We start from the raw sequence: 253,025 nt of genomic DNA, 5'->3' as shown, positions 1-253,025 counted from the left end.
ATGGTGCTTTGTGAGCAGATATACCAGTTCAGGCTTTAGTAACAGGGAGTAGATGATGGGGCTCTAACAGAGGGTGCACGGGAAGGTTGGTACCAGTATTGGTACCGGTACCTGGATTTCAGTACTGGTACTCAGTGGTACATCTTTTCTGTACTTTACTGTCTCTGTACCGACAGAATCAGTCCAAACGTCTCTCTTGGACTCCTGGCCACAGGAGCTGCAGCATCACCATAGATCAAACTCCTGATCACCTGATGATAGGCCCAATGCTTGGACAGGTCACTGGAGGATCCAGCTTTGCATTTCTCAGTACAATTACTGCAGAGAACATTATCTGCACCAAGTTTTGAAAGAGAGGAGAAGAGATTTGAGACAACTCCACTGCAAGCTGTGTAAAACCCAAATGAAATACTGTCACAAGCCAGAAAAGCCAACTTTGACAGCAAAGGGCTGCTTGAGTCACATGCAAAACATCCATTTACAAGCCATTTAGCACAACCTGTGCACAGTCAAAACAAGCCATGAACCTGTTAAAAGCTATGAGAACCCAACTGTGAAATCTGAGCCCAACACACAAGTGAAAAATAACGTCTGAACCTTTTGAGGTGCTCATTTCACAGCTTAGAAAAAAAAATCAGTCTCGGTCCCGAGGTTTCGGTATCGGTATCATCGATGGAACATGGAAAGCATTAAAGTCGCGAAAGTAGATGGTTTCTTCATGTCAGAGGAGCTTTTATAATATTGTTAGAGACCAACCAACAAGGCTGGGCACTAAGAAAGAGAACTACAAAGCGAAGATGACTTTCACACCCAGTGTCGGGTTCATTCAGTCATGAATGGCCATCAAAGAAACACAAGTGCAGTTTGTCATGTTACATTTAACAATGCAGCCATTGACCTTTTCATTCATTAGCAGAAGATCAAAAAAGAGCCATCCGCCCAAAAAACGAACAGACATTCTGCCACATGCAAGAAAGCCGCATTAAAAGGACGCACCTGGAGCCGGAGAGATCTAAACAAGAGAACAGGGGTGAGGAAGCGCAATAAAGAAAATCACAGCACAAAACAACAAATGCTGTGCAGAATCTGAGAGTTGAGTAAGGCTTCAATCAGGTCCTGACATGCTGACGGATTCATAGCTGATTCACACATTTCACAAATATCGCTATCTCCGGAGCGTGCCGCAACAAAGCCCCACGGATAACCTGGAAAAACATTCGCATCGGCTCGTTCTCACTGAAGATTCCTTATTTACACAAGGCATTCAGTGTTTAATGACAGCAAATCACTGTTTATCATTTGGAACTGCACTGTAAGTTGATGTTGCTTCGTCTTTGTTGTGCACAATATCCTCACATCAGCCACCGCCTTGGCACTGACGATAATACAGGTTCTCGGTTTGGACGTTTGACTCTTGAAAACACCTTTAATTGGTACTGTATTTTATACATAGTCCTTAGGAGTGAGACGAATTTGACAGAGGGGAACCCTCAGGGCCGTATAAGCCTTCAGAGAAGATCTAAGAATTTTTAGTATGTTTTTATTCAATACATTATGCTTTTATTGAAACTCTGCAAGTATTAAAGCACTAGAACAGACAAAAGAAGAACCCTTTTTGGTACTATGTAGAACCATTTTAAAAAAAGGTTCTAATATAACTACATACAACACCTTCTCCATCAGTCTGAAGAACCATTTCACCATGCAAAGAGCCATTTAAGCATTTGAATTATACTTTTCTGAATTATCTGTGTTTATGATTCTGTAAACAACTGCGGTCTTTAATAAAGAACATTTAAAGAACCATTTTACGAGTGTACTTGAAAAAAAGCTTAAACAAAGGCAGAATTATGAAGGTCCACGTAAAAAAATCAAATCCTTAAAGTAACAAAAAACTAAGCAACAGGGAAAAAATGCAAGACAAAGTCTAAACTAAACATGGGGGTGTAACTACACAGAGGGAAAACAAGGAACACCCGGGGAAAACGAGAGGGCGGAGCTACAGACTACAGACAAATGAACACCATTACAAGGGGGCAGGACCAGGAAGGAGACCAAACCAAAATAACAACAAAAGCACATGGAAAACATAAACAAAAAGCCAATGGTTAAGGGAAGACAGTGTCGCTGCTGGACTGAGAACAGTCCACCAACCAAAAATATCCAGCCAGCAGCGTCCTGTGGGCAGCGTCCTGTGACCACTGATGAAGGACTAGAGGATGACCAACACAAACTGTGCAGCAGCAGATGAGCTGTCGTCTCTGACTTTACATCTACAAGGTGGACTGACAAGGTAGGAGTGTCTAATAGAGTGGACAGTGAGTGGACACAGTGTTTAAAAACTCCAGCAGCACTGCTGTGTCTGATCCACTCGTACCAGCACAACACACACTAACACACCACCACCAAGTCAGTGCATTGTCAATAGCTTAACATACGACTAGAACCCTTTTGGTTGACTCAGTTTTGAGCTAGTTCTTTTAGCAGTGCTGTAGAATAACCATTTTTGGTTCCTTACTTGGACAACTCTAATACAAGAACCATTTCCAGGAGAACCAGAAGAATTTATGTGAAAACATTTTTATTTAAAAACATTCAGTGTAGAAAACAAACAACACAGAACCTAACAGACATATACATATCCACTTCTACACGAGCACAGTGAATTTAAATACATTCAAACTAGACGAGAAGAGGCTGAAGAACCTCACTCAAGCTTGAAGATCCTCCACATAATGGAAGAATATTTGCATTGATAAACTGGGAGACATTGTGTGAAAGTTCTTTAAGGCCCTCAAATCCCAGGCTTATTACATACAGTAACTACAGCGACTTCAATGGAACCGGTGTAGCTGTTCTTCAGTTATAGAAGTGAGTAATTAAACTTTGAGCCGGTTGCTGGGAACTGACAATGTAAGGGGTTAAACTTTTAAAAGGTTCATCACACTCACACCTCTACTTTTCGATTATCGTTCTTTAGGGAACCAAAAGTGGTTCTTCTATGGCATCGTACTTTTCTGGTTCCCCTTTTTTTAAAGAGTGCAGGCTAGTTCTGGAGAAGTACTGCCTCTTGACCCTCCACTAAGTCTATTCAAAACTCCAGCCTTACTAGCCAGCCTCCTTTCAAGCTTCTCCTATTAACACTTTACCTCAACTGAGAATCATCAGGTGTTCAACAAAAGTGAGCAACGTCCCAAAAACCTACAAAAGCTTGAGAACAAATCGCCCACAGACTATCGAGTGCCAGCTGAGTAGCTGCCCATTCTCCATCGGTTGGACGTACCAAACTATGTTAGGGGCTTGATGGTCGGTGTTGGCGTCAACACTGACTGAACTAATGGCTGTCTGTGAGGGCAATTACACCGTGCCATGACATGGGAACCCCTTGATAAAAGTGGCGTAGTTCAGCCACATTAGCATTTTGGAGATGCATGAATGAGTGTGTTTGTTCTAGTCTGTGTGCCTCGCTGAAAGACACCATTAACGGCAGGTCTCGAGCAATGCAGAGCGTCGGGTCAGGGTGAGAGAATGAGAGAGCGAGGGAGGTGCAGTGAAATGTTTTAAAGGGCCCATATCCTATATTTGTCCCATGAAGTTCATTTATAACATATGCAAAGGTTTGAACACCTCTGGTCAAATGACGTATTTTTTTTTTCTGCATGTTTTCCTGTACAATTATTATTATTGTGCTGAGTTTATATGGAAAATATACACAAAAATAAAACATACGACGCTAGATGTGCCATGAGGTTTGCACAGGCCATATTTTGTGTTATGGGCACCAAAACCTTCGCACAGGAGTGTATGTGGTGGTTTTATGTACCTAAAAAGTCATAATAGTCAAAAAAAGTCATATTCATTCCAGTCTTAGCTCATCCCTTAGACCTAAAGGGGCTGTTGTTGTTACATTCATTTTTCATTTTCTGAGCCGCTTCTCGGTTGCAGGGGGAACTGGATCCTATCCCAGCAGTCATTGGGCAGAAGGTAGGATACACCCTGGACAGGTTGCCAGTCCATCACAGGGCAGACAGACAGACAGACAGACAGACATACAAAATCACAGACATACGAGAATCACACTCAGGGGACAATGTAGCAAGTCCAATCGGCCTGACTGCATGTCTTTGGACTGTGGGAGGAAACCGGAGAACCCGGAGGAACCCACGCAGACACGGGGAGAACATGCAAACTCCACACAGAGAGGACCCCGGTCACCCGGCCGGGGAATCGAACCCGGGCCCTCCTCGCTGTGAGGCGACAGCATTACCCACCGTGCCACCCTGTTGTTGTTACAGCGCCTTTATAACTTATACATATATATGTAAATGAGCACTGCTCTGATTGGCTGTTCTGTATTGTGGCTCATTCAAAAACAGTCCTCATAACTTCTGCCTGAATCAGTGGAGCTAACCTGCTCTAGGCTGAATATCTGGACATATAATACAGGCTGTTTTCTGTTTCAAAACATGAATTCTTCCATTATTTGGGTGAATTAAAAAGAACTAGAAATCAAGGACAAAGTTAGGCCAAGCCCAGGTTTCCAGTCTCAGTGCGTTGAGTCTTACCTCATGACTCACTCTAATGATAGAGAAGAAGAACGGTAGCGCCTGCAGCAGCAGCGCTCACAGAATAATGTTTACACCCAGCCTCTGTGGTAAAAGGTAATGAAACCATAGGACTTCAAAGAGTGCAGGGTGTGTGTGTGTGCGTGTGTGTGTGTGTGTGTGTGTGTGTGTGTGTGTGTGTGTGTGTGTGTGTTTGTAAACAAGACGAAAACCGGTCTAACTAGCACAAGCCATATTTACATGCAGCCTAATAATCTGTTAATAACCCGACTAATAGGCCATTCAGAACACAGTTTCTATCTGATTGATCGAGGTGGTTAATCCTGTAAATAATCCATTAAACAGAAGAATAACATCCATGTAAACGCCTGTATCCGATTACATTCCCTATCGGAAAGTTTAAGTCCGTTCTGCATGTTCGTCACGTCACAGTGAGAGTTTATATAAGTTCATGCTCTGATCTTTAAAAGACGGTGGTGGGACGGACGTCCAGCTTATGCGTCTCAGAACACGACGTCTTCCTCTCGGCCTTCTTTAATAAGGACGTGTGAAGGACGTTTTCCTGAGTCTGACGTCATTTTAAAGCAGTTAAAAACACAATCACTGCTCACTGCTGCTCATCTCACTCTGACTGGACTCACCTGATGTTTGCTTTCATGGTGAGGTTTAAGTGGTTCTCCATGCCTGCACATCATTTTGGATCTGATTACTTGTAGTGAGCATGTAAATGAAGATGTTCCATCACATTGTTGAGTAGAGTGAGACTAAACACCTCAGTCTTAATCTGTAATCTGAGTGTATTAAATGCGATTTGCAAAAATCTTTGCATGTAAATGTAAATGCAATTACAAAGCTAAGAACTTTGTGCTCTTTGCAAAAGACACGTTTCATTTTTTTTTTTAAACTAAAAGACTAAACCCAATTTTTTTTTAATTCATAAGTTAGGATTAGGGTTAGGCATAGACAACTCTTATCATACATAGATATTTGCATACAGTAGGAACCAAAGCTCTGAGAACACTAGAGAAAATGTTTCTAATGTAATAAATTTTTTCAATACAAATGATATTTTCAGCATAACAGCCTGAATGAACAGTAGAATCTTCAGTTTTAACAAGAACTTCAGAATTTCTTAGTACTGGGAGATTCAAAAAGATTTATCCAGTCCGAAAATGCCATATTTTTACAGCCGTGAGGCGTCGAGGAACCAATCACACTCCAACTGTAAGAGGGGGTCATAGAGTTTCTGACCGGCTCCTTCAGTCTGAGAGGAGCTGAGACCCCTGAGCAGAACGTTCTGCGTTCTCCACGTCAATCAGAGTGAATCCGTCAGAACTGAGCAGCGGGATTTTCATCAGCAGTGAAGCTCCAGCAGCTCAGAGCGTTCGGCGCTGGTTCCACAGCACTGGATGATCTCCGAAATCCCACTGAAAGAGCCGTGAGAGCGGCGACGCCCGACACGCTCAGTCCAGTCTGGGATGAGTTTGACTGTGGTGTTGATGTCGTCCGTACAGCTGGAGGAGGTTCAGACTGAGACCTTGTAGAACTACATAATAAACTTTATGCTCATTTACACCATTTACAGCTCACTGCACTGATCTGGAATGATTTACAGGTGAAATGAATCGCTTTGAAATTGGATTAATCTTTTTGAATCTCCCTGTATTTGTCCCTCCTTTGGTTTATGATAACATGCACTCAAGCTGGCACGACTCTGATCACTAGAAGTGACAAAAGCATCTGATGCATACATGAAATCCACCTGAGTGTCGTCTGAACACAAGCTTCAAAAGAAAGAATACACTCAAAAAAAAAAAATGTTTAATCTGACCTTTCATTTTGGTCAACAAGGTCAATATCACAAGTTTGAATAGTGACTTAGAAAATAGCGCAGATCTTGAATATTGCTTCTTCCTTTTTCTTGTTTTAACTTTTCTTTATTTAAAATTTTTAACAATGCTTGTTTACTTGCAGGATTAAATGAAAACAACTAAAGATTTTCAAAGTGGTCTCAGACTTTTGGACTCCACTGTGCGTGAGCGCATAAATCAAGCACATACATGTGACCCCACATTCTGACACTGTAAAAATACAGCCTTCAATTATGTGTTGTGTGTTTGTGTGTTGTTGCATGCAGGTGTGTGTGTGTGTGTGTGTGTGTGTGTGTGTGTGTGTGTGTGTGTGTGTGAGAGAGAGAGAGAAAGCGACAGCAGTAACCGCAGAAGTACTCGAAAACCCCCTGGAGGCTTTCAGGGGGCAATCATCAGAAATGCCACGGCAGTTATGCTGAAAACCTTTACTCGTGTTTGCTACCTGTAACAACCTGTCAAGCAGAACTGGCGTTTTACAGCCACACAAGACGAGTCGTGTTTCCCGCTCTCAGAACAATATCTACTGAAAGCAGAGAGGAAGCAGCTTGTCTTGGGGAGTGTCAGGAACTGTAAACATGTCAAACTTCAATTATTTTTAAAATTCATATCCTTTTACAGCCTTTTGAGCGAGGTGAGGAGCTGACCTTTCCCTGCTGCACCACTCTTTTCTAGCTGTTGCTGCGGTTGGACTGTTTTCTGTACTTGAGTTGAGTATCACAATGAAACACTCTGAGATACTCTATTATTGTTTTATATATGTTGTTTTATGTATATTTTATCAATATCTTATAAGACCTGCGCAGACGTATGTCAACAGATCCTTTCAGTTATACAGCAGTGGTCATATAATTGACAGTTGATAGTTTATATTCCAGTGACTTTAGATGGGACACAGAATAATCTCACAATCGTTTGCTTCCAAACGTTACAATGCAAAGTTGGTCTAAGACCATATTAGAATAATAATGAATAATATTTTTAGATTTTGTACTATTTAAGGTTATATTTTACAAAATATGTTATAAATGTAATATAATTTCTCACTGTTCATTACGGATAATGCACACATATGAATGTCCAATGAACTACTAATGTTTAGTTCTTTCATTTTTGAATTCTGAAAAATGTTTTGGTCTCGGCCACTTGACCCCGCTACTGATCTTGGTCTTGACCCCAACTCAACCATTACAAAGTCTTGGTCTAGACTTAGACTCATCTCTAATGGTCTGGCCTACAACAGTATGGTGCAGGCTGTGGAAGCTGAAGTTGTCCATACTATTTTATGAACATCTCATACACACACACACACACACACACACACACACACACACACACACACACACACACACACACACACACACACACATTTTCTCGCAGGGGGGCGCTGGAGCCTATCCCAGTGGTCATTCAATTCTATTCATTCCATTCATTTTATTAAATCTCTGAAATATTGCAAAAAGCTATAACATTTTATTTATTTATTTATTTATTTATTTATTGGGGGGGTTGTTGATGTCATTTATTCATAAATTGGTGTCATATGACAGATATTTCTCACATGCCTTTTATAACAAGTACAAACTGCATACGAACTGGACTTATGGAAAGAGATGTCCAGGAACGGCTACAGCCTTTCTATGGAAAGTACTAAAACAGCTGTAAAACAACTCTTTAGGTTAATAAAAATGCATGACCTTCCTTTGAAGTCATGCTTCAAGTTTCTGCTAAAAATCAGTTTGATGTAAACAAACTGCTGCACAGCATTTTCTTTATGTATTTTCATCCCATTGCTTGCGATTTGCAAGGAAAGTGGATGGGACCGCAGCTAATAGAGTAGAAGAACACGGTTTTAGTGTCACTAATCTGGGAAGCCCAGATTACTTCAGCTGAAAGTAGCCATGAGAACATATGCCTTACGTAATGGCTCTAAATGTCCACTCTCTAGGCTTCAAGTTCATTTTTAAACTGAGAAAATCCCCCCAATTATTCCTGTGGCATCATATGAATGACATATTCAACGCAGCATGTTGAGAGAGTTATTTTTATGTCTCTTCTAGCCTGTGACTAACTCATTTGCATTTGTTGCCCACTTTACACCATCAGGCTCGGTCTGTCCTCGAGGGCGTCTCTGAGTGACTGTTACACCGGTGAATGTGGTCCATTATGCATCTGAGAACAAGAGCCGAAGGTGTTGCAGGCTTGTGAGAGGGAAGGCGCTTTCAATGGAGAGTTAAGATTTCTGAGGCATTCCAAGGTTGTACACTGAAGAGAGGGACCCCATGGGAGGGACTTCATTTACACATGAATCACATGGGGGAGAAGGCATCCGTCTGATGGATGGGGGAGGAAAGATAATGAAAAAAGAAAAATGAGTCCCGAGAGATTGTTGTGGTAATCATTGTTAAGGTCCTCATTACTATAATAAATAAAAAGTGATGCATTAAATCTGAGAAATAGTCTCGAATTCAGCACAAAGTTTTTGGTCCCACTTTATATTAAGTGTCTCTACTAAACTACTGTTTTCGTCACTGGATTACAGCAGGACATCTTATGTAATTACACATGTGTAGCAACTTCAGTTGTTATATAGGTGCAGTGCAATTACAGAGTGGTAGTTATAGAATGGCAATTAATGTGATGTGATTAGTTACCTTGTTACAACAAAGTTATTCCACGGTAATAATGTAAAACAAATGTAATATTTAAAAAAATAAAATAAAACTTCTGATCTCGTGTATCAAAAAGATATTCTTGTGTAATTACAAGAGGCAAAATATACATGTGTAATTACACGGGCTGTAAAATCATCAGTAGTTACAGTGGAGTTAAATACGCTATTGATGTGTTAGTAAAGTCACAGTTATTAAAGACACTTAATATAAAGTGGGACCAAGTTTTTTTTATTACAAATTATGTGCATAACAATGAGTTAAAAGTAGATTCTCTGAAATATTTTTATGAATTTTATGAATTTTAGAGTTTTGCAGTATCGAGTATGTCCCCCCCGGTTCGTTTAATGTGTCTCTCGAACTGGCGTGGACTCCATAAATCTGTGCGAAAGCCTTAGATGAGCAGATCAAATCCACCTGAGATTCATCTGAATGCAAGATTCAGTCGAAGAGATGAGACTCAAAACAATCCCAAATGTGCATAATTTTGAATAATGACCTAAAAATAGTGCAGAATTTTGAATATTTCCTCTTCTTTATTTTACGTGTCATAGCTTTTCAGCTATTCACTCATGAATTTTTCAAAATGCGAAAGCTTACTGTATTTTCTTTTAATGTTTAAAGTTTAAAAATCTGATTTTCGTCGAGGTCTCAGACATTTAGAAGCCGCTATACATGATTTCTGCATGACTAATATATTACATCAACGCAGTTTACACTTGGCACTAAATCACATCCCAGATCTGAATGCTGTCCATGTATGCATTTAAAAACCACATTTGTGATCAGAATATGATTGGATTTGGCCATCCTGATCCCAGGGTAGTTCAGCATGCATTGTAATTGGACCTGTATGTTTACATTGTGATCAGACCTGTATGTACACACTCTGATCAGACCTGTATTTACACACTCTGATCAGACCTGTATGTACACACTCTGATCAGACCTGTATTTACACACTGTGATCAGACCTGTATTTACACACTGTGATCAGACCTGTATGTACACACTCTGATCAGACCTGTATTTACACACTGTGATCAGACCTGTATTTACACACTGTGATCAGACCTGTATGTACACACTCTGATCAGACCTGTATTTACACACTGTGATCAGACCTGTATTTACACACTGTGATCAGACCTGTATGTACACACTCTGATCAGACCTGTATTTACACACTCTGATCAGACCTGTATTTACACACTCTGATCAGACCTGTATTTACACACTGTGATCAGACCTGTATGTACACACTCTGATCAGACCTGTATTTACACACTGTGATCAGACCTGTATTTACACACTGTGATCAGACCTGTATGTACACACTCTGATCAGACCTGTATTTACACACTCTGATCAGACCTGTATTTACACACTCTGATCAGACCTGTATTTACACACTGTGATCAGACCTGTATGTACACACTCTGATCAGACCTGTATTTACACACTGTGATCAGACCTGTATGTACACACTCTGATCAGACCTGTATTTACACACTCTGATCAGACCTGTATTTACACACTGTGATCAGACCTGTATTTACACACTGTGATCAGACCTGTATGTACACACTCTGATCAGACCTGTATGTACACACTCTGATCAGGCCTGTATTTACACATTGTGATCAGACCTGTATTTACACACTGTGATCAGACCTGTATGTACACACTTTGATCAGACTTGTATGTACACACTGTGATTGGACCTATATGTATGGAATTGTGATCTGACCTGTATGTATGCTTTATGATTGGACCTGTATGTGCACAATGTAATCAGACCGGTCAGAACTGTATTTAAACATAGTGATGAGACCTTCATGTTCACACTCTGATTAGACCTGTATTTACACACTGTGATCAGACCTGTGTGTATGAATTTTAATCAGTCCTGTATGTATGAATTGTGATCAGACCTGTATGTTTGCTTTCTGATTGGACCTGTATGTACACACTGTGATCAGACCTGTATTTACACACTGTGATCAGACCTGTATGTACACACTGTGATCAGACCTGTATTTACACACTCTGATCAGACCTGTATTTACACACTGTATTTACACAATATGGTTTCCACTGGCTCCTCTCATTAAAGTTAAGTTTAGACACCTGCATGTGTTTTCAAATGTAGACTTATGAACGCAAGGCAAAAAGCCAAGGACACTATATAATTCTCTAACCACTTCTGAAGCCAGTTTACACTTTAAATTAACATATTTTTGTGTCTGAATCATATCTGGATATACTTTAGCTGGATTCCATTTACACTTTTCCCTAAAATGTGTCCCCAGGATGACCAGATGAGGTCTGATTTTATTCTCCCTGCATAAAAAGTACATGAACACAAATGTAATTTCTGTTTTTCTTTTGTTTACTTGTTACTCTGTTATGATATAAGGGATCAAGCACGGCAAGGACACTGTCAAAAACTCAGAATGCCAGTAGGCACTTGGTTTGGAGATAAGTCCAACCTCACAAGTCAGCACTCAGAGGACGTATTTCCTTTAATGTAATTATATGTGGATACAGAAAACACATTCCAATTACGACTGTATGAAATGTGGTCAAGGTCGTTCTCTGACCGCCTCCAAATGTGGTGTGAATAATCTGATCATAATCTACTCTCCTGGGGGTGCCTTCACCTGGCTTTTTCATGAGGTCAAGTGAAATCCAAACGTGACCCACATATTGATGAAAACTGTAAACAGGCCCACGATTGCATTTTTGAAGCCATACGTTTCTTCCAGCTGTGCTTCAGTTGTGGCTGCTGCTAAGCTAAACATACACTATATTTCCAAAAGTATTCGCTCGTCTGGCTTCACACGCATATGAACTCGAGTGACATCCCATTCTTAATCCATAGGGTTTAATATGATGTCAGCTCACCCTTTGCAGCTATAACAGCTTCAACTCTTCTGGCAAGGCTTTCCACAAGGGTTAGGAGTGTTTATGGGAATTTCTGACCGTTCTTCCAGAAGCACATTTGTGAGGTCAGACACTGATATTGGACGAGAAGGCCTGGCTCACAGTCTCCGCTCTAACTCATCCCAAAGGGGTTCTATCGGGCTGAGGTCAGGACTCTGTGCAGGCCAGTCAAGTTCTTCCACACCAAACTGGCTCATCTGTTAGTTCACTGGAACTGAGGGGCCGAGCCCAACTCCTGAAAAACAACCCCATTCCATGAAGCTCTCTACGCTGTTCTTGAGCTGATCTGAAGGCCACATGAAGTGTGGAGGTCTGTAGTGATTAACTCTGCAGAAAGTCGGTGACCTCTGCGCACTATGCCCCTCAGCATCCGCTGACCGCTCTGTCATTTTACGTGGCCGACCACTTCGTGGCTGAGCTGCTGTCGTTCCCAATCGCTTCCACTTTGTTATAATCCCACTGACAGTGGACTGTGGAATATTTAGTAGTGAGGAAATTTCACGACTGGACTTGCTGCACAGGTGGCGTCCGATCACGGTACCACGCTGGAATTCACTGAGCTCCTGAGAGCGACCCATTCTTTCACTAATGTCTGTAGAAGCAGTCTGCAGGCCGAGGGGCTCGGCTTTACACACCTGTGGCCGGGGAAGTGACTGGAACACCTGAATTCGGTGATTTGGATGGGTGAGTGAAAATCTTTGGCAAAATAGTTTACATAAAAAAACAGTGGACTTTTCCTTCTCTGCCACTAAAAATGCCTGGAATGATCTCCACCACTGCAGAATGTTTTAGAAAGCATTAAGACAGCGTAGCTTGTATCGTGTTCTACATCAGAATATCTGAGGCACTTTGTTCCTTAATGAGACCAGGAACCACCTACTATGACAGGAGAGGGACATTCATCTGCTTCAAAGCTATTTAAATAATTAAACAATAAAATATTTTTAAAGATATTATTCCATTAACTTCACAAACTTTTTTTTTATCCTCCAGCTGTATTTTGCCTTGAAAGGCTCAATTCATGGATATCCTGTCATCCAATCAAAAAGAAATTCACAAAATTGCCATTAGCACACTGGAAGCTTACCATACAAAGCATCTGAGAGAATAAGGCTCTGTCTACCCTGCTCCAACACCACTCCAGTCTGATTCGAAAATCTAAAAATTGCATGGGAAAGTGAGATCTGGTCGATATCCGAACTCAATCTGAAAGCAGAAGCAACAATTTAGGCAACAGACCCTTTTCACACTTCCATATTTGACACTGTGTCACAGTAGTGAAAACATGACGGCAGCAGCGAAGACATTTACAAACGTGTCTGTGGGAAGAAATCTTCCTTTTCTAAGTCCCTGGTGTAAAAGACTTGCTACTTTTTGTCCTTGTTGACCAGTTTACCCACTCTCTCATGAAAAAGAAGAGTAACTTTTAGAGAAGAGTGGGCTTGACAAGGTGTACAAGCTTTTCTATGAGAATTATCTGCATAACTACAAAAGTTAAGGATCTCCTAAGTAACCCAGCAAGTTTAGCTAAAGCTGTCGAATCTTTATCAGAATATACAGTGGTGCTTGAAAATTTGTGAACCCTTTAGAATTTTCTATCCATCCATCCATCCATTTTCTAAGCCGCTTCTCCATCAGGGTCGCAGGGTTGTAAAGTAGTTGTAGTTGTAAAGTTGACTTAGTTAGTTATTGCACACATTCTTTTGGTTGTCTTACATGATTTCTTTGTCGTTTGTACCGTTTTTAGAGTCAGTGTTATGCTGGATAGTGTCCGATGCCATAAATGGCCAGATCGGTGTTCCTATGTAAGCTAACTGACACGGCAATGTTTAATTACTTTAGTATTTTAGAGTTTCAGGTTCAAGTCACATCAATACCTGCTACCTGTCCTTAAGTGTTCCTGTCTCATTTATCTAGCATTGCCTTAAGGCAAGGGTGTCCAGTCGTATCTCCAAACAAGCTGAAGCTCACCTGATTCTACTTGTTTAATCAGTCTTAATCTTCACACATTTCATCAGGTGACCTCCTGCTATGCCTGACAATGCCACACATTTTCTCTCCCATTCACAGACAGCGTGTTATCTTCTTTAGTCTTCTATTCAGCACCACACCATTAGCTTTTTCTAACAGCGGTGGATGAAGAACACAAACCATGTTCTTGAGCTAAAGTCGAGACCCCCAAGGTAAAATATTCCTCCAGTAAAAGTAGAAGTTCCTCCCTTTAGACCTCCACTGGAGTAAAAGTACTAAAGTATTTCCCTTCAAATGTACTTAAGTATAAAGTAAAAGTACTAAAAGAGTAATTCTGGCTCTGATGTCCTGTTATCATTTTTATAACCAGACTGGCTTCATGAACTCATTTCAGGTGAAAGTCCTCCAGCGTCTCTCTTGGTAAACCAGTCTTTTAATAGAACGTCATTAATTAGTGACGCTGACGTCTATTAAAATGATCAGAAGCACAAAACACTGAAGGTAAACAGTTTCCATCAGGGAGAACCGAGTGGCTCTGAAATCACTTTTTACACACAAGCAAAGTTTCAGTTTCAGATTTATTTACAACTTAGTTCCAAGTTTAAGTTGAATAAAAACTGGCTTTAAACTCAGGATCACAGATGAGCTCCTTTACTATGTTGATCTGTAGGCGTCTGTTCATAAACATAAACCAGCCCAAACTCATTTACTATAAAATGAAATGGTGTTTGTAGAAATTCAGAAAAAAGCCGCGTCAGTCTCGACTGCATATGTGGACATATTTCTATATTGAGCTCTATTTACACAAAGTTAGGTTAGTTCATCATTTATGTTGAACAGACTCTCCCAAAGTTTTACGCTGCTGCGCTGACGTTGAACCGCGTGCTGCACTGGGTCGGTATGACCGACAGGTCAAAACCAGCTCTAAACAAAGTGACCGCTGGGCCCTGATTGGTGCTCTGGCTTTGCGCTTCTTTCGTTTTGACATGTTACGTTTTTATACACACAGAAACCAAAAGGAACGACAGATTTCTCAAAATGTAGGAGGAAAAAGTCGGATATTAGACTCTGAAATGTAGTGGAGTGAAAGGAGAAAGTCCAGAACGGAGAAACTTCAGTACAGATACACCAAAAATACTAAAGTACAGAAACCAATTACATTTACTCAGATACTCAGTTACTCAGATACTGTCCAGCACTGATTTTTGTTGTAGACTGCCGTCACCCAATTTGACTCACGACTGCTTTTGTCATACCAACCAGCCAGCTAGCCGAGTAAAGTGATCAGGTTGTATCAGCATTTATGTGTTGGAGATGGAGAAGTTTGTAACTTAAAGCCCAACAAATGGGATTTTATGGTTTTAAAGTAGTTTATAGCGGTAGCTTATAAACAGCTTTGTCTGGGTTTGAAAAGGGAAATTTACCAGGTTGCAATGATTTCTAGGCAACTTCTACTACTGAAGTTGGTGCTGGTGTTTACTTGATCCATCACCCCTAAGAGGGCTCATCTAACACTCTTCAACTGAGCTAATAAAGTAGTGGAATACCTCTTAAAAAAGGTGTCGTGGGTTCCCGAGAGGAGATGATGAGGCCAAGTGGACGAGGGCTTGTTATAACCGATACTGAAGCAGCTGCGTGTGAAGCTTGCTCCTCTTTGAAAATGAAAACCAAATAAATGTTTTTTGGGATGAATAAATGAGATAAATACCTTAATAAGGAGACTTTCTCTACATTCTGATTGGCCACTGCTGCTGTAGTGTCTCCGTTATTGTGACTATGTCTGCATTGAATACAGTGGAAAATGATAAATAGACCATCATAAAGTGAAAATGATCTATAGACCATTTTATATGGTAAACATGTCATGTCTCAGTAAACTGAGACGCTGGTGCCGTCGTCCCGCTGCTCGCACGCGGTCACTCAGGTTTGTGGACGGTGGAGCGGAGGGATGCCAGACTGTTTCAGAGAGCTGCCGTGTCTGTGTGTCCTTCTGGTTCTCTCCTGTTAATTAAGCTGCCATAGTCAGATCTGCCGGAGTCGTTAGCCACACTCTGGAAATGTCCACATTCCCTGTTTATGTACAAACGGATAGAATAAAACTAATTCCCTCTCCCTGCCTTTTTTCAGAGTATTCAATCGCCCACATCTCCGGCCGGACACTGAAGGACGACTGACTGTCGAGCCATCCTGCTGCCCACTTCAGACCAGCTGCCCATGCCCCAGCTATCACCACCTGCCTTGGACGAGCTGCCCACCCTACGCTGATGTTCTCATGGACTCCCAGCTATTCCTACTACTAACACTACTGCTATTAATATTAGTAGTGTAATAACTCTGTAGATAGCCTGACCAGAGGAGGACGGGTCCCCCCTGGTGAGCCTTCGTTCCTCCCAAGGTTTCTTCCTCAGCTCTGAGGGAGGTTCTCCTTGCCCCTGTCGCCCCTGGCTTGCCCACCTGTGGTTTTACATTCTTGTTAAAACTTCGTCTTTACTGGAATTCTGTGAAGCTGCTTTGTGACAACATCCGTTGTAAAAAGCCCCACAAATGAATTTGATTTGATGTCTTGGTTGGGTGATGATCTGCTTGCCATGATCAGGGGCTGACGAAGCAGGATTTCTTGTTTAGCCAGCTAACTTTAAGCTTAGTTTTAAGATTAAGTGACCCTTATTAGTCCCACAATGGGGAAATTTCACCTCCGCATTTAACCCATCCGTGAAGCGAAACACCACATACACACTAGTGAGCACACACACACTAGGGGGCAGTGAGCACACCTAACTTGCTCCAAGGCTGGTTAAGTTCCAGACTTTGGACCATAAACATCTCTCAGACCAACTGTGGTGAGCTGACCAATCATGGACAGCCTTCTGGTGGAGGTGGAACCCTTCTCATGGCAGTGGAGACAGCACAAGTTCATGAAACAACCTCTTAAAATCCCAGGCTTGTTAAATACTAAGGCTTATTATTCAGTTACTACAGGAGCTTCAATGCAATTGGGTTGAGCTACTCTTAGGTTATACAATATAATGGTGTAATAAAACTGGCCATTTAAGATGTTAACCCTGGTTCCATTTGTTAGGTTCTGTGAAGCTAAAATTTAGCTTTGTCAATATTAAACGTGCTTCGTGAGGCAGAACCCAGAGCACATTGATTGGATACTGATGTCAAGTGTAAACAGAGCCAAACAAGTAAAATGAAAAAGACGAAGCAAGCGTTGATGAATTTTATTCACGAGAAAATGAACCAATTCAGACGTTTTGGTCAAAATGTTGAAAGCAGTGAAAGAGAAACTGGGACCTCATGCTTTTTCTCTGTTGGCAGCTTTAAGATTTTAAGACCACCACTAAAAATCACGGATTGACAGGTCATGAAAGGTTCTCACCATACCTGACACGCTCTTCGCGCTTCCTCGTACCGAGATAACCCTTTCATAGCATGCCAGATAACCACCATGTAGGTCCTCGGGCTTTCAGCTGAAGCAGTGCATGACTGCTGAATTATTGTGGCCGTCCTCTCGGTGGAGAACACTAAGTCAGAGGGACTGCGCCAAAGGAGGAGATAGCGGAGGGGGTGAGTCAGTGATGAATGGAAAACTTTTTTACGTCATGTCCCAGCTTCTGAAGGACACTGTTGACGGGAGGTATTTTGGGCCTGCGACGTGTGGCCGCAGAAGGAAAAGTGAAGTGGAGGGGTTACTCTATATTGGGAGGCACAGTGAGAGCTCTGTTGAATGGCGAGAGTCCGGCTGAATGGAGTGAAGCGCATTTCAAGTGCCAGCAAACCACGTCCCTACTCAATAGGAGGAATGGGGACAATTGGTTCTGTAAGAGAAGAGGCTGTCCAAGCAGGCGTCAGACAGACCAGAGGAGGACAGAATACTGGACGTTTGTGTACAGGGGAGGGGTGTTCATTAAGGGTGGGCGATATGATGACGTTATGATGTTATCATTATTATGGGTATTATACAACTGCAATTACCATAAAAAGACTATGAAAGGAACAGATTTAGAGTTTTAGGCAGCCTCTACACATCAACTAGTGCACAGTAGGGCTAGGATGATAAGCGATTTTAGTCCCACTTTATATTAAGTGTGAATAACATGTGCAACAACACTGATTACTGATGATTTAGTTAATGTTACAGGTGGATTAAAGAACTACAGCCTATGTAATTACACTAGAGTATCTTCTACAGAGGAACTGTCCAGCGTGGTGTTACAGTTACACTTTAAAATAAGTGGGCAGGTCCTGTGTAGTTGTTATGTGGGTACTGTGTAATAATGCAGTGGTAATATAGACGGTGGTTTGAGGGTAATATAATGCAATATTTAATTATTGTTATAAAGGTACATGTTATTATAAGGGGTCGTCTGCTGTTCCGTCACATGACAGACTGGTTTAAAGCTGAAACTGGTTACAGTGGCAGATACAGTCTAAATAATGCCTTAATAGAAGTTATTACAAACTTCCTATTACCACTGGAAAAGTCTGATTACAAATATAACTGTTATTACTATTGTGTAATTACATAGGCTGTTACAGCTATTACGATACACAACGAGGCAAAACTAAAGTTGATACACGTGTCATTACATAAGCTGTACTTCTGTAATCCACCTGTAACAGTAACTAAATTATAGTAGTTACATTATTGTTGCATATATTGTTCACATGTAATTACATAGTTATTAGAGACACTTAATATAAAGTGGGACCGCAATTTTTAAATGTGAGTAACTTTTACAGCCTTGAGAACTTTTCATATCAGGGCCATGTTTTGACCCTAAATAAACAATATAATATAAATAAAAACAATGCATGGCCACGCCTTATTAACGTGGGAACGAGATCCTAATGCATGGCCATGACTTAGTAAGGCATGGGAATGAGATGATTAAGTAGTGGCCATGACTCAGTAACGCATGGAAACACATTAGGATCTCATTCCCACACTTGAGAAACTTGTTGCCATGAATTAATGATCATAATTCATACAAAACAAAACAAATGCATATTAAGTCAACATACGCATTAACATAGTGCTGAACGGTTCAGGGAAAACTGTCTGACCAATACTTGTGATTTAATTTGGCAAACTAGGATTAATTCATTGATTCTGACTGACGCTGCGTCTGTGAATTAAACACGGTTATTTTCTATAAATTAAGCTCCAGGCTTTTTTCCAGCCAGCTTGAGGCACACAGACCCCAGGTTGGTTCCCCTTCGGTTGGTGTTTCCCATGTCTAGTTTCTATTTTCCTCGAGATCTGTTTCAGTGAGATGAGCCTCAGCAGCACAGCAGGAATTTTTGGCTCAGGTTCTACAAGATTCATCACTATTGGACGCTTCCGCCGGTGCAGTACCACCACCTGTGGTTCTCCTCATTACCTCCAACATGTCACTCATCAGCTCTGGAAATACCATCAATCTGTTCATCTGCTTGAGAAATCATTCAATTCCATAATGTGGTCATTTTAAACAAAACAACCAACTGTGTCAACCACAAAGAGGGTGTTAATAACTGAATACAAGTTTTCATAATTGTGAAAAAAAAAACAAGGTTTTATACAAGGCTGGTGCAAATCAGCGTGCAAAAGTTTTAGCACCCCAGTCCTACTACATGTTTTGTTGGTTTTGTAAGGTGTGATAAAAATAAAAATGCAACGTCTACAGTGAACAAACTTAAATATAGTTTTTTTTCCAAGTTCCAGCGTTTGTTGGCTGAATTTAACATTAGAAAAAATGAAACATGAAACATCCATTTTACAAAGGCCATATTTCAGGTTTGAATTTTTTACCATAGTATGTTAAATTCAACAAACAAACAGTAGTTGTGCCTTAAAATGAGCATGTTCCCTTTAAAGGGTGTGTTAACTTAAAATAAGTCCACAAACAGGGGTGCCCAAACTTTTGCATATGACTACAGTGTGTATTGGGCATTGCACACCTTCCGCATGTGGACGCTCGTGGCTGTAAAGGACACTGAAACCCAGTTCCGCTCCCTCCACAGGTGGCGTCCGTGTAGAATATTGTTTTCTTTTGTCGGGGGAGGTCATTGATCTCTGTGGCAAACGTGTGATATGGTAATTACATTAGCTACGGTCAGCGGGAGGAGTCGTGACCCCATTTCTTTACCCAGTCAGGTGATGGCAAACCTGGGTAACACATATTCCACTGTGGGGCTTAAGAAAACAACACAAGCTAACAAAATACTTTCTGCCTGTTCAAGGAGTCGAAGTTCAGGTTAGCAGTTCAAAACAGTGAAAAAAAGCTCGCATAGTCTCAGAATTCAGGCAAAACCCAAGCGAGGGCTATAAAATCAGACTGACAGGGTCGTTATTCGTGTTGAACCAAGCAGCAGTGACGAAGCAACATATAGGAATAAAATACGATCCCTCAGATCTACATCTCAAAAGAAATGACTGCCTTGGTCTCAGACTCTAAATGCAGCGCCTTCGTGGTGTTTTCGTGCCTTGCTTGCACGCCAAAGGCTGGAAACCCCAGCGCGGGTCATTATTGTGGCTGAGGACTGCCCTGCAGTGAAGAATTCCCTAAGCGGCCCCTGAGGACACTGAACTCTCGCTGTGATCTCCACAGCATGATGCTGTCAGTACTATAGACAAGACCTATGTGAAAGAGATATGCATGTAAAGACAAGCCTTTTGCTTCTGCAATGCTTTCAAAACATGGGCTGCTTCAGGCTTAACATAAAGGCGGGAAGCGCTTTCATATACACCAGCCCTGACACAATCTGACTTCAGCAAAACTCTTACGAACGCAGCCCAAACAGTGCATTTAAATGGCAATTATTAAACCTCTGCTATAGGCAAGATATGCAAAAATTGGCAGCCCAGCAATCAAAGGCTATAGTGCTTTCACACCACCCCCACAGTGTTGTGCGTTAAACAGGAGAGGAAGACGTTTAAGACCCTCACGAACTGCTTAAGTCATGAATATAATGAAATTTTATGAAAACCAAAATTACAAGCCACCTAAAAAAAGCATTATTCATGTGTGTCATACCACGGCCTGCAATCCAACAAAGCGAATGCCATTAAAGTCAGCTTTCAAACTTCAATGCTGAACAGGAATCTTCTTTAGATGTTTTCCAGAACACTGGACAATTCCAAACGTTCACCTCAGAATGACTTATTAAGTGTAGGTGTAGCTGCGGTTGTATGCAGACGTTTGGGCACCACCAGCCAGGTGTTGATTTTCTAAGTGAAGATAAGTTCAAACGTCATCCACATTTCATAAACGCACTGGAAACACAAACACATGCAACTTCGGAAACACTAAGCCAGTCACCACACAGCGGCAGTGTCCCTGGAAGGCTTTTAAGTTCTGAGCAGCACAAACGTTTATTTGAGTGGATTAGTGACGTCACTGTGTCGTAATGGGAATTAGCTGTAAAGTGTAACTGTAAACGTTGAACTAGTGATTAACTCCCACAGCACAGCTGCGACGTGTCAGACAGCAAACTAGCCAGCCAGGTTAACCAAGAACCGGGGGTGCGAGGGTCCAGAGTCTGATCTACTTCTGTCAGTGACTTTCCATCATAGATATTCCATCCACTTTGAGTCTCCCAGAGTCAAGCCTGCTGTGTTGTAGATAGATTAGACAGACAGACAGACAGACAGACAGACAGACAGACAGACAGACAGACAGACAGACAGACAGACAGACAGACAGATAGATAGATAGATAGATAGATAGATAGATAGATAGATAGATAGATAGATAGAACTTCATTGATCCCAAAGGGAAATTGCAGTGTTCCAGTAGCAACAAGTATAATTGCACATAAACTTATATAAACTATGCAGAAAATAAAGAACAGAAATAAATAAAGTACAAGAGAAATAAAATAAATAATAATTAAATAAATAAAAGTATATCTATTAAAAGTAAAGCATATTTACGTGGCATATGAGACAGATTTGCTGTATTTACATGACAGCAGGCACTAAAAGTACATATTATAGACATAACTAACTCGGAGTAGCAGCGATATCGGACGTGGGCAGTCGTGGGCAGGAGGTCAGGGAACTGGCCCTGTGACCGGATGCTGGTTCGCCAGTTCGAGCCCCAGAGCCGATGGTCCATGACTGAGGTGTCCTTGAGCAAGACACCGACCCCCAACTGTTCCCCAGGCGCTGCGGATTGGGCTGCCCACCGCTCCGGGCAAGTGTGCTCACTGCCCCCTAGTGTGTGTGTGTGTGTGTGTGTGTGTGTGTGTGCTCACTAGAGTGTATGTGGTGTCTCACTTCACGGATGGGTTAAATGCGGAGGTGGAATTTCCCCGTTTGTGGGACTAATAAGGGTCTCTTAATATTACAGCGTAAAGTGTGCAGTGAGAGTCATTACAGTGGTTATGATGGACTGCACAGTGTGTATTGATCAGAGAGGAGGTACAGTGAGGTGGTTCAGCTCAGTGCAGACAGCGGATCAGTACCGTCTCTGCAGTGAGGAGACTTGCAGTAGATCCGTGTAGCAGTGGATAAGAAAGATCTCACATGCCTCTTTAACACAGCTGTTGCCTGGATGAGCTTCTCTGTTTATCCATTGGCTTTGCAGTGTTTCTGAAGTTGCATGTGTTTCTGTTTTTGCAACACTGAATTATTTCATACAGCACGTATTTGCTGAATTTTGCATACTGAAAAAAAAACCCATAACATATGCCCTGTGCAAAAGTTATGGCATATTTTATATGTTATGTTTTCTATTTTTCCAATATGTTACACTAAATACATTTTGCACAAGAATTTGCAGGAAAGTGCCATATTTACGTTATTCCCTGTCAAGGATGTGTTAAATTATTCACTCTCACAAAATCAACCCAATTTGACTGGGAATGTTTAAACATTTGCATACAACAGTGCATTTAAAAACACAGACATAATGCCGGAACGACCTCTGCCCTCACTCCACAATTCATGAAGAGTCTGTTCTTGTCAGTAAGCATAGCCTCTGGCCTGGGAGGAGAACAGCCACAACATTCAACAAGCGTAAAGAGGAGGCTCAGCCTTTGGTGCTCATTGTGCCAAACTCTGTGTTTGCGAAGTAAACAGTGCCTTTCTGAAAATGCTCCTAATCCCCGATCACCAAAGCGGGATTCACACGAACGGGTTTAGCCCTGAATCCGCACAAGTAATCCAAATGCAGACATTACTTGGGGTTAAATCCTGGCAAATGCTTTGGGTGCCAGCAGGAAAGTGTATTCTGGCCTAAATGACCCCTCCTACGGAGATAAACCTGGATAACTGGGCTATTTGTTAATAAGGCTTTGTGTAAAACCTTAGGTGCACAGAGAGCAGAAGCAGGGCTTCATAGTGTTTATGAACATTCCTGACTGACTTCTATTCTCCTTGGTTAGTCTGATTTAAATTCACAGTGAATGTTATCTCTCCGTATTTTTGATGGATAAGAAAATTGTCGTTTCTTATCATATTTTTGTTGTGGCTCTATCAACAGTGATTCTAAAGAGCTCTTCGCTCATATTTATCTGATCTACATCTGAGGATTTAACATGAAGCCGCTCTTTGGAAAGGGATATTTTTACAGCAGAGCATCTTAAACTGCTGATAATACTGTCAGTAAAATGTGGCTTACAGAAGTCAAAAATGCTTAGAGAAACCAAATAAGTAACTAGATGCATATTATCATTTATTTGCTTAAAATGATTTCGTAATGGTTAGAGTTCTTGTTTAGGTTGCTATAGGCAAGATATGCAAATGATGGCAGCCCAGCAAATCAAGGGCTCTACCACTCTACCACACTACCACTACAGTGTCGTGCATTAAACAGGGGAGGAAGACTTAAGACCCTCATGAATTGTTTCATGAAATCATGACTGACAATCCATCCATCCATCCATCCATCCATCCATCCATCCTCAACCGCTTATCCAGGTCCAGGTCGCGGGGGCAGCAACCTAAGCAAAGAGGCCCAGGCCTCCCTCTCCCCCACCACCTCCTCCAGTTCTTCTGGAGGGATACCGAGGCATTCCCAAGACAGTCGAGAGATATAATCCCTCCTACGTGTCCTGGGTCTTCCTCAGGGTCTCCTCCCTGTCTGACATGTCTGGAACACCTCCCTAGGGAGGCGTCCAGAGGCCATCCTTACCAGATGCCCAAACCACCTCAACTAGCAGCGGCTCTACTCCGAGTCTCTCCCGAATCATCAATCTTCTCACCCTATCTCTAAGGGAGAGCCCGGCGACCCTGTGGAGAAAGCTCATTTCGGCCACTTGTATCCGCGGTCTCGTTCTTTCGGTCACTACAAAAAAAGCTTGTGACCATAGGTGAGAGTCGGAACGTAGACTGACCGATAATTTGACAGCTTCGCCTTCTGGCTCATAACATGACAGTCATGAACATAAAACACCAAAAATTATTAAAGTGCCTGGCAACTTCTTTTATGAAAACCAAAATTACAAGCCATCTAAAAAAAGAGTTTTCATTCATTATTCATGTGTATCATACCACGGCCTGCAATCCAACAAAGCAAATGCCATTAAAGTCAGCTTTCAAACTTCAATGCTGAACAGGAATCTTCTTTAGATGTTTTCCAGAACACTGGACAATTTATCCACTGCCCCTGATCTCTGCAGGAAACCTCAAAATGACTTATTAAGTGTAGGTGTAGCAACATGTGTATGCAGATGTTTGGACACCACCAGCCAGGTGAAGTGAAGATAAGTTCAAACATCATCTACAGAGAAGTTGCATCATTAATGCACGATTCTCTGTGGCCTAGTCGAGCCAAACAAACTGCAAATAAAAATGAGGGCACTAAATAGTAAAATACGGCAAGTCAGAATGTTTACAGAAAGTGTGTTGTTGAAAGCGTCTTCAATACTTTCCTCAGGTGAGGGAAGCTGTTTAGTTCTGTAACCATTTCAGACCATCTGTATTGCTGGTTTGAGCCAGTTAGATTGCAGGCTGCACAACATTTGTGCAGTATTTTCCTTCTAATTGTTTCATTTCCCAGTGTGAAGGTCCTTGTCATGAAGTTGTGGCCAGTCATAGTTGTTTACAACACCGGACAGAAGGGCTAAAAGTAACATCAACAGCTCATAAATTGTCCCTACTAGACAGAACAACACTGGGTCTCAGCAGAACCAGCATAGTGTAGCATGTTTGGGAAAAGTTTTTGCCTGTTAGTTCATTTATTCGGCGGGTTTTTCTACAGAGACGCTTGTAAGACCAGGCTAGCCCCCAGCTTTGTGTTTATGTTTCGGTGTGGCGGGCTGAGGCTGAGAGTTTGGGTTAAAGAGCAAACTGTTAGGTAAAGTTCTCTTGTGTGTGGCGTGGCTGGGGCCAACTACAGCCTGTTAGTAAAGCACAACAACCCTACACTATGTGGTGTTTTGGATACTAGTAATGACCATTCTGGGTGAGCAGCTAAACCAGCACCACCAGATCATCATATACCAGCCTGGACCTGCTTAGACCATCACTGTGTGACGTGGAGCGAGGAGGCAGATGCACGTGCTGAGATAAGCAAGATTTATTAAGGGCAAATCCAAAATCAGGGTCGAGACAGTCCAGGGTCAATGAGCCAACACGGATAGACCAGGGACCAGACGTGACATAAACCAGAATCAAACAAACAACAGCAGTACAACCAACACAGCATATAACACCAACAAACACAGACAGAGAGTCAAACAAAGACCAGCTAAGACAAGGGCCAACACAGGGCTTAAATACACATGGAAAACGAGGGACAGGTGGAAAACAGGTGGAGACAATCAGGGGTGGAGTCATGAAACGAGGGGGCTAAACCAAAACACGAACACATGGACAGGACTGGGAGGGGCCATTCGTGACACACTGAATGCATGCTGGTCTGTGCTGGTGTTTTCAGTAGGGGTAGCAACACATTCGAGAGCTCCTTACCAGCTACAGCTAATCAATAAAACAAGATGCCTCTCTAAATACAGGTTGGACTTGTGTTTACATGCTGACATGCATCATTCTTCTTCTTCTTCTTTCAGCTGCTCCCTTTAGGGGTCGCCACAGCGGATCATCTGCCTCCATCTTGACCTATCCACTGCCTCCTGTACTTTTACACCAACCATCTCCATGTCCACCTTCACTACATCCATAAACCTTCTCTGAGGTCTACCTCTTCTCCTTCTGCCCGGCAGCTCCATCTCCAACATTCTTCGCCCAATATATCCACTATTCCTCCTCAACACATGTCCAAACCATCTCAACCTGGCCTCTCTGGCTTTATCTCCAAACTGCTCCACCTTCACTGTCCCTCTGATCTGCTCATTTCTAATCTTGTCCAGCCTTGTCACTCCCAACGAAAATCTCAGCATCTTCATCTCCGCCACCTCCTGCTCCGCCTCCTGTCTTTTAGACAGAGCCACAGTCTCCAAACCATCATCATAGCAGGACGCACTGCTGACATGCATCATTACATGATGCTATAGCAAGCGAACGGAACAATCACAGTACCTGCAATTTACCTGAAAATGCCAAACTATTTCAGTCTGCCAGTTTTCTGTTTCCAGTCATGCAGTGATAACCAGAGAATTTCTAGTAAGAGAATTTAAATTGGCTCTGGTAATGACAGACATGGCCTCGGGCTCAGTGTCTCCTGCTGTCAGGTGCCACAACAACTCCCAAAAACTTGAATTGTTCTTGGAAAGTACGTGCTTAGAACCATAGCAGATGCGTAAACACTGTCCGTGCCCTGCACCCTGCGGCCTGTGCGCTCCATTCCCTGCCAAGGAAGAAGGAAAGCAAACTGCCGTGGCTTACAGCCCTACACCTGAAATATCCTCCAAATAGGACTTGAGCTTATTCCTACCTTCCACAAGACAGCTGCTGTGTGGCTGGAGGAGCAACCCTCAAACTCGATCACTCCACTTTAGCTCAACACCTGACGTTCGCCTTGGCTGACGCTGTGACTTGGCCCTGCCCAAACCAAGATTGTTGTGTTTACTGTATACCTTTCCTATTTTGGAAATAGGATATTTGCTATACAGGTGATTATATACCTCTGTGATTTTATACAGTACTGTGCGAATGTCTGAGGCACCCAAGAACGTTTTCAAAATCTATTTATTTGCGTAGTTTGTGTTTATTTGCTGAGAACAGTGTTAATATCTGAATAAACAAAATGTATAGAATATTAATTAATAATTGTGTGTGTATATATAATATAATAAATAGTGATGTTCTGGATGTGAGTGTGTTTGTTTATCCATTTCCAAGCCTCTCCTCGAGGAAGCCCAGTATTAGATCTATGGAGTACATAGCAATGCATTTGACATGGAAACAACGAAGGAGTAAACCTGCAGCTTGGAGTGTATAAAAAAAACTTCAGCTCATCTTTATATTCACATCTTTATTTGTCTTACAACCTTTTGGCACAGCTATTGTTCTCGGATCCACAGAAGTCTAAAATAACCAGCTTCTAGTCAGTTAACAGCAGGTAAAATGATGCAGATGCCAAAAATGAAACGTTATTCTGATTCCTTTCATTCTTTGAAAGTCAAGTCAAAGTTTATTTATATAGCGCAGGAAAATTCAAGCCCCCATGAGCATTGCCAGTGGTGATAGTGGCAAGGAGAAACTCCCTAAGAGCAGGAGAAGGAAACTTGAGAGGAATCAAGACTCAGATGGGGAACCCGTCCTTCAGCAACACTACTGTGTCTGATCCACTCAGACCAGCGCAACACAAATAGTACCTGCTCTGTGAGGGTCCATGGGGGTCCTGACCACTGAAGAACAGGGTAACAGAGTATCAGAGAAACAGATGGACTACAGTCTGTAACTGTAGAACTACAGAGTGCAGCTATACAGTAAGTGGAGCTGATAAAGTGGACAGTGAGCGTAGAAACGAGGAGGTGGTCATGATGTTATTCCTGATTGGCGTTTTTGACACTATTCAGTACATTTTCACTGCAACGTTCTCTCTATAGGTCATCTTGAAGTTCTCACCTTTGCTCAGTTGCCCAACCAGCCCCATTTGGCAGACTGTATCATGAGCTACACTCACTGGCCACTTTATTAGGTATCAGTTGCTTGTTAACACAAACAGCTAATCAGCCAATCACACGGCCGCAGCTCAGTGCATTTAGGCATGTAGAGGTGGTCAAGACGACCTGCTGAAGTGCAGACCGAGCATCAGAACGGGGAAGAAAGGGGATTTAAGGGGCTTTGAACGTGGCGGGGTTGTTGGTGCCAGACGGGCTGGTCTGAGTATTTCAGAAACTGCTGATCTGCTGGGATTTTCACGCACAACCATCTCTAGGGTTTACAGAGAACGGTCCGAGAAAGAGGAAACATCCAGTGAGCGGTCAGTTGTGTGGACGAAAATGCCTTGTTGATGTGAGAGGTCAGAGGAGAACGGGCAGACTGGTTCCAGATGATAGAAAGGCAGCAGGAACTCAAATAACCAACCAGAATCTCTGAGGAACGTTTCCAACACCTTGTTGAAAGTCTGCCATGAAGAATTAAGACAGTTCTGAAGGCAAAAGGGGGTCCAGCCTTTTACTAGCAGTGGCCTGTGAGTGTATCATTGTGAGTGTACCATTCACCATTATGCTGTTTGAGAAATGCAATGATCTATAAAGTTGTCGTAACTTACAGTCTCATTTCAACCCGGAAAGTCATGACATCATGTTAACAAAAGACTGTCAGTTAAAATAGATGTTATGTCTAAACTGCATCCCTCATGACAGCCAGATGACACCAGTTAGAGTCGGCCTTTACACGTCTTTGTGTAGGCTGATGTCAGTAAAACCTTGAATGCTTTATGTAGGAGTCTTGTGGCCTTACAAAAGCCCCTTAAGTAAAGTGTAACCCAGTAACTTTTCTCTTCACTCTTTGTCATCCACCCTCCCTTTATCTCTGTGTGTGGTTATGGTCAACAGCATGAAAGTGCCAGGTCAGCGAGACGAGCATATCAAAGGAGAGTGGTTTGCAAACCACATCAAAAATAAAACCACTGTTACAGATCAGGGTCTGCTGTGTGGGTACAAAGCTGCAGAAGGCCTGCTCTCAGCAGGGGGCACTGGAGGATCTCTGCATTTGCCAATTACGGATTCCCAGTCAAGGTGGGTCACAGTGAAAGGGGCCTGACCCAGTTCTCTGTGCAGCCTGAATAGATGAGCTTTAGAAGACAAAACCAAGGCCACCGGGCTGATCGACCTCCACTTTCACCTCAGCCTGAGAGGAACACAGGCTCTTTTCAACACTGACACTGCTTTGCTCTGCTGACAGGTTAACATAATAACATTAAAAGGCTCATATACTGAACTTTTTCTCACATCTTTTTGAAATAAGAGTTTGACGTAGCATGTAAACTGTGGAAAACTTACTCATTATACAGAACACATAGGAAAATGACCAGAAATGGGTTTCAGCCAATCTGGGATCTAAAATTGTGTTTGAAATGTCGCAAAAATATGGTTGAAAGTTCACTATAAGCAATATATGTTCATTTACGGCATTAAGTAGATGCTGTCACTCAGAGCGACTTACGAGAAGAGCTTTGTCTGTCTAGAGAAAGTATCTTTGCTAGTTACCAACAGGTTAGAGAGAAAGAGAGACGGTCCTGAGCTCAGATACTGCTGGAAACAAAACGTCTCTGTTGATACTGAGAGAAAACAGAGTTAAACACAGATCAATGCAATACAACACACTACAATACAATACAACACACTACAATACAATACAACACACTACAATACACACACATCTCCTAAGCTGCTTCTCCTTCTGGGCCATGATGAGTGCTGGAGCCTATCCCAGTGGTCATCAGGTGGAAGGCAGGATACATCCTGGACAGGTCACCAGTCCATTACAGGACAGACAGACACACTCACTCTCACCTAGGGATAATTTACCATGTCCAATCGGCCTGAGGGAGAACCCTTCCGGCTTGCGAGAATGAACCAGCCAGTCCCAGCTGATCGGAAAACGGGTGGTGAAAACAATCACGCCGGCAAAGACGTGGGAAACTGCCAGGCTCGAGAGGCCGTCACGCGCCTGTGTGTGTCTGGAGGCTGTTACCAATTTGTGTTTAGATGTTTAGCCCCTTTTAAACGACGAGGAAACAAAACTTCAGGCTGTTTACATAAACGTTGTGGAGGTGTGTTCTCAATGGACCTGATTAAAAGAGGAATTCTAATTATTTAGAAAAGGTGTTTTTAAGAGAAACTCACTGACTCAGATTTCTCTGCGATGGTTGTAATCTTTTCCATGAACTGATTTGACTCCAATTAAGTTTCTTTAATTAATAATGGAACTATATATTAATGCAGTGTCTGATCCGCTCGGACCAGCACAACACACACTAACACACCACCACCACGTCAGCGTTACTGCAGTGCTGAGAATGATCCACCACCCAAATAGTACCTGCTCTGTGAGGGTCCATGGGGGTCCTGACCACTGAAGAACAGGGTAACAGAGTATCAGAGAAACAGATGGACTACAGTCTGTAACTGTAGAACTACAGAGTGCAGCTATACAGTAAGTGGAGCTGATAAAGTGGACAGTGAGTGTTTTTGAGCACTTTTGAAGTTTTGAACAGGTTTAGGATCTGATAACGGTGGTTCATACCATCAGGTACTATTTATTTCCGAGTTTGATCCCATACTGAATACCCTACTTAGGCTGATGTAGATGTTGGGGTAAATGAGTGTAATGCACCTCACAGTTAAATCATTAGAATCTAGCTGATTTTAAATGATGTGCATTAGCTACATTGGTTACCTTGGATCAAGTGTCATTGCAGTGGAGAAGAGCAGGTTTTGTTCCATGTCAGAAAAGTGCTTCTTTACAGCTTTAAGTATTTTTTACTTCTGTCTCTTTCATCAACTGTCTCTGCAGCTCAGTGACAGCAGGAATCACATTCAAGGCTGATGCATCCATGGAGCTCACTTGCGGAGTTTCACGTCTGAAGTGTTTTGTTTGGCTGGTTGAGCTGTAGTTGAATGTGTTCTAAAGCCAAACATACACTGTGCAGTTTTAGACATTTTATTCTTTCTCACACTGTACAAAAAACGCTCCATCCATGCTGCGTCAAACATGTCCTGCTGACAGCTCTGTCTACAGGCAGTTTCAAAAAAACCTGTTTCAGTCATTGAGTACTGAGCAAACACACTGAGAAAATGATACAGCAGCATTGCCAACACTGCACTGAGATATACACTATATTACCAAAAGTTTTCACTCATCCATCCAAATCACTGAGTTCAGGTGTTCCAGTCACTTCCGTGGCCACAGGTGTGTAAAGCCGAGCCCCTCAGCCTGCAGACTGCTTCTACAGACATTAGTGAAAGAATGGGTCGCTCTCAGGAGCTCAGTGAGTTCCAGCGTGGTACCGTGATCGGACGCCACCTGTGCAGCAAGTCCAGTCGTGAAATTTCCTCACTACTAAATATTCCACAGTCCACTGTCAGTGGGATTATAACACAGTGGAAGCGATTGGGAACGACAGCAACTCAGCCATGAAGTGATCGGCCACGTAAAATGACAGAGCGGTCAGCGGATGCTGAGGGGCATAGTGCGCAGGGGTCACCGACTTTCTGCAGAGTCAATCACTACAGACCTCCAAACTTCATGTGGCCTTCAGATCAGCTCAAGAACAGCGTAGAGAGCTTCATGGAATGGGTTTCCATGGCCGAGCAGCTGCATCCAAGCCTTACATCACCAAGCGCAATGCAAAGCGTGGAATGCAGTGGAGTAAAGCGCCGCCACTGGACTCTAGAGCAGTGGAGACGTCTTCTCTGGAGTGACCAATCACGCTTCTCCGTCTGGAAATCCAATGGACGAGTCTGGGTTTGGCGGATGCCAGGAGACGGTACTTGTCTAACTACATTGTGCCAAGTGTAAAGTTTGGTGGAGGGGGGATCATGGTGTGGGGTTGTGTTTCAGGAGTTGGGCTCGGCCCCTTAGTTCCAGTGAAAGGAACTCTTAATGCGTCAGCACCAACCAGCTCTGGCAGAGCCTCCTTCACTGCCAGCTGCACAGCCAGTCAGAACTCAGTACCAGTGAAATACGTTCTTCAACCTTATAAAATTAAGGGGAGGTATTGGACAATTGGTTAGAAACTGTTTAACCCTTGTGTGGTGTTCAGATCTGTGGGATCTATTTTCAGCCTTTACAAAAAATAAATGTGTTTTATTATTATTTTAACCTCAGATTTTTGTCCTTTGCTTATTTTCAGTGAAGAGCATATAAAATAACCCATTTTCAGGGTCTTCACTCTGTTCACCCCCCATTTATATTACACATGTGGTGCTGGGCTGAACCCACAGGGAGTAAAAGAGTGGAGGTGCTGTGTCCTTCACTCTGTTCTCCTCCTATATGGCCTGCTGTGTGTGTGTGTGTGTGTGTGTGTGTGTGGTTGGACAACATGGACAGGCTGCTGACTGGCTACAGCTGCTAAAGTAGAACCCTACGCTGGACACTTGTGATATTTTAAACATCTGGTATTTTTAAATAAATTGTTATGGCTGTATTGATTTAAGAAGGGTAACCTGGGGGGTCCACCAGACCACTGAGTAACAAACACATCAACACCACATTTTCAACTTTTAATCCATAGTCATTTAACTCCATTCTCCCCTATTCGTTTAGGACTCACTGTGGGTGCCCTCTGCCAGTGTGCAGTCATGTTTTTGATATAACAGGAGAAACAGGAGGTGGCCAGGCTCTCCTTAAAGCAGCTCTGCAGATATGTTTGTCTCAGGAAAATGACAAGATTAAAAACCTATGAACCTTGAGTCAGTCAGGGGGTCAGGGTGGGGTCTCCCCTTTCAACCGCCCAACATACCATGCTGAGTTTTATTTCCCTGTACATTGATTCTCTGAATGTCTGAAATGATGTTATCTGATATGATCACGGGGTGCGTTCTAGGTGCTTTGATTGGCTGTTTCATGAAGCATTTGCAGCTGGCTGAGTTTCATGTGAGTTGCTGAGCACTTTAAATTGCACAGTTTAGGTGCAATAGACTTTGACACAGTTTAAAGTGTTGTTCCCCTTTTAATTTCAAGTTTTCGTGTTTAGGACCTCCAGAGAGTTAGGCTACTGCAACTTCCATAGCCCAGCTTAGGTGAGAGAGGACAAACCATTGTGCTGACTGAAATCACTGCCATGTCACTGAAATGAAAGCCTTGAGTCAGGAACATTCGCTTTAAAACCATTTAATGCAGCAGTGACAGACCCTGACTTTTTTTTCAGACCATGAGTGCCTACTCAGCTTATAACAGGCAACATAAGGCATCAGTAAGAGCAAAGTGCTTGTTCTCATGCTTCACGTCCTCACATCCTTTAGGCTTTTTGTACATGGGATTTCATGCTCGCTGGAGAGGAGATGCAGCTTGCCACCCACTGTTTTCCTGTGTGGGGTTGTGGCAGAGGTGATACTCAGTTTGAGCTAAAGGAAAATTAAATTTACATCCTTCACCTGCGCACTGGGTGGGAGACGTGCTCAAAACAGAAGCGTAATCCAAACAGAATGCTAAAAATTTCCACAGCTGAACAGAATTGCACTTCAATATGAAGTTCTCCTTGGGCTCACTTGGACCCACAGAGTTTGAATGAGCTTCTCAAATTGTGCTGTGATTGCTTTTTAATCTGAGTGCAGGAAGACAGTGATTGCCCAGCCATGCGCATAATTGGTTCACTCTTAGTCATTACATGCCCTGCATGGGTGACTCTGTTTTAATCCTGGCATTTTGCAGTGATTAGAAATGTACAATTAGAACATGAAAAATCACCCTCACAACTCTGCAGCCTCGACTATCTAAGCCATATGACATGATTACATAACCCGTCTATGCAAATTGTCACTTTTGATGGGCTCAAGATTTTATGGCCTTGTTTTCTGGACACGAAATTAGTCTTTGATTAAATTGTACAATCACGATCCGTGGGTACTTTTTTACTTTTAGACTTTTAGGAAACTGTCCCGGAACAACACAAGATGAAATCACCACGGCTAATCCCTTTAACTTCAAGGGCCCACGCTTTACTTTCTCGCTCTCTACATTAATGACTTCAAATATTCGTTTCCATCAAGTTATTCATTTTCAGCATCAGGAAAAAAAAAAAAAAACTAGAAAAATATATATGAAAGAAAATTACACAGAAGCCGCGACATCTAAAATATACACTGACCAAGCAAAGGCCTCCCTTTCCTCTCAAAAAAGCCTTAATTATTCGAATACGGTTTCCACGAGATGTTGGAAACATTCCTTTAAGATTCTGGTCAATGCTGACATTTCTCAGGTGTCCTTTCATGCTGGGAATCTCCCATTCTACCACATCCCAAGTGTTCTATTAGATTCAGGTCCAGTGACTGGGAGGTCACTGAGGAACACTAAACTCATTGTGATGTCCATGAAACCAGTTTGAGACAACTTTTGCTTTGTGATATGGTGCATGGTCATCCTGGAAGAAACCATTAGAAGATAGTCAAAGGGTGGCACATGGTCAGCAACAATACTCCAATAGTCTGCTGCATTCAAGCAATGACTGATTGGTATTAATGGGTCCAAAGTGTGCCAAGAAAACTTTGGCCACACCATTACACCACCTCCACCAGCCGGGACTGTTGGCACATGTTAGGTTGGGTCCATGGATTCATGCTGTCGGCCCTAAATTCTGACACTACCATCTGTGAGCCTAAGGAGAAGCTGAGATTAGACAGACCAGGCTGTTTTTCCATTCTTCAAATGTCTGATTTTGATTCAGATTCAGGGCCGGTGACTGGGAGGTCACTGAGGAACACTGATCTCGTTGTAATGTCCATAAAACCAGTTTGTGATATGGTGCATTGCCATCCTGGAAGAAACCATTAGAAGATGGTAAGTCACGGCCATAAAGGGAGGCACATGGCCAGCAACAATACTCCAATAGTCTGTGGCATTCAAGCGATGGTTCATTTTGGGTCCAAAGTGTGCCAAGAAAACTTGGCCACACCATTACACCACCTCCACCAGCCTGGACTGTTGGCACAAGGCAAGTTGGGTCCATGGATTCATGCCATTGGCCCTAAATTCTGACCCTACCATCTGTGTGCCTCATCGTAAACTGAGATTCAGCAGACCAGGCTTTGTTTTTTAAATTCAGTTTTGCTGAGCCTGTGCCCACTTTAGTCTCAGCTTTCTGTTCTCAGCTGGCAGAAGTAGAATCTGACATGGTCTTCTGCTGTTGTAGCCCATCCACCTCCAGGTTTGGCATGCTGTGTATTCTGAGTTGCTTTTCTGGCTCACCACAATTGTTCAGAGTGTATAGCAGCCTTTATATCAGCTCAAACCAGTCTGGCCAGGCAATATTGACCACTCTCATCAATAAAGCATTTCCATCCACAAAACAGACACTCACTGGATGCCTTTTATTTACCATTCTGAGTAAAACAGAGTAGACTGTTGTTAGTGAAAATCCCAGTAGATCAGATTTGGAACCAACATTCATACCACAGTCAAAATAAATGAAATCACGTTATCCCCCTTATGATGGTTGATCTAAACGTTACCTAAAGCAGGTATGATATCTACATGATTGTATGCACTGCACTGATGCCAAACGATTCGCTGATTAGATAATGATGCACAAATTAGTAGCTGTACAGGTGTTCCTAATAAAGTGCTCAGTGAGCGTAATACTGTGTTGAATATTTAGTGTGTCCACCCTTGGCCTTTATTACAGCTTCCATTCTTTACAGAAATCCGGAGGGATATTTGTCCAAACCTCCCAAGTTCAGTCTTAGAAATTGGTCGCATTTATTTGTTTTTACATTCCCAACGTAAGTAATCCCAAACACGTTCAGCGGTGTTAAGATCTGAACTCATCCTTTCAGACTAACTTTCAGAGTGTGGTGTCGTCGTCTCACAGCGGAAGGACGGACAGAAACACCTGTGGATGTTTTCGGATCTGAAGCAACTTGATTTTCTCCTTTCAAAGATGAAAGCTTTAATTACCGTTTTGGCGGTTGTCCTGTTTTCTCTATATCTTTTAATTATTTTTGTTATGTTTATGTGTTTAATTATTCTTTTGGAAAGTATTGTCAGATTTAATGAATATTTAATGAATGGTTACAGAATAATATCCGATAACTAAATAATAAGCCTTCAGTAAATCTAAATTGACTCCTGTTAAACTCGGAGTTATTTTAATGCTGGTCATTGTGTGAAAGAAGGAAAGACCCCATGCATTTTGCCCCTTTCAGCTACACACACTGGACAGCCATTCAGCCCCTCATTTCACTGGTGCTGGTGCACCGAAAGTGTAGCATTAGAAAGAAAGGAGTCCTTACTGGGGATGTTTAGGTACCTTATTTGCTGCCTTCGCCACTGTTGTCTAATAAAATTCCTCTGTAGTTGTCATGGCAGTGCTTCTTCTTTGGATTGCAGGAAGTCAATTAACAGGCCGTGCCGTCCGTGCTGTTCACCACGCCTGGCGTATTTTTTAAGCTGACATCCAGACAAATTGGGACAGGGGTAATTAAAACAATGGCTTCTTTTTAAGCTTTTGAATGACGAGCTCCACAGCAGCTTTAGCCAAACCCCAAGCGACTGAATATAGAGACTGACCTCTTAGCTGGCAGGGTGAAGTGAGTGAGGCATTGTATGTCTTTGACCTCTAATCTTTTGGTTTGGCTGCTCTTTGACTCAACCACAAAAGCTGAAGACACAATGGAGCTGAAGAAGGCATCAGCTTGAATGTGTGTGTGTCACTGTTACAGAAATATCAAATCATGACTTGTTCTTGCTTGATTAGAGTTAGAATTAGTTCGTTGTTTTGGAAAAGAAAGATATAACATATATATACCATAGACAAAAGGTGACGCTCAAAAACCATGGGCGTTAATATGCTTCTCTTTCCTATATGTGTGTAACGTAGGAGGCATTGAGGCAGGGTGCAAGTTTTATTTAAGTGAGATCCAACAGAGTCCGAAAAAACAGTGGCAGAGGTGAGAGGAACAGGTAAATCCACGACAAGACAAAACAAAGTGAAACAGAACATATAGACAATGCAAGACAAAGGGACGGAGCAAACACAGGGGTATAAATACTAACAGAAAACGAGAAACACCTGAGACCAATGAGAGGGCGGGGTTAGGAGATAAAGAACAGGGCAGGACAGGGGAGGAGCCAACATGACAACAGAAGCACATGTCACGAGAAAGCAAAGGCACATGGCAGATACACAAAAACACACAGTACTGGGAAACCAAGAAAAAGGCAAAAACAGAGAAAGAATGGATGTTACGATATGCTTTCCATTGTATTTTGGAACACAGCCCTGGAGATTTGCTTCCATTCAGCCACAAGGTTGAGCACTGATGCTATGCGATACAACCTGGCTTGAAGTCTGTGTTCCAATTCATCCTCTATGTATCATCCACACTGAACCTGGCAAACAATTTCTTTATGCACGTGATTTATACTGCATGATGTTTCTTGGAGGAACATAATTTCACTCCACTGTGTACTTGTGCATGGAATGACGATAAAAGCCTTTTGACTTGACTTTACTTGAGGGCATTACTGCTGAAATAGGAAAGAAACGTCCCCAAAGTATGTTGTATGCTGTAGCATTAAGAGTCCCCTTCACTGGCAGTAGCCACATTTACATGCGACCAAATAATCTGTTAATGATCCGACTAATAGCTCAATCAGAATAGAATACGTCCATTCAGAATAATTTCTTTCTGATCGATCGAGGTGGTAATCCTGAAAATAATCAGTTAAATAGAAAAATAACATCCGTGTAAACGCCTGTATCCGATTACATTCCCTATCGGAAAGTTTAAGTCCGTTCTGCTTGTGCGTCGCGTCACAGTGAGAGTTTATACCGTTCAACACGGCGGAGCAGAAACTGGTCTGCAGAGGAGACGAAGTTCATGCTCTGATCTTTAAAAGACGGCGGTGGGACGGACGTCCAGCTTATGCGTCTCAGAGCACGACGTCTTCCTCTCGGCCTTCTTTAATAAGGACGTGTGAAGGACGTTTTCCTGAGTCTGACGTCATTTTAAAGCAGTTAAAAACACAATCACTGCTCACTGCTGCTCATCTCACTCTGACTGGGCTCGCGTGATGTTCGCTGTCATGGTGAGGTTTACTCTACACGTTACTCCACACATGCGCATCATTTTGCATCAGATTACTTGTAGTGCGCGTGTAAACAAAGATTTTTCCAGCAGATTGTTGAATAGAGTGAGCATATAAACACATCAGTCTGAATCTGTAATTGGAATATCCTCAGTCGGATTGGCAAAATCTTTGCATGTGAACACTTAGGGTTCTAGGCCAAGTGATGAAAAACAGCCCCAGACTATTATTCCTCCTCAACCAAAGTCTGCAGTTGGCAGTATGTATCAGGGCAGGGTGCTTTCTCCTGACATCCACCGAACGCAGACTCATCTGCCCGTCTCCTATTGCTTCCAATGGTTTGGACTCTCCATCTGTGACCGACCGCATTGCAGCTGAGCTGTGCTTGCTCCTAGACATGACACATCCACTTAGCAATAACAGAATTTAGAGCCGATGAGAAGCTTTAGCAGCACAGAAATGTGAGAAACTGACTTGTTAGATGGTGGCATGACATGTTAAAAGGCATTGGAGCTCTTCATCTTACACTGTGAGAAATGAAGGTTCTGTTCAGGTCCATTCTTCCTTCATCAAGGTACAAACAGAGTAGATGTTCCCTCAAAGGTTCTACAGTGGTTCTAAGGTCTGATGGTGGAGCTTAAATCAGGTTCTCCAGGTGAAAAGTTGGTATTTGTTCCTTTTCATATCTGAATGTTTTAAAACAGAGCAGTAGAGTAAAAGCCTGGAGGCGAGGCGAGGCAGGGTGTGTGGAGTCAGTCCAGCTTAGAACAGATCATTTCAGTGGATTATGGCTCAGTTATGTTCCCTGACTAAAGGCACTGAGGGTCCCTCCCCAGTAATAGTTTAGTACCTTTATATCTGAGATTGTACTGCCAAATTAAATCAAACAGCAAAATAGTGCCTGTTGTGAAATTTCTGATGTATGTACAAAAACCCTGCACACAGATTGAGCCATATGTGCATCGTTCTACAGAAACGTCCACTTTTCTATTCATCCATAGGAGTCACTGGTGGTACTGGTCGTCATCGGTGTTCCACATAATGAAGGAAACACCGGAGACGTTTTTAATGATCAATGCGTTTTACAGAACATCAAACCACACGCTGTCCATCAGGGAACGTCCACTAAAATATGGAATTTAATCCATTTGTGTTTCTATTTTTCCACAATGACCTCAGAATAAAGTCGGTCACACCAGTGACGTCAGCTAGAAGCTTCATATGAGATCATGAGCTGAATGAGAAGATCTCTGAGAACTGAGAGACGCAGTGGACTCACCATGAGCTTTTCTCCATAGATCCTCAGACAACAGGTCGAAGGAGGTCGAGTGACGTCATCGGTGTGACTTTTATTTCAAAATAAGAGTTTTTTGTCACGCAGTCACACCAGTGACACGACGCCTGGGGACGACAACTCTCATTACATGTTTTATAATATTTATTTGTTTGTCATTTAAATCATATATTTCACGGTCATGTGTATATTGTTGTAGATAAAATTGCAGAAAAAAAAACCTTTTTACCTCAAAATATTGCCTCGGCCTTCACACGTGACCCTTTATACAACACTTCTGTTGTGCTTGGAATTCTACATGATTGATTTAAAAACCAATACTGCTAAACTGAGGCTCAAGAAGGTGTAACTGTCAAAATAACGTATTGTTTTATTTTAAAATATGAATATATTGTGACCTTAACATGGACGTTTCTGTAGAATGACCCAAATACAGATTGTGGCGAATTCAACCTTCCAGTATGCACAAATGCCTAAACGACAGAAACAACCCTCCCAAACCTGATTCCACAGTTATTTCATGCTCCTGATGGTCGCACAGGCTTGCTCTTGCTTGTACGGTGCTGCCATCTGCAGTAATTGTGAGGAACTCCATAGCTTGCACAACCGCTCTGCATCTTCAGATCCTGTATGTGGTCCTTTATGTTCACATGTAAGCCTTTTCCCGCTCGCTCTCCACAGGAGGTTCATGGAGTAAAAGGGTCACTCGGTCCAGAGAACGCGCCAAAGGCAGTGAGAGAGGAGACACCCCGCTGAGCCCACAGAGGGATGCCAGCACTTCTCCTGTACTCATTAAAGATACGGGGACAGCCACTGCTGTCTGAGTGCTAGAGTTGGGTCTCGGGTGAGACTGCGGGCTTTGAAGCTTACGGCACTGTGATGCAACTGAACAGCAGAGACGGAGCAAACAAGTAGTTTATTCAGCCTTTATCCAGCCTTAGAGTTTTACCAGTGTAATATACGTAGTTAGGCATTTAATTGTAGTGCAGGTATTACTGGGTATAATATAATGTTGCATGGTCCCGTTGACTTGCATAACATTTCTTTTATTTAAGGAAAAGATACTTTTATCAAGCAATGTAAAGTAGAATAGGAATTGCAGTATATTTTAAAAGGCCTGCCAGCTTGATTCCTTATCCCATGAGCCGTAGAGTCCTGCAGACCCTGAGTTTACTGCTGGCTTTCAAATAAAGGACAGTGTTGATCATTTCGAGTGAGGGACTCATGCACTTTCGTGTTTCCTCTGATGGATTTGATTGGAGAGGATGCTGGAGGAGGCTGATGTCGAGATTTTTCGATTTAATTAGGGCAGATTTTTCATTCGCTACCCTGCACCACAACCATAAGTCAAGTCAAATCGACGTTTATTTATGTAGCACTTTTCACAGCAGGTGTTGTCACAACACAGCTTTACAGAAAAATCTGGGTCCGAGCCCCCATGAGTGACCAGTGGTGACAGCGGCAAGGAAGAGCAGGAGGAGGAAACCTTGAGAGGAACCAAGACTCAAAAGGGGAACCCATGCTCCTCTGGTCGACACCGGACAGCAAACAGCACTCGTATAAAATATTATAACACAGAAACGGGTGGAGCAATGGTTATTTAGACGGTTTGAGTTCATGCAGCAGCAGGAGGAGGGTCAGTTCATACACCACACAAACCATAGCTCAGACAAATCTCAGTAATGTCAGGACACTCGATACTAACAGATCAGCGGAGTCAAGCTTTTGAACCACAGATGTTTCCAAGCACTGCTTCGAGGTGTGGCTCAAATGGAAATGTCATGTGATCATAGATAAACAAGGCTTTATTAAGTCAGGGAGCCACTGAAACCTGGTGCTTTTACCTGTGATTGACACGTTGGCCAAGTCAATCATCTGATCTCAGATCCCAGAAGGGCTCACTCTGCACCACGAGAAGGCATTCTTTCTAAGGCTGGGGAGTTGAGCTGATAAGGAATAAAAGACGTCGCCTTAACACCAGCGCAGCAGATAAAGATGGAGCGGTTCTGCTTTCTGTAGTCCCAACAACGGTCAATATTTCCTGCTTGTAGTCAAAATCTTAAAACGAGACACTCCGTCTTTTAACTTATTTTTATTCGCTTTAACCCTTGAGTGGTGTTCAGGTCTGTGGGACCCCTTTTCAATGTTTATCCAAAATAAAAAATTATGTGGTTTATTATTATTTCAGCCTCAGATTCTCAGTCTTTGCTCATTTTCAGTGAAGAACATATAAAATAACCCGTTTTCAGGGTCTTCGCTCTGTTCACCCCCCACACATTTATATTACACATGTGATGCTGGGCTGAACTCATGTGGAGTAAAAGAGTGGAGGTGCTGTGTCCTTCACTTGGTTCTCCTCCTACATGGCCTGCTGTTACTGTGTGTGGGTGTGTGTGTGTGTGTGTGTGTGTGTGTGTGTGTGTATGTGTGTGTGTGTGTGTGTGAAGATGAACAACATGGACAGGCTGCTGACTGGCTACAGCTGCTAAAGTAGAACCCTATGCTGGACATTTGTGACATTTTAAACATCTGGTATTTTTACATAAATTGTTCTGACTGTATTGATTATAGGCTCGAGCGCCCCCCGTGACCCTGAGGGAGAAGCGGCTTAGAAAATGTGTGTGTGTGTGTGTGTGTGTCTTGATTTACCACCAGACCACTGAATAACAAACACATCAACACAATGAACAACACACATACCAGGTCACAGTGATCTTTCTGAAAGTTCTGCTGCTGGTGACCACTTGATCCCTCGGCCCCTGAGGGCTCATCTAACACCCTTCACTTGAGCCAATAAAGGAATGGGAATCATTTTCAGGGGAAGTGATGAGGACAATACAGTGAGGGCTTGTTTAAACCTGTATTGAAATGGGGGGGTTAACAAGCCTTGAGGGGAACAAAAGTTGAGATTTTATGCAACTTTATGCAAATGAGAAACCTATTTTGAGTGGTGGCCAATGGGTGACGTGGTGTGTTTATGTTCATAGCCCATAGAGTTATGTTTATATTCAATCTCCTGAAATCAGTGGTGAGAAAATAGAGAAGTAAGCTGGAGATTTTGCATTGGTAGGTTTTGAAACACTCATAAAGACTCTCCTTACCTGCTTTTCACTAGAGCACAAAGCTGGCCTATGCATTTATTTTTGCTCCAATGGCTTGCAAGGTAAGTGAAGGGCTACAGTGTATATGCAGCATTAGTTCTTTCTATAGAAGGGGCTTCAAGTACATGAATGAGGTTACAAGTGGGCAAATGAAAGAAAGGACTCTCAGGCTAGTGTCCCTTGGATGAAATGGTCATTAGGTATTAGGCGAGGTCTCTCATGGAGCTTTTAGGACAGAGTTTCGAGTGAGTTTGTGTGTGTGTGTGTGTGTGTGTGTGTGTGTGTGTGTGTGAGAGAGAGAGAGAGAGAGAGAGAGAGAGAGAGAGAGAGAGAGAGAGAGAGAGAGAGAGAGAGAGAGAAAAAAAGAGAGCAGCGCCCTCCATACAAACAGATGTCACTTCATCAGTATTCCCACTGCACTGCATACTGTGATGCTGGACAATGTCCATTGGGGGGCAGTCTCACAGTTTAATTTCTCAAAGATAAGACATTCTAATCATTAAACTCTTCTGGTGGGAATTAAGTTGTGCAGTGCATATTTAAATGAGAATGTGAGGAATTTGAGAGTTTTACAAGGCCCTTCTCTCTCATACAGACAGACCAAGCTTTTCCTTTTTTCTCTCTCTCTCAAATGGAGAACACAAATACATTATAATCCCAAAAGTATTCACATCCAAACCATTGAATTCAGGAATTCCAATCATTTCCATGGCCACAGGTGTATAAAGCCGAGCCCCTAGACCTGCAGACTGCTTCTACAGACATTAGTGAAAGAATGGGTCGCTCTCAGGAGCTCAGTGAAGTCCAGCGTGGTACCGTGATCGGACGCCACCTGTGCAGCAAGTCCAGTCGTGAAATTTCCTCACTACTAAATATTCCACAGTCGACTGTCAGTGGGATTATAACAAAGTGGAAGCGATTGGGAACGACAGCAACTCAGCCACGAAGTGGTCGGCCATGTAAAATGACAGAGCGGTCAGCGGATGCTGAGGGGCATAGTGTGCAGAGGTCACCAACTTTCTGCAGAGTCAATCACTACAGACCTCCAAACTTCATGTGGCCTTCAGATCAGCTCAAGAACAGCATAGAGAGCTTCATGGAATGGGTTTCCATGGCCGAGCAGCTGAATCCAAGCCTTACATCACCAAGCGCAATGCAAAGCGTGGAATGCAGTGGTGTAAAGCGCCGCCACTGGACTCTAGAGCAGTGGAGACGAGTTCTCTGGAGTGACCAATCACGCTTCTCCATCTGGGAATCCGATGGACGAGTCTGGGTTTGGCGGTTGCCAGGAGACGGTACTTGTCTGACTGCATTGTGCCAAGTATAAAGTTTGGTGGAGGGGGGATCATGGTGTGGGGCTGTTTTTCAGGAGTTGGGCTCGGCCCCTTAGTTCCAGTGAAAGGAACTCTTAAAGCTTCAGCACCAAGAGATTTTGGACTTTGTGGGAAAAGTTTGGGGACAGCCCCTTCCTGTTCCAACATGACTGCGCACCAGTGCACAAAGCAAGAACCATAAAGACATGGATGAGCCAGTTTGGTGTGGAAGCACAGGCGCCCCACAGGGAACAGTCCTGGCCCCATTCCTCTTCACCCTCTACACTGCGGACTTCATCCACAACACCTCAACCTATCACCTCCAGAAATTCTCTGATGACTCTGCCATCATTGGCTACATCTCAGGTGACGATGAAAGGGAATACAGAGAAGTTACAAGGGATTTTGTGGACTGGTTCCAGCAGAACTGCCTCCAGATCAACACTAAATCCAAAGAGCTGGTGGTGGATTTCCGCAGGACCAAGTTCTCCTCACCTACTTCAGTGAACGTCCAGGGAAGGGACATTGAGATTGTCAAGACCTACAAGTGTCTTGGTGTTCATCTAAACAACAAACTGGACTGGTCTGACAACACACACACCCTGTATAGGAAAGGCCAGAGCAGACTCCACCTGCTGAGGAGGCTCCGGTCCTTTGGAATACAGGGTGGACTTCTCCACTCTTTTTATGACTCTGTGGTGGCATCAGCCATCTTCTGTGGCATTGTCTGCTAGGGAGGTGGCATTACAGCAGCAGGCAGGAAGAAACTGGACAAGCTTATCAGCAAGGCTGGTTCTGTCCTGGGCTGTGCGCTGGACCCAGAGGGGGAGGTGGCGGAGAGGAGGATGTTGGCCAAGCTTGCATCCATAATGGACAACACCTCTCACCCACTACAGGAGGCAGCTGCAGCACTGGGCAGCTCTTTCAGTGACCGGCTCCTCCACCTGCGATGCGGAAAAGAGAGATGCCGCAGCTCCTTTCTCCCCACGGCTGTTCGGCTCTACGACCAGAATCACCCCAAGCAGAGACTCAGACACTCTCCTTCATAAACACACTATGGGTTCACACCTCACTCTGTCATAGTGCACTCCATCACGAACTCACCACACAGACCTGGATCTTATCCTACCTCTGATTAATGTGCAGTATCTGCTGCTGATGGATGGTACAAGTGCAATGCATAAACACGTTCTGTGCAATATCTACAGTTTCTGTGCGATATCCAGTCATTACCTGCTCAGAAATGTGCGATATCCACACAGCTGCATGTGTAAAGTGTAAATTTGTATAGTATCTTAATTCAATTTTTATTTTTCATATTTTTCTGCTAACACATGCCTTGTTTATTTATTTATTTCTATAGCATATCTTATATTTTGTATTTTGTATGATGCACATCTTTGTCTACTTACTGCTCTTTTTCTGCTTACTGTGTGTTCTGCTGTAACAATGCAAATTTCCCCCAGTGGGATAATAAAAGTCTGTCTTATCTTATCATAAGAACTTGACTGGCCTGCACAGAGTCCTGACCTCAACCCCATAGAACACCTTTGGGATGAATTAGAGTGGAGACTGTGAGCCAGGCCTTCTCGTCCAACACCAGTGTCTGACCTCACAAATGCGCTTCTGGAAGAACGGTCAGAAATTCCCATAAACACTCCTAACCCTTGTGGAAAGCCTTCCCAGAAGAGCTGAAGCTGTTATAGCTGCAAAGGGCGAGCCGAGATCATATTAAACCCTATGGATTAAGAATGTGACGTCACTCAAGTTCATATGAGTGTGAAGCCAGATGAGTGAATACTTTTGGAAATGTGTATAGTGTGTAGCTAGTGGAATTCCTTCCTTCCACTTTCTTATCTATACAAAGTCCTACAGGACATAGTCATCATCAGTGGACACCTGTTATAAAAGAATCTGAAACGAGTTAATTAAAAGTCAGAATGACTTTTATTCATCATTAAACATGAGGTACTTACTTACTTGGATTACTACTTACTACTGGGACATTTAGCTATTGAATAATTCAAGCATGCATGCAACATTTGAAGGTCTACTGGAAGTGTCTACTGGAAGTGTCTACTGGAAGTGTCTGTATGTTACTGTTGAAGTTTTTGTATTTTGAATAAACAATGTTCAGTTCAGTTTATAGCAAAATGTTAATTAAAGTGAAATAAAACAGCTGTTTTCTGGCCCACAGGTTTGATGAGATTTTTTATATGACCTTTTCAGTGGTCAGAGTTTGTTAATGTAATTTACAGGCCATAAACATCCATTACCATGTACCATGTACAGTTTGCATGCTGTTCTCTTAATGAAAATATTTTTATAGATGTACATTTTGGTGGGGGACCACTGTCAACCAGGCGGTGACACTGGTACACACGTTAGTGTCACTGCTGTTTGGAGCTGTATCGTTAGTGGTCCTGTGGTCAGAAACTGATGAATAGCTAATAAACAGTGTGGGACAACAGACGGGCTGCAGTCTATATTTGTACACCTACATAGTGGACATCCCTGCAGAAAAAAGGACCATTAGAAACTATTAGGATTAAAGCCTAATGGCTTTGCTTTGTAATTGATTTTAATTTGAATTGGCTGTATGACTTCCGACAGATACTACTAGTTTCCTACAGCACTCCTTAAGATCCTATAAAGAAACCACCCAATTAGGGCTGGGTGATAAAACGATAACGATAATTATCGTGATATAACTTTTCCTCGATAGAGAGATAAAGGTTCAATAAACTTTCGATATAATACATCATTCTCACACTTCCACGTTCTAAAGCCTGACGCTACTCCGCTGTCGCCAGGAGAGGGTACACTTCCAAGGGGTGGGGGGTTGGGGGTGACGAGTGGAAAAAAAAAGTGTTGCCAAATAAACTTTAGCAATGGCTGAAATGTGGAGTTATACATCCCCTGTTTGAGTGGAGCAACCAGCGATCTGCTCACCTGACGAGATAAGCAGCTTAGCTATACTATGAACTCACCTCTGTACATCCTAACCAGCTTTAGCAGCGTCTGCTCCACACAACCACAGCACTGCTACAGAGCTCAGTCATATTCTAGTATTAAATAGTGCATTCCCAAGCATTGAAAGTTCTTGTGAGTTACAGCACTGATTTAAACGACAGTAAACTGAGGAAGCTGTGAGGCTTTGGAAAGCGGGGGCGCTGTTTGAGCAGCTGGCTAACTTGAAGCAGCGCTCAGTCACTCACACAACACGGAGAATTGATGATACTGTAGATCAAACAAGACACAGAAGCACCGCTTTCAGTGGTGGAGGACTCTGCTTGTTTGGTGTTGATATATTGTGGTTCACCCCTTAAACACTATGATAGAGTAGAGAAACCTAGTCATCTGCTAGGCTGGCTGGAGTCTGAATACTGTGGTGTGCTCTGACATGGCTGTGTTAGGAGTGATGGGAGTGAGGCGGTGTGGTCCACCACTGACGTACCGAGCCAGGTAACATTCGCTGTTTTGTACTAAGTTGACGTTGTTGAGAAACTGAACAGTTTAGCTGTTTCTGGCCACTTGTCTGGTGTTTGTAATGGGCTAAAATAAACTGTTTTCTTTCTTAAATCATGACTATTGCAAAAAATGCAGCAGTGCTTTTCCAGCAGATAAAATCCTCTCCCATGACAGATCTGTGAGATGTTCCACTGTTTGGTAAGTGAGTGTCGTGTTCTGACCATCAAGGATGGTTTAAAGTGATTAACTACCCAGGAGAAAAAAATCAGCCTTCAAACCTGAAAGAAATAATGACTTGACATTTATCGCGATATGTATCGATATCGACCAATATGAATTTTGTTTATCGTGATAACATTTTTGTCCATATCGCTCAGCTCTACAGCGAATGCATTTAAATTCAGCTATTAGTCACCTGTTAAACCATCAGGATACTTTACATTGTGACACCAACCCATCACCAGGAACCAACAGAAACACCTGATGGTTTCTATAGTTCCTCCATCAGGGCTATATAGGTGTAATTAGTAAGTTGAGTAGAAAAGCAAGGCAGGTCTAATAAACTGCTGGTATTTACCACATCAATAGAGGAGAGAGTGTGTATGGTAGATGCGGAATGCCTGTTTGCCAGAGATACTGCCCTGGGAATGAGGCTCATCATCTGTCTGGTGGCTCTAGTTTTAATGAACTTGCACGTTTTCCAGAGGGAGACAGGTTTTGGAACAGGTGGAACACAGGGTGTGAGAAATCGACTGTTGTCTGCTAGAAAGAGAGAGCAAAAAATATAGAGCCGGGCAGATCTGTCTGATTTAATAACTAGCATAATAAAAGGTTTAGGAGTTAATTATTCATGTACAATGCAAATAGAGGAAATGAATATTCACGTGGAACAGGACGAGTGCCCAGGCCCGTGTCAGCTCCTCATGAAAAGCACTGACGTGTTTAAGATCAGATACAAAGCCTTATTAGTGGCAAAGGAGACAAAAGGCAGATCTGGGAGAGGAGCTTTTAATCTGCCTCTGCTCTACTCTGTTGAACAGCACCACCAACACTGTTCCTAATTACTCATATGTCTAATTAGCTCTTTGCTAGGAGGTGGGCTTTGTGCTGATTCTAGCCAATCCAAAGGTTTATATAAAGACCACATGGCTGTTTGGTGCAAGAGAAGGCAACACTCATCTCAGGGTGCCACAGGGTGTGTGGGCCTTCATGCTGGCTACATGCTCATTAAAATACCACGGCGCTCCTGAATTCAGACTCAGGTATGTCACCTCAGGGTTACAAAACCCCATAGCAACACACATAAAACCAATGGAAGACAAATACATTATATATTGAGTTGATATAGGGATGAAATTAAAGCTGTAGATTTCTACCTTGTCTAAATGGTATGAAGGTATTATGGCTTCCATCAATTTCCTTGTCTCAGAAGAGCTAAAGGCTATTGCTAGTCTGCCATGGCACCCATGTATATGCATGTATACTACACTATATGGGCAACAGTGTTGGTACACCTACACATACAGATGTGTAGGTGTACCAACACAGAAGATGAGAAGGGGTTCACCACTCTGTGAAAGACTGCACGATCAAATGGTGCAATAATTCAAGAATAATGTCTCTCAATGTAAACTTGTAGAGCACTTTTGCTTTTCACCATCGACGGTACATAATATCATTAAAATATTCAGAGAATCTGGAGAAATCTTTGCATGTAAGGGGCAAGGCTAAAAACCAGTATTTGCTGGCCATGATTGCTGATCATGATAAATAGGATCCAGAAACGCTGCCACCTTCTCTGGGCCCGAGCTATTTTAAAATGGACTGAGGGGAAGTGGAAAAGTGTCCGGCGGTCCGACGAACCAACATTTGAAATTCCTTTTGGAAATCATGGACACTGTGTCCTCCGGGCTGAAGACCACTCAGCTTGTTATCAGTGCTCAGTTCTAAAGCCAGTATTCATGATGGTTTAGGGGGGCATTAGTGCACATAGCATGGGTGACGTGCTCATCTGTGAAGGCTCCATTAAAGCTGAATGATATAAACCTGTTTTATCAACATCTGCTGCCGTCCAGACGACGTCTTCTTCAGGGAAGGCCTTGATTATTTCAGCAAGACGATGTCAAACCACATTCTGCATGTATTACAACAGCACTGCTCCGTATTAAAAGAGTCCAGGTGCTAAACTGACCTGCCTGCAGTCCAGACCGGTCACCACTGAGAACATCTGGCACATTAAGAAATGAAAAATATGTTAAAGTAGCGCCTGAAACTGATGATCAGCTGAAATCCTGAATCAGACAAGAACAGAAAACATTTCACTTTCAGAGCTACAGCAGCGTGTCCTCAGTTCCCAACAGACCCCGTCCCGACTTTTTGGGAGTGTGTTGCTGGCATCAAATTCAAAATGGGCAAATATTTTTCAAAATACAATCAATTTTTTTTTCAATTTCAACATTTCATATCCTGTCTTTGTACTATTTTCTTTTAAAAATATGGTTTAAATGATTTGCACATCATTGCATCCTACTTTTAATTGACATTCCACACAGCATCCCAACGTTTTTGGAAATGGGGTTGTAAATCCAAAGGCATTAATATGAAGCTTGTCCTCCGTTCACATTTATAACTGCTTCCACACTGCTAGGAAGCTTTCTACAAGATTTTAGCGTGTCTGTGGGAGTCTTTGACCGTTCTTCTTTGTGAGGTCAGACACTGATGTTGGACGAGAGGACCTGGCTCACAGTCTCCGCTGTAGAAGAAGACAAACAGAGAGGTTTGAGCGTGAGACTACTGCGTAATGGTAGTGTCACTGTCACGACCACAAAGCGATGTAGCCTGTTGAGTCAAAGCAAGGACATGTGGCATTTACCTTCTTTTTGCAAATATCACAGACACGTGCATTGCATTCTGGGGTAGCTGGGCCTTGTGTGCACAAGTTCAACAAGTGCATATTTTCACTGTTTAGCCTTTAGCGTTCTAGCAGTTTAGTGTTTTTAATTATCAAATCAAATCAAATTTATTTGTGACGCTTTTTACAACGGATGTTGTCACAAAGCAGCTTCACAGAATTCCAGTAAAGACGAAGTTTTAACATGAATGTAAAAAATGTAAAACCCCCCCGGTGGGCACGCCAGGGGCAACAGTGGCAAGGAAAAACTCCCTCAGAACTGAGGAAGAAACCTTGGGAGGAACCAGGCTCACCAGGGGGGACCCGTCCTCCTCTGGTCAAACTACCTACAGAGTTATTATACTACTAATATTAATAGCAGTAGTATTGGTAGTAGGAATAGCCAGGAGTCTATGAGAACATCAGTGTAGGGTGGGCAGCTGGTCCAAGGCAGGTGGTGGTATTTATAATTAGAGATGCACCAATATGGGAGTTGTTCATGTGCATATCCTCCAGTGTTGACACATAAAAGCAGGGCTGACTGGCGTTTTGGGGGCCCTAAGCAGGAAGTTTTAGGAGCCCTCCTTAATGTTAACTAATAACAATGACTACCACAAACTGTCTAAATTGCAAACATTAACTGGGTTGTTGTGTGTTGCTGATAATTGGATGCTTGTCTGAGATTCTAATAAGTTGCAGTTTAAATTACAGATGCCTTTGGTAGTGACAACACTGCATTTACTGTCCTAAAAATGCTTTGCTTTCTATATATTTAGGTAGTTTGATTAGTTTTTCCTTCTTTGGCGGCTCCTCGGGCAGCACGGTGGTGCAGTGGGAAGCGGTGTCGCCTCACAGAGAGAAGGGTCTGGGTTCGATTCCCCAGCCGGGCGACAAGAGTCCTTTCTGGGTGGAGTTTGCATGTTCTCCCTGTGTCTGCTTGGGTTTCCTCCCATGGTCAAAAGACATGCAGTCAGGCCAGTTGGACCTGATTGTGTGTGTGGATGTATATGGACATGCCTTCTGCCCAGTGACAGCTCTAGAAGGATAAGTGTTTGTGATGATGTGTCTAGTGGCTCGTTATGTTGCGCATGATTGACTGTTCATGGTTTCATGAACACACACAAACATTAAGCAGAGCCTGGGGATCTAAGCCTGGGTTAACAGAATGTGTGAAGCTGAAAGTTCAACCTGCTTTGTTAGGCAGACCAGATCCTACAGGCTAAAAAATAGTGCAAAGTTAAAACCACAAAAAAAATGTTTTCTTCTTGTTTTCCCTTTTTCTTTCCCATTTTTTGGAGTCCAGATGCACACATTCTCTTTGAGACATGATTAACCAGTTGTTTTTTCAGGTGACCTTCCTCCATTGCTCCGAGGTCCGGCTCCAACACTTGTGCACCCATGTAGGCACTTCTTTTGACGGTGGACGAGGATTAGCGTAGGCACTCTGACTGGACTGCAGTTACACAACAGCAGGGCATGTAGACAGGATGCCCTGACCCAGTCGTCTGACCATAACAATTAGGACCTTGTCTTTACGTCAACCCATTTCTCACATCTAACAAGTCTGAAACTGTCTCTGGGTCAGTGCCCCCCTTTTCACTGGGGTGGGACCCTCAAGGCTCCATCTCAGTAGCTTTAGTGAGGGAACCATAATCCACTGAAATGATCTGTTCTAAGATGTACTGACTCCACACCCCGCCTCGCCTCCAGGCTTTTATTCTTCTGTTTTCACCTGGAGAAACTGATTTAAGGTTCACAGTCGGACCTTAAACCCACTGTAGAAACGTTGAGGGAACGTTTATTGTCTACTGTATCTCAGACCTTCACACGCTCCATTGTTACAAGATGGTTACATCAACTGTATTTACTGTTATTATATTTTTCATAATGTTTTGGCTCACTGGTGTATTGTATGTCTACGAAGTGCCGAATATGTCAAAAGATGTGTGAGGAAACAGAAGGAGGCATTAATGTTCAGTACACGAAAGAGGTCGAGGAACTACGGTAGAAAGGCTGGAGGCTGAAAGTTTGTCTGCGAGAGAGTGAAACTGCAGAAGAAGCTGGCTGCTGTTTTGTAATATTGCTCAAATCTAAGCATCTATCCAGTTTTTTGTAAGCAATTATCTGCTGATACCAACATGCTTCCGAAACCGTTGTGCGTCCTATTTACAATTAATGGAAAGACATTTTTCTTTAATGATGAGTGACACTTTTTAATCCCACAAACGGGGAAATTCCACCTCCGCATTTAACCCATCCGTGAAGTGAAACACCACATACACACTAATGAACACACACACGCTAGGAGGCAGGGAGCACACTTGCCCGGAGCGGTGGGCAGCCCTATCCACGGCACCCGGGGAGCAGTTGGGGGTTAGGTGTCTTGCTCAAGGACACCTCAGTCATGGACTGTCTGCACCGGGGATTGAACCGGCGACCTTTTGGTCACCGGGCCAGTTCCCTGACCTCCAGCCCTGCCCTAATACTGTGCATTTCAAAGATTATCATACTGGATTCTGAGACAGCAGCACTGTTTGCGAGGAAGCACTTTATTCAAATTTGATATTCCCTATAGCTTTGATGTCAGTGTAAACAAGACAGCATACTGCATGACGTCATTACAGGCCGGGGGCTGCAGGGGCCCACAAGCCGGCGCTTCACACAAACCTTTTATCTCTGAGACTTGCTTTACCTATTTTTGAAAGAAGACAGTAAAAGAAGGAGAGGAATTGATTTTGCTGGTGAAACATTGATTAAGTAAAGCCATGAATTTCTACAGCCAAAACAGAAGCTCTTTCTCTTTTTTTCCCTCCCTCCTTTATCTCCTCTGAACTGATGTACCATACCTTGGTTTGAACATACATAATAGATCTGAAACGGGCCGACCGTGGGGTGGAAGGCACGTTGCTCCGCGCTCATATGATTCACCTGGCACAGTTTTCAGCGAAACCTGGTAGCTATTCAGAGCTCTGTGCAATAAGCCCAAGATGCTATCTTCTACGACCTTCACTGACAACAGCCCCGCATGCTTGGATGCACATTATCAAACAAGGCCTGCACCTCTCAAGCACACAGTAAACATAATTTCACATCCCCTCATCCCTTACCAAGATTAAACAGCTTATTATGGATTCCACAGCCTAATAACCTTCCACAGAGCTGAAATACAGCATGATAAATGCTGATCTGCGAGGACCGAATTCGGCGCCAGATCCTTCAGTGGATTTTCTATAGTGCTGCCCCTTAAAGATGTGGTCTACAGTTGCTGTGAAGATAAAGGTGGAGGGGAGGAGCTCATCTGCATATTTTCGGAGCGAGAACAGACTTTAACAGCAGAAAGCAAAAACAAAGCCGAACCGCAGTTCATGATCGTATCTGGCTTTTCGGTGCCGCTGTCAAAAAGCTTTTAGTGTCGGCCCTCGGGCGAGCACTTCAAATAGAAGTCCTCTGCAGGCAGGGAGTGTACAGAGAGTGACTGACAGCTATCTGACCACCTTCTAACCTCGATTTGAACATCGGAGACTCTCGTGTGTGTGTGTGTGTGTGTGTGAGATGAAAGGTATGTGGTTAACACTTTGCCTACTGGACTGTTTAGAGCTGGATTCAGTGGCCATGAACGTATTACAAGCACTGAGTAAACATCACCAGTAAGTGGGTGAGACTGGGCTGTTAGGCCTGGAATAGAACAGAAAGGAACTGCTTTAGTAAAGTTACTTGGCGCCTCATATGTTATGGAAACAACTCTGACTTCATATAAAAGTGACTTTATATACGTTTAACCTTGTTAGTTAATGTCTCTGGTCATACTGAGGATGAATTATCATACTGAGCACATTAAGATTGTAAAATGCAAACTCTGTGTTTATTTTTTTGACTGGAGCACCGATAATGTTACCAACTAAATCAGCCTGCTTTAAAATTCTCTCTCTCTCTCTCTCTCTCTCTCTCACTCTCTCTCTCTCTCTCTCTCTCTCTCTCTCACTCTCTCTTTCTTTTTCTGTCTATCTCTCTTGCTTTCTCTCTCTTTCTCTTTTTCTATCTCTCTCGCTTTCTCTCTCCCTCTCTCTCTCTTTCTCTCGTTTTCTCTCTTTCTCTCTCGCTTTCTCTCTTTCCCTCTCTCTCTCTCTCTCCCTCTCTCTCTTCCTCTTTCTCTCATTTTCTCTCTTTCTCTCTCTCGCTTTCTCTCTCCCTCTCTCCCTCTCTCTTGCTTTCTCTCTCACTCTCTCTCCCTCTCTTTCTCTTTCTCTCGCTTTCTCTCTTTCTCTCTCTCTCTCTCTCTTGCTTCCCCCCCTCTCTCTTTCTTTCTCTCTCTCTCCCTCCCTCTCTCTCTTTCTCTTTTTCTCTCTTGCTCTCTCTCTCTCTCTCTCTCTCTCTCTCTCTCTCTCTCTCTCTCTCTCTCTCTCTCTCTCTATTTGAGCCCCTGAGTGAGGTTTGCCTGAGTCATCACATGGGAGCCACCAGAGCTGTTAGAGTCACCGGAGCTCCATCTCCGTTGGCTGATCTCCTGTCCCTCCTGTCCCTCCTGTCCCTCCTGCCTGACCTGATGCTGCTCTCCTGCCTGTCAGCCTCCATCACTAGAATTACCACAGTGGAATCACCAGCGTCTGGCACTGATCATGAACCCTCTCTGTCACTTCCTCCTGGATTAATCAGCATATTTCTAAAAGATGTTGAAGCTTTAAGCTTCCTTGTTGTATCTTGTCATAAGATCTCATCAGCTCCGTCGTTCTCTCTTCATCCAGATGTTTTTCCTCTCCACTGTCCGATCTGGCTTGCTCCTGGGGGCCTTGGAGCCAAACTCAATTCCTTGTACATGGATATATAATATATATATAATTTTTTTTATTTTTATTTTATTTTATTTTATATTTTTTTGCACTGCGCTTGGTGATGTAAGGCTTGGATGCAGCTGCTCGGCCATGGAAACCCATTCCATGAAGCTCTCTACGCTGTTCTTGAGCTGATCTGAAGGCCACATGAAGTTTGGAGGTCTGTAGTGATTGACTCTGCAGAAAGTCGGTGACTTCTGCGCACTATGCCCCTCAGCATCCGCTGACCCCGCTCTGTCGTTTTACGTGGCTGACCACTTTGTAGCTGAGTTGCTGTCGTTCCCAGTCGCTTCCACTTTGTTATAATCCCACTGACAGTGGACTGTGGAATATTTAGTAGTGAGGAAATTTCACGACTGGACTTGCTGCACAGGTGGCGTCCGATCACGGCACCACGCTGGAATTCACTGAGCTCCTGAGAGCGACCCATTCTTTCACTAATGTCTGTAGAAGCAGTCTGCAGGCCTAGGGGCTCGGCTTTATACACCTGTGGCCACGGAAGTGACTGGAACATCTGGATTCAGTGATTTGGATGGGTGAGTGAAAACTTTTGGTAATATAGTGTGCATAGGTTTTAGATAGATAATAAGGGTGAAACTATAAAAAGAAGAATAAATACAAAAACCCCATCTACAGACATACAAATAGAAATATACATAATATATAGAAATATACAAAAATATTAAAGAATTATGTTAAGAATTATTGTATAATTTTTATTATAATTCTATAGATCTTATCGTACAAGATTTACACAATCATTTATTTTAGTAACGGCCCTGTTCTCAGACATCAACGAGTATCCGGAGCCCGTAAATTGCTGTTTGGCCCAGCCAGAGTGGGAATCATTTCTGCAAACGGAAAGTTAGAGCGTTTATTAATCGTGGCCTTGTTTGTCCTCTGAAAGGCGGTCAGTCACAGCAATCAAACTGTGAACAAACAACACAAAGACCATATCATCCCCCGTCTGGAAGAGTAAACATTTCATTTTACTCACGCACACACAGGTGGACTCCGTCTCCAGACAATGAATTTTGCCTCGAGGAGTTGACTGCCCCGCAGAAAAATATGAGCTTGTTTGAGAGAAATAAAGATGAAGAAAGAAGTTTTGCCTGAGAGCCTTTGTGACCGGCGCTCTCCAGACATCCACACAGGAGTCAAGGTGGCAGAGTTTGCGGCGGGCGGATGCAGCCTCCTCTGCTTTTACTGATGTAGTTCTTAAAATGTGTTTTATAATGGATCAGTTCTGCTTACAAACATATCAGTATTCACAATATTCATATCATATTCACAACAGTCATATTAGACATAGTTGGTCTCACTATAATAATCCAGCTGGAGCAATTCATGCTGGTTTATGCTGAAACCTCGGATCCCCAGTGGAACCAGACTTCCAAATCATTGTGGGCCGTTTCTTTTGGTCCATTCCTGACGTAAAGGGCAGCAGGTTCTTTCAAATGATGTCCAAAACTGAAGAACGGAGAACCAAGGTTTTGTTCTGACAGCAGCGATATGCTGGTGTGGGTGGTCATAACCATTGCAGTGAACCACTGATTATCCATCAGCATCCACAACATATCGTCCCTGTCCATAAAAAATAAATAAGCATTTCTTTGGATTTTTTTTTTCCTTTTTTGTTTATGTTTAGATTGTGTTTTCATGATGAATGGACCAATAGAAATGCTCTAAAATTGCTCAAAATACAATTGCCTTGCATTGACCCCTTATATATAACTCCAACATAACTCCACGTGCAATATTTTTCAAATGTACACTACCAGTCAAAAGTTTTAGAACACCCCAATTTTTCCAGTTATTTATTGCAATTCAAGTCGTTCAGCTCCAATGAATAGCTTGAAATGAAACACCGCCACTGGACCACTGACTGGAAGGTTTTATGGTCTGAAGAATCAAAATTTAAAATCTTCGGTTCATCACGCCGTCGAGTGGGCGCAAGGATGGTTCCACAGTGTGTGACATCAACTGTGAAACGTGGAGGAGGACGTGTGATGGTCTGGGGATGTTCTGCTGGATCCAGGGTCGGTGACTTGTACGGAGTGAGAGGCACCCTGAACCAAAACAGCTACCACAGCGTTCTGCAGAGCCATGCAGTACCAGCTGGCATGCGTCTAGTTGGTCAGTGGTTCATGCATCAACAAGATAATGACCCAAAACACAAGTCCAAGCTACGCCAGAGCTACCTCAGGAAAAAAGGACGAGATAGGCCATAGTTACCGAATGCATCAACCTTTCATCCGTACAGCCTTTCTCGAACCTTTTTCCCGCTTTCCATAGATCCAGTGCTGCTTACCATTGATTTCTGTTCAATTGTGGGTTCAATTTATAAAGGTGACTGTGAATTTGAGAGGGAACTGAATCGACTGTGACCTCTGAACAGTTTATACAACGTAAGGATTTAGGGCCATTGCAGGAAACCCTGACTGACCAGTGGTGCAGTCTGTGACCTTGATGTCAAACTCAATGAAACTCAGACAGACAGAGTTCAAAGAAATCCACTTTATTCACTCAGAGTTCAGAGCATCTAAGAAATCGGGACTGGGGTTGTATCGAATATGAACCCGCTGAACAAATGATTAGAAGTGAGTCGTCACAATTTTTGGGAATGTTCTGCCGTTCCGACGCCTCTGCCTCTCGCTGCTTATCATTTTCGGGAACTACATTAACTCTTCGGCGGCTTTAGTCAGCGGCTCATACTGTTAAGGTTGATCAGAAACACCTTCCCTCGTCGAAGACGGAGATGCTGGTAGAGAAAACAACATCGTAAGACTCTCAGTTGCCATTTGATTCCGTCACTTTCCATATTTTCTGGTAGCTTAACATACACATGCTCTAAAAACACAGCAGCCCAGCCTGCCTGGTCTCCCTCGCAACCCAACCTCCAAACCCACAGATCACTACAGTGCCCTTCCCAACGTGCCCATCCCATTTTTGAGCATTTTTCAAAGTTGAACCAGGGGTGGAGTTCGCTGAAAATAGTGGGGTGGAGTTACTCCTTAAAGAATGAATATGTAACAGTTAGACTTGTTACAACTGTTACATACAGGGTCCCAAAAAAACTGAGTGACTGCATGTCGTACGCAAACGAAGTGAAACGGGCTTCATGTTGAACAAAGCAAGATTTATTCATCCAAACTCCAACAAGAAATTCAGAGGGATGTAGATTTTATAGCCGATTTCACAGCTTCACTAATGTTCAACATGCGCACCGCCCGTGACCCGACACACGTGTCCAGCCTGGAGTCCAGCTCCTGCCCAACACGCTGTAGCGTGTCTTGCGTCTCCAGTTGGTGCATTTTTATTGAATTTTCTCGAAAATGCGCCGCTCAGTCCTGTTTGACTGCGTTCGAGCACCTTCTAACACACACACAACGCCTTTTCATTTCCAGTGACCGCCGTTCCTCACCCTGAAAACACACATTAAAAACTAAACTCGGTTAGTTTTTACACATTTTCTTCAAATTTGAGACCATTTGAGGGAGAATTGGATTGGCCACATTATTAGACTACAAAATTATGTCAATTTTTTTGGGACACCCTGTATTTGCCTGAATGAACAACGTGAATTAGGTGTGTTTTCATCTGTTGGGTTGAGTGAAATAGGTGAAATAGGAAAAAAAGGTGCTATAACACCTTTAGAGGGCAGCAGTGAGCTTGAGCTGTTTGTCTCATCAGTTGGGAGCTATTAAATACTGTCAGTCAGCTAACTGGCCACTTTAGGCTTGTACTTGTTTTCCTGTACAATGAACAAAAAAAGACAATAGTTAATTGCAGTTGTTTATATGTTTATATCGTTTACGATCATGACGGGCTTGGTAGTGCTGCTCAGTAGGGATACATTGGAGATCTACTGTGCTAATCCTTGATGCTCATTAGAAACCAAACTCACAGTTATCTTCGGTTTTGCTTCTCCTTCACTGCTTCAACTACAACAGTCCTCAACAACACATGCCTCTGAAATTCCTCTGCATAGCCTATTATCTACACCTCCTTCCAACTAACTGGTGTCGGTACACGTCTGCTCTTTGTAATGTACTTTTCTTGCACATGTTTAATGAGAATCATCCCATTTCACAGCATAAACGATGGCTCTGTAGTGCAGCTTTCTGCCTTCTTGCCCTTGGCTTGCTGCTCTCACATCTTCATCCTTATTACATGGCTAAAATTTCATAAACATACGAGTGATGGCTATATTTGTGTTAATTGCCTGCTATTCGGGGAAGAAAGCATTAAACCGGATTCTGGAATGAAATCAGATTAAAGAATAACATGACGAAATATTCAAGCTTCCCTTAACAGCAGTGCAATTTGGGGCTCGGCTTCTGGTATTCAAATGAGCTGCTGTAATTTTAATCTGTTCTAATGTATTTATGCTTCTTCTTCCCCAGTATTTGCCTGGGGTTTCCACATCCACGTGTGTGTGTGTATATATATATATAAAATATTGTGGTTGTCAGAAGAAAACCTTGTATCTCCAAAATGGTAACTTTACAAGAGAAGAAAATAACATACTTTACTTTTAATGTAAGTCAATGGAACCAGACATTTTTCTGAGTCATTTAGTATCATTTCCTTTGGTTCATTCCTCAAAAATGGAGATACAAGGCTTGTCTGATCCACTCAGACCAGCGCAACACACACTAACACACCACCACCACGTCAGTGTTACTGCAGTGCTTAGAATGACCCACCACCCAAATAGTACCTGCTCTGTGAGGGTCCATGGGGGTCCTGACCACTGAAGAACAGGGTAACAGAGTATCAGAGAAACAGATGGACTACAGTCTGTAACTGTAGAACTACAGAGGTCAGTGGAGCTGATAAAGTGGACAGTGAGCGGAGAAACGAGGAGGTGGTCAGAATGTTCTGCCTGATTGGTGTAAATCCTTCATGGTGTATATACTTCATCCAGACTCGCAGGGCTGAATAGAAACCTTCACACATGCAGTTCTCCAGCTAGAGAACTGTGCTTCAAGGCTATTCTTTCATTTTGCTTCTGTTGGAACAAAACCTTGTATCTCCATCTTTTTCAGTTTTTGACATGATTTGAAATTGCATTTTGCTCTTTACACTGTGTGTAAATCTCATGATAAGTGAAAATATGTCTGGTTCCATTGACTTACATGAAAAGTAAAGTAGGTTTTTTCCCTCTCCTGGAAAGTTCCTGTTTTGGAGACACTTGTTTTTCTTTGGACACTGACGATATGCTTTTAATAAAAGGTTCTTCTCGCTCACACATCTGATTATTTTAAAGAACCATCCATTTAAAGGTCAGGGAACCAGAAGTGCTTCTTCCACAACAGCACTCCAAAAGAACCTTACTTTTCTACATCTATTTTTAAAAGACTAAAGTAAACGAATCCCTTGTCGTCACATTTTGCTCTTGGTATATTTCACTAATGTGTTGTGAGAATCATTCAGGCCCACCGTTACCCCACAGTCCTTGGTGTGACATACTTTCCCACAACTGTTCCCACAAGTTGGCAGTGATCCCTGAGCTACCATCATAAAACCGATCTTGGAGCTTGCTGTGCTTTTGGGAAAGCAAGCCCACATGAGTTTTCCCAGGCTTACAGCCCACGGGAAAAGAAATGCAGGAATGCATTTCCTTGGGAAAAGAACTTGCATTGGGCCCACAAATTGAGCCATCACCCTCAGCATTATTGCAGTTGAGAGGCGCACAGATAATCTCGGTTGCTTATGCAAGTGGCGGCACACGGCAATGAGAAATGAACTCGCCTCAGTCTGCGCTCCTTATGCGTCACTCCCAATGCAGACCAAGGCTGCCTCGGTGACACTTCCTCTACAGAAAGAGCTCTTAGATCCTGCTGTATGACCCAACACCCACGGACGTTATATCTTCAAAGGAATAAAGACGGCTTTTGAAGAAAACAGGAAAAGCAAGGAAGTGATTGGTTGTTGTGTATGGGCTAATTTGCATATTTTGCCTCACATAAATTTTTTTTATAATAATAATGATGATTATAATTACATTATAATAATTAACCTCATATAGTGCTTTCCAAGTACGCAAAGAAGCTAAGAATTCTACTATCACACAGAACACAGGAAGACAGTGAAGAAGGCTGAATGGAGGAGAGGTTAGTAAATAAGCTGAGGAGCAGCAGGGAGTACAGCTGGGTTTATAAGGGTAGGAGAACATTGGACCATTAGGAAAAACCGAGGCTGTTAAGTGAGCAGAGGAATTCTGAAGTGAATACGGTACCCAACAGGAAGCCAGTGATCATAGAGAAAAGGTGATGCTTGTGAAGAGAGGAAGAACTAATGCCTGCAAGGAGAGAATAAGGACACCAGCATGGCGGTGGTAGTATTGAGGGAGGGGGAGAACTCTGAGAACTTGAGCTGGAGTTCTGGGCAGCCTCTGCCTGTAGCTAAAAGGCCAGATCTCCCCTAAAAGCACATTGCAATTGAATTTAAATCTGACTGCATTACTGAGAATGACCCAAAACCCAAACAGTACCTGCTCTGTGAAGGTCCATGGGGGTCCTGACCACTGAAGAACAGGGTAACAGAGTATCAGAGAAACAGATGGACTACAGTCTGTAACTGTAGAACTACAGAGTGCAGCTATACAGTAAGAATGAGTGCAGAAATAAGGAGGAGAACTTAATGAAATGGATGGTCAATGCATACGTATGTTTGGATAGTTCATGGTTTGTGGGTGCAACGTATGGAGTACAGTAAGGAATCCATCCTGAGGCCTCTCTCTCTCTCTCTCTCCTCCTCTCTCTGTCTCTCTCCTCCCCTCTCTCTCCTCTCTCTCCTCCCCTCTCTCTCCTCTCTCTCCTCCTCTCTCTGTCTCTCTCCTCCCCTCTCTCTCTCTCTCTGTCTCTCTCCTCCCCTCTCTCTCTCTCTCTCCTCCTCTCTCTCTCTGTCTCCTCCCTCTCTCTCCGTCTCCTCCCTCTCTCTCCTCCTCTCTCTCTCTGTCTCCTCCCTCTCTCTCCTCCTCTCTCTCGATACTGCTGTTTTTTTATTTGCCTCCTTGTCAGTTCGAAAGCTTTACTTCTCTGTTTGTCTCTCCTGGTGGATTTACCTCTTGCTGAAGGAGCCTTATTTCCTTCGGGTGCCCTAACCATCTCCTTAGTTCATTATCCCGGCCACTGCTGGTCGGCCTGCATAAGACTAATGGCTCTGTGTGCCTTTTATTGCCCACCGCAGTGCTCTGGCAGAGGGCTCCATTACGCCCGACTAGCCCGAATTTACCTCCTCCGCTCTGCGAGGGCCCATCGCTGGCTGTAATGAGCGGAGAGCTGTGGTCGGGTATAAATCGTTTTCGGGCCAGATGACAGAGCTTGCCGGTTGCAGGGAGACAGCTAAAGGCAGACTTTACGGAGCCCTCAGCAAGGCTCCTGACCGCACGGCCGGCCATAACTTATTCCGCAGCTCTGTTACGCAGAGGGGAATAAGAGGGGAGCAGGTGGCGCCTCAGAACGCATCGAAATGTCAATCTGGCCCCAGGATCCGCGACACGACACAAGTAGGAGTGAGCAAAGCTTTGGCGATTCAGCTGAATTGAGATTTAATCAAAGCGCTCTCAACTGAAATCTCTCTTCCGTGCCGCAGTTAAACAGGCCTTCCTTGGTCTGCGCAGATTTTTCTTCATATACTTACATGGCATCAAAAAATGAGGCTCTTAAACACGCCTTTCATTCTTAAACAGAGACGTAACTGTGACCAAAATCAGAAAGTACGTCCGGTAAATAAAAAAAAACTCTTTAATGTTTATGACTCACTGCATCATAAACATTATGTCTCAAGCAAGTTGATGGTCTCAAGGCAAGCCACTCCACCCAGTAGCATATAATGTCTGGTTAAACGTTACATATTACATTATAAATATTACATTTTTAAAAAAAGTAAAAATAGTGAAGTGAAAAAGTTTTATATTTACCTTTTTTAACTTAAATGACACTTTCTATGCAACACTTTCTTTTCTATACAGTTTTCTCTGTGTATATATACTACATATAAATTATATATATATATCGTTGCTGTTGGAAGAAAACCTTGTATCTCCATTTTTGGCATTTTTCAGTTTTTGCCATAATTTGAAAGTGTCTGTTACTCTTTACATTGTTTATACATTTTATCATGAGTGGCCTAAAAGAAATGACCCAAAATGACACGGGAAAAATTCTGGTTCCATTGACTTACATTGAAAGTGAAGTATGTTTTTTCCTTCTCCTGTAAAGTTTTTTGGAGATACAGTTTTCTTCAGCAGCGATATATATACTGTATAATATACTGTATAATATACATGTTGAAGGCTGTGAAGGACTTTTTTGAAAGCGACTATTATGGATGAGATTTATTCTGAATAAGCAGAAGATAAATAGAGATCCGGACTGTCTTTTTATTCTTCATGGCAGCTAACTTGTGCATTATGTTGTTAAATCATAGACCTCTGAAGTCATCTGTCCCAGCGTCCTGCCCACAAAGCTCCAGGTCTAAGTGGGATTTCTCCGTAACAAAAACGAATGGCCTCTTCGAAAAGTGCCACAGTTGCACAAAGTGGAAAACTACAATGTTCCAAAGTCAGTATAAAGTAAATGCCTCTGAATTATGAGGTTGTTAGAGAGTGAAACACGACTGTTGCTACACGCAAGCTTACAATGCTGAAATGTGCTGAAACATAAGACGGGCAACATCACAGAACCCCCACACACACCAGCAAGCTTCGCCAAATGCAGTAGTTTAAAGGCTTTGGCAGTTTGAGCAGCTTGTGTTGGGATATGGACCATCCTACCGAACTGGTTCAAAGTCAGAGCTGAAAACACATTTTGGACTTTTAACTTGGATTTTAGACTAAAACTGGTAGTGAGTCAGTGTTTCCAGTATTTCAGTCATGAAAATTTTAGCTCATTTTGAGCAGAACTGAAAATACTAGCAGGTGCATGACTAGTAAACACAGCTGTGAACAGTAATTGTAACGTGGAGCGAGGTAGCGGACGCATGTGCGGAGGTAAGCGACTTTTATTGAGGGCAAATCCAAAATCAGGGTCATAACGGTCCAGGTTGATGTAGCCAACATGATGAGAAACACAAACAACCAAACAGTTCTAATAACAACACAGACCAATACAAAGACCAGCACTAGACTAGGGAGAAAAAAGGGCTTAAATACAAGAGTGTTAACGAGAGACAGGTGGAAACCAGGTGGCGACAATCAGGGGCGGAGTAACCAAACAAGGGGCAGGACTAGAAGACCAAAACAAATGCACATGGATGGAAATGTAAACAAAAGGCACAAGGAGTAGTGGGAGGAGCCAACAGTGACAGCAATACACACATAAAACTTGTCATATTTTCCATTAAAACACAAAGAAAGTATACTTAACTGAGGAAAATGTGTTTTAGTAGTAAAATTAATAGTGAAGGCTATGATAAATCTGAATAATTCACTTTAAAAGAAATCAAAAAGAAGTTTATAAAGTGTAAAAAAAAAGATCTCAATGATTGTCTTGGATTTAAAACGTTCATTACATAATCAGATGAGCTGTCGTCTCCGACCTTACATCTACAAGGTGGACCGACAAGGTAGGAGTGTCTAATAGAGTGGACAGTGAGTGGACACAGTGTTTAAAAACTCCAGCAGCACTGCTGTGTCTGATCCACTCGTACCGGCACGACAAAAAAATAAAAAGGTCTCAATGATCGTCTTGGATTTAAAACGTTTAACAGGACCCATATAGCTGATTAACTGATCAAGGGCCAGGACCATGCATAAGTTCTGGCCCGGTTAGTTTGTTTTCCAGTGGGGCGCAGGTTAAGGAGGACATTTGAAGTCTACCAGCAGGTCCACGGAATAAGAGAGCTCGTCCTTGTCTGGTACGCTTGCGAGTGCTTGGCTGGGTCACGTCCTCCCTGTCTGTGTTCACTTCACACCACTTGTAGCCTCCCGGATTCCCCCTATCCTGCCACCCCCTCCCCCCCTTCCTGCCACCCACTTCCCAAGCATTTGCCATTTTTCCCCTTTATTCACATGGGCATCACACTTGTCAGCACCTTGACGCTGGACCATTAATTTAACCAGTGATAAATTATTCATCTCCCTGTGTGTGGAGATGGATCATAGCCTCATTCACAAAAAAAGGGACCAACAGCTGAATATGCATCAGGGATAAATATTTCAGCAGGCCACTCTCCTTCACGCTCCGCTGTTGGACCTCTGTGCCCAGCCACGTGTGCTTCGTGTGCTTGCTGCAGTGCAATGTTCAGCGAAGGGGGTTGAGGTACAGAAAAGAAATCGCTGCAGAGAGTATGGGATCAATGTGGTAATGTGCTGAAACGATAACACCAAGCATCTCTGCTTCGGTCAATGAGAACCGTCTCAAGGAGAAACCAAACAAACTTGCAGTATTGGAACCCAACTGCAGTCCCAGCAGAGATGCTGCTGACTGCGAGGCAACCTTCAGAAACGTTACAGCGGCGTGACGCAAGGCCGAGAAAGCCGAGCTTAAACTGTAGTCTGGATGCTAATTATGAAAAGCAGCTGCTGTAAATGACCTGAGGCTGAGAGGGGGAAAGGTTATTGATGTGGAGGACTTGTAGAGGAGCTGGAGGCTCTGCTGAGCGCTTTTACAGAGGAAAATGTACAATTGGAGACACACGCTTGCACATGGGACACGAAATGTTATCAGATTTTACTTGGAACAACGTACAATACCGTTTATTTAATCCACATCCAGATGTCGCTGTTGTCGGAAAACAAAACTTCGTATCTCCAAAACGGTCACTTTACAGGAGAAGGAAAAAACCTACTTTCATTTTAATGTAAGTCAATGGAACCAGACGTCTTTCCAGGTCATTTTCAGCCATTTCTTTTGGTCCATTCATTATGAACTTTACACACAATGTTAAGAGCAATAGGCCTAAGATTATGTCAAAAACTGAAAAATGACAAAATTATACATATACACCAATCAGGCATAACATAACATAGTCCACTCACTGTCCACTCTATTAGACACTCCTACCTTGTCGGTCCACCTTGTAGATGTAAAGTCAGAGACGGCAGCTCATCTGCTGCTGCACAGTTTGTGTTGATCATCCTCTCGTCCTTCATCAGTGGTCACAGGACGCTGCGACACTGAGATGTTTAAAAACTCCAGCAGCGCTGCTGTGTCTGATCCACTCAGACCAGCACAACACACACTAACACCACCAACTACAACTACAGAGTGCAGCTATACAGTAAGTGGAGCTGATAAAATGGACAATGAGCGTAGAAACGAGGAGGTGGACATAATGTTATGCCTGATTGGTGTATTTCCATTTAGCGCATGCAGAGTTATTAGTCTCATGCAGAATGATAGGAAAACGAATTAGGCAGATGTTTACAGCACTTGCACTAAGGGCAAAATGTGCCTACAGAGGACCTGATTGGTTAATATTCGTCCAAACACTGGCTTCTTACATACTTCACTGCTTTATCTATAATCACTGTTTTGGTTTGACACCACTCATGATAAAGATCTCACAGATTAGTAGAATTGGAAAAGAGCACGGACGGTACAGGCGCACATGTACTCCATATTCCCGTCCTCCAGTGATGTTGACTAAGGTTTATTTGCCGTGTGAAGGTTTCTATTCACCCCTGCCAAGCTGGAGGAAGGCCAAGCCCTTATCTGCATTTATTTTTATCTTCCTAGCTTCTCCTCCAGATGGTTTGACAGCCCTGCCAAGACCTGATCATGCCTCCACGGAAATCTCACCCCCAGACGACGCTTAAATAAACTTAAGCTAAAGGCAACGGGAAGTAATTACACATAGATCAAGCTCGGTTTTACAGCCATTATGATAGTTGGCACACACGAGCACAAAAAGCACTGTACGCGCAGTTTTATGTCACAAATCGGATGCGTCTTGGACTGAAGAGATGTTCACTTGTGAGCGCTCCGAATTTCCTGTGTGTGACTGGCGTGGGCTTCGCTGACTGACAACCAGTAATCTTCGAAGTAAATGATTTCACTAAACAATTGGCCTGGTTGTCTGTGCTGCTGCCAAAACAGTCTCGGTGCTTGCATTAAGAGGATCACATGAAAAAGCAGCACCATTTTCGTTCCTAACGTTCCTGTCTGGTGTTTCGGATACACTGTCAAGAGAATATCCGGAATTACAATCCACTCTTGACAGGTTTATTTAACCAGGACTAGAGCTGGGCGATATGGTCAAAATAAACAAAATTCATATCGTTCAATATCGATAAATGTCAAATTGTTATTTGTTTCAGGTTTGAAGGCTGATTTTTGCTCCCGGGTGGTTGACCGCTGTTTAAAACTGTCCTTTATGGTCAGAACACGACAAACACTCACCAAACAGAGGAACATCTCACAGATCTGTCATGGGACGCTGGGAGAAAGAGTCTGGTGAGCTGTGTTTATCTGCTGGAAAAGCACGGCCGCAGTTTTTATAATATTCATAGTTTAAGAAAGAAAACAGATTATTTTAAGCTTATTTTTAGCTTGATAAACAAGTGGCCAACAACAGTGATGAACTGTTTAGTTTCTCAACAACGTCAACCTAGTACGCACAGCGGGAGTTAGCTGGCTCGGTACGTCAGGGATGGATCACACCGCCTCACTCCCATCAGTCCTAACACAGCTGTGTCAGAGCACATCACAGTATTCAGACTCCAGATAACAGACGACTGGGTTTCTCTATAGTAGCTTGAGGGGGGAACCACAATATATCAACACCAGACAAACAGAGTCCGGCTTTTAGCTACGTTTAAACTGAAAGTGGTGCTTCTGTGTCTTGTCTGATCTACAGTATCATCAGTTCTCTGTGCTGTGTGAGTGACGGAGCTACTTCAAGTTAGCCAGCTGCTAAAACAGCTGGCCTGGAAAAATAGTGCGCCCCCGCTTTCCAAAGCCTCACAGCTTCCTCAGTTTACTGTCGTTTAAATCAGGACTGTAACTCACATGAACCACGTCTTTCTCTCACTTTCATCACTTGGGAATGCACTAATACTAAAATATGCCTGGGCGCTGTAACAGTGCTGTAGCTGTGAGGAGCAGACGTGGTTTAACGCTGCTAAAGCTTCTTTAGGATGTATGGAAAGAGGGGAGTTCGCTGAAGGTCAGTACAGTTACACCACTGATCTCGTCACTCGGACTCGGTCACACAACAGATCGCCGGTCGCTCCACTCAAACAGGGAACGTCTAACTCCACGTTTCAGCCGTAGCTAAAGCCTCGTTTCACTCGTCGCCCCTCCCGCTCTAATCATGTTGAAAAACTCAGAAGTGTGCCCCCTCCTGGCGACAGCGGAGTAGTGTTGCTTCCCTTGCAGTAGAAAACGCCACCAGGGCTTTACTAGAACGTGGAGGTGTGAGAGTGGAGTGTTATATCAAACATTAATTGAGCAATTCTTATCGCTCTATCGAGGAAAACTTATATTTATAATTATCGTTATCGTTTCATCGCACAGCCCTAACCAGAACTTTTGGAGGAGAAACCCAAGTCAACTATGTCACCTAACTCTGTCAGTAGCATCGCAGAGCATCATGTGGGTGACCATGAGAGCTCCGATAAACATCAAGCTCAAGTTTATTTTACCCTATAGATGGAATAAAACTTTGAGCACCATTTATTGAACTCATTATTACTAGATAGCTCTACAGCTCTTCACAATGTTGATGTTTACAGGGTGAAAAAAGACAAGCGTAGTAATGTTTACTGAGGTAACATGCCGCCATCACGTCTGTTTATTTAAAAGAACCTTTACGGAGGTCCTGAAGGGTAAGATGAAAAAATTGTATTCCTACATTTTTTAATCTGCCTGGATAACATATGAAAAAAAATCTCGTATTGTCGTACGATTTCAGGTATCAAAAAAAAAAAGAAATAAAAACAGGGAAAAAATGTCCCCTGGCAAGTTTAGCTCCACTACTGTATTAGAAAACACTGGCCAATAGCCAGCATATTACACCAGCTTTGACAAGCAGGGGGCAGTTGCTTTTTTCCCTTTACCCTTCAGGGATCAGGAGGAAAAAAACATCCACTCAGCTCCTCTGTATTTTTTTCACTGGTCCCTGAAGGGTAAAAACAGACCCATGCTGGTCAAAGCTGGCGTAAAATTTCAAGTGTTCGCCATTCGTTTTCATACATTAACTGTCTGGTGCACCTCAGTAATGAAACAAATATGAGGGAGACGAAGAACGAAGACCAAGGAATGCACTTCTACATTTTTTCATCTTAATTTAAAAACCTGCTAATAAACAGTAAAATACGGTTTTCTCAATTATGGTAAAAATCTGTAAAATGACATTCATTTCACTTTTTACTGTAATTCAGTTACACTAAATTTTATTAGTTCAAATAGTTATTGCGACATACAGTCTTAAATAAAGGGGATTTTTACATTAGAAATATCATTTATGTTCTGCTTCTGTAGCAGCAGTGTTAAAATACAGTACATATTTGGTTTATTTACACGCATTTTTACCTGACTAATAAACCGATACTGACCATTAAACTTTACAGTACTTTGACAGTAACAATCAAAGTAAAAAATCAAAGACTTTTTAATGTAATGCAGCAATAGACAAACGCTGAGCGGCACGCTGTGGCAGTGCTGAGGGTCGCCGAGCACTGGGGTGCGTTGTTGCTTAATGTCAGTGGCAGCGTGAGCATCTTCATTAGAAACAATGGTATTGAATTTTTGCCCACTGTGCAACACTGCAATTTGCAGTCCAGTGTGCAGTGGCCTATACAGTGGACATTTAGGCCCAGATGGACCCAAATGAACACTGTAGATCTTAATTCAACTCGGTTTGTGTCAAAACACGACTGGAAAGTTCAGCGGATGGTGAGGTTCACCTTAAAGATGAATCTGAAGCTGACATTCTTTATTTATTGGCTTCTTTCTTGGGTATTGGGTCGAAAACAACTCGCTCTACTCTGTCAGAGTATAAAGTGTCTTCTCTAAGCCTCTGCAGGCGCATCTTCTGACGTCCATAAATCAAATAGGTCACATATCTGGAGCTTCAAATTTGAAGTCTCTTCACAGGAAACTGCTAAAGAACTGAAAGCTTAGCTGAGCTAATGGAAGAAAACAATGATTAAGCAGCAATTGGAGGGGTGATTATGCCTAATGAACAGTGGTGGACAGTAACTGAGTAACTGGGTAAATGTAATTGGTTTCTGTACTTTAGTATTTTTGGTGTATCTGTACTGAAGTTTCTCCGTTCTGGGCGACTTTTTCCTTTCACTCCACTACATTTCAGAGTCTAATATCCGACTTTTTCCTCCTACATTTTGAGAAATCTGTGGTTCCTTTTGGTTTCTGTGTGTATAAAAACGTAACATGTCAAAACGAAAGAAGCGCAAAGCCAGAGCACCAATCAGGGCCCAGCGGTCACTTTGTTTAGAGCTGGTTTTGACCTGTTGGTCATACCGACCCAGTGCAGCACGCGGTTCAACGTCAGCGCAGCAGCGTAAAACTTTGGGAGAGTCTGTTCAACATAAATGATGAACTAACCTAACTTTGTGTAAATAGAGCTCAATATAGAAATATGTCCACATATGCAGTCGAGACTGACGCGGCTTTTTTCTGAATTTCTACAAACACCATTTCATTTTATAGTAAATGAGTTTGGGCTGGTTTATGTTTATGAACAGACGCCTACAGATGAACATAGTAAAGGAGCTCATCTGTGATCCTGAGTTTAAAGCCAGTTTTTATTCAACTTAAACTTGGAACTAAGTTGTAAATAAATCTGAAACTGAAACTTTGCTTGTGTGTAAAAAGTGATTTCAGAGCCACTCGGTTCTCCCTGATGGAAACTGTTTACCTTCAGTGTTTTGTGCTTCTGATCATTTTAATAGACGTCAGCGTCACTAATTAATGACCTTCTATTAAAAGACTGGTTTACCAAGAGAGACGCTGGAGGACTTTCACCTGAAATGAGTTCATGAAGCCAGTCTGGTTATAAAAATGATAACAGGACCAGATCAGAGCCAGAATTACTCTTTTAGTACTTTTACTTTATACTTAAGTACATTTGAAGGGAAATACTTTAGTACTTTTACTCCAGTGGAGGTCTAAAGGGAGGAAATTCTACTTTCACTGGAGGAAGATTTTACCTCGGGGGTCTCGACTTTAACTCGAGTACCTGGATTGTGTACTTCATCCTCCACTCCTAAAGACACCCAAACCCTAGGCCTGTATGCAGGTGCATAGCTTGTGTAGCCAGATTTTACACCATTTACTCAACTCTTAACTCAGGTACATTAAGGATTCTACTGTGTAAATGACTTGAATCACAGAAGTCTCTTCAAGTATTTCTTTGTGGATGATTCACTAATAAATTCACTGTCTTTCCAGTTAGCGTATGAGGATGCCAGGCCTAATGGCTTTTCGAGCTTAACACGCACAAACAGCAGCCGTGCCTCGCAGCCTCACCATTAACACAGTTAATCCCACGTCTTCAAGGAGCCCGAGTAAAAACGTTCCTTGCAGGCGGCTTTTCACAACAAGCTCCAGCGATACAGTACATGAATAAATTACAGAGATAATTAAAGGAAATGTCAACGCAGGGCTGGATGGAGCGTTATTAATGACGGCCGGGTTGTGTTAAAGTATCCTGGGCCGGAGTGAGCATGATTAATGTGTGTTTAATGGCGTAGGGGAAGAATACGCCGGCTTTAATAAAGAGAGCTTATTTCACCGGGCCCTGCCTCTGGAATTGACCCGAGCTCAACACCCAGGAGGCCCGAAGTTCGACCTTTCTAAAGGTCTAATCTTCCATTTCAGGTGGGAGATTTATTGTGAACAACAGTTACACAAGAGTGATATGAGCAATATCTAAATAAAAGGTGGTGGTGGGCTTTCTAACATAAATCCTTGTTATTATGTAATGCACGTAAATAAGCAGATCATAGAATATATGATATTACTGCAATATAGGCCTCACTATATGGGCTAGGCACAGGAAAATAACTATTGGGCTTGCGACTGTGGGTCTCAACCCCATTTATGGAGCCAATTTTGTGGTTTTCCTGCTGTTGCACAGCTGATGTAGCCCATGAAAGGCTTAGAAATCACTGGATGAGTTGAAACAAGTGTGTTATATCAGTGAAAACCGAAAAACGAGCAGTACAGAGGGTCTGAGCAGCTTCGCCTTATAGAACGCTGTGGGGAAAATAGGTCTGCTTAGTGTTGGAACATTTCATAGAGAGATAATTAGAGTGGACACAGCTCTATTGGATTCTGGTAAAGCAGTTTAAAGGAATGTCCACATTTTATGGCTTGCCATCTACACACCCCCGTGGAGAAACAGTGCAAGTAAACCAACTGCAACATTAAATATTTACATTTACATATATTCCTGTAGTAGCTACCGAACCCTCTACTGCACACATTATGAGAGTGATTTAAAAATATATCCAATTCACTTTTTTGCATGCAAATGGTCCTTGATTAGTTTTTTCAGACCCGTTTATTAAATTCAAAAACGTAAAAAATAATAGTAATGATGTGTGCAGGGGTTCTTTTGGAGTACGTTGCCTTGAGGTAACAACAATAGGAAGGAATGGTAGAGATCCATGTTCCCTGAAGTGGTGAGACCTGCCTTGTGACTGTCACACAATGTTGCCTCTAGGCAACAAACATACTTCTTGAAAATTCATTAAAAAAGAGGCTTAAATGTGCCCATTAAGAAATAGTACGACCCTTTTACTGACTTACTTACTCTCTCTGTAGTTAACCCTATCATTGTCTTTATGTATTGTGACTGTAAAGTGAGGAAAATTGGTTTGTTGCCCTGAAGCAACATCGTGCAATAGAGGCTTAAGAACGACTGATAAAATGGACAAATGGTGGAAAAAGGATACATGATTTACACAACTCAATTACTTTTCTACTTCTTTACAGGGGCAGTGATAAAAAGCAGTGGTGGACGAAGTACACAAATCATGTACCTGAGTTAAAGTCGAGACCCCCGAGGTAAAATATTCCTCCAGTAAAGTAGAAGTTCCTCCCTTTAGACCTCCACTGGAGTAAAAGTACTAAAGTATTTCCCTTCAAATGTACTTAAGTATAAATTAAAAGTACTAAAAGAGTAATTCTGGCTCTGATGTCCTGTTATCATTTTTATAACCAGACTGGCTTCATGAACTCATTTCAGGTGAAAGTCCTCCAGCGTCTCTCTTGGTAAACCAGTCTTTTAATAGAAGGTCATTAATTAGTGACGCTGACGTCTATTAAAATGATCAGAAGCACAAAACACTGAAGGTAAACAGTTTCCATCAGGGAGAACCGAGTGGCTCTGAAATCACTTTTTACACACAAGCAAAGTTTCAGTTTCAGATTTATTTACAACTTAGTTCCAAGTTTAAGTTGAATAAAAACTGGCTTTAAACTCAGGATCACAGATGAGCTCCTTTACTATGTTGATCTGTAGGCGTCTGTTCATAAACATAAACCAGCCCAAACTCATTTACTATAAAATGAAATGGTGTTTGTAGAAATTCAGAAAAAAGCCGCGTCAGTCTCGACTGCATATGTGGACATATTTCTATATTGAGCTCTATTTACACAAAGTTAGGTTAGTTCATCATTTATGTTGAACAGACTCTCCCAAAGTTTTACGCTGCTGCGCTGACGTTGAACCGCGTGCTGCACTGGGTCGGTCTGACCAACAGGTCAAAACCAGCTCTAAACAAAGTGACCGCTGGGCCCTGATTGGTGCTCTGGCTTTGCGCTTCTTTCGTTTTGACATGTTACGTTTTTATACACACAGAAACCAAAAGGAACGACAGATTTCTCAAAATGTAGGAGGAAAAAGTCGGATATTAGACTCTGAAATGTAGTGGAGTGAAAGGAGAAAGTCGCCCAGAACGGAGAAACTTCAGTACAGATACACCAAAAATACTAAAGTACAGAAACCAATTACATTTACTCAGATACTCAGTTACTGACCATCACTGATAAAAAGCAACATCTGCACAAATATATCTGTTTAATTTACTCTCTAAAGTGACCAATGAACCTACGTTTCTGTAGTTCTTATTCAGAATGTGAAGTACCAGATGAAATTTCTTTGGGGTCTATTTTGCCTTCCCTACTGAAAACAACCATGAAATGTTCCTGTTGGTTTCTGGTGACTTTGCTGTGTTTTGGCTGTTCTTGATGGGTTTATATCACAATGTAAGATCTTAATGGTTTAACTGGTGACCTGTGACTGATTCTAGATGCATCTGATGTCTCTAATGGTCTTTTTTCAGCAAGGTTATGACGCCCTGCATGTCATTTACTTTTACCCAAATGGCAAGACGATAGCAGGCCACTGTTGGCCCACTGATGACCTGGCAAAGCTGGCAGCCCACTGGCTTTTTGGTCAGCGTTTTCCAGGTGGCTGTCGGTAGTTCAGCAGAGTGTTGGACAAAACGCCACATTTTTAATAGCTCGTTTTGCACTCGCAGGCCACTTTACTTAATTCCCCCTCATTTTGGTCTTATGTTGTCCTTGTAAATAGGTTTAGTAAGTCGTTTTAACAGTAACAGTACAGCTGTAAGCAAGCCGGCACAGTGTGAGTAAGAAAATCCCTTTATATTAGGCTTATTTGTTTTCTTTATGCCATTTGATGTCTATATTTCATAGTCACAGTGTAGATTATTGCAGTTAAAGTTGCAAAAAATAATGTTTTTTACCTCAAATTATGGCCTCAGCCTTCACACACGACTGGGGGACGAGCTCTTCTGTGCTGCTTGGAATTCAATATGATTGATTTAAAAACCAGTATTGCTGAATTGAGGCTCAAGAAGGCGCGACTGTAGAAATAACTTACTGGTTTATTTTAAAATATAAATCATTTGTAACCCTAACATGTTTCCCAAGTGTAGTAGACGTGTACAGGCGAGGGACGCAGAACTGGACGTGTATGTAGGATGATTAAAGGCAGCTTTTAAAGGCATTAAACTCTTCAGACGTCTGGTTCCCATCACCATCACTGTGAACCATCCTGCCTCTGTCCAGTTTCTTTAGAGTCAACGATTTAATCACGTAGAAAGGTTGAAAAATCAGTGGAACCCCTCTTTACCTCCTTCAGCAGGTCTCATTTTGCGCTGGTCAGCTGGTGGCGCCGTTGCTCGTCGATTCTCGTCGTCTTTTCTCTCTCTCTCTCTCTCTCTCTCTCTCTCTCTCTTTTCTCCACTCTTCTCCCCTCCTGCTCGTCTCCAGGCTGACTCGACCCCCAGAATGTAAATCCAGGCGCACACAACGTCTCTCTCTGTCTCCATGGCCAGGACTCCAGCGGCTGAGGCTCGGTGAGACCGGAGGAGGGGTCTGTTTGTGTCCGTGCCCCTCAGCGGTGACCGGAGCCCGTTAACGGCTCTCGCTTCCTCCGGCGTTGGAGCCGTGGAGCGTTTTTGTGGAGGTGAGGAACCGAGAGGAGGGGAAAGGGGGCGTTTTTTGCCTCCCCCTCACACCTACCTGCCTGCTTGCCCGCCTGCCTGCCTCCTGGCTTGGCTAGCTCAACACTCCCCGCGTTATTCCTCCTCCGCTGTCGTTCTCCGGGCTCCCTCACTCCCAGGAGCCTCGGGGAGACGCTGGTGACCGCACACCAGTGCCTGCCATGCCAGCCTCACTCAGCGTCCTCTCTCGCCTGTGGAGCGCGGACTGAAGACCCGCTCGGACGGAGGGAAGCACCGCGTTTAGTTGGGTGAAGTGCGATTTTGTTTCCATTTCCATTGCCCCCTCATCCGTCGGCTTTGAAGTCGTCGCACGCGCATGTCGTCTCATTCATTCAGCCTTTCACATCAAGGACTTCATTCACAGCCTAGCAGCCCTAACGGCTTCCAGCACTGCTCCTCCTCAGGCTGTGTGGAGGCGAGGACCTGCTGGCTGTTCACGTTGTCTGCACCTGTGCTGTGTGATGTGTTGTGTGGACGTGGACGGAGGGGCTTTATGTTAACTACTAACGAGGGACCACTGATTTCAGAAAAAGGTGGACGGAGGGTCTTTTCCACAGCTTGGCGTTGGCACCACTGCAGAGAAGTTCACGTAGCCACCTAAACCTACTGCGCAGATGCTGCACGAACGCGCAGGTATGCCTGCATTTTTAAAGCAGCCCCCAAGGCACAAGACAGTCGACCCCTGTGAGCGCCTGTCCATTTAAACCCTGTTTGATTCAGAGGGGTGGGGAGTGAGGGGGGGGGGGGGGGGGCAGATTGATCCAGACTGCAGCAAGGTCCAGAACTCAGTGCTGGCTCTCCTTTGTGAGGCCAGCTGGAAGGCTTTCCTCCAGAGAACTTCTCTGTGCTGATGCCGATGCTGATGCTGATGCTCTCCGTGATTCAGCCTAGATCGTATTCTCCTCAGCTGGCCAAGAGGGGCTGACCACTTCCTCCAGAAATGCTGCTTGTAATATGCTTCTGAATATTTAATGGACAGGGATGGTTTCTGATTTCATCCTGAATTATTCATCAGAAGAATAGGTTACCTGTGAGAAGCTCACGTTGGAGTTAAGTCAACAAAGCAGCCAAGAACTATTTCTCGTTTTGAGCCTGGTTACATTTGGTACGCGAGACCAGCTGTACTGGGCAATAGCGGTGACGTACGTAACCGCCTCTTTCTACAGTCGTTACTTTGTAGAAAAGCTGCTCGCGAACTGATTCTTAGTAGGTTCGGTTCTCTTTGCACGACATAGGAGCACGAGATGAGCGTATGGTAGGGTTCACACTATCACGAGTGCGGATACGTGCACTTAATGATCCAACAACTGCAGAAAATCTGATTTTGTCAGTAATCCGATCAACGCATTTGCATGCACTTGAGTAATCAGATAACAGGGAAACTTCAGGTCTTCATGAGTCAGACAGTAATCAGATAACGGGGAAACTTCAGGTCTACATGAGTCAGACAGTAATCAGATAATGGGGAAACTTCAGGTCTACAGGAGTCAGACAGTAATCAGATAATGGGGAAACTCCAGGTCTACAGGAGTCAGACAGTAATGAGATAATGGGGAAACTCCAGGTCTACATGAGTCAGACAGTAATCAGATAATGGGGAAACTCCAGGTCTACATGAGTCAGACAGTAATCAGATAATGGGGAAACTCCAGGTCTACAGGAGTCAGACAGTAATCAGATAATGGAGAAACTCCAGGTCTACATGAGTCAGACAGTAATCAGATAATGGGGAAACTCCAGGTCTACAGGAGTCAGACAGTAATCAGATAATGGAGAAACTCCAGGTCTACATGAGTCAGACAGTAATCAGATAATGGGGAAACTCCAGGTCTACATGAGTCAGACAGTAATCAGATAACGGGGAAACTCCAGGTCTACAGGAGTCAGACAGTAATCAGATAATGGGGAAACTCCAGGTCTACGTGAGTCAGACAGTAATCAGATAATGGGGAAACTCCAGGTCTACAGGAGTCAGACAGTAATCAGATAATGGAGAAACTCCAGGTCTACATGAGTCAGACAGTAATCAGATAATGGGGAAACTTCAGGTCTACATGAGTCAGACAGTAATCAGATAATGGAGATACTCCAGGTCTACAGGAGTCAGACAGTAATCAGATAATGGGGAAACTCCAGGTCTACATGAGTCAGACAGTAATCAGATAATGGGGAAACTTCAGGTCTACAGGAGTCAGACAGTAATCAGATAATGGGGAAACTCCAGGTCTACAGGAGTCAGACAGTAATCAGATAATGGGGAAACTCCAGGTCTACAGGAGTCAGACAGTAATCAGATAATGGAGAAACTCCAGGTCTACATGAGTCAGACAGTAATCAGATAATGGGGAAACTTCAGGTCTACATGAGTCAGACAGTAATCAGATAATGGAGAAACTCCAGGTCTACAGGAGTCAGACAGTAATCAGATAATGGGGAAACTCCAGGTCTACATGAGTCAGACAGTAATCAGATAATGGAGAAACTCCAGGTCTACATGAATCAGACAGTAATCAGATAATGGGGAAACTCCAGGTCTACAGGAGTCAGACAGTAATCAGATAATGGGGAAACTCCAGGTCTACATGAGTCAGACAGTAATCAGATAATGGGGAAACTTCAGGTCTACATGAGTCAGACAGTAATCAGATAATGGGGAAACTTCAGGTCTACATGAGTCAGACAGTAATCAGATAATGGAGATACTCCAGGTCTACAGGAGTCAGACAGTAATCAGATAATGGGGAAACTCCAGGTCTACATGAGTCAGACAGTAATCAGATAATGGGGAAACTTCAGGTCTACAGGAGTCAGACAGTAATCAGATAATGGGGAAACTCCAGGTCTACAGGAGTCAGACAGTAATCAGATAATGGGGAAACTCCAGGTCTACAGGAGTCAGACAGTAATCAGATAATGGAGAAACTCCAGGTCTACATGAGTCAGACAGTAATCAGATAATGGGGAAACTTCAGGTCTACATGAGTCAGACAGTAATCAGATAATGGAGAAACTCCAGGTCTACAGGAGTCAGACAGTAATCAGATAATGGGGAAACTCCAGGTCTACAGGAGTCAGACAGTAATCAGATAATGGGGAAACTTCAGGTCTACAGGAGTCAGACAGTAATCAGATAATGGGGAAACTCCAGGTCTACAGGAGTCAGACAGTAATCAGATAATGGGGAAACTCCAGGTCTACAGGAGTCAGACAGTAATCAGATAATGGAGAAACTCCAGGTCTACATGAGTCAGACAGTAATCAGATAATGGGGAAACTTCAGGTCTACATGAGTCAGACAGTAATCAGATAATGGAGAAACTCCAGGTCTACAGGAGTCAGACAGTAATCAGATAATGGGGAAACTCCAGGTCTACATGAGTCAGACAGTAATCAGATAATGGAGAAACTCCAGGTCTACATGAATCAGACAGTAATCAGATAATGGGGAAACTCCAGGTCTACATGAGTCAGACAGTAATCAGATAATGGGGAAACTTCAGGTCTACAGGAGTCAGACAGTAATCAGATAATGGAGAAACTCCAGGTCTACACGAGTCAGACAGTAATCAGATAATGGGGAAACTCCAGGTCTACAGGAGTCAGACAGTAATCAGATAATGGGGAAACTTCAGGTCTACAGGAGTCAGACAGTAATCAGATAATTGGGGAAACTCCAGGTCTACACAAGTCAGACAGTAATCAGACTTCTGCTTTACAACCAGCCGATAAACTCACAGAAGAACATGTGATGTGAGACACAAACTTCGTCTTTTTTTTAAAACATTGCGCCGCTTTACCTGAAAATATGAACGTACATCGTCTGGAAAATGAAGAATATTTACATCTTTTATTCCGTGTTTGGTTTCAGCGCCGCTCCAGCAGTGTTTTGCTGCGTCTCGCCACATCCACCGTCTGATCTCACGCGTTCTCAGACTGAGAAATCCAAAAGAAATCAGAGTAAGAGTAAATCTGATCACTGAGCCACTTCATCAGATTTGTAGATCCGAGTGTTTTGTTTACGTGACCGTTTGAATAATCAGATAACTGCAGGAATCCCATTATGATCGGATTATTGAGTGCATGGACTCGCTGTTCACTCTCCAATGCTGATACTGCATCCTTGAGTATCGTCTGATTCCGGTCCAAAGCTTTACCGTGAGCTGTTTTTAATCGAAGCGCTTCACTTGAGATAAGCTTCTGAAAGCAGGCTATTATCTTCCAACTACTCAATCACTTCGCTGCCCCACAGGAAGAAATGCACAGCTAACAATGCAGTTTGTTGGGATTGGACTGGATTCATTCGTTTTTTTTTTCCCTCTGATACCCGATCCAGCATTATCTGCTGGTATCAGCCCAGTTTAAAAGATGCCTTTATTGTTGTATCTGTTTGTTGAGTATGCAAATTTATTCATAGCCTTGCAAAATAAGAATCACATGGAACAATTTCACTCCAACATGTCAGACACAAACGACACCCCAACAGAGTTGTTGAATGTTGTTGATTGCAGCCATTCTTGTAAACCCTTGGTGGCTGAGTGGGCCTTGGGAATGGAATCCTTAAGGAGGTTTATTAGTTGAGTGGTGGAGTGGAATTTGAATGGATTGTGGAACTGAAACCACTCGTAGTTTCCTTTTTTCCATCCTAATGAGTGTCTTTGGCTTAAGGGAGCATGTTTAATGAAGGGAGCGTGTCCCCTTGTAATTACCATGTAGTGCTTAGCCTAGCAGCTAAGCGTAGCTCAGTGTTTAGATGAACTTGTGACAGGCATGAAATCCTTACTTTGAGTAGAGTTGTGGCATATGCTGCATTGCATGGTTGCCAGAAGCTTTATGAGCAAATTCAACTGCACTGGCTTTCCCAAACATTTTGCTCTTCAAAAAAACACCATGAAGTAACTTGTAATAGGCTTAAAAGACTTACCCAGAACAGGGATGCACCGATATGGGAGATGTGGGCCAATATCGATGATATTTTACTGATTTTACTGGTACTGATATACAGACATTCACAGAAACAGGGACTCGATCCACTTGGACCAGCATTATAGAGATGTTTAACCCTTATTCCTGTGAAGATATGAGTGCAGTAAAATAAATAAAATATAAACAATGTATTTACGTTGTAGGCCAGCATCGCCTAAACATCGAGTTTGGTTATCAAGTTTGGGTTGGTGTTATTGGTCAGATCTAAACATCTGTTTGATGCCACTATTTTTAATGATCAATAAGACATTATTGTGCATTCCTACCAAAAATATGGCAGTGATTTCAGTAAATGTGGACAGAGGGTCTTGTGGACAGCCTGGCGTTGGCACCACTGCAGAGACGTTCATGTAGCCGCCTAAACCGACTGCGCAGATGCTGCACAAACACAGGTATGCCTGCATTTTTAAAGCAGCCCCCAAGGCACAAGGCAGTCGACCCTTGTGAGCGCCTGTCCATTTAAACCCTGTTTAAAAGACTTACCCAGAACAGGGATGCACCGATATGGGAGCTGTGGGCCAATATCGATGATATTTTTCATGCATGCTTCTGCTGATGCTGGTGCTGATATACAAACCTATTATTCTTGTAAAGATATGAGTGCAGTAAAATAAATAAAATATAAACAATGTATTTACGTTGTAGGCCAGCATCGTCTAAACATTGTGTTAAACGTTGAGTTCAGTTATCAGGTTTCGGTTGGTGCTATTGGTCAAATCTAGACATCTGTTTGATGCCACTGTTTTTAAATTATCAGTAAGACATTATTGTACATTCCTACCAAAAATATTGCAGTTATTTTCTGTAATTTTACACTAATTGTTGGCCAAGGTGTTCCAGATGGATTGTTCATAGGAGAAAGGCACCTGAGGCTGGGAGGATAGATGCCAGACAGGTTTGTTGATGAAAGGACGCTCAAATGGGCCTGAATTGAAGTGTATTGTTGGTTGTAAAGCAAAGCCACATGCGGACTGTGCTGTTGAGACCACAGAATGTGATCGAAACGATGCATTTTTTATATTTTTGAGAAAATCTTGATTTGAAGAATGCAATCCCATCTGCTTGTTTGATGCACCTGCTCAGATTGAAAAGCAAGAAGTTGTTGGAATTCCGGTGGGCAGATTGCATTGTCACTGAGCTCTTTGTCATAATAAATGTGCAAGTCTTTGTATTACAGCGTTCTCGCTTTTGTGCAGTCAGCAGCAGGCAGTACTCGCCAAAGATGTTTGAAATCGGATTCCTCGACCACAGGTGGACCCCTTTCATTCTTTCCTGCATCTCCTTCTCATAGTGTTTGAATGGAGGTGTGATTATCCTCTTCAACTCCTCGAGACCACCGGTGGGTCCAAAATGCACTTCGTCATATTCTTTATTCCATAACGTTCATATTCCATAAGCTCCGTTCATAAGCTGGGCGTCGTGTGAGGCTGTAGCTCTTCTCTCCAGTCTAATAGACGGTGACGTCATTTTAAACCCTTATAATAAAAGAAGCTGAACTCAGTTTTTCTACTGAAAGTCGACCCGTTTTTCCCCAAATCTGGGCTCTAAACTATAAACAGACGGCGTCTCTTCAGTGATCTGCTCTGGAAACATCACTTTTAGAAAATAACACAAAGAGCGGCGGAGATTTTTGGACTTTAGCAGTAAATTGTAAGCGTGTAGTGATGTGTGGAGATCATAAAACACACGATCTGTTCATTTGAGGGGCTTTTACTAACAAACAAATTAATTAATTAATTAATTAATTAATTAAATAAAAATGTACATTTATTTCCTGCAGTTACAGAATAATTCGCCTTACGATTTGGTCGTGAAAAATTCAGATGGACGCACCAAAACACGCCCTGGTCAATAAGAGGTATTGATGTGTGATGTGATCATCTCTGTGATCATCTCTGTGATCATCTCTGTGAGTCTGTTCTATCATGGTGTTTTTTATGCTTTAGTATTTAAGTCCACAGTCGGTTCGTTTTCACTTGTTGCAGTCGACCCGTTTCCGTGCTTCTCCGGATGAAAGACGGATGGATTTTAGCAGTAAAACTTTCCTCTTGTTGTTTTGGCACCTTGAGTGTTTGAAACGGTGCTGCTTGCACATGCTGGTCCTGTCAGGAGGGCTTGCGAAAGAGCCATCTTCTCCGCGTTCAGGGCTAAACCAATGTGTCACTGTTAGATCCAGTTGTCATCTGTTTTGATGTAAAATGCCTGCGGGCGAGGAGAAAGGAAGAGAGCGAAGGGTGATTAGCGTGAATCCCTCGCCTTTGTGTATTCTTCCCCCGCTGCTGCCTCTTTCATTTGCTATTTCGGTGGTGTGATCCAGCATCCATAGAGGCTGCTCTCTGGTACGAGAGAGGCTGATAGGCTGTTATTAATGGCTTTGTGTCATAGCAGGGCTGAAACACTCACTCATCACTACCTGGGATTTATTCCGTTACTCCCGCCGTAACTATTATTCATAGTCTCACAGCGGTCATCGGCATATAGCTCTTTGTACGAGGCTCTCTTTTATAGATGGGGTCAGCTTTGTGCAGCGTTGCCTCTGAATATATGTGGCAATAGCAATTGTCTGCTTGGCATTGGCAATCGACACAGGTTGATATGTTATGAAACGGCCCTCTAACGGCATTTGTTGCTGCGTTAAACAGACATAATAGATATTCATGGCTCTTTTTCCCCCCAGCTTCATTTCATGTGTCATCAACCCGGTGAAAGAATTAAATAAATGAATACAAATATAACATCTGTCCTCACCGAATTGCTCTCCACAATTTGGTAATTGAGAAAATCACTCAATCTGACCATTACGCAAAGATGCGCCTCTATATAAGCGGCAGATTCCCCCCCAAAACACACGGCAGCCCGGTCTAGCTTGTGAATTATGCAGAATAAAAGCATGTTAGATCAATAATGCCGTGTAATGAATGCATTAGGTATGAATATTTGACCGAAGATCTGGAGTATGACCAGATTCATTTCTCATTCACAGGCTGTAATTCAGCAGAGCCTCGATCCGTAATTGTTCAGCCTATAACTGCTCAAGAGCTTTTTTTTTCAAAAGAGAGAGACCTTGTAATTTAATGTCAGCGTAATATTTCAAAGCTGTGTTTTATGACAACTTGACTTTTTTATCCTTTTGTGCCTTTCAGCAAAGTAATTCAAGAATCTTTGAAACGCAAGTACAAAAGCGTTAAATTGTTTATTGAAATGTGGTTTTAAGTAGCGCTTTGGCTTTTTCCACTTAATATCAGGGTCTTTCCTTTCATAAGAATAATTATAAGAACAATATCGTTAATGTGTAAATGGTGATAAAATGAAAGGTTTATGAGTATGTTCCCCTCACTGGTTCCCCATGAAGGCACTGCAGAGTAGGTTGGCTTCTGCCGAGGATGTAGGGGGCTGGGCGATATGGCCTAAAATATCATCTTATAATCTCGATACTTAAAGATGAATTTGTTATACACAATATGTATCATAAAATATATCGTTTTTCTGAGATTTAATAAGTTGGATCAGACAAAATGGAACCTGTAGTGCCATATATGAAAATACAATATTAATAATAAACCTGCAACTACAGTGATTTTTATTCAGTGTTTTACAAGCAACCCTGCACTAAATCCACTTAACCAGGTCTAATTATGCTTAGTTTGTAGTGAAGCATGTAGTAGGTAGTCACTGTTCTTTAAGTATTGACTATAACTATGATGGGTTCAGTTGAGACGTACACTCACCAGACACTTTATTAGGTAGTAAAATTGCTAGTAAAAGGCTGGACCCCCTTTCGCCTTCAGAACTGCCTTAATTCTTCATGGCAGACTTTCAATAAGGTGTTGGAAACGTTCCTCAGAGATGTTGGTTGGTTATTTGAGATCCTGCTGCCTTTCTATCATCTGGAACCAGTCTGCCCATTCTCCTCTGACCTCTCACATCAACAAGGCATTTTCGTCCACACAACTGACCGCTCACTGGATATTTCCTCTTTTTCGGACCGTTCTCTGTAAACCCTAGAGATGGTTGTGTGTGAAAATCCCAGCAGATCAGCAGTTTCTGAAATACTCAGACCAGCCCGTCTGGCACCAACAACCACGCCACGTTCAAAGCCCCTTAAATCCCCTTTCTTCCCCGTTCTGATGCTCGGTCTGCACTTCAGCAAGTCGTCTTGACCACCTCTACATGCCTAAATGCAGTGAGCTGCGGCCGCGTGATTGGCTGATTAGCTATTTGTGTTAACAAGCAACCGAACCCCTAATAAAGTGGCCGGTGAGTTTATATTTATCAGGATAATGATAAAGTTGATAATTCAGAGTAAATGTTATGACGTCAGATATGTGCACAATAGAATTTAAAATAAAAAAGTACGTCACCTCTCTGTTTATGTCAGGGTTGGAGTGGACTGCCAGATTCTCCGGTCCTGTTTACAACATCTGCATCGTGGCCCAAAGATTCCTCTCAGCTGAAGTGTTTCTTAGAATTGCAGGGTTGTGCGCTGGACCTTGGATTCAGGGTCTCGGGTCGGCCGTTTGTCACCCATGACCTGCCTGCCTGAGAATGTCTTTGGCTGAATTCTTGTTGAAGGTTGGGAGGGAAAAATAGGTTGTTTTCCTTTTCTTTCCAGCCTTTCTAGCCAGTCAGGAATCTGCATTGTCAGGTGACAGGGTCGAGTTCCTCCTCACACACAGATGTTCATTCAGTGCTCAACAGCTTTGGCCTGCAACAATAAATGAGGGCACACAAAATAATAGGCTGATCATGTAAAATAATTAATAAATGTGTTTTACTTGGTTGCATTGGTGCATAGTTCTCAGTTAAAGAGACAACGTAAGCCAAAAGTGAGGGTTGTCTCTTAGCTCTTGTCCTTTTGGATAGTCCTGAATTTAGACTTGAAATATCAGAGTATAAAAAATGCTGATTACTCCCAAAAAACAGAGAAATATTCCTTTATAGCTTAACTATATAAGGCACGACTGATCTGTCCATGCCCTGATACACAGATGTGCTTTTTAATAGCAACAGTCAAATTTGACTTATTATGTACAACTCCATGGGACGCTGTGCAGAATGTAAATAAAAATAAAATGCATTGATGTGCAAATCATATAAACCATATTTTCAAAGGAAAATAGCACAAAGACAACAAATCAAATGTTGAAATTGAGAAATTTTTTTTTTTAATATTTGCCCATTTTGAATTTGATGCCAACAACACGTTCCAAAAAAGTTGGGACGGGGGCCTGTTTACTGCTGTGTTTCATTACCACAGGATCCATGATTTCCACAAAGAATTTCAAATGTTGTTCCGTCGGACCACCGGACACTTTCCCACTTCCCCTCAGTCCATTTTAAATGAGCTCAGGCCCAGAGAAGGTGGCAGCGTTTCTGGATCCTGTTTATATTTGGGTTCTTCTTTGTGTTTTAGAGTTTAACAGCATTTGTGGATGCAGTGATGAACTGTGTTCACAGACAGTGGTTTTCAGAAGTGTTTCTGAGCCCATGCAGTGATTTCCACTACAGAATCATGTCTGTTTTTAATGCAGTGCTGCCTGAGGGCCCAAAGATCACGGCCAGCAGATATTGGTGTTCAGCCTCGTCCCTCACAGACAGAGATTTCTCCAGATTCTCTGAGTCTTTAATGATATTCTGCACCGTAGACGATGAAAAGCTGAAGCTCTTTGCTGTTTTATGTTGAGGAACGTTCTTCTTGAGTTGTTGCTCTATTTGATGGTCCAGTCTTTCACAGAGTGGTGACCCCTCCTCCTCTTTACTTCTGAAAGACTCCGCCTCTCTGAGATGCTCTTTATACCCAGTCATGTTACTGACCTGCTGTCAATCAACCACCAGGTGTCTTTTTTTTAGCATTACACACCTTTACCAGCCTTTTCCTTTTGTTCTCCTCGTCCCAACTTTTTTTAAATATGTTGTTGGCATCAAATTCAAAATGAGCAAATATTTTTCAAAAAACAATAAAATTTCTCATTTGATTTGTTGTCTTTGTACCATTTTCAATGAAATATAGGGTTTAAATGATTTGCATATCATTGCACTTTGTTTTCATTTACATTTTGCATAATGTGTCACCTTTTTTGGAAATGGGGTTGCACACAATGTTAGGAACACCATGACATTAAAATCATATCAGTACTGTGCATGAAAAATATCGGATAATGGCCCACAATTTCCGTATTGGAGCATCTGTAGCTTTTTGTTATGTAATCATGTTAAAATTCATGGTCATTTGCAACCTGCCTAGTTTCAATCAGCTATAATCACATGTGCAGCATCATAGCAAAGCATTTTAAAATGGAAATTCATAATTATGTAGCAATCGAAACAAAGGAACCTTTGCAACAGTTGTCACAAAAGACCACAAGTGTTGAAAGGATTGGTTCGTAGTTTTTACACGCTGCTCATAATGTGGTCTTAGAGTCATGAGCAGTGAAACTGCTACCGAACTATGAGGATAGATTCAACTCTTGGACGCTTGAGGTGCCACAGAAAGTGTTGAGAAGCACGACGTTCTCCTTGATTTCATCTTTTACCTGCATGCAGGAATTGTGCAGGTCACGTCCTGACTGGGGCGTTTAGGGTTGAATTGCACCTATAAGCTGCGTTATTTTGACAGGTCTTTAAGCGAACTGATCGATGTGGACTGGAATACCACGAGCAGCAAAATCCCTGATTGCACGTCGTGTCCTCTGTCCAGAGAGAGGGCGGATTGCCGACATTCAGGCTGATCAGTCTCCAGTCTTTGCATAGCTGTGAGCTTGACTTTAAGACTGCTTAGCAAGAGACATGACATGCAGCCGTGTTTCAGAGAAGTCTCAGAGCATGGAAATCCAATTTTTACAGACTTGCTCTCACTAACAGCTTCCTGAAACTTGAAGGACTAAAGAAATCCGCAATTCCTTCAATTACACAAGTAGACAATAATTTCTACTACAGTTACAGACTGTAGTCCATCTGTTTCTCTGATACTCTGTTACCCTGTTCTTCAGTGGTCAGGACCCCCATGGACCCTCACAGAGCAGGTACTGTTTGGGTGGTGGGTCATTCTCAGCACTGCAGTAACACTGACGTGGTGGTGGTGTGTTAGTGTGTGTTGTGCTGGTCTGAGTGGATCAGACACAGCAGTGCTGCTGGAGTTTTTAAACACCTCAGTGTCGCTGCTGGACTGAGAATAGTCCACCAACCAAAAATATCCAACCAACAGCGTCCTGTGGGCAGCGTCCTGTGACCACTGATGAAGGACTAGAGGATGACCAACACAAACTGTGCAGCAGCAGATGAGCTGTCGTCTCTGACTTTACATCTACAAGGTGGACCAACAAGGTAGGAGTGTCTAATAGAGTGGACAGTGAGTGGACACAGTGTTTAAACACTCCAGCAGCACTGCTGTGTCTGATCCACTCGTACCAGCACAGCACACACTAACACACCAACACCACATCAGTGTTACTGCAGTGCTGAGAATGACCCACCACCCAAACAGTACCTGCTCTGTGAGGGTCCATGGGGGTCCTGACCACTGAAGAACAGGGTAACAGAGTGTCAGAGAAACAGATGGACTACAGTCTGTAACTGTAGAACTACAGAGTGCAGCTATACAGTAAGTGGAGCTGATCAAATCTGTAGAATAAAATTTGAGTAGGGCACAAATAGCTATTATTTGACTAAATTCTCTCTCTAAAAAAAGAAACGATTAAAAATACCTTCTTACCTTCTTTATAATTTGGCAATAATTAGTTGCCAATTTACTCGATGATAACGCACATTTTACATTCCACTACAGGTCTCAACAGCCTGAAGGACACTTTTTGTCACCTAGTGCTTTTTGTGCCGTAGTGTTAATATATTTTGTTAAAAACATCTTTTAAAAGTCTTCTTTCTTTCTCTTTTCCATTGTTTTGGAATGAAAGGCTATGCACGGTTTGCAAGGTCATTCTAAACTTACTAAGTCAGAGTTGGTGGTGATGGGAACCAGATATCTGAAAAGCTGTTATATGAAATGGATATGAACACGTTGCCTGATGAGGCATTGCTTTACAGTAGTCTATCAATCTATCTATCCATCCATCCTTCCATCCACCCAAAGGTTTTCACCTGAAATTTGCTTTTTTTAATGATATTGCAGTTGTGATTTAGATGTGATTGTTTTGTATAAAGTAGATGTGCATTTTCTGAAGGAACTGCAAGTGTGTGTGTGTGTGTGTGTGTGTGTGTGTGTGTGTGTGTGTGTGTGTGTGTGTGTGTGTGTGTGAGAGGGAGAGATGTGTGTGTTGGGGGGACGTCGTTCAAATGAACTGTCACTCAGTTATTATGCAGCTCTTAGTGGAGAAGCCTTGTTTGAGTCCGATTTGCACCCTCTGAACAAACAGTCATAACTCGGGAACTGTTCACTCTATCGCTTAACCGGATAGATGTTGTGAGATGAGCCCCCTTGAGGATCATTTTGGTATAATGTTGTGTGTATTGAGAAGAAAATGTCTGAGTTATGACGAGTTAAACACAGAGAAAATCTTGAAATAAGCAGATTCTGATTTTGAGAAATTTACATGGGAGTGAATGGGGCAGTTCAATCTCTGCCTAGTGCCAAACAAACGCTCATAACTCTGAAGCTGATTGATAAAATGATGAGATATTTTGAGATTTCAGAAAGGATGAGTTTCTCTACCATTTAAAACTGAAATGGAATTTCTAGGTGAAAGTTTAAGGATTTTAAAGCAGATTCCCTGCGTGATCAGCTGTGTCTGTAAGACTGAGTGGCCTGCTGTGACGTCATTGATGTCAGTTCATTCATTCTTATGGGAGGTTTTTAATTTTAAACTTAATTTTATTAAAAACTACCAATCTGATCGACCTCAAAAACAGAGCACAAGTCACAGTGACGAGACCTTTGAAACGCAGTTTGAACAGAGTCTGTACATTAAGCGGTTCGGGCTGTATTAATCGCAGGAATGTGTGGAAGAAGAATAAGAAGTATGAGAGATAACAATAGAGATAACAATAGAGATAACAATAGAGATAACAATAGAGATAGCAATAGAGCGCTTCTTCAAGCTCTCTAATTAAGCCTTTTTCACCCGGATGACCAGCCCATCCAATTCTGGACAAGGCTAGAATGCTGAATGTAGTGTGCCATAAATTTTCCCACTTAAAACTTGTTAAGACAACACTCCGTCAAAAACTGCACTCTTTCAAAGTTACGTTTTGATATAATAACCATTTTTGTGCTAATGCAGTCAATATAACGACAGAGACACATGTAGGCTCATTTTGGACAGTAAATAAAACGGCTATATTTCATCTGCAGACATCACATCCTGTGGTTCCTGTCACCACCACCACTGTAAAGAAATGCGAGTCCCTCGGATCAGTTGATGTATAATGCGCCATGTGCTGTGATGGAAGAGCTGTTAGGCCTGTTAACGTACCTCATCTTTATCAATGCACTCGGTGGTCAGTGGGAGCAGCGTAACAGTCCATTAGCAGCTGTTGTGAGGCGGTCATAGGTGAACACATATCAAGCATTTTGCAGTGTCTTTGGACACAGCTTAGCCAATCAGATTCATAAATAACTGTTTTGTAAATGATCAATAGAACACTCAGCTACTAATAATGACGCCCTTAATTACAAGATAAAAGCGTATAGAATTTCACAACTGGAAACAATCAATTCCTCTTCTTTCTGTTCCACTTCACTCTTCTCTCTCTCTCTCTCTCTCTCTCTCTCTCTCTCTCACTCTCTCTCTGACTCTCTCTGCACTCTGACTCTCTCTGTCTCTCTCTCTTTCTTAATCTCTCTCTCTCTCTCTCTCTCACTCTCTCTCTATCTCACTCTCTCTCTCTCTCTTAATCTCTCTCTCTCTCTTTCCCTGACTCTCTCTCCACTCTCTGACTCTCTCTCCTCTCTCTCTCTCTCTCTCTCTCTCTCTCTCTTAATCTCTCTCTCTCTCTTTCCCTGACTCTCTCTCCACTCTCTGACTCTCTCTCCTTTCTCTCTCTCTCTCTCTCTCTCTCTCTTAATCTCTCTCTCTCTCTTTCCCTGACTCTCTCTCCACTCTCTGACTCTCTCTCCTCTCTCTTTCTGACTCTCTCTCCCTTTCTCCCTCTCTCTCTCTCTCTCTCTCTCTCGCTCTCTATCTTTCGCTGACTCTCCACTCTCTCTCTGTCTCTCTCTCTTTCTCTCTCTCTCTCTCTCTCTCTCTCTATATATATATATATATATATATATATATATATCTTTCTCTCTATCTCTGTCTCTCTCTGACTCTCTCCTCTCTCTCTTTCTATCTCTCTCTCTCTCACTCTGATTCTCTTTCTCTGATCCCCCCCCCCCCTCTCTCTCTCTCGCTACTGGCAGGTTAAACTAATTGATTAAACGCCATCCAAATTTTTTTCAAATCAAGCCCAGTGGCTTTAAAAGAGCACAGCAGTCTCTTAATAAAATAGAAAAGATGGAAATCCCGGACTCACCGAACCGTCACCGCCTTAATGTGTGTGGTCTCTGACGCATCTAATAGGCTGTGGGAAGCTGATACAGACCCTGACGGTTCTCCACCTGCTTCTAATTGAGGAGGAAGCGATTTGGGAGCACTGCATTGTGGGCTATGAGGTGGTTCGTTTCAGAATACCCCAGGCCAGGTCAGCGATATTTCATCATGACGTCACTGTGGTCGCTGCCATCACGTTAAACTTAATTGTTAAGCATTTGTGAGGTCATACGCTGACGTTGGACCCTAAGACCAGGCTCACAGTCAGAACGGCAATTCATCCAAGTGGTGGGTTTGAGGTCAGGGTTCTGTGCAGGCCACTGGAGTTCCATCAAACCACAGCATACAGTCGTCTAAAATGTGATTGCGTGCTGTAGCATTAGCATCACCCTATGCTGGAACTAAGCCTAAACCCTGAAAAACAGCCCTTCTTTTCATGTGTATGATCCACTCTTTCATGGCTGAGCTGTTGTTGCTTCAAGATGCTTCCATTTCAGTAGCACTTACAGTTGATCGGGGCAACTCTAGCAGCACAAACTAACATGTGGCAAAGGTGAACTGCTTTGACAGTGCCCCATTTAACCCTTGTGTGATGTCGGGGTCTGTGGGACCCCCTTTCAATGTTTAGCAAAAGAAAAAATAATGCGATTGATTATTATTTGAACCTCAGATTCTTGATCTTTGCTCATTTTCAGTGAAAAGCATATAAAATAACCCGTTTTCAGGGTCTTCACTCTGTTCATCCCCCACACATTTATATTACACATGTGGTGTTGGGCTGAACCCACGGGGAGTAAAAGTGTGGCGGTGCTGTGTCCTTCACTCTGTTCTCCTCCTACATGGCCTGCTGTTAGTGTGTCTCTGTCTGTGTGTGTATATGTTTGTATATGTGTGTGTGTGTGTGTCTGTGAGGGTGGACAACATGGACAGGCTGCTGACTGGCTACAGCTGCTAAAGTAGAACCCTACACTGGACACTTGTGACATTTTAAACATCTGGTATTTTTACAAAATCTGACATTCGAATGCCAGTGTCTGTTTTTGGAGCTTGCCACAGCTTTGTGCTTCATTTTAGACACCTGAGTGTGGATGAAGCACCTGGACACTGGAGTGATTGGTAGGGGTGTCCACATACATTTGGCCATGTAGTGTGTAATACCATGTTGAGAAAGTGTCACAAGTGAACCCTGATAAAGCCGGAGCCTCTGTTAAACGATGTGTCTCTCAAGGTTCAGTCTCAATCAAATCTGCAGTAGGTTTGTGGTGCTGAGTTATGAGGAATTGGATGTTTTTGTGACAGAACATGTGCAGCTAGTTAGTCATTTAGTATTATAAGCAGAGCTTACTGGAGTAGTTATGTAAAAATTTCCAATTACCGTACTTACTGCAATGTTTAATACATGCGCTCCGTCATAAGTAGCACTCATCTACATATTCCTATCCCTATGTTATACATGCTAGGAGAAAAATACTAAAATTAAAGGGATTATTTGAAGTTGCCGCTCTATTATTTCTAATTTTTCTCATAATCTTGGTCTTGCAGGTCAAGCTCTGCTCTTTTTTTTCTCCGTGAGCATCTGTTCGTTTACGACCTACTGGATGCTGGGAGTCTCGTTCGCCTCTGGCAGCTGAAGATGAGGTTACTATGGAAACAGTTTTTGCTGCTATCAATCATGGAGTATCTTACAGGTAAAATGAATTGGTAATTTTCCCCTGTGCTGCATCCGCACTGGCTTTCCAACTATATCAACTAACTTCAGCGTGAAGGTCTGACGGTAGACGGAAAGTTAAGGAGGGTGGTGAAAAATCACGGACACACAAGCACCAGTGGCAGCGCAGAGGCTGTTGCAGTGGAAAAGCTTTACTGAGCTTTTTCAGAGTGTCATAAAACTGCTGGGTGCTCATCTAGCTTTGGCTTACTTTGGAGGTTTGTGCTATGATGCAACAGCGTGGGAGTCTGAGCTCAACTCAGGGCTCACTTTTTTAGAAGGGAATGATTTGATGAAGCAGGTTTTGCCTCAAGCAGAACAGCTTTAATTAAAGTCAATCTGAAATCAAAACAGACCATTTTCACCTGGTGAGTCCACGTCCCCGGCCATATTAGGGACAGTTCATCATATCGTATAAAGCTGCACTATGTAAGATTCGATTTTAACGGTAGTAACATAAAAAAATACCAAAATTCATGGTGCGTCTGGGCTGCTGTGAGTTGCCGTGTAAAGCCTGAAATATTTAAACAGTTTTCACAGTTGCAACCATTTATGTAAAAGAATAAACACTTTAATAATTTAAAACAAAAAAGAGAAATTTGCAACGTGTACACGTTTAAATTCTTACGAATACAGGAAAGTGGCGGTGGCTGTGATAATAAATATGAAATATACTGTATAAAGCAGTTATTATTGCACCTCTGAGTTTTTGCACACATAATTATTAATATTACACATAAGAACAGCACAGTGAGGTATTGAGTTTTGCACAGATGAACCACAGCATCACACACTGAGGGAGGAGTTATAGAGTTTGATGGCCACAGGTAAGAATGACCTCTTATGGCGCTCTGTGGTCATTTCGGTAGAGTGAGTCTTGAGCTGAATGAGCTCTTGTGTCTCATCACTGTGTCGTAGAGTGGGTGGGAGCCATTGTCCATAACGGCCTGCAGCTTAGACAGTGTCCTCCTCTCTGACACGGCCGTCAGCGAGTCCAGCTCCACACCCACAGCATCACCGGCCTTGTGGATCAGTCTGTTGAGTCTGTTGGCATCTGCCACCCTCAGCCTGCTTCCCCAGCATGCAACAGCATAGTGGATAATACTCACCACCACAGACTCATAGAAGATCCTGAGCAAAGTCCGGCAGACGTTGAAGGACCTCAAGCGCCTCCGAAAATAGAGACGACCTTGGCCCTTCCTGTAGAGGGCGTCAGTGTTCTTAGCCCAGTCCAGTTTATTGTCAATATGCACTTTGTAGTCCTCCACAGTGTTTAATCTACAACAGCCAAAAACAAAATAGGAATCCCACAGACGTGTTAGCAGAAAAGTGCATTTCCTCACTTTTCACTGACGTTTGAAATGTACGGCTCATAGGGCAGAAGGCTTATCTCTAATGGTCACGGTTAATACAAACGCTACCAGTTAAAGGCTTGAACACACCTGAAAGTGTGCTCTGTAACTGGATCTAAAGGCCTATTTTCACAGATTTATTTCAGATTTGTTTCTAAGACAAATATAAATGTTGAATTGAAAAAAAAATCTTTTAGATTTAAATATGAAGTAGTTTTCGGCAGCCGGGAGAGTCCCAGCATACGTGGAGCTCCTTCAGGCCTGTTAGAAAAACGTTCCAGGTGGCTCCTCATATAGATGCTTGAGGGAACGCCAAGGGTGCATAGAGCTGCATCAAGACAAAGGGGCTGAACTTTATCTCAGTATATGAGATTTGATCGTCTTATAGTGCAGTTCTGAAATGTTTCACAGTTTTCATGGTCATTGTGTATCCACCCCACGTTCCAAAGCGAGTGGAAGGTTGGAATGCAGTATTTGCTTTGGATGTGTAAATGGTCTGTAATGAACGTGCTTTGTCCTGAACGACATACTTCCAGCTCATCACATTATCATCACATCATATAAAGCTACACTATGTAAGATTAAAATTTAAATATATGGTGCGCGTGGGCTGCTTGTGAGCTGCCGTGTAAAGTCTGGAATAATTTAAAAGTCAGGATTTCGTTGGAATTTTTCAGAATACATTATACCTAGTTACGTCACGCACAGACTCAAAAAGACGGTCCAGCTCGATGAGGAGGTCTCAAAATGCAAACTTTACAGTATGCTGATGAAAACACGTCCTTCACCAAGTTCTGACAGAGACCGGCAGATTAATCTGCCCAGTGATGTGGTCTGAAGCAACGTCATCTTCTGCACATTGTATGAAATTACACGTTTTCACCAGAGAGGTCTCCAAATCCCCAAATCTTACATAGTGCAGCTTTAAAAGAGGTAATTCTTGTTTCTCTCTAATCCTCCACCAAAATGTAATGACTTGTTTACTTATAAAGCTTCTTCTGAGTTTTGGTTACAGGAGTGGGACTTTTGCTAAAAATATATGACCATATTTAAAGATATTACACAGTTTATATAACGATATTTTGATATCCAATTAAGCAGAACTGATTATGCTCTCATTTTAACGAAACACGCAGTTTGTCAGTGTTCTTTAAATTCATGACACATGAAAGCAAGTTGCGTTTAAATAAAATGTATCCTGGTGACGATAAAATATTGTCATATTGCCCACCCCTGTTTGATTACATCACCCTGCATCCACCACCCCATATATGTAGTTCAGTTCAGATTGATTTGTAGAGCACAAGGCAGCTATACAGAAATCTAGGTCCAAGCCTCAGTGGTGACAGTGGCAAGGAAAATTTCCTTAAGAGCAAGAACCAAGAACCAAGAACCAACAGGGAGCCCATTCTCCTCTGGTCGACATGCGATAGTGATAATAACAATAATACATGAAAAATATGATTAAAGGACAAAGACTTGACGATGAATATACAGTAATAAAGGGGAAAAATGAGCATTTCGTTGGACAGAGGTATTTAGGATGTAGGATAACCGATGATAACCGATGTCTATCTGAGAAATAGATCTGTGAAATCCAGTGTCTACTGTTAGAAGTGTTTCATGCATGTGTGGAGAAAAGCAAGATTTATTATGGGCAAAATCAGGGTCTAGACTGTCCAAGGTCAGTGAGCCAACACGGAGAGCAGGAGGGACAGACATGACTTAAATAAACACAGGCTGTGAACACACTACACGAAAATACATATCAAACAATACATTCAGCATGACCCATACATCAAACAATCAGCATGATCAAAGACCAACGAAAACTGGGGCAAACACAGGGCTTAAATAATCACAGGGATGACAAGGCACAGGTGGGAAACAGGTGAAACGAATCAGGTGTGGAGTCAAGAAAACAAGGGGGCAGGACTGAACCAAAACAAATGCACATCGAAGATCAAAAGTAAACAAAAAGCACATGGAGGAGTGGGAGGAGCCATTTGTGACACAGACCGAAAATGCAAATTAAGTCCTTCAAAACTAATGACCGCTGTTAGAAGCCTATCCTGACACCACGTTAGTATAAATGCATAAAGAACTCCGTATAGCGTGAGATAGCTGAACACCACGACGTATCATCGAAGGAAACGCTCGGCTAGCTCAGAGAGCCTCTGGAATACATCACGGCACTATGATTTCCAATTCGTGTTAACTTTACTTGGGTTTCCATACGTCTTCGTCTTCTGTTCGAGTGCTGTGCTGAAAGAGAGCTCGCAGTACGCTGCAGTGACTGAGTCCAATTGATGGAAAACTCCACAGATTGAAAGTCTTAAACTTAAAAAAAAACATACCAGAACTAACAAGATTGAGAGTTATTTTTGTCTTGCCTGCAGAAGATGCAATTAAGCTGTGCAGTCATTTTGAAAATGAGTGGTATTGTTTGGCGGAAGGGTTGGGACTCCCTAGTTCGCTCTCTTAGGAAGCCGAAATAGAGTGTCACACTTTAATAGCTCCACTCCCTCAAGATACAGGAATAGAAATTTTCCTCTGAAACTGTATCCGTGTGAGATAATACTATATTGTGACTTTGCTTTAGCTTTGCCGTTCCTTAAACCAGTACAGAGCGTTCCTGAGGAAATTCTGTCTGTTCTGTCTTTGAGCTTCGGGAAGAAAATCAATGAGACAGCTCTGCTGTTAGAAAGTCACAGTGTGCAGAGCAAATGCAGATTTCTAGAACTGTGATTCATTTGCTACATTTCTGCCTTGAACTATTAAAACTGTTTTTTTTTTTAAAAAAAAAACTCCTGTCAGGCCACTTCGTAAAGGGCCTGCATCACCTCCCACACTTTTTACAAATAAAGGAGAAAACATTCACTACCCGGCTCATACAGTCCTTGCATGTAAACTATGCTGCTGTTTTGAACGCATTGTTTCTCAGATGCCACACAAAATAACTCATTATAATGCCGGGGAGCGATGATGAAGCGGACGCATATGCAAAGAGAAGGGAGATTTATTATGGGTAAATCCATAATCAGGGTCCAGGATCACAGAGCCAACACGGAGAGATGGAGGGACTGACATAACGGAAAGCAACACAGATTAAACCCAATAACAGAGACTAGGAAATATAACGGAGGCCAGAAGAAACAACACCAAACAATACAAAGACCAGCAAACAACCAGGGAAAAACACTGGGCTTGAACAGGTTAACAAGACACAGGTGAGAACAATCAAGAGCACGGTCTGGAAACAAGGGGGCAGGACAGGGAAGAATCAAAGCAAGGAAGCACATGGACAAGACCAGAAGTAAACTAAAGCACATGGAGGACTGGGAGGGGCCAATCATGACACTCATTTAGAAAAGATCCAACTCAAACATCTGTCTATTAACATCCGTTTACACCAGTTCAGTCTATAGCAGCTTAGCTCCGCCCATTCATTTTGAAGTTTTAAGGGGTGTTTCAGCTCAGAATGCTTCTTGAATGAAGTGCAATGCAGGGCAGCCAATCAGAACGGAGCTCATTAATCTGAAATCAGTCAGGACACAGTAACGAAAAATAGCCTGTTTATTTCTAAGGCAGGGTGGTGAACTGCGGTCCTGGGGGGGCTGGTGTCCAGCACAGTTTGGTCATTTACCTGCTAACACACCCCCAAAATCTGGCAATTGGCTACTGAGTAGAATCAGGTGTCCAGGAATCTGGCTCTCCAGGACCAGAGTTCACCATTGCTGTTCCAAGGGTTAAAGACAGGTTGGAAAATGTTCATGTACCAATAATTTAATGACTATTTTTGTACATAAAACCACAAATGGAAAAAAAATAAAGCACAAGAAGAATGTACGACATCAGTCAATCAACCTTTATTTCGTACATTGAGAACATTGAGGGTGCCCCTCATTTACAGTGTTGCCGAGTTGAGCCCTTTAAGGAGAGAGTGAAGTGCATATGCAGAACATCTTAATACCCAAGTTTCTAGAATATGCTCACAGCATAAGGTCTGTATTTACCCTCATTACTCTCCAGTGGCAACTGATACTCAACAAGCCTTCCACCCTCTATTCCATCAAGCCTTGAATGCGTTCTGTTTACCATTATGCATGAATAATACAAGAGGGGAACCCTCTGGGCCTTCTAGGTCTTCAGAGAAGGCCCAAAGATTTCTGTGAAAAAAATAAAACATGCATGTCTGCAATTTTAGTTAGTTTTTATGTAATACAGTCATCTTGTTCAACATGATTAAACTCCAAACGTACTGTACGTAATGCTCTTGTTTCATTGTTAAGTTAAAACATTGAAGCATCCAGTCATTCTGTGGTACCTCGGTAGATACAGCCAAGCTGACTTTCCCATTGGTTAGGACTTCAGAGGCTGAACTGAAGACCTAATGTGTCAGATTAACCACTCACCTAATTAGAAAGTGAGATTGGAATCGACCAATCGTTTTGATTTCCAATGTTGAGACCAATTTAGTGAGAAGAACATCACTTTGGGCATTCTGGAAGTCCCAGATACGTCACTGACTGCCTATACGGCTCGTAGACTGACCAGTGCATTTCAGACAGATGTTAAATATGGAAAAAAAGGCGCATCTCTATGCCAGGACTCTTTACTGAAGGAGTCTCTGTAAAAAGATCAAATATGTTGCTGTTGTTGGATGAAAATTGTCACTTTACAGGACATAGAAACAACCTACTTTACTTTTAATGTAAGTCAATGGAACCAGACATCTTTCCAAGTCATTTTGGGTCTGCTCTATGAAGTTTACGGCTCATAGAGTGGAAGGCTTATCTCTAATGGTCACGGTTCACCGCTGTATAATACAAACACTACCTTTAGTTAAAGGTTTGAACACACCTGAATGTGTGCTCTGTAACTGGATCTGAAGGCTTACTTTTACAGATTTATTTCAGATTTGTTTCTAAGACAAATATAAGTGTTAAATTGAAAAAAAAATCTTTTAAATTTAAATATCAGGTATTTTCCGGCCACCGGTTTCCAGCAAATATGGAGCTACTTTTCTGTAAGTATCTATAAACACATGTTATAATGCATTTGTATGGCATTATAAACATGGTTATAAATATGTATAAAAATGAATTATACTGAATTATGCTTTATAGTTTATTATGTTATGAATTGTTAATATAATGCATTATAAATAGTGTTAATAACATATTAGTCCCAGCTTGGAAAGTAAGGACAAATACAGTTTAGTTTATTTACTGAGGTTTACAGTGTTTTATTTCTCAGCTCTGGTGCTGTTAGAGCTGCATCTTCAGAGCTTCAGTCCTGAATATTCAGATGCTCCAAACTGGCCGTCCAGCCTAGAATCACTGCTACAGTGAGCTTTGTCGAGTGATGTCACTGTAATTTGTTCCCTCACTGGTTCTAACGTCAAGCGCTAGAACCCTTTACTGTGTACCACTACACTACACTACAGTACAGTAATGCTGGTTTCTGCTGGCGTTCTATTGGATATGCAGTGTTAAGTCAGTGCCAGGCTAACGGTGGTGCACATTAACAGTGGTGAACATTAACAGTGTTGAACATTAACAGTGGTGAACATTAACAATGGTGCACATTAACAGTGGTGCACATCAACAGTGTTGAATATTAACATTGGTGCACATTAACAGTGGTGCACATTAACAGTGGTGAACATTAACAGTGGTGAACATTAACAGTGGTGAATATTAACAGTGGCGCACATTAACACTGGTGCAGATCAACAGTGTTGAACATTAACAGTGCTGAACATTAACAGTGGTGAACATTAACAGTGGTGAATATTAACAGTGGCGCACATTAACAGTGGTGCACATCAACAGTGTTGAATATTTACATTGGTGCACATTAACAGTGGTGAACATTAACAGTGGTTAACATTAACAGTGGTGAACATTAACAGTGGTGAACATTAACAGTGGTGAATATTAACAGTGGCGCACATTAACAGTGGTTAACATTAACAGTGCTGAACATTAACAGTGGTGAACATTAACAGTGGTGAATATTAACAGTGGCGTACATCAACAGTGTTGAATATTTACATTGGTGCACATTAACAGTGGTGAACATCAACAGTGTTGAACATTAACATTGGTGCACATTAACAGTGGTGAACATTAACAGTGGTGCACATTAACAGTGGTGAACATTAACAGTGGTGAACATTAACAGTGGTGCACATTAACAGTGGTGCACATTAACAGTGGTGAACATTAACAGTGGTGCACATTAACAGTGGTGAACATTAACAGTGGTGAACATTAACAGTGGTGCAAATTAACAGTGGTGAACATTAACAGTGGTGCACATTAACAGTGGTGCACATTAACAGTGGTGAACATTAACAGTGGTGCACATTAACAGTGGTGAACATTAACGGTGGTGAACATTAACAGTGGTGAACATTGACTTTCCCACATTGGGTGAAACTCTGATGTTGCTCTAGTTTAAACTCCGACATTTGAAGCCTGTAATGAGCTTATTGTGTTTTAGTGTTTCAGTAAATCCTTCAGTAAATTCTTCAACTTGAAGCCTCAGTCTGAACCCTGGAGGAGGCTTTAGTCCAGCACGCTCCACTTTACTGAGAGCGGACTAATACAGCTTATGAGCTCTTATCATTTATGAGCAGTCCTTATAACGCATATATAAATGTTAACAATTCATACTGCACAGTAACCATGGTTACAACATGTAATGCATTTATATAAATATTTATAGGCATGTTTATAATGCCTTATGAATGTTGTGCATGTGTTTATAGATACTTACAAAGGTGACATTCATAGAAAGTGTTACCAAATGTTCCAGGTGGCTCCTCATGTAGATGCTTGAGGGAACGCCAAGGGTGCATAGAGCTGCATCAAGACAAAGGGGCTGAACTTTATCTCAGTATATGAGATTTGATCGTCTTATAGTGCAGTTCTGAAATGTTTCACAGTTTTCATGGTCATTGTGTATCCACCCCACGTTCCAAAGCGAGTGGAAGGTTGGAATGCAGTATTTGTTTTGGATGTGTAAATGGTCTGTAATGAATGTGCTTTGTCCTGAACGACATACTTCCAGCTCCTGCAGAGAGTCTGTTTTTCACTGCTCAGTGATGCTGCATTCAATTTGCCCCTTTAATATCACTTTAGCCTTTTTACTGGAAGTAACACATGCATGAAGTGTGAAAATATGCTGTCGGTACAGCAACCGACTGTTTACTGCTGATGATTACTCTGTGTTTCGATTATACGAAAGTTAACATTTTTCCTTGTTTGTTTATTTATTTAAGCAGATGCCACTTTTGCCGTATATCAAAAAGCCCTGTCTGTTATTAAACCTGCGCTGTAATAAAAGCACAGCGCTGCTATGCGTGTCAGACTGTTGGGTTTTCTAGTAAACCATTGAACCAAAACCCATCACTGCTGTAAAAAGCCTGCATATAAATCTCACTCCAGATACAAATCTCGTATCTCCAAAATGTTAACTTCACAGGAGAAGGACAAAACACACTTTACTTTTAATGGAAGTCAATGGAACCAGACGTCACTCCAAGTCATTTTGGGCCGTTTCTTTTGGTCCATTCATCATGAAATTCACACACAATGTAAAGAGCAACAGGTTTTTTTGAAACTGTCAAAAACTGAAAAACGACAAAAATGGAAATACGAGGTTTTCTTCTGACAGCAGCGATGTGCATCCACAAGAGCAAAATACTGAGGTGAGATTATTACCTGAGCCACTTATTCTGACGTACTAAGGCTGGTAGTAAATAGTGACCGTGCATTGTTTAACTTCATTTTGCCTTATTTTCAGTCATACTGTGGCTGCTCTTGTTGAGAGAGAGAGAAAAAAAACAATTTTGACAAACAAAAATAAAATTTTGCATGCCATTTCTTATTTTTTCCTTAATTTGATGAAGAAAATAATAATAAAATTTCATTTAAAGTATTATTGGCTAACACTGGATATATTTTACACTCATCAGAGTGAGCAGATGTGCTCCATATAATGATTGGACCATTTTTGGTCCCACCTTAAATTAAGTGTCTCTAATAACTGTGTTGTTACGCATGAATAACATGCAACAACAATGTAACTACTGATGATTAAGGCAATGTTACAGATGGATTACAGAACTACAGCCTATGTAATTACACATGTGTATCAACTTGTTTTGCCTCATGTAATAAACAAGTTTATGTTCTACAGAGAATTTTCCCGTAGTTTAGTGTTAAAGTTACATGTTATAATAAGTGGGCAGTTCCTGTGTAATTGTTATGTAGGTACTGTGTAATAATGGAGTTGTAATAATTTCTTTGAGGGTAATGTAGCATTTTTAAGTAACATTACAGAAGTTGTGTTTTAAGATGAGGGGATACCTGCTGTTCCAGTCTGATTACAAATGGAAGCACATTTGTTATTACCCTTGTGTAATTACATGAGAGAGAGTAGGCTGTTAACTATCAAGGTATACTTGTGTAATTACACAAGACTGTAGTTCTGTAATCCATCTGTAACAGTGACTCAATCATCAGTAGTTAAATTGTTGTTGCATATGTTTTTCACAAGTAACTAAACAGTTATTACACACACTTAATATAAAGTGGGACCCTGATGTAATTACTTGAGGCAAATCTGACGTTAATACATGTGTAATTACATAGGCTGGAGTTCTGTAATCCATCTGTAACACTGACAAAATTAATGGTAGTTTCAGTGTTGGTGCAGATGTTATTCATGTGTAACTACACTGTTATTAGACACTTAATATAAAGTGGGACCCTGATGGGTCATGTATCAAAAACATGTAATTACTTGAGGCAAATCTGACGTTAATACATGTGTAATTACAATCAATATAATCAGTATAATCAATCTGTAACACTGGTGAAATCATTGGTAGTCACAGTGTCATTGCATATGTTATTAATGTGTAACTACACAGTTATTAGACACTTAATATAAAGTGGGGCCCAGTTTTTTTCCAAAAACTATTATGAGACTTTGTCTCTGCAGTCGCTGCACTAAGCTACTAGTTACTGGTTTCTTCTGTGGTTTTGTTACTGAAACGTCACAGACGAGGTTCGATGCTCTGAGCTGAACACGCACTCACCATAAGTCAAAATCATGCGGTTCCCAGCTTGAGCAGGAAGCGCTCAGTGCAGTTAAACATAGCTTTTATAATATGACATGAATTCTAGATGCAAAATGATGATGCAATATTTTTACACACCATTTAGTGCTGAAGTGCGTTTTGGGACGCAGCCTGTTTGTTCAGTGTGGCAGAAACGAGCGTCCATGCAAAACGCATGTGAGTCAAACACGTGGTTCCATTGCCCTGCTCATATGTTAATTACGCGGTTGAGCTTGTGTTCATTTGCATGGAAGTTCTTAGTAGATAAGCCACTAAATTAGTCACCCCCACCAGCGCAGAGTGTCTGCCGGTAATTAGCACCTCTTTTGAGAAAATCAGGGCCTATGAATACAATAGGCGTGATAATACATGAAGAGAAGTGAGGGACAGAGCTGGATTTTATAGTATGATCATTTAGAGAAAGTTAAAAATGAAAAAAAAGGGGGTAAAACTTCTGTCCAATCAAAGAACACAGAGAGCACCCACATGTACATTAAAACCATTGGTTCAGAGTTGAAAACACCTTGGAACTGACTTGGATTTTAGAGCAGAAAACTTTTTCTCACTGTGTTTATTTCATTAAAATAAATGTTTGAGCATTTTCTCGCTGCCAGTGCGATAATAACGCCTCCAACACTTTTCCAGATGTTTCAGATGTGAAAACTTTAGCTAATATTTAATCAAATCTGGCCCTATGAGTAGAGTATAATAGACGTGATGGTACATTTAACCAAGGGTAGAACTGAGGGATAGAGCTGGATGTAATAGTATGATAATTTAGTGAAATTTAAAATAAAAAGGGGTAAAACATCTGACCAATCAAAGAACGCAGTGAACACCCACATGTGTAGCTAAACCACTGCAGTACCAAACCAAACGCACCAAATGATAAAGATATAAAGACAAAAACCCAAACTCTGGTGCAGATCTCAGTAGAAGTAGAGTGTCACCTGGCTGTTAGTATGTCAGTGTAGCCTATGTGACAAATGATGACCTGAATAAGTGTTTATAAATGTCTATGTAGGTCTATGCCTGTTGTCTTGTAGAGCTTAGGAACATCTGCCCACAGTAAAGTGTTGGCAGTTTTTGGTTAAGACTGCATAGAGAACTTGCACTGACATCTGAATTCATGTTCTTGCTCTGCTGTTTTCCACCAGAATGTCTAGATTATAAATCATTCCATGGGCCAAAGTGGCGAATGGAGCCCAGTGATTTGATGGCTCCTGTGGGTTTGCCTGAAGAAGAGGCCACGCTCACCTGCGATGCTAAAGGCCTGCCTTCTCCTCAGTACAGGTATGGTACTGTTTCTTCCTTCTTGTCTTGCTGATTTCTGTGCCTCACAGACCAGCTGAGCTTTTCTTGGCTTGTATTGGTTTACATTACATCGTGGAAAACCGGGAGCTCGATAGACTCATATAAATGGAAAGCAGTCTGGCAGGTTTAGTTGGTAAACTTGACTCTAATTGTGTGCCTAAAGAAACAGATCTGGCTTTGACTCGTCCATCAGATTCCCAGGCAGAGAAGCGTGATTGGTCACTCCAGAGAACACGTCTCCACTGCTCTAGAGTCCAGTGGAGGCGCTTTACTCCACTGCATTCCACGCTTTGCATCGCGCTTGGTGATGTAAGGCTTGGATGCAGCTGCTCGGCCATGGAAACCCATTCCATGAAGCTCTCTACGCTGTTCTTGAGCTGATCTGAAGGCCACATGAAGTTTGGAGGTCTGTAGAGAAACAGAGCTGGCTGTGGGTTATTTGTTATGCAGCACAAGATAAGAAATAAGATCAACATTGTCTACTGTGGTCACTCACTGCTTTCTAGTGGCATCTAATGAATTCTGGATTTGGTGATTTGAGGCTGCACCTACAGGATCTGCCCCCAACAAACTGCAGCGTTTACCCCAGTCTCCCGCAGCTGGGCCGTCACACTTAATGACTTAATGCCTTAACAACTACATCAATTAAACCCCATCAGCGCCCGGTGTCCTTGTGTTCATGCCACAGTAGGACGGGAGCTCAATATGTGTGACGTTTTCGGTTTATTTTGCGTTTCGAGATTGGCTGGATGGTCTGTTATTGTTATCATCCTGATTTGGTTCACAGTACACGACTGGGTATCATCAGTACTTCGAGGACACTGAACGACTGCATGCATGCCATAAAAAGAAAGATTTAGACCAGTTATAGTTTATAATAGGGCGTAAAAACCGAGCTACATTTTTTGCATATCTCACCTGTTGCTAAGAAACAGTAGCATCACAGCTGTCAATCAGTTGCGCTGGCATTTGTGTCAATATTGTCACTGCCCCCCCGCAAAAAAAAAACAAGTATCCCCAGAATGGCAACTTTACAGGAGAAGGCAAAATCATTGTTTACTTTTAATGTGTTGATGTAAAAAGATCTTATTTCAGGCTGTTTTAAAGAATTTCTGCTGGACGATTCATCGTGACATGTTCACACAGTGTAAGTGATGAGGAGTTGGAGAGGTGCAGACAGAGACGTGAGAGATACAGTGGTGAAATGTGCTGATCTGTTTCGGTCATATAACTATTTTTCTTGCAGTGGCCATATTAATGACCATCTTCTGCCGCGTGCTTTTCACAGTCATTGAAGGTTCAGAAGACACTGAGGCTTTGCTCTGACTAAATAGTCCAGTGTCTGATTATGGTCAGCTGTTTCAGTGATCAGTGTTGATGGGGGTGATTTTCTTCTCCCCTTTCAGACATAAACACTACAGCTTTACCAGTGAAGATACTAATATATATATTTCCAAAAGTATTTGGTCATCTGGCTTTGCATGCATATGAACTTGAGTGACGTCACATTCTTAATCCATAGGGTTTAATATGATGTCGGCCCACCCTTTGCAGCTATAACAGCTTCAACTCTTCTGGGAAGGCTTTCCACAAGGGTTAGGAGTGTGTTTATGGGGATTTTTGGCCGTTCTTCCAGAAGCACATTTGTGAGATCAGACACGGATGTTGGAGGAGAAGGCCTGGCTCACAGTCTCTGCCTTAATTAATTCTGAAGGTGCTGTCGGTTTGAGGTCAGGACTCAAGGGGCCGTCCCCAAACTGTTCCCACAAAGTTGGGAGCATGAAATTGTCCAAAATCTCTTGGTGCTGAAGCTTTAAGAGTTCCTTTCACTGGAACTAAGGGGCCGAGCCCAACTCCTGAAAAACAACCCCACACCATGATCCCCCCTCCACCAAACTTTACACTCGGCACAATGCAGTCAGACAAGTACCGTCTCCTGGCAACCACCAAACCCAGACTCGTCCATCAGATTGCCAGACGGTGAAGCGTGATTGGTCACTCCAGAGAACACGTCTCCACTGCTCTAGAGTCCAGTGGCGGCGCTTTACTCCACTGCATTCCACGCTTTGCATTGCGCTTGGTGATGTAAGGCTTGGATGCAGCTGCTCGGCCATGGAAACCCATTCCATGAAGCTCTCCACGCTGTTCCTGAGCTGATCTGAAGGCCACATGAAGTTTGGAGGTCTGTAGTGATTGACTCTGCAGAAAGTCGGTGACCTCTGCGCACTATGCCCCTCAGCATCCGCTGACCGCTCTGTCATTTTACGTGGCCGACCACTTCGTGGCTGAGTTGCTGTCGTTCCCAATCGCTTCCACTTTGTTATAATCCCACTGACAGTGGACTGTGGAATATTTAGTAGTGAGGAAATTTCACGACTGGACTTGCTGCACAGGTGGCGTCCGATCACGGCACCACGCTGGAATTCACTGAGCTCCTGAGAGCGACCCATTCTTTCACTAATGTCTGTAGAAGCAGTCTGCAGGCCTAGGGGCTCGGCTTTATACACCTGTGGCCGTGGAAGTGAATGTTTTGATTTTGATTTTGTCATTTGCCCTTTTAGAAAGTGGTCTACTGACTAGCAGGTGTGGCGCTGCTCTTTGTAAAAATAAACTAAAAAGTGTTTTGTTAATGTTGTGCTAATTTTTCTGTATTAGATCAAAACATTTTGATATGAATGGTCAGCACAAAAAAGATGCATTATCACTTTGAGTATTGCTAAAGTACCACTTCACAGTTCTGGAGAACTACTGTTGATATTTAACCCTTAACAGCAAAACAATCACACCCCTCCCTTCAGTGCTCCTTCAGAAAATCTACCCCAAATTTGTGGACACACATTTCCGAGGCCAACATGCCTTTTTAGATCTTTGTGGCCATTAAAACCCTTCGCAAACCAAACCCCTTATAATGTTAGAGTGAACAACCACACAACAAGTAACGTAACTAATGTTAGCAGGTAGCAGGTTAGCAAACTGTCACTCGGTTTCTGCTGTAAAGCAAAGCAGCTGCTATCACGAACATTCGCGAACAAGACAAAATAATGCTGAACACTGATTCTGTGAAACAGCAGAAATGAGCTAATGTTGCCCTCCTGTCCAGCTGGAGCGACCTCCTCATCCCTTTTCAGGCATTTCATTTCTCAGTGAAGCTGAAGTCGGCTTCTGTTTCACTAGCTTCCCATCCTGCTTTAAATTGTGTGGGTGGTCACTGCTTGGGGAGGGCAAAACACAACCTGGGGAGGACAGACGTGATCACAGGGCGGGACTAACATGCACATGTGGCCATCCTGGCTATGAAAATAAACAATAGAGAAGCTTGGACTGCAGCATATAGTGGCAAGCTTGGCTTCATTCTCAGCTTAGGACACTGTTACTCCACTATATCTTTACAGAATGAAAATCTTTACAAAAAAATAGTTATTTGCTGCTATATTAATACTTAAAATGCTGAATATATTACCTTTACCTCGCACAAAGGCATTAAACGTAAGCTGTCCGGTGTGTAAAACCAGACTTGGTCTTCAAAAAAGGCACAACACACCCCAAAAAACAGCTGGTTGGACGTCGGCTTGTTATTCTATCATCTTGTTTTGTTTGTTTATTTTGACCAATTTTGTGATTTTTACCTGTTGTCCATTATTAAATGGTTTATTTTTTGCAGTCCTTGAATTGAAAGCACGGTAGTTGCGTTTTTCCCAGCCTTTTTTTATTAAATTGTGGCAATTTTTTGTTTATTGCACTTTTTTGAAAGTGTTTTGAAGCATTGAGAGGTTCTATGTTTACCATTGTTGTGCGTTTGAAAGCTGTTTTGTGAGCTAACCTTGAACTATAACCTTTCAGACGTGCAAATAAGCTCTTCCCTCAGCGGATTCAGAGTCTTAGTGCAGCCAGTTAGCAGCAGCAGTGCGTTGTTCAGCGTCTCGGGAGAGGATGATTGGAGAGTCTGGTCTCACGGAAATGAATCTTTAATCACTTCCCCGGCTCACTGTTGTTGTTCCTCCTGTATCGAAAGCTCATGTCTTCCCTCCACTTACAGGCGAGCAGTGGCTGGTTGTCTTTCCTGTAGGGTCTGTACCTTTTTGCTCGTTGCTTCTCTGGTTTTCTTCCCCCTCTCCCGGCTATACACGGGCTTTATGCATTTCCAACGCCGGGGCCTTAGCCCAGGTGCCTTTCTTGAAGTGCAAATAGGTCCAAGCTTTCTTTTCTCTTATCCTCCGCTGCTGCCATAGAGTAGTCAGCTCATGGAATAAATCACCCTGGTAAGGTCAGCAGGTTCATTAAAGCCAGAGGTAGATGTGGTGCCCAATTTATAAATCTTTATCACAAGTTTAGCCTTTTGCAACTGATGTATCATGATGTACTGTATGTTTATGTACGGATCCACTCGTCACACATCAACACCAGTTGTAGACACAGAGGAAAGACGACAGAAGGAGGAAAATTCTCTCTACAAAAACTGGACGTTCTGATCAAGGAAGCGAGTCTCAGCTGCTAAATGAAAGGCAGTTTGGGAAATCACTGTGAAGAAAATTACGATTAACTTTTCCGTGGATGAACCAAAAATGCACATATTAACGCCGCCACGAGCGTTTAGCGGTTATGGATCTGAATGCTTTATGTGCTTTGAGCATCTTGATCAATCTTCACACATCCTAGACGGGTTTCTGTGGACAGTGAATCAAAGCATTTATGCCATCCAGCAAACGTAAATAATTTAGGTCCAAATAATACAGGCCAATCTTTTACAGTAACACATTACTGGTTCACCAAGGCGCTTCAGGATTGCAGTATGCAGTAATATCTCTATGGTATTCTGTCCATATTGTGCATAATATGTTTTAACCCCTTAAACTCCTTAAACTCTAGACCTGTTATGTCACCTTATCATAGTTATTTGAGCTGACTGCCGTTACTTAAGCTGATCGCAGTTATTTTCCATAGTTGTTCGTCCGTTGGGGTGAAGCAAATGTAGGAAACAAAGGAAAACAGGCAGCAATGAGGAATGTTTGTTTATATGATGTTAATAACGCCTTTAGAGGGCGGCGGTGAGCGATGTGCGTTTATTTGATGTTTGTTAATAACGCCTTTAGAGGGCGGCGGTGAGCGATGTGCGTTTAGTTGATGTTTGTTAATAACGCCTTTAGAGGGCGGCGGTGAGCGATGTGCGTTTAGTTGATGTTTGTTAATAACGCCTTTAGAGGGCGGCGGTGAGCGATGTTCGTTTAGTTGATGTTTGTTAATAACGCCTTTAGAGGGCGGCGGTGAGCGATGTGTTTTTATGCGATGTACGTTTAGTTGATGTTTGTTAATAACACCTTTAGAGGGCGGCGGTGAGCGATGTGCGTTTAGTTGATGTTTGTTAATGACGCCTTTAGAGGGCGGCGGTGAGCGATGTGCGTTTAGTTGATGTTTGTTAATAACGCCTTTAGAGGGCGGCGGTGAGCGATGTGCATTTAGTTGATGTTTGTTAATAACGCCTTTAGAGGGCGGCGGTGAGCGATGTGCGTTTAGTAGATGTTTGTTAATAACGCCTTTAGAGGGCGGCGGTGAGCGATGTGCGTTTATTTGATGTTTGTTAATAACGCCTTTAGAGGGCGGCGGTGAGCGATGTGCGTTTAGTAGATGTTTGTTAATAACGCCTTTAGAGGGCGGCGGTGAGCGATGTGCGTTTAGTAGATGTTTGTTAATAACGCCTTTAGAGGGCGGCGGTGAGCGATGTGCGTTTATTTGATGTTTGTTAATAACGCCTTTAGAGGGCGGCGGTGAGCGATGTGCGTTTAGTAGATGTTTGTTAATAACGCCTTTAGAGGGCGGCGGTGAGCGATGTCCGTTTAGTTGATGTTTGTTAATAACGCCTTTAGAGGGCGGCGGTGAGCGATGTGCGTTTAGTTGATGTTTGTTAATAACGCCTTTAGAGGGCGGCGGTGAGCGATGTGCGTTTAGTTGATGTTTGTTAATAACGCCTTTAGAGGGCGGCGGTGAGCGATGTGCGTTTAGTTGATGTTTGTTAATAAAAATAAAAATTTGGGCCACTTTAACCTGCTGTGTAAACGTAGCTTTTGTCTGCAGTGTCTGTTTATGTCATATATGTTTGGTTCCATCCAGTCCCCAACTTTGTGCGTGCAATAGAGCGGTCTGTCGAGTTGATGGATGTTGATTTTTGTGGGACTCATGGACACTGAAGCTCTCAGTGTTGAAGTCCTGGTGCACCCAGTATTGTACTAAAATAGAGTACAGATCATTCTCCTGCTTTTTTCCACTTTGATATGCCCACCACACGGAAAAAGAAAGCATAGAGGTCGGCAGAATGCAGTCCTGCCTATTCCTTGCTGTGTTAAAAACCACATAGATTTAATAGAAGTGAGTCAGTTATATATTTTGCACATGAACTACAAGTTTTGTGTTTTTCACTTGTGTAAAAGATTCAAGGTCACGTTATACATCCCAGCTCATAAACTGTATATCATCTAGAATCCAGAGTTGTAAATATGACTTCGGTCATTGGAGAAAACGGACATTTCCCAGTTTCCGACACCACTCGATCACAGCATCCGTTACATACCGCTATGAGGCCTGAAACAACCAGGACAAGCGTCAGTTTCCAGGACAGAGATTCAGCCTAGTCCTGGACTGCACAGCGTTCAGAAGGCGAGATTCTCCCCTGAAAGAAAATGTAACCCTGGACTGAGCTTAATCCCCATCTGGGAAACTTACCCTTAGGAATTAAGGGGGTTAAACTGCTGCTCTCGCTCACAGGTGGCAATATAACACACGACTCCTGCCAAAATAATATTTTAGACAGAACAACCACCAAAGCCTAAAGACTTGACAAACTCTGTGAAATCTCCATGCTGAGCCATGGCAAGATGCACCAAGAGCGAACTGCCAGAAAGATCTGATTTAATCCACAGAGACCCAACAAGCTCTCATGGCTGGAGACGGAAATGTCACACGTTCTCATGAGAAAGAATCCTGCAAATTACAGAATTAATTTTTAAGAAACAGTGTCAAACTCAGTGCCCACCACATCCCATCTATTAAAGTTTAGGAAACAGTTGACCAACGACTGCCCTGCTGGGTCTTACATGATGAATTAGCTTTCTTCCTAGGTGTTAACTGCTAATGCAGCCTCATACTGAAGACTAAACAACTAGACAGCAAAAAAACTCGCTTTTGCTTTTTACGCTGTCGGCTCTGTAAAGTATCTCCCACCTCGATTTGAGTTTGTGAGCGTGTGAGTCATTAAGGGTGAGCCAAGCTTTGCTAGCCAGCTGAGAATGGCCGGCCCATGCTGGCTGTGCGTCTGTGTTTGAGAGAGATTTCTTTCTTGGCCGGATCGCACGTAGGCTGCCGCGACATCGTCTCCCGGGTGATTCTACAGGTGCAGGACGTCTGAGCTCCAGGAGATGAGTGGAGAGAAAGTGAGAGAGAGATAGAGAAGGGGGAGATTGAGCAGATGAGCCTGCAGGGCTAGAGCCCGGAGTGCCAGTCTCATCATCGGCCAAGCCTTTCCTTCCCCTTCCATACAAAATTGATATGAACAGCAGGGTTGACTAGAGTTCAGCCACGGTGACACGAGAGACACCAGCGCTTTCCAGAAAAGCCCTGAGGCGGATGTAACCTCGCTTCACACCTCCTTCTCTGCCTCGCTTACTCTCCCTCTCTTGCTCCCTTGCTCCGTTTGGATGTGGCACCTATTTGCAGCCGCATGTCAAGTGCCCTTCATCAGGCCTAGCTCTCTCTGCATATACATCTATTTTTAACTGGCTTGTAGAACAGAAACCGGTCTATTGATGCCGTGTGCACTTCCATTTGCATCTCATATGGAGGGTAGGGGGTGGCGGTGGCTCGCATTAGAAGCAGCTGGTGATTTGGCCAGAATGCGAGCACGATTGCCTCTAATGCGGAGATGTTAAGAGCAGGGCTTTTTGTTCTGGTCCTTACCCCCTGATCCGCTTCGTGTTTGCACTCTGTACATCTGCTCGTACAGATAACGGTTCTGAAAAGGCCCAGGCATTAAACTCCACAGGCGAGGAATAAAAATACACGTAGCGGCCTGTGGGACAAGGACAGAAGCACGGATTCATGTGAAATCGCATCCCAGCCATGTATGGTTAACCTGTGCCGGGCGAGAGAAAGCGAGTAATGCATTGGAATAAATGTGCGAATACCGAGGTGTGGGCGGCAGCTAACCAGCCCATGTCCTGCTTTATCTGGGTGCTGAGAATTTTCGATAGCGAACGTGCAAAGCACCTCACACATCGACTCGATAAACACACCAGGAGGTGTGGGTAATACCAGCGTCATGGGGATTTGGGTGTCATATAATCCTCCGGGCATTGAGGGATTCGGCTCCTTCATAAGATGCCCACCCCCCTTCTCTAGGCGCTATTTTCATGCTCATGAATTAGCATGTGGTGCCAGATTCCTCTTCCTTCTGCGTCAGTTTCTGTGCAAAGCCTGAACCGTGGGGGTAGTACTGATACCCAGTCAAAATAAAAGACTGGCAAGCTCCAAGATCTTAGCGATCTCCCTCGCTCTTTGAGCAAGTCCCAGCAGGACTGGCCTGGCTTCTGAATAGCTGGTTTGACCTCCGGTGGGCTACAATCCAGAGCCCTGGTGACTGAGGCAGCTGAAGCGTGAGGAAGCAGGATTGATGACCCTCTCTAGTAGTAATTAAAGACCAATAAAGAGACTGGAGGGAAAGGATCTTCAGAATACCAACCAAACAGTACAGAAGCCAGTGGCCCAGATCAGCAGTTTGTCCAGAACCAAATCAGCATTTTTAGAGTTACGTTTTCATGTTTGTCTGTCCGTAGGCCTGTACTGAGTCTTCATATTACAGGTCAACTTATTCCGAGTCCTTTTTGTCGTTTCGTCCTGTAATTTTCCGATAGTCCCACACCGAAGCAGACACAGGAGAAAACACAGTGATACTATGTAAGTTGAGTGTTAATCTTGATCAAATAAAAGAACATAATAAAGCACAGTTCAGATCTTCGTCTATCAATTTTACTATTAATCTAGTGAGAAAGAACCAAATTGCTAATGTCACATAAACTTTACCGTCTGAGAGTTTGTGGCTGCTTAGCTCAGCTCTTCTTTAGCCCTTCTCTGAAGCAGTTTCACCTGAAGCCATTTGAAATGACAGTGGTGGAATGAACTCCCACTAACTGTCTGTACAGCAGAGTCTCTTGCTGTCTTCAAACGCAGACTGAAGACCATCTCTTTACACAGCACTTAAATGAGCACTGAATTAAGTATTGATTGCACTATATTGTGCTGCACTTATATATTGTGTTTTATTGTATTACAGTGTAGTGTAGTGTAGTTTATTGTAGTGTATTGCACTGTTCTGTGTTCAACTCTGTTCCTTTTTCTCTCGGTATCAACAGTGACTTTTTGTTTCCAGCAGTATCTGAGCTCTTTCTCTCTAACCTACTGGTAACTATCAAAGATACTTTCTCTAGACATCTTGTAAGTCACTCTGGACAAGAGTGCCTGCTAAACACTGTAAATGTAAATGTAAAATGACCTGTTTCACCTGACAAACAAGAGCTGAGACATGTTTTTACCTATCTATTAGGTTTAATAAATGTTGTATTAATGTAGGATGTCACATCATCCAACATTTAAAACTTCAGTTATGTTTATGCTTGGTAATACTGCTGTCTTGCTATGGTTTGGTCAAAATACATCAATAAATAAATAATTCTTAACTGGCAGTATATTAGTTTATACAGTCACTGGAAGCTGTTACTGCAGTAACTCGATTAAACATCACTGGGCATGATAGAAGTTGCACTTTTTGCCAGCGATACTGGAGCATATTGTTTATTTTATGTTGGTGTTTATCTCTTATCTCTTATCATTGTTCAATGGAACATTGAAGGTTTCAGTTTCAGTTTCAGTTGATAGCACGTTTGTGTTTATAAGTTTAAGAGGAGATCATTTGAATTTGATTGCAAAAGAAAGTATTTATCATACATCCCTGGGAAAGTTGGAAGGGCAGATGTACAAAAACATGTGGTGTAGCTGCGTAATTTTGTAGTTAAGCAGTAATATTTAAATATCATAGCAAAACAACAGTAATAACTCTGAGCTGCTGAGGGTTAATAACACAGCTAAGTGTCTCCTTTCTGTGAGTGGAAGCTCAATTAACTGTGACGGAGTGCTCAGCTATCTGTAGAGTGTTTTAGTTTGTGTATGGCCCACATCCACAGTCATTTCTAAATCAACTCTGGGTCTGAAGTCTGTGGCTGCCCGCTGAGGATTTCGAAGTGAGTGATTATTTGTGTCTCCGCAGGTGGTCGCTGAACGGCACACTGATTGATCTCAGGGCCGACCAACGCCGTCGGCTGTCTGGGGGGAACCTGGTCATTAGGAGTCTGGAGCGGGCCCAGGACGCGGGAATCTACCAGTGTACTGCCTTCAACCTGGTGGGAGCCATTCTCAGCAGGAGAGCCAGCCTCCAGTTCGCATGTGAGTCACCCACTGTATACCACAGCATGGTCCTGACCCGGTGAGAGCCGACTGCTGCCACGAATGGTCACACTAAACATTGTGCTGTTAAAGGTCAGAGCACTAAACCTGGACTAGGGGTGGGCAAAATATAATCATGATATTTTAAAACATTTCCATGATACACAATACGCATCATGGTACTTAGCTTCATGTGGGGTTTATTAAACTGGAACACTAACAAACAGGGGCAGTCGTGGACTGGATAGGACTGCCCTCCGCTCTGGGCAAGTGTGCTCACTGCCCCCTAGTGCCCCTTTCACTATTGTGTATGTGGTGTTCAAAGACTTTTATTTACTTTTCACAAACTGCATATTTACTATTAAGCAATTAAGCAGAGATGACTATCCTCTCATTTTCAAATTTTCTACCAAATTATCTTAAATATTCACATCTAAGAACAAGAAAAGCACTGTTGCATTGTTGCAATAAAAAATCTTAATGATAAATAATTCTTTGAATAGCAATTAAAATTGTGATTAAGATGCTAAACCGGGATTCCTGTCCAAACTTGCATCCTTGGACAGGTATTTATATATACAGGGTGGTTCAAAAAGATTCATCCGATTTCAAAGCGCCGTATTTTTACAGCCGTGAGGCGCCGAGGAACCAATCACACTCCAACTGTAACAGGGGGTCATAGAGTTTCTGACCGGCTCCTTCAGTCTGAGAGGAGCTGAGACCCCTGAGCAGAACGTTCTGCGTTCTCCACGTCAATAAGAGTGAATCCGTCAGAACTGAGCAGCGGGATTTTCATCAGCAGTGAAGCTCCAGCAGCTCAGAGCGTTCGGCGCTGGTTCCACAGCACTGGATGATCTCCGAAATCCCACTGAAAGAGCCGTGAGAGCAGCGACGCCCGACACGCTCAGTCCAGTCTGGGATGAGTTTGACTGTGGTGTTGATGTCGTCCATCCAGCTGGAGGAGGTTCAGACTGAGACCTTGTAGAACTACATAATAAACTTGATGCTCATTTACACCGTTTACAGCTCACTGCACTGATCTGGAGTGTTTTTGAATCACGCTGTATTATATAGATAACTTACTGTCTTAAAACAGAAAAAAAAACGGTCCTGGAGTGAAGACACTGTGTATGGAGTCGGAATTAATTCGGCTCAGTGACAGTTTAAAAACTTTCTTACTGAGAGTGAAAGTGTCGCAAAGTCACACAGGAGACTCCGCAGCAGCTCCTTCGTTTCTGACTGGTTCCTCTTCTCCTTTAGCTCCTCCTCATCCTGTTCACCATTCACAGCACTCCTGCTTTGTCCTTAGCAGTTCACAAAGCCTTGCCAAGCTGTTCTAGCACTACAGAGCCTCATTACGAGTTTTGTCTTGTTTCTGCTTCTAGTATTCCTGTGTATGACCTTTTCCTGGCTGTTGTTGTTTGCTGATTACAGATTTGACTGCGATAACCTTGTCTGCCTCGGTTTTTGAGCGTTCTGCTCGCATTGAGCTCGACTCCTGGAAAAGCCCAAACAAAGCAGCCCCTGCGTCCTCCTGCCCACGGCTCTCGAAACATTCCGCAAGGCTGCGCTCTCTCACCTGATGATATACCGCTTTTGCAGTTGTTCAACAAATCACACCACAAACACCGTCTTACTCAGAACAGCCAAGCCACTTATGCTGAGAGATTTCTTTCTGGCAGTAATTAGTTTGTCTTCTGACTGTGGCTGTCACTGGCCTGCTAATGCTGTTTATAGCTGGTTTTAGTTTCTGATGCATGATTACTGAGGCAGCAGAGCTCTGAGCCAGAGCCATAAACAACCTGCATACTAACGGCCTGACTGGCTACAAATGAGCATCCACCCCACCCCTCACCCCCCCCATAAAAAAAAATTAACGTCGTCATTGTTACAAGCTTCACCTCTTGCACAACTGAGCGCCTAGATGGAATATGAATCACTAAAACACCTAGCGGAAATGACCTTCCGGAACAAATGATCGTTATCATGGGGGTTTTAATTTGAGATAATTACTGATACTATTCTATCGCCCTGGCCTGTTATCAGCTACTTAATTAGAATCAGCAATTACATCAGAAATGTGTGCTTTCTAACCGTGTGGGCGAGGAGTACATGCTTTATGCTCATATTTCGGTTAATGAATTTCAGCGGCTCTTTTTATAAATTATTTAATTTTAGATTGCCACGATTCTCAAAGTTGTTTTTTTTTTTTTTTTTTTCTAACATCACAGACTTGAATTTCAAAACTCAGACGAGAAGTGCTGTGTCAGTGCGCGAGGGCCAAGGAGTCGTTTTACTATGTGGTACGCCTACATACGCGGGAGGTGAGGCCAGAGAACATGTTCTGTTATTCGGAATGCTTTTTCAGTCGTACACCATGTTTTATTTATAAACCATTCAAGGCTGAGCTTAACGCTGACTGCTGTAGAGCTGAAGAATTGATAACTTACATTTAAGGGTGATGTAAGACTAAAACAGTTCATGTTTTATTACAAGTAGCGCTGGAGATTCATGAATTATAGATTTTATTTACACTTTACATAGAAGTCTCAATTTAACGGTTCAGTGAAACATTCATAATGTTTACATAACTTGCAAGTACTATATGGACCATTCTGCCGAATTAGTTCAAACTGCACAGTAAAAAAAAGATAAAAAAGAAGTATTTATACAATCTAGATTGTAGAAGGGTTATGATGTCTGTTTAAGCCCTTGACATTAATTGATGTAGTAATAAGTGACTATTTCCCAAACGGTAACTTTACAGGAGAAGGAAAAAACCTGCTTTACTTTTAATGTAAGTCAATGGAACCAGAATTTTTTACAAGTGATTTTAGGTCATTTCTTTTAGTCCATTCATCATGAAATTTACAGACAGTGTAAAGGGCGACAGGCTTTTTCAGATTATGTCAAAAACTGAAAAATGACAATAATTGAAATATGAGGGGTTTTTTTTCTGACAACAGCGAGATACAAAATAATCATTTATAGGGGATTTTCTGTTGCGAGGTGACTGCCCCAAACCCTAACCGCTAAATTTCAGCTTAAAGATAATCCTTTTTTTTTTTTTAAAGTGAAATTGAAAGTCAAAAATGCTGTCCTACATTTTTGTCACATGGGCGGAGCCTTATTTTAGCCACACCCTTCATTTTAGAGCAAGAAGTGAGGCTGCATCCCTGTCCCTCGTGGCCACATGGAGAGCAGTTAGATCCCATTGTTTTGAAGTAAATGTGTCCCAAATCCTATTATTTTATTATTAATTATTAATCCTGTATATTTTCTGCAGTTAAGTAAACTTTTTTGTGCTTTAATGAAAACATACCGTGATTTAAGGTGTGCGCAGCTGTTCAAAGCTGTGTTTGCTGGTCATGTACTGGCTAGTATTTATTAGATCTGCTCAAAATCAGCTTAAATCGTCGCTACCAGAACATTTGGTAGTTTTTTTTAAGCGTTGTGTTTTTTTTGGTAGTGAAAAAAAATGGGGGGTCATTCAAAGAGTCCAAAATTAAGTCCAATTTGTTTTGAACCAGTTCAGTAAAATGATCCATATAAACATTTGAGGACACCAACTGTCCATGATTGTCTACCCAGCCTGCAGTTGTCTGCATAAGCATTTATCGATGTGTTTACATAAGTGAGTTATGTAAGTATGAGTTATGCCGGGTCCCTAATTACAGACCTTAAACTAAAGGGTAACCCGGATCTGCAGTACTATGTGATGTAACTTACACTCTGGACGTTATGTAATCTTTTTTGGGCGGGGGGGGGGTTTGTCTGTTGTCTGTCGTGTCCTCTTTAGACCTGTCCTTCGCCTGGGTGTTCAATGAGTACCCGTACTTTGTCCAGCAAGACAACAGACGTTTTGTCTCTCAGGAGACGGGAAACCTTTACATCGCTAAAGTGGAGCCGTCGGACGTGGGGAACTACACCTGCGTGGTGGTAAACCGCATCACGAAGGGCAAAGTGCTCAGCTCTCCTACCCCTCTGGTGCTGAGAACAGACGGTGAGAAGGTTTGGCCATCGCATCTGATGGAAAGGAATGGTTTGATAGTTTATTCAGCATCTGGTTATTCAGCGCATGGATTGATGCTTTATGGTTTGTTTGAGGAACATTAAAAGTGGCTGGAAGAGGCCCTCACAACAGGCCCATATTTCATGCTTTTTCACTTGTAAACATCATCTGGGGAAAACGCACACATCACACATCTCGTCTAACTGGACTGTCTTTGTGCAACTGGGACACGTGAATGAAACCGTGGGTGTAGTTTTAGTGCTGCTGGCGGCCGTGGCAGTGCCCATTTCAGCTAAATCACATCTATCTGCATTATTTTTGATATTTTTGGTATTATAATTTGGTATTAGCCAGCACTCTTTCGTTTGAAATCAGTTCGTGTGTACAGTTATATGCAAAAGTTTGTGCACCCCTTGTCAAATGACATGCTAAGTCGAGTAGAAATAAGCAACACGTCCTCCACAGAGAACACACTTGAGCCCATTTTCATGCACAGTTACTGTTTATTTGGTGAACTTAACACAGTTTAAGAGTTTTAGGTGTGATGATTCATTGTAGAGAAACTTGCTGACTCAGATTTCTTCACAGTGATGGTGAAAGGAACCAGGGGTCACAAACGCAAACAGCCGTCTTTGTTCACCGTATACTAGATTTTATATGTAATGCTGGAAATGGAAAAGTAGCAGGAAACAGCTTTTCTTTGGGTGGTATTTGGCCTTACAATGCCCTCGTGTGCCTCCCCACCAAAGATATGTTTTAGGCTGAAGCCGTATCTCAAAACGATCCTCAGACGGTCTCGGGAATCAGGGACTGTATTCATAACTATTTCATGTAATAATTTTTCTGTGATATTAGTTCAGACGTCTGGTTCCTATCACCACCACTGTGGCTCAGTAAGCCTCTGTAGAGCAGAGAGTTCACATCACATTCTGAATATCTTTGCCTGCATCTTGACCATTTAATTATGCAGAAATTTTGAAAAATTGGCAGAATCTTCAATAAATTCTGGTTACAAATACTATTGGCACATTTAACTGTTTATGAAGAAGCACGAAACCAACACATTCCTCAGACTCACACTTGTGTCGCAGCAGTATGTTCATTACAGTACATCAACTCACATACAGTACAAGACACATTTTCAAAATCTGTTTATTTGTGTAGTTTGTGTTTATTTGCTGAGAAAAGTGTAAATATTTGAATAAACAAAATGTATAGAGTATTAATGAATAATATATATATATATATATATATATATATATATATATATATATATATATATATAAATTTATAGGGATGTTCTGGATGTTGGTGTGTGTGTTTACCCATCTCCAAGCCTCTCCTCCTCGAGGAAGCCCAGTATTATATGTAGTTATAAAGCAGCTCCTGGTTTGACCAATCAGTGCTCAGTAAATTGAGCTCATGATGTAATTGATGATATTAACGAGTCTCTGTGGCGGCTGTGAAGGTGTCCAGGAAAAATATGGACCCGAGAAATTCTTGTTACTTTTTATAGTTTTTTCTGTTTATCTGAATTCTGAATACGACTTTATTCTAATGTATATAGTGATAAACTCCCTGCTGAGGGAAACTGATTAAACATTCGCTTAGACGCCTAAAACTTTCACACAGTGCTGTATAATCGTGCTTTTTCAATGGGATTAACTTCATAGAACCTTAATACTGTTTATAATATAATACTGTTTCTGGATAGCACTCCGGACTGCTCTCTAGGAAATCTCACTTTCCTTCTGGATAGCACTCCGGACTGCTCTCTAGGAAATCTCACTTTCCTTCTGGTTAGCACTCCGGACTGCTCTCTAGGAAATCTCACTTTCCTTCTGGTTAGCACTCCGGACTGCTCTCTAGGAAATCTCACCTTCCTTTTGGTTAGCACTCCGGACTGCTCTCTAGGAAATCTCACCTTCCTTCTGGTTAGCACTCCGGATTGCTCTCTAGGAAATCTCACCTTCCTTCTGGTTAGCACTCCGGACTGCTCTCTAGGAAATCTCACCTTCCTTCTGGTTAGCACTCCGGACTGCTCTCTAGGAAATCTCACCTTCCTTCTGGTTAGCACTCCGGATTGCTCTCTAGGAAATCTCACCTTCCTTCTGGTTAGCACTCCGGACTGCTCTCTAGGAAATCTCACCTTCCTTCTGGTTAGCACTCCGGACTGCTCTCTAGGAAATCTCACCTTCGTTCTGAATCAGAATCAGAAGAATCAGAAGAAGTTTTATTGCCATTGTCAATGAACAGGATTCACACACTAGGAATTTGCTTCGGCATGAAGGTGCAACATAAAAACAAGTAGTAATAGGCATGCAAAGTTAAGTCCACATAAATAAATACTCTATGCAAAGAAGAAAATCTAGGAAATCTCACCTTCATTCTGGTTAGCACTCCGGACTTGCTCTCTAGGAAATCTCACCTTCGTTCTGGTTAGCACTCCGGACTGCTCTCCAGGAAATCTCACCTTCGTTCTGGATAGCACTCCGAACTGCTCTCTAGGAAATCTCACCTTAGTTCTGGATAGCACTCCGGACTGCTCTCTAGGAAATCTCACCTTCCTTTTGGTTAGCACTCCGGACGGCTCTCTAGGAAATCTCACCTTCCTTCTGGATAGCACTCCGGACTGCTCTCTAGGAAATCTCACCTTCGGTCTGCTGTTGCTTTCTCTCACCTTGCCGATGGCTGAATGAAATATTCACCAACAGTGCAGAAGCAGCTGCAAACGCCAAGCCTCCACACACCGTGTCAGCCTCCAGATCGGTGTGAGTTATTTGTGGCCTTTGTTGTGTCTCATTCTCCTGAGCTCAGGTCCAGAATAACACTTCCCTCCCACCCAGAGTTCCCGTGTGGTTTTAAAGCTCACGTGCAATTTGGGCTCATTCTTATGCACACGTCTCGAGATGTATATGAATTATGAATGGATAAACAAACTCTTTTGTGTGCCGCAGGAGCGATGGGTGAATACGAGCCCAAAATAGAAGTTCATTTCCCCGACATGGTTCCAGCCGCCAAAGGATCCGTCGTTACGCTGGAGTGTTTCGCTCTGGGAAAGTAAGTGGAATTCCACAGCTTTTTCAGTCAGTCGGTTGCCGTTTCTTTCTTTTTTAATGGGGATCTTGACTTTTCAGGGGCAGGCGTGTTTTTACCTTTGCTCGGCTTTCCCGCCTACTCTCACCACCTTTTAAACGATGCTCGTCAAAGTCTGTTTAGGGATCGTCGTATAACAGCAACCTTTTTTTATTTATTTATGGATTTTTGTTGCCCCTAAGCAGTTCTGCTGGCTCACTTGATCCCATTAGTGGATGAGCTATACGTGTTTTTCTCACTTTTCTCCCGTGAAGCCGCCTAAAAGGCGCTGTAGCGTGAAAGCATTTCAGCGGAGTAAAGTGAGTGAAGTCAGTTGAGCCTGAAAATTAAGAGGAACTAAATGGAGGCCCTCCACACAATGTCAGAAGTAAGTAGGATCTCAGATCTTCTGCTGGAAAAAAACAATAAACGGCAGCTTTTTTTCGCAATTCTGCTGATTAACCTGATCCCATTAGTGGATGAGCTGTGTGTGGTTTCTTACATCACTCACGCCGACACCAGAGACGAGTAGATTAATCTTATTCACCAGGGTGTATTTTGGTTTGTCTGTAACTGCATGAAATAAATGTCAATTTTTATTTATTTATTTATTTATTTATTTATTTATTTTGTAAATGTTCCCCTGAAATGAACAGATCATGTGTTCTATGATCTCCACACATCACTACACGCTCACAATTTACTGCTAAAGTCCAAAAATCTGCGCTGCTCTTTGTGTTGTTCTCTAAAAGTGATGTTTCCAGAGCAGATCACTGAAGAGACGCCGTCTGTTTATAGTTTAGAGCCCAGATTTGGGGAAAAACGGGTCGACTTTCATTAGAAAAACAAACTGAGTTCAGCTTCTTTTATTATAAGGGTTTAAAATGACGTCACCGTCTATTAGACTGGAGAGAAGAGCTACAGCCTCACACGACGCCCAGCTTCTGAATGGAGCTTATGGAGTATGAACGTTATGAAGAACATGATGAAGTGCGGTTTGGACCCACCGGTGGTCCCGAGGAGCTGAAGAGGTTAAAAGGCTGAAATGTTAGCAGCATTACCGCATCGCTGTTGTTGGAATAAAACCTCGTATCTCCAAAACGATAACTTTACAGGAGAAGGAAAAAACCTACTCTACTTTTAATGTAAGTCAATGGAACCAGACGTTTTTCCACTGAATTTTGGGTCATTTTCTTTTAGCTCATTCTTCATGAAATTTACACGCTACTTAAAGAGCAACAGGAATTTTTCAAATTATGACATAAACTGAAAAATGTCAAAAATGAGATGAGAGGTTTTCTTCCATCAGCAGCGATATGAACATTTATAATGGCCTTGTTAGAGGGACACATCATATTTTTCTGTCTCGACTGTTTCAGTCCAGTTCCCGAGATTACGTGGAGAAGGGCCAACGGAGTTCCGTTTCCCAGCAAAGTGAAGATGAAGAACTCCAATGTTGTTCTGGAGATCCCCAGTTTCCAGCAGGAGGACGCAGGGGGCTACGAATGTGTGGCGGAGAACAAGATGGGCAAGAACACCGTGAAAGGACGGCTCTCCTTCCACGGTATGTTTCGTTTCCGGCCGTATCTGTTCTGCTCCCGTCATATAACACCAACTGGTTCTGTGAGGTTTTCTTCCCCAGACACAGTAGCATTCACTTGCAGGACCAGTCTCAGACTTTCTGCTTTGAGCTTTGGACTCCAAAGCGAGATAATCGTGCATTGTCACTCCATCATTTCTAATTCTTGTCAGCATTTCAGATCCAGGAACTCTGCCAGTTTTTGCCACTTCACGGTAGTTTTTAGTCAATTATTTTCTTTTCAGCGCTTTCCTACTCTCTGTCTCGACTCTCGTACGGTTTCCATGACCACATGGCTCAGAACGAAAAACAAAAAAATGAGATTCATATAATTGGTGTTGGCAGCACAGTGTTGTGTGCATTAACAAGTGTCAGTGGTGTTAAATGTTGATGGAAACACCGTTTAGTTTATTCAGGAATTCGGAAAGGTGGCAAACAGGAGCGAGTGTTTTTCGGAGAGTCAAATTAATTACTTCTGAACTGATTATCACCAAGATGCAAAAATCACTTTTTAGACACCGTATACAAGCTGAAATGAAGATTGCTGGAGAATTTATAATGAGGATGTTTAATCTGGTAAATACAATACAGAAAAGTGTCTCTTTTCACCTTTTCATCCACTCTTCTCTGTTTCTCGGTGCTGTTGTTGCATTTATTTTGTCGTTCTACAGAAGCGTCCACTTTCCTCTCTGTCCATAGGAGTCACTGGTGTTACTGACCGTCTCTGGTGTTCCACATAATAAAGGAAACACCAGAGACGTTTTTAATGATCAATGCATTTTACAGAACATCAAACCACACGCTGTCCATCAGGGAACGTCCACTAAAATATGGAATTTAATCCATTTGTGTTTCTATTTTTCCACAATGACCTCAGAATAAAGTCGGTCACACCGGTGACGTCAGCTAGAAGCTTCATATGAGATCATGAGCTGAATGAGAAGATCTCTGAGAACTGAGAGACACAGTGGACTCACCATGAGCTTTTCTCCATAGATCCTCAGACAACAGGTCAAAGGGGGTCGAGTGACGTCATCGGTGTGACTTTTATTTCAAAATAAGAGACGCAGTAACACCAGTGACACGACTCCTGGGAATGAGAACGTTCATTATATATTTTATAACATTTATTTCTTTTATGTCATTTAAATCACATTTTTCATAGTCATGTAGAGATTACTGCAGTTAAAATAGAAGAAAAACATGTTTACCTGAAAATGCAGCACTCAGCGTTCACACACGACTGTGAGGATGAGCTCTTCTGTGGTGCTTGGAATTCTATATGATTTGAAAACCAGTATTGCTGAATTTATGACGCAGGAAGCTGTAATTGTTAAAATAACCTTTTTACTGAATTAAATGTAACCCTAACTTGTTTTTCTGAACAGGAGAACATACAGGCAGCCTCAAACATCTTGTATACAGTGATATAAAGCGTGGTGGTACAGTTTACTCTTGTCCATGTGGACATGCCTGTGTTGCAGTGCATATCCACAGGTAGGCCTGGATTACATGCCCACCTGAATAAATATGCACCAACAAATTATTAGACTTCAGTTTTCTTATGAAGAAATTTGTTGATTTGCGAGTGCTGTCACTGTAATTTTGGCCAATTCAGAGATTTTGGACAGTTTGACGCTCCCAACTTTGTGGGAACAGTTTGGGGACGGCCCCTTCCTGCTCCAACATGACTGCCCACCAGTGCACAAAGCAGGTCCATAAAGACGTGGATGAGCCAGTTTGGTGTGGAAGAACTTGACTGGCCTGCACAGAGTCCTGACCTCAACCCCATAGAACACCTTTGGGATGAATTAGAGTGGAGACTGTGAGCCAGGCCTTCTCGTCCAACATCAGCGTCTGACCTCACAAATGTGCTTCTGGAAGAACGGTCAAAAATTCCCATGAACACTCCCAACCCTTGTGGAAAGCCTTCCCATGAGAGTTGAAGCTGTTATAGCTGCAAAGGGTGGGCCGACATCATATTAAACCCTATGGATTAAGAATGGGAGGTCACATCAAGCTCAGGGGTATTTAATGTATTCTCAATGCATATTTACATCCCAACCCTGCTAAGGATCCATTGATAGTAATGCAGTGTTTGAACCTGGAAGCTGTACTGAGATTCAGCAGTGGCGCAGTTGTAAAATGCTTCAGTTGTGGTATCAGAGAGTTTCAGGTTCAAATCTGAAGCTAAAGTGATTCCATTCGTCTCTGTTTTCACTGTTCAGCGTGTGGCTTGGAAGTAAAGAGAGTCCGTGAAGCAGACTGCACGCTCACTTGAAAATGTTTTATGACGAACTATCATGGCCTAAAGCGCTGTTCCTCACAGGGGTGGTGGCACCGTTTGTCAGCTGGAACATTTTGTCTGTCGGAAATAACTTGAAAAACCAAAAGGAAACTTTTTGTTTCTGAAGTTTGCTGCACGTTTACAACCTAACACTTAAAGAAATGATCACCATTTACTATTTTATCACTGCTTATATATACATACATTATCCATCTGATCAGCTCCACTGACCGTATGGCTGCTCTCTGTAGTTCTACAGTTACAGACTGTAGTCCATCTGTTTCTCTGATACTCTGTTACCCTGTTCTTCAGTGGTCAGGACCCCCATGGACCCTCACAGAGCAGGTACTGTTTGGGTGGTGGATCATTCTCAGCACTGCAGTAACACTGACGTGGTGGTGGTGTGTTAGTGTGTGTTGTGCTGATGCGAGTGGATCAGACACAGCAGTGCTGCTGGAGTTTTTAAACACTGCGTCCACTCACTGTCCACTCTATTAGACACTCCTACCTTGTCGGTCCACCTTGTAGATGTAAAGTCAGAGACGACAGCTCATCTGCTGCGGCACAGTTTGTGTTGGTCATCCTCTAGTCATTCATCAGTGGTCACATGGACCAGGATATTTTTGGTTGGTGGACTATTCTCAGTCCAGCAGTGACACTGAGTGACACAAACTCTAGCAGCACTGCTGTGTCTGATCTACTCAGACCAGCACAACATACACTGAGACACTGAAACACCTAACCCCCAACTGCTCCCCGGGTGCCGTGGATAGGGCTGCCCACCACTCCGGGCAAGTGTGCTCACTGCCCCCTAGTGTTTGTGTGCTCACTAGTGTGTATGTGGTGTTTTACTTCACAGATTGGTTAAATGTGGAGGTGAAATTTCCCCGTTTGTGGGACTAATAAGGGTCACTTAACTTAATATATATATATTTAATAGTGTAATTTAAGATATTTGAAGGAGTTTTTAACTGTTGTTAATCTGGTCCTCAGATCACCAGACAATTCACAGTTTTATTCCGTTCCAGGGCCAAATGCAAATCTATAGAATCCTGCCTACAGGAGGAACGATGAGGGGCTGAGGTTCACACTCTGTTTTTCAGGAGGTGAAGAAAAGAAGTGCGGATTTTTCCTCGAGGTTTCACACTGCATTTTTTTAGCACAGCTTCTGGCTGCGCGTCTCTCTGTTGCTGAGCAACGACGTTCTGTCGGTCGCCTGTGATTGCAGGCCTTTGTTTCTATATTTTCAAGCAGGAAGTTTAACTAATACAGTTCACCAGCAAACGTGTTGTTAAACTTTAAAAACACTCAAGAGTCTTTGGTGCAGTGTCGCTCTTTTAAGGCTCGGCTGATTCCTTAGGAGAAATAAGGAGACATGAAATTCTTGAGAGATGAACGTGAACTTTGTTGTCTTGGCAAATATGAGCACAATGAAGCTCATGAGGACTATACTTATGTATAATATATAATATAATATATATTATATATATATATAGTGGTGGATCACTCTCAGTGGATCAGACAAAGCAGTCACTGCTGGATTGAGAATAGTCCACCAACCAAACAGTGTCCTGTGACCACTGACGAAGGACTAGAAGATGACCAACACAAACTGTGCAGCATCAGGAGTGTCTAATAGAGTGGACAGTGAGTGGACACAGTGTTTAAAAAGTCCAGCAGCACTGCTGTGTCTGATCCACTCGCACCAGCACAACACAAACTAACACACCACCACCACGTCAGTGTTACTGCAGTGCTGAGAATGACCCACCACCCAAATACCTGCTCTGTGAGGGTCCATGGGGGTCCTGACCACTGAAGAACAGGGTAAAAGGGGGTGATAAAGTATCAGAGAAACAGATGGAACCCCAGAATTGCAAAGGGCACCTTTATGGTAAATTGAGCTGTAGATATGAGGCAAGCGGACTTAAGCGAACATAACATTAAGCTTGAGCACATTATGGACATGGTCACCTAACCAAGGGTGACCAGTGTTCACTGGAAAGAGGTTTAGCCAAGGCTCCCAAGTGGCATGACTGCCAAAGTAGTCAGGGGACCACAGTAATGCTGGAAGTTCAACAAAAGTTTAATTGGATGTGCAGCAAGTGAAACTTCGGGTTAAGACCTGTTATATTCACCGTTTTTCATTCCTTCTCACTTCCGTTTTGTCTCTTCTTACTTCCCAGACTTCAGAAATATCATAATGCATATTGTGTATCGAGAAAACTATAAAGATGCATCTGTGACATATCGTTCACCCCTTACCTGGCTCAGGTGAGTTAAGTTCTGACTGGGGGTCCCTGTGGACCGGGTTATAGACCCAATGTAATGTGCAGTGCCTCATTATCTACAGTATCTCATTATCTGCCGGCAGCTTCAGAGTGATCCCCATGCCGTCTGGCCTATAGAAAGACTTGCAGTAGCCAAATGATATGTCTAATTATCAGGCTGCTCAGTGGAATGGGTGGGTGGCAACTTTATGATGAAAAATTTGCTTTTAAGATTTTTATATCTGTTAAAAATTCTACTGCGCATGCTACCATAAAAAGCATGATATATATTGGAAGTGCTGGCTTCCTGGGCTCATACTGAGAAAAATAATTGGCTAAATTGTAGTTTTTAATTGAAAGGGATTTTTTTCCAGGATGAGGATTACCCCATATCCTGAAAATAACCCCCTAAACTAGGGATTTGCCTGTTATCCTCAACGGGATTTCTGCAAAGCCACGCAGCAGTGGTGACAATATATTCCTCTGATGATTAACACTTTGCTCCCCCTTTCCTTGTCAGTGTTAATCAATATCAGTACACATCCTCCAGTGAAGGGCTTTTTTATCCGTAGCTTCAAGCATTTGCCTAGTATCTCTGACATGTCAGTTTAATCACTGTCAGTTATTTAGCTTGATTGCCGTCCAAATTCTGCATTAATGTAGCCCGGTTGCAAGAGATGAAGTGCATGTTCCAAAGCCTGTGCCAAAATCCATTCCAAATGGGGCCTATTCCAGAATAATCATCAGAGCTGGGGCCTGGAGCACCTTCAGTTATGATTTGCTGCTTTGTGATTGGCCACACTAGAGGGCTCGGAGAGGCTATTGTTCACATGTTGGTCCAGAGATTGGTCCAACACTCTTCCAGCTGTATCCCAGCACAGGGCAGAGCACAGCACTTAAGGTTTCCTCAGGGTTTTCGTACGACTTATTGGAAAGGTTTGGCAGAACGTACACCAAAGCAGCCTTGCACTGGAAGGGCCTTGACCCTGAAAGCAGGCTCTGCTCGGCGCTGACGGGGCGGAGAAAGTTTCCCTGTGTCAAAGGGGGCCGAAGTTTGGGCTGGAGGTCAAGAGAATGAAAGCGAAGAGAAAGTATAGTTTGGCTGAAGTGAAGCTCTATGGCGAAGCACAGGTGTTGCTGTTGGACTCGTGTGCTGTATCGACATCCTTGTGAATTACGAGGCAGCCGGGTTATGAAGGGCGTTTTATTGATTGTAAGCAGTCAGCATTAAGGACATGGTTGTGATGGAATAACACTGGCTGCACTGGATATCACAGTGTTGCTGTATTGCTACATAATGCAATTGCAGTACATTTTCAATGAAGGATACATCAACAATTCAACCACTGGAAGTTTTCTGCCGAAAGAAAAAATGGTCAAAAATATAAAACAGGCAGACGCTGAAGTGTTCAAATATAAACTTTACAAATAGTTTTAATGGTACGGAAAATTAGACAGTAGTTGTACAGGGAGATTCACTCGAAAGAAAGAAAGTCCACTAAAATATGGAATTTAATCCATTTGTGTTTCTACTTTTTCACAATGACCTCAGAATAAAGTCAATCACACCAGTGACGTCAGCTAGAAGCTTCATATGAGATCATGAGCTGAATGAGAAGATCTCTGAGAACTGAGAGACACAGTGGACTCACCATGAGCTTTTCTCCATAGATCCTCAGAAAACAGGTCAAAGGGGGTCGAGTGACGTCATCGGTGTGACTTTTATTTCAGAACAAGAGACGCAGTAACACCAGTGACTCGACTCCTGGGGACGACAACTCTCATTATATATTTTAGAATATTTATTTGTTTTCTTTGTCATTTAAATCATATATTCCATAGTCGTGTTTAGATTATTGCAGTTAAAATCGCAGACAAATGTGTTGTTTACCTCAAAATATGGCCTCAGCTTCACACACGACTGTGGGGACGAGCTCTTCTGTGCTGCTTAGAATTCTATATGATTGATTTATAAGCCAATATTGATAAATCGAGGCTCAAGAAGGTCTAACTGTTAAAAAACCCTGTTTTTTGTTATATTTATATATTTGTAAACACTAGGGCCACAAAAATGGACATTTCTGTAGGATGTAATGCTTAAATTCCTTGTTTTTTTGGATCATGTGCTTACCTTGATTTATCAAAACACAGAACATCTGGCATTGCTCAGGCTGCTCACACAAAGGATAATAATAATTAAAAAGCACAGTATGATAATAATAATAATAATAAAGTATCAGAGTTCTGATGCCTGAGACTGATCACAGTCTGTTCCACTAGTGCACATTGAAACATCTTTCTGTGAACTGTGCAAGGAATCATGTTTTTTTTTACTGCTTAATTAAGTCTGCAATTAAAAAAAAAGATTATTTAATTAAGAATCAAAATTATGGTGTCACAATCGGCCCCTCCCAGTCCTGTCCATGTGCTCCTGTTGCGTTTACTTCCCAGTCCTGTCCATGTGCTCCTGTTGCGTTTACTTCCCAGTCCTGTCCATGTGCTTCTTTGTTTTGGTTTTCAGTCCTGCCCCCTTGTTTTTCGTGACTCCGCCCCTGATTGTCTCCACCTGTGTTTCTGCCTGTCCCTCGTTTCCCCTCTTGTATTTAAGCCCTGTGTTTTCCAGGTCTTTGTTTTTGTCTGACTCTTGTGCTCTTTGGACTCTTTGCTGTGTTGGATATATGAACCTGGACTGTCATGACCACGACGCTGGATTTGCCCTCAATAAAAGTCGCTTATCTCAGCGCGTACGTCCGCCTCCTCTCTCCTCGGCGTTACATATGAATAGAATACTCAATAATGTCCTCAGCTCCTTGAACATTAACTTGCATTAATAGGTGTCAAACTCTACAAACAGAAAACATTACTGTGTAAAGTCACTGAAACCTGAATAACACATTTCTACCGTTAGAATCACTGAATTTATCCAGCGTGTGAGTTTCTTTACTGGTTATAGAATCAGACGTTTATTTTTACTTTGACAGTTAAACAGCTGAACAGCGTCTCACACAGTTAAAAACAAACAATAAGGCAGAGGAGGAAGAGTCGGGCAGAGTTCTGTGATGAACTGGCAGGATACAGTCTCTGATCCTGTACTTTTATCTGTAAGGAGAGATGGAGGAGTAAGTATATGTGGCAGTCCGTATGCAGTACAGTTTTTTCTACAATTAGAGAAAACAATGAACTGAATATTGCAGCACAACACGGTTTAAACTCTTTCTGCGTCGGAGTGACGCCCTGATGTCTCTGGTGGCTCGTTATCAACGTGAGGTGAATTCACTTTAGTCTGTCTACAGCAGGGGTCGCAACCCAAATGGTAAGAAGAGCTAATTTGTTCTTTCAACAACAATCAAACCACCTTGGCAGCCGCAATGTTGTATGTCCATTTTACCGTCTCGGCTGTGAATCTGTCTGTGTGCGCTGATGTGCTAGAATAGGCTAAAAAATATACTATAAACAAAAAAACTCAGACTTGCTCTGCTCTGCTTTGAGCTTTAAGCTCAGATTCAGCCGCTTTTCTCGCATCTCCAGCAGGAAACTTTTCCACAAAAGTAGAAGTTTCTTGTAAAGCGTCTCCCAGCGTTTGACTTTTACGAGGCTGAAGCCGCTTCTCATTCGCCAGCTTCTCGGCCTAATTTTCCTGTTCTGCCTTAAATGAGGCGCCAGAATGTAACTGCCTCACCATTTAAGGTGGAAGGGTGAAATTCGAATGAGAAGCTGGTGAATGACGTTTTAGTGTTTTCAGTTTCTCGTTGCAGATTAAACGTATCAGGAAACCTGCTGGAGTGACTATAAACACGAATCAGTCCGTTCGTTTCTAAATGATCCATCTTAAATCTCTCTATTTGACTGGAAAGAAGAGTTACAGCCTCACACGAAGCCTGAATGTAGCTTATGAAATATGAAAGTTATGAAGAATATCACAAAGTGTATTCCCGGGAAAAATATACTCAAGTACAGTAATGAGAGTACATGTAATCTGTTACCTTCCACCTCTGCAAGCAGTGTATTGTGCTGCTGATCTATGTCCTGCTTTATTTGTAGAGCCTCTGAAAATCTGCTCCTCCTTTTTCATGCAGATGTGCACACGAACAGGCAGACATGAGCAGTTCTTGTCTGTCTCCCTCTTGCATGTGCAGCCTTATCAGCCTCCTGCTACACTCAGTATCATCGTCATATGATGCCATGTGATTGAAATGAGGTTTCGAGGTGCCTTTGATTCTTTCTCATGACTAGTTATCGTCAAAGAGGCATATTTTTATGTGTGTATCTTGTTTGTCATAGCAGGCCTTTTTCATTTTTAGCTCATTTTGATATAGCTTCATTTCACACAGATGAGGCCTAACATCATGACCACCTCCTCGTTTCTACGCTCACTGTCCACTTTATCAGCTCCACTGACTGTATAGCTGCACTCTGTAGTTCTACAGTTACAGACTGTAGTCCATCTGTTTCTCTGATACTCTGTTACCCTGTTCTTCAGTGGTCAGGACCCCCATGGACCCTCACAGAGCAGGTACTGTTTGGGTGGTGGGTCATTCTCAGCACTGCACTAGCACTGACGTGGTGGTGGTGTGTTAGTGTGTGTTGTGCTGATGCGAGTGGATCAGACGCAGCAGTGCTGTGTCAGCTACGCCGCGTTTATTTGATATGTGAAGAACATCATCTAAAAAAACAAACATTTATAGATTTTTCTTTAGTTTGTCTCACAAAGTATGTTTTTCAACAAGTAAACACATGAATATGAGTATGATTAATACTTTAGACATGCTATAATGTTACTCTTAAACAATTAAATATTCATTATAAGATCCAAACTGCACTGAACGAACAATCCATCAGTAAAAGAAGCCTCATGCATCTTCTATGCAGTGATAGGAAACACAGTAGCTCACAGAAAGCTCAGATTCTATGCGCTGATATGTTGAAATCTTAATATTTTGAATCATTGGGGAATAAGAGTTCGGCCCTGAGGTACTGACACAGTACAATCTGCCCTCTTTGGAAAAAGTTTGGACGCCGGTGACCTATTGGATGAGATCTTTGGTTCAGTTTGGTCCACTTTTTTCTCTTTGCTTTGGTTTGATTGGGTCACTATATTGCTCTGTAATTCATGACCCATCTCTAAGGCCTGAGGCTATCCTTAGAGATGCAGGTATTGACCCAGTCGTAGATATTGACCACTTTTTTTCTGTGGAATGGTGTCCACTCTCTGTAATGGCACTTCTGCCACTTAACTGGCCTTCATAGGTCAGCACTATTGTCTTTGAGACGCGAAATGCAGGGTTGGCCCTTGAGCTCTCTATTATTTTTCCCGGCCTTAGGAGCACAAGCACACATCAGTCATGCATCCCCAGACGTAAAACCTAGTGCCCGCTATTACTTGGCCATACTCGCTGTAGCTTTCCATGAAAGATCAATGCTGACTGCTTGGTTCCTGTGAAAGATCAATACTGCTTGTAGCTTCTGTTGGAAAGGTTTGCTGGTTTCCCAAAGAGCAGGTAGGAAATAAAATATAGATATTGGAGATATCCAGAGCATTGTTTTAATGAGAAATCTCTAAAATATTAGAGAAATGTATCCAGGCTTTTCAAACACCTGTGCATGTGGCTTCTGCCTAAGGCTTTTGAAGGCAAAGCAGTTGAAAGATCTATCAGTGGCCTGAATGATCAATAATTTAAGTGCTTACTTGCCACAAAAACATGCACACACTGTGATGCTGTGAGAATGTAGCTGAAGGCCTTTTGTTTAGCTGACTGGATATCCATCATGACAAATCATTTAATGTGCCTTCTAGAACATTGTACTGTTTGAATTAGATGTTGTCTCGGGATATGTGATACAATAGAGGTCCGGGGAGCGACGCTGATATCTCTGTAAGGCTCTGGGAACAGAGCTGCACTTGTAGAGGACTTCCACTAGCTGCAGTGAGTATTTGGATGGAGGCATCTTGTGCAGCTATTAGGCATAATTGCTTGGGAATTTTCACTTTTTTTAGTGTACAATACATTTCGCAGCTCTCGCCTGGCTAATGAGGGCAGGAAATGAGTTTCAGCCAGAGCCTGCAGCCTCCAGAGGAGCACTGGTGAGCACTAGAGGACTAAACTATGGACAAATATGGACAAAATACCAATATTGTGATTATAATGCTGATTTGTGATGCACCGTAATATATTAAAAACACATTTCGTGAATCTAGAATGTCAAATGGTTAAAGAAGACTAGCTTGCAAAACGTTTTATACCTTCGTTGACTTATTTGAATGGCTTGATTCATCAAAGCATGCATGGAAAAGCCTGGAACTGGATTGGTTGGTCGGCCCGTTTTTATCTTCTTCTTCTTCTTCTTCTTCTTTCGGCTGCTCCCTTTAGGGGTCGCCACAGCGGATCATCTGCCTCCATCTTGCCCTATCCACTGCCTCCTCTACTTTCACACCAACCATCTCCATGTCCACCTTCACTACATCCATAAACCTTCTCTGAGGTCTACCTCTTCTCCTTCTACCCGGCAGCTCCATCTCCATCAATCGGCCCGTTTTTTCATACTGCAGCGTTTTCATATTGCAAAAGCCATTGTTGGAATAATGATCCACACAGCCATGTAGGAAGGTCTTGTATACCAGCCATATTTTAGATGGAACATTATAAGCTGAATGTCTGTTTTGATCCCCAGCCAAACCTCAGTGGGTGCAGACCATGCGGGACAGTGCCTTGTCGATCGAGGAGAGGTTGTTTTGGGAATGTAAAGCCAACGGCAAGCCTAAACCCTCATACAGCTGGCTCAGGAACGGAGAGCTTCTCGCCACAGAGGTAAAGCAGCTCTGAAGCTGGGGACTAAGTGATTTTGTGATGAATATGATTTTAGTTGTGGAACAAACATCGTATTTTAATCTTAAAGTTAAGTCTTATACTCTGCATGGATAAGATGAACAACTTTAAAGGATTATTAAAGTTTATACCAGACATTCAGTATTGTGCAAAAGCCAGAAAACACTTTTGATTAATTTTGTTTCCAGTCAAAACAGCCGAGTACAAGTTATTCTTTTTTCAACATCAGCGAAAATAGCAGAAAATGTCAATTTCAACAGAAAAAAACAGTACAGGGTGATTCAAAAAGATTAATCTAATTTCAAAATGATTTATTTCTCCTGTAAATCATCACAGATCAGTGCAGTGAGCTGTAAACGGTTTAAATGAGCGTAAAGTTTATTATGTAGTTCTACAAGGTCTCAGTCTGAACCTCCTCCAGCTGTACGGACGACATCAACACCACAGTCAAACTCATCCCAGACTGGACTGAGCGTGTCGGGCGTCGCTGCTCTCACGGTTCTTTCAGTGGGATTTCGGAGATCATCCAGTGCTGTGGAACCAGCGCCGAACGCTCTGAGCTGCTGGAGCTTCACTGCTGATGAAAATCCCGCTGCTCAGTTCTGACGGATTCACTCTTATTGACGTGGAGAACGCAGAACGTTCTGCTCAGGGGTCTCAGCTCCTCTCAGACTGAAGGAGCCGGTCAGAAACTCTATGACCCCCTCTTACAGTTGGAGTGTGATTGGTTCCTCGGCGCCTCACGGCTGTAAAAATACGACGCTTTGAAAATCGGATGAATCTTTTTCAGAATTCAAACATTTTCAGTTGTCCAGTTTTGTTTTTTTAGTGCAGATTTTCTTCCTTTTTGTCCTATTTTAATGCATTTTCTCAGTAACACCTGAGCGACAGCTACACATCCTTTTAGACCCGTAGCAGTATCTTCCCACAGTGGAAAGGAATGAAGCCTGTGTGACAGAAACACTCAGAAGGAAGCTTGATTTTCTCCTCCCTCTTATAGATGAAAGCTACAGTTTTGGAAACTTGTTTTTCACTTCCATATCCAAGTCTTACATTTTACATCTAATCTCCTTCAAAGGATCTCCTGAGAAATGAATAACGTGTAATTAAAGGCCATTTTTGATTTTAAAAACGATTATTTTTTGTACAGTTCTGTAAATGAGTGCTCATTCTCGTGTGCCCAGTAACAGATGATATACTGAAGGCAGCATCGTGACCAGTCCTTAAGGGGAAATCAACCACTGAGTGTAATTATACGGTTAAAAGTCGATGCAAAGTCTTCACTTCGTTTGTGTTTGTTTGTTTGTGCGCTGTACACGATGACGATGTCACTCTCAGTCTCCTTTGTCTCTCTGCCTGTCTGTGTCTATTGCAGGACAGGATTCAAATAGAGAATGGAGCTCTTACTATAGCCTCAGTCAATCTGTCTGATGCAGGCATGTATCAGTGTGTGGCGGAGAACAAACACGGCATCATTTACTTCAGCGCCGAGCTGGTTGTGTTGGGTAAGTCATCTTTCAAGCCTCCTCACCTCCCGAAGTGCCTTCACTCTCCACAGCGTTTTTCTTTAGTTATTTTCTGTGCAGCTCCTGTTGCTTCATGTCAAAATATCCGTGGCTGGCGGCACCATAAGGCAGTGTACTTATGTAAACATTTACTTACGTAGACAACACTATAATATAGAAAGTGGGAGAAAGCGTTTTTAGGTCAAAGTGCTTTACTAACAGGATGTTGGTCTATAACTGTCGCTGTGCAGTTTAAAGGTGCTTGTTGCTGAGCAGTAAAGTGAAAAGTTATTTCACTACAGCTTCTGCATTTTAAATACACTGAATAAAATGAATGCAGTGACTTTGCTTGATTGAAACGTGCCCATCCTGTAATCCTGAGAAAAAAAGGGTCAACAAATATATATATATATATATATATATATATCGCTGTTGTCGAAGAAAACCTCCAAAAATGTAAACTTTACAGGAGAAGGAAAAACATACTTAACTTATAATGTAAGTCAATGGAACCAGATGTTTTGGGCTGTTTCTGTTAATCCATTCGTCATGAAATTTACACACAGCATCAAGGCCAACAGGCATTTTCAAATAATGTCAAAAACTGAAAAACGACAGAAATGACAGCAGCGATATGTGTGTAGATACTGAAGCGGAAACACTGATGCGCAGATATTTGTCTGTTACGCCTGCACTTTCGTGTACAGCACCAGTGTAGTGAGGGTTTGCATTGCCGTAACAGTAAGTTAGGGATCCATTCGCTCACTTGAACAGCTCGTCTGTTTCCTTTTCCAGCCATGACTGAAGTATCTTTATCATTTTTTGCCATATCGCCGAACCCATCTGTAAATATTTGCTTTAAAAAAATATCAGCATCAGACGGATAATTTAGATTTGGCTGTTATTTCTGATATCTGATGATTTATTTATGGTACTATGAAAAAGAAAGTCTGCATTGTGTTCATTTGACTGCATTTGCAGCCCCATAGAAATAAATCTTACATTTCTAAGTGTTTCAGCACCGGCCACGGCGCCCACCTGGATGCATCCCTATAAAATATATAATATCACAGTTATTGCCAAATGCACTGAGACAAAACTGTGTCGATGTGATTTTTCTTAAAGAAATGTACTTTGAATCTAGTAAACTCAGTGGATCTCATTTCTCAGCATATATACCTACTTGCTTGTCTTGCTGGGAAGCAGTTTTAGCTCTTTGATCTAAATCAGAATAATAAAAAAACTGTAGCGCGGCCTCCGAAAGTCCTCTTCTGTTCTGAGAGTTTCCTATCAGCACATTGATTTTGCCACATTAAGAGCAGGGGTAGCAGAGAGCTGCGAGTCAGTCATGTTAATCCTGTATTGATCGTCGGGAGGGAGAAGAGAGAGATGGTGTCTCTGATGGCACGGCAGCAGATGCGCTGGCTGGAGGAAAAAAAAAAACCTGAGAGCAAACAGTGACACAGGCCACGCTCGTCCTTCTGTCATCAGCCCAGAGAGAACGAGAGAGCAGAGAGAGGGAGCGGGAGGAGAGAAAAATAGAGCTGGAGGGGGAGGGGATCTCCAAACACCCCGGCTCCATCAAGCCAGAAGCAATCGCCGTGTTGAATACTGCAAACAAAGCGGTAGCCCCCCTCTGGCGATGTTTATGCAAGGACTAGCTGACCCCCCCAAGGTAATAGCGATGCTGTGCCCCAGCGCAGTGGCCGGCGGCAGCTACCTATGACTGTAAATACCTGTCTCAACCCCACACAGTAGAGCCTTCCTGACGACGCTGAGGCTGCAGACTGATCCTCACTCAGCAGCACATACACACCCATTATATTGACCCAGACAAAGCAGTGTTTATGTCTGCTGTGAGGCAGCTTGAAGTCAGCGCTGGGACTAAAGTCTCCAAAGCTAAAGATGCCTGACAAGTTTGCTTACCCCAGATCCGAAACGAGTAATTTAATATTGAGTATGTGCTGATACAGAGTCCAATATTTGTGTTTTCGTAGATGATACACCCACTCAGTGCACAATCCTGCTAGCTGCTTTTAAATCATACGGTAAAATCACTTTTTCTTAGTATGCATATTAGTCTTTGGCAATATGTAAGAAAAATTTGCATAAAGTGTTCTCGTTAAAACATACAAAAAAGCATCTTTCCTGACTAAATGAGTAGGATCCAAAGCCATGTCCACATGCATGGTGCATATATATGTATATATTTAAGCAAAAGCACACAGAGGGAGTGTGTTATCACAGAATAACATCCCGGCTGTGGTTTGGTGTCCGTAGATCATCCCAGCCGTGATGTTACTGGTGATAACTCCCTCCTCGAGTGCTCTACTGCTTTAATACAGCAGTTAAATAAATACAGTAAGAAATGAATAAACTGGCCGTGAACGCGGCGTTTAATATGTTTTAATATTCAGTTCCTTCCTCCTAATTAGAGCTCCTTAACGAGCAGCTTGTTGCAACGTCAGAGTAACGAGCTCCGCCCACTCACCGCTCAGCCGGCAGTTCGTTCTCCAGCTCCTTACACTAAATTCCCAAACTGTCGTCACCACTGAGCAGCTTTTCAGTCGGCAGCTGTGACAGAAGAACAGCTGAACAACCTGGAATCAGCCAGAAATGAACCCAACACCATTCGCCAGACGGGTCTGATCTTCAGAGTCGGACCGAATCAGACTGAGCCGTAAAACTGAGCCAATATCAGGTTCAGCTCAGTTAGGTCAGTTTGTCCAGATCAGTATTAATGTTGTTTTGTTCCAGCCGGTCTGTAAAGCTTCTTACAGCCCGTTTAGTTTGGCGAATGGTGTTGATTCAGCGATTTCTATTTGATATTAAATGAGAGACTCTTGTGTTTTTCCAGCACGTATTCTTTGTTTCACAGGGGTCTGTTTTTGTTGCAGCACTATTTTGAAAATCGCCTGCCCCTACACATCAAGCGAAAATAGCAGTTTGTGATTGGTCAGTTTGTATGTCAATCAAATGACCCTTTCCTTTTGAAGTTGAGTGACGAAACGCACCAGACTGTCCGGCAGCGAAAGTCTGGCTCGCAAGAATTTGCTATTCCCAACTGCGAACAGCAAAGCCATCCATCCAGGCTGCTCAGAAGCCACAGATGGCTCACGGTGGCACATTTACACCTGTTACATTGACCCGTGTTAAACAGGGTTTATGTCTGCTGTGAGGCGACATGGTGTCTTTTGGAGCAGCATCCAGACCCTAGGAAACTGACCTCAGAGCTGTAATATTATTGACTGCTGATGCTTTTCCAGAGTGTCTCCTGATCCGCTCCATTTTTATCTCCTACAGCTTCTCCGCCGGACTTCTCCAGGAGCCCACTGCGGGCGCTTCTCAAAGCAAAGGCCGGCAGCGCGGTGAGCATGGCGTGCAAACCCCAGGCTTATCCTACTGCTATCAGCACCTGGAGGAAAGGCAATGAAGTGCTGCAGAGCACAGAGAGGTAAGAAGTTGACCTCCCTCTTCTTTTTCTCTCTCTCACGCAGTTTTCCTCTCTTTCCTGTTGCGTCAGCCAGTCTTCTATCTCCCGTTCTACGGCTCATTCTCTCTCCTTTTTGCTTTCTATTCCACTCTCAACCCCCAACCATCCTCCCCGCTCCCCTTCTCTCCACCACTGTAAGCTCGCTGCATTTTAACAGCTATCAAAAGGGACAGAGCAGGCAGCAGTTGTGGTGGTCCACTGACCGTAACACTCATGAATTATGAAAAAGCCTATTAGATCATCCTAGTAGGGGGTTTCACAGTGTTTTGGGCCAAGTCTGTGAGGTATGAAATGATTCGTGGTAGGAGGCCACTTGAGCAGGCACAACAGAGCCTTTAGCTCAACTGTTTGGTCGGGTGTGTGTGTCCCCCCCCCACCCCCCCACCCCCGTTCACTAATGAAGTTGGATTGAGTAGTTTGGGGATTATTCTGTCGAGGAAATTGCGGGTAGAACAAAGGGATTTGCATTATGCCACAGTGCATTTGTTTGGAGAGCACTCAGTGAGACATCCCCAGTCCAATTTAACTGTAAGCACACTGGCAAAGGGTGGGGGTGGGGGTGGGAAGTGGGGGGTTCCAGTTCCAGGGTTTATAGCATTAGAAATCTCATTTCGCAAAGCTGCCTGTGTGAATGCAGCAGAACCACCAATGTGTTCAAGAACGTGCCGTTTTGTACAGTAAAGAGGGAACTTGTATGGAAAGAAGCAAATGACGGAGAACATTAAACCTCCTAAACAGACCTCTGACAATCTCGTCTACTAATTTAGTGAATATGTTTTATTGAATTACATATAACAAACGTGCACCGGGGGAGTTATTACACCTGCACACTCAGATCGAAATAGCTTTGCACCATCGTAGAACGCCACAGAACATCGTAGAATCTACATTAAGAAGAGCTTAAACATGTTACAAGACTCCCAAGCCTTCCTGCTGAAGGAGAACAGTGACATACTGAAAAGCTCACGTGTAGATAGCAGCAGTGGAGCGTCACGTGATTCGCTGAGAGTGGGTGGGTGGGCGGGACTTCTCATTGACTGATAAGTAGCTATGAGAAGCAGAATTAGGTTGTAGGTTGTGGTTGGTTGGTGTAGTGGATAACACCTCTGCCTTCTACGCTGTAGACCGGGCTTCAATCACTATACCAATAAGAGTCCCTGGGCAAGACTCCCAACACCGCCTTCACCTGCCTGTGTAAAATAATCAAATTGTAAGTCGCTCTGGATTGGAGCGTCAGCCAAATGCTGAACGTTCCACGTTAAACAAACTACATAGCAAAGAGAACTAACGTTGATGAAGAATGCCACACGTAACGAAAATGACTGAAGTTAAATGATAAATTAGGCAAGGAAAAATAATAATACATAAATTATAAATACTGTGAAAAGTACTTAAAAGAGATCAAATCGTTTGAAAAAATGCCAGTTGAATTTTCAGCTTGTATATATTTTCTTTCAGCTTTCTTTTCGTCAAATCAACACTATTTTATCAAATCAAAATTTGTTTACGTTTTTAATGACTTGCGTTTTTATCCACCCTGTTTTCATCATTTCATTTCTGTGAAATGTACTGATGTGCGTTGAGAGTGTCATGTGATACTAAGCGTGCCGATCTGGGTTGAGAGCGTGACGTGTGATGTCGACCCTGCTGGTGTTTGTGAGGTTGTGAGCACGATGTATGACGTTAAACATGCTCTTTCTGTAAAAGCCCCCTGCTGGGCGTTCTGCTGCCGGAATGGAAGCTGATTGTTCATTTCCAGTTTTGTATGTATGTATATTCACATGTTCCACGTGATTCTGATATCAGATCAACTGGAACACTGTTGGCTCTCTGTGTGTGAAGTGTTCTGACTGCGTTGAGCTGCTAGTGAGCAACGAGGGGCAAAAGCAGTGGAGTCAGAACCCCCTGCTGTGAAAACGGGTCACACCACTGCTCAATCTGCTGCTTTCTTCATATAGAGCTGTGATAATAATAAAGATTCAAACACAGTATAAACTCACTCGTCTATGAAGACGAAATAGTTCTGGTTTTATATTTTGTCAAAAGTGTTTAACAGACGTAACATAGAGCACCTTTCATGATGACCGTGAAAAGGAGTTGATTGCAACCGCTGGTGTTAGATGGCATTAATCATAGAATACAGTTGATATCTCCATAGCTTGCATTGTCTCATAACCACTATTTACTGGTTCATCCCTGGATATTTCCTGGCTGTTAGAAAAAGTGGATTCACAGATCGGCACATGTGGCAAAAGCAATGCTTTAACCAGTTTATCCGGACACATTTGGCACCACTTAGCTTAGACATTATAAAGATATCACAGATTTGAAGCAGAGTGTCTGCTGGTAGTGCATGGCAGAGAGTGTTATGATGGCACTGCGGTCCAGAAGGCCCCTTGAGTAATAGGAGGATGATGCGGCTGGAAATGCGGAGCTCCATTACAGGCCTCATCAGCCTCTGCGTTTGAGGGAATGTTTACTGTGAGTCGTAAACATGTACTATCGGCACGGAGACGCACCAGCCAGCTGCAAGCACTGCGCCACCGAGAGAGATGATTTATGGCCGGTTCCGCTGAAACTCACTTACGTGGCCCCTTTTTCCACAGTCCGAAAAAACTAAGATGAAACTTCTCTGTAATCAAAATCGCGCGGCGTTATCAGGATGTAGGCGAGATGCGGATTTGATTTTGGATGACGTCTGGCTCTTCTCTTGCAGAACAAGTCTTCTCCCTGATGGAACACTAAGAATCATAAATGTGACCAAGATGGATGGGGGCAACTACACGTGCCTGGCTAGAAACCAGTTTGGGACGGCAAGCACCACTGGAAGACTGCTGGTCACAGGTAAAGGTGACTGCCGCACAGTGCAGTGGACTGGATTTCCACATGAGCATCATTTTGCCATCTTGTTTACAACCTGGTAGTAGGAGGTAAACTGTGATTGGTTAATCTGATATGGGAATTCTTGGCCGAGGCTGATTTGCTTTTAAGGGGATATCTGTCAGCATCGATATATAATGACCAGCAACTTTATTGAGTAGGCCTCCTATAAAAAACACTCATTGTCCATTTTATCAGCTCCACTTACTGTATAGCTGCACTTGTCTGATCCACTCAGACCAGCACAACACACACAAACACACCACCACCACGTCAGTGTCACTGCAGTGCTGAGAATGACCCACCACCCAAATAGCACCTGCTCTGTGGGGGTCCATGGGGGTCCTGACCACTGAAGAACAGGGTAACAGAGTATCAGAGAAACAGATGGACTACAGTCTGTAACTGTAGAACTACAGAGTGCAGCTATACGGTCAGTGGAGCTGATGAAGTGGACAGTGAGCGTAGAAACAAGGTAGGTCTACTAAATGAAGGAGAGTTTATCATAAATAACATCACGGCTGTGAATCAGTAACAAGCACAAGCTGAAGTGCTGGAGATCATCACTGTGATGTTATTCATGATAACACACTGCCTCTCGTGTCGTATTGGCATTGGCAGCCCCGAATAATATACCACAGAAATTGTGCTTATTATCAGCAGTTCCTTCCACCAATAAAGTGCCATCCTGTTCTGCTTTGGACGTTACGGTAAAGTTGGTTTTATAGGGGACAGTCGGTGAATATTCACTTTTTATTAAATCTCAAGAAATGAACATCCAAAAACAGTCAGACCTGCATTTTCTCACTCAGAAAGACAGAAGACGAACTACAGCCCTATGTTTAAAAAATGACTGTGGTTATATTTTACTGAAAATGCATAAGGCTGACATCATCATCATTAAAGGGGAATACATTTTTACATACATTGAGAGTGTACTAATGTGGTGATAGGAACCAGAGGTTGTGATATCTGCACCACAAATAAAGACATTTTATTGCTGTTGAATACAACCAATGAATTTGCACATCTTCTGGGTTTATGTGTTATCTAGATAATGGTAAAAAACCAGAGGTGGACGAAGTACACAAATCTTGTACTGGAGTTAAAGTCGAGACCCCCAAGGTAAAATATTCCTCCAGTAAAAGTAGAAGTTCCTCCCTTTAGACCTCCACTGGAGTAAAAGTACTAAAGTATTTCCCTTCAAATGTACTTAAGTATAAAGTAAAAGTACTAAAAGAGGAATTCTGGCTCTGATGTCCTGTTATCATTTTTATAACCAGACTGGCTTCATGAACTCATTTCAGGTGAAAGTCCTCCAGCGTCTCTCTTGGTAAACCAGTCTTTTAATAGAACGTCATTAATTAGTGACGCTGACGTCTATTAAAATGATCAGAAGCACAAAACACTGAAGGTAAACAGTTTCCATCAGGGAGAACCGAGTGGCTCTGAAATCACTTTTTACACACAAGCAAAGTTTCAGTTTCAGATTTATTTACAACTTAGTTCCAAGTTTAAGTTGAATAAAAACTGGCTTTAAACTCAGGATCACAGATGAGCTCCTTTACTATGTTGATCTGTAGGCGTCTGTTCATAAACATAAACCAGCCCAAACTCATTTACTATAAAATGAAATGGTGTTTGTAGAAATTCAGAAAAAAGCCGCGTCAGTCTCGACTGCATATGTGGACATATTTCTATATTGAGCTCTATTTACACAAAGTTAGGTTAGTTCATCATTTATGTTGAACAGACTCTCCCAAAGTTTTACGCTGCTGCGCTGACGTTGAACCGCGTGCTGCACTGGGTCGGTATGACCAACAGGTCAAAACCAGCTCTAAACAAAGTGACCGCTGGGCCCTGATTGGTGCTCTGGCTTTGCGCTTCTTTCGTTTTGACATGTTACGTTTTTATACACACAGAAACCAAAAGGAACGACAGATTTCTCAAAATGTAGGAGGAAAAAGTCGGATATTAGACTCTGAAATGTAGTGGAGTGAAAGGAAAAAGACGCCCAGAACGGAGAAACTTCAGTACAGATACACCAAAAATACTAAAGTACAGAAACTAATTACATTTACTCAGTTACTCAGTTACTGTCCAGCCCTGCTAATTACAGTGATAAACCCATAACTTTGGGGACTGTTTGCCTTTGTTTCAGGACTATCATAATGTGTCAGACTGCATGTTCTACCTTTCTGTGATGGAGCTTTAATAAGCGTTAAATGATTCAGACGTCTGGTTCCCATCAGCACCACTGGGAACTGCTGGTGATTTGATGTCATTTTGAGTTTGTTTACCTAAAAACATGAGAAATAAGCTTTAGAAAGACATGCTCAGTACACACTGTGTACACAGACCCTTAAGCCCTGTATTATGTGGGAAAAAAACACGTCTGTGAAACCATCTCTGTACATGAAAGCATCAGAGTGACCTGTGACCCACACATATTATACAGACCTTCCACAGCACCTCAGTGTGACCACACTTTGCATGCAAGTCTGTGACCCTAAATAAGGAGAAGTCAAAAGTATTTCATGGAGAAGAAGAGAAGGTAACCAGTATTTCAGCCAACTCAAAGGTGAAAAGGGGTCAAACTGACCTCTAACATAACAGGTGGGCTGAAGACTGAAGCGTCAGTAATTTGCTTTCTGAACTGATGTTTGAGATACAGCACTGTGTGAAAGTCTGAGGCAGCCAAGACACGTTTATAAAATCTATTTATTTGTGTAGTTTGTGTTTAATTGCTGAGAAAAGTGTTAATAATAAACAAAATTTATAGAATATTAATTAATAATGATTTTATATATATATATATATATATATATATATATATATATATATATATATATATATATATAAAAATAAACAGTGATGTTCTGGACGTTGGTGTGTGTGTTGACCCATCTCCAAGCCTCTCCTCGAGGAAGTCCAGTATTATATGTAGTTATAAAGCAGCTCCTGGTTTGACCAATCAGTGCTCAGTAAATTGAGCTCATGATGTCATTGATGATATTAACGAGTCTCTGTGGCGGCTGTGAAGGTGTCCAGGAAAAATATGGACATTTCTGTTTATCTGAATTATGAATACGACTTTATTCTGATGTATATTGTGATAAACTCACTGCTGAGGGAAACTGGTTAAAGATTCGCTTAGACGCCTGAAACTGTCACACAGTGCTGCGTATTTACTTGTCATGTTTTTCTTAAGAGCCAGATATTTTTGGATGTTTATTTCATGAGAAATCAAGGAGAGAAAGTTGAATATCCAAAAAAAATCCAATCTAACACCAGCTTTCCTGCCCTGTCACGGATAGAGACATGTCATGCTCTCAGGTTCAGCCCAGCTTTTTCAGTGCTTCAATACTTGCAGATTAACTTGAATATTGCAGACCGTCTGTAAAGCATTCCAAAGAATCTGGAATAAAGAAGCCTTTTTCCCTCTTCCCACAAACTCAGCGTCTGAACACTCTCTATTTTTTGACCTTTCTTGAGGACTTTAGGCAGTTATTAGTGTGAGTGTTTAGCTGGACTTAAATTCTTTTGATTCATGTTATTATTTTGGAGGCCTGGGGTTGAAGGGGACAGCCCTTGGCCCCGATGACAGGAGTGAAAAAGACTTATTAATTATTAGACTCGTTTCAATATGCTGTCTGCTTTTGTTTTGGAGTGGTTTTGAGGCACTGTTCAAGGTGCATTATGTGCAGTCTTATCTGCTTGTGTGGTTTCTGACACCGCATGACATACAGTTATCGATAAAACCAGACGAGGCTACAAAGAGAATTCCATTTGAACGGGACCCCCAAAGATCGAGGACACTCGGCCAGCCTTGAGGCTGGATTCTTTTCCGGGGTGGATTTAAAGGTATGGAAAAGTTTTTCAGTTTTAGAAAAGTTGCAGAGAGATGTGAATTATGCATCACAGTGCAGCCACTTGACCTCTGCGTGCCCTCTGGCTTCCAAAACAACAGATAGATCCAGACAAAGGATGCCCCCGGAGAGGAATCGCGAAAGGCGGGGTCTTTCTCCAGTTAACTTTTCTCCAGTTTAATGTATTTGGAGAGGGAAGTTCCCTGGTTGTATTCCCAGCTTTCCACAGCATTATGCAAAGTTTTGAAACAATGCATTGCTCCGAGCTGCCAAGTCGAGTCAGTCAGCTCTTCTGGACGGGGACGGGACATAAGGCCTTTCTTTATCTGTGCGTGTTGTTGTAATTACTCGTTTTCATGCTTCGCTTATGGCCTTGCAATTACCCAGGATTACAGTTAAGGTTTATTTCTTCGCGAGGGTTCGGAGTGGCGTGGTTGCGATGCGGTGCACTGTATGTACACACACACACACACACACACACACACACTTACACACTTACTTTCTAAGCCGCTTCTCCCTCAGGGTCGCGGGAGTGTATGTACAGTTTAGATTAAAAATAAATTACAGTTCTGGAGTTAATTTTCCCCGACTGTGCTGAAATGAGTATAACTGGATGTATCACAGTCAGTGTCAGACTTTATTTAAAAAAACTAAATGTGCGCCTGTTTGCTTCTTGCAGTCGCTTGTCAATATGGAAGGGAAGACAAGTAATACGTTGAAATGATGAGTGGAATATTGGTGAAATCGGCTCTGCGCAGGTGGAGGACGAGGCCCACTTTCTGAAATTACATGTAACTGTGACGGAACTGAAGGCAGTACATTAGTGCGCAGACCAGGTTGAATAAGATTGAATCGCAAATTGGAAATCTCGATTTTAATCTCATTCTCGGAATTGGGCTTCAAAGAAAAGCACGTTTTTACAGATTTCCTCCTTCCTGAAATGTGGTTGATCGGCTAAGATGTGCCTGTTGTCCAAAGTTTGAAAAGTGAGCTGCTTGGATTAGGTTAACAAATAATATGAACGCCTTACAAACTGCTGCCTAAATCATTCCTAAATGCCTCAAACAGATCAGAGGAGGGGTGTGGAGCTCAGCCGGGTGATGGTGGAGGGAAAGCTGGACCTGAGCCGACTGGTTCTGGTCTGAATGCTTCTGTATCTCCTCCCAGATGGGAGGAGGTGAAACAGTTACTCCTTCCACCCCAACCACACTATATATATATATATATATATGTCTACATGTCTGTCTGTTTATCTATCTATCTATCTATCTATCTATCTATCTATCTATCTATCTGTCTGTCTGTCTGTCTGTCTGTCTGTCTGTCTGTCTGTCTATCTCTATCTGTCTGTCTGTCTGCCTGTCTGCCTGTCTGTCTATATCTATCTGTCTGTCTGTCTGTCTGTCTATCTATCTATCTATCTATCTATCTGTCTATCTGTCTATCTGTCTGTCTGTCTGTCAGTCTATCTATCTATCTGTCTGTCTGTCTGTCTGTCTGTCTGTGTGTCTCTCCATCTGTCCGTCTGTCTGTCTGTCTGTCTGTCTGTCTGTCTGTCCGTCTGTCTGTCTGTCTGTCTGTCTATCCATCTGTCTGTCTGTCTGTCTTATATGGTTTGTGTACCATATGGCGTATTCTTATCTAGAGGTGGCCGATAGGGCAAAAACATTTTCTGACATCTCATAAATGGGAAAAGATGAATTAGTGCCAAGTTTACAAAAAAAACATCAAAAATTTTGAAGATAAATAGTTAAACAGGACTAAATATGCTTTTTTACGGTTATATAATCAAACATACATCATCCACTCTGTGCCCAGGAAAGCATATTGTGACACATTGTCATGAAATTTACCACAATAATCATGAACATTGACCTGAAGCCCAGGCCTGCTGTGATCTGTGGAAATGAACAAACTGCTACTGAATTATTCGTTTTTTCATTCAGTGTCAGAAACCACATCAACAAGTCCGTTTAAAACAGCAAGCGAGCGTTTAAACGTACAGGCTGAGTCAAAAGCCACAGGACACCGTTTTATTTGATTGTGGTGTTTGTTGCGGATTTTCTCAGCAATCTGTTTGAGATGACCCCAGAGATAAAAGTCAATAATAAAATCCATCCATCCATCCATTATCTAAGCCGCTGCTCCGTCAGGGTCGCGGGGGGGTGCTGGAGCCTATCCCAGCAGTCTTCGGGCGGAAGGCAGGATACACCCTGGACAGGTCGCCAGTCCATCGCAGGGCAGACAGACAGACACAGACAGTCACTCACACACTCACACCTAGGGGCAATTTAGCATGTCCAATTGGCCTGACTGCATGTCTTTGGACTGTGGGAGGAAACCGGAGAACCCGGAGGAAACCCACGCAGACACGGGGAGAACATGCAAACTCCACACAGAGAGGACCGCCCGGCCGGGGAATCGAACCCAGGCCCTCCTTACTGTGAGGCGACAGCGCTACCCACCATGCCACCGTGCCGCCCCCAATAATAAAATAAAAACTAAAATATAATAAAACCTGTCCTGCGACTTTTGACTCACCCTGTAGTATCGTATCATATCTTAAAGCCTTCAGGATGTCTCCCCTGGAACGTTTAAGTGTGTGTGTCCCAGTCGAAATGTAAACAAACAACAAACCCATCGGAAAAAGCTGCTTTACTGACGCAGCCGTGCAGCTGTGGGCTTGGGACGTTGATTTAAAGTGTTAAAGTGTCTAACTAGCTAAGTATCCTCATCAGTCAGTGACAAAAAAAAACAAACAGGTGTCACTTCCAGAGCTCTGGCAATTTCTCTCGAAATTTACTGTAAGGGTAAGCAATCCCTTCTTTTCTCCACTTCATGGATGAGTCTCTCCTCATCCATTTTGAGGTGGAATAACAGAGCGACGTGATGCGTCGGAAATAGAAATAGGGCGCCCGTCAGAGAGCATTGCGCTCTGCTGCTCCCAGCTGGTTTAGACAGCTTCATTGATTATAATGGGAGTGTTTTGGTTTTGTTGTCGCTCACACGGTGCAGGCTCCACAGTTCAGCTCCTTACTTTCCTTAAATAATGTGACTGAGTTCTAAAGCTTAGCGCTTAATAACTGAATGATAAATCTAGGGTTAACAGCTTGACACCATTTAAGGCAAGTGTGTGATGATTTAGGCCCAGTCCCAATCCACCTTTTCACCCCGACCCCTTGTTTTCGAGTGCTGCCCCTTGTTCCTGAGCTACAGGGCAGTGGTTGAGATCTTCCCTCTGAAATGAGACCCTCTAATAAAAGAGCATCACTTCATTAACAGCTACTAGCGCCGCTCTGTAGGCGACCCTGCCCGTCTGCAGGGACAGCAGAGGAGGGGAAAGTTCAGCTCCTCACTGCTGGGCTTTAGTTACATTTAGGGATCATACGCCTTCAAAGAGGGGGGCAGTTATTTATTATCACCCCCCCTAATTCTTCAGTGATGTGAAGCTGAAGTCAGAGATTCTCCAGATTCTCGTTCTAATTTTTCCGTTCCGCCTTAAATGAAGTAGCAGGTACATTCAGGCGTTTCAGGCATCAGAACTGCTGGACTATTTAAGGTGGAACGGGAAAGTTAGCCAGATCGCTACCGAGACATTAGCGTGCAATTAGAGACTTTTTTATGAAAATGACCAAAATAAACTGAAACCACATTAAACTGAGATAAAACAGTGTTTATTGTGATTTATTAACGGATAAAATTCCCACATTTGTGGGTTTCTTTGGTCTCTTGTTCTCCGTCTTGCCGGTTTTTCTGTTTTTCTCGTCTCTCTCTGTTTGGAGTCTCTGAAAAACCTCCGTTTGGAGGGTCATGTAGCCCCAACACGTCACCCCACCCCTCTATCTCAGCTAGAATCAGGACACCCACCCCTAGACGAGAGCGCCTAAAACAGAGGGCTAAGGGCTCAGGGGTAGGGGCGAGGGGTGAAATGGGACTGGGCCTTAGTCGTGCTTTTTTAGTCAAGCCAATATTCCAATATTCACTATTTATTATCCATTATTTGTTTAGCTAATTGACTACATTTATGGCACATCACACTACAGTCCTCAAGGGCCACAGCACTGCACACATCAGTGGTCTGCCTCATTAAACCCACCTGAATTAACTCATTAGCTTATTAACGAGTCCTCCATGGGTTGAATTCAGTGTGTTAAACGAGTGAAACTGCTGGAACTCAACACCGCAGAGCTGTGACCTGGAAGGAACTCACAGCTTGACGCTCCAGATGTATAAATTATGTAAATTTGAAGTTTGTGTAAACGTGCAGCGTTTGTTGTGTCTGATGTTTTGAGCAGATCCCACACGGATCACCCAGGGCCCAGTGGATATGGAGATCATTGTGGGGGAGAGCATCGTGCTGCCCTGCCAGATCGCATGTGATCCTGCTCTGGACGTCTCCTTCTCCTGGGCGTTCAATGGCCAGCTCCTCAGCAAACTGGACCCCCACTACGAGCACGTTGGTGGGGTAAGATTTGATGATGAGCATTTGACTGAATCTCGGTGAATAACACTGTCAGAATAGCACACATGGAGGTTATAATTAGAAATGAGTGATGCTGCAAAATTATAACCTCTTGATATTTCAAGACATTTTCATGCAGAGGTGTGGATTTGTGACCCGTGACTAACTCGACTTGAACGCCAGTTACTCAGACTTTGACTTGGACTTAAGCCTCATGATTCTAAGGCTTGACACGCAGAGTGGAAGAAATGTGAAGGGCTGTCTTCCTGCAAACAGGACTCTACACACTCGATTGCTTTTCATGTGAATGGATTTGTTTTCTTGACTGGAGACTTGAATTGAGACTCGCTTGTTTTGACTGGAGACTCGAATTGAGACTCACTTGTTTTGACTCGAGATTTGAATTTTGACTCGTTTGTTTTTGACTTGAGACTTCAATCAAGACTTACCAGTTTTGACTCATGACCAGAGTTGAGACTTGTTTTGACTCAAGACTCGAACTGAGACTCACTTGTTTTGACTGGAGACTTGAATTGAGACTCACTTGTTTTGACTGGAGACTTGAATTGAGACTTGCCTGTTTTGACTTGAGACTTGAATTTTGACTCGTCTGTTTTGACTCGAGACTTGAATTTTGACTCGTCTGTTTTGACTTGAGACTTGAATTTTGACTCGTCTGTTTTGACTCGAGACTTGAATTTTGACTCGTTTGTTTTTGACTTGAGACTTCAATCAAGACTTACCAGTTTTGACTCATGGCCAGAGTTGAGACTTGTTTTGACTCAAGACTCGAACTGAGACTCACTTGTTTTGACTGGAGACTTGAATTGACACTTGTTTGTTTTGACTCAGGACCAGAATTGAGACTTGCCTGTTTTGACGTGGAACTTAAGTTGAGAGCCTGTAATCACACGAGACTTGTCCTGGGTCTTGAATGTAAAGACTTGAGTCAATATGCATCACTATATTTTATTTTTCTGAACTTTGATAAGTTGAAACAGAATCTCACATTCTGTACTAGACTAAATAAAGTTAACCCTGACTATGTTATCGTATTGTAATGAAAATACAGTGAGTTGGCGTTCTCTAAGTGCTGATGAAAATGATATCTGTGATATGATCAGAATAGAAAAACCTAACTCCAGTTTCACGATAAGGATGAATATCATCACATTGCCCACCTTTGACGTTCAAACGTTGTAGTTACAGATGGAGGTTAAACTCTTTAATGATGCCTTAAATCAACACCAGCTAAATGCTGTTCTTACTGTCCCTCCTGAGGATATGCTGAAATAATTCTTAAGCAACAGAAAGAAATGACGAATAAAATAACAGAACCTCGTATTCCAGTTTTACAGACCTGCCTCTGTGTTTAAGTAGAAAGTCCTTTATATCCGCGCTTAACCGTCATCTGTTGCTTTCTGATGGATCTCTAGTTCAAACTAAGAGGACTGGCACGTCTCCACTGATTGTTGTCTGTTTCGAGTTTTTGGCCGATGTCTTTCCTGCCTTGGCTCGTTTGCACAACCCGCTGGTGCTTCTGCTCTCAGTTATTTCCATCAACAAATAATTAGCCCACAAAATGTACCTTGAAACATCCTCCGTGCTTTGCCCTCGTATGACATTGTGTCAGGATCCACACCCCGCCGAGGCTTGCTGACCTGCAGAGCCTTTGCTGGACGGATGTGAAATTTCTCGGTGATGTAATGACGGTTCTCTGAAAAGATTAATTAGTGTCAAGAAAGGGGGGGAAATTGCCCTCGTGGTTCCTAACGGACGCGTCTCATCAATATTGGATCTGCACGATTACTTTGATTGGTCTTAAAACAGATTCATTTATGTCGTGTTCCCGAGTCCGTGAAGGAGCACTTCAGTTTTAAATCCTATTTACATAATGATGAAATACAGAAATTAGATAGGGGCTGAATTATGTGCATTGTGAGGCATTGTGAAAGTAAATGTGGATATAAATCATAACAAGCTGGGAATGATAAATACGGCATTTTTTGCTCGATTGCATAATTAAATTTGCTGATCAAACAGAACTAAATGGGGTAAATCATTCAACCTCTAGGCAGATACACAATAACACACACACACACACACACACACACACACACACACACACACACACACATGCACACACACACTCAGCACTGCCATGCTTAAGCTTTAACAGTGATTCTTATCCGTGATGAGATGAATTCCGTAATGTCACTCGTCCAGTGGGATTATCATTCTGAAGTTCACAGCTTAGATGAGTTCATTTCCATAATGAAACCAAATCTACTGGATAACTTACTCGTGGCTGAAAATGCACATTAACCCCTTGTTTGCAAGCCTTCGTCTCATCTTCTGCTGTTTGATTCTGTTGTATCCACTAGAGATGCGGCTCGTAATGTTAGATTTAATGAAGTTGCCTCTCGCAAGAAGCTTTAGACGGCAGTGTAATTGAATTTGTAAAGACCCTTTGACTGCCTTTGGAGATTACTGGTTAAAACATGTTAATGTTCGCATAGCATTTGTGAGTGAAGTGCAATTCAGACATTTTAAATAAAAATAACTCTTTTAACACATATTTTACATGATGAAATGCAAATTAATACACTATATTGCCAAAAGTTTTCACTCACCCATCCAAATCACTGAGTTCAGGTGTTCCAGTCTCTTCCGTGGCCACAGGTGTATAAAGCCGAGCCCCTCGGCCTGCAGACTGCTTCTACAGACATTAGTGAAAGAATGGGTCGCTCTCAGGAGCTCAGTGAGTTCCAGCGTGGTACCGTGATCGGACGCCACCTGTGCAGCAAGTCCAGTCGTGAAATTTCCTCACTACTAAATATTCCACAGTCAACTGTCAGTGGGATTATAACAAAGTGGAAGCGATTGGGAACGACAGCAACTCAGCCACGAAGTGGTCGGCCACGTAAAATGACAGAGCGGTCAGCGGATGCTGAGGGGCATAGTGCGCAGAGGTCACCGACTTTCTGCAGAGTCAATCACTACAGACCTCCAAACTTCATGTGGCCTTCAGATCAGCTCAAGAACAGCGTAGAGAGCTTCATGGAATGGGTTTCCATGGCCGAGCAGCTGCATCCAAGCCTTACATCACCAAGCGCAGTGCAAAGCGTGGAATGCAGTGGAGTAAAGCGCCGCCACTGGACTCTAGAGACGTGGACCAAATCGGCTGTCGGTCAGATGTGACCTTAACAGTGTCCGTTTTCTGTTTGTGGCAAAGTAAGAAGTAAAAACGTTCAGATGGCTCGAGCGTCTCCTACAGCTGTCAGAGTCGTTGCTTAGCAACAGCGTCTCAGTGGAGTGATAGTGTTTGTGATTTTATGGTGAAATAACAGCAGTTAGAACGACTCTCGACCAATCAGTTGTATAATGTTTAACGGCGTAGCTCCTGGTCTTTGTCTTTATTGATGTGTCATGTTTACACAGATACATAGAGAAATAGAAAGACAACAAGAAAGAAAGAAACAAACAAACAAACAAATAAACAAAGAAATAACTTTATTGATCCCAAAGGGAAATCGCAGTGTTCAGTAGGAACACATAAAATTGCACAAAAACTTCCACATACTAAGCAGAAAATACAGAATAGACATTAAAATGGAAAAAAAAGTTAAAGTATAATGAAGTCGTACATCTATTTGCATATTCACATGGCGTATACAGTAAGTCCGATTTGTTGTATCTACATGAGCGCTGGCACTGAGTGGTATGAGGACTAAAAGCACAGTAAGATATATGAACATAACTAGGAGTAGCAGCGATATTGCAGTGTAAAGTGCTAAGATTTCCTCCAGCCGCACGTAAGGCACCTGGCAGCAACCGCCAATGTCAAGTGTCACATTTATCACTGATGATTTAATTTCTCTACTCGCGTATGATCGTCAGGTGGACGATCTAGGTGGCGTTCTAATTGCAGGGCATTTGAAAGTTACCCCCGTGCCATACACACCACGTTCTCTCTCGTTATTGGATTAACGAGAGCGTTTAATTGCAGCGCGTGGACTTAGTATTCACCACATGCACTGTTGCGTATTGCAAACTCAGTTCAATCACAGCTCCCCTTTAATGTGACTAAGTTCTAATTAGAGCCCATTAGCCATTAGGTTCATTAGCTGGATCCTATGCTGTGCTGAAGAAGCTGCAGAAATGGCCACAGGGAATGTTTATCCAGGACAGACATTTCAAACATTGTAGTAAACACACTTTGGCACAGCACACCCACATTAACCGTGAAACCGGACCTGCGTTTTCTCTCCCAAACCCACACAGGAATTTACTGCTGTTTGTAGCTGTGGAGCTTTATTGTGAAGCCAAATCTGCACATATGTGCAAATTTTCAGCAGAATTGTCTTGATGTGATGTCCTGTTTTGCTGGGTCTGCTCATTAGTACCGTGTTCAGTTGAAGCATATGGAGGTAGCAGATACAGAGTGTGTTTGTAATCTGTGGGGTTCAGCAGGTGGCAATGTGTGTGTATGTGCAGAGTGCAGCTGGAGATTTAATGATACGAAACATTCAGCTGAAGCATGCCGGGAAATACGTCTGCGTCGTCGACACTGATGTGGAGAGTCTGTCTGCAGCTGCGATTTTGATTGTGAAAGGTAAAAGAAAGTTTGTTCATTTCGTGCCGTGATATGCAAACAGACAGCGCTGTGCGGAAGTCAGAAACCACCCCTTCGTTTAGATCCGTTCCACTCAGAACAGCCGTCATGCCAGTCGTACTTTTATCTACTAAAATTACACAGAAGCCTCAACAACTGCAACATTTTTCAGTATTTACTGTGTCCAGACCTTTATAGCAGATTATCCTCTTCAGCTCCTCGGGACCACCGGTGGGTCCAAACCGCACTCGGTCATGTTCTCCATAACGTTCATACTCCATAAGCTCCATTCAGAAGCTGGGCGTCGTGTGAGGCTGTAGCTCTTCTCTCCAGTCTAATAGACGGTGATGTAATTTTAAACCCTTATAATAAAAGAAGCTGAACTTTGTTTTTCTACTGAAAGTCGACCCGTTTTTCCCCAAATCTGGGCTCTAAACTATAAACAGACGGCGTCTCTTCAGTGATCTGCTCTGGAAACATCACTTTTAGAGAACAACACAAAGAGCGGCGCAGATTTTTGGACTTTAGCAGTAAATTATGAGCATGTAGTGAAATGTGGAGATCATAGAACACACGCTCTGATCATCTGAGGGGCTTTTACAAAAATTAAATAAATAAATTTAAAAATATATATTTATTTCGTGCAGTTACTGAATAATTAACCTTACGATTTGGTCACATAGATTCAGACGGACAAACCAAATTATAGCTTGGTCAATAAAAGGTTATATTCTTTTTGAGAGGCTTCCAGTTTTGCCATGCGATTTTCTGCCGACCTGTCCAGGGTGTTTCCTGCCTTAAACCCTGGGATGGGCTCCAGACCCAGAAGGATAAGCATCTTAGTGTACAGGGATATTTTTCCACACTTTCCAAAGTTCAGTCTTAGATGTTGGCTGCATTTTCTGCTTTTCATGATCCAGAAAATCCCCAAACCAAATGTATATTTATCAGCCCATAAAACCTTAATAAGCACATCTCAGGTGTCCAGTTACGCTCTTCTGGTGCAAGTTGTCTTCGCAGTAACGTCTTCTTGGCAGCCACACATCCTTTCAGACCCGGAGAGTTGAGTTCTTTTCTCATCGTGGAGCTTTAAGCTCTGTTTATTTGATGATGACGATTTTAGTGGCCTGCCAGGTCTTGCGTGGTTGTTAGGAGTCCCACTTTTTTCTGTCTCTTTTAAACATTTCCGTCATTTTTTGAGCTCCAGTTTTGGAAACCTTTGTTTTTTTTTTTTTGTTTAATTTCCTTTTTCGTGTGGATTGGTTTATACCTACCCTCCACAGAAAGGAATGGGGGGGGGGGGGGGGTGTGCATACGGCTGTAACTCACTGGTTTTGAGACATTTTTGGAAGTATAGAAGAATAGAAGAGTGAAAAGTGGCATTTCCCATAGAGGTGGAGGCTTTTGTGTAATCTAAAACTTTTCTAAAACTTTTCTGAAACTGAAAAATGAGTAAATGGTACTTAATGGCTGATTTGACTGAAAACGTAATGAATGAAACGGTGGTCTCTGACTTTTACACTTCGCTGTAATTCCTGATTTATGGAACATGTATATGAAGCACATAAGACTGTTTAATATTAATTGCAGTGTATTTAAAAAAGCTTGACCTGGATTTTCTGAATACAAAATACTCCATGATGTGTAAAACATGACATAGAGGACTAGTTTTATAGATGTGAATTAAGCCTAATTTTGGACTAACCTTTAATACCAAATCTCTTTATCATCAAAAAGCCCATTTAATGTAAGCTTCAAGTTCATTTAAGTCAGAAAAACTGGCCCATAGTGCTTCTTACTAATGTTGCAAGTTGATAGTGATGCCTGAGAAGGAATTTTTAATGAAGAATGAGATCAACATAGCACTTGATTTAGAACCGCTTAACTTGTGATCCGCTAAAAATATAGGACATATTAAAAAAAACAATACATAAGCGTTATTTCATCATTGCTGGTGTACCTAAAGAAACAGCTTTAAAGCAAACGTTTACTGGATTTTACGGATTGTCTTTCCAGGATGTTTAGGACTTGAACTGTTATAAAGAAGCAGCTCATCCCTGTAACGAAGCCGACTGCCTGAAAGTGGCTGTAAATATATTCGTTTGAATCTGGATAAGAAAAAAATGCCTTTGTATTCAGTGTTGAGCTGGAAGACGCCAGCAGTATTGTGTAATGCTGTAATGTGTTAATGTGCTAACTCATCACTTAGCACTTCATTATAATGGCTGTATAATCCACTTTTGTGAAAACGCTGCATTACCCCGGCACGCGGTGTCCGTCTTCCGCAGTGGAGAAAAGGAGAAGATCTTAGGAGAAAACATAATTAGCCGTGTTCAGTTCTGCGAGATCGGGTTTGCATGTTTGTCCTCGTGCTCTGAAGGAAAAATAATTGAATAATGAATTGATCCATGATTTTATGTTCCGTTAGTATGAGTTAATTAGAGGAACATATCAAAGCTGTTTATCCGAGAGCACTAATGAGTTTTAGAGGATCAATAGCTTTCAATTAAGATTACCCCGCCATGCTAAACATATCTGACTGTAGTTTAAAGGAGGTTTGTAACGACAGCGCCGACTTAACAGACTCTGTCCGTCTGAAACATCGTGCAGTGGCCCTGCTGCTTCGTTTAGCAGAACGTTTGAGGACTAAAAGGTTTGAGAGTCTAAAATAACGAGATGCCACTTGCACTTTATGAGTCTCCGCGCTTCATAATTGCCGCTTTACATTTATATATTTATATACTTATTTATTTAGGGAAGATAAGGAAATGAAGGAAAGGTATTTTAGCTCTTTTGGATTCAGTCCCGAACAAACTGCCCTCAAAATAGCCAGCTTTACGATCGTTCTGTAGGGGAGACAGCCTCCCCTCACGCGAAGCAGCTTAAGATGTTATAATAGCCTGTGAGATTGGCCTCGTATCTCAGAACCGGAGGGCCGTGATGGGGTAAACGCTCCGGCTCCAGGGGTTTGGCGAGATCAGACATGAATGAAGCTAACTTTGCAAATTGTCGGATTGAGTCAGGTCCCCCTGGAGCTCCGGATGGTGTAACGGTGGAGGAAATCACAGACAGCACGGCGCAGCTCTCCTGGAGGCCCGGCCAGGACAACGGCAGCCCCATCATCAGCTACATCGTCCAGACCAAGACGGCTTTCACCGTGGGCTGGCAGGCGGTGAACACAGGTAACAATGCAGGATTACCTCTGGCTACTGAAGCGAAGCGCCCATTCAGTAAGAGGCAGAAAATTGCTATAGATGGTTTTGTCTGCTTGCTTTGAGTGGATATTAGGACCCCTTAGTGTTAATGCGGAATGACTTCATCTGGAGTCCGCCAGCCGACTTTCATTTAAGATTCCTTTTTAAAATCGTTCCTCGATTAATAGAGAGAGATTCCGCATTGCTTGACATCCCGGGCTTACTGTAAACACTGGCTTAGGATGTGAGCCTGCCTTTGGCTTTGCAGTGGTGGGTAATCCGGGTCTCTCTGACTAATCCAGGGCTTGTGTGTTTGTTCTCAGTCCCTGAGGTGATTGATGGAAACACGTTGACGGCCACAGTGGTGGACCTGAATGCGTGGGTGGAGTACGAGTTCCGTGTGCTGGCCAGAAACAGCGTTGGCGTAGGGGAACCAAGCCCAGCCTCGCTCAAGACCCGAACTGAGGACGCTGGTGAGTACAGACCTTCCACTGCTAACCGTATGTGGAAGTAACCTGAAGGTGTTTCAATTCTCCAGTCATCCCATGGTCTATTTATGCGCATTCGACATTTGCGTGATCTTTTTCTTGGGCTTTCTTGGCTCTCTGAGTAAACAAAGAGTTGGCAACAGTTCCTTCAGAGGCTGCTAACAAAAGCCTTTAAGAGCAGTTGCTATGGGACCAGAGCTTTGTTTAATATGAAATTGATAATGAGGCCTAAAATAAGGAAAGGAAAGTCAGACTAGGACAAGCAGGTGGTGCATCTATGCCTCTTTTTTTCCTCCTCCTTCTATTTTCTCGCACGCAGTTCCCGATACAGCGCCGGCTAATGTTGGAGGTGGAGGAGGCTCCAAGTCGGAGTTGGTAATAACATGGGAGGTAAGTCATCTGTCTATATTACTGCTCCCTCTGTGTGAGGTAATGGTTTTGCTTAATTGAATGGAATTGAATGGGAGTGTTTATTACCCCAGTCAAAACCAAACCCATTCTCCAGCTGGGCCCTTGGGTCCTATAATGCCATTCATTTCTGCGGCAGCTTCTTATTACAAACAGGTTCGTTCGAGTTCCCGGGGGAACTGAGCATTCTCCACGAGCTATAATGAGCTCTAGATTGGCGCGGGGTGCGAACCGGACGCCGAACCTGATGTGTATGCGTTTTAATATCACTATAGTTTTGTGTTTCCCTCCCAGCCCGTGCCCGAGGAACTGCAGAATGGAGATGGTTTCGGCTACATCATTGCCATGCGGCCGTTGGGGGAACTCACGTGGACGCATGCCGTGACCTCAGCGCCGGGCCGCTATGTCTATCGGAACGAGAGCATCCCGCCCTTCTCTCCATTTAATATAAAAGTGGGCGCATACAACGTGAAAGGCCAGGGGCCCTTCAGCCCTGTCACCACAGTGTTCTCAGCAGAGGAGGGTGAGTGTGTGAGCTGCATTATTCACACACCACACAGGCTCAGAGTGGGGGTGGGTGGGATGCTACAGCTTGCTGTCTGCTGCAGATCAGCGATGCTGCTGGAGGGATCTAAGCATGATGCTTTTATTTGAAAAGTTGAAAAATTCTTTTCAGGATTAATCTGCTTTACTACATTACCTGATTGCCCATAATCAAAATTATGGGCATTAATATACAGGTTAATTCATAAAGATTCATCCGATTTCAAAGCAGCATATTCTTATAACCGTGAGGCGCCGAGGAACCAATCACGCTCCAACTGTAAGAGGGGGTCATAGAGTCTCTGACCGGCTCCTTCAGTCTGAGAGGAGCTGAGACCCCTGAGCAGAACGTTCTGCGTTCTCCACGTCAATAAGAGTGAATCCGTCAGAACTGAGCAGCGGGATTTTCATCAGCAGTGAAGCTCCAGCAGCTCAGAGCGTTCGGCGCTGGTTCCACAGCACTGGATGATCTCCGAGATCCCACTGAAAGAGCCGTGAGAGCAGCGACGCCCGACACGCTCAGTCCAGTCTGGGATGAGTCTGACTGTGGTGTTGATGTCGTCCGTCCAGCTGGAGGAGGTTCAGACTGAGACCTTGTAGAACTACATAATAAACTTTATGCTCATTTAAACCGTTTACAGCTCACTGCACTGATCTGTGATGATTTACAGGTGAAATGAATCAGTTTGAAATCAGACGAATCTTTTTGAATCTCCCTGTATAGTTGCCCCCCTTTTCCAGCTGTAGCATCTTCCACTCTTCTGGGAATGTTTTGGAGGGCATCTGTAGGAATTTGTCCCCAATCAGTCAAAAGAGCATTTGTGATGTTAGGCACTGATGTTGGATGAGAAGACCTGGCTAGCAAGTGTACAGTTGTCTAAAATCTGTAGCATTATCATGAACCTGTACAGGAACTAAGGCTGCATTTACACTGCTCCGGCGCGTCGACCCACCACAACGTATCCCATTCACTCCCAGACACCTCGCTCGAGGGCACTTCAGTCATGTCCTGTCAGCTTCCGGTCAGCCTGAGAAAGTGAAGAACAGAGCGTTTAACGCAATCATGCATGAGACAATGAGAAACACTAGTGATTTAAGATAAGTTGCTCTAATAGTCAGTTTGATAGCCGACATTCCGGAAAGGACTGACAGGAAGACGTTAGCCTGTCACCAGGCTGCGGCATTAATTGAATTCCTGTGCTGATAATATTCCTTTATGCCAATCAGCTCATATTAAGCTAAAGGATGGTCATTTATCATTTTGGCTGAGAAGCTGTTCTATCAGTCCGACTCCACCTTGTCAGCCAGGTATTGTGTTTTGAGAAAATCGCTGTCTGTGCCATTGATTATTTTTCTTTTTTCTCTCCCTTTTCTTTTTCTGACCTTTATGCTGTTTTTTTCTCTCTCCTCTTCTGTCCTCTTCTACTTCTCCTTTCTTCCCTCTGCTCTCAGAGCCCAGTGGAGTGCCGGGGGGCGTGTGGGCTCAGAGTATTTCTGCCTCTGAATTTGAAGTGAGCTGGCAGACACTCTCTGACTCTCCTGAAAGAGTTTTGGGCTATGAGGTGCGTCTGTCTGCTCTACTAAGTGGAAATGACTCTGCCTCCTGTTTTGAAATGCACCATGGGTACCGCCAGTGCCTGTCATCTCCCACATTGCACCTGTTCTTTCTCTCTGCACATAGAAACATAAAAAAGAGGCTGCCCGTGTTTAAAGGTATGCATGGAAAGCTTTCTGCACGGCAACAGGAGACAGGCAGTCACCGGTTTTAAAGCCATGGAGATCATATTCATTCATGTCACTCCGAAAAAAATAGCTGCTTATTACTGTGAATGCTTTTTGGACAGTGCGTTGATTGGCACTGCAGGGATGTTCCTGCAGGCTTTTGAGTCAGACTCTGCTCCTCTGTCTGAGCACAGGTGGTGTACTGGGAGGATGATACTAAGCCAGAGACCATGGGGAAAGTGCGAGTGCCTGCGAACCAGTACACAGTGAACATCAGCGGCCTGAAGGGATACACTCAGTATTTCTTGACAGTGAGCGCCTTCAACACGGCAGGCACCGGACCGCGCACCCCCACTATCAACGTCACCACTAAAAAGTCTCGTGAGTAGGAATCAGACACATCACCAACATTGTTGTCGTGCATGTATCAGCAGGCGACGTACAGCACTGGACAAAAGTCCGAGACCCTCCTTTAACTTCCAGGCGAATTATGTGCAAGTTTGTTTATTTTTCCCGAAGATATTTTTGAGATAATCCACTTGTATAAGGAAGAGGAAGAGTCAAAGGAGAACCGTCACCAATCAGATTAACATTTGTAAATATTTCATCTATGAGAGAGAGGAGAACATCAAGCTCCACACTTGCTTAAGATCTGAAAAAAAACACAAGTGCTTGTGTCCATCCTTCCAGTGTGAGAAGATAACTCAGCGCTGTGGGTCTGAAAGGATGTGTAGCAGCAAAGAAGCCCTTACTGAGCTACTGATAATTATGAAAACTTGGCAATAACACATTTATAGTCAGAGGTGTTTATTCTAACTCTACTCAGCAATCTGATGGAAAATCTCCATTTATATGCTCACTACAAGTAATCAGATCCAAAATTACATGCACGCCTAAAGAACCACTTAGTGTAGCCGTTACCATGACAACCAGCATCACGCGAGTCCAGTCAGAGTGAGATGAGCAGCAGTGAGCAGTGATTGTGTTTTTAACTGCTTTAAAATGACGTCAGACTCAGGAAAACGTCCTTCACACGTCCTTATTAAAGAAGGCCGAGAGGAAGACGTCGCGCTCTGAGACGCATAAGCTGGACGTCCGTCCCACCGCCGTCTTTTAAAGATCAGAGCATGAACTTCGTCTCCTCTGCAGACCAGTTTCTGCTCCGCCGTGTTGAACGGTATAAACTCTCACTGTGACGCGACGCACAAGCAGAACGGACTGAAACTTTCCGATAGGGAATGTAATCGGATACAGACGTTTACACGGATATTATTCTTCTATTTAACTGATTATTTACAGGATTACCCACCTCGATCAATCGGATAGAAACTGTATTCCAAATGGCCTCAATCAGACTAGACTGTTCCGACTGAGGTGTTTACATGGACGTATTCTATTCTGATCACGCTATTAGTCTAATTATTACCAGATTATTAAGATGCATGTAAACATGGCTAATGTAAATGATAGCATAGTGGACAACACCCCAGTCCCACCCACTGAGCACTGAAGGTTTAATTCACCCTGAAAAACTGGAAAGCTGCTCCTGTACCGGTCTATACCACCAGTTAAACACTCTCGGGCAGCACTTTTAATTACATTGTAGGTCAGAGTAGTACTCTCCTGTAATACTGTAAACATTTACAATGCATAAAATGTATTGTTTACTGTTGATACTGGCTGCAAGATGTTTTGTCAGCTGCTGTTATCCACACAGAAATTACATATCAGGGCATCTTAAATATTATATTCAGTGTTTTATAGAATTTTGGGAGATTTTTTTAGTATGTTTGGTATTTTGGTACCTTTGGTATCTAAAGGACAGCCGAGCAAATTAACTATCCTTTTGGGGCTTCTTCTCTCAGCACCAGGACAACCACCTCTGAATGTAGAGTGGAACCTGATTGGCTCTAAACTGACTGTCCACTGGGACCCTGTAGTCACCATGGAGATGGAGTCAGAGGTCACTGGGTATCAGGTAAGTTCATGGATTCTCTGTAAAGATTTTATAAAGCTCAAAGGCTGAGCTTATTCAAGGAGGGGTTTTATCTACACCCTCAGGCTGTGTCTCAAAAATGATTGCACAAATATCACACGGCGCAAGAATGATATTATTTGAGATTAAGGGGCACTGTATGATGCTTAAACATAGGATTGACTGATTGGCTGATTAAAGGATTACCCTGACATATTTCTCTGTAATCTCAACCTAATCTGGTGCCTACATTAGGTGTGGTTGTAGGGATGCATCAATGCTGTCACTGGTGTGTTGTATCGAGATGATGCTGCGCTCATTTACTCCTACTCATGAATATTTACTAATGCCAGCCTTATGATAACCATTGATACAGTGTGACGTACGCCGAGTGAACGCTGCCGCACTAATGAACAAACGCGGTGAGTGAGGCTTTGCTCATACAGAGACGTGTTGCTGACTCTGTCACAGTCGGACACAAAGTTGCTGATCACTTCAAACACTTTGCCTTGGCAGACTCCCACCAGACCTACACTGTGTGATTTTAGATTGTTTTAGACACACAATCACAGCAGCTTCCCCAGTATGGGTGGAGAAACACAGGCCAGCTAAAGAGGCAAAAAAAGTCGACATTTGCTACCAAAGCATGTCTATGCTGACTTTACTCTGAGTAGAACAGCAAGGCGTAAAGATGAATATGGTGATTTTGGCAACACTTTCTATGAATGTCGTGTCTGTAAGCATCTATAAATACATTCATAACATGTTATAATGCATTCGTAAGGCTATAAATATTCATAAAAATGCATTACATGTTATAGCCATCGCATAATACATTATAAGCGCTGTTCATAACAAATGATAAGAGCTCATAAGTTGTATTAGTCCGCTCTAAGTAAAGTGAAGCGTGCTGGACTAAAGCCTCCTCCAGGGTTCAGACTGAGGCTTCAAGTTGAAGAATTTACTGAAACACTAAAACACAATAAAGCTCATTACAGGCTTCAAATCTCAAGAGTTTAAACTAGAGCAACATCAGAGTTTCACCCAATGTGGGAAAGTCAATGTTCACCACTGTTAATGTTCACCACTGTTAATGTTCACCACTGTTAATGTTCACCACTGTTAATGTTCACCACTGTTAATGTGCACCACTGTTAATGTACACCACTGTTAATGTTCACCACTGTTAATGTTCACCACCGTTAGCCTGACACTGACTTAACACTGCATATCCAATAGAACGCCAGCAGAAATCAGCACTACTGTACTCTAGTGTAGTGTAGTGTAGTGGTACACAGTGAAGGGTTCTAGCTCTTGACGTTAGAACCAGTGAGGGAACAAATTTCAGTGACAGCACTCAAACACTGGAAATCTCAGCATGTAAATAAACTCTGTATTTGTCCTTACTTTCCAAGCTGGGACTGACGTCTTCGGCACTGGCAGTATAACCTGTCATTAACACTGTTTATAACGCACTATATTAACATTTCATAATGTGTAATAAACATAATGTGTAAGTGTAATTTGGTGTAATTCATGTGTATACATATTTATAACCATGTTTATAATGCCATATGAATGCATCATAACATGTTATACATGTGTTTATAGATGCTTACAATCGTGACATTCATAGAAAGTGTTACTGTGATTTTTTTGTAAAATAAAGGGTCCAACCATCTACATCCACGCCTGCTTTAGGTTCAGTGCGCAGTGCTAGCAGTGCTGCTCAGGTTCCCTGTACTGACAGGCTGCCTTTCACAGAGCATGGCTAGATCGTTATCATACAGTGGGAGGATATAAATCCCAGGCTTTTGTCTGTACATGATGATCTTTTCAAATGCACAGTGTGAGTCAACAACGAACAGGAATTCTGTAATCACACAACGTATGTCTGGCTGTCGAGGACATTCAGCTACAGCTCAACCAGCAAAACAAAGACTTCAGAACTCTACAAGTGAGACGTTGAGCTGTGTTATCCTCGAACGTGATTCCTGCTGTCACTGTGCTACAGAACTGCTGTTGAAAGAGACAGATGAGCATCAAAACTCTACGTACAGCTGTGTAGGAGTGTTTTTCTGAGGTGGAACAAAGCCTGCTCTTCTCCACTGCAGCGCTGCGTGATCCAAGCTGACTAATATAACGTAGCCAGGCAATGCACATTATTTAAAATCAGCTAAACTTTAATGATTTAACAGTAAACTCATTACCATATCAGTATAATTGAAATATGCACTCGTACTTGGTCTGAAAAGAAATGGTATTGATGCATCTCTAGTGTGGTGGATGACCACAGACAGTACTTTCCACATTTTCCTACACTCTGCTGACTCTGTTAGTCTGATAGTAGAAACTGTTGGGCAGTTGCCAAATTCTGCCAGTAAATATTTATTGAATGTATTTATGAATTCTCCAGGCAAACGTTTTATGCAAAATTTTGGACACCTTTCAAATTTCATACTCACTGAGCACTTTATTAGGAACACTATAGTAATACTGCTTGGGGGTAGGTCCATGCTGGTCCATGCTGGTCCATGCTGGTCCATGCTGGTTTGGTCAGTTTGCTGTAAATACAGCCTCAACTCTTCGTGGCATGAAGAACATCCACAGAATGTTGGAAACGTTCCTTTGGGATTCTGGCCCATGTTAACAGGATTGCATTATGCACTTCCTGCAGGTTTTTCAGGTGTACTTTCATGCTGGGAATCTGTTCTACAACATCCAAAGCTGTTCTACTGGATTCAGATCTGGGGCTGCATTACAGAATTATCATACAGCACCGCTACTTATTTCAAGTTAGGAAATCTTAACTTATGAAATTGAAGTCTTATGAACTGTTTTCATAGACTCCTAACTATTCCTACTACTAATACTACTGCTATTAATATTAGTAGTATAATAACTCTGCAGGTAGTTTGACCAGAGGAGGATGGGTCCCCCCTGGTGAGCCTGGTTCCTCCCAAGGTTTCTTCCTCAGCTCTGAGGGAGGTTCTCCTGGCCACCGGCGCCCCTGGCTTGCCCACCTGGAGGTTTTACATTCTTGTTAAAACTTTGTCTTTACTGGAATTCTGTGAAGCTGCTTTGTGACAACATCCGTTGTAAAAAGCACCACAAATGAATTTGATTTGATGATTTGAAGTCGACAATCAACTGTCGTGTCTGTTTCCTAGCAACTGACCGTACGCGCACAGCTGAAATATAAACACGTAATCAGGTTAGTTAGTCAGACAGTTAATGCTAGCTACCATTACTGGTGTAAAGAAAGGCAAACAAACTAAAGCATGATAAAATGAGAGTTAAGAAGATTGCTTCAGCTCCCCTGCTATTTATCAAAGTTGCCGGCTCCACGGTTTCAGTCTCCATTTCCCAAACACTTAAGCAGAGCGCACTAACGTTATTCCTCCTAATAACCACTCTGTAATACTGTATTATACCTCCTAATGACCACTCTGTAATACTGTATTATACCTCCTAATGACCACTCTGTAATACTGTATTATACCTCCTAATGACCACTCTGTAATACTGTATTATACCTCCTAATGACCACTCTGTAATACTGTATTATACCTCCTAATAACCACTCTGTAATACTGTATTATACCTCCTAATAACCACTCTGTAATACTGTATTATACCTCCTAATGACCACTCTGTAATACTGTATTATACCTCCTAATGACCACTCTGTAATACTGTATTATACCTCCTAATAACCACTCTATAATACTGTATCTGACAAGTTTTTATCAACATTAACACCCGAAGGTAATAAGAGTGACGGTGGAGATCGTGTCTGCTGTGTCTGGGACTTTTAAACGCTGTTAGAAAAAAGAAAAAAGCACCATTTTCAGTGTAGATAAATGTAGCATCATTAGTAGGTGCACAGGTGTTCCTAAGAAAGCGCTCAGTGAGTGTATTTTTCAGTTTTTTTTGACAAGATACAATGAAGAACATAACATCTGCAGCAAACTTTTTAAAAGTTAACATATTTATATATATGTAAATGCACAGTTACTTCACTGAAAAGACTGTGGCTCTGCCAGGCTGTACCGTTGGTTCAAGAATTCTTAGGCCCAACCCCATTTCTTATTTTTACCCCTACCCCTTGATTTCGAGTGTCACCTTGCTCCTCGGAACTGAGCTACAGGGCAGTGGTTGAGATCTTCCCTCTGAAATGAGCCCCTCTAATAAAAGAGCATCACTTCATTAACAGCTACTAGCGCCGCTCTGTAGGCGACCCTGCCCGTCTGCAGGGACAGCAGAGGAGGGGAAAGTTCAGCTCCTCACTGCTGGGCTTTAGTTACATTTAGGGATCATATGCCTTCAAAGAGGGGGGCAGTTATTTATTATCCCCCCCCTAATTCTATTTATGAAGCTGAAGTCAGAGATTCTCCAGAATTCCCGTTCCACCTTAAATGGAGCAGCAGTTACATTCTGGCGCTTCAGGCATCAGAACTGCTGGACTATTTAAGGTGGAACGGGAAAGTTAGCCAGATAGCTACCGAGACATCAGGATTTTTTTATGCTTGTTATGAAGAAAAACGACCAAAATCCACTGAAGCCACATTAAACTAAGATAAAATGATGGTTATTGTGATTTTAACAGAGAAAATTCTCACATTTGTGGGTTTTTTGGTCTCTTGTTCAGTCGTCTTGCCGTTTTTTCTTTCTTTTACATAACTCTGTTTGGAATGAGTCTCTGAAAAGCCTCCGTTTGAAGGGCGATGTAGCCCTAACACTTCGCCCAACCCCTATCAACAAGAGTTGGGACATGCAAAAGGGCTAAGTGGTAGGGGCAAGGGGTGAAATGGGATTGGGCCTTCGCGTTGCATTGTAAGTCACCCTAGATATCAGCATTTAAGTCAACTTAAAAAATGAAAAAAAAAATCTTGGTCAATTCAAGAATTATCAGCTGATTCCAGAGCGTGAGGAATTCTCTGACTCTTCAAACCTCCTGTTAACCATGGGCTCCTCTAAGCGGCTTGCTGAGGATTTAAAGATACTTGTGATACTTGTAGTATTACTTTTACCAGAAAGTCCAATTAGGAGTTATTTTTAAGTCAGCAGAAAACACATTTTCTGGATAAAAACCACTGGAATTTCTCGTTAAGTAGAATGGCTTGATGACTGCAATCAGAATACCAACTCTTTCTCTTTTCCCACCATCCCACCTTCTAGGTGTCTTACAGGAGGAACAGACATAGAGAAATAAACACGGTGACCACTAACCTGACTTCAGTGGAGATCGTCCTCCCTGCCGACGACGATTATACCATCCAGATCTGCGCCCTAAGTGATGGTGGAGAAGGCATCCCCACCGAGCCCATTAACATTCATAAACTGAGTAAGCTCGATTGATTATTAACTTTCCTCTGATCTTGAATTTAGCGTTGGTTGTGAATCACATTGCATATCTTAAGCATAATCAACTACAGCTACTTACAGTTTTCCAAGAGAATGTCAGACCTGAATGGCAGGTTCCAGGTACCAATCTAGTTCTACACTAACCGGGGAATTCCACTGATTTTGGCTGCGTTATGTCTGCATTGTTCAATTTTGTAGATGTATAAAAAAAATCTTTATAGTTTTATAGAAAACTACCAAATCTGAATTGATCACAGTGGTGTTGGCAGGCATGAATGAATTTAATCTTGCTTTAATCTAGTGGGCTTGTAATTCAATCTACTATCATAGATTGGTTTTATCATTACAGTCTCAATGTTTGGATTGATCTGCATGAGTACGCAGGGATTTTCCATATGACTTTTGAATATAATAGTTTGTATAAGCCTGCATGGTTTACAAATTCTGTGTGGTAAAGAGAAAAAGTGCATGGCGCAAATAAAACTTCCCCATTGTGGCTATAATAATAATAATAATAATAAAAATAATAATAATAATAATAATAATAATAATAGCATGTTGCTTTTATTTAACACTTTTGGTTAGGGCTACTGCAGCTGTGATAACTTGGTGACTTTTAGCTATGCTAAAGCTTTACAGACTAATAAATATACAGAGACATGGTAAATAAAAGGGTGTTGCATTTTCATGGCAAAGTTTTGGTTAAAAAAAAACCCTTGAAAATGATCTTATAACATGGCCTATATGTTTTCTAACTGATTTCACTGATGCAATGTAACACTTAAATAGTGCAAGTAATTCACTGTTTAATAAATGGTTCAAATGCAGTTTATAAGCCTAAATATAGGCTCATAAACATTAGCAGGACAGGCTCATAAAACTGTTATGTTGAACCATTTTTTGGAAAATCCCTGTAGAGCACTCTTCATTGGAAAGTATAAGAGATATGTCTAATCTTTGGCTGAACATACGCTGCTCAGATCAGAACGTTTACATCTGTGTATATATATATATATATATATATATATATATATATATATATATATACACTGTGTCCTCCGGGCTGAAGACCACTCAGCTTGTTATCAGTGCTCAGTTCTAAAGCCAGTATTCATGATGGTTTAGGGGGCATTAGTGCTCATGGCCTGGGTGACGTGTTCATCTGTGGAGGCGCCATTAAAGCTGAATGATATAAACATGTTTTATCAACATCTGCTGCCGTCCAGACGACGTCTTTTTCAGGGAAGGTCTTGATTATTTCAGCAAGACGATGTCAAACCACATTCTGCATGTATTACAGCAGCACTGCTCCGTATTAAAAGAGTCCAGGTGCTAAACTGACCTGCCTGCAGTCCAGACCGGTCACCACTGAAAACATTTGGCACATTATGAAATGAAAAATACAACAAAAGAGCCCCTGAAACTGCTGAGCAGCTGAAATCCTGTATCAAGAATGAGAAAGAATGAGAAAACTACAGCAGCATCTCCTCAGTTCCCAAACACTTAGAGTGCTGTTAAAGAGGAGGAGATGAAACTCAGCGGTAAACAGACCCGTCCCGACTTTTTTGGAGTGTGCTGTTGGCATCAAATTCAAAACGGACATATATTTTTCATAAAACAATAAAATTTTTCAGTTTCAACATTTGATTTGTTGCCTTTGCACTATTGTCAATGAAATGTAGGGTTTAAATGATTTGCACATCATTGAAATTTGTTTTTATTTACTTTTACATCTAACTTTATTGGAAATGGGATTATAATACACAGTTGCTGTTTATTTGCTGAATTTTCGCAAACAAGGGGAAAAAAAGCAAAATACGCTGTAGGCCACACTATATAGTTAGGTTTTATTTTTTTTCCAATACGTTACGCTCAGCAAATAATTAGAAATTGTTCACTAAAAATGCCATATTTAAGTTCTAGAGATGTGTGGGAACAAAATGTGTGATGTAACCAGAGGTGTTCAAACTTCTACATGCAGCTGCATATAGCGTTTGTTTATTCTGTCCTCTGTACGCTTTCTTACTTTAGTGTTTGTAAACGCCCGAGCCTCCTCAACAACAAACCTTCGCCTACACTTTTCCTCTGGCGGCTACTGTCTGCATCGTACCAGCTGCATCGCAGCGTGTAGTATAAAAGATGCATGGCATCAAAGGGATATTAAACATAAATACCAAGTACATCTAAAGTAAGCAAAGTAAGATTAACCTCATAATGGGATTTTCTCCGTCCCCTGAGTAATAAGAGCAGGTGTGGATTCCAGCACATCCATCCTCGGAAAAAAACTGCGGCTCTCAGCACGTAATGCGGCTCTCTAAATGAGCGCTCACTGATTTGAGATGTCCTCCTCGGAGCCTGCAGTGTACACCTTGTATCCTCCGCTGGGCTAAGCAGTGTGATCTTTATTAACTATCCTTAGCTCTTGTCATCTATCTCTGCCTGTTCATCTCGGCTCCCTCCTGAATACAGCGGTACAGGCAGACGAAACTGCAGGGGAGAACAGTTCTGCACGGCGGATTATTCGCATTTTTCATCCTCTTAGACTGCCACGTCCACTTTTCATGAAAAAGTAAATCTGTGAGGTTTGGTTTTTTCAGTGCTGTTGGCAAAGAATATCAGCAGTGTTTAAAAAAGAAACTGGAGAAATATTTTAGGCTGCTTTCTCAGATGGAGCTGCTCACTGAAGAAATGATTCACACAGACCTAAATGTGGTATTTTTTACTCCAGGTTTTTTGGCTGGGAAACCTAAACTAAGCATTCATTTTGATATTTCAGTGTCGAAGTCTGTTTTGTGAAAGCGGAGGCTTGGGCTCCCCAGTGGGGCAACCGTCTAAGCGTTGGCCGTGTCATCAGGAGATGGCGAGTTCGATCCCTGGTGATGCTGCAGAGTCCAAGAGCACAATTGGCCTCGCTCTCTCTGGGTGGGTAGGATGGCCCCCCGTCTCCCCCCATCTACAGAGACATTAGCATATTGTTAACTGTTATTTATGCTTGTTATGTAGAAAGCGACCATAATCCATTGAAACGATATTATACTAAGATAATACAATGGTTATTGTAATGTGTGGGTTTCTTTGGTCTTGTTTGGTCTCTTGTTCTCCGTCTTGCCGGTTTTTCTGTTTTTCTCATATCTCTCTGATTGGGAGTCTCTGAAAAACGTCCGTTTGGGGGGGTCATGTAGCCCCAACACTTTGCCCCACCCCTCCATCTCAACAAGAACCGGGTCACCCCACACCCTAGACGTGAACGCTCAATACAGAGGGCTAAGGACTCAGTTGTAGGGGCGAGGGGTGAAATGGGATTGGGTCCAAGTCTTGCTGTGAAAACAGCAAAGACTAATTAACGTCTAATTAACAAAACCACCATCCACTATCGTGAAAAATTAAATAACAAAATACTAATAGCTACTTACATCAGAACTGAGAGCACATCTTTACTGCGTACTGTAAGTCTGAACAACAGCACACAGTGTCACTGACGCGAAGCACCAGAAGCTCTTTGACTGCTGACGGTGCCCCCTTGTGGAAAAGTTGTAGCCTGAAAAATGTGAGTTCCATAAGGTGCTTCAGTCAAGATTCCCTGAACAGCCTTTTCTATTCAGGTTTGTGGTCTGGGTATAAACGTGAATATGAATTTCCTTAAAAAGCCCCTTGATGATGATGCAGAATTGTTGTAACAGTATTACTGCTTCATACATTTCACCATACAGTCTATGCAGTTTGCTCACAGCACAGAGTGAGAACATTTATCACATTTTAAGCATTTTTACTGGTTAGCAGGGCTGTAAAGTAAATTGTATTTTTACAGTTATATGTGATAAACACATCATTATGAAATTATTAACCAATTATTAAAGTATTACTAACTATAGTAACTTAACCATTCGGCTAAACATCAATTCCTGAATTGCAAGCCTGTAATTCCGTCGGCGGTCACAACAAACATAGTTGTAGTTTTGAGCTGTGCAAATGGGCAATTTGTAACTGGCTGTTAAGCTGAATGGTTAAGTCACTCTCCCTTTGGAGAGATGTAGCCCAGCACAAAGAAGCAGCTGTTGAGCTTCTAATGCTCTGTTCCACCAGTATAATTGCCCCACTTTGGCCCCTGCACATGTAATGTCACTGCAGCTCTTCAGGATGTATTTATGTATTTATTAAGGATTATAATTTATTTCATAAACTCATATCGCAATAATAATAAAGAATGTGATGTATGATGTATGCCTGGTAAACGGTACTAAACAGTAAATTCTCTGTTCATATACTGGCACCTAGAATGGTTTACAACATATTCAGTCTCCCAGGCTAACCTGTTATATATTATGCTATCTAACTTGATAATCTGGCTGTGTACGGCACGAGCAAACGTATCACACATGTTCTCCAATTTCAGCAAATTGTTCCAGGACCAAGAGGCATAGATATAAAGAGAACATTTCCCAGATTCCAATCTCATTTTGGAAAGGAACATGAAGTAATGAAGGCTGTAGTCTCACTAAGATCTCACAGGGAGAGAACTAAGGTATGAGGGTGAATGCCCTTCAGTTGCTTTGGGAAATTAAAATGCAGCACTTTTTCGATCCCCTGTGTGAGAAAGAGACCCAGATAACCTTATTGTAAAGTTGGTGCGATGGTTCTGAGTGATGAATAACCCCTGTGTGGTGTTCAGGTTTGTGGGACGCATTTTGAATGTTTACCAAAATAAAAAAATGATGCGATTTATTATTATTTCGACCTCAGATTCATTTTCAGGGTCTTCACTCTGTTCACCCCCACACACACTTATAATACACATGTGGTGCTGGATCTGTGGGGAGTAAAGTGTGGAGGTGTGGAGGTGCTGTGCTGTTAGTGTGTGTGTGTATGTGTGTGGACAACATGGACAGGCTGCTGACTGGCTACAGCTGCTAAAGTAGAACCCTACGCTGGCCACTTGTGATATTTCAAACATCTGGTATTTTTATGTTAATTTTTATGGCTGTATTGATTTGGGATAAACAAAACCGTGATGGGTTCACCAGACCACTGAGTAACAAACACATCAACACCACACAAGGGTTAATGTATTGTCCACATTGTCACGATTGGCTCCTCCCATCCTGTCCATGTGCTCATGTTTTGGTTTTGTAACTCCGCCCCTGATTGTTTTCACCTGTCCCTCATTGTTCTGTGTATTTAAGCCCTGTGTTTGCCCTTTGTTTTCGCTGGTCGTTGTATGCTTGTTTGCTGTAACCAGCTGTTTATCATGTCCTACCCTCAATCTGTTCGTGTTGGCTCTTTGACCCTGGACCGTTATGACCCTGATTCTGGATTTGCCCTCAATAAAAGTCGCTTACCTCCGCACTTGCGTCCGCTACCTCGCTCCCCGTTACACACATCTGTTAACACATCAGCGTGATTAATAGAACCTGCTGTGAAACTTCACTAATGTCACTTACGTGTGAGTTTTTATTCCTCTCAATTTAGACTCATATGAAGTTATGCACAGGGACGGTTTTAATTCATGTTCTACTCAAGAAAACTATGAAAGCCTTCCCAGTTAGTAATGCAGAACCAAGTAAACATCAGCTTTTCGACGTTTAACAGTTTTGGACTGCATTGAAAACATTTCACCAGTACGCCTTGTAAGGTTTACAGGCACGAAAGTGAAATCGGACTTTTAAATTAATGTATATGACATGAAAGTGCAGGCTGCATGTTCAGTGTGCCTGTATTATCGTTAAAATAGCGCATTGCGTAATAAGCACTCCAATAAAACGTTCAAATTTATGACTTGCTGAATATTCAAGCGCTTCTCACAGAACTAATATAAGACAAAAGTGATTAATGTCGACTTCATGCTGAAGGTATTTCTGGATACGTGTTGTTGCAGAAGATACTGCCCGCTATCTTAGTGCTTCAGGATGAGCTCATGTACTGGATGGATGAATTTAGAGTGAAATAAAGTGGTGTAGACGTTTTTTGGCCACTTGGACTCTGCACTAAGACTGACTGCGTAACCTTTTCACCATCTTGCTTTGCCAAGAATTTGCCACGGCCACTTCCAGTGGTTGGTTTTTGAGAGGTTTCTGACTCGGTAGCTTATTTTAATTTTAAATGAGAGATGATCTTGGCCATTCCAAAAAATGTCCACTTTATTCCCACCCCCAAGACAAACTGCTGGGTTGTCTTGGCAGTGCATTTTGGCAACGCATGGGCCAGTGATGAAATGTTTTTGTCCAGGAACATATTTGGAGCTTTCGTTTTTTGGTATTCAATCAGTACCGTGTACAAATAATTCCAGAGGCTGTTGTCTATGCACAAGACATTTTGCAGATGGGGTCATGTCCTCTGTTACCATCCTTTGGGTAGAGAGTTATTTTGTGTTTAAAAATCAGACCCAGCAGTGCTGCTGGAGTTTTAAACACTGTGTCCACTCACTGTCCACTCTAGTAGACACTCCTACCTTGTCGGTCCACCTTGTAGGTGTAAAGTCAGAGACGACAGCTCATCTGCTGCCGTGTTAGTCATCAGTTAGACAGAGTGCTGCCCGTATACACAGCGTGCTGCCCGTATACACAGCGTGGTGCCCGTATACACAGCGTGCTGCCCGTATACACAGCGTGCTGCCCGTATACACGGCGTGCTGCCCGTATAGACAGCGTGCTGCCCGTATACACAGCGTGCTGCCCGTATACACGGCGTGCTGCCCGTATAGACGGCGTGCTGCCCGTATAGACGGCGTGCTGCCCGTATAGACGGCGTGCTGCCCGTATAGACGGCGTGCTGCCCGTATACACGGCGTGCTGCCCGTATAGACGGCGTGCTGCCCGTATACACGGCGTGCTGCCCGTATACACGGCGTGCTGCCCGTATAGACGGCGTGCTGCCCGTATAGACGGCGTGCTGCCCGTATAGACGGCGTGCTGCCCGTATACACAGCGTGCTGCCCGTATAGACGGCGTGCTGCCCGTATACACAGCGTGCTGCCCGTATAGACAGCGTGCTGCCCGTATACACAGCGTGCTGCCCGTATAGACGGCGTGCTGCCCGTATAGACGGCGTGCTGCCCGTATAGACGGCGTGCTGCCCGTATACACAGCGTGCTGCCCGTATACACAGCGTGCTGCCCGTATAGACAGCGTGCTGCCCGTATACACAGCGTGCTGCCCGTATAGACGGCGTGCTGCCCGTATAGACAGCGTGCTGCCCGTATACACAGCGTGCTGCCCGTATAGACGGCGTGCTGCCCGTATAGACGGCGTGCTGCCCGTATAGACAGCGTGCTGCCCGTATAGACGGCGTGCTGCCCGTATACACAGCGTGCTGCCCGTATACACAGCGTGCTGCCCGTATAGACAGCGTGCTGCCCGTATACACAGCATACTGCCCGTATACACAGCGTGCTGCCCGTATAGACAGCATGCTGCCCGTATACACAGCGTGCTGCACGTCTGTCTGTCTGTCTGTCTGCCTGTCTATCTATCTATCTGTCTGTCTGTCTGTCTGTCTGTCTGTCTATCTGTCTGTCTATCTATCTATCTATCTATCTGTCTGTCTGTCTGCCTGCCTGCCTGTCTGTCTGTCTGTCTGTCTATCTATCTATCTATCTATCTATCTATGTATCTATCTGTCTGTCTGTCTGTCTGTCTGTCTGTCTGTCTGCACTGTACAGTGCAGTTGATAAAGTGGACAGTGAGCGCAGAAACGCGTCTATATGGAACATGTACCTAAATATCCAAACTATTCATGACAAGAAAAGTGCCATTACTGTGTTTACTCCAAAACCACCATCATTCCAAACTGTTCCAAGCAGTGATTTCCAGGAAGCGAGATCACACACCATCTGCAGCTTTAATACCAAGCTCTACAGAACTTTTACAGGATTTGCAGAGTTCCTTCTGGGCCACAGTTCCACAGAGCACCTTTTCTCTTCTAACACTCCAGATTCAGCTCAGGAACGCTTCGCTAATTAGCCGGTGAGATTAATCTGATGTGTTTAATGAGGCAGAGGTCTAAACTTTATCTGGAACCCAATTTTCAATGTGGTCCAGTATTTGTATTACAAAATATAATAATAATGTGTTTTAATACTGTTTCAAAACCAACATTAGTAATAAGAAGACAGCCAGGACAATTTCTGCTCAGCAGTATTGATGCTGCAGATCAATCAGAAGTTCTGTCATTTTGGCTGAGAGGGAACTGAGCCTCAGTATCGTGCAGGAGTCAGAGATTTTTCTACACAGAAGCATCAACAATGAAATATAAAATCATTTTTTTTAATTTTCCATCATTTAGTGTGTCCGCCCTTTGCCTTTATCACAGTCGACCATAGTTTTCAGATGATTTGCTTTCAGATTTTTTAAAAGAAATACACTGGTATGTTTTTCCACACCTCCGAAGTTCAGTCTTAGAAATTGGTTGCATTTTCTGCTTTTCATGATCCAAGCAATTCTTTTTGCGTATTCCCTTTAGCTACAGTAGCTACACATTGTTTCAGACCCGTAGTGTTGCGTTGTCTGCTCACGGTGTAAGAAACACCTGTGGAATTTTTCATTATTTTATCTTTTAATATATTTTTTTAATTCTAGTTTTGGAAACTTCTGTTTTTTTACTTTGACTTTTCCGTTTCCATATGCAAATTGATTATTTTATATCTAATCACCTCAGGAATATCTCCTTTAGCTATTTAGAACCATATGATGAGACATTTACAAGCCAGCTAAGGTGAGTTTGGGTGGTCGCTCACGTGAATATTGGTGTCTTTGAACAGTAAAACAATGTCAGTGACACTTTCGGCAACATTTCATTGGGAGGACACGCACAGGTGTGACGCATTGCTTGATGAACGTGTTAGAATCAAGAGTTACAGTGGTGGTAGGGTCCAAATGTAAAGAGTGGACTAATTAAATACGGATAGATTTGTTATTATATGTAGTTGTTGTTTCTTTTTTTTCTGATACTGAAAAACAAACAAACAAGTCTTAATGACTGTTTTCACTGGAAATTCATTGAAGGACTTGTACAGTGCCGTAGAGGCTTGTTTAGCAGAGGATCTTAAATTGAAAAACATTTTGTCATCTTGTGCTGGGCTGGTGGCAGTGGTCACAAAAGTTGCTGGACATTGGAGCCATTCCATCAGTTTCTGACAACAAGATAAATAACGTTAAAGGAATCTTTTTATCCTGCGTCCACACCGCTGGCGATGAAAACGACAAGCCAGCCGGAAGTCATTCGTTTTGAACGAGAGCCAGCGACACTCAACAGTGAGCAGCACTGTGACCACGAACAATCTGAGCAACGAGACATCCAGCTCTGCTCCACTTTATGCAAATTAGCAGTGAATTTGACGGTTATAGCCAATCAGAAAAGATGTTCGTACATCCCGTGGAAAACGCTGCACTGACCTCGGTTCCCACTGAAGAACCTGGTCACAGTTGAGTGTGGTTTACTGTGCTGTTTATATTTAGGGATCTCGTTAAAAATGAGTTGTGGTAGAAGAAAGTGTCAATGATCTTGGCAGTGATGATGACCATAGCAATGACATTTAGGTGAAGTGACAGCTGTTGTTGGAATGAAACCTCATATCTCCAAAACGGGAACTTTACAGGAGAAGGAAAAAACCTACTCTGCTTTTAATGCAAGTCAATGGAACCAGACGTCTTTCCAAGTCATTTTGGGCCGTTTCTTTTGGTCCATTCGTCATGAAACTTACACACAATGTAAAGGACAGCAGGCGTTTTTACACTGTCACAAAAACTGAAAAACATTGGAGATACATTGTGAACTGAGTTTATGTTTTAGGTTAAATGTTTTGTTTAATAGGCAATGAAATGCACTCGGGATTACAGTGTGTTAACAATGTGAGCCAAACAGTTGAGCCCACGAAGCATTTCTGGTCAGCTGGAGTCGGTGTTGTGCATGAGCGTTCACTGAACTGAATGAATCGCTTGACTGAATGAAACACATGTGACTGGTTTGCAGCCACAAAGACGGCAAGGAGGCAGGTAGCTTACAGAAAGTGTTGAGCAGTGCATTCAGTGAGAGTCTTACTGACTTAAAGGCTGTGGTATAAAATAATTCATTTACTTTATGAGTTGCAATGGTTTTGGGCTGGTAATGGATGGATAGAAAGAGCTTCTATTGAAAAAGAATTTATTTTTAATTAAAAAAAAACCAAGTGCACATGAACGAGTTCATTTCTGGAACTGTGAACTTAGTTCAGAAGTGTTTAAATGAGCTATGACCTAGTTCATTTTCAGTATGAACTGGCACAACACTGGCGTGAGTATAAAGTAAAGCTGAAAAGTGAAACATTATGAATTTGTGATTTTAATTAGATTTACTTTTTTAAAATAATTTTGTGTCATGTGAGCCTAATCTGGCCAATACTGCATCCCATGCCTTTAAAAATGTGGGGTAACACTTTCTACGAATGTCACGTTTGTAAGCATCTTTTAATATGTTATAATGCATTTATATGGCATTATAAATATGGTTATACGTTATGATTTGTTAATATAAGGTGTTATAGATACTGTTTATAACATGTTATACTGTCAATGCCAAAGAAGTCAGCCCCTCCCTTGAACCCCCTCTGACATCGCACTGAGAGTGAAGTCGCTGTGGAGTGAACGTCTGGAGAGGGGGAGGCGAGATAGTCGAGTGATGTCACTGTAATTTGTTCCTCACTGGTTCTAACGTCAAGAGCTAGAACCCTTCACTGTGTACCACTACACTACACTACAGTACAGTAGTGCTGGTTTCTGCTGGCGTTCTATTGGATATACAGTGTTAAGTCAGTGCCAGGCTAACGGTGGTGCACATTAACAGTGGTGCACATTAACAGTGGTGCACATTAACAGTGGTGAACATTAACGGTGGTGCACATTAACAGTGGTGAACATTAACGGTGGTGCACATTAACAGTGTTGAACATTAACAGTGGTGCACATTAACAGTGGTGATCATTAACAGTGGTGCACATTAACTGTGGTGAAAATGGACAGTGGTGAACATTAACAGTGGTGAACATTAACAGTGGTGAACATTAACGGTGGTGAACATTAACAGTGGTGCACATTAACAGTGGTGATCATTAACAGTGGTGCACATTAACTGTGGTGAAAATGGACAGTGGTGAACATTAACAGTGGTGAACATTAACAGTGGTGAACATTAATGGTGGTGAACATTAACAGTGGTGAACATTAACAGTGGTGAACATTAACAGTGGTGAACATTAACGGTGGTGAACATTAACAGTGGTGAACATTGACTTTCCCACATTGGGTGAAACTCTGATGTTGCTCTAGTTTAAACTCTGACATTTGAAGCCTGTAATGAGCTTATTGTGTTTTAGTGTTTCAGTAAATCCTTCAGTAAATTCTTCAACTTGAAGCCTCAGTCTGAACCCTGGAGGAGGCTTTAGTCCAGCACGCTCCACTTTACTGAGAGCGGACTAATACAGCTTATGAGCTCTTATCATTTATGAGCAGTACTTATAATGCACTATGTTAACAATTCATACTGCAGAATAAGCATGAAAATAATGTGTGGTGCAGTTTTAGAAATATTTATAGCCATGTTTGTAATGTTCATGTTATGAATGTGTTTATAGATGCTTACAAACATGACATAGAAAGTGTTACCCGATGTAGTTCGCATGACCACACAGTCCAGCCAACTTCCGGTGTGCCTGCTCTCGCTACAGAACGCCCACCAGCGATCAGTGGAAGGCTGCCCGGGCGTGCTGAGCGTGCACGCAGGGTGGCTGTGTCTGGCACCTGTGTTAAGTGATTGAGCCGTCTGTGTGAAATGGATTTGTTTTTAGGAAGAACTGATGCTGTAACGGTCCCTCACTGTGTTGCAGGTATGAGCGTGCGGGGGTCGAGAGCGTGGCGGCCGGCCACCATTCCACTCTCCCTGCTTTTTATCATCGCATTAACCGCCATGAGGCCAACCTTGTGAAAACGCTCGTTAGGACTGACCAAGCTTCTCTTCGTTTCTTCGTCTGTGCTCTTCCTTCCTTTAAAATTGCGGGGAGACTTGCATCAGCTCCTTTTTTCGACGCAAGATTGTTATTCCCAGCCATCCAGTCGAGCGGTCCTGAGAGGAGAACGACAAGCCTGGAAGTCACTGGATAGTGAGTGCATGTTATGTACAGTGTATCATTGTCTCACAGCAAAGGGACAAAACAAGACCGAACAAGTTCGGGTTGTGCTTTCTTCCCTTGGGGGGGGTGGGGGGGTTTGGGGTGGGGATGGGGGGGTTTGTACGAAGGATGTCGTGACTTTGTATGCACTACTTTCCCCACAGGTCTCCGTGACCCTATGAGGAGAACAAAAATGCCTTACTTCCATGTACATGCCAAAGTAGTAGATGTCCTTCTCATGTGCTTCTCCTCCTGTTGCTAAGCTACCGTCTGTCCAGATGTCTGCTTTTTATTCCTTTTTGATATGAAATCTCGATGTTATTCAGTGTTTTTGTAGGGTATGATTACATATCATTGATGTTTGGCAGCCTCAGCGTACTCATTAATGGAAGATGATTTGTCGCTGTGCCTTCTATACAGTAGCTACGTATCGATTTCATTTACCTTGCATCATCATGATTATTCGGAATGACTGGAGCCTCTCGTTGCCATTGGAGCACATTTATGTTGGGGTGAGTTATGAAGCCCGCCTGACCTGAGTCAGCAGCTGTGAGGGTTGTGCTTATGCATTGTGAGCTGTGTAATCGAGTTTTGTCAACATGTTAAAATGCAACATTTATATTATCAGCTGTTCCTATTGATGGCACTGGAGAGTCATTACAAGCTGACAATAAGATGCTGTTTTTCAAAGCTACGGTACATCTTAGGGCTTCAGTCTAGCATTTTTCAGTCTTCCTGAGAGGAAACTGAGGGCGACCTTCATGAGGAACGACTGAAAAGCTAAGCTAGTTTTTTTTTTTCCACCAAGCACCCTTGGCTTGTTGTGTGAGTCTCTGGAGAAAGTTAGCCATTTGTTATCCAACATCAGTGAGCGCTTTGCCTGCCTCTGTGCTGGAGAGCCTCTGCTCACCTTGGCCGGCTGAATCAGGGCGGGCTTTGGAGGAACAAAAACCTACTCACCTGATCAGAAACGATGCCTGCTGTCTCGGCGCCAGCCTGGCGAGGAGGTTTAAGCCGGAGACATAATAGAGGGTTCCATCGCGGCTCGAGCACTGCGCTCATCATAATAGGAGATAAAGATTACATGCATCCGACCTAACGTTTAGCTGGCTGAACACGAAGAGCAGATGACCTGGAAGCACATAAACCGAGAGGTCTCTCCTGTTATCTTGTGATAAATGCGGTGTCCGATCCACGCTGAGATTTCCGAAGCCATTTAAACATCCTAATATATTACGCCGCACCCCACTGGGAGCTTTTGACCGAACAGGGCGACAGAATAATGGTTATCAGGGCGGCGGAGGGAAGATGGATGTGAGATGAGCTGCACGCGGCGCTATATCAGAGCAGTCCAGACAGAGCAGATGAAAGAGATATTTGGGCTTTTTTTCACCCATTTTTTCATGCATTTTTTTCAACCAACCTGCCTGGTGCCCCCTCAGGAAGACCGGAGGAAGCGAAGGCCGCAGCGCCTTTTTGTTAGAAAGCGAGTATTTTAGCGCTCGCGGGTTCCGGGTCACAGAAAAACGACGCTGCTACTTTCAGTCTTGATTTTCCAATTTCAGCGTGGAATGAAGATCGGTACAAAAGGAAAAGCAGGTGAATCTGCCCCCCGAACACCCACCCCCAACCTTTCTGAGTGGAAAAGAAACATGTTGTTTATACAGACTTCGCCGTACAATGTAGATGTCACACCGCATCCCGTCAAGGCTGTCAGAGCCTGACGTATCTGGGATTCGGAACAGCTGCGTGGTTTTGATTCCGCTTCCGATCATAGCTGTTGACATTATAGGTGCCTGGTGTCAGTTATGCATTCTCTGCTTGCATTTCTTGAGTTTGCTAGTTAGATAGTTGAAGCTTTTCTTCTTTATTGGTGTTTTTGTTTCGTTTGTTTTTTATAGAATAGATCGCCTCAGACCGGGAAGTGTTTGCGAGCGAGATGCCTCGTATTTTGGATGTACAATTAAATGTTTGGGGGGTATTTGCGATGAGCACAGTGTTGAACAAACTGCTCCAGTGTTGAGTCCATTTGGACTGAAATGAGGCCGAGTTTCACAGTTCAGTGTTTTCCTTGCTCTATCACAATCATCAATTATCTAGTCTCGCAAGGCCAGACAGGATCGTGTAGCTAGAATACACATCTGGAGACCAGAGGCCTGTCTGACTTAACGTTGAGTGGCACATGCCAAACAGTACGGTGAATGGCAGTAAGTCTGACTTGCAACAGCGCCACCATGAGGCATTTTAATCTAATAAGACTGAGTCGGCTGCAGTTTTAAGGAATGGGCACCGCAGTTACTCACCACCCGGCTGTGCGAGCTAAGAGATGGCTTGATGATGGCAGAGCCTAGTCCTCATTGGCTAGAAGCTCGGCTGACAGCAAACTATGTTGAATAGCACACAGACTATTAAATTGTATAGTGAATGTAGTGATATAGTGATACTGAACTTTGTATTATTAAAAGAAATGTTCCATCTTTATGTAAAAGCTGCATTTACACTAAACAGTTGCTTAAACAGTTGATGCCCCTCTCTGTGTGGCTAAAGGCCTCAGCAGACCTTTTGAGGAGGTGACATTCAACTGGCTTTGGCGAACAATATGTGGGCAATTGTAGAGAAAACGAACAACCGTAGACGTCGCACGGAGGCTTCATTCGTCTTGTTGCAGATGGGCGAACTCCACATTCGAAGACTCTACACGACAAAGCCTCGGTTGGTCAGTAAAAAAGTGCCGTTAAACGAAGATGGACGATTTTGAGGTTCGGCTTTGGCAGAGAAATATTTCACCGTGAAACGCACATTGGTTGAATAAACAATGAATATCGCCTAAATGTGGGATGATAAGTCTAGTACTAACTAGTGCTAAGCACCAAAACATACAGGTTATCTTATATTTAGGTTCACAAGAGGGCGAGGCTGAAGTCGGCCTTCTGCTCACCAGCTTTGTGCTTGAAATTCCCTTTTTCCCCTTAAATGCTGGCGGTGTTCTGAACTCAAACGTCGCCGTAGTTAGAAGAGTGAAAGAATCGTTTTCCAGCAGGGATGAAACTGTCACAGCATCACGTGGAGCATCCGCATCAAATGAAACCACAGACAGAGGGGCTGTCGGCTTCGCACAACCATCGAGAAGTTTGATGGTTGTCGCAGGGAGTTTGCTGAGGCCTTGAACGTGCTGTGTTTGGGCTGAAGGGGAAGATGTTACTCTGTTGAATAAGTTTAGCTGCCATGGAACAGAAAAGACCACTCGATTGACTCCTTTAGGTGCTGTTCGCATCTTGAATGGCAACCAATTAAAGTAGCACAAAGGATCAGATTTACCAGGACGATCAAGATGAAGCGCATTGGTCATTCAAAAGGGAAGGCAAGACTTTCAGCCACTGTGCGTTAAATCACATCGCAGTCAGATCAACATTGGACGAGAGGCTCACGGTTCACGAACAAGCCCATCTTGTTAAACGTTTGATGAAAAAGGACTATTAGAAACTATTAAGATTAAAACCTAATGGTTTTGCTTTCTAATTGGAATTGGCTTAAAGGATTCCAGTAGTGACCACTAGTTAGTTTCCTGTAGATCACCTTCAAATCTCATTAGGAAATCATCTAATGCATTTAGAATGAACCACTGGCCACCTTTTAACTCTTGAGTGGTGTTCAGGTCTGTGGGACCCCTTTTCAATGTTTACCAAAAGAGAAAAATTATGTGGTTTATTATTATTTCAGCCTCAGATTCTCGGTCTTTGCTCATTTTCAGTGAAGAGCTTATAAAATAACCCGTTTTCAGGGTCTTCACTCTGTTCACCCCCCACACATTTATAGTACACATGTGGTGCTGGGCTGAACCCACGGGGAGTAAAAGTGAGGAGGTGCTGTGTCCTTCACTCTGTTCTCCTCATACATGGCCTGCTGTTAGTGTGTGTGTGTGTGTGTGTGTGTGTGTGTATGTATATGAGGGTGGACAACATGGACAGGCTGCTGACTGGCTACAGCTGCTAAAGTAGAACCCTACATTGGACACTTGTGATATTTTAAACATCTGGTATTTTTACAGAAATTGTAATGGTTATTATTTAAAAACCTATAATGTGGTGGGTCCACCAGACCACTGAGTACAAGCACATCAACAACACACAATATATATAATCTATCAATCTATATATACATATATATTCTGCAATTTCCCTCTGGGATCAATAAAGGATTCTGATTCTGATATATCTATAACATTTTGATATCAACCCATCAAAAAAAGCATCACAAAACCATCAGGAACCAACAGAAACACTTTAAATTGATATACAGGTATATATAAATTTATATATATATATATATATAAACACATAAGTTTGATATACAGGTGGCACATTTACTTTGTTCCCACTCCAGTAAGGCCGCTCAGATTTCGACGTCCTCATTACGAGATCTTGTCTGGCCCCGCGAGATTACCAGTGTTCAAACCCTTCACGTGTCGGCTGACTGAGAGCAGGGAAAACATGGAAACGGCGGTGGGAGGAGGAGAGTTAAAAAGACCAGGCTTCCTTTGTGTTGTAGATGTACTACTGTGTTGTTTTGCTCATTCTGGTTTTGGAACCTTAATGACTATATCAGCCTTGTATGTTTCAGAGACCCTTTGTTATACCAGAAGATCAAAAGAAAAAGCAGGTCACATCAAAAGAATCTGAAAAAAAAAAGACTACCAAGACCATATTCCTACAAACATTCAAGCGTTTGCTAAACTGCAGTTTGCTTCATACTGTATATACACTTTATATTCATTAGGTTTTACTTTCTTTTGCTTTCGAAATGAAGATGTTAGCATGTGTGTTTTTGTCTGTTGCAGTTGAGTAGTGCACCTTTCTCACACGTCTAAACATCTGACCTAATCTTTTGATACTGCTGTACTACTGCAATGTTCCTAATCTCTGTGAGATGAGATGTTTGATCAAAATGCTGTTTTCATATTGAAAAGCAATTCTTTCATCCTGTACAGTAAAGCAGTGCATGTTTCTAATTGTTTCATGTGTTCATGTCTCTTTTTTTAAAAGAAAAAAGAGGGAAACTTAATAAAAAACAGCTTCCTAGACATGAATCTCTAAAACACGGCCTGTCACATCACATCATTAAAGCTGATGTTGTTTGGTTGCTGGTTTAGTTTAAGTGAAACACATTTGGGTTTTCTGAGCATGAATATCAGCATCACCACATTCCCTCACCAATATAGTTTGACTCATTAAGATCGGCTCCCTTTTCAAATGGAATGTCTCCAGGTGTGAGGATGAATCTTGTTAACCTGAAAGGTACTTCAAACAACATATTTTGGACTTTATCTATTCAAACCCATTTCCAAAAGAGTTGGGATGCTGTGCAAAATCTAAATAAAAACCAAATGCAATGATATGCAAATCATTTAAACCCAATATTTTATTGAAAATAGTACAAAGAGAGCAAATCAAATATTGAAACTGAGAAATTTGATTGTTCTTGGGAAAAATATTTGCACATTTTAAATTTTATTCCAAGAAAATGTTCCAAAAAACTTGAGATGGGGGAACAGAAGGCTGGTAAAGTTGTGTAATGCTAAAAAAAGACACCTGGTGGTTGATTGACAGCAGGTCAGTAACATGACTGGGTATAAAGAGCATCTCAGAGAGGCAGAGTCTTTCAGAAGTAAAGAGGAGGAGGGGTCACCACTCTGTGAAAGACGGCACCATCAAATAGAGCAACAATTCAAGAAGAACATTTCTCAACATAAAACAGCAAAGAGCTTCTGCTTTTCATCGTCTACGGTGCAGAATATCATTAAAGACTCAGAGAATCTGGAGAAATCTCTGTCTGTGAGGGACGAGGCTGAACACCAATATCTGCTGGCCGTGATCTTTGGGCCCTCAGGCAGCACTGCATTAAAAACAGACATGGTTCTGTAGTGGAAATCACTGCATGGGCTCAGAAACACTTCTGAAAACCACTGACTGTGAACACAGTTCATCACTGCATCCACAAACGCTGTTAAACTCTAAAACACAAAGAAGAACCCAAATATAAACAGGATCCAGAAACGCTGCCACCTTCTCTGGGCCGGAGCTCATTTAAAATGGACTGAGGGGAAGTGGAAAAGTGTCCGGCGGTCCGACGAATCAACATTTGAAATTCTTTGTGGAAATCATGGACACTGTGTCCTCCGGGCTGAAGATCACTCAGCTTGTTATCAGTGCTCAGTTCTGAAGCCAGTATTCATGATGGTTTAGGGGGCATTAGTGCACATGGCCTGGGTGACGTGCTCATCTGTGAAGACGCCATTAAAGCTGAATGATATAAACCTGTTTTATCAACATCTGCTGCCGTCCAGACGACGTCTTTTTCAGGGAAGGCCTTGATTATTTCAGCAAGACAATGTCAAACCACATTCTGCATGTATTACAGCAGCACTGCTCTGTATTAAAAGAGTCCAGGAGCTAAACTGACCTGCCTGCAGTCCAGAACGGTCACCAATAAAAAACTAGAGGTGATGAAACACAGCGGTAAACAGACCCCCGTCCCAACTTTTTTGGAAGGTGTTGTTGGCATTGAATTCAAAATGGGCACATATACAGCAGCATTTCTCAGTTTCAACATTTTATTGATTGTCTTTGTATGATTTTCAGTGAAATGTAGGGTTTAACCTTCCTGTTCGGGTCAGATTTACACCGATTTACAACTTAAAACACATAAATATTGTGTTTTACATTTGACGGCCTCAAGGCCTCAGGATATCCTCCACACTCTGCACTTGAACATATAAAAGTGACGGTCACCTCTTTCATTGGATTTTGAGTATCCAGACTATATTCATTCATCAGACACACCTCATACACACCCCCCCGACTCGCTCGCTTATCCTCACACACACCACCCCGACTCACTCGCTCATCCTCACACACACCCCCCCGACTCGCTCGCTCATCCTCACACACCCCCCCGACTCGCTCGCTCATCCTCATACACACCCCCCCGACTCGCTCGCTCATCCTCATACACACCCCCCCGACTCGCTCGCTCATCCTCATACACACCCCCCCGACTCGCTCGCTCATCCTCACACACCCCCCCGACTCGCTCGCTCATCCTCACACACCCCCCCGACTCGCTCGCTCATCCTCATACACACCCCCCCGACTCACTCGCTCATCCTCATACACACCCCCCCGACTCACTCGCTCATCCTCACACACCCCCCCCGACTCGCTCGCTCATCCTCACACACCCCCCCGACTCGCTCGCTCATCCTCATACACACCCCCCCGACTCGCTCGCTCATCCTCATACACACCCCCCCGACTCGCTCGCTCATCCTCACACACCCCCCCGACTCGCTCGCTCATCCTCACACACACCACCCCGACTCGCTCGCTCATCCTCACACACACCCCCCCCGACTCACTCGCTCATCCTCACACACACCCCCCCGACTCACTCGCTCGTCCTCATACACACCCCCCGACTCACTCGCTCGTCCTCATACACCCCCCCGACTCACTCGCTCATCCTCATACACACCCCCCGACTCGCTCGCTCATCCTCATACACACCCCCCGACTCGCTCGCTCATCCTCATACACACCCCCCGACTCGCTCGCTCATCCTCATACACACCCCCCGACTCGCACGCTCATCCTCATACACACCACCCGACTCGCACGCTCATCCTCACACACACCCCCCCGACTCGCACGCTCATCCTCACACACACCCCCCCGACTCGCTCGCTCATCCTCACACACACCACCCGACTCGCTCGCTCATCCTCACACACACCCCCCCGACTCGCTCGCTCATCCTCACACACACCCTCCCGACTCGCTCGCTCATCCTCACACACACCCCCCCGACTCGCTCGCTCATCCTCACACACACCCCCCCGACTCGCTCGCTCATCCTCACACACACCCCCCCGACTCGCTCGCTCATCCTCATACACACCCCCCCGACTCGCTCGCTCATCCTCATACACACCCCCCGACTCGCTCGCTCATCCTCATACACACCCCCCGACTCGCTCGCTCATCCTCATACACAACCCCCCGACTCGCTCGCTCATCCTCACACACACCCCCCCGACTCGCTCGCTCATCCTCACACACACCCCCCCGACTCGCTCGCTCATCCTCACACACACCCCCCCGACTCGCTCGCTCATCCTCACACACACCCCCCCGACTCGCTCGCTCATCCTCACACACACCCCCCGACTCGCTCGCTCATCCTCATACACAACCCCCCGACTCGCGCGCTCATCCTCACACACACCCCCCCGACTCGCTCGCTCATCCTCACACACACCCCCCCGACTCGCTCGCTCATCCTCACACACACCCCCCCCAACTCGCTCGCTCATCCTCATACACACCCCCCCAACTCACTCACTCATCCTCATACACACCCCCCGACTCGCTCGCTCATCCTCATACACACCCCCCGACTCGCTCGCTCATCCTCATACACACCCCCCGACTCGCTCGCTCATCCTCATACACAACCCCCCGACTCGCGCGCTCATCCTCACACACACCCCCCCGACTCGCTCGCTCATCCTCACACACACCCCCCCGACTCGCTCGCTCATCCTCACACACACCCCCCCGACTCACTCACTCATCCTCACACACACCCCCCCGACTCGCTCGCTCATCCTCATACACACCCCCCGACTCGCTCGCTCATCCTCATACACAACCCCCCGACTCGCGCGCTCATCCTCACACACACCCCCCCGACTCGCTCGCTCATCCTCACACACACCCCCCCGACTCGCTCGCTCATCCTCACACACAACCCCCCGACTCACTCACTCATCCTCACACACATTATATTATGTGTATTATGTCTATTTCTATAAATTCAGGTTAAACACTACTCTGAGACGTTGTTCACAGCTAAAGAATGAAAAATGGTTTTTGTGCTAATTTAAGAGCGGTTAAAACACACCGGTCAATTTTGAGCGGGAACACTAAAGTAAGGGGCGGGAGGTGAAGAGGACAGGAGGGTTAAATGATTTGCACATTATTAAATTTTGTTTTTATTGACATTTTGCACAGTGTCCCAACTTTTTGGGAAATGGGGTTGTAGATCATAACAACAAGTCATAGTGTGATTCAGCACTGTGCAGTTCAGAGTCTTCCCTGACCCTCCGTATATGATAGAGTTTGTTACGCAGTTAAGATTGCATTAAGGTCATTCGTGTGTTTCAGAGAGAGGTAAATACTAAATTATGCAGTGCTGTGGCCCTCTGGGGCTTCAGTTTGAGAAGCCTGGTTTAAAACATCTCCAACTGAGCTACAGGCAGATCTGTATATCCATATAATTGTCCCATTAGGACATGAAAAGCACAACTGTTTGAGGAAAAACAGTTTTACTGTGTTTTATACACATTAATGCAGCTCCCAGAACGTCTTTCTGTCTAAACTCACCTTCCACTTTAATACCTCTGTGTTTACCTCTCTTCTACCTTCACTCACTGGACAATTTATGAGCTACACGTACGTTTTACTTCCACTATATGAGTCGTTCTATGGAAACGTCCAATTTTGTGTCCCTAGCCACTACGGATATATTATACTTGAAAAACATGTTAGAGTTACATTTTATTTTTATTTTAAAATGAAACAATAATTTATTCCAACAGTTAGACCTTCTTGAGCCTCAATTCAGAAATATTAGTTTTTAATTCAATCATATAGAATTCCAAGCAGCACAGAAGAGCTCGTCCCCACAGTCGTGTGTGAAGCTGAGGCCATAATTTGAGGTAAAAAACTATTTTTTCTGGAATTTTAACTGCAATAATCTACACACGACTATAAAATATATCATTTAAATGACAGAAAACAAACGTCAAATAAATATAATAAAATATATAATTAAAGTCCCCCAGGCGTCGTGTTGCTGGTGTTACTGCGTAACAAAAAAACTCTTATTTTGAAATAAAAGTCACACCGATGACGTCACTCGACCTCCTTCGACCTGTTTTCTGAGGATCTATGGAGAAAAGCTCATGGTGAGTCCACTGTGTCTCTCAGTTCTCAGAGATCTTCTCATTCAGCTCATGATCTCATATGAAGCTTCTAGCTGACGTCACTGGTGCGACCGACTTTATTCTGAGGTCATTGTGAAAAAATAGAAACACAAATGGATTAAATTCCATATTTTAGTGGACGTTCCCTGATGGACGGCGTGTGGTTTGATGTTCTGTAAAATGCATTGATCATTAAAAACGTCTCTGGTGTTTCCTTCATTATGTGGAACACCGATGACGGTCAGTTACACCAGTGACTTCTTTTGGATAGATAGAAAAGACATTATATAGACATTTGATAAAGGACAAAAAACAGGATAAAGTGCCTTAATAAGCTTCAGTGTAACTTCTTATAGATTCTACAAAGTTCTGGAACGGCACTGGTGAGATGGAACATGTTCTGAAAAGTGTTTTTATGATGATGGTGGAGAGAGGCATCTTACACAGCGACCCCAAATCTCCCATTGACCTTTAACTGGGTTGAGATCTGATGATTGCAAAGCAATAGCACTACCACAGGCATACATCACTTTCATACGTAAACCATTTAGACGGTCCTCCTGCCCGGTGGATGGGGCATTGTCTTGGAATGAAATGTTTCATCCTAGGATAAAGTTGAGCAGTTGCTGCAGTATTTGCAGTGACCCTTACCCCTACAGAGAGAAGTGGACCCAAATCATGCCAGCAAAAATCCCCAGACTGGCCTGTGCTGTTGTCTTGGTGTAGACCGCATCCACTGTTGGAGAAGATGATGAAAGAAGACTTGGCTCAACAGATCAAGTACAATGTTTGTACTTTCTCAGGTTTGAAACATCGGTATGACATCTAGGTGGTGAGTGGTCAACAGCGGTGGACGAAGTACACAAACCATGTACTGGAGTTAAAGTCGAGACACCCGAGGTAAAATATTCCTCCAGTAAAAGTCGAAGTTCCTCCCTTTAGACCTCCACTTGAGTAAAAGTACTAAAGTATTTCCCTTCAAATGTACTTAAGTATAAAGTAAAAGTACTAAAAGAGTAATTCTGGCTCTGATGTCCTGTTATCATTTTTATAACCAGACTGGCTTCATGAACTCATTTCAGGTGAAAGTCCTCCAGCGTCTCTCTTGGTAAACCAGTCTTTTAATAGAACGTCATTAATTAGTGACGCTGACGTCTATTAAAATGATCAGAAGCACAAAACACTGAAGGTAAACAGTTTCCATCAGGGAGAACCGAGTGGCTCTGAAATCACTTTTTACACACAAGCAAAGTTTCAGTTTCAGATTTATTTACAACTTAGTTCCAAGTTTAAGTTGAATAAAAACTGGCTTTAAACTCAGGATCACAGATGAGCTCCTTTACTATGTTGATCTGTAGGCGTCTGTTCATAAACATAAACCAGCCCAAACCAAATGTAGGAGGAAAGTCAGATATTAGACTCTGAAATGTAGTGCAGTGAAAGTAAAAAGTCACCAATAATGGGAAAACTTCAGTACAGACACACCAAAAATACTTAAGTACAGAAACTAATTACATTTACTTAGTTACTGTCCACCTCTGGTGGTCAACCATTCTAAATAATGCCAAGAGTGTTTCTGTGGTCAGAAACTGAGTGGAGGGGAGTAAATTCACCAGCCTAGCCTGCATTTACATTTATGGCATTTGGCTGACGCTCTAATCCAGAACAGCTTACAGTTTTTGATCATTTTACAGAGGAAGGTGAAGGTGGTGTTAGGAGTCTTGCCCAAGGACTCTTAGTGGTATAGCGTAGGGCATTAACCCGAGGGGTTGAGGGGTTGAACCCCAGTCTGCAGTGTAGAAGGCGGAGGTGTTATCCACTACACTATCCAACAGAATAGCCTGCTGCACTGGATTGAGCTACATTATAATTACAGCCAGATGCTCATTTTTGGTGACTAGGATTTATATAATAATTTTATAAAATAGTTGTTCAGCCACCAATGAGTGCAAATACATACCAAACAAAATTAAAACGAAGCATGATAATGAGTTAATTACCTTTTTAATGTCTTTTCCGGCACATTAGCTAGTTTTCCATCCAGATGAACTTTTTTTTTTTGAAAGACATTTTGAGATTTGAAGGTTTGCTGATGTGAGCTATGAAAACTAATTGTCGGTAATGTTTTATGTGTATGTATGACTTTCCTCTTTTCAGCTTTAGTGGAAAGTTGTTTGTTGATATCTGAAATGTTGTGAATACTTATATTGGATTTTGTTTTATTAATTCCATAACCATGTGCCAGGTTTCCCTCACGTGTTTTTAAAAGGGATGCACTCCTCAGAACAAGATTTCCAGAAATGGCAGCAGCCTATCTAAAAGGAACGTGCTCCATCAGACCAGCCTGAACAAAATGTACTTCTAAGCAGATTATGGAGAAGTCATTGGGAGAAATGTACAATTTAAGCCTTTTTATCACCAGAAAAAAGTTTGATGGAAATAATCAAAAAGCATTTTTTAAGCATTTTTTTTTTCACTTGCAATTTTGGTAAAAATTTTGGACGTCTGGTAAAAACACTGTGGCCAAAAGTATGTGGACGCCCGTACTAATTACTGAGTTCAAGTGTTTAAGTCACACCCATTGCTGACAGGTGTATAAAATCAAGCACATAGCCATTCAGTGTCCTTAAACATACAATAGAAGTAGAATGAGTTGTACTGAAGAGCTCAGTGACTTTAAAGGTTCTGTGGTGCTAGATATGCCCCAGACAACCGTAAGTGCTAGTACTGTGAAATGGAAGTGTTTAAGAGAAACAACAGCTCAGCCATGCAGTGGTAGAACAGGCAAAATCACAGAGTGGGAAAAATTGCTTCCTCTCCGTTTCATTACTCACTACAGAGTTCCAAACTCCCTCTGGAAGCAAGACAACTGCACTCTGGAGTGATAAATCACTTCACTATCTGGCAGTCTGATGGGCGAGTCTGGCTTTGGTGGATGCCAGGAGAATGTCACATACCTGAATGCCAGTAAAGTTCAGTGGAGTGGTAATAATAGTCTGGGGAAGTTTGAGGAAGGCCTGTTCCAGTTCCAGCATGACTGAGCCCCTGTGCACAAAGTGAGGTCCATTAAGTTTGCTGAGTTTGGTGTGGAGGAACTCCAGTGGCCTGCATCGAGCCCTGACCTCAACCCCACTGAACACCTTTGGGATGAACTGGAACCAGAGAATTTGTAGAGAGGAGAATTTCCACTTTGCAATGACTTCCCAAACACAAGCAAGTCCGAACTGAATGGGTTGATATGGAGCGTTTGAGTAAAATCGCAGTTTATAAATGCTGAAATATTTTTTAATGTAAAAGAATTCAGTCATTTCCTGAACAACATAAGACATTTTACCACCGCTGTTATATTTAAGAGCTTTTAAACTCGACTTATAGGAGTTTAAACCGCTCACCAACCAATCAGCACACAGTAGCAGTGATGTGAGTTTCCTGCTGCCCGAAAATCTCTGCAGTAGAAAAAAGGAAACATACATGTAGGTAATCTTAGCTTTCTTAGTGAAATTCATCCTTTTACTGTCTAAAATTAAAGGAGAGTGATTAGAAACTATTTTAACTTTTCATTTTTAGCCGAAACAGGAAGCGGCCAGACTCCTCAAAAGCCGGGTCTGCTGGAACATGGACTGTGAGCCAGGCCCTATCGTCCAACATCAGTGCCTGACCTCACAGATGCTCTTTTGATTGAACTGGGAGGGCCAGTGTAGCGGCTACTATAACTGCAAAGGTGTCGGGGGCAACTCGGTGTAATGTCCATGGCTTTGGAAAAGGATGTCCGACAATGTCGTGTAGGCTTGATGGTGACGTGGTGGTGGTGTGTTAGTGTGTGTTGTGCTGGTCTGAGCGGATCAGACAGCAGTGCTCCTGGAGTTTTTAAACATCTCAGTGCCGCTGCTGGACTGAGAATAGTCCACCAACCAAAAATATCCAGCCAACAGCGTCCTGTGGGCAGAGTCCTGTGGGCAGCGTCCTGTGGGCAGCGTCCTGTGGGCAGCGTCCTGTGATGAGCTGCTGTCTCTGACTTTACATCTACAAGGAGGACCAACGAGGTAGGAGTGTCTAATAGAGTGGACAGTGAGTGGACACAGTGTTTAAAAACTCCAGCAGCACTGCTGTGTCTGATCCCCTCACACCAGCACAACACACACTAACACACCACCACCATGTTACTGCAGTGCTGAGAATGACCCACCACCCAAACAGTACCTGCTCTGTGGGGGTCCATGGGGGTCCTGACCACTGAAGAACAGGGTAACAGAGTATCAGAGAAACAGATGGACTACAGTCTGTAACTGTAGAACTACAGAGTGCAGCTATACGGTCAGTGGAGCTGATAAAGTGGACAGTGAGCGTAGAAACGAGGAGGTGGTCATGATGTTACGCCTGAACAGTGTAATGTAGCTGTACAGGCCCTGAGAAGCCTCCTCAGATCTGAAGATAGCTACATTAGAAATAAACAAGAGCACAGTTTTTGCAAACACAGCAGATCCCCAAAAAAAACTTATTTGAGGATGAGCCCAGAAGCTCCAGACTTATCCAGGTGCTGCTCTGCACTAGTGTCTGCACTTCATCAGTGCCCAAACTGTGGAGCTACAAGAGGCTGTTCCATGCGTTTCTGGCTGAGCCGCGTTTTTCTTCAGTCATGCCTTTTCCTGCTCATGCAGTAGGACTGAGATTGGCCCTGTCAGTGATTCATGATGCACCTTGCAAACTGTTAGCTTCAGAATTGCTCCCTCCTGCTGCGGCCTGGCCGGCTGGGTGATGAATGCTGTACTCTCTGTGCTCGGCGCATGATGAACCGTCTATGTTGCGCCCATAAATTTGTCGGACCGGCGTGGGCATCATGGGAGCACAAAAAAACAAACAAACAGACGAACAAACACAGACATCAGCTGCGGCGAGCAACCGTGTCAGCCAAAAACACGCTCGGCCATTTGAGCCAATATGCTCCTACGTCTACTGTGTAAGAGTTCCTACTAGACGTGACACGATGTGCCGTTCGCAGTCGGAATATTGAATAATGAATATGATTTTTTTTTATCCTTTCTGTGTTTTTTCATCCTGATAATTAAAAAAGGAGCTCGATGAAGAGGGCAAAAAATAGACACCGCCTGGAGGGTCTATTGAAGAGTCCTTTTAAATTAAACAATGACAGCGGCTGCTCGAGCCGGCTGGCATTTAAGTAAATCTTGTAGATCAATATCTCCTCTGAGTTTTTTACAGCCTCCTGGCGCAGGTGGAGGTGATTTAAAGGAAAAGACGGAAGCCGTCTGCACGAGCCGATTAGATGGAATTTGTCAATTAAAACTGTCTCCCAAGCCCCGAACCGCACGGCCCTGAACTTTAATATGAGCGCTGCCTTGCATATTATACCTCACACAGCCTCCTTCTGCTGCTTCATCCCCTCGCTCTTCTCCTTCTTTCCTGATGGACGTGGATGACCGCTGCGTTCTTCTGCCTACATCAGGATATAGCGCGCAGTGACCAGTTCTAACGAATGCTGCTGAGATCACAGGAAAAAAGTCTATGTGTGTGTGTGTGTGTGTGTGTGGGGGGGGGGGGGGGGCAGGGGGGGTGGAGGGGGTGGAGGGGGTCTAATTATGTGTGTGTTACGCATTAGAGAGCACGTAGGTGGGTGCCTGTGGGCGTTACACACCAACGTGCGTCCGACCCAACGTGCGTCCGACCGTCAGGGTTTTCCTCCTCTTTTTTCTCTCTTTTCATTTCATTATGATTCACTTTTCGAATTTCCAGAGCAAAGAAAAGAAAGAAAAGAAAGAAGGAGAAAAATAGCGGAGGGTCAATTTGGTCATCCTCGGCGGAGAGCGGGCCCATTTTCAGTCAGCACAGCCTTCTGCTGAGGGCTTCAAATAAATGGTCTGGCTGGAAAATAATCATATCTCTCCACCTATATAACAGTTCTCGTACTCAGAGGTCAGAGCAGACTTTTGGTATTCACAGGCCACCCCGGCTCACTCAGCGCAGCCTATATCCAATACAAATGGGAGAGAATAGCTGGCAGGCCTTACAGTCCCGTTCCCTCGAGAGGAGAACGGCTCCTATGCAGGGGGCAAGTAACAAATTACATTTACTCTCGTTACTGTAATTGAGTAGTTTTCCCTGTGACAGTACTTTCTGGAGTAGAGATAAGTCGCTGACTCGAGTTTGTTTTTAATGAAATACTTTTTTACAGAGTAAAAATGACCCATGACTGAGGTGTCCTTGAGCAAGACACTTGACCCCCAACTGCTCCCCGGGCGCTGCGGATTGGGCTGCCCACTGCTCCGGGCAAGTGTGCTCACTGCCCCCTAGTGTGTGTGCTCACTAGTGTGTATGTGGTGATGGGTTAAATGCGGAGGGGAAATTTCCCCGTTGTGGGACTGATAAGGGTCACTTAATCCTAATCTTAATCTAAAACGAAATGATCAGCGCATCAGCTCAGAAACCAGTACAAACGACGAGCAGCTCAATTTGAAAGATTCACCAATCAAAAAACAGCAGCTACACTACAGAGAGGTCCAGTTTAGTGGAGAAGGCCAGAGGAGAACTGAACCAGCTCACACGAGGAACAGACCCGGACTCCAGGACTCCAGCCTGAGGCAGCGTTAGCCGAGCGAGCTGATCCGAGCTAAACGGGTTTACGGGTTTCTTCTTTCTTTCACGGCTAATGATTCTGTTTATTACGCCGGGAATCTGTTGCGTATATTTTATTACAAAATAAGTCTGTGAGCTACTTTGGTTAACAGGCGTCACCCACAGACTGCAGTTTACCGCTTATACAGCCCAGTTTAGCTGCTGCTGGTTAGATGAACGGTCGTGAGCGGCTGTGAGACTAGACGTCGAGTCTTATACACGTCCTTCATAAACTCTGGACAGTGATTCTGTCCAGTTGTCCTTGTTTAAGCTGACTGGCCTGATCTGGTCCCTCCTCACTTCCTCACCCTCTCTCTCTCTCTCTCTCTCTCTCTCTCGCTCTCTCGCTCTCTTTCTCTCTGTCTCTCTCTCCCTGTCTCTCTCTTCTTCTCTCTTCCCCACTCTCTTCCTCTCTCTCTCTTCCTCTCTGTCCCCATCTCTCTGTCTCTCTCTCCCTGTCTCTCTCCCCCACTCTCTTCCTCTCTCTCTCTTCCTCTCTGTCCCCATCTCTCTGTCTCTCTCTCCCTGTCTCTCTCCCCCACTCTCTTCCTCTCTCTCTCTCTCTTCCTCTCTGTCCCCATCTCTCTGCCTGTCTCTTCCTCTCTCTGTCTCTCTCTTTCTCTCCCTGTCTCTCTCTTCTTCTTTCTCTTCCCCTCTCTTCCTCTCTCTCTCTCTTTCTTTCTTTCTTTCTTTCTTTCTTTCTTTCTTTCTTTCTCTCCCTGTCTCTATCTTAATTCCTCTCTCTCTCTCTCTCTCTTCCTCTCTGTCTCTCTCTCCCTGTCTCTCCCTGTCTCTCTCTTCCCCACTCTCTCTCTCTCTCTCTCTCTCTCTCTCTCTCTCTTCCCCTCGCTCTTCCTCTCTGTCCCCATCTCTCTGTCTCTCTCTCCCTGTCTCTCTCCCCCACTCTCTTCCTCTCTCTCTCTCTCTCTTCCTCTCTGTCCCCATCTCTCTGCCTGTCTCTTCCTCTCTCTGTCTCTCTCTATCTCTCCCTGTCTCTCTCTTCTTCTTTCTCTTCCCCTCTCTTCCTCTCTCTCTCTCTCTCTCTCTTCCTCTCTGTCCCCATCTCTCTGTCTCTCTCTCCCTGTCTCTCCCTGTCTCTCTCTTCCCCACTCTCTCTCTCTCTCTCTCTTCCTCTCGCTCTTCCTCTCTGTCCCCATCTCTCTGCCTCTCTCTCCCTGTCTCTCTCTTCTTCTCTCTTCCCCACTCTCTTCCTCTCTCTCTCTCTCTCTCTCTCTCTCTCTCTCTCTCTCTCTCTCTCTCTCTCTCTCTCTCTGTCTTCCTCTCGCTCTTCCTCTCTGTCCCCATCTCTCTGTCTCTCTCTCTCTCTCTCCCTGTGTCTCTCTTCCCCACTCTCTTCCTCTCTCTCTCTCTCTCTCTCTCTCTCTCTCTCTCTCTCTCTCTCTCTCTCTTTCTCCATTCCTCTCTGGCTGAAGACGACCCTGTACTTCACCAACTGATGCAGGGTTGGTAGTTTTCATGTCATCAGTTTTCTGAGCCGTTTGCTTGAGAAACTCCTGTTTGTTGTCACGGCTCAGGAAACTGATGACATGAAAACTACCAACCCTGCATCAGTTGGTGAAGTACAGGGTCGTCTTCAGCCGCCCGATAAGCCATTATCTAACATACTCGTTTGAAAGAATGCCATTTTGACACGATCATGTGATGAGTAGCCTTTTTGATTGCTTCATGAAACTTGTCTACATTATGCAGTTCAAGTGCAATTTAGTTTGGGCTTGACATCAGTCATGGACTGAACGCCACAGCCTCTTTGAGTATTGTTGCTGACCATGTGGCTACTTCCAGCAAGCTAATGCACCATGTCACAAAGCAGTAGTCATCTCATTAACATGACAACGGAGGTCTTCAGTGGCCTCTCGTCACTCCGTCTGGTTCTAATAGAATGTATTTGAGATGTTGTCGAACTGGAAATTCACAGCATGAAACTGCATCTGAAAAATCTACAGGAACTGCCTAATGAATTCACGTCAACAAGGCCCGGAATCTCACAGCAATGTTTCTAACATCACGTGGAAACCGTGCCACGAAGAATTAAAGCTGCTTTGAGAGCAAAAGGAGGATCCACCCAGTATTAATACAGTGTTCCTAATAAAGTGGTGAGTGTGTAATATCCAGGGATGGGAGGGCGTGGCTAAGTGGCACGCTACTTTTTGTAGTTAACTACAAATCTTTGTGTAGCTCTAGTGATTATTTGCATTTATAAGCGCGTAGCTGGTTTCCTGATCCGTTTAATCTGCAGTAACTCGTGAAGCCGAAGTCGCTTCTCATTCGGATTGTCCCGTTCCACCTTAAATGGTCCCTGAGGCGCCAGATTGTCCAGCTGTGCCATTTAAGGTGGAACGGGAAAATTCGAACGAGAGTTACTGCAGATTAAACGTATCGGGAAACCAGCCGAGTGACTATAAATGCTAATGAGCCCATTCGTCTCCAAATTATCGACGCCCGTCTTAAATCTCTCTCTTTGCTGTTTGGCTGGACGAGACTGTTGTCTGTGTTGCTATGGTGACCAGCGTAAGAACTGTATGTTACAGCGATTTTATCGATTTAAAGGAGGATTATTTTATGTTGTTTTACCTAAAAATCTAGCTGTGCTGTGGAGCCGCAGCAGCTCTGCAGCAGTGCAGAGATTATTCAGGCCTGGTTTTGAGGCTGAAGTGTTGCTGAAGTTTAACAAAGGACTCTGAATGTCGTGTTTCTGTATCTTGCTGAAATGTTTAAATTGGAGCAGTTTTATTTCAGCAGTTGACAATTCTTTGCACAAACCTTTCGGTTTGTATTCGGTTATTTTTGCTGATTTTTTCTTAGGAAAAACCTGGAATGTTGCATGAAAGTTCCTCTGCGTCTAAAAAGTTGAAGAACTTGACTCATTAGCTGGTGTGAACTAAGACGGCAGGTTCTCTACAAGGCGAAAATGAACGGAGGTGCCAAGAAGAATTACGGCTTTCTTTCTCCCATCAGCCCCCCCCCCCCCCTCCCCCCACTCCTTCTGCTTCCTCGTTACTGTCCAATGGGAGACGATATTGTGCTGTTTTATAGGATCTTATAGGACCTAACTAGGCACCTCAAAATGAGGTTTCAGTGGAGACGGAGATTTTTCACGTTCCAGAGCCGTTTTCACCTTAATGTGTGATGGGGTTTAACTGTCACTCTCTCAGGCTTCTATTCATCCGTGTCATCTGTGCAGTGGTGTGTGCAGACTCACCATTCGGTCGACCAGGTTTCTAATACAGGGCTATTTAAAGACAGCAGGACCAGCCAGGAACAATATCTCTTGATTGCACATTTGCCTGAATGTGCAAATGCGTTTCTACAGAAAGCGATAATTGGCTGTGCTTGGAGTTCAAGGTTGGTGCAGCTTTCTTCCATTTTTTTTTGCATGAGCTCGCAAGACAAATTCAATCGGCAATGAAATGAAGTAAACAATGTGCCAGGTGAGCATACGTGAAAATAAGTACACGTCCTCTGAAGAGAACACTTCTATGCATTTTAATGCACAATTAGTGTTTATTTACGCAGTTTAACGTATTGAAAAAAATAACAAAAACAAAAAGTGGCCTGTGCAACAACTCATTTCATGTTTTCCTTGCACCTGTTAACATCTTTTCATGTCAACAAAGCGTCTAATTTGACCGGGGCTGTTCAAATTTTTGGATACAGCTGTGCATAATCAGGATACACTCACTGGCCACTTTATCGGAAACACCTACCTTGTAGAGGCCCCTCTCTTGCCATGCATTTGTGTCATCTAACCATTCAACTGTGGTCAGTTTCTGATCTGCTGTTGGACCACCCTTAACCTGGGGTGTCGCTGCTGTGCAAAGACGGGTCCACCACCCAAATCATATCTGGTTAACAGTGGTCCTGCGGTCAGAATCCGACCAGTAATGCATGGAGTAGAGGGTGGCTGACAGACTGAAATGATGAAATCAGATGAAAAACACACTGTGTGGTGAAAAAGTTGGACCTATGAAGTACAAGATAGGAGTTGGTTAAAAAGTGGACGGTGTAAAATGCTGTACAGGCATTACTCTGAGCTGGCAGTGTGACTGGACCATGTGTAGCTAAAGATACAGCAGAGCCACAGAGGGTGCCATGGGTGCCTTTCACTCATGACCAACTATGCAGAAAGCCTCTAGAACAGGGCTGCCCAAAATCTGAGGCCTGCAAGCCAAAGTTGGCCCATGAGGACGTTTGATTTGGTCCACCAGAAAGTTACTCACCCCTTCCTGTGTTCAAAACACTCATGAGTTTGGTAAAATAAGTAAAAACCTCTACGGAGAACAAATTTAAATATGGCATTGACTGCAAATTACACTGCACAATTTATTTAAATATACATAAATATACAGCGGGATTTTCATCAGCAGTGAAGCTCCAGCAGCTCAGAGCGTTCGGCGCTGGTTCCACAGCACTGGATGATCTCCGAAATCCCACTGAAAGAGCCGTGAGAGCAGCGACGCCCGACACGCTCAGTCCAGTCTGGGATGAGTTTGACTGTGGTGTTGATGTCGTCCGTCCAGCTGGAGGAGGTTCAGACTGAGACCTTGTAGAACTACATAATAAACTTTATGCTCATTTAAACCGTTTACAGCTCACTGCACTGATCTGTGATGATCTACAGGTGAAATTAATCACTTTGAAATCGAATTAATCTTGAATCACCCTGTATTATATGCTAAACAGTAATATGCAGTATTTTTCCATCATGCCCAAATAAGGAACTTGGTTTCTGAGCTGATTTTCTCTCCATAAGCAAAATGAATGGCATTTTATAAAAGCACTGCTGGAGCACAAACAAAAAATGTTCCAAAGCTGATGTTTTGCCCAAATATCACTGGATCCTTAGAGCAATGTATGCTACTACTGCCAAAGCAAGCCTAACATTTGACAAAGCTGGCTGGTTTGCGTGGCTGGTTTTCGTGAGGTTGGCAGATCTTTGATGCAAATTCAGCTGTGAGGAACCCACAGGGCCTTCTAGGCCTTCGGACAAGGCCTCATGATTTCAGCAAACATGAAAATATGTATGCTGAACTGAAGGCCTAATGCCAGATTAAGCACTAGCATACTTGGATATTTTTGGTTGGTGGACTGTTCTCAGTCCAGCAGCGACACTGAGGTGTTTAAAAACTCCAGCAGCACTGCTGTGTCTGATCCACTCGTACCAGCACAACACACACTAACACACCACCACCACCACCACGTCAGTGTCACTGCAGTGCTGAGAATGACCCACCACCCAAACAGTACCTGCTCTGTGAGGGTCCATGGGGGTCCTGACCACTGAAGAACAGGGTAACAGAGTATCAGAGAAACAGATGGACTACAGTCTGTAACTGTAGAACTACAGAGCGCAGCTATACAGTCAGTGGAGCTGATAAAGTGGACAGTGAGCATAGAAACAAAGGTCACAACAGCAGTGATATTCGAAGACGCCATTCATTTTTCCCATAGAGAAAGACCAGGTTATGTAGAGCTCCTTATTTAGGCATAGTTCCCAAAATTGGGAAATCTAAAGATCCAGTTCTGTAGCTTCCATTAATTTACTGAAGATAAGCTCCATGCATGGGAAATTATAACAACTGCTTTAAAAGTTTGAAAGTGTATCTGTAAAAAAGCATGTACCTTCATTTATTAAATATATGATCTACTATCTCATAACGGCTGTACATTATTTGATAACCGATGAGAAACTAATAAGTCCTCAAGTTTGTGGGGCTAAGGGATCTCTACAGTCAGTCCGTCTGACAGCCAGGTATCAAGATACACGTCATGACTTCATGAACTTATCACCAAGGCTTCAGTCACTGTCATGTTGATGGTGCCTTGGGCTCCATAATTGCATTTACCTCAACCAGGTGCTGTCTTATTGGCATGTTGTCCGGCATCAGCTTCCCCAGCCACACCAACAGTGGGTGCGGCATATTGCTTTTACAGAACGGAATTCAATGAAGCCAGATTTGGATCTGAGAGAAAAGTGACACAAAGGGACTGTGCAGGTCGCCCATTAATGAATGTATCTTGTCTGATCTTGAAGGTTAAGATGGTGCTTTATCACGCTGTTAGAGCTGTTATCTGGCAGCTGAGTGTTCCCTGCTGTTAGGAACTCAATGTTTTTTACTCAGCCACTTATCTGCTCCAAGTTAGAAACACCTGGTGATCTTTGGCAAGTTTCATTTTCAAGTCCAACTTGTTTTTGGGTCGTTCTAACAGAACTTACATAGAACTAACATGTTACTGTGGTTAAAGTAGTGGGAAGTGGGGGTCCTCTAGATTAGATGTAAGACAACTTGGCATGTAAATCTCAACTCTAGATGGAATTAAAGGTGCAGCGTGGAAGATTTAGTGGCATCTAGTGGTGAGGTAGCAGATTGCAACCAATGTCATTCCCTTTTCCAAGCATAGTATAGAACCTATGGTGGCCGTCTCTGACTCAATTTCATTTTGCTTCTTCATGTTTTCTCTTCTTTGACGATGACGATGTGGATTCCCCTCCCCACTGATCCTCCGTTTGTCAAAATTTGGGTTCTCAAACTTCTCACCACACAACACAGAACCAGAAGCAACCACTGTTTCTCCTTTCTATGTCTTCAAACCAGAGCTATAGCAACACTAAATTCAAGCTGCTGCTTCAGTGGCCCCACCTGCTGCCAGCAGGTCCAATGTAGGTCCAACTCGACACACCTGTGGACTCCACTACTTAAGGCTGCAGCAAACAGTAGCATTTGTCACACCTTTGTAGAGGGATGACGTTCCTGTCTCTTCACTTTTCCCTGCTTTACCCGTTGTTACCTGTGCGTCCCAGTGGCGCAGCGGTAACTCCACGGCCTGCCAATCAGTTCAGCGGCGGTCCGATCCTGGCTCCGGGTCACCTCAATTACGTCTCAAACACACACTCTACTGCCACAATAAGTTCGTTTATTTCTCTTTCTCACTGGCTTTCATTTCTGCACTTGGGTCCACCTCCCGCTGTCCCGTAACAATAATAGACTCCTTGCACTCAAAAACCTTGGTTTTAATTGGTTAAATTCCCTTGGACAGCTTATTATGATTGATTGCTATCTACTCTTGCTATAGTGCAGAGTTCACATATTTCCATTGAAATGCCTGAGCTGTTTCAGTACATCTGGAAAAAACTATTCTCAGGGGGCTACATAGCAGTTTAGTTAAGTCAAATATTCTTATTCCAAGAATAAGAGCTTTTGAAGTGCGCCCATGTTTTTGAGCTAGAAGCGAAAACAGCTGTCTTGAAGGCTTTTCGGTTGAAGATGAGAAAAGAAAAATATGGGTTTGTGCAAGTAAGAGGGAGGAAGGAATAAACTGTACCATAAGGAGGGTCAGACGTTCACCACCGCCGACTAGAATGTCACGCTGAAGGCAGTTTGCGCTTTAAAGTTGATGCTGTTCTCAGCCACTTTCAATAGAATAGTTTCCAAACTCCCTCAAAATTCTCACCACAAATGCTCAGTGGTGAGCAGATCATCGTTCGGTGGCTGTGGAAAACATCTACAGCAGTGCTACAGACCATGACTACGAGTCACGCTCCCTTGCCGATATGTGTGCATGAATACTTGACAACTACTTTCTAGTTTCAGCATATTGGCTTTTGGTTGTAGCTGTTTTCATTCCATCACACTGTAAAATGTGAAAAATATCCATTTTTCAGCTTGGACTTTGGCATTGTTGTGTTTGGTGTTCAACAATTCTGATGGCATCCTCAAATTTTGCATCTTTCCAAGGTGAGCGTCACGCATTCGGCTGCTCATTCGGACTTGAACTCCAACTCCCAGAATGCACTGGGAGATCATGTGACACTGGACTCCGGCTTCTATCAGCGCTCTCAGTCTCCCCAGTTCTAACTGTTTACACCTGTGTTTAATCAGAGGACAATTAGCCTAGAGTATATAAGCCCGGGCTTTAGGCAGGATCAGTGCGAGGTGTTGTTTCTCTGAAATTACTGTGTGGTCTCTTTGTATGATTCTGATTGCCTGACTGTGTTTATGATCCTTTTGCTTCATCGTTTTTGATGATGTCTTTTGCCTTCCCCTTTTGGTACTTCTGCTTATTTTTTTTGACCTGCGTTTTGACCTTTTGCCTGAACGCTGTCTACACTTTGTGTGTTGTCCCTTTTGGCTTTGGTTGCTTGGTTTTTAATGAAACCATCATCTCTCTCATCCGCAAGCGTCTGGTTTTCCTTCAGCGCGTTACAGTGAGGTGGAATTTTGAAAATGAATAATCGCCCGTAATGGAGTAGCGTAATTAATTATACCTGCTGTTTGTGTTTCTGCCTCTTGCGAAAGTGGCCCCTATAGCATTGGAGAGGTGCCCGTATACCATTTGTAGTACTTCACCAAAAAAAACAAACAACAAACATATTTAACAACTTATTATTCAACGTACATTATGGTTTCAATTACGACATTAGGGGTGATATTACATAACATCAATCCAAAGGGGATGGAAAAGAACTTTTTTGGTCACTCGTTTTAATGAGGGCCTGGCATCCTTTTGGCGTCCCTCTTCAAATCGACTGCATCCAAGCATAAATTCAAAGGATAAATGACGAAGTTGTGATGACAACAGTCGGAGACACTTTATTCAGACACTTTATTCCAGATCTGGCATTTGATCATTTTGCGGCTTTCAGTTTTCTTCGTGCTTAAGGAATTCCATTCAAAACACTGCCGTTACCTTTTACCAGCTCGAGCCACCTACCTTAAGAGAAACTGCACCGCGGCTATCGGACTCAGAAGCCTTGTGACATATTGAAGTATCACTGTGTAAAATGCTGGGTTAGTCTCAAGCGCACGGGGCCATTAGAAAACATTTTTCCCTTTTCAAGACTTACAAGCGCAGAATGAGTCAGAGCCGAAACCCAAGCTGAAATGCCTCACACTGGGCCACGCTTCGCTGTGATCTTTCCTTTTTTCACCCCACTGCTTTTCCTCTACTGTACATGATGCCTTCAGTCAGGGTTTAATAATCATATCACCCAGGATCTTTGAATAAATACACCAGCCGAGTCCAATCTTTATCTGCACTGTATGCAGAGAATTGAGAACATGCTGAAAGGCCAATACAAAAGCATACTTTTCATGTCAGATGTGGCATGAAGAGGGGGGGAAAAAGGGGGTCAAATGTTTGTTTTCCTCTAAGCAAGGTTTCTCCAAGCAGGGTTCTCTAGGCAAGGTCAAGCATGCCTGAGTTGAATATAAATCATCAGCAAAAGAGGAATAAAATGTGCTCTTATAGGCTTTTTTTCTTCGGCGCTGTTTAAAAGCTTTGCAGCTTTGCATAGCAACAGTTGCCATGCGCGGTATGAATTTTTGAAGGTTAAATATAAAGAACAGTTCAAATGAACTGTCGTGCCCGTTTTTGCAGCGGACCTGTTTACCATACAATGGCTTATCGGAGCGCCAGAGCCAGCCTTGTCTTTTAAGGAGAGATGCGGTCGACACCTGTACGTGTTCTGCGTGTTAATTGGACATGTCGTAGATATGCTGTTAATGACGCCGCAGGCCTAAAGTTTCACCTTTTTCTTTCAGAGCGTGAAGCAGAGCAGCGTCTGTGAGATCTGCTGGCTTCTCTGCACAGAGAGAGAACATCTAATACATCTCCGTATGATGTGCAGGGATATGATCGCCATACTGAAAACTGTGATAACTTTTATGTGTAGGCGTCTTGCCTATCACCTTATAAAATGCTGGGATCACAAGATCTGAAGACGTTTTCTGTCAAACATACATCAAACATTGTGCGATACGTGCAAGAATGTTTTGATGGGGTGAGAAGACTCTCTGAGGTGTTGTAGCCTGGCAAAAAATGTGCTTTTCTAATGCTGTGTGCTCTGTTCACTACATCATTCGTTATTTTCACAAAGTGACACTCTCTTCAATTGTGTCCAAAACCGTGAAAGACAAGAACACGATGTACTGAAAAAGGCTGGATGCTGTAAGAAAATAGCTTGGGCGAAGTAAATGAGTCAGTAACTCAGAAAATGCCTTTGTTAGGTTTATTCAGAGCACTAAACAACTCATGTAATTCACGTCTCAAATACCAAAGTCATGACTGCACTAAAATAATAATATACGCCAATCAGGCTTAACATTCTGACCACCTCACTGTCCACTTTATCAGCTCCACTTACTGTATAGCTGCACTCTGTAGTTCTACAGTTACAGACTGTAGTCCATCTGTTTCTCTGATACTCTGTTACCCTGTTCTTCAGTGGTCAGGACCCCCCTGGACCCTCACAGAGCAGGTACTGTTATACTATCATTCTCAGCACTGCAGTAACACAGACATGGTAGTGGTGTGTTGGAGCATGTTGTGCTGGTCTGAGTGGATCAGACACAGCAGTGCTGCTGGAGTTTTAACATCTCAGTGTCGCTGCTGGACTGAGAACAGTCCACCAACCAAAAATATCCAGCCAACAGCGTCCTGTGGGCAGCGTCCTGTGACCACTGATGAAGGATGAGAGGATGACCAACACAAACTGTGCGGCAGCAGATGAGCTGTCGTCTCTGACTTTACATCTACAAGGTGGACCGACAAGGTAGGAGTGTCTAACAGAGTGGACAGTGAGAGGACACAGTGTTTAAAAAACTCCAGCAGCACTGCTGCGTCTGATCCACTCAGACCAGCACAACACACACTAACACACGTCAGTGTCACTTGTCTGGCTTTATACGTATATGAACTTGAGTGATATCCCATTCTTAATCCATAGGGTTTAATATGATGTCGGCCCACCCTTTGCAGCTATAAGAGCTTCCACTCTTCTGGGAAGGCTTTCCACAAGGAAAAGGAAGGAGTGTGTTTATGGGAATTTGTGACCGTTCTTCCAGAAGCACATTTGTGAGGTCAGACACTGATGTTGGACGAGAAGGCCTGGCTCATAGTCTCCGCTCTAATTCATCCCAAAGGTGCTCTACCAGGTTGAGGTCAGGACTCTGTGCAGGCCAGTCAAGTTCTTCCACACCAAACTGGCTCATCCACGTCTTTATGGACCTGCTTTGTGCACTGGTGTGCAGTCATGTTGGAACAGGAAGGGACCGTCCCCAAACTGTTCCCACAAAGTTGGGAGCATGAAATTGTCCAAAATCTCTTGGTGCTGAAGCTTTAAGAGTTCCTTTCACTGGAACTAAGGGGCCGAGCCCAACTCCTGAAAAACAACCCCACACCATGATCCCCCCTCCACCAAACTTTACACTCAGCACAATGCAGTCAGACAAGTACCGTCTCCTGGCAACCGCCAATCCCAGACTCATCCATCAGATTTCCAGACGGAGAAGCGTGATTGGTCACTCCAGAGAACACGTCTCCACTGCTCTAGAGTCCAGTGGCGGCGCTTTACTCCACTGCATTCCATGCTTTGCATTGCGCTTGGTGATGTAAGGCTTGGATGCAGCTGCTCGGCCATGGAAACCCATTCCATGAAGCTCTCTACGCTGTTCTTGAGCTGATCTGAAGGCCACATGAAGTTTGGAGGTCTGTAGTGATGGACTCTGCAGAAAGTCGGTGACCTCTGCGCACTATGCCCCTCAGCATCTGCTGACCGCTCTGTCATTTTACGTGGCCGACCACTTCGTGGCTGAGCTGCTGTCGTTCCCAATCGCTTCCACTTTGTTATAATCCCACTGACAGTGGACTGTGGAATATTTAGTAGTGAGGAAATTTCACGACTGGACTTGCTGCACAGGTGGCGTCCGATCACGGCACCACGCTGGAATTCACTGAGCTCCTGAGAGCGACCCATTCTTTCACTAATGTCTGTAGAAGCAGTCTGCAGGCCTAGGGGCTCGGCTTTATACACCTGTGGCCACGGAAGTGACTGGAACACCTGAATTCAGTGATTTGGATGGATGACTGAATACTTTTGAATACTCTATCTATCTGTTCTGCAGAGATAAAATATAAGATAATCCACTTGCAGATGGAACGAGGAAGTCAAAGGAAAATGGATATGTGCAAAATAATACCAGTCTAACATCACTAATGTTTACTGATTTTGGCAGAAAAGACAACATGCGAAAAAATTCGTGACTAGGTGTAATAAGGTAATGGGCAGCCAACAGAGTCAAGTCATGACGTGCATGCTGCTAATTGGGTGTAATTGACTCATTTAATGAAAGGAGTGTGTTCAAATTAATAGCAGTGTGGAGTTCAATTAGTGAGGTCATTCATTCTGTGAAGAAACAGGTGTCAATTATGGCCCTTGTTTAACGAAGGAGGGCAGCAAATGTTGTACCTGCTGGTTTTCGCCCTTGCTCAGTGAGTAAAATGGGTCATTCCAGACATTGTACCGAAGGAGAAAGAACTTTGGTCAAGAGGTTGATTGGAGAGGGGAAAACATATAAAGAAGTACAGAAAATAATTGGCTACTCAGCTAAAATGATCTACTACCAGTACTACCATCCACAGATCATAGAATAACAAGAATGGCGAAGAAGCATCCAATGATCAGTTCCAGGGAAATCAAAGATCTTCCGTTAGAAGATGCCTACGTGAAGCCAAACTATTTGCAAGAATCCCTTGTGAAGACGTGTTGAAAAGGTTACCGTTTGCCAAAGAACGCCTTACTGGCCTAAAGAGAAGCGGCACAACATTCTGTGGAAAGACGAGAGCAAGATCATTCTTACTGGGTCTAAAGGCCCAGACAGTTCGTGAGACGACCCATAAACACTGAATCCAAGCCACAGTGCGCTGTGAAGACCGTCAGACATGGAGATGCAAGCATATAGGTTTAGGGATGTTTCTCATACTTTGGAGTCGGGCCAATTTATCGCTTACCTGGCGCCATGGACCAGTTTGAATATATATCAAAATACTGGAAGAGGTCATGTTGCCTAATGCTGAAGAAGTGCCCTCGAAATGGGTGTTTCAGCAGGACAACGACCCCAAACACACCAAACAGGGAACATCCTGGTTCCAGACCAACAAGACTGATGTTATGAAGTGGCCAGCCCAAACCCCAGACCTCAGTCCGATTGAGAACTTGTGGAGTGACATCAAAAATACTGTTTTTGATACAAAACCCAAGAATGCAGAAGAACTGTGGAATGTAGACCAGTCAGCTTGGGCTGGAATATCCGTTGGCAGGGGTCAGATGTTCCTTGACTCCATGCCACACAGATGTAAAGCAGTTCTCAGAAATAAAGGTTAAATATTAGTTCAGTGATTAACAGAAAAGCTAAATCTATAAACAAATGTCAGTTTATACTGTAAATATTCAAGTTTGTAAAATGAAACTGAACAATGAAACTTTTTGAACAGCCTATTCTTTTTTTTCTTTTTCAGTTTAAAAGTTGATATTTTCTTCATGCTTCTTTTGGAGTTGCATGTGCAGTGCTCCCAGTGCCTTTGTGTATATGGAAATAAATGCTATTTATATATATTAATGCTGGATTGAGCTTTTTCTCAGTTGTTTTAAACACACTGCTATTATTTTGCACATAACCTAAGTGAAAAATTGTAGTTGAAAAATGATTAAAAGATAGAGAAAATGTTCCTCCTAACAACCACCTGGAAAACCTGGTCGACCCCAAACCTTCCCCCATCAGATAAACAGCACTAAAGCTTCCATCTGTGAGAGAGAGGAGAAGATCAAGCTGCTTCAGATCTGAAAACATCCACAGGTGTTTTTGTCCATCCTTCCACTGTGAGAAGACCACTCAGCGCTGTGGGTCTGAAAGGACGTGTAGCTGATCAAGAAGAACCTCACTGAGAAAAGGAGACGGACACATCAAACCAAGAAGCAGAACGATGGACTGACCGCCCCAGAGTCCAGACCTCAGCACCACTGAAAGTGTCGCTTGGATTGTCAGAAATGGAAAATGCAAGCAACTTCTCAGACCGAACTTTGGAGGTGAGGAAAAATGTTCCTGCAGGTTTCTTTGAAAAGGAAGTCCTGAAAAGAATGGAATCTATAACAAAGACAAAATGTACATTGGTGTTTTAGGGGCTACCGTTAATAAAAATAAAAACTATTTTAGTTGAGTATTTTGAAAAAGTAGTCGTACTATTTCAAGAATAAAGTCGTTATCTTTAGAGAAAAGTCATAATATTTGGAGGATAGTGTTTCAAAATGTCATATTAGATGGGCAGAACATTCGAGAGTATAGTTAAATAAAAATACAGTTCAATTGAATAATAAAATTACAATCTATAGTAGAAAATGGAGACTTGGACTATGAATATGCCAGCCATTTATGCTGCCTAAGCATTTATCAAGCTTGCATTCGTAATACCTGGCACACTATTCCAGTAACGATAATGGCTTAATTTAGGAGCATTTATATTATAATAGGGCAGTACAGTGGTATGGTTAGTAGAGCTGTCCCCTCGCAGCATGAAGGGCCTGGGTTCGACTCCTCGGCCGGGTGACCAGGCTTCTATTTGTGTGGAGCCTGCATGTTCTCCCCGTGGCTGTCTAGGTTTCCTCCGGGTTCTCCCGTTTTCCCCACCACAGTCCAAAGAAAGACAGGCAGTCAGGCCAATTGGACATACTACATTGCCTCTAGGTGTGTGTCTGTGTGTGTGTGAGTGAATGAATGTGTCTGTCTCTCTGCCCTGTAATGGACTGGCGACCTGCCCAGGGTGTATCCAGCCTTCCACCCGATGACCGCTGGGATAGGCTCCAGCTCCCCCTGCGACCCAGAAAGAGAAGCGGCTTAGAAGGGGTGTGTGTGTGTGCGTGTGTGTGTTATATTATATTATATTATATTATATTATATTATAATATAACCATGTTAACTCTGTGACTACTGTCCCAGAGTGAACTTGCTTACTTGAGTCATTGTGTTCCCTGTGTTATTGTCCTATATGGTGCATCTGATTCTCCAATGCAGGGAACAGTGATTTTGGGGCATATTTCAAACACGTTGTCTGCATTTTCTAGTGTGATATTCTGGTCCTTCACCAATGATGAGGTGTTGAATACAGAATAACATTAAAAGCAGAAATAAATCTGAAGCCTTGTAAACCTTTCTGCTCAGCATTTGGCAGAGAAGCTCTCACCCAAAAGTCTTCAAAAAAGGATGACATGCATTCATAACTGCCCCCTCTTTCCTGCTAATGCACTAACGTCTACGATAGTAAAAATAGAGCGGTACGGATGTGTGTGTGTGTGTGTGTGTGTGTGTGTGGGTGGGTGGGTGGGGGGGTCTTCAATTTCTTTCATCAGGGAGCTCTTAAGGATGCTGGTCTTCACTTAATTCTGTGCTGTGGAAACCAGGAGGGTCGATGCAATCAATGCATGCCCTGCCTCAATCAGAAGCAAGCAGGGCCTGTATTCCATGCTCTTTAAGCACCGGGGGAAGTCTTCATGATTGCGTTTCTCTGACAGCTGCTGTGACAGCTCACCGCCTGTTAGCCTCCAGCAACATATACAACGTCCCACACGCCACAAAGCACCATACGCAGCCCTTCTCCCGGTAACAAACCCCAATAAACACCAAAGCTGCGCTCCACAACCTCCAGAGTGATTGTGAGAAGCTAATGTTGCGTTTTGTGAGTTAGATAAACAAGCAGCTGAGGAACAAGAGGGTTTGCTCAGACTTCTTGTTGCTCTGAGTAATGAGAACAAACATGCTGTGGTGCTTGGGCCCCTATATTGCCACACCAGCCTGAGCTCAGAAATGAATGTGAAAACGTGACGTCTTCGGTCAAACCTGCCGCAAATTGTTTCGAGCTCGAAAGCGATCGGAGTGTGTATCAGCTTTGTTGTCGGCGCCAGAGGCCTAATGTTTTCTACCTTATCAGTTTCGGCGCTCCGTCATGGAGACGTCAGTTAATGCATTTCTATCTGGGAGCGAGCCGCTCGCCGGCACGGCGTGCTGGAAGATAGGGAAATGAATTAGTTGGGGATTGGGGCACATCATTAATGGAGGTCCTTGAACATATTAAACCTGAAATATATCTCAGCCGTGTGACCTGCCCAGGAACAGGCTGCGGAAATCCATATCTCTCTCTGTCTGAAGTTAACAGTGCACGGACCCTCAGGGCCTGTGTTCATAATGAAGAGCCGCTCTTTATCTTTCCAATCAATGCCGAGACATATTAAAAAGTCTGCTCCGTGCGCTCGGTCTTCTCAAATTTTGATTGGAAAAAAATCTCCTTTGCCAGGGTTTTACTTAGACTCTAGAATTTCCCTCGTGTAAGCCAATTTATTACGTCTATGTTGTGGAGATGCATCTTGAAAGCATATAGGATTGGGGTGCTTTTTCATTCGTGCTGCGCTTGATTTTGCAGCTAGGCCTTTTTCCTGATGACTCCAGCCCGGAAACATAAGTCTGCAGCGTCCGTGCCGTACATATCCATACATCACATTTACGGTCCGGGTTATTTTAAAGACCAGACACAAATCTGAAAGTAATACAAATACGACCTGGGTTTTCTTTACTACTGCGTTTTCCCTCGAAATAGTAATGTGATAAAATAAAAGTCCCTGTCATGCATGAAAAACTGCATCTGAATATATCTTGTGACCTAGAGTAGGCCCAACGTGCCTCCAGGAATAGATAAAGATATACGGCCCCCCCCTTTTCTCAAGACAGGATACCGAATATCAGCTATATCTTTTGTGGCATCGGTCAATTGTATTGACTTATTGAGGGAAGGAAAGCACGGCTGTGGAAGTTGTAAATCTCATCGGTGTTCACATCTATGGCCACACGATCCAGATTATATAGACTTTTGGAGAAGCGTTTGCCACGACCGATTCAGCGGCTGAGCCCAACACATAACTCACAAATGTAAATTCATTGCTCACCCTGTGCTGAGAATAATCAGCACACTTGACGAATAACAAACATCTACTAAATGTGGTGACTATCTCGTCCCATAAGAACAGCCGTGAAAATTCTCATGCATCACTGGTCGTATCGCTCGAAATAAACCAGGCTCAAAAACCTGTCAGAAAACAGTGAGCACTATTTCTATAGGTGCGCACTCGCATAAAGAGACTGTGCAGGTTGCCCACTAATGAATGCATCTTGTCTTATCTTGAAGGTTAAGATGCTGCTTTATCAGTTAGAGCTCATCTTGCTGCACACTGAGTGTTCCCACTGTTAGGAAATCAACCTTACCCGGATGCCAGCCTTGTTTTCTATACAACACAATATTGTCCGGATCCACAGAAGCAATGATGTGCAGCCAACTCTAGGCAGGGGTTTGTGTGTCTTTGGAAAATGATACTTAGTAGATAGTTAAGACTTTATTTGGTTGGTCCACTGTAGATGCTTTGTAGATGCTCAGCATATCTTTATCTTTATAAACTCAGTCATTTGACTAAATATCTATTAAATGCAACAGGACTTTCCCTAACCTTAAACCTAACCTTAACCCTAACCTCAAACCTACTCCTAAACCTAATCCTAACCTTAATGTTGCCGATAATCAACTGAGGATCACCAGAAAGTTTGTTAATGATTTAAGGATCTGGTGATCGTCTATAGGGGACCATCCAAATAAAGTGGGACCGAGATATTATAAAGGAGGAGGCATTTCACTGGTTGAAACACACATGGGGAAGGTTGTAATGCTGAACATTGGATCTGTTTACTGGTAAAGTGTCTCCCAGTTGTCTTGCAGATAAAGCCACCAGCATGTAAAGCTCTCCCTTGTTTTGGAGGTATGTGCATGTGCTGCTGTAACCAGAGAAAAATGCATTTTCTGCATTATTAACTTTTATTATTGAGCTAAAAACAAACCATTCGTGTGATTTTTAAATGATTTTGCCAGTGATTTTAAATATCGCTGTTGAAAAATGGTAACTTTACAGTAGAAGGAAAAAGCATATTTTGCTTTGAATGGAAGTCAATGGAACCAGACTTTATTCCAGGTGATGTTGGGACATTTCTTGTTGTCCGTTTGTTGTGAAATTTACGCAGAATGTAAAGAACAACAGGGATTTTAAAATTATGTCAAAAACTGAAACGAATAGTTCTCTCCACATTCAAAGAGATAGGAGCCTGTCTTAGGTGTGAGAGCTGCTTTGATGTCATGGCAAATTCAGGTAGGACTGAAGCCATTACAGACCAACAGTTCTTTCTTAACTTTAACATAGATGGATATCCATCCATCTATCCATCCATCTATCCATCTGTCATATAAACCCCAGGCAGCTCAGTTCAGTATAACCAGCTTAATGACGCTCCATTTATCTACACTGAAAAGTTTTGACTTTTCTAACAGCGTTTCAAACCCCAGACGCTGCAGACTCGATCTCCACCCCCTCTTAATACCTTAGTGTGTTATTGTGGAACATGTGTCTGTTTATTAAGAAGAATAACATTAGCACGATCGGCTAAAGCATTTGGGAAATGGAGACTGAAACTGTGGAGCGGCGACTCTGATAAACAGCACGAAGCGCTGCCACAACATTCTTAACCTTCAGTTTATTGCGCTTTAGTTTTGTATGATTTTCCTTACACCAGTAACGGTAGCTAACGTTAGCTGTCTGACTAACTTGATTACATGTTTATGTTTCAGCTGTGCCCGCGTGGTCGGTTGCTAGGTAACAGACACGACAGTTGTTTGTCGACTAAATTTCATGATGAATGGACCGAAAGGAACGGCCCAAAATGACTTGGAAAGACGTCTGGTTCCATTGACTTACATTAAAAATTAAGCATGTTTTTTCCTTCTCCTGTAAAGTTACCATTTTGGAGATACAAGGTTTTGTTCCAACAGCAGCGATATGTAAGGTTGTAGAAGAGAAGTCAACCTCCCTAAAAAAAAAAAAAAAAAACTTGTGAAAACACTATACACTACAAAATTATATTAATATATTTATATTATATAATATATTTATTTAACATATATAAATAACATATTTTTATATGTTTGCTGGACATTGTGGACACTGGACAATGACTAACCTTTTTGAATAGTGTAAGTACTTCCTAGTAGCAGGTTCTCAAGCATGCGCTGATACAAGTCCGTAAGTTTTCGTGAAATTTTGGGACCAACTGGCTTCGCATTCATGTCGAATTGTTATTGATTGTTGTTCGCCATTCGTCTCGGGCTCTGGTGATGCAGAACAAGGCAACAGATGTTCGAATTAAAAAAGAAATTAATAAATAAACACCTGAGCCTTGTGTTTGGCTACGCCACTGCGCTGAGGCTATTTTTAGCCTGTGATGGCTCGCTCTCCCTCTCTCTCAGGTGTGAATCTCTGGAAATGCGCGTCGGCGGCTGGATTAAATCTGAGCAGTGCAGCGATGTTCCACCAGCGTTTTATCGCTTTATCACTTCTTGTCTACCACATATCGAGCTTTTGTTCCCGCTTCTTAGCCACGGCAGCTAATTTGTGCCATCAGAGATGGCAGCCACTTCAGAGAGAGCAGTAGGACACCAGCGGGGGGAGGAATTTCCAAAGCCCTCCATTTTCAATCCCTTCAGGAATTCTGTTAGTCTTTCACTGCTGACTTGCGTTTAAAAGGTGGAAATGACTGCAGATAAATGAACAAACATGAGGTCAGCAGAGCTGTAGCCGCTCGTCGGGCGCCATCGTGAGCGATCTTCTCCCTGGGTTTCGTGACAGAGCTAACTTTTAATGAGCTACATGGTTCGGGAGCCTTTGATAGGGTTGTGGACTTCCGGATTTAATTGTTTAAGACATGAAAATCTTTCATGCTCCCCACTAGTTTCTAACACGGCAATTAGCCTGTAACAGTTTGAAGAGATCTTGAATTACCTTAGCCGTGGTGGCGGCGCAGAGAGTACATCCATAAACATGAAGTTACAGCTTTAAGTTTCAACGCAAGAGGTGTGAAGAAAGGATGATTGATGTGTTTTCTCACTTTTTGGTTTAGCTGTAGTCATAGCTTAACTCGTTTTGTGAAAGTTATAAAAAGAATCAGCCTGATAAAAAGACATTTCACTTCAGAGACGAGCTGCTGAGCCTCAAAAAGCGGGCCTAACCTCTAGCTAACGCGTGGGCGCTTGCTGCAAACGGACTCTTCATGGTCTCAAGAATCCGTCTCACCACCCATTCGGAACCCAACGTCAAATATGTGTTGCCCACAGCACTACAAAGACTTCAGGCTGAGCTCCTCACGGCAGCCTCCAGGCCTCCAGTGCATCTCTGTTCTCTTAATTACTCCATTTATCTGGGTTGTGGTTAATGGGCGAACGGTGTACGGCTGCTGGTTTTTATTTTCCCGCTGCCCTGAAGACGCATGTAGGGCCTTTTAATCCTCAGCAGACTCTTTCTGACTCACTTCTCTGTTCTGAAGCAAGACCACCAGGGCTGCTGAGGCAGCGCGTTCAGCTTTTATTTGTGTCCGGCGCTGGTACTTTGACACATACTGTCAGATCACATCCTCTCTAATGAGCGCCGGAGTGACGGCCCTTGAAGCGCGCCTCTTCCAATTCAAGAGGAGCTCGTCCGATTTTCGGCGGCCCTTTGGGGAGTCAAGGTGCCACTTCTACATTGAAGCGCTGTCTTTCTGAAGGGCCGCAGAAATGTGCTCCAAGAATTGATCGCTATTCAAGCAGGAGACAGTGAACCAGGCTGATGAATCAGATATGACTCTGAGGAAGACTCAAAATATGAATCTGCAAGAAACGGCTACGCCTTGCTGTGAAGACGAGTGTGGAAACTCTCCTCAGATTATGACGCTGTTATAACATGCCAAGGATCAGATGGGCACACAGTACCGTTCAATAGTTAGGAACCACTTTTTATTAGTAATTTGGCACTGTTCTCGGACGAAAACCTCGTATCTCCATTTCTGGCATGTTTTTTACTTTTTGATATACACTCGCCGGCCACTTTATTAGGTGCTAGTAAAAGGCTGGACCCCCTTTCACCTTCAGAACTGTCTTAATTCTTCGTGTCAGACTTTCAACAAGGTGTTGGAAACGTTCCTCAGAGATTCTGGTTGGTTATTTGAGTTCCTGCTGTCTTTCTATCATCTGGAACCAGTCTGCCCATTCTCCTCTGACCTCTCACATCAACAAGGCATTTTCGTCCACACAACTGACCGCTCACTGGATATTTCCTCTTTTGCGGACCGTTCTCTGTAAACCCTAGAGATGGTTGTGTGTGAAAATCCCAGCAGATCAGCAGTTTCTGAAATACTCAGACCAGCCCGTCTGGCACCAACAACCACGCCACGTTCAAAGTCCCTTAAATCCCCTTTCTTCCCCGTTCTGATGCTCGGTCTGCACTTCAGCAGGTCGTCTTGACCACCTCTACACGCCTAAATGCAGTGAGCTGCGGCCGTGTGATTGGCTGATTGGCTATTTGTGTTAACAAGCAACTTAACAAGTGTAATTTGAAAAAGCCTGATGCCCTTCATGCTGTTTGTATATTTCAAGAATTGACCTAAAAATGACCTAAAATGACTTGGAAAGACGTCTTGTTCCATTCACTTTCATTGAAAGTAAAGTAGGTTTTTTCCTTCTGTAAAGTTACTATTTTGGAGATAACCAACAAAAGTGTTGTGCTGCTTAATATGAAACAAAAACCTATATGGTGTAGATTTATATCTTACCTAAACTAGGTACCAGTTTTAGATATTTTATTCTAAATTTGAAGGAAGAAGATTTATTTACAACTTAGTTCCAAGTTTAAGTTGAATAAAAACTGGCTTTAAACTCAGGATCACAGATGAGCTCCTTTACTATGTTGATCTGTAGGCGTCTGTTCATAAACATAAACCAGCCCAAACTCATTTACTATAAAATGAAATGGTGTTTGTAGAAATTCAGAAAAAAGCCGCGTCAGTCTCGACTGCATATGTGGACATATTTCTATATTGAGCTCTATTTACACAAAGTTAGGTTAGTTCATCATTTATGTTGAACAGACTCTCCCAAAGTTTTACGCTGCTGCGCTGACGTTGAACCGCGTGCTGCACTGGGTCGGTATGACCAACAGGTCAAAACCAGCTCTAAACAAAGTGACCGCTGGGCCCTGATTGGTGCTCTGGCTTTGCGCTTCTTTCGTTTTGACATGTTACGTTTTTATACACACAGAAACCAAAAGGAACGACAGATTTCTCAAAATGTAGGAGGAAAAAGTCGGATATTAGACTCTGAAATGTAGTGGAGTGAAAGGAAAAAGTCGCCCAGAACGGAGAAACTTCAGTACAGATACACCAAAAATACTAAAGTACAGAAACTAATTACATTTACTCAGATACTCAGTTACTGTCCACCACTGATTGTAATGTACAGAAGAGTTTATTGTACAGTGTTTATGTAGTTTGTGTAGTATTTATTGTACACTGTGTCCTGCAGAAACATTTCGTTCTGCTCTCAACACAACGGTGATAAGAAGAAATGACAATAAAGCTGATTTTGAGGTGCACATTTGGGGGGGCAATGTAAGGAATACATACACAAAACCCACCCTTTACATCATTATATCACTTCTCATTGATATTTCATTTCTTATGTCAGTATTAAAACACAAAAACAACAGGATTTATTTTTCTTTCTATTCTGTCACTGTTAAGTATTTTTTCAAAAAACAACAGTAATTATGATCATAGTGATAAGAAGAAAAAATTATTAATAACTGATATGGCATAAGTCAACAAACAATCACAGCAATGAAGCAATTGAGCGTGATTCCAGGGCAGGTTTGTGCCCCTGTTTGTGTTTACGGACTATGAGTAAATTAAACGGTCTGTTCTGGATTTAATTAGAGTTTTAGACTGTATTTGATAGTTATTTAATAACTGATATTTCACCTTTCCTTTGCAGCTCTGTAGTTCTTTTGACAGCCATCTGTGACATGCGATCAGAAAGCAGACGTGACGACGGGGAGCGAGGAGGCGGATTATTTTATTATGGGCAAATCCAGGGTCATGGTCAAAACAGTCCAGGGTCATAGAGCCAACGCGAACAGATCGGGGTGCAGACATGATAAACACAGAAACACTGAACAAACATACAAACACGATCAAACAGTACAAAGATCAACGAAAACAAAGGGCAAAACACAGGGCTTATAATCTATAGGTAATTACTACAAAGCATGGGGAACCTTCTTAACACATCTAGATGATGTGGAGCTCTGGGATCATCAAGATTCCAATTAGTTAGATTCAAAAAGTGGCTCCCTCCAATTTTGTCTTGGGCTGTTGCCTCCTGCCTCCTTTTGTGTCTCTGTTTATATGATTAAGATGCTATCAACTGCTGATTTGTGGTGTTCAAATATTTCACTTTTAATGTAACTCTGTTATATCTTATCATATCTTAAACCAACAAATAAAACAATGATAAAAAAAAAACACGGGGCTTATAGAACACAGGGATAACGAGGGACAGGCGGAAAAGAGGTGGTGACGATCAGGGATGGAGTCACAAAACAAGGGGGCGGACTAGGAAACCAAAACAAAGGGGCACGTGGACGATCAGAACGTAAACAGAAAAAGCACCTGGAGTAGTGGGAGGAGCCAACCGTGACAGCAGACACAAATCAATAAGGAAGCTGTACTTGGAGAATCGTATATGCAGAGAGTAGTCAGGAATCAAGCAGGGGTCAAGTCCAGGATGAACAGCAGAACAAGAGAGGCGATCATATCAAGTAAGGGCAAGGCAAGGCAAGGCAAGGCAAGGCAAGGCAGAGTCCATGAAACAAGCGCAAAGTCAAAACCATAAATCCAGAAAGCCAGGCAACAGTACCAAAAGGGGAAGTTCAAAAGTCCAGGCCAAGAGAAAACAGGCAGGATGTCGGGTCATGAACAGAATCAGAACAGGAATAATCTATAATCTAAAGCCTGGACTTATAAACTAGCTAGGGTGGTCATATGACCAACAACTCTGATAGGACGATGAGGAGAGGTCATGTGACTATGCTGAGGCGTCTGGGAAATGGTGTTTGAGTCCGGAAAACAGAAGGGAAGGGCTCCTCCTCTTGAGTCCACCACGGATTCTGGGTAATGCAGTTCTGATCCGTATGCGAACGGGTAGCAGGCGTGACCCCATCCTGCAAGCCTCAAAATCACCTTGCAGTCACTTTAGAACCATCTACAGCTCTGTGCTTCATCGTCATCATCACTTTTATTTACATAGCGCCTTTCCCTGCTTTACAATGAAAGAACATCAACACATTAAACGAAAGGTAATACAGGTAAACATTCAAGTATAAACGGAGCAGCGAACACACCGAAAATACATCTTTAACAGACATCATTTGAATGAAGACGGAGAGGTTGCATCCCGAATAGACTGCGGGATGGTATTCCATAACTTGGGATCTACTACATTAAACAATCAACTGCCCATAGAAGCCCATTTAAACCCAGGAACATGAAGGAGGCCTAGATTTTGTGATCTCAAAGTACAGGATGGGACATGTAGATGAAGAAGCTCTGCCAAGTATCGAGGAGCCGGACTGTGCAGAGCTTTACACGTTATAAGGAGAACCTTGTGCTGAATACGGAATGGAATGGGCAGCCAGTGAAGGCTCTGAAGGACCGGGGTGATGTGGTCATTCTCCTTTGAAAAGGTGACGATCCTAGCAAAGTTCATCATTCATGTACCTTTTCAGAAAGTCGGGTTTTTGCTCAGTTCAATCTTTGAGATGTAAACAAGGTCTTTCAGAGAGGTTTGATGTAAAATGCACTTTTTTCGAGAAACTTATCTGCGCAGATGTTCTTTACAGTGGTGGTGATGGGATCCATGTCTACAACACAAATATAGACACTTCATTTAAAGCCCAGTCCCATTTCTTATTTTCACCCCTATCCCTTGTTTTCGAGTGTTGCCCCTTGTTCCTGAGCTACAGGGCAGTGGTTGATCTTCCCTCTGAAATGAGCCCCTCTAATAAAAGAGCATCACTTCATTAACAGCTACTAGCGCCGCTCTGTAGGCGACCCTGCCCGTCTGCAGGGACAGCAGAGGAGGGGAAAGTTCAGCTCCTCACTGCTGGGCTTTAGTTACATTTAGGGATCATACGCCTTCAAAGAGGGGGGCAGTTATTTATTATCACCCCCCCTAATTCTTCAGTGATGTGAAGCTGAAGTCAGAGATTCTCCAGATTCTCGTTTGAATTTTCCCGTTCTGCCTTAAATGGAGCAGCAGTTCTGATGCCTGAGGTGCCAGAATGTAAATTTAAAATGAAACGGGAAATTTTGCCAGCTAGCCACCGAGACCTCAGCTTCTACCAATGACTTTTAATGCTTGTTATGAAGAAAAGGACCAGAATACATTGAAACAACATTAAACTGAGATAATATAATGGTAAATAGAATTTTTTAACAGATAAAATTCCCACATGTGTGGGTTTCTTTGGTCTCTTGTTCTCCGTCTCGCCGGTTTTTCTGTTTTTCTCGTATCTCTCTGTTTGGAGTCTTTGAAAAACGTCCGTTTGGAGGGTCATGTAGCCCCAACACTTCACCCCACCCCTCTATCTCAGCGAGAACCGGAACGCCCTACACCTAGACGTGAACGTGCAAAGCAGAGGGGTAGGGCTCAGTGGTAGGGGCGAGGGGTGAAATGGGTTTGGACCTTACTATTCAGAACCACCAGTGACTCTACGTGTCTTCTGAGTTTTATAAATAGAGGTGTAAGTAACGAATTATATTTACTCTCATTACTGTAATTGAGTAGTTTTCCCTGTGACAGTACTTTCTGGAATAGAGATCAATCATAGTACTTTTACTCCGACTCAAGTTCATTTTTAATGAAATACTTTTTTCACTACTTTAATTTTCATAACGTTACAGAGTAAAACTAATCAGCGTATCAGCTCAGAAACCAGTACAAATGATGAGTTGCTCAATTTGAAAGATTCACCAATCAAAAAACAGCAGCTCCCGCAGGAAAAACACTACAGAGAGGTCCAGATTATTTCCAGTGATGCAGCTCAGAAACATGTTCAGGTTGTGACAGCAGAAATATGAAAAAAGTAACTAAGTAACTCAGTACGTAAGTAGTTTTTCATCAAACTACTCATTTACTCTTACTTTAGTAATTTGATTTACTAATACTTTTACTTGTACTTGAGTAAATTATCGCTACACTAACAGCACTTGTACTTCAGTAGGGATTTTCAGTGCTCTTCACCCCCCTGTTTATAAGTAAAGTTGATACTGATAAAATAGATTACATCTGAAAAAGTACTGCACATTTACTTTCGGTACTGTTTTGCCTGGCTATACCCTGTATGCATCTCTCCACCATGACTGAAGTTTTAAACCAAAACCTTCTCTCAAAATGAGCCTACCACAATGTTCTAGGCTTAAGGCAAAGCTTTTGCAGTTATTTCATTGAACAACTTTCTGTGAAGTAACTTTCAGAAGCATTAAACTCTTCCGACGCCTGGTTCCCATAACCACCACTGTGAGCAATTATGTCTCGGTGAGTTTCTCTGAAATGAAGCATTTCACATTAAACCACTCTGAATTAATTCGTTGACATCTTAAGAATTGAATCATGCAGAAGAAATAGGTGGAATTCCCCTTTAAAGGCTTCTTCGCTTCCTCATGAATATATTAAACCTATGAAATTGCACCAGACTTGCAAACATAAATCATTTTACAAATTTTTGCTGCAACTAAACTGTTTTCATGTTGTTGAAAGCACTGATTCCAGACTGCTGTAGAATATGTGAGAAGCTGCAGTGTAATAAGCGCTTTAGGGAGCAATGCGCCTGAAATTAACATTCAGTTTTCAAGGACCACCTACTAATTGTCCTGTGTGTGAGGCACAGGGTTTAAAAGGTGCAGTGAAATACTGGAGCCCCCAGAATGCTTGTGAAAAAAGAAAATGTTCAGGGATGTAAAGGCAGCAGTGTTAATTTAAGTTCTTCATGGTAAAGCATTCAATAGCCCTGGGGTTGTGTAGTGGTTGGTTAGTGTAGTGGGTAACACCTCTGCCTTTGACTCTAGACTGGGGTTCAATCCCCCACCTGGGCAAACACCCTACACTATACCAATAAGAGTCCTTGGGCAAGACTCCTAACACCACCTTGGCCTTCCTGTGTAAAATAATCAAGTTGTAAGTCGCTCTGGAAGTCACTGCTTTCAATTCATAAGGTGAACCCTGGAGAATTCCTCGGAGTGTTGAAACAGTGTTGTTCTGCTGGTAAAGATTTCAGATCCAGCATGTCTTCAATGCTGTGCTTCCATCCAGCCACTGTTTCTGCAGCCACTGTGGAACAGAGACTCTCAGATCCTCCTCCATGTGCGTTCAACAGGGTAAAAGGTCCAGAACATCTGGTCCTACATTGCCGGTTTATTAAATACATATTCAAACAAATAATCCAACAGTCCTACATCATGTGACTGGCGTGTGGTATGAATAAGGAAAACCAGCATTTCCAGCACTATTTACTGTTTAACTGAGCGTTAATGCAGGGATGAAATCCATCACTATCAGTGATGCTGACACTAAAACATCATCAATGAATATTTCTGTTGATTTATACAGAACAGTAAATACAGAACAGAGCACAGGCAGCACACGGCGCTGAGAGCATGTGGGGCTGTGTGAAGGAGGATGGAACGTACTATAACATACACTATATTTCCAAAATTATTCAGTCACCCATCCAAAACATTGAATTCAGGTGTTCCAGTCACTTCCATGGCCACAGGTGTATAAAGCCGAGCCCCTAGGCCTGCAGACTGCTTCTACAGACATTAGTGAAAGAATGGGTCGCTCTCAGGAGCTCAGTGAATTCCAGCGTGGTGCCGTGATCGGACGCCACCTGTGCAGCAAGTCCAGTCGTGAAATTTCCTCACTACTAAATATTCCACAGTCAGCTGTCAGTGGGATTATAACAAAGTGGAAGCGATTGGGAACGACAGCAGCTCAGCCACGAAGTGGTCAGCCACGTAAAATGACAGAGCGGTCAGCGGATGCTGAGGGGCGTAGTGTGCAGAGGTCACCGACTTTCTGCAGAGTCAATCACTACAGACCTCCAAACTTCATGTGGCCTTCAGATCTGCTCAAGAACAGCATAGAGAGCTTCATGGAATGGGTTTCCATGGCCGAGCAGCTGCATCCAAGCCTTACATCACCAAGCGCAATGCAAAGCGTGGAATGCAGTGGAGTAAAGCGCCGCCACTGGACTCTAGAGCAGTGGAGACGAGTTCTCTGGAGTGACCAATCACGCTTCTCCGTCTGGGTTTGGCGGTTGCCAGGAGACGGTACTTGTCTGACTGCATTGTGCCGAGTATAAAGTTTGGTGGAGGGGGGATCATGGTGTGGGGTTGTTTTTCAGGAGTTGGGCTCGGCCCCTTAGTTCCAGTGAAAGGAACTCTTAAAGCTTCAGCACCAAGAGATTTTGGACAATTTCACGCTCCCAACTCTGTGTGTGGGAACAGACTGTGAGCGGAGACTGTGAGCCAGGCCTTCTCGTCCAACATCAGTGTCTGACCTCACAAATGTGCTTCTGGAAGAACAGTATTTGGTTGATACAACAATTCTAGTGGCTAACATGCAAGTATTCAGATCTACAGCCATATCAAGATGACTTAACCTGAAGTTCACAATTCCCTCAATATCACTCACTGTGTCATTGCTACGTGAACAGCTAGTGAAAGGAAAAAACCAAGTCTGGGTCACTTCTGACTCCAGGTGACCATATGGATAGTGTTTCTCCTGAATACCCTGTCTTATGTTTGGGTCTTCAGATCTTCTAAATAGCTGGTCCATGATTGATTGTACCCATCCATGTTGTAGCTGGTCATCCTTTTTCTCTTTTACCTTCAACTCTTCCCAGCATAATGGTCTTTTCCGATTCTTTGAGAGAGGGGTGAGGATTGATTTGTTTAAGCAACCAATCGTTTGTTTCTTTGCCATCCAATATTCTCTAAAGTCTGTGCCAATGCCAGAGTTCAAAGGTATACGACGAGTGAATGGGCGAAGCTGAAGCTTCTTACAGGCCCCAGTATGGATCTGCTGCACCATTTACAGTGGAGCAGAACATTTAAAAAAGCAGCTGGCAAATAGGAAGCCAACTTCTGCCTCGTGGTAAACAATAGCTTTCCCTCCATAATGGTGTTCTGACAGACTGAGGGGACTAAGGATGCGCAGTTCTCACTATATGTGGTGAACTAGCACCTGGAAATGTTGAACTAGTTGAATGATGCTGCAGACTGGAGAGTTATAATGTTAATCTCTACAGTATATGTTATTACACTTCTTAGTTAAAGCTTATTACTTAGTACAATTGAATATTATGGTTGTGCTCAACCACTTAAACAGCCGAAGTTTTAGTACACACTTCGGCTGCGTTCACATTCCCAGGTTAAAGTGGCACAAATCCGATTTCCTGCCCTAATGTGAATCAGATCTGGTGTTTTCAGGGCTGTGTGGACGCAAATATGATCTTTTCAAATCAGACCTGAGCCACTTTCATATGTGGGCCGAGATCGGATGCGTATCTGATTCGTGGCCATGTGACCTTAATGTGATGCTCAGATTGTCATCATTCAGCGTTACCATGGCAACAGCGCCGAACAGCCGTTAAAGCCTGTAAACGGTGGAAAAGCAGCTCGTCTCACCTTTTTCTCCTCCGTCTGGCTCTAATAATGAAGCTGAGAGCTGATCAGAGTTAATGATCTTCTCAGCGAAGCTCGTTCTGCTCGTTAGTTTGTGCTGATGATGCAGTGATTCAGTCACGTGACGTTACTGAGTAGGAGGAGCTCATGAGGGTCATTTCAGGCCGGTTCACCACATTAATGACCGATTTGAGTCTCTTACCTAAACGAATGGGAACCATCGAGTCGGAGAGATCGGATCTGAGCAACGAGGTTTGTAATGTGAACGTAGCCTATATAGTCAGCCTGGGATTTTAACATCTCTAAACATTTTATTGTTGCAGCTCTTCACATTTAGAGGCCATGTTTAAGCCAATTAATCTATTAGTTGATTAATTCAGATAAATGATCAGATATTAAAGTATTTGTTTTTTCAGCCCTGTTGGAACGAGAGAAAAGAGGTAGTGTCTTAGTGTTCATTGTGATAGTTGACGCTTGGCAAGCCAGTTCTAGCATCTCCCAGCTGTCATCCAGAGCTTTTCACCCACAACCATTTCAAGGCTTTGAAACGTGGATTATGACTGTGGATAATGAATCTTTATGAATCTGATGTATGAACAAATTCCAGTTTGAAATGCACAGTGTCAGCAGTAAAGTTTGGTGGAGGAGGAATAATTAGCTGGGCTATTTTTCAGGCCCCTTAGTTCCAGTGAAGGGTGATGCTAATGCAACAGCATTAGAACTTTTAGACAATTATATGCTTTGAACTTTGTGGTAAGCATGACTCCCTCCCTCTGCGCAGTCCATAAAGACTCATCCATTGACGAGTTTGGTGTGAAGGAACTCCAGTGGCCTGCACAGAGTTCTGACCTCAACCCCAAGTAACACCATTTGAACAGGGTTGGATGAAGAACACAAACGATGTACTTGAGTTAAAGTCGAGACACCCAAGGTAAAATATCACTCCAGTAAAAGTAGAAGTTCCTCCCTTTAGACCTCCACTTGAGTAAATGTACTAAAGTATTTCCCTTCAAATGTACTTAAGTATAAAGTAAAAGTACTAAAAGAGTAATTATGTCTCTAATGTCCTCAATAATGTCATCATTTTTATAACAAGACTCCCACTTAACTCGGATAAAACAGAGGTCCTTCTTCTTGGTCCAAAAGCAGCTAGAAACAAACTTTCTAACACTTAAACTTAACAATTTCTCAGTTGATTCAAGCTCATCTGTTAAAAATCTTGGTGTTGTGATGGACGCTGATCTGTCCTTTGATGCACATATAACTAATATCACTAGAACAGCCGTCCTGCATCTCCGCAATATATATATCGCTGGACACTGTAATGTCCTGCTGTCTGGACGTCCCAGCAAAAGCCTCAACAAGCTTCAGCTGGTCCACAACGCTGCAGCCAGAGTCTCACAAGAGCCAGAAAGTTCGACCATATCAGTCCAGTTTTATCAGCCCTGCACTGGTTACCAGTTAAATTTCACATTGATTATAAAATCCTATTACTGACCTATAAAGCTCTAAACGGACTCGCCCCTCAGTACCTGAGTGACCTTCTCTCCCACTATGAACCATCACGCCTGCTTAGATCACAAGGTGCTGCTCACTGCTGGTACCTAGAACTAATAAAGCTCCATCAGGGGGGAGAGCGTTCTCATACAGAGCCCCCCAGCTCTGGAATAATCTTCCTGTTAATGTTCGGGACTCAGACTCAGCCTCAGTCTTTAAGTCTAGGCTAAAAACTCACTTGTACAGTGGAGCCTTTGGTGATTAGTCTCCCTGTCAGATCTGGACCTGCTGGAGTCTCTGCTGCTCTGTTATACTGTAATCTGTGGTCAGTCACTCTCTATAGAACTGACTGTGTTTTTTCTTTCCTTTCTCTGCCGAGTTGATCAGCTGCCCATCCTGTGCGTCTGATGCTGCTGCCTCTTCTGCCTTGATCGTGCGCCGCTGCTCACCAGCCTTCTGGACCAGCTTGACCACCACTGAGCTTCTTGCTGTACAACGCTGTGCAGTCCTCACCCTCAGATGCTGCTGATCATAAACTAATCTAATTAACCAGTGCCCACCTCTTTTTCCTGCTTTGTACTATAATACTTTACACTAACAATGTTTGCTGTCCGGTGTCGACCAGAGGAGGACGAGTTCCCCTTCTAAGTCTTGGTTCCTCTCGAGGTTTCTTCCTCTTGCTCTTAGGGTGTTTTTCCTTGCCACTGTTGGCGACGCTCATGGGGGCTCGGACCCCGATTTTCTGTTCTTTTTCTTTCTGTAATACTGAAAAGTTTTGTAAAAAAAGAAAGACAACACCTGCTGTAAAAAGCACCATATAAATAAACTTTGCTCGCCACTCCTGCTTCATGAACTCATTTCAGGTGAAAGTCCTCCAGCGTCTCTCTTGGTAAACCAGTCTTTTAATAGAACGTCATTAATTGGTGACGCTGACGTCTATTAAAATGATCAGAAGCACAAAACACTGAAGGTAAACAGTTTCCATCAGGGAGAACCGAGTGGCTCTGAAATCACTTTTTACACACAAGCAAAGTTTCAGTTTCAGATTTATTTACAACTTAGTTCCAAGTTTAAGTTGAATAAAAACTGGCTTTAAACTCAGGATCACAGATGAGCTCCTTTACTATGTTGATCTGTAGGCGTCTGTTCATAAACATAAACCAGCCCAAACTCATTTACTATAAAATGAAATGGTGTTTGTAGAAATTCAGAAAAAAGCCGCGTCAGTCTCGACTGCATATGTGGACATATTTCTATATTGAGCTCTATTTACACAAAGTTAGGTTAGTTCATCATTTATGTTGAACAGACTCTCCCAAAGTTTTACGCTGCTGCGCTGACGTTGAACCGCGTGCTGCACTGGGTCGGTATGACCAACAGGTCAAAACCAGCTCTAAACAAAGTGACCGCTGGGCCCTGATTGGTGCTCTGGCTTTGCGCTTCTTTCGTTTTGACATGTTACGTTTTTATACACACAGAAACCAAAAGGAACGACAGATTTCTCAAAATGTAGGAGGAAAAAGTCGGATATTAGACTCTGAAATGTAGTGGAGTGAAAGGAAAAAGTCGCCCAGAAACGGAGGAACTTCAGTACAGATACACCAAAAATACTAAAGTACAGAAACTCATTACATTTACTCAGTTACTCAGTTACTGACCAGCACTGCTCAAGAAAGGCGTCTCCAGTTTTCACAGGAGCATCAAAACTCCACCGAGTAGAGAAAAGTTGCCCGGTCAGACAAACTCAAATCTGACACTGAATCTGCTCACTGAAGAACGTCTGAACGGTGTAGCGTATCTGACCATCATCGCTGACCAAGTTCATCCCTCCATAGCTGCAGTTGATCCATAATTGACTGGACACGTCCATGTCAGAAGACACCAAGACTGTCATGTTGCTGCAACACTTCAGTGTCACTGCACAGTCTGTGGATCTCAAAACTCCTCAACATCTTGAGATGCTGAATGAGCAGTTTGCAGCAGATCCAACATTCCTGAACAACACATCCAGCATCTTGTAGAATCCATGTATCCATGTATAGATCCATGAATTCAGGTCACCTGGATGGCCACAATAAAGGTACTAGATTAAGAATAAGATTCAGATTAAATGACCCTTATTAGTCCCACAATGGGGAAACTTCACCTCCACATTTTACCCATCCAGACGGTCCTATCCGCAGCACCCGGGGGGCAGTTGGGGGTTAGGCGTCTTACTCAAGGGCGCTTCAGTCACATACTATGGACTCGATCCAGCGACCTTCTGGTCACAGGGCTGGTTTCTAGCCTCCAGCCCACGAATGCCCCCATTAAGAGAACGTGTGAGAGAAGATTATGGGGTACCTAATAAATTGGCAAGTTGGTGTAGTAGGTCCATTACAACATAAGGACAGATCTGAAGCTTTACTGTTGCACAGCACGTCTTTTCCCTGATTAGTGTGTATATTTTTCACACGTACTGTTAATCGTAACTAAAGGGGAAGTAAGTTCAGAGACATCTGATAGAAACCCTGTCTTTGTGTCTCATTTCCTGCGGCCTGCGGACCAGCCAGCTACCTTTTTGACACAATGATGTTCCTTCTGATGAAAGAGCCGGTATAATGAGATTTTTTTCAGCACATGCTGTAATAGTGATGATCAGTTTTGGACAACAAGGCAGTGATGGGGAGTAAATAATTGATTGTGCTGCAGGCTCTGGGGCGGAAATGAAGGTTTTATGTGAAGGAGAGAAGAAGGACAGAGACTTGGTAAGAAACGTAAGAGGCATGATATGAAGCAAATAGATGGGTGTAAACATTCATTTCAAATTATATGGGCCAGTTTCATATTTTCTGACTGTTCCTGTGGTATTAATATCTCCAAATTCCTCTAGAGCTTTAAATTCCTCCTTGCAGTGATGGTGAAAGGCTTAGTAAAAGACTTCACAGACTGCAGGATGTTAATTTACCTCTTGAAAAAGAGCTGAAATTCCGTATATACTGAGCTGAGCAAAAGTCAGAGACCACCCTTCATTTATTTAATGAACAGTCAAAACAGAAAACCACACAAAAGCCTAAACAGCCAATTATACTGCTTTTGAATTACCTGGAACGTCAGGTGCAATCCATGCTTCCTCGTCCTACATCAGTGCCTTTACAAATGCTCTTTTTCACACTCTAAAATCTTTTGGAAAGCCTTCCCAGAAGAGTGGAAGCTGTTCTAGATGCAAATGTGGGGGTGAATTCCATATGACTGCTCATGGTTTCGGAATGGACCGTCCAACAAACTCAATTAGGCGTGATGTTCAGATGTCCACATACTTTTGTCAAATAGTGCATTTTCCTTTGTCATTCTAACAGGCTATTTTCTATCTAATCTCCTCGGAAATATCTGCTGAGAAATGAACGACTGAATGGCTGTCTTGGCTGGAAATTCGATGAATGAAGGTTGGTGTCTGAGCTTCGCACAGCACTGTACATGTAACTCCTCGAATCCCAGACTTATTACATCCTAAGGCTTATTATCCAGTAACTACATGGACTACAATGCAAACTGGGGAGTTATTCTTGGGTTACAGAGGTGGGTGATACCCACTGGCATGGCCTGGCCTTTAAACAGGTTAAATCATCTGAGTAATATTCAAGACTTTGAGTCAATAGAGACTATTTCCCGAGTGACATTCAGGACGGCTGTGAATTAGTCCGCTGCTGAATATTTTACATGGGGAACATTTCACTTGGCGAGATATTCTCTCGCTCTTGTTCTGAAATTATGAAGGATGTCTTCTTTCATACCTTCTTCACGAGTTTATACAGTGTGTGCGGTTTTTATATCAAGGCATGTCATTTACACTTATCTGAAAAAATATGTTAAATCCAAACTATTAACAGAAACATTTCACTTTTCTTCGGCTCTTATCCTTGATTACAATCAGCATTGAGTTCTGCAGCAATGCTGCCCAGTTTGATGGAATGCCAGTGAGGAATCAAGTGGTTCAGAGCACCACTAGAGCAAAGCATCTCTATGGGCCAGCGTCCATTTGTTGTGATTTTTGCAGTAATTTGTAATTTGGCCGTTATGTAATTTGTTAATTGGAGTCATCTTTCCCCTTGCTTAAAGCAGAAAATCTAGGGATTTTGCCGCTTTCGTATCCAAAGCTTTTTGACCCGGTTAGAAACGAAGGTTCTGTTCAGGTACATTTCTCATTCATCAAGGTACAAACAATGTAAACGTTCCTTCAAAGGTTCTACAGCGGTTTTTAGGTCCGATGGTGAACCTTAAATAAGTTTTTCCAGGTGAAAAGTGTAGTAATGCTGATGTGGTGGTGGTGGTGTGTTAGAGTGTGTTGTGCTGGTGCGAATGGATCAGACACATCAGTGCTGCTGGAGATTTTAAACACTACCTGTGTCCACTCACTGTCCACTCTATTAGACACTCCTACCTTGTGGGTCCACCTTGTAGATGTAAAGTCAGAGACGACAGCTCATCTGCTGCTGCACAGTTTGTGTTGGTCATCCTCTCGTCCTTCATCAGTGGTCACAGGAAGCTGTTGGCTGGATATTTTTGGTTGGTGGACTATTCTCAGTCCAGCAGTGACATTGAGGTGTTTAAAAACTCCAGCAGCACTGCTGTGTCTGATCCACTCAGACCAGCACAACACACTAACACACCACCACCATGTCAGTGTTACTGCAGTGCTGAGAATGACCCACCACCCAAACAGTACCTGCTCTGTGAGGGTCCGTGGGGGTCCTGACCACTGAAGAACCGGGTAACAGAGTATCAAAGCCACACGAAAAGGCCGCTGTGCTCAGGATGTTCTCGGTCCTCTCTCTCGAGCTCTCGGCGCTTATGCCACGTTGTTCTAGAGATGCTGCAACACAGCGTGTCAGACTCCATACTAAGCTCCATCATGGTGTGCTCGTAAATTGAAATTTCACCATATGCATCCACCCTGTCAAAAAGCAGCTTGCAATTAATAGGTGGGATATTACTGCAAATATTTCTGTAAATAAACATGTACCACCCCAGCATCTCTATGATCCCATTATTGCTGCTTTGTTGACATTCCTCCATCTTCGCTTCGCATCCACTGGATTCATTTTTCCGCTTGTTGTTTTTAACTGTTATCAAGTGCTTATTAAGAGATTAGTCCTTCCTAATCAAGCTCAATTCGATCCTGAGCTGATTACTCAACCCCATTACAAGAGGTTTATGCATATTATACATCACTGTATTTTTGGCCTTTCCATATTGGGCATGATCGCAAGCTTGCGTAGTTAAAAATGTAGAGTTTAGGGGCTGTTTGCATCTTTATTGTACGGGTTTCTCCTTTTCTTAACCATGGTCTTTGACGGCTACAAAGCATTTGCACCACATTAACCACCCTCTGCAGGAAAATCTAATCACCCTTCTCAGAAAGTGATGGGCCCGAGTTCAGAAGGACTCATCTTGAAATGGTGTCTCCATGGAGCGTTTCTGCTTATGCTGACACTTCAGGCCTGCCTTTCATGGCTGAAGGCACGACAGTTCCTCGCCACAGCTGAAAATCAATACGCCTCTGAAATTTGCTCTGACTTAAGTGTTGGTGCAGCCCCCAACTTTTATGATTTATTGCTCGTGAAGAGAAGCATCTGCAGACAAATGTCAGCCGTCATGTCCTGAAGTCGTGGGCAGGCTCCGAGGGTGCGACCAAGACGATGAGGCGAGGACGAGAGATGAGAGGCGAGAGTGGCCGCCCGCTGGACCTCACAAATGTTGGACAGGTTTGGCTGAATTCGCAATTTTAGATCATTTTCATGTTTTATCACATCGACGCTGGAAATCTCTCACTACAACAACCAGCACGTATTGCACCAACACATTATACAACCAGAGCCTGGCCTCTTCCTATTTCCCCTATTATATCAAAAACAGGACTGCACAATGCCAGAGGGCACCGTGAGCGCTCAGTGAAAGGGTGGGGATCCGGCTGAATGGCTAAAAACAAACAAGTTAAAGTCATTTAATCACTCGCCCAGAACTTTCCTTTCACTTTGATTTCCTTTTTTCTACAGCAGACGGGTTTCGGGCAACAGGACGGAGCATAACTGCTACAGAGGGCTGATTGGAGCAGCTCACCTGGAGCTGGAGCAGGTCATGAACGTACATGAGGCATCATTTTGAACTTGGACTCAATCAGTCGACCTTTATTTAACCTCGGGGAGCACTGAGGATGCCCCTCATTTACAATGTCGCAGAGTAGATACAGAGCAAGGGATTGATTTGTGTGTAAAAACATGTCAAATAATGAAAGTAAATTTAATGAAATAAGGAAAGACTCGAATCTGATTTAAAAAGTGAGACATTTATAATACAAAATACATAAAAATACAATAAAAAGTATGAAACAATGATGAAAACATAGCTAAAATGCAAAGGTTACTCAAATCAGATCAAATCAAAGTAAAATAAGAGGAGAATAAGATCAAAAAGTAAACAACATTTTTATTAAAATGACTAATAATTTAAATAATAATAATAATAATAATAAATAAACAAATAAATGATGAAAATAAGATAATAAAGGCAAAAATCATGTAAAACAGTTGAATTCAGAGTCTCAGCAGTGTTAAAATTCAGAATGTTTCGTTTGTTTCAAAATGATTATTTTCTATGTTGAATATGTTTATAAACTATGATTTTGTTCAAACGCTCCACATTAACTTCTTCATTTGGGCTCAGGAGCGCCCTCTAGCATTTAGGAAGCCCGGAAGGCCAGATTAGTGTGACTCTTTGAAACAAAATCATAAAGAAATCCATCTATTATAGACTCCATCTATATTTGGCACAAAGTGTTTGCCACAGACTCTTTCAGATGGAGAAAAGAAGCCGAAGGTGCGGTGAGGTAGAGCGAGCTACCTTGCCAACTGGTTATAAGCTTGTTGTCCTATTTATCTAATGAGTGACGTCTGTCGTGTCAGTAATCCATTCTCTCCCATGTCTTGAATATTTTAAGACGGTTATGCAGCTGCAATGAGATTCCTGAATTCCTAATGTTAAGAAAAGTCATTTTATCCTTTCAACAAAAATCAAAACACCTTGGAAGCCACAACGCTTTACATCCGTATTACCGTCTCGGCTGTCAGTCTTTCTGTGTGCGCTGATGTGCGAGTATAGACTAAAAATGTACTATAAACAAAAAGACTCAGACTTACTCTGCTCTGCTTTGAGCTTTCAGCTCAGATACAGCCGCTTTTCTCGCATCTCCAGCAGGAAACTTTTCCTCAAAACTAGAACAATTTCTTGTAAAACGTCTCTCAGCGGTCGACTTTTTACGAGGCTGAAGTCGCTTCTCATTCGCCAGCTTCTCGTTTGAATTTCCCGTTCTGCCTTAAATAGTGCCTGAGGGGCCAGGATGTAACTGTTGCGCCATTTAAGGTGGAACGGGACAATTCAGATGAGAAACTGACTACAGCTTCGTGACTTTTTAGCGTTTGACAGTTTCTCACTGCAGATTAAACGTATCAGGAAACCAGCTGGAGTGACTATAAACACTAATCAGTCCAATCGTCTTCAAATGATCAACGTCCGTCTTAAATCTCTCTCTTTGCCGTTTCGTAGCTATTAGCTGGGCGAGACTGTCGTCTGTGTTGCTATGGTGACCAGCCGTCTGCGCTGATCTTCAGGGTTAAAGGGTGAATCAGCAGTTCTACATTAACTCCAGCGTTTAAGACCATTTACTGTTAAACTGTGTTGAAGGATCAGCAGAGCTTTATTTTACTGTAGAGGAGGATTATTTTATTATTACCTGCTGATCCATCACCCCAAAGCAGCTGGAGATTTACCAAAAGTTCCTCCCACCTTCACGATTCGTCATCAGGAGGGTTTTTTCTAGCTTTTAAACTGGAAAATGTAGGTTTTGACGCTGCTGTGACCGCAGGGAGCAAATGTACATCACAAAAATGCACGGAGGGTTTATTTTCCATATTCGGTGGAGTGTTTAGTAAAATAATAATGGTATATGCTGAGTCAGTGTTTTGTGACAGCTGAGATTTAAATGGACATCAACAGACTCTCATTGTGATTCGGTCACTTTGAACACTTATGTTCGGTATGAGGTCCTGAGATAAAAGACCTGAATGTTGTTATTGTAGGTTTCTGCATTTAATTCAAATTAAAAGCTGTTTTTTTTTACACAGAAACCATTTTAAGCAGTCAAATTATTGCCATAGTTATGAAAATTTAATAAAAGACATAGGAACAATTCAACTCACAGTAGTTTCGTGTCTTACAACAAAACAAAGTTTTCTGTTTCCTATCTAGTCGTTGTTTTCGAGTCTTTTCTCTCAGACTCCCAGCAAATGGGGGCCGTTTTCCTTCAAGCCCTTCTTTCCTCATTTCTAGCAAAACAGCTCCACCCAGAGTAGGTTTCGAGAACTGTAGTCGCAACAACCAATAGATGGCGCCATGAGAAAGAGCCAATTAGCAGATTTCATTAGAATTTGAGTTTGAAAAAAGTGTGATATTCCTTCACTGATCATTCGCTTGGTTAGAAAATCCACACTGTAAGGTCACAGGGGAGATGATTAATGTTCTCGGTGTGGTTAAAGCCACAGATAACTGTTATAAACGCTTTCAAAGGTCAGTTGGAAAACGCTTCCTTTAAACCAGAGAAGTCAGAATTGCTGTCTCTCCAAAAACCGTCTGAAAGAGGCTGAGCAAGGAGGAGAAAATGCACCGCCTCCATTGGAGCCCGTTAATTTAGGGAGTGTTCAGGGAGTTGTCCAAGTCCCTGGCATGATTTGCTCTCTCTAATGGGCCTTCGGGGAGCTAATTGAACTGAGCCGCTCTCTAAGCCCTAAATCAGCGCATGTGCTGGAGAAGGAGGAGATAACCGCAGAGAAAGTGGCCCAAGAAAGAACGAGAGAGCAGATAACATTTTCTCTGCGTCGCATTCGGTGTCTGGGTCTGTGTCTCTCATTCAGGGGGTCCTGGCCTATTGAAGGCACTGATATGGTTGACTTGCCGTTGAAGGTTTTATGTAGGGTTTGGCTCTCAGTCGCGCTCTCCCTGTGTGGTTTGGTCTGTTTCTCTTGTCTCTGTTGCTCAATATTTGACGTGCTCTTTAGGATTTACCCAGATCAGGCGTGACATCATGACCAGTAACACTGGTGGTGTGTTAGGGTGTGTTGTGCTGGTCTGAGTGGATCAGACACAGCAGCGCTGCTAGAGTTTGTAAACACCTCAGTGTCACTGCTGGACTGAGAACCAAAAATATCCAGTCAACAGTCCTGTGGGCAGCGTCCTGTGACCACTGATGAAGGACTAGAGGATGACCAACACAAACTATGCTGACATACATGAGCTGCTGTCTCTGATTTTACATCTACAAGGTGGACTGACAAGGTAATAGAGTGGACAGTGAGCACTCCAGCAGCACTGCTGAGTCTGATCCACTCGCATCAGCACAACACACACTAACACACCACCACCACGTCAGTGTTACTGCAGTGCTGAGAATGACCCACCACCCAAACAGCACCTGCTCTGTGAGGGTCCATGGGGTTCCTGACCACTGAAGAACAGGGTAACAGAGTATCAGAGAAACAGATGGACTACAGTCTGTAACTGTAGAACTACAGAGAGCAGCTATACAGTAAGTGGAGCTGCTAAAGTGGACAATGGTCATAATGTTATGCCTGATTGGTGTATATACCATATATAGTATAACATATAGTTTAAATATACTTATTCGACCATATTTCCACATTTTTCAGTTTCCAGATTGTATAATAATAATCATAAAGACTATAAGAACTACAGTTCATAGTGAATCACTCCACTCAGAAATACTAGCATTCATTCTCCTAATGAACTTTTAGTTATGAGTAATAAAGATGATGTAGTCATGATGTAGTAACACAGTAATTAGGATGATAGAGTAACGCCTGTTGTTCCAACTAAACGTTTTAAGAGACTTGTTTTGAACCGAGTTGTTTAAAATGTCTGCTCTTTTGTTTCGGGCGTACATTCACACACAGGCATCGAACACAATGCTAATATTCGTCTTAGAAACTTTTGAGACTTTTAAGCGTAAACCTTCAGCTCAAAATGTCTTTAACAAAGCTGAAAACTACACAATCAGACGTCTGACTTCCTTCGCAGCCTCTGTGGGTTCAGCATGTTTATAAGACAACACATTAAATAACTCATGCCACTTCGTTTTCTGGATTCTAGATGGGTGCTCACCATGGCGTGGTACATATGGGCCCTGCAGCTGTTCCTTATCAGCAGATGCCCTCAGTGAGCCCCGACAGGCCATGCTAGCTGCCCTCTGTTTTGTGTGGGCTGCTTAGGTAGGGTAGGGCTTGTAATTGAAAGCTGAACGGGGAGCCTCGCACCTTTTTGTTGTGATAAATCCATGTGTAATCCTGGCTGCAGGCCTTTTTTTGTGCTTACGTTCACTGTACTCTGCTGAAAATGATGTATTATGTAAACTATGTAATAATCCAGTCTGAAAAATGCCTCCCTATTACCAGCCCTGCACACACTGTAAAGCATATTGAAGAGAGTGGAAATCTACACCCTCCCAGTGCTTTTGCCAAATGTAGTTGTCTGTAATTCCCAAGCGCTCGAGAGCTCCATCCAATATTATAAAACAATAGCATCCGACCAGACTGAGAGGACCAAGGTCTGTCTTTCTGAGCCAACAGCCACTGCAGCCTGATGCCAAGTGTCTCAGTATAACTGGAGGACAGCACATACTGCCAGCTGCCAGTTTTATGCGAAGGTTTGAGCACCTCTGGTCAAATTATATGTTTTTCAGTGGTGGACAGTGACTAAATAAATGTAACTGGTTCCTGTACTTTCACTCCACTACATTTCAGAGTCTAATATCCGACTTTTTCCTCCTACATTTTGAGAAATCTGTCGTTCCTTTTGGTTTCTGTGTGTATAAAAACGTAACATGTCAAAACGAAAGAAGCGCAAAGCCAGAGCACCAATCAGGGCCCAGCGGTCACTTTGTTTAGAGCTGGTTTTGACCTGTTGGTCATACCGACCCAGTGCAGCACGCGGTTCAACGTCAGCGCAGCAGCGTAAAACTTTGGGAGAGTCTGTTCAACATAAATGATGAACTAACCTAACTTTGTGTAAATAGAGCTCAATATAGAAATATGTCCACATATGCAGTCGAGACTGACGCGGCTTTTTTCTGAATTTCTACAAACACCATTTCATTTTATAGTAAATGAGTTTGGGCTGGTTTATGTTTATGAACAGACGCCTACAGATCAACATAGTAAAGGAGCTCATCTGTGATCCTGAGTTTAAAGCCAGTTTTTATTCAACTTAAACTTGGAACTAAGTTGTAAATAAATCTGAAACTGAAACTTTGCTTGTGTGTAAAAAGTGATTTCAGAGCCACTCGGTTCTCCCTGATGGAAACTGTTTACCTTCAGTGTTTTGTGCTTCTGATCATTTTAATAGACGTCAGCGTCACCAATTAATGACGTTCTATTAAAAGACTGGTTTACCAAGAGAGACGCTGGAGGACTTTCACCTGAAATGAGTTCATGAAGCCAGTCTGGTTATAAAAATGATAACAGGACATCAGAGCCAGAATTACTCTTTTAGTACTTTTACTTTATACTTAAGTACATTTGAAGGGAAATACTTTAGTACTTTTACTCAAGTGGAGGTCTAAAGGGAGGAACTTCTACTTTTACTGGAGGAAGATTTTACCTCGGGGGTCTCGACTTTCTCGACATGGTTTGTGAACTTCGTCCAACTAAAATTAGTTCACTATCAAAAACTAATCAGCTCTTTACAGTTGAATACATGCCTGTGTTGTAGGTGACCTTATACAGTGCTGTCTCTCTGGCTTTCTGATCATTAGACTCTAGAGTCTATAACCTGCAGTGAATACCACCTAAATGAATAACATCTATGGCCTGTTTATGTTAACGTTGTGCACTGAAAAAAAGTGAAGGATTTAATATCTCTGATTCAAACATACAATTTCCTCACAAATGACTTAAATATCGCTGTTAAATAAAACATCATATCTCCAAAATGGGAACTTTACAGGAGAAGGAAAAAACCTGCTTTACTTTTAATGTAAGTCAATGGAACCAGAATTTTTTCCAAGCCATTTTGGGCTGTTTCTTTTACTCCAATCATCATGAAACCTACACACAATGTGACGGGTAACAGACTAAATCAGATCATGACAAAAACTGAAAAACGACACTGATGTGATACACCAGCACAGTTTTGGCTTTGCGTTTACTTTTGGTAAAGGTTGTGGTGATGTAATATATGGCTCATGTGGATTGATGGACAGAATGATTGTTGTGTAGAGAGAAAAGCATAAATTAATATCACTTTAATAAAGTAGTACTATTATTATTCTTGTTCTCAGCAGTGCGCCAGCCCAGTGTAACCTCTGGGTCTTTACCTGGCCACACCATGCAAAAAGCTCTAGCTATGCCCAGACAAATCAGCTGGGAGAGTCTGATGATGCTGTAATCAGTAATTAGAGCAGACTGGCGAGTAAACGCTGGTTAAAATGCTAACATTTGTCTTGTTTATTCTGCTTAATGGAGCAGCTAACACTGGCTTGCTACATTCTACATAAGCACCTAAATTCATTTCTGCGTTGATATGGCGCACGATGCTTGCTTTCTTATACTTTGGGCTCTACATACTTTGTGGATTAACGTTTGAGCAATATGACAGAACTCAAATGTCTAAACCGGTCATAACGTTCTGCTCATCCACACAGAACCAATCCTCCAGGACACTCGCTCTCCACTGACTGCTGCGTCCTTCGTGGGGACCCTTGCTCTGGGTAACTCTCCAACACTAGTCGGCTCTAATCGTTTGTCATGTTGACTAAATCACTTGTCACACGTTGTTTGTAGGCTTGATCTCCTCTGAGGCCAATCCAGGAATGCCTGCCCGGTAATGGAATACCATAAACGGCATGCAAATGATACAGTCATATATGAATTTAATATACCGGCAGGAAAATACAATATAAAATGTGGCTCGTATCTCCAAAATGGGAACTTTACAGGAGAAGGGAAAAATCTGCTTTACTTTTAATGTAAGTCAATGGATCCAGAATTATTTCCAAGTCATTTTTGGCCGTTTTTTGGCCCCCATTCATCATGAAACTTACACATAATGTAAAGGACAACAGACATTTTCACATTATCTCAAACAATGGAGATACAAGGTTTTCTTCCAACAGCAGCGATCTCTCTCTCTTGCTCTCTCTCTCTCTCTCTCTCTCTCTCTCTCTCTCTCTCTCTCTCTCTCTCTCTCTCCCCTCTCTCTCTCTCTCTCTCTCTCTTGCTCTCTCTCTCTCTCTCTCTATACATATATATGTAATACATATATATTACACTATATATTGTAATGTAAATTTAAGCAATGTTATTATTATTAAGTGACCCTTATTAGTCCCACAACGGGGAACTAATAAGCTGTGACAGAAGAACAGCTGAACAACCTGGAATCAGCCAGAAATGAACCCAACACCATTCGCCAGACGGGTCTGATCTTCAGAGTCGGACCAAATCAGACTGAGCCGTAAGACTGAGCCAATATCAGGTTCAGCTCAGTTTGGTCAGTTTGTCCAGATCAGTATTAATGTTGTTTTGTTCCAGCCGGTCTGTAAAGCTTCTTACAGCCCGTTTAGTTTGGCAAATGGTGTTGGGTTCATTTCTGGCTGAACGCTTCTCAATCAAGACTGTTAAATTATAGACTGTAGCAGTAATATTCAGAGAACACGTCTCCACTGCTCTAGAGTCCAGTGGCGGCGCTTTACTTCACTACATTCCACGCTTTGCATTGCGCTTGGTGATGTAAGGCTTAGATGCAGCTGCTCAGCCATGGAAACCCATTCCATGAAGGTCTCTACGCTGTTCTTGAGCTGATCTGAAGGCCACATGAAGTTTGGAGGTCTGTAGTGATTGACTCTGCAGAAAGTCGGTGACCTCTGCGCACTATGCCCCTCAGCATCCGCTGACCGCTCTGTCATTTTACGTGGCCGACCACTTCGTGGCTGAGTTGCTGTTGTTCCCAATCACTTCCACAACATTTACTGAATATCAGATCAAATAAAGTCCAGTTCGGTCAGATTTCAACAACATTTACTGAACATCAGATCAAATAAAGTCCAGTTCGGTCAGATTTCAACAACATTTACTGAACATCAGATCAAATAAAGTCCAGTTCGGTCAGATTTCACCAACATTTACTGAATATCAGATCAAATAAAGTCCAGTTCGGTCAGATTTCAACAACATTTACTGAACATCAGATCAAATAAAGTCCAGTTCGGTCAGATTTCAACAACATTTACTGACCATCAGATCAAATAAAGTCCAGTTCGGTCAGATTTCACCAACATTTACTGACCATCAGATCAAATAAAGTCCAGTTCGGTCAGATTTCAACAACATTTACTAAATATCAGATCAAATAAAGTCCAGTTCGGTCAGATTTCAACAACATTTACTAAATATCAGACCAAATAAAGTCCAGTTCGCTCAGATTTCAACAACATTTACTGAATATCAGACCAAATAAAGTCCAGTTCGGTCAGATTTCAACAACATTTACTGAACATCAGATCAAATAAAGTCCAGTTCGCTCAGATTTCAACAACATTTACTAAATATCAGACCAAATAAAGTCCAGTTCGGTCAGATTTCAACAACATTTACTGAACATCAGATCAAATAAAGTCCAGTTCGGTCAGATTTCAACAACATTTACTGAACATCAGATCAATTAAAGTCCAGTTCGGTCAGATTTCACCAACATTTACTGAACATCAGATCAAATAAAGTCCAGTTCGGTCAGATTTCACCAACATTTACTGAACATCAGATCAAATAAAGTCCAGTTCGGTCAGATTTCAACAACATTTACTGAACATCAGATCAAATAAAGTCCAGTTCGGTCAGATTTCAACAACATTTACTGAACATCAGATCAAATAAAGTCCAGTTCGGTCAGATTTCAACAACATTTACTGAACATCAGATCAAATAAAGTCCAGTTCGGTCAGATTTCAACAACATTTACTGAACATCAGATCAAATAAAGTCCAGTTCGGTCAGATTTCAACAACATTTACTGAACATCAGATCAAATAAAGTCCAGTTCGGTCAGATTTCAACAACATTTACTGAACATCAGATCAAATAAAGTCCAGTTCGGTCAGATTTCAACACCATTTACTGAACATCAGATCAAATAAAATCCAGTTCGGTCAGATTTCAACAACATTTACTGACCATCAGATCAAATAAAGTCCAGTTCGGTCAGATTTCAACAACATTTACTGTCAGTTTCCTCTTTTTAGATCACGTCATGTGGAATAACTTCCCTCTGACACACTTTCCTCTCTGACTGCTGTTTCTCTCCTCGTCCCTCCCCTGTGTGGTGTCACTCACTCCAGTCTCAGTGCTTATCGTAATGCACAGATCTGATTGGCTGAGTAGCGTCACGTGTGATATTTACAACACATGTGATTGGTCTGTGAGTCTCCCGGGCCATTAAAGCTACCGTAAAGGCTATAAAAGCTACGCTGATTAAAACAGGACCACCCAGTTGAAATTAAATAATCCTCCATAGTTTATTGATTATGGGTCCAGATCTGCATAAGACAGTGTCTGGGTCTGGACTCTTACTGTGGTCCACCTATTAGTGACCTCTGCTGTAGAGGATTTGTACTGATTTTCGAATGATTTGAGAATGGGTTCCCAAACTAATACAACTGTAAATGAGTAGCCTGATGCGAGGGCAGCCTGGGTGAGTAACTTCTTTGGCCTAAAATGTCAAAACTAGCGCTGCACATTACTTTTCGCAGTAATTGTGTTAATGTGTTATTTTATTCATGTGGAAATGATGTGCAGATTCAGTTATTCACAGAATAAATTCAATGCATTTTAAATCATTTTAATAACATAGCCCTAATATACGCACAGAAGAACATTATTAACCACTCTTTTATTTTCTTTTGCCACCCCCACAAAAAAATCACTGGGTCTAGCCTGGCTCCCTCTTTAAAAGGCTTGTCTATGCCTCCTGCCACTGTCATTATAATAGTACTAGGCATAGCCTCACCAGGCAATTAGAACAAGATAAACTACCAAGCATTTCGCCTCTTAAATGTATAATTACTCAATAACAATCCTTAACATAAATCTGTGAACTAAAAACATTTAAAAGGCAACTTTATTTTTAAAAATATTAACCTGGTGAAGTTGTATATAAGTGGCTTTTTCCATCATGGGCTACAGGAGTCCATGAGAACTTGAAAGGTGCGTTATCATAATGCAAATTGGCAATTAATAATAGCTGATTCCTTGTGAAGGTTAAAATTAATCGAGGTCCACAGCCCTGCTGAGATGGGTTTCCTCTAGTCTAACACTCTGAATTCAACTCATGAAGGCCTTGCTAATGGTCTGGTGGGCTCAATCAGCTGTGATGAATAAGGTACATTGCTAAACTGTGCAGTGCTGTGGTTCTCCAGGATTGGAGCCTGACAGATAGTCATCACTTTGGATCTTCACAGCTTGGTTTCAGTCTGAGCTCTATGGTGCGCCTCGTCTTCATGGGGGTTTCAGCCACTTGCCAAGCCTACAGCTCATTGACCATGTAGTTATCACCTTTTCCATCCTCTCTGGAAAAAAGCCAGCTGTGATGGAAGACTCTGCCACCCTGCCTTGGAGTCTCAAGTAGCGTAATAAGACCTTCATCCCAGCCGACTGACAACACCAGACTGTCTGAACCCCACAGCGCATGTTTTTGTGATCCAGGACAGTAAGAAGATAAACATTCCCACATCTCAGCAGAGGAACACGTTTCTGCCCACGTACTGTAAATCTAGGCCTGATAAGTGGCGGCGATATGGTGCCTCCACATTCCTCTCTGAGTGTGGCTCAAATTCCACCACCCATCTGCTATTCATCGCTATGCTGCTGAGCACGGTAGAGAGGAGAATTCCTGCTCTGCAGTGACTTCCGTGTTTCTCAAACACTAGAGGGCGCTCCCGAGCCAGTCCGACCTGAATGGGTTGATAGTTTATTAATGCTGAAACATCTTTAATGTCAGATTTCAACAACATTTACTGTCAGTTTCCTCTTTTTAGATCACGTCATGTGGAATAACTTCCCTCTGACTCACTTTCCTCTCTGACTGCTGTTTCTTGCCTCGTCCCTCCCCTGTGTGGCGTCACTCACTCCAGTCTCAGTGCTTATCGTAATGCACAGATCTGATTGGCTGAGTAGCGTCACGTGTGATATTTACAACACATGTGATTGGTCTGTGAGTCTCCCGGGCCATTAAAGCTACTGTAAAGGCTATAAAAGCTACGCTGATTTACATAAATTAACATAAATTACGCTGATTAACATAAATTAACATAAATCTGTGAACTGAAAACATTTAAAAGGCAACTTTATTTTTAAAAATATTAACCTGGTAAAGTTGTATATAAGTGGGTTTTTCCATCATGGGCTACAGGAGTCCATGAGAACTTGAAAGGTGCGTTATCATAATGCAAATTGGCAATTAATAATAGCTGATTCCTTGTGAAGGTTAAAATTAAAGAATACATAAAGAATAAATAAAGAAACATCTTTAATGTAAGAGTGCAAATGTTTTAATAAAACATTTTAACACTGCTGTTATTTTTTAAGAGCTTTTAAACTCGAGTTATAGGAGTTTAAAAAGGCGTCTCATATATGTCCATGACGTCTGTGAGCGCGAACAGCTAATGAGCCGCTCTGCCCACCAGCCAATCAGCACGTGCTGCCCAAATCCCGTTTGCTGTAGAAAAAAGGAAACATATAGGTGAAATTTCTTTGCTTTTTCAGTGAAATGCATCCTTTTATCTTCTAAAATTAAAGGAAAGTTTTGGGCGAGTGATTAGAAACAATTTTAACTCTTAGTTTTTAGCAGTTCAGCTCCATTGACTCCCATTCATTGAGGACTCCCTCGTGGGCAGAGGGAATTATATAATGGGGGAAATAGGACGTGACCAGGCTCCTCGTGAACCAGCTCTGGTTGAATACACGCTGATGGAGGATGATTGTCACGTGTGTGATGTTGATATTGACGGTTAAAGGCCTCATCAATGTCAACCATTTTAAAATCAATCCTTGTGGCACAAGCAGTGTAGAAAATGCAGTGTGAGCAAACGAGATGGAGAAAAACATCAGTCTTGTGGTTGCATTTTCCAAGAATTCGTTGCGAAGTTATTTTGACTTTTAGGCTGCGTTCACATTACCAGGTTAAAGTGGCACACATCTGATGTTTTCAAATCCGACCTGAGCCACTTTCAAATGTGGTCTTAGATCGGATTCGTATCCGATTCGTGGCCGTGCGACCTTAACGTGATTCTCAGATCATCATCATTCGGCGTTTCCATGGCAACAGCGCCGAACAGACGTCAAAGCCTGTAAACGGTGGAAAAGCAGCTCGTCTCGCCTTTTTCTCCTCCGTCTGGCTCTAATAATGAAGCTGAGAGCTGATCAGAGTTAATGATCTTCTCAGAGAAGCTCGTTCTGCTCGTTAGTTTGTGCTGATGATGCAGTGATTCAGTCACGTGACGTCACTGAGTAGGAGGAGCTCATGAGGGTCATTTCAGGCCGGTTCATCACATTAATGACCGATTTGAGTCTCTTACCTAAATGAGTCTGAGTCCGAGAGATCGGATCTGAGCTGTGAGGCTTGTAATGTTAATGTAGCCTTAGAGAGTTTAAGGTGATACTGAGAGAAGTCATACAGTCATTTCTAGTGATCATATCATCCCAGAAAAAGGAAGATAATTCATCTTTTTTTTTTATTAACTTTAAGCCTGTGTTTTTAGACACCCCATCCAGTTATTTCCATGTCCAGGGTCCCTTCTTTCACCCGAATTGTCCTTAGACCTGCATTCCTTTTGCTACCACTAGCTTTGAAGCCAAAGCAACATTCGTAATCATTTGGATATTGGCTATTCCGATATTTGGAATCATCAACTATGTTGCTTATAACCAGTGCAGGCCAGTTGTGCTTTTGCCAGGCCTGTCCCTTTTATCCATTAACTGCAGCCGTTTTTCTCAGGCCAACTAACGAAGACCTAAAGTCAACTAGGCTGATAAACAGCTCTGTGCCACACCAATGCTCCCTTTTTTAGACACCACCAACTCACTATTATCCTTTCTTTTTTCTTCTCTCTGCACATATATGGTCTCGGTCCACTGTGTGACTGGTTGACATCAAAAATATATTTATCATGGACACTGTGTCCTCCGGGCTGAAGACCACTCAGCTCGTTATCAGTGCCCAGTTCTAAAGCCAGTATTCATGATGGTTTAGGGGGGCATTAGTGCTCATGGCCTGGGTGACCTGCTCATCTGTGAAGACGCCATTAAAGCTGAATGATATAAACATGTTTTATCAACATCTGCTGCCGTCCAGACGACGTCTTTTTCAGGGAAGGTCTTGATTATTTCAGCAAGACGATGTCAAACCACATTCTGCATGTATTACAGCAGCACTGCTCCGTATTAAAAGAGTCCAGGTGCTAAACTGACCTGCCTGCAGTCCAGACCAGTCACCACTGACCGGTTTACATGATTTGCGGGTGATTGCTTTGCATTTATATGTACATTCTGCACAGCGTCCCAACTGTTTTGGAAATGGGGTTGTAAAAAAAGACCAATGACCAATGAAAAAGCAAATTCAACACAAGTAATTTTCTCAGCCAATTATTGAATGAAAAAATATATATATTCACATTCTTATGCAGTGGTGTGGCCAAAGGGTGGCTGGAGTGGCCAGGGCTCTCCTAGAATAGAGCGTGGCCACTCTTCTGGTCACCCCAGTTGTGGAGGGCTAATTATTTTCTTTATCAGTTGAATGCATGCATGTGTTGTAGGTTACCTTACACAGTGCTGTCTGGTTAGCCTTCAATTCATTATAACATGCAATGGAATTAACCCTTTAAAATCCCAGGCTTATTACATACTAAAGATTATTGCTCAGTAACTACAGGAACTGCAAACTGGTTGAGCTGTTCTTAGTTTATAGAAGTGTGTAATTAAACTTTGGCCACTTAAGGGGTTAATAACTTTTAGGGTCTCTGTGCATTAAATATTTCTCTTAATGTTCTAGGCTGAAAAAGTGATTTAGCTTGGGGCAGTCGTGGGCCGGAGGTTAGGGATCCAGCCACTGTGACCAGAAGGTCGCTGGTTCAATCCCCTGACCTGACAGCATGTGACTGATGTGCCCTTGAGCAAGACACCTAACCGCCAAGTGCTCCCCGGGCGCTGTGGATAGGGATGTCCACTGCTCCGGGCAAGAGTGCTCACTGCCCCCTAGTGTGTATATGAAAGCTTTAGTGCAAGGTCTGCCAGGGAGACTGCAATGCGTCACTCATTACTCTGACCAATCACAAGCTTCCACCTGTCTTTAAGCTTTGCTGCTTTCAGATGCTGATGTTTCATCATTCCCCTCCTTCCTCCCTGACTCCAGCATTTGATCCCTGCCCAGTTGCCCAGTGGGTAGGCGCCACCCCCTTGTCCTCCCTATACGTCAGGATCTGCAAGGTTCTACGCGTTTGAAGACCTGGGCCAACGACGGGGCCAACGCCAAGGACCTCAACTTACAAACACTATTATATGGACTTGTTAAATATCAGTGAGATTAAACTATTTCCCTTCCTTCACGTTCATCTCTGGCGCTTTTCTGGTAGAAGCGGTGTTTCAGTGCACGGATGGATTAAAAGAGGTGAAATTTCCACATTGTAGGACTAATAAGAGTCATCCATCCATCCATCCATCCATCCATCCATTTTCTAAACCGCTTTTCCGTCAGGGTCGCGGGGTGGCGTGCTGGAGCCTATCCCAGCGGTCATCGGGCGAAAGGCAGGATACACCCTGGACAGGTCGCCAGTCCATCGCAGCTGTTACACTTTCCATTATATGTAAATTTCATGTTAAATGGACTAAAAGAAATGACCCAAAATGACCTGGAGAAAATTCTGGTTCCATTGACTTACATTAAAAGTAAAGCAGGTTTTTTCCTTCTCCTATAAAGTTATTATATTGTATATATATATATATTGCCTATCGCTGTTGTCAGAATAAAGCCTCGTATCTCCAAAATGGTCACTTTACAGGAGAAGGAAAAAACCTACTTTACCTTTAATGTAAGTCAATGGAACCAGAATTTTTTCCAAGTCATTTTGGGTCAATTCTTTTAGTCCAACCATCATGAAACTTACACACAATGTCAAGGGTCACAGGCACTTTCAAATTTTGTCAGAAACTGAAAAACGTCAAAAACGGAGAGATGAGGATTTCCTTCCGGCGGCAGCGAAAGGTTACAGCAACACAACTGTGAGATATGAGTTCGCTTTCGGTGTTGATATGTTATTTTATTCATGTGGAAATGATGGACCGATATAGTTATGCAGCGAGTAAAAACAACACAGTACTTTTCATGTCATTTTAATAAAGTAACCCTATATTATTTCGCTTTTTTAGCAGTGTGCCACCCCAATACAATCTCTGAGGCCTCCCTGGCCAACCTATTCCAAAAGCTCTAGCTATGCCCCTGTTGTCAGATTCAAGGCTTCTTATAGGCCGTTACTCTCTTTAAACAGACCCTTACTGTGGTTTTAGGCTCTAAGTCGTAGCTTCTTCAGATACAGATTAAATTTCTCTCTAAAGCTTCTTCAAGCCTCTGTGTAGCTCAGTTTGAGCCCTGTGTGTTTGGACAAACTTGCACTTTTAACAGGCCTTCAAGCGTATGATGGGTTGCATAATACTCACAGGCCTGTCATAGCCAATGTAGACCCACTGCTGCTCAGCTTAGGCATGAAATCACATCTTTTGGCAGATTCTGACCTGGAATCAACTCCGAAAAACCCCCTTTAACCCCCCAATTCACCGAAACTCAATAAATGCATTCAGACCTGGTATTAACATTCATTGAGTGATCTGCTTTTCTACATGTAGAAATAAAGGGACACTTTTTGGGTTGCAAATGAAGCACAACGGTGGGAGAAGTGGACGAATTTTCTATATTTTTATTACTCATTGGTTGAAATTGTATCCCATCCGTTTATTATAATATGTCATGTCGATCAATCTTCTGAATGACGGGGCTTCATTAACGGTGCTCCTTAAAAATGATGTCTAACTGCAGCTTCTTACTGCTGTAAGGCAAATTCAGTGATCTTGGCTTATTTCAGCTATCGTTCACTGCAGGTGTGGATGGCCTTTTAGTTGATTTTATTGGGGCTTTAAATGAGTGGCAGTTTTCTCTTCACATATGATGGTCCTAATGGGTTATGAGTTCTGAGAATCCAACCCTGGTGTGTCTACAGTAGCGGACACCAGTCCTGGGACCGGTTGCTCCAACTGTATGTATGTATGTAAGTTGGGATAGTGTAGTGGATAACACCTCTGCCTTCTACCCCCCAGACCGGGGTTCAATCCCCCGCCTGGACAAGCACCCTACGCTATACCAATGAGAGTCCTTGGGCAAGACTTCTAACACCGCCTTCGCCTTCCTGTGTAAAATGATTGAACTGTAAGTCGCTCTGGATGAGAGCGTCAGCCAAATGCCGTAAACAGAAGATCAAATGCAGGCTAGTTGTAACGTAAGTGCTTAAGATTACGCTCCTAAATGAACACAGTGCCACTTAAACTAGTTTTACTGGTTAAACTTAGTGAGCTTAGTGGCCCCAGGGGTGCAGTCACGGGCTGGAGGTTAGGGAACCGGCTTTGTGGCGATTTCAGCTCCATACAAGTACACAGTGAAGTAAAACAGCGTTCCTCCAGGACCAACACAGTAAACACAGTGCAGAGGACACAGTAAACACAGTGCAGAGGACACAGTAAACACAGTGCAGAGGACACAGTAAACACAGTGCAGAGGACACAGTAAACACAGTGCAGAGGACACAGTAAACACAGTGCAGAGGACACAGTACAGTAAACAAAGACGAAAGACTTACAGTAAATACAGAACAGAGCACAGGCAGCACACGGCGCTGAGAGCATGTGGGGCTGTGTGACGGACGATGGAGCGACATTATCTGGTCAGCAGAGAGCCTGGCGGTCACTGAGGCAGCGGTCACTGAGGCAGCGGTCACTGAGGCAGCGGCCAGAGCAGCGATATACAGTATACAGTACTGGTTTATACAGTAATTCTAGCATGTGAATTACGTGGCCACAACTTAATTATCTTGTTCTCACGCCTTACTAAATCATGGCCACGACATAATCATCTCATTCCCATGCCGTGGCTACAAGTTAGAAACATACGGAGTGCCGCTGGTGACATCCTGTATAAATAAAAACAAAGCGTGGGAACGAGATCCTGCTGGAGGGCAATGGCTTTGTAAGGCGTGGGAACGAGATCGTGGCTAACTATGTTGTGGCCATTGATTAGGATCTTGTTCCCACTTCTTACTAAGTCGTGGCCACGCATTATTTTTATTTATACAGGACGTCATCATCAGGGCTCCGTACTGTAAGACATGGGAATGAGATAATTTAGTCATGGCCACAACTTAGTAAGGTGTGGAAGCGAGATCATGCCTTACCAAGTCGTGGCCATGCATTAGGATCTCGTTCCCATGTCTTACTAAATTGTGGCCGCGACTGAATCATCTCATTCCCACTCCTTACTAAGTCGTGGCCACGACTTAATTATCTCACATTACTTTGGAGCCCTGCTGGTGACATCCTGTATAAATAAAAATAATG

The 253,025-nt window shown here is 42.9% G+C and overlaps 1 protein-coding gene and 1 long non-coding RNA gene across 3 annotated transcripts; one reads left to right on the top strand and one right to left on the bottom strand.

Moving 5' to 3' along the window:
* Positions 1–57,513: 57,513 nt before the first annotated feature.
* On the bottom strand, positions 57,514–75,227 carry LOC119263958. Its single transcript, XR_005130667.1, has 2 exons — positions 75,094–75,227; positions 57,514–57,772 (listed from the first exon to the last, which is right to left on the bottom strand). It is a non-coding gene; the product is annotated as an uncharacterized LOC119263958 (long non-coding RNA).
* Positions 75,228–75,260: 33 nt separating this feature from the next.
* cntn3a.2 (contactin 3a, tandem duplicate 2) lies at positions 75,261–181,683 on the top strand. Of its 2 annotated transcripts, none has more exons than XM_017715917.2 (23): positions 75,261–75,709; positions 92,476–92,621; positions 104,287–104,422; positions 114,750–114,925; positions 117,157–117,249; positions 118,725–118,928; positions 121,895–121,997; positions 123,392–123,576; positions 134,818–134,954; positions 136,348–136,477; positions 139,781–139,931; positions 142,687–142,814; positions 151,015–151,184; positions 155,679–155,796; positions 158,820–158,978; positions 159,314–159,463; positions 159,798–159,868; positions 160,181–160,409; positions 161,882–161,991; positions 162,346–162,532; positions 164,017–164,129; positions 169,308–169,473; positions 181,345–181,683. In XM_017715917.2, exons 2-23 carry the CDS (start codon positions 92,567–92,569, stop codon positions 181,440–181,442), a joined length of 3,069 nt encoding a protein of 1,022 aa, XP_017571406.1. In that variant the 5' UTR covers positions 75,261–75,709; positions 92,476–92,566; the 3' UTR covers positions 181,443–181,683. The 2 variants fall into 2 exon arrangements, with proteins under 2 accessions (XP_017571406.1, XP_017571405.1); XM_017715916.2 differs by having other exon boundaries at positions 75,261–75,714.
* Positions 181,684–253,025: the final 71,342 nt, after the last annotated feature.

The sequence above is a fragment of the Pygocentrus nattereri genome, chromosome 9, assembly GCF_015220715.1.
Source record: "Pygocentrus nattereri isolate fPygNat1 chromosome 9, fPygNat1.pri, whole genome shotgun sequence".
Classification (NCBI taxonomy): Eukaryota; Metazoa; Chordata; class Actinopteri; order Characiformes; family Serrasalmidae; genus Pygocentrus; species Pygocentrus nattereri.
Note: the sequence above shows the minus strand (reverse complement) of the source record. Positions and strands in the feature narration are given on the sequence as shown.

Coding starts and splice junctions, on each gene's coding strand:
- cntn3a.2 (XM_017715917.2), top strand. CDS start 92,567: ATGAGGTTACTATGGAAACAGTTTTTGCTGCTATCAATCATGGAGTAT. Junction 114,926..117,156: donor AGCCAGCCTCCAGTTCGCAT/GTGAGTCACCCA, acceptor CTAACATCACAG/ACTTGAATTTCAAAACTCAG. Junction 117,250..118,724: donor TACGCCTACATACGCGGGAG/GTGAGGCCAGAG, acceptor TGTCCTCTTTAG/ACCTGTCCTTCGCCTGGGTG.